The sequence below is a fragment of the Sceloporus occidentalis genome, unplaced genomic scaffold (assembly GCF_023333645.1).
Source record: "Sceloporus occidentalis isolate IW3139 unplaced genomic scaffold, rSceOcc1.0.p SCAF_22, whole genome shotgun sequence".
NCBI lineage: Eukaryota > Metazoa > Chordata > Lepidosauria > Squamata > Phrynosomatidae > Sceloporus > Sceloporus occidentalis.
Genome location: NW_028317002.1, coordinates 1 through 244,998, shown reverse-complemented (window position 1 = coordinate 244,998; position 244,998 = coordinate 1). Strand labels below are relative to the sequence as shown.

At 38.9% G+C, this 244,998-nt stretch overlaps 2 protein-coding genes across 3 annotated transcripts; one reads left to right on the top strand and one right to left on the bottom strand.

Moving 5' to 3' along the window:
• Positions 1-60,595: 60,595 nt before the first annotated feature.
• Positions 60,596-231,596, top strand: LOC149300863 (target of Nesh-SH3-like). The gene is made up of 43 exons (XM_089484449.1): positions 60,596-60,688; positions 61,286-61,376; positions 109,308-109,487; positions 137,849-137,918; positions 140,989-141,114; positions 143,601-143,770; positions 144,120-144,181; positions 150,131-150,182; positions 150,538-150,609; positions 150,952-151,029; positions 154,718-154,786; positions 159,034-159,102; positions 159,661-159,741; positions 161,870-161,974; positions 166,539-166,607; positions 167,712-167,777; positions 168,520-168,573; positions 173,206-173,298; positions 174,129-174,248; positions 174,895-174,966; positions 175,106-175,198; positions 177,081-177,155; positions 178,613-178,681; positions 181,693-181,761; positions 184,846-184,971; positions 185,169-185,390; positions 185,569-185,643; positions 186,928-186,999; positions 190,100-190,177; positions 190,346-190,423; positions 191,261-191,353; positions 193,852-193,926; positions 198,882-198,971; positions 199,884-199,973; positions 201,477-201,587; positions 206,138-206,206; positions 207,080-207,289; positions 208,979-209,087; positions 224,023-224,102; positions 225,503-225,532; positions 227,998-228,159; positions 230,979-231,101; positions 231,481-231,596. The coding sequence occupies exons 1-43, from the start codon at positions 60,596-60,598 to the stop codon at positions 231,594-231,596; spliced, it is 4,107 nt and encodes a 1,368-aa protein (XP_089340575.1).
• A 1,673-nt stretch (positions 231,597-233,269) lies between these two features.
• Positions 233,270-243,572, bottom strand: LOC149300862 (protein TFG-like). Of its 2 annotated transcripts, none has more exons than XM_089484664.1 (7): positions 243,389-243,572; positions 239,316-239,399; positions 236,960-237,106; positions 236,470-236,637; positions 236,082-236,222; positions 233,776-233,880; positions 233,270-233,628 (listed from the first exon to the last, which is right to left on the bottom strand). In XM_089484664.1, the coding sequence occupies exons 1-7, from the start codon at positions 243,570-243,572 to the stop codon at positions 233,270-233,272; spliced, it is 1,188 nt and encodes a 395-aa protein (XP_089340790.1). The 2 variants fall into 2 exon arrangements, with proteins under 2 accessions (XP_089340790.1, XP_089340791.1); XM_089484665.1 differs by having other exon boundaries at positions 236,094-236,222.
• Positions 243,573-244,998: the final 1,426 nt, after the last annotated feature.

The window sequence follows — 244,998 nt, the reverse complement described above, 5'->3', positions numbered from 1 at the left end:
TTTTAAAGTGTGTGTGTGCGACATACAGGATCCGCCCCAGGTGCCAAATACTCCAGGTACACCCCTAGTAATATCCATATGGTTAATTCTGTTTAAGTGGTATAATTGTCTTTACTACATACCTGTATAGGTAGTAAACTTAGAGAGATTATTACAATCTAATTGTTTAATATATATTTTAAGATCTCACTGTCATACTTCCATTAAGATCTCCTAACTAAGTACAGTCGTGTAAAAAAAAGAAAGTACACCCTCTTTGAATTCTATGTTTTCACATATCACGACTTAACAATAATCTGTTCCTTAGCAGGTTTAAAAATTCAGTAAAATTCAGTAAAAATGTATTATTGATTGGCCCCTCCCTCCTTCTGACCCTAATGCGACTCTGTGTGAGCAAATTAATGGTGCGGTTCCTGCAAGTGACCTGAAATGGACGTGCAAGTCATGATCAGGGTTGGCTTTAGTTGTTTAGGCACCCTGTGTGGGCCATCCTCATGGCACCCCCTCCTCTGTTATCACCCCAGGAGTCCCTTTGTCTCCACAACTCTCTCTCAAAGATGTCCCAAGTAGAACATGGCAACAGGATGACCAGATGTCAAAATTCCAAATGAAAAAATGTGCACCTTCCAAATGTGGCCTTTTACTCCCCAAACAACCCAACAAACCTATGCATGGGTGGTTGATGAACATATACTAGGGTGTTGTTTGACATACCAGGAGCTGTAAATTCATACTGATAGTCCCACACTGATGTAGTCACTTTGTTTCGCTTACTTCAATAAGGCATGCGCCTTTTATTTTATCCTTTTAAATTATTTTAGTACTATTGTTTTAATGACTAGAACTACTAAAAGTATGTGCTTTAAAAGAGGATTTTGCCTTTATGCATTTCAGTGTGGAAATCGTGGGTTGTCACTGGTTAAAAGATGCATCTGTCTGGAACATATTATCATATTCTCATTTAGACATAAGGCAGATCTGCTAATTAATTAGATGTTCTTAAATGATAATGATAATAGGGACTGCAGTCCATTATAATCAAACTGCCTCCATTTCTTCCATAAAATAATTTTCAGAATGTAAACGACACTTTTGCAAAATCAATTGGAAGCTTAAAGCAAATTATTGCTATCAATATAATGTTTAAACAGTAAGTTCAACAAAATGACATACCCATTTAAAAGATAAACCGTATGCACGATGACAGTATTCAAACAGTAATTCATATGAGGACTTTGTAAGATAAAAAAAAACTTAAAAGAAGAAATTAGCTTTCCATGTCTCATCGCGGTTATATAAATAATTGCAGGATTCAATTACAAAAGCATGTAGGAAGGAACTCATTATTTTATTAGGAGTATCTCCACGTCACTTTGGTTGTATTGATTTGGCCTTAGTTAGTTGGATGGTAACTTAAATCATTGATTTTATGGGAAACTAACAACCATTGTACCTTGTTAGTATGTTCTTAATTTACAGAAAATGTATTCTTTCTTTCCCTTTCAGTTTAGACAGAGAATTATTTTTTTCATATACAATCTGCGATATCGAAATTTCCAAAGAGGCAAATTTTGTTTTAAAGGGGGTGTGGTTAGAGGTAGATATGGGTTTGACATGTGCATTCAGATTTGTACAAACTGCAAATTTACTGAATTTTGGGAAATTCTGCCATTCGTATGAATTCCCCCGAAAACAAGACAAGATCCCCCACAAATCAGCCAAAAACAGAGCAAAAAGCTCAGAATTTTCATCCAAAATGTGTAGGTGCACATTCACTCACACTCTCTCTCACGTTCTCTAAATGTTTACCTTACCTTTTCTGCCGACCACCTCCGCTTCTACCGACCACTTCCGCATCAGATTCTATCTTCTCCCTCCTCTTCTCATTCTCTATTCTATCTTTAATCTTCAGTCCTTAATTTGGTATCTTCTTTCTTTGTCCATATCTATGCGGACATAACCTGCAGACCATTTTGCAACTTTCTGCAAAATGGCACTGCGGTGATGTCCTCCATGATCCTCTGATGAGGACAATATGGTGGCGCTTGTGGTGAAGTCCTCTCCCAATCCTCAAATCAAGGGAAGGCAAGCGCTACCGTATTGACTTCAGGTCACCTGAGGGCAATATGGTGGAGCTTGCAGTGACGTCCTCTCCCTGGATTGGAGGGAGGAGGTTGTTGAATCCAAATCATAAGTTGCTCATACCAAGAGTTTCTGTACAGAAATCCTACAGAAAATAGGATGTGCTGCCCAAATGCTTCTGCTCTTACTCTAATAGGATCTCAATGTTCTTTCCTACTAGGTACCGGGATTTAACATAAATACTTTAATTAGAACAAAGAAAGAGAGAACAGGTGATGCATATATATATATATATATATATATATATCCTTACAGGGAATGTGGCCATGCAAAGTGATGGCAAAAGTTAAGCAAAGAAGTGGGAAATAAGTAGACTTGTTATGGAAGGGCAATGGGTAAATACTTTCACAATTTGACGAAAACACAGTCAGATGCCTCCTGGGCAAATGTAAATATTTCCCTGACATTATGCATTCTCGATGAAAGTCAACTGTGCAAAGCCAATTTTCTGTGAAACACTTAATACGTATCCGTGCTGTTTTTACCTGGGTTGATGGGGCAACAGACTGGTGAGACAAAATGAGGATGGCTAGGAACTATGGGGTAGGTGTAAAACATTTTGGAGCATTTGACTTGCTCACAATAGGTATCGTAAAAAGTTTGTATATGATTACAGTAGGTTTTAAATATGTGTAAGTGAGCAAGAAGAATAATACTAAGAAAAGAGAGCTGTACAAAAGAATATAGAGAAAAATGGGAGAGGATTATAATATATGTAGTAAAAGCGAGAAAATGTATAGAGAAAATGTATATCAGGTAAGCAAGCACAACATTTCTGATATATTATCTTGTAACTAAGCCAATCAAAACCACATATAGCTAAAATTATATATATAGTATTATTCACTGTATTCACTAATGGGCAGCATTTGTGGTTAGTATTTTTTTGCTAGCATTCTTGGTCAAAATAATGTACCTTCTTATGTTTCCCTAACCTACCTCCAATATTGTGTCTTATTGCTTTTGCATATTTTTCTTTTGAATTTTGAAATCTACTCTCTTAAAACACATTATAGAAGTCAATACCTAAAAAAACCACTCCCTGTTCTTGCCAATAAAGTGGTCAGAACTTCACCAGTAGAATTCTAAGGCACATTGTTAAAATATTTTGACACATAGCCTAGTGAGAATTTCATGAAACTCTATAGAAAGTACACATTTGGCTTGGATACTCAAGTGACGCTTATTTTTATTCTTTGAAGTTCAACTTAAGATGGAACTACTCAAAATACCATTCATTGGTTTTCAACATTTTGTAGCTAGACCAGATATTAATACTCCCTGACAAAATGCAACAGATATGACTTAAGTATTTCATAATACGGTACATCACAACCTATTCAAAACGTATAACCATATATTACTCAATAACACAGAAAATGAGACAAGGGTATTGCATTCACAATGTTTAGTTTATAGTCAATAGGAGGCCATAACCAAAGAAACACACAATGTGTTTTTTGCTGTCTGAGAATAATAGGACTTGTTCAACAACAATCAATTGATCACTTTTCCTCTTCTCTGATATGCCTTGTCATCCTTGGAGACTTCAACATCACAGTAGGCCTATAGCCCAAACAGACCCCCCCACACTCAATACCCAGAATAAGAGACAAGACACAATTGGTGTGAGTAGGTCGTAAGCCAGAGATCCAGTGTTGTCGCTACAGGGGGGCAATTGCCCCTCCTAGGATATTCCTTGCCCCCCCTGTTACCCCCCCGCCGAATTTGGAGCCACCCAGGACAGTCCCCTTGATTGCTAACGACGGCTGGTGCCGTCGCTAGCAGTCCCAGTCAGGTGCTAATGACGGCACCATGCCGTCGCTAGCACTATCTTACCTTGATGGAGGTCTGTGGACCCCCATCACCACCTACCCCGGCGATCTGCCCCTCACACTGAAGGGCATCACCGTGGCCACCCGATCTGGCCGGTGACGGCACGTGCAATGACGCGATGACGTCACCGCGCAACTTTATTAATAACTGACAATTGTCAGTTAAAGCGGTATGGGGGCATGCTGCTTAGATGCCTGTATATCAGGCATCTAAGCAGCTACAGACCCCCAACATATACCGTTGGAAAGGTAATTATCTCACCTTTCCAACGGTATATAGCTTGTAAAAAAAGAATTAAAAAAAATTACGTTAAAAAAAAAATGTAAAAAAAATGATTTAAACATAAAGTAGTTAAACTAAACTAAAAAAAAAAAAAAAGTTTAAGTATTCTAGCTAAATGATCACTGTGGTAGCCAATGTTACCACAGCGATCATATAGCTATAAAAAGTCACATTCTCTTTTTAAAAATGGCCGATACTAATTTTTAACTCCATGATCCCTTTGATCATGGGGTTAAATTTAGCCAACGGTAGAGGGAGGCAATTTTTGAAATCCTGATGAACTGTAAATATTATTTAAATCAGCCATTTAGCCTGTGCGGTACGTGAGTAACCATCTCATCCCTGGAGCTCCTTGCATTTTTACTGCAAAACTTATTTTTGCTGTAAAAGTGATTTTTTTTTCTCCCTTTACCATCATTTCTTTGGGATTGTAAGGGGAAATAATGGTGTGTGTGCTTCTGTGAGTGAATGTATGGAAAGTATGGTGTGTGCTTCTGCGAGTGAATGGAGATATGAAAGGCGTGTGAATGATCAGTAATTAGGGTTGAAGCCTTGACGTGGCATTACTGCTCATGTAGGAAGTTAAATTATGGCATTACTGCTCATGTAGGAAGTTAAATTATGGCACAAAAAGTACACATTTGCAAGAACTACACCCCTTGGCGCATCAAATGAGGGGCTGTATGTGTTTCTAGTACAAACCTGGAGTACGCAAGACACAAATGAACATGTCGCTATGGTTAGAAAAAAACATATTTTCTAGCCAAAGCGACATATTCCATCATTATTTGTGCACTCAACTTTTGTCCTCGAAATACATGTAGCCCCTCATTTGAAGCTCCAAGGGGCGTAGTTTCTTAAAATGGATGAATTGTCTGAATGAGGGAGAGCATGAGTTAATGTGTGGATGAATTGTCTGAATGAGGGAGAGCATGAGTTAATGTGTTTGTGTGTATCATAGATGTATAATTGTGGAAGGGCAAAGATGGCACTAGCAGGATGTTTGAGCCTTGGGGACCGAGATGGCACAGGCCGGGTGTATATGGGACAAAGATGGCAAATCGTATGCGTGTTATCTGGGTGCTGGCCAGGTTCCATGTGGGCAGTGTGGACGCCAGGGCTGGCTTTGGGGTGTGCAACCTGTGATCTATGACTGTAATTTAGGGGTTTTTAAATATACCTTTAATGTCGTGTTTTTATGTGAATTCCAATTGATCTGTACCTGCAAAGCTGGGTTTCTGTGTTATTCTGTAGATCCATATCTGCTATGCTATGTTTCCATACATTATTTATGTATACCTGCAAATACAGGGTTTGTATGTCTTGTTCAGTTGATTAATACCTGCAATGCTGTTTCCATGTATTTATTTGACCTATACCTGCAATGCTACGTTTCATATATTATTATTGTATACCTGCAAATACAGCATTTGTATGTCTGATTCTATTTATTTGATATATACCTTCAGTGCTGAGATCACAAGTGAATTTCAATTGATCTATACATGCAAAGCTGGGTTTGTGTGTTAATGTGTTGATCTATACCTGCTACTGGCAGCAGGGTCTAATATTTATATATATATATATATATATATATATATATATATATATATATATATCAGCAGCAGGGACTAATATTAATATATATGGGCAACTGTGGTATGATTTAATGGTGGGAATTATTAATGCCCCCCCCAGTTTGACTGTGGTATCTTGTGTGCCCCCCCCCATATACTGTTTCTAGAGTCGCCACTGCAGAGATCTATTTATATCCCCCTCTTGATTACCAACAAACATGAACCTTATCTCTAGGAACCCTGTTGCAAATCTTTGTGTCGTCAAAATGGTCAGAGCTGTGGCAATTGGCATTTAATGTAGATAAATGCAAAGTAATGCACCTGGGGCATAAAAACCCAAGGGCAGAGTATAGAATATTTGGTACTGTCCTAACCTCAACGTGTGAGGAAAGGGATTTAGGGGTAATTATTTCTGAGGATTTAAAGGTAGGCAGACAATGCAGTAGAGCAGTAGGTAATGCTAGCAGAATGCTTGGTTGTATAGCGAGAGGTATTAGCAGTAGAAAGGGCCCCCCTGGACGGTCAGGAAGGGGGAACATGACTGCTGTCCCCCTGCCTGGGGTCAGTAGTTCATGGTCCGGTTCAGGATATGGGTTGCAACATTGTTGCTTTAATGTACTGGGGAGGAATAAAGGGGAAACTTTCCTTATTCTGACCTTCAGTCATTTGACACTCTGGACGAGCTTCCCTCCCACCCTCCCCTGTTTTTCCGTATTTGTTGTGATCTTTGTTCCTGTGCTGGTGTCGGTTTTTCTTTTCTTTTAGTCACAGCGGGAAGTCATGGCCAGCACCTTTGCTTGGATATCCGGTGTATAAAGAAGACTTGGGGAGACGAGTTCTGCGGAGGCTGATGGTACCCAGAACGAGAGCTCTCGGTAATGTTTGGGGTATCTGCCTGTCGGTAACACGACAGCTGGCAGGATGATTATGTTTATGGTTACAATGTGCTGGTTCATGATGTTTAATAAAGCTGTGGCCAAGGCCCTTACCCACAAACTGTGTCGTCTTCTCTTTGGGTGTGGATGTGGGCTTTGGTCATGCTTGGTGTGGTGTCTTGGGTCTAAGCAGTCAAGAGGGAAGTGCTCATGCCGTTGTACAGATCACTGGTGAGACCTCACTTGGAGTATTGTGTACAGTACTGGAGACCATATCTCCAGAATGATATAGAAATGTTGGAGAAAGTGCAGAGAAAGGCTACTAAAATGGTTTATGGATTACAAGATAAACCTTACCAGGACAGGTTAAAGGATCTTAACCTATATAGCCTGGAAAAAAGACGGGACAGGGGGGATATGATAGAAACATTTAAATAATTAAAGGGAATCAACAAGGTAAAGGAAGAGAGTTTATTTAAAAGGAGAAATACTACCACAACAAGAGGACACAGGCATAAACTAGAGGGGCAAAGGTTTAATGGTAACATCAGAAAATATTACTTTACGGAAAGGGTAGTGGACGCATGGAATAGCCTCCCAGCAGAAGTGGTAGATGTTAATACAGTAAAGTCATTTAAGCAAGCATGGGATAGGCATAAGGCCAAGCTAGATATAGGATAAGGGCAAGTACTAAAGGAAAGTACTCAGAGGTTGGGCAGACTGGATGGGCCTACTGGTTCTTATCTGCCGTCACTTTCTATGTTCTATAGGTGCAGCCCTTGAGAAATCTTGTAAGCGGGCATGAGAGCTAGAAATCAGAGGAGAGGATAGAGAGAGATCATTGGATGAGCAGAGAGACCGGTTAGGAGTGTATTTAGAGATGAGAGAGGAGATGTAGGGAGGGGAACCGCTGTGAAGGGCTTTGAAAGTAAGAGTGAGGATTTTCAAATGAATCCTGAAGCACACAGGCAGCCAGTGAAGAGACTGAAAAGCTTGGCTTTTGCAGTTGCATTTAGCTTGGACACACAAGCGAATCCTGAGCTGGGGCGAATCTCCTAAGTGACATCTCTAAGTGAGGAGCTACAAGCAAAGAAGGAGTTAAAAAGCAAGAAGGAGGGTAAAGTATAAATCCTTGTGATTCCATATATTTATATATATATATATTTCACCTTACTGTCTGTTTTTGCCAGTTATTTGAGCTATCCCCATTGCCAAGATGTCCTCCATGTTTGACAATGTGGTCAGGTGTACATCTTGCTCAATGTATGCAATCCTTGAGCAGCGCTTCGAGGGTGCATATTGCTGTGCGAGATGTGTGCGGGTTGCTCATTTGGAAGCACAAATCCTGAGTCTAGAGGAGCAACTGGCAACACTGAGATCTATTGACAACTTGGAGAGGAGTCTGCTGCTCACTGAGCAAGCTCTCTCGCAGGTAGAGGTGGGGGAGGATAGTGGGATGGAGGTACAGGACAGTCAGGCAGCTAGCTGGGTTGCAGTTAGAAGGCGGGGTAGGAGGAAAAGCGCCAGGGAGGCTAGTCCTGATCTAGCACACCCCAACAAGTTTGCCTGGCAGATGAGGGGGATGTTAGTTCAGAGTTAGCAGTACTGCAGCAAGTCACTGCCTCTGACCACCAGAGGGGTGTCTGCTCCAGTAAGGAGGGAAGGAGGAGCGCAGGGCAGGCCAGACAGGTGCTGGTAGTGGGGGACTCAATTATTAGGGGGACAGACAGGGCGATCTGTCACAAAGACCGGGATCGCCAAACAGTATGTTGTCTGCCTGGCGCTCGAGTTCGGCACATCGCGGATCGGGTTGACAGATTACTGGGAGGGGCTGGAGAAGACCCAGCAGTCATGGTGCACATTGGCACCAATGACAAAGTGTGAGGTAGGCGGGATGTCCTTAAAAATGATTTCAGGGACTTAGGTAGCAAGCTTAAGACAAGGACCTCCAAGGTAGTATTTTCTGAAATATTACCTGTACCACGTGCCACACCAGAGAGGCAGCGGGAGATTAGGGAGCTAAACAAGGGGCTCAGAAGCTGGTTTAGGATGGAGGGGTTTGGGTTCATGGAGAACTGGGCCGACTTCTCTGTCGGATACAGGCTCTACGGTAGGGACGGGCTGCACCGCAATGGGGAGGGTGCAGCTGTGCTCGGGGAGAAGATGACCAGAAGGGTGGAGGAGTGTTTAAACTAGGTAAAGGGGGGGAGGGAAACTACAATATAGAAGGGGAAGATAGTGTAGATAGAGAGCTGGGGCTTATAAATGTACCTGGGGGTGGAGTGGAGGGAGGGGTTAGAATAGTCAATAGGGATAGGCTTCATAGGGAAAAAAACCATACACCTCTAAATTGTATGCTTACTAATGCCAGAAGTCTGACCAATAAAACTGACGAACTGGAGTTAATAATGTCTGAAGAAAATTATGACATAGTGGGTATAACAGAGACATGGTTGGATGATAGCTATGACTGGGCGGTTAACATACAGGGGTATAGTCTATTCAGGAAGGATCGAAAAAAACAAAAAGGGGGAGGAGTTTGCCTTTATGTAAAGTCCAGCCTAAAGGCCACACTGCGGGAGAATATATGTGAGGGAAATGATAATGTGGAGCCATTATGGGTAGAAATATATGAAAAGAAAAATAATAAAATACTGATCGGGGTTTGCTATAAGCCACCAAATATAATGGAAGCAGCAGAAGATCAATTAAAGCAAATAAACAAGGCAGCAAATCACAATGAGGTGGTTATTATGGGGGACTTTAACTATCCCGACATAAACTGGGAAACAGAGACCTGTGAATCTCATAAAGGAAACCGGTTTCTGACTATAAGTAAGGATAATTATCTGTCCCAAATGGTACAGGAGCCCTAATGGACTTAATATTAACCAACAGACCTGACAGAGTAACTAATGTGCAGGTCAGGGGGCATCTAGGAAATAGTGATCACAATATAATACATTATAACTTGTCCTTCAATAAGGGAGCTCTTAGAGGAGCCACAAGAACTATGAACTTTAGGAAGGCAAAGTTTGATCAACTAAGAGAAGCCCTTAACACTGTAAATTGGGAAAATGTCCTCAAAAACAAGAGTACAGGCACTCAATGGGAGATTTTTAAGAATATCTTAAATTCTCACTGTGAAAGGTACATACCGTATGGGAATAAAAGAGTCAGGAACAAGAGAAAACCAATGTGGATAAATAAAAATGTAAAGGGGGCAATACATGGCAAAAAATGGCATTTAAGCTACTAAAACAAGAAGGCAGTGAGGAAGCACTAAAAAGCTATCGGGAAAAAAATTAAATATGTAAAAATCAGATAAAAGCAGAAAAAGCGGAGACAGAGACTCATTGCCAAAGAGTAAAACAAACCCCAAAATGTTCTTTAACTATATAAATAGTAAAAAGGTTAAAAATGAAAGCGTTGGCCCCTTAAAAAGTAATGAGGGAGAAGTTATAGACGGGGATCAGGAAAAAGCTAATCTATTAAATATATTCTTCTCTGCTGTATTCACAGAGGAAAATGAAATGCCAGGTAATATACAGCAGGATGAGATAACTGCCCCAGTACATGTCGCCTGTCTAACCCAGGAAGAAGTGCAGTGCCACCTAAAAAAAATCAAAATAGACAGACCCCTATTTCTAATATTCAAGGACTCTATAGTGACAGGGTCTGTTCCCCAGGACTGGCGCATAGCAAATGTTGTGCCAATATTCAAAAAGGGGACAAAAAGTGACCCGGGGAATTATAGGCCTGTTAGTTTAACTTCTGTTGTGTGTAAACTGTTTGAGGGTTTCCTAAGACATGCTATTTTGGAGTATCTCAATGAAAATAAGTGTATGACTCCATATCAGCATGGGTTTACAAGGGATGGGTCCTGTCAAACTAACCTGATCAGCTTTTATGAGCAGGTGAGCTCAAGACTGGATCGGGGTGAATCGCTGGATGTCGTATATCTTGATTTTTCCAAAGCATTTGATATGGTGCCACACAAAAGGCTGGTACATAAAATGAGAATGCTTGGGCTGGGGGACAATGTGTATGTGGGTAAGTAACTGGCTCAGTGATAGGAAACAGAGGGTGGTTATTAATGGTACATACTCTGAGTGGGTGACTGTTACTAGTGGGGTACCACAGGGGTCAGTTTTGGGTCCTATTCTTTTTAATATATTTATTAATGACCTTGTAGAGGGATTGTATAGTAAAGTATCAATCTTTGCAGACGATACTAAGCTCTGTAACGTGGTTAACACAATAGAGGACAGTGCACGATTACAAATGGATCTGCATAGGTTGGAGGCTTGGGCTGGGATGTGGCAGATGAGGTTCAATACAGATAAATGTAAGGTTATGCACATGGGGAAGAAAAATCCAGGCTGGGAATATGTATTCAATGGGAAAACACTGGGGACGACTGACATGGAAAAGGACTTAGGAGTTTTAGTTAACAGTAAATTTACCTGTAGCGACCAGTGTCAGGCAGCTGCTGCTAAGGCAAATAAAATCATGGGGTGCATCAAAAGGGGCATAGATGCCCACGACAAGGAAATAATTCTACCACTGTACAAGTCACTAGTGAGACCACACATGGAATACTGTGTACAGTACTGGGCACCAGTGTACAAGAAAGATATAGTGGAGCTGGAGAGGGTTCAAAGACGGGCAACCAGAGTAATAAGGGGAATGGGAGAACTACAGTACCCAGAAAGATTATCAGAATTAGGGTTATTTAGTTTGGAAAAAAGACGGCTTAGGGGGGACTTAATAACTATGTATAACTATATAAGGGGGCAGTACAGAGATCACTCCCAGGACCTATTTATACCCAGGACTGTATCTATAACAAGGGGACATCCTCTACGGCTGGAGGAAAGAAGGTTTCTACACCAGCACAGATGGGGGTTCTTTACAGTAAGAGCGGTGAGATTATGGAACTCTCTGCCAGAGGAAGTGGTAATGGTAAACTCAATAAAAGAGTTCAAAAGGAGCCTGGACGTGTTTCTTGAAAGCAATAATATTACAAGTTATGGATATTAGATTAATAGGGACAGAATGTTGATCCAGGGATTTATTCTGATTGCCATATTTGGAGTCAGGAAGGAAGGTATGGGGCAACTGGCATCTGCTTCATAAGGGTTTTTTTGCCTTACTCTGGATCAACACAGTAGGGACACAATATGTATATAGGTTGAACTTGATGGACTTTGGTCTTTTTTCAACCTTATGAACTATGTTACTATGATGTGAGAGGAAGATAAGTCTGGCAGCAGCATTCATGGTGGATTGTAGAGGGGTAAGACGGTTAAGAGGGAGACTTGCTAAGATAGAGTTACAGTAGTCAAGACAGGAGATAATCAGGGCATGGACAAGAGCCTTAGTAGCGTCCTGTGTTAGGAAGGGACGGATGCGGGCAATGTTTTTAAGATAGAGGCGACAGTTTTTAGAGACAGACTGAGACTGAGTCAAGGGTGACACCAAGACAGCGTGCATGAGTAGACGGGGAGATGATGGCACCATTAACATTAAGGGAGATAGATGGGGGAATCTTAGCATTGGAGGGAGGGAAGATGAGGAGAAGTTGAGTTTCAAGAAACGTTCAGACATCCAGGTAGAGACAGACGCAGGGGCGCACCTAGAGTATTTGGCAACTGGGGCGGATCCTGTATGTGGCCCCCCCCCCCCACAAACACTTTAAAACTGCATAGCTTCTATCGTCATATACTGGCGTAGACATTGAAGGTGGTACAGCATTACTGTTATCATCATATATTGAGGCAGACATTGACGGTGGTACAGCATAACACCTACCACTATATACTGAGGTGGACATTGACGGTGGTACAGCGTAATCCCTACACACAATCATTTATTCTCTCACCCATTCACACAAATTTACACATTCATTAATGCATTCTCACAAACTCATTAATTATCTCCCTCATTCAGACAATTCATCCACACATTCACTCATTCTCACTGAATGCCCCTTTTCTACCCCCTTCTCACTATCTACCCCCCCTCCCTTCACACTATCTACGCTCCTCTCCCTCCTTCCCCACTATCTACCCTCTCCCCGTTTGTAGTTTTGGACTTACCATTCAGAAGTCCTGCAGTGGGAGCACGATGCCTGTCTTCCTGCTCTGCTGCTACTTCCTGCTCTGCCGCTGCACTGCTTCACTGCTGAGCGCCGAAATATGACGTCATATTTCGGCGCTCAACATGAGATGCCGGCACCGCGACGGAGTTAGAAGCCTCGCGAAGGAGACTGAGGGGGGCCGAGCGGTTGCTAGGCACCCCTCTGTCTCCTCCGCGTAAAAAAAAATTAAAAATATGACGACGCTGCCGGGGATCCCCCCGCCCCACGCTATGTACGCTACTGGACAGACGCAAGGTTTATTGATAAGTCTTCTATGTGGGACAGTGTGAAAAGCCTTACTGAAATCTAGATAAGCCTATTCTTAAGCAGGCCAATGAAAAAAATCAATGATTAGTTTGGTATGGTCTCCCTGAAGCAAACCCATGTTACTTCTAATCCATGTGACTAATCCTTACCGGTTTAGACTACTCCCATTAACTGTGATTAAGTGATTGGTTAAATAAATCCGTTAACGGGCTTGCTTATACACCACTAAGGTCTTTTAATAAATATGGGTGTATCCCAACAACCCCATCAACTTATTTGTCTTTTTTTAGACAGCTGAAGTAGAATGTCTTCCTCTATATTAAACTCACATGCAACAAATTACTTATTAGTCCCTTTCATCATTTTCATCTGTAAAACTGAACACAGGTATTCATTGAGGCGGTCAGCTACACATTTATCCTATTCTACATACCTTTCTTTTATTTGTAATCTAACTAATCAACATTATATTTGTGATGAATATTTATGTATATTGTTTTTTTTTATTGAAATATTGAAGATATTTTTTTATTTATTTATTTATTTATTTTTTGAAGATATTTTTATAGTATATATATATATGTATATGAGTGGAAACAAATTTAACACACCGAGACATTTTGGACAATGCTATGCTTCCAACTTTGTGGAAACAGCACCCGGTTTTCTATTCCAGCATGACTGTTGCAGTGCATAAAGCAAGGTCCATAAAGAAAATAATGGTTGGATGAGCTTGGTGTGGAATAACTTGACTGGCCCTCACAGAGACGTGACCTCAACCCCCATCAGATACCTTTGAGATGAACTGAAATGGAGATTCCAAGCCAGGCCTTCTCATCCAACATAAAAAAAAATTCCCCCAGAAACACTCCAAAATCATGTGGGAAGCCTTCCCAGAAGGGTGGAAGCTGTTATAGCTGCAAAAGGAGGGACCAACTACATATTACTGTCTATGTATTTAGAATGCAATGTCATAAAAGTCCCTGTTGGTGTAGTGGCCAGGTGTCCCAACACTTTTGTCCATATTGTGTATCTAGTGTGTTCTGAAGATTTATATGTAAACTATGCTAAATGTGTCTTTTTTGGCCTTTGTACTTGACCATCAGGATTTGTTTCTGGTACGTCAGTCGCTTTGATGAGGAAACATAAGCCTTCTGTTATCCTGTATTAATTTTGCCTTTACAAGATACCTTATATTAATCTGACCAATGTGATAAAAATGTTTAGATGCTGTCAGTGACTCCATTGTCAGAAGCTTGATGGTCCATTTGTGACATTTATTGAGAAAGTTCACATCATTATGTAATTCCTAAACCTTAATGTATATATTTCAGTTTGTATTGCATTCATCATTTGGCTTCAATCAAAGTTGGAAAAACTCTCTATAATGTTCATCAGTTTATAAAAACATCATTAAGGGGAAGAACATATGTGAATATGTACATTTTAATCTCTAAATCTCAAACATATTTAGCCATTGCATCTTTTCTCATCATAAACAACCATCCATAATTGTTAAAGTAGTTCCAATCAGTAAACCACCAGGGTAGCTTTTAAAATCAAACAATAGTAAACAAACATTTTCTAAAGTGAAAACAGTGACTTCTTACAGTAAAAAATGTAACCAAGTCCACCCCATGACTTTGAAAACTATTTTAACAATGCAACAGTGGGAAAGCTTTTTGGATCCTAAAATATGATGACCATTAAATCAAAGGTTATAATATACACACACACAAGAGGCTCAATAAGAGAAATTGTCATTACATTCCACGTAACATTTCAATGTAATTATTAAAATTAAGTATTATAGTACAGTTGCTTTAACAAACATTCTATAGATGGACAGTCCAATCAGTGCAAATCCCTAGCTGACCCAGGCTCGGCGTGAGCTGAGCCCAATCCCACTCTTGGCTAGATCATCTATGTGTCAAACACTTTAGCAGAATATGCCCAAAACAGTCCACATGGACAATTGCAAAGACCAGAATCTTGAATAAGTGGAGGTTCTTTTTGCAAGCTGGGTCAAGTCAGGTATTGGGCTTTAGCCAGCATCATCTTGCCCATCTCTACAACCTGCACAGAGAATATAAATTAATGTTGATGAGTCTGTTCAGAGGTTCCCATACAAGATGAAGGTTCAATTAATACTTTACCAGTTTTGAAAATAAATGAAACAAGTCTTCATAAAAAAAAACAAAATTGTCCATCCTTTTTCCATTTTCCTGATAAAAGTGCTTCTTGTACCTTATTTATGCATTTCCTTATTTATCCAATAAACCTGCCTACAAAAAATCATAGGAAACCATAGAAGCTGGAGTACAACCCTGAAATATTAAGAATGTATATTTAATTTTAGGATAGTTTTGCAGAAAGCCAGTGTTTGCTTTGATAATCATATCTGATGCAATTTGTCACATTTAGCAAACACATTCCAAGTTTCAGTCTCAATCATAATAATTGTGCATGCTGGGCAAAGTTGTAAATTTTCACCAAGGTGTTTAAATATATAGTTACATTTCAGGAAATTGCCTGAGATTTGATTGTTCAGTAAAGGCATTACAATATTTCCTTTAACTGCCAGATGCTCACGTCTGGCAGATTAATACTGAGCCGGCAGCAACGAGGGGCTAAGCATATGTCTTTAACGTATATTTTACAAACAAACTATGATTCCATTATTACATACTTTGCCCTGAAACACTGCCCATTTCCCCCCTACAGAGAGTAGCACAATCCTGATCATTTATACACAAAAACCCTTACAGTGTCCAACTTAAACTACAAACATACTTTTAAGTACTTTCCATTAAGGATGAGAGCATATCCATTAATTCCAAAGCACACTGAGGCTGAAATTTGAATCTAACCATAACACTGACCATCTGTCAGATTTTCCAGAGAGGCAGACAATGCGAGATGGCTAAACTGTCAGGCAAAGGAATGTACCAATCGAGACCAATATGGAGTTTTCCACACTCCAACCAGTTCCCCCTCAGGTAAAGTTCTTTGGTTTGAGCTGCCATGGGAATGTCAGGATTCAGGCCAAATGTCGGTAGAGGCAGCAATCAGGCAAAAAAAGGAACTGGCCATGGTCAGGATTGGAGAAGTCAAGAATGTCCATAAGGAAAACAGGAGATCAAATTCAAAACCATGAGACACTGCTACTAGCAGCAAGACCACACAAGGCCAATGGGGATAAGATGGTGCAGCCTTGTATAGGCCTGGGAAATGAGTGCCAGCTGAGGTACTTGCAGATAGCAACAGGTAAGTACTATCTGATATGAGTATGCAAGGTGCAGGATCTGCACACAAAAGGTTGCTGGTTCAATGTGGCAGATAACTGTATCTAGGGGCGTACCTAGAGTATTTGGCACCTGGGGCGGATCCTGTATGTGGCACCTCCCCCCACACACACACAAACACTTTAAAACTGCATAGCTTCTATCGTTATATACTGGCGCAGACATTGAAGGTGGTACAGCATTACTGTTATCATCATATATTGAGGCAGACATTGACGGTGGTACAGAATAACACCTACCACTATATACTGAGGCAGACATTGACGGTGGTACAACATAATCCCTATCACTATACATTGAGCCAGACATTTATAATAGTGCAGCATAACTCCTATCACTATATACTAAGCCAAACATTCATGTGGTGTAGGCCTACCACTTCATTGTCTGGCTTAGGGATGCACCGAAACTTCTGGACTGAAACCGAAAATGCAGCATTTACCTGTGCGAAACCGAATATGACCCCTCACACTTTTATTTAAAGTAAGTAACACAGCAAAATAGGACAAAAAAAATAATTAACAATATTAATATATATATATATTATTGTTAACAGCAATCACACTCCTATCATGCCCAGGCATACCCAGATTCCAGCATGTACTAGCTGACTTGGCATGGTAGGAGTATGATTGCTGTTAGCATCTATATACATCTATCATATACACAAACACTTTAACAGTCACTCACTAATTCACACTTTCATTCACTTAATTAATTCACACAATCATTTATTCTCTCACCCATTCACACAAATTTACACATTCATTAATGCATTCTCACAAACTCATTAATTATCTCCCTCATTCAGACAATTCATCCACACATTCACTCATTCTCACTATCTACCTTTGCCCCTTTTCTACCCCCTTCTCACTATCTACCCCCCCTTCACACTATCTAACCTCCTCCCTCCCTCCCCACTATCTACCCTCCTCTCCCCACTATCTACGCTCCTCTGCCTCCTTCCCCACTATCTACCCTCTCCCCGTTTGTAGTTTTGGACTTACCATTCAGAAGTCCTGCGGTGGGAGCACGATGCCTCAGTCTTCCTGCTCTGCCGCTGCTTCCTGCTCTGCCACTGCACTGCTTCACTGCGAAATATGACGTCATATTTCGGCGCTCAGCATGAGATGCCGGCACCGCGACGGAGTTAGAAGCCTCGCGAAGGAGACTGAGGGGTGCCGAGCGGTTGCTAGGCACCCCTCTGTCTCCTCCGCGTAAAAAAAAATAAAAAAAATGACGACGCTGCCGGGAATCTGGGCAATCAGGGACATGTGGTCACCCTAGCCCGTGACACCCGGGGCAGACCGCCCCAGTACCCCCCCCCCCGCCCCACGCTAGGTACGCTACTGATGTATGTCAGAGTTTTCAACTGAATTATCTGTCGTGTTTTGTTTGTTTATTGGCAACTGAAGGAAAGAAGCTCAGATATATATGATTTTTTTTTCAGCTGTAAATGACCATACATTTAATAGTACACACATTTAACACACCAAAAAATGCTCCATTCAAACCATAGAAAACCCTGCCCTGAGGTGTGCTGTTTGTATGAGAAGTGAAATGGATAAATTTGTACACGTATATTTCAGACCATCACATTTTTGATCTACCCTCCACTAGACCTGCTGCTAGGACATTTAACCACAACATGTGTGGTGAGAATGACAAAACCACGTAACTACCAATGAGATAAAAGGAAAGACATAAAAGGACAGTTAGATAAGTTTCCAGACTTATTCTGGGAACCCGGCCAAGTAGGTGATCGTGAACTGTAGCACATTTAATAGTGTACAGAAAATTTTAAGGCAAGACAAGAGGCTCCTGTTTATCTTCTTTCAAGCCCAGATAGTCAGGCATACCCTTTGATCCTAGAAGAGCAATTGTCTTTTGCTGTGTGGAAGATCTCGGTGGTTCCCCAATGGAGTGTAGCCTATCGGAGATCACTCAGACTCTGCTCAGAGAATTTTGGGTGCCTGGCACGTGTAGATCCTACTCGCCTCCTGTCTTTATTAAACTTTTAACTATTACATTACCAAGGCTAGAATAATTTTGAATTATTAAAACTATAGACATTCTGCCCATGACCTGCTCTGAAAGAAAGAAATAACATGGCTTAATTCAATGTACAACATTTCATAAACCAGATTAAAAAATATCAGAAGCTACACACAAACCTATCACAAGGTTAATAACTTATTTCCTTAAAATGGCTGTGTGTGTGTGTAACATCCTCAATGTTTTGATCAGTTTTAATAATGCAAGACTGAATCGGTTTCTAGCAGACACAGTTTCCATAGTATCAAATATGAAGTCATTTCCTGAGGCTCATCAAAGAGGATAGAAGCCATGGAGGTCAGTGGTAAGGGGCAGCTGGGATGCTGAGCTGGGTCAAGTTTGGAACAGTATCTAGCCAGAATACATCGTTGGCTAGCTGGCACCTCATCACTGTCATTATTAAAGTCAATTGATATGTTCCGCTATCCTGTAAGCTATGCTGATAAAGCAAAGTTATTCCTCAACTGCTGCTTTTACCAAGCTATACAGCCTAATGTTAGGTTAAAAATGGCCCAAAGATTTGCTGGCCAACGTATTCTTTAGGTTATATATGTCAGAAGTATATGTAAAAATGCTCGAAAAAGTTCCACGTCATAAAGGTTTTTTATCACTCAGCAGTTAGCGATTATAAACAGATGGCTTTCTAAGCAAGTTATCGTGACTTCAAGCGAGGCATTATAGCATTGCTATAAACGTGCAACACTTAACTGCCCTAAGTATGTTTACCTTAAGCACACTCTTTTCTTATTGTGAGGAAAAGAAAACACTATGGTCACCAGGCTACAAATTATTATCTACCTTATTGCTGAATTTTCCCAATGAGATGGGATGAGTGCATACTGAACTGGAAAACCGAAAGAGTGGAATCTGCTGTGGAACTGTCCAGTGGAAATTAAGTTATAAAAGCTGGCAAGAGCATGACATGCTTTTTGGAAATGTGAGAAAAAGTGCCAGCCTTATGATTAAATACTGTTGGCTTTTTGCATCGCAAACTCACAGGTGAGGTGAGCTGGACTACAGCTAACTGTCCAGTCACTTTATACAGCACATTTTTTTTTTAAACTTGTTTCTTCATTTTTTAGATAATAGGGTAAATACAGAAAGTGAGTATGTGAAAAGAAAACACAGAGGGGTCCATCAAGAGGTCTTAAAATGGAAGGAACAAAATAAATAAAAACATTTACATAAATAATAATTCAAAAGAGCATGCTCATTGAAAGCTGGTGTGACTGCAATCATATGGGGGTGACTAATAGGAAAGTAAGGTATGGGAGGGGAGTTGTGTTGTCAGATATATTATCATAGAAAACATGTATTCCATATATTCTGTACTTTACATGAACACAAAATGGAGTCAGAGCCATTTTATTTTACTTAATCATGTAGTGATGATTTATTTTTGTGTTTGTTCCCTCTATAATAGAGAACAAAGAAGTATTCATGTATATAGATGTTTCAGTATGTATGATACAATTAATGTTATCTTCCATGAGAAAGTTAAGGAGTAGACGCTGCATATCTTTAGAAATGTAACTTGGAATGGGAGATACATGGTAAGACTACCAAGGCCTGAGTTACTATCTAGGAGGTAACACCTGGCGATTAGGGTGACCAAGGATAAATTCCAAACACATATGTAATGGTTTTAAGTTAATTCTTAGACCAGAGCGTCTCTCACAGGTAAATTAAGAAATTACAACGGTGTAAATATGAGTAGAAATCCTAATTTTAATGGGTAAAACCCACCGTTATGATTGGAGAATTCCAATCAAGAGGTGGAGGCTATGATAATAAGCTCTGTTTTTAAGCTTATGTCTTGGATAATTAAGAAAAAAAAGAAAAAGGAAAAGGACGGACTGATTCACCAAATTTACCCCAGAGAATTGGAATCTAAAGATCCTGGCACCATATTTCACTCTTAGAGTTACTTGGAGTCCTAACCTATATAACTTTTAGAAAGTTATATTCTTGCCCACTTAATTTCTTGCCACTGAACCTGGATTAACTTCTACAAGGACCAGTTGGACAACAGCAACAAGTGGTGGTAAATATAATTGTTTTATTATTCTGAATAGAGATGAATTTTGTCTTCTTCATATAGAATTCCCTGTTTCTGGGAAATAATATATTGCATTATTGTATATGGCGGCTTGTGAGACTGCAGCTTATAACCCGTGATAATAACAATAATGAAAAGGTATTTTTACCTGTAGATGAAGTTTGACATCATTTGCATCTATTAGGAATTTCACTAATACTCGTAGACATTATTAAATTACTTTTTAATTTGTCATATTAGTTAAACTAATATATGAGAAATAGTGATATCTTTATTACTGCCCGGATTATTATCAATTTTTGGTTGCTGAGTGGACTGGAAATTAATTGTGTGTTAGACTCATATAGTACTAATTCATATTGATAACTATCGATAATATATTGTATTTGAATTGATTAAATTTTGACATGTTTTAGAATGTTGTGTTTTATATTATGCACTGTGTGACTCATACATAGATTTTATAAATTGTATTCACAATAAATAAATATTTTTGATTGACTATCTTGGTGATATATATCTGATTTGAATTATAATTTTCGGCGATCTGAAAGAATTTAGGATCGGAGATAAAATATAGGGTATCTCCTTAAATTAATATTGTGGATGAGGTACTGCACTGTTTGGTAGTGTCGTTATTTTGTGTGTGTGCCGAAATATTGGTTTTGCCTATTTTGTCTCATTAATATCCCTAACAGTGTGTCTTCATGTTTGTTTCTCGGTATTCGGGCTGAACAACGAAAACGCACCCTTCATGTTCGTTTTCATGTTCGCCCGAATACGAATGCACAAGTAATTAGGCATCTAGGCTGCATTAAGTAAATGGTTAGGGAATATGTTTATGTTGATCATGGCTAGCTGGTATTCTCACATCCAGAGCAAAAAGGGAAGGGTCTCCACCTTCCATAGAGATTGGTGGATCTTCCTCCAGAAGGGTGAACTCACACTACATATCTAACAGTTAGAGTCTATATCAAAGAAAAGGTTTTGGTTTAGGGATAGGGGCAAGGCTAGGGCTTTGTCAGAAATGTTGTGTGGTTTGAGCATACATATACATATATATATATATATATATATATATATATATACATATGGAAACTCAAATGTTTCAGTCCACGGTGAGTATGACTAGGCCAATTTTTTGTCGCAAGTCAGCCATGATGGTGGCTCACATACTAATTTAGCACAATCAATGGATTTTTCATAATGTTCTCCATTAAAATGTGTACATTTTATGTGGAATCTGTTTTAAAAAAAAACATTAGATTGAAAGCTTCCTGCTATTGGCTTGGCAGAAAGTGTGGATTAATGTACACATTCCACACTTTGCCAAGATGAAAAGCATTAATAATACTAAGCAGAAACCATTACTGCCATATACAGAACATAGAGACCAGGAATTGAAACTAAATGACAATAACAACTAAATATGCTGTTCACATTGGAAATGTCCAGAACTCTCAGTGGCTGTGGGTTCCTGGAATTTCTATGTGGAATTTTTGGCTGGCATGAATTTGAGGCAAGATATATTAAATAACACTAGAAAGAGAATTAAGTCTAACTCCTGAAAAAGCATATGTTTGGCCAAAGTCAATAATAGTCTACTGTTTTGATGGCTTTAACAGAAAAGTTCAGTTGCCAGCTGCCAATTTATGAACGGGCCCAAAAAATGGGAATTGTAAAATAAATCACAACACATGGAAAGGCAGTAAAATCAACATTAAGCCAATGTGTGATCTTGGTGATATTATCAAGGATTTACAAAAAGCACGGTTAGCTTTAAACAATAGTTTTTTTCCCTTCACTTATTGTAACTTTAAACTAGATCTAATGTTTTCCCACATGCCTGTAAAGTAATCAAATGAGCACAAAAATACAATTAAATAAAATATGTGACATTAATCTTGATGAAAACAGACAGTGGTATTTTAATTAGTTTACATCGAATTAAAACAACAACCTTATAACTAATTACAAAGCAATCATTACAAAAATCTTGGCCCAAGCCACCAAATTTAAATCAACCCAGGCCAACCACTCTATAAGCCAGAAGGCCAACCGTGTATTTCACATTCACACAGATCACCCTCTCGTTATTTAGAGAGCAACTTGCACCCCAATAAAAGCCACAACATCTACAACAGGTAGGGCAATCAGTGAACACTCCGCCTTGGACACTGAATAGCCTTCCTACCACACACTATTTATAACCCCCATTCCTGCGGAAAACTAAGCACAACATAGTCACGAGCGCACCAAAAGCGCGTGCAAACTATGCAGCACAAGCACAAACTAGCACTTTCCATCATGCCCTTTCGCTGACCTTAAATCATTTAACCCTATCCTATGACTACAACCACATCTCACACATGTTCTGTGGTTTCAAAAGAAAGTTCGACATGTTCTTTAAAAAAATACCTAATTTGTGTGGGTAAACAAACACCGGAAGGGCTTGAACCAACATATGTTAAAAATGGCAAAAAAGGTCTGGGTTTTAGGGCACAAAAACCTTTAGGACTGAGGGGGTTAATATTCACTCTTATATATTGTAATAACCAGGGGAGTAACTAGACGCCTCAGGACCCGGGTGCGAGAATCTGTTAAGGGCCCCCCCACCCCCTCACCCCCCAAAAAACCATGATTTTTACCCAACAATTTTTTTTCAACAAATTCAATTTACATATTGAATCATATCTGTAAAAAAATCAAAGAAAAAGGGGCGCATGTACAAAGGGCGTAATCCAGGGGTGTCCAAGTTTTTTCTGCAGTGGGCCACTTCATCAGAATTGTATAGGTGCGCGGGCCGCACTAATTTTTCACTGTGACAAAAATATGGCCTTTAATAAAATATGCAGATTAAAATAAAGTAAAATGACACAAAACCTTTACTCTTCCTCTCACTGATTTCTGGGCCTTGAAAGTTTTGCGACTACATATTCAGGATTCCCTAGATTTATTCTAGGGATGAACTAAAATGAAAATTCTGGACCAAAACATTCAGGGTTCACTTAGCCAAAACCGAAAATGACCCCCACCTTTAAAAATAATAATAAAAACTCACATGTTTAATAAAAGTAGGTAACACACAATTGGACAAAATTAGCAATATGACTTGGCATGATAGGAGTGTGATTGCTAACAGCAATCACACTCCTATCATACCCAGGCAACCAGTAAATGCTGGTACCTAAGCATGATGGGACTGTGCTCGCTGTGATTGCTGTTAGCAATCACACTCCTATCATGCCAAGTCAGCCAGTACATGCTGGTACAGGGTGGCTGTAAGTGATGTGCAGACCCCATACTGCTGGCAGCATCACTACACAAGGGGGGCAGCTAGCTAGGTTTCAGCATGTACTGGCTGACTTGGCATGATAGGAGTGTGATTGCTAACAGTAGTCACAGTCCCATCATGCCTAGGTTCCAGCACTTACACATCCATCCAGTAAATGCTGGAACCTAGGCATGATGGGACTGTGATTGCTGTTAGCAATCACACTCCTATCATGCCAAGTCAGCCAATACACGCTGGTACAGGGTGGCTGTAAGTGATGTGCAGACCCCATACTGCTGGCAGCATCAATACACAAGGGGGCAGCTAGCCAGGTTTCAGCATGTACTTGCTGACTTGGCATTATAGGAGTGTGATTGCTAACAGCAATCACAGTCCCATCATGCCTAGGTTCCAGCACTTACACATCCATCCAGTAAATGCTGGAACCTAGGCATTATGGGACTGTGATTGCTGTTAGCAATCACACTCCTATCATGCCAAGTCAGCCAGTACATGCTGGTACAGGGTGGCTGTAAGTGCAGACCCCATACTGCTGGCAGCATCACTACACAAGGGGGGCAGCTGGCCAGGTTTCAGCATGTACTGGCTGACTTGGCATGATAGGAGTGTGATTGCTAACAGCAATCACAGTCCCATCATGCCTAGGTTCCAGCACTTACACATCCATGCTATCACACACACACACACACTCATTTACTCATATAATCATTCATTCACAGATTCATTCCCTCAATCACACACACTCATTCAAACACCCTCCCCACCCCCTTACCTGCACTGCAGCTCCTCGATGCCGCTCACAGACTTCAACAGGGGGCGCGGCCTCCCTCTGCCTTCTCTGCTAAAGCACAGAGGAAGTAGGATGTCACGTGAACTCCGCTTCCTCTGTGCAGTCCAGAAGACCCTCCCACAAGTAAGTAGCAGGGCTTGAGGTGCGGCTCGCGTAAGATCGGTTGCCTTGGCTGCCCCTGCCTGTTGGACGCCCCTACCTTATTTTAAAAAAAAAAATAAAAACGGAAAAAAGATTTCGGGCGGCCCCTTGGCTTGGGCCCCCCTGCCGCCGGGGCCCGGTCGCAGTCGCGACCCCTGCGACCCCGGTAGTTCCTCCACTGGTAATAACAATTGGGAATCTGCTGGTGCTCTGTAAGGTAGGAGCAGAAGCATAAACTATATAGAAATACAAACCTGGGAGGCATAACTTCCCTGAAATTTAAATTTTACTTACCCCTACCTCACCTGGTACTTAGAAGTAGGTGATATGAGCTGTGCTTCCACATATGGTTACCTCTCTCATCTTCACCCCCTGGCTCTGATCCAGGTCTTCTCTGTTATTACTTACTCTTTTTCTGCTTTGGTGCATCAGCCAACTGACTTACTATTGACCTAATTATGGCACCCCTGTTCCCTGACATCAAAAATTGTAGGTTTTGTTTTGTAGGTTTGTGACCCTAAATCCCCTCTGTTGTTACCCTCCTTATCACAGTATGTTCTCCAAAAAGAAAAACGTATTGCACTTCGATGTTAGGAAAGAGAGCAGTATGTAATAATAACCCCCTCTTAAATGAATGTCACCAAACTGGCAGTATCTATAATAGATCAAATTAATAGTACTACATATACTGACCTAATTTCAGACTGTATTCCTTTTCAGAATCTCCCCTGAATACCAGAAAGAATTTTTATGTTTATGCTGTCATAAACAAAAAATGTATGATAATATAATGTGCATAAAGCCTATAGTACATTGGCAAGCATTTGTAACAAAATGTTCCTTGCCTTTGAATGAAATTGTAGTGTTTTAAATATGCCCAAAGTACTAAATATATTTTTAAACATTTTCAGGAAATTACAAAAAGGTGCAGTTTTCACCAGTTTTATAGTTATGCCAACCATATATTAACATCCTTTAGGCTGCTGGCAGCTTTTCTGTTGCACATGAAATTCCTTGACTATTGGGTGGAGATGCTTAAGAGGTTCTCAAGAACATTAGGAAAGCCATCCATGTTCATGTGGTGGAACGCCTGTATTTTTAGGGTATTTGAAGAAGATACGCTTAGAGACTTAAGCGCTAGTTTTCTATTATAGTTTTTGCTGAATTAAAAAGGTCTTGGGTTGTGAAACCATCTGTGGAAAACCATTCAGTGTGCATACATATATTTAGATGATCCCAGACATGCCTATTAACAATGTTTATTATCTTTAAGCTTTCAGATTTCAAAGGCAAGCCCATTCAAATGTAATGATAATACATTGGCTTACAATGTACCTGGCTGACAACATGCTCAATGTGTACTATCCAGTTCTGTCTAGCATCAAAACTGATCCAGTAATCGTGTGAATGCTGCCTAAAGCCCTTGTCTGTCTGGATACCACAACATTTTTACGGGAAATCACAAATAAAACGTAAAACAATTCAGAATGAAAATAAGCTTTGTGACCTTTGTGTCTGCCTAGGTACCATCTTGCCCAGGGCCGGCCCAAGGCAAAATGCTGCCTGGGGTGAATTTTAAAATGCCCCCCCCCTTATCTACCCTTCCTCTCCCTCCGTCCCTGCCGCCCCCCCATTATCTACCCTTCATCTCCCTCCGTCCCTGCCGCCCCCCCCCATTATCTACCCTTCCTCTCCCCCCCTCCTTGTACTTACCTTTCAGCAGTCCTGCGGCGAGTCTCCCTGTTCGGTCTCGGTGCCGGCTTGTAATGCTGAGTGCCGGAAATGAGGTAATCTTCCGGCACTCAGCATTACAAGCCGGCACCGAGACCGAACAGGGAGACTCGCCGCAGAGGAGAGAGAGAGGGGTGCCGAGCGGGTACTGATAGCTTGGTAAGCGAAAACCACTCGGCGCCCCTTTCTCTCTCTTTCGTTTAAAAAAAAAAAAAGGTTTGGGGCGGCAAAGTGCCGCCCCTTCAAAAGTGCCGCCTGGAGCGGTTTCCCCACTCGGCTCCATTGTCGGGAATGATGATATTCCTAATATGTTGAACAGTACTGTACAATTGAGGTTCATCACATGAAGGTTTGAACAGCAAGGTTCAGGTAAGACCATGTTACCAGTGCTCTCACTTATTGAATTTTGTCTATGTTTTAGTCACTGAATCATTCTCAGTTTTAAATACCACCCAAGCCAGTCCTTTTTATTCAGTACCCGCTTGTCTGGGTCCCCTGCCACTTGAGCCCCATTACACCCAGGTGCACATGCTGTATTACACATAGGCTGTCCATCTGCTTGAGTCTTCCTACAGCTGTTGGAATATTAGGTCTTAAGGTCATTGCGACATCTGACATTAATGCCCCCAGCCAAGTTATCTCCCTTTATACGCCTTCCCTTTTTCATGCTTCTTTGCCAGATAATAAGGTTCCTGTTGGTGCTAATCTAGTAATGCTTTTTCTTGAGTCTCCTTGGCTTTTTCCCTGTATCCTAGTGCTCCAGTGTTTCTTGGTCCCATCTCCCTGCATTGACTGAACCTCTAGTCTCCTCACCCAAATTTTTGTGCCTTACCTACATTGTCCCTGAACTGCTGGTATCCTGACCTTAGCTTGTATAAGGATGCAGTTTCTTATCAACCGCTCTGAGCTTTTGGTAGGATGTATGTGCCCTCTTATTGGCCAGTGCAATTTCTGGCCCCACTCATAGTGTCGAACAGGGTAGGACTGACCATCCAGCACACCGGACAAATGCTCAGTGGCCACTGGCTGACAGCACACTTACCGATCTGCAGCTCTAGATTGTGTGTGGCCACTGGCTGAATATGCCTAGCTGCACACTACCTAAGAATAAAATAATAGTGTGTGGCTGCACATATCCAGATATTGGCTGCACTTGCGTCATCAGGGAGTCTCTGGCCTTAAATACCCAAGCCTCTCAAATATTGATTTTTTTTTCATTGGTATTTCATAGGTCAAATTCCTACTTTGATATAATTAACTCATCACAAGCAATAATTTTCCATAATTAGATACACTTGGGTGTCACTAATAGCAAGTGACTACAGTAGGATCTTTGTGAAGGGCTGAGCTATTCTTCAATAATGCACCAGCCTATACAGGAACATCTCTAAGTTGTAAATGTTTATAGCGGCACTCTAGGTCTTGTTAATGAGAACTTTTTGGTATGCATTGTTCACCAAGCCTTCTAGTAAGTAGGGACTAAGGAGTATGTTTTTTTTTCTTCTTAAATTACTCTCAATACTTCTCTAATACTTGAACAAGCAGTAGAGCTGCAACATTTGGAAAAAAAATGATAGTCAAACGCTGAGTTACTTGCAATAAACACCACTGTGCTTGGCAATAATTTTTGAATAAAGTGTTTTTTAAGTAGGTGTCATTTTGTACAGTACATGAAAAAATTACTGGAAAACATTTTATGTACCATTTAGAGTTTGGCCAGTTTATTCACTCAAAAAAACAAATATATATATATATTTTTTAAATAACAGGCCAATACATAATTCAGTATTAGTATTTATATTTAATACGTTCTATTTTAATTGAAAATAAAATGCATTTAAAATCTAAGGACTATTTACTAATATAACCTAGGTGTTATTATGATCATAATCATTATTATGATCATAACTTGGTAAATGAGCATTGTTTGGAAAAGCAACTACCCTTGATAGAGTGGCCTAGTGGTGTGTGTCCTCATGGCCTTTTCCATCTCTGCTAGCAATCTAGACAATTCCTCTAAAATTGACAGTATTATATTCCTAAGCAGAAACAAACAGTTGCAATTACACCTCACTTGTATCACCAAACAGCCTGTAACTAAACCACATTTGCCATGGTCCTAACAAGCCCCAGGAAATAAACACCCCTCTGACCCTGCCATGAGACAAGGGGCGTACCTAGAGTATTTGTCATCCGGGGCCGCCCGACGCCTGCCTTCCACGGGCCCGCAGCTTAGTGCTGTGGCGCCCGAGCAGGAAAGAGGAAACTCTTATCCCGCGCAGAGGGAGCAGGAACCTGGGCAGGCAGTAAGCTCCGGTCCAGCGTTAGGCAGCCGACGGGGTACCGGGCACCCCCCTCATGAGTGGCACCCAGGTTGGACCGCTCCCCCCCCCTTTAGGTATGCTACTGCATGAGACACAGGTCTCTTCAATGGAAAAGCCCATGGACATGGACGATAGGGAGATATTCGTAGAGAGCATGAAAGAGAGTGAATGAAAGCATGAGTGAGAGTGAATAATACCGTGAGACCATGTGAATGAGAGTATGAGAGAGAGTGGGTAAAGTGTGAATGATAATGAGGAAGTGAATGCGGGTGATTGACAACGAATTTCGAATCTGAAAATAAAAAGCCCGCCGATTTTCATCTAAACCGAAAGTACAGAAGACAAAATTTGTTGCACAAAAACAAATAAACCAAAACCAAAATTAAAAATATGCCTGAATCATTTTTGGTCCATTTGCACAAGTCTACTAAGAAAAATTTCAGCCATACAGAGCAGTAAAAAAAGGGGTTTGGGGAAGTGACAGAAACACATAAAAACACGTTTGCCTCACCATTTCTAGCATATAGAAGTCCACAGTCTCCTAATTGATTAAACAGTTTCTCATTTCCATGGTGATGGATAACATTTTTCATGTCAACATGCTTTATTATTAATTCTCCATGATTATTCATGTCACTTTGTATTTTACAAGCTACAAAGACAAATTACTTTTAATTGCACAACTTTTGTAATCATAATTTCTGTAAACAGTCAGATTTTATTAATATAGAGGGTTAACTTTTAAGCCCACGTTCTAGTTTTGCATTTTCTTGACAGGGCAATTTAAAAGTTGAAATACTTTAGGAAGTCTGGAATATGTAATTAGGTGACAAATTGAAGCAGTGCTGTATATGTACATATTCCAGAATGTTGAAAGTATGAAATTGGCAAGTACCCACAGGAATTTAAGAATATATTCAAGCCATTTTCGTTTAACAAACATAAATATTGGAGTCTAATATTTTGCTAGCTTATTGCACACATTAGCAGCCATCAGTTACACAGTTAATGGCAGTCACAACTAACACTAATATATTATCTTGGATCTCTTCACTAAGAAGTCGAGTGGCCAGTCAAATTGTTATTTATTGATTTATATAGCACCATCATATTCTGCTGTGCCTGGCCCATGCACCTTTCACCTTTTTATGGTTCCAGGCTCTCCAGCTTTAAATGACCCTACAACACTCAAATAAAACAATGAAATGGATAGGATGTTAAATTGCCCTCAGCATTTATTTATCAACTGCTGCAACATTTGCTTATTTACTAAATGTATACAGACTGACAAATAGAAACACGCTCACCCCTCTCTGTCAGGCATCTCTTAGGCCACTATGCTGATTGAGTCTGAGCTCTGGGACATGACATCAGTTCCCAGTGGTCAGATGTAGGCCAGTCAGTGAGTGAGGACCATGAGCAGCAGACCACAAGGGAGCTGGATGGGACTTTCCTGAAAAATAAGGTAGGTAGGTGTGTGTGTGTGACTGTGTGTGTATGTGACTTTGTGCATGGAATTAAATCAACATATAGAACAATTTCTTTTTGAAAAGAATAATAGCCACACAATTTATTGTAATCAATCATAATGTGTAATTAAGCAAAATCAAAACACCCATTCATAAGACCTAGCAACTGGAAAGTGGCCAGACACCTGCTATCAGACCTATCACAACCCATAAGATAACCTTTCATGGCCTATCCCACCCAAAAGCCCATTGTAAGGTCCTGATTTAAAATAAAATGCCAATGCAGACAAAAGCCTGTCAATGCCTGACACTGACCTACCTTTTGCAAACTCATCTCCCAACAACCACAGCAACACTGTTAACTACCCATCCACAGACCCTGGATTACTGGCTTCCTTTAATAATTCTACTCAGTTCCTCCATAGTTGTACTTATGACACCTGTGTGGTATGTGCAAATGAAAATTTGATTCGAGACGTGCAATTAACCTTACTCCAAATCAACCCTAGCATGTCAACACCCAATAGATCTGCTTCGTATACCACCTCTAAAAAAAAGTTGCTCTTGCTGCTGAGACAAAGCATTGGTATAGAGTTGTACCGTGTTAGCCATTGAAAGACAAAGAGCAAATTTGGTCAAAATTATACCTTTATAGATTGCAAGATTTTGTGCTGAGTGTCACCAGCAAATTATAAGGAAAAACTAGTTTGCCAAGAGATATGATGTCAACTGAGAACAGTTAAGGACAGTGGTCGGCAAGGTGTACGTACATGGGCACCTGTGTCCGCCAAAAAGAATTCCAGAGTCCACCACTCGGACCACCGGAAAATTAAAGATTGCCGCAACGCGGCAACCTGATCTGGTCCCGCAACGTGGTCTCTTTAAAGACAATCTTCTCTCTACACTGCGTGCTGGAAATGAAATAATTTTCCGGCGCCCAGTGTAGAGAGGAGACTGCCTGTAGAGACCACATTGCGGGACCAGATAAGCTGATTCCATATAAAAGTATGTTGCATATGAGCAGGGGAGGGCTGGGGAAGAAAGTAAAGAAAAGTGGCCCCATCAGGTGTGTGTAAGGGCAGTGTACGTGTATATGTGTGTGTGTACAGGCTTGTGTAAGGGCAGTGTATGGATGTGTGTGTTAATAGGCAGGTGTGTGTAAGGGCAGTGTACGTGTATATGTGTGTGTGTGTGTACAGGCTTGTGTAAGGACAGTGTATGGATGTGTGTGTTAATGGGCAGGTGTGTGTAAGGGCAGTGTATGCGTATATGTGTATTAATGGGCAGGTGTGTGTAAGGGCAGTGTGTATGGGCAGGTGTGTGTAAGGGCAGTGTTTGTGTATATACACGTTAACGGGCACAAGTGTGTAAAGGCAGTGTGTATGGGCAGTTGTGTGCAAGGGCAGTGTATGTGTATATACTTGTTAATGGGCTGGTGTGTATAAAGGCAGTCATGTGTAAGGGCAGTGTATGTGTATATGTGTGTTTATGGGCAGGTGTGTGTAAGGGCAATGTATGCGTATATGTGTGTTAACAGGCAGGTGTGTCTAAAAGCAGTGTGTATGTGTGTTTATGGACAGGTGTGTGTAAGGGAAGTGTAAATAAAATAACCTCTGTAAATAAATAGCTAGAGGGCACAAATTTCCATTCTTGCCTTGGGTGCAAAAGGAGCTAGCTACGGCTACGGCTTTAACACGAGAGATAACTGGCTAAAACCTTGCACCCTGTTGAATGCATAATATCTGTGATTTTGATTGCAGCACCATGCCACCAAGTCAACTGGTGAGCTTTCCAGCGAAAAGGGTTTATTAAATAAGCCCTGTGTGTACTTGACTTGTTCCAAGCTATGTGTTTATGCTTAGCCTGAATTGTATTGTACATAAATATGTGAAGATGCATTGAGGTTACTTCACATTGTAGATCATTATTGTACTTTTATATTGTTAATACAGGTGCTTTGGTGTGGTATGTATTAGTTGTTAAATATTTGTAGTTTTTCCTCCGCAGCTTGCAGAATCCATCTCGGGCACACTTAAGTATGCATAGTGTTCCATGTGCTTCTATACTTCCACTGTATTGGCACTGTCTTCTTCTAAAAAGTGGAAGCAAACAAGGATTATTTATTTTATCCACCAAAACTGTTTTTTTATATGATGTCTCGCCAATCTGCTAAATCTTGTGTTCAGTTTATTACATGTACAGTAATTATGTGATGGAATTCAAGCAAAGAAATCCAGACACCAGATGCTTGAAATGGGAGGAGGAGACATTTTGGGATGCCATACACAATTACCTTTCTTTTTCCATAGTAGAGAAAATGTCAAGATTGGCAGTAAAGGAAGTGATTCACTATAAATGCATCTTCCAAAACAGAAGAATGACCAGTTTTTGTAAGCTGTGTTACCAGATGCATTTCCACTAAGCAGTGCTTGTGGCAAGGTAATAAAATTCAGTATAGTGAACTTTTGTATGTGCTTTATATACATTGAAAAAATTATTTAAATGGACATTCATAACAAGAATATACTGTTAATTAATTACAAAAGGCAGTTTTTAGTGACTTTCCATTTTGGGAGAATTATATTATATCGAATTAGAAAGCGATTAAGTTATCGCTATCTATTTGTTGGTGCTACCAGGACAAAATAAAATCTTAACCTGTTAAAACCTACCTGCCTCAGTCTTTTGAAAGTAATAACTCATCACCAAAACTGCATTTATGAATCCAGGACAGAGGGATGAAATTCAGAGCTGAATATTAATAATTAATTTTGTCTTGTTTTGACAACCAGCCAACCGTAAGCTATGTCAAAATTGGAGATGAATATGTAATAAATATAATGTAATACTAATATGTAAGGAATATCGAGTCAAGGGGAATTAGTGTTTAAAATTGGGGAGAAATGGAAAAAAAGGGCTTATACAAATCTCGTGACAGATAAGAAAATCTGGGCTCAACATTGAGGACCCAGGGCATCATGGGTTTTCTATGTATGTTCCCCCTCCAAAGGAGTTTTTATTGAATTCTTAACTCCTCTCAATCCAATTGGCAGGAAGTGGAGGGGGAGATGTCCCACAGGGGGCATTTAGTGTATTTTAAATCCCATCCCACTAAAAACTGGATAGCAAGTGAGGGGGGGAGCACAGCATGGGATGTTTTTTTAAAATATATTATTTAACCCCAATGGGATTAACTGCCAACGCGGATGGGGTATAATTAGTTAATTTAACGACTCTCACTGCATATGGAATGGGGAAAGAGTAGAGCAATTGCCAATCCTCCTTGGTTATAAGACAGACCTGGGGACTCCTTGTTTATTTTATTTTTTTTAATTCAGTATTTCATTTTTGTTCTTTACTGTACAACTGGAAGAGTCTGATAGACTTGCAAATTGCAAGAGGGTTGCAAGGGGAAATTTAGACGTTGGATTAAAATTTCCAATTTACATTTAATGTCACAGGCAACACACAAATTAGTGAACTTGTGAGTTGTCTGCTTTTTAGAACTCAAAGACTCACATTTCCTGCCTGGAAGTTGTCAAACTCATGCAAGATAGCTTCTGCAAACTTGCATTTTTACCCAACTTGCAAGCACATGTGCTTCTGTGAATAGACCTGCCTGAGTTATACCATGCCCCCAACTGTCCCGATTGACGCGGGACAGTCCCGATTTTGGGTCTCTGTCTCGCTGTCCCGCCTATCCCTGGTGAGGCGGGAGAGCGATACTCACCTCAGGTGCAGCTGTGGGGGGCGCACAGCCGCCCGATCAGCAGCTGCAGCCTGCAGACTAGCTGGGAGACCACGATCTCCCTCTAGTCAGCTCAACATCAGGGAGCACGAGGTCTGTCACTTGAGACCTCACTTTACTGCTCCCTAATCACTACGCGCCGACAAATAATGCCGAGCACGGGGATATGTCGTCATCCCTGCGCTCGGCAGCAATAGCCAGCGCGTAGTGATGAGGGAGTAGTAAAGCGAGGTCTGAAGTGATACAGCGCAAGATACAGGATGGAGGCAGAAGGATGGTGGAAGAGGTAAGAGATGGGGAGAAAGGGATGGAAGGGCAGTGTATGTGTATGTGTCACGACCACCCCCACACTGGCACTTACCGCAGAAGTTTTTCTACCCAAAGTACTACTGCTGAAGGAGAAGCCCCCGGCGGCAGCACCCCAGGATTTAGAGGATCCCAACAGTAAGGAGGCCAGGTAGAGGTAGGTAATATAGGAACGGAGTTGGATCCACAAGGTATTGGTAACACGTAGAAGGATCTGGTAAAGGATCCCACAGGGTGGAGATGATGCCAAAACGGTAGTCAGGAAAGCTGGGTCAGAGCACCAAAATCGGGTAGTCATACAAGCCGTGGTCAAAATCCAGAGAGGGTAGTCGAACAAGCCGGGGTCAAAATCCAGAGAGGGTAGTCAGACGAGCCAAATCGGTAGCCAAATCAGGGAAGGTAGCGGAACAAAATCAGCAGGCAAGAGAGACGTCAGGCAAGCAAAGGGTCAAAATACTCAGGAGACTAAACAGCACAGTGCACACAGCAAGGACCACAACAGGGTAACTGGGAGGAGGATATCCGGATTTTTAAATCCTGTGCCAGACCTAAGCTCCGCCCACTGGATGACATCACTGATGCAGCTACAGCCTGCCATCAAGACCACGCCCCCAGCTTCTACTCAAGAACCATGGATGTGCTGAGATCGGGTAAGTACTTGTCTCTGGGGGTCTCCACCTCGTGGTGCCCGTCGCGCACGGGCATTAGCTTGCCCATGCTTGCCGGCACCCGGGACTGTGACAGTATGTATGTGTTTGTAAGCTTGTGTGTGTGTATGGGCCGGTGTGTGTAAGAGCAGTATAGGTATTTGTTAGCTGGTGTGTAAAGGAAGTGTATGTGTATATATGTGTGTGTAAGGGCAGTGTAAATGTATGTGTGTGTGTGTAAGGGCAGTGTACATGTATGTGCGTGTGTAAGGGCAGTGTACATGTATGTGTGTGTAAGGGCAGTGTATGTGTATATGTTTGTGTCTAAGGGCAGTGTACATGTATATATGTGTATGTGTATATGTGTGTAAGGGCAGTGTATGTGTATATGTATGTGTGTAAGGGCAGTGTATGTGTATACGTGTGTTTATGGGCAGGTGTGTGGAAGGGCAGTGTACATGTATGTGTAAGGGCAGTGTACGTGTATATGTGTGTGTGAGGGCAGTGTACGTGTATATGTAAGGGCAGTGTATGTGTATACGTGTGTTTATGGGCAGGTGTGTGTAAAGGCAGTGTGTAAGGGTCCTTGGAGGGAGGCTAACATTAGCCTTTTTTTCATTAAAAAAAATCTCTGCTGCTGTGGACTACCAATGATGCTTATGGTAGACACCTGGCTGGCTGAGAATCATGGGAATTTTTGTTCACAGCTAGCATAATGCTCTGCCAGCATCATGGAAGTAGTATGTCTGGCTGAGCCTCATGGGAATTCAATGTGTTGGTTATTTTTAATATGCATGAGTGCTGACATATACAAAGTGTCGATGCGAGTGCGACATTGTAAGGTGCAATTGATTGTGGTGGCGAGTTCCGCGAGATTAAAAAGAAAAAAAGTGTCCCTCTTTCACATTTTGAAATGTTGGGAGGTATGTTATATTATACTGAGTTGGTGGCTGGTTTTGGGGCAGGCCTATGAATTCCTTTAATATAGTCCCAGGTATCACAGGACCTCTAGTTTATATATTTAGTAAATACATACCTTATACAATTCTGAGCAGGGTTCCTTTCCTGGAACCAGCAGTGAACATGTATTCCCCCCTACCACTCACCTCTGCAGTTATCATCATCTGTGCTGAGAAGGTTCACTATAGGAACCTTCAGGCACATAGTTGGGTGAAGGTTAGATGTGGTTGCAGTGAGGGAGGGAAGAGGGCAGCCAGTTTTTTCATCCCAACAAATTTGCTCATTTAAGAGAAGATGTTGGGGAGACGGACTCAGAAGTTGGATTGCCAGAGAAAAATGTTCTCTCTAACAGCTCATGAGATAACAGCTCATCTAGCGTAGAGGAGATCCAGAAGTAAGAGAAGCCCAGTCGGGTTGTGGTGGCAGTGAACTCTATTATTAAGAGAACAGACAGTGTAATCTGTGCAACCAAATTGTTTGCTGTCTCTCGGGTGCCCGGGTTCGGCATGTTGCAGACAGAATGGATAGATTATTGGGAGGAGCTGGAGAGGATCCAACCTTCTTGGTGCATATTGGTACCAATGACAAAGTAAGAGGAAGTTGAAGTGCAAAAAGGTCATTTTAGGAATTAGGGAGTAAGATTAGTAAATGGACCTCCAAGGTAGTATACTAGTAATGAGGAGAAAGGGGGCAAAAAGTACTGGGCTAGACAGTATAGAAAGGGTTTTGGTTAGAACCTAATCGTGTGGATCTGTGTGCTTGTTTAATACAGATAATAGGCAGAAGCCTATAAACCACTTCACAATTGCTAGGAGGTAATGACTCCCGAAACAAGGACGGAAGGTGTCTGTAGCACGTGTGTTTAGTTAGTGAGGAGAACATAGAGGCAGATTGGGTCACATCACAATTTGGTAACTCATGTAGGTGTGATATACTGTATATATGTAATTTACATAGAAGAGTTAGATAATCTACTAATTGAGATGTATATATATATATACAACCACTGCCCAGTCTCATTGAAAGGATCTGTAGGTAGAGTAATAATGTATTATGCTTGTGCACCATTTACTTCCAGCTGCTATTTGACCTATGCTTGATTTGGAATGAGGTTTCAATCCACAACCAATTTATAGTGTAAGGGAATAATTTAGACTGTATGGTTGCTTGCAAAAGGAAATATATTTACAAAATGAGCTGTACTCAATGTATTGCATTATAATTCACGTAATTTCAGTAGTTTAAATTCCAAAGGGAGTCTGTTGTGAGTGGAAGGCTGAGATGTTTGGTGGACATATGAATAAGAATTAACCAGATACCTTGTCTGCAAGCAGTTAAGTGGCATTCTTGGGGGCTAAATCAAGTCTTACAAACGCTTGTTGAGCAGTTTCGTTTTACAGAGCTGTGCTCTCTCTGGGATGATTAGTCATAATTAGAGGAAAAAAAAATCTTATGAATGCATATAGAATATATATGGAACTTTTTCCACTGATTAACTCCTTGGTCCAAATCTACATTCTACTGATGTATAATTTGCAACAGTTGGGCTACCTGATCATGTGCTCGGTTAATGTTGCTAAAACATATTCAGATTGAGCCTGCTGTGACAAGCGTACGGTACGGGCAATCTTTTCATTCCTTATTAAACCCCAATCCAATAAAATAAACAGATGAATTAGGGAGATAAAAGACATTAAGAAAATGTGTCTGTAGCTGAAGCATGGAATACAATAGTAGTTAGAGTCTTTTGAAATATTTGTTGGACAATGTAAAAGCCAGATAGCGTGAGACAGAAGCTGCACATTTAATGCCCCTTAGCTGATATCTGGATTTTCAAATCATTTGCTTCAACTAGAATTAATAAATTTTTGAAAAATAGTTTGCCAGTGATATTTGACTTGGAATTGTAATGATAAAGAAACATGCCCCCATCAAGGGATTAACAGTTCAACCCACTAAAAATTCCTTTTATATATTACAGGACCAATGTTACATAACTTTCAAACTAAAAACAAGGAAAGTTGGTTAGGAACATCAAAATTAGTAAGCCACCCTCTAAGTACTAGAGATCCATTATTTATTTCTAAATACACATATGTTTCAAAGAGTACCCTCCCATTAATAATTATTGTTAAAATTACATGGTTGTACTTTTTTTTTTTTAAATGCTTTAAAACAACCAATATTGTGCTAGCCATGGAAAATTGAAAGCGTCAACGTTTTTTTATTCAGTCATACATACAGATGAACTGTATGCTCTATGAGTCTATGAGTCAAGCAGATTACTCATAGGCATTATAGATTAATTTGCAGACAATCCAAGCTGAGAAAAGTCATTTCATGAAGGTGGCCACCCCCCCACCAAACATGTATGATGGTCCTCCTGTTCCCCGGTACCTATGCCCTGGTCCTCCTCTGAGGTTCCGTGAGAGCGAGTGACTCAGAGCGCATCCTGATTGGTCTGTCTTATGCTAACTAAACTAAGTAAAACTAACAGGTTAGTTAGCACAAAGAGTGACCAATCAGGACGCGCCATAGAGGAGGACCAGAGCACAGGTACACCAGAGCACAGATTTTTTTTGAGAGCGCTCTATTTCTGGGATGTCTGTTACAGTTTGCCGGCATCAGGGAGCCGCTATTTAAATGCGGGAGACACACACGGGAGAGTTGGGATGTCTGAATTTGGGATTTGTACATTTCTGATGTCATCTGTGCTAATGTATAGCATAAATACTATTCTATGCATGAAAAAAGCTAAGGGACACATAAGCTATTACTTCAGCTTTACAAATTACCGGAGAGGACCTCAGATGTATTCATATATTTATTAATATACAACCAGTGGGAATGTCAGGGTAATAATTTCTCCAGATTTAATTATTAAAAGAAACAAAACATATACTTTCTCTTTAGAAAATCTTTTTTGAATTTGTAAAAATAAACATGAACCATTGGCTTTTCTAATATATTCACTGGCATTAAGTACAATGGGATTTTAGTTGAATTGTGGCAAGGCGATTTGAGAAATATACAACCTATTCGATTGATTATAAAATGGGTAAGACATAAACTGGGACTTTCTGCTTTGTACACCAGATTGTACGTCCATTGTTTTGGTGCTTGAAGAAAGTACAAGGTCTTTCTGTTCGAGAACAGTATGTTATACCAGGGACGTATGTGACATTGATAAGTGGACAGCCTGTTTATTAAACATTACAGTGCCATTGTGCAGTTATACTTGCCTCAGTCTTTATAAGTTGAGGAAATATTATGGTCATTTTAATTTACTCAATCTATTATTTGTAGATTTGGTGAATTTATAATTCTGTTGCATTCCCACATATAGCCACCAGCAGTGATGTATTCTCTGAGGTTAGATGGTGGTGCTTGTAGAGGTGAGTAACTGGGGCACTTAAGGGTCCTGCTCAGGGTCAGGCCTGTCAATATATGTCACTGGCCATCACGACAGGGCTGCTTTATTAGTGGGCTTTCAGAAGCACTTGCCCCTGGGCCAGCCATCCTCTGGTAGCACTCTACATTATACTTCACAAAACTACTATAAGTTAATGGTAGGATCCCCTTAAATAATATTTTTGCAATGCTTTTTATGCGCCATTCATCCTGTTTTAAAGATGCTTATTCTTCCTGTTCAAGCTTTCATATATGCATGTATGATGAAGAATGAAATGGCAAGTAAAATTATTCTTTATATTGTACAATAGAATTTAAACTTTTTTTGGAAAGGGCACATAAACTAATACCAGATAAGGGAAATGACCTAGTGCTGCTTGAATGCTTTCACCTAAAACTGAGATTTTACCCTTAGTTCTTCCTAAACAGTAAAGGCTAGGCAAACATCCTTTACTTAAAGTATCTGTGTGCAATAAATAATTGTTTTTAACTCATTGAATCTGCACACTTCCACAGCAAATATCCTTTTTAAATATCTAAAGGATGAAAACATTGTTGATTTAGAGAAAAAGGCCAGCTTGCAAGTATATTCTATGGAATGCTGCATCCCATGCCAAGAATAATAACCTTTTCTAGAATTATCAGTTCTGTTCAATCACAGAGTGAACCTGGCAGATTTTTATAAGCAAGTTTAACTTTTAAGTCAGTATTGAAAAGTTAAGTTACTGTTAACACAACTATGATGGCTTTTGTTTCATAAAAAATCTTGTAATATCATATATTCTTTTTCAAACAACTTAAGTCTTCTTGCAAGATAAGTTTATTAGGGTAAAATGCATACTTAAATGTATAACATTAAAAATTAAGTTTTTAAGATTAAAAAAAAAAAACTTTATCACCTCAATTTATGAAATTTGTAGCATTCTTTGGGCTCTGTTTGGTCATTCTAGCTACATTAATACAGGGGCGCCATGCCCTGTTTATAGAAATATGTTGGTATATATAAAATGCAAAAAAAACCCCCTTTGCATAAGAATGTTTATATGTATTTCCATATTATATTATTATATTAGTCCTTTTGCTAATTTTTCCTCTTGGCTTCCTTAATATTCTAACAAGATCCCCTGTGTGGCAGCAGAGACCATGAAGTAAACACCCTTTCATGGTGGTGTTGTGTATGACCCTAATTACTAAATGTATCATCCTAATATTGGGCAGACATATTAGATAAATCTTTACATTCATAGAATTACATCAGTGCTCTTTGTAAGATAAACATGTTACATGTCCTTCGTCCTCAAATGATGTGACAGATATGTAAGCAATGCTTTGAGAAAACTGATATAAAATACATAACTCATAATTTATATTGTGCTAACAGGCAGCTGCGTAATGCTCCTGCCAACAAAAAGGTCATGAAATACAAGCTAGGCTACTAATAACCACTACGTGATACTAAAACCACAGACTCCATATACAAAATACATCTTGACATATATTATACCAAGAGAAAATGTATAGATTCAGTAATATGATCCTTTACACTATGATTGAATAACCATGTATTTTCAGCTATTGGGGTACTGCTGTCCCTGCTACTCTCAGCACTCAGGCGACTAGACCAACATACACCATCTAATAAAACCTATATGTTCCTCTCTTAAGGTCTAATACCCAACTTTTTGATAGGCTGTGCATATATCAATGATATTACGTGTGCAATACACAATTATTTAACGTGTTATTGCTGTATATAAGACAGAATAACATGGCAGAAATAGATATATTATACCCATAATAACAAATACCTCAGTGAACCTGCTGAAATTGAAGGGATCATGGGGCAGCATATTATTATATCATTGCTCAAAACCCATAATAATGAGAAGGTGGTATAATATCAAGACAAGCCTGCCATGATGTATCCCGAGAGCAAGTCTGCAATGGAGGTGTAAGTGTACACCTGCATGGAAATCTAGATAGTTCTCAGGTGTGTTAAGTATTTACAACATAACATATTTACCATGATATGCCATATCTCATTCTCCAAATTTGTAAGTTGTTCAATGGTGTACAGGAATCAAGAGAAGGTGATATTTTACATAGAGTAGCGGAAATCTATTACTTAAATATCATCATATTGTATGATCTTCTCGTGATTGTTTTGGTTTGTTTCAACGAGGAATGGATATTTCAACATATAGCTGTCTTAATAGCCAGTAGTAGGAACCACGTGTGTTGTTTTACAATATTGAAAGCCATTCAAAGTGGTATGAATATTGTAGAAATGTACAGACTTACTGCCTAAAAGATTTTATTACTAGCGCTACAATCAACAAATCAACAAGAAAGAATAAGGGATCTTTATATGTATAGCGAGAGAGAGATTTATATATTTCTACTATAAGGCCAGTGAAAACAAAGTGTATGTTACAAGATCCTTTAAGGATTATGATAGATTAAAATAATTAATACTAACAAAAATACAATAAAACACAGTGAAGCACATTTGGCTGCATTAAAATAACATTATTTCTGTATAACGATCAGTCTGAAGCCAGGTAAGTATAATGTTTCTCACTGTCACAATATTAAATTTCACTTGACACGATGTACTATACATAGTGGGAAATCTTGAAAAGGGTTGTAGTATGTGGAACAACTTCCAAGACATTCTCATATGATCTCCGATTAAAGGAAGTGTCTGTAGTTCAACAACTGTTTTGTAAGAATTCTGGGAGAAATAAATACGACTTTTTAACCATGATGAAAATGCCAAATGGTACAAAAAAAAAATTAAGACACTAGTTAAGAGGTTATAATGAAAGATCATGCATGTTAAAGCTTTTATGTTGTTGCCCATACACAGGGCCTTGTTTTGTCAAGCAGGTCCTAATTACCTATCTCCTTGCACAATGATATACTTATCACCAGTCAGCTTCAGCGCCGGTTTGGCAGGCGCTGTGGTTAGGAATCCAAAGACCCCCATGCATCAGTGGCGAGAGTCTTCAGGCAACAGATTTTTCCACAGTATTTACATGATATGGGTTTTAATACATGGATTTTGCATATTGCATCTGTGAATGGTACTTGCTAGGTTTCTTTAGTGTATAAAACTGTAAAATGAAGGATTTAATAAAAAGACAACGGGACAGGCCCCATCATTTAGACAAATTTCATTCTCGTGGAATATCTGCCCCTCAGAAATCTTTTTTTAATGTTCTGTTGTCTCACAAAAGTTTTTTATATCTAACAGAATGCAGCAATTTGTCACATAATTTATTCGTTCTTTCATGAGGGTTTTTAAAATCAAAACACCACTTGTAAAGTTCTCAAAAAATGCAAGTGTCTTAATAAAATCAAAACAGTTTTTCTCTTATTTTGTGCCATTCATGTATCCTCCTTGCCGAACATCTGTTTCTTGCACTGTCTGGCAACCAATGCATGTTGTTTCAACATTCATACAAAACTAGGGCTGGATTGGATTTGTCCGATGACACTTTTTATACTTGCAAAACATTTAAAGTGAAAGTGTCATGCCAAAGGTAAACAACTCAGACATTTAAATTATAACAATTTATTCAACCTGGTAAAGAAAAGGGTGTATCTTGTTCCTGGGAGCTCTGAATATTACAAGTGAAATGAATGGCTAAGGAGGACAGGAGATACAGAGACAACACTGACACATTTACTGTATTTAATTAATGTACATTGTCAAGCTTCAGAACATGTAATAAAACTAGCCCCCCCATCCCCCCCCATCTTCGCTAGGCTATTTGGTAGCATCCAAAGGCCACTTGCTGCAATCCAACAAGGTAAATTGGGGCATGCCCCCACTTAAACAGTTATGAATCCTTGATCATGGAATTTAACCAAAGATCCAACATAGAAAAAACACTTCTGAACTGGGCTCCCCCTTCCCTTGGTGGGCTAACCTGTTCCACCTTATCCTTTTCGAAGACAAAAACCATATGATTGCTAGAGGACAACTTAACCAAAACACCTTACCATGAAAAAAACTTCAGGGAAGGAGTTCATTTCCTTGCACCAACTTCTGGTAAAGTCATGTTCTCTTTCAGCTCGTGTTTCTTCAGGGCACACTTGACCTCTGCACTGTCTACTGATTAAATGAATAACTGAGCAGATGAGTAGATACTAAGGCAAAGCTGGATTTTATAGACCACAGTGTTTCTTATCAAGCGTGTACTTCAAAGTCCAGACCTCAACCAGATTGAAATGCTGTGGTGGGACCTTAAGAGATCTGTGCATAAACAAATGCCTGCAAACTTCACCGAACTGAAGCAACGTTGTAAAGAAGAGTGGGCCTAAATTCCTCCACAAAAATGTAAGAGACTGATAAAATCATACAGAAAACGATGACTTCTAGCTACAAGCTAGTGAATCATATGGTGTATATCGCTTTTCACACATAGATACTCCATTTTAGATTAATTTATGTTGAATACATCATGACATAGTGTAATATGTGTTCATCTGAGGTTGTATTTACCTAATTTTCGTGTTCATTTTCATGTTCACCCGAATACAAATGCACAAGTCTAATAACTACAATTAGCATTGTGCTATTTCAAAGCCATTTTTTTCAAATCTGGTAGTGCTTTCCCCATGTCTTAATTGGGACATCTTTGAAGCCGGTCAGTTCAATTTACCCTCATCAAACCATTTATTTTTGAAAACTAGACACCCCAAGGTATTTGAAACGCTGCGATTTTAACACTTTTCATGTACTAATTAATGATTTTAGTAGGTTTTTTTTTCCCACAAATTGTACTTGAGCTATAATTTTACAGCTCCTGGTGTATACTTCAAAACACCCCAATATTTGTTCAGCAACATCTCCTGAATAAAGTGATACCTCTCATGCATGGGTTTGTCAGATTATGTGGGTGGGCTAAAAGGCCACATTTGGGGCATGCGCAATTCAGTTTTTGACATTGGAATTTTGACATCTGGTCTTTCTGCCGCAATGTCCTATTTGTGATATCTTTGATGCCGGCCAATTCATTTTACCCCATCAAATCATATATGTTTGAAAACCAGACACCCCAGGGTATTTCAAATAGTGGTATTTTAACACTTTCCATGCACTAATTCTACATTCAGCCTTTGACAAAGTTTGTGGTAGTCATTTTATGTGTGTTTTCTTAATACACATTGTACTTCATATATGAATTTTCAGCTCCAGGTATATGTCAAACAACACCCCAATGTTTAGCAACATCTCCTGATTACAGTAATACCACACATGCATTGGTTTGTTGGGTTGTTTGGGGGCTATATGGCCACATTTGGGAGGTGCGCATTTTTTTCCTCATTTTGACATCTGGTCAGTCTGCGCCCCTGTACTAGTTGGGACATCTTTGAAACTGGCCAATTCAATTTACCCCATCAAACCATACATTTTTTTTATTCTAGAAAGCCTATGGGTATTTACAATGCTAGTATGTTAACTTATTGAAGCTGGTATACAGTTGGTATTAAGTTGTGTATTTTTGACAAATATCTGCACTTTGGTCTTTTCTGTCCAAAGGACATTGTTCCAGAAGTTTTTAGAGAGAAGAGGCTTTCCCCTGGCAACTCTTCCAAACAAGCCATACTTGTTCAGTCTTTTTCCAATTGTACTATCATGAACTTTAACATTTAACATGCCAATGAAATGTAAATTTTGGGTTTCTTTGCAATTTCCCTGAGCATTGCACGGTCTGACCCTGGGGTGAATTTGCTGGGATGTCCACTTTTGGGAAGATTGGCAACTGTCTTGAATGTTTTCTACTTTTGAGTACTCTTTCTCACTGTAGAATGATGACATTAAATTGTTTGGAAATGACCTCATTGTCAGGGTCCATCCAGGCTGCAGAGCTGTATATCTCTGTTTTTCCCTTCCTTGCCTCAGTTCCCATGTTTTGCTGTGATCCATTCCTGGATTTCCATACGCTCTGTTCTGAACCTCTGGTTCTTGGATTCCAGTCTTGCTCTTTTCTTCAGCTCTGTTTCCTTTATAAGGTGTGCCCCACCCGTGTGTTCTGTTTGTCTCAGTCTGCAGTCTACAGGTATGTCCTTCTCGGTTCTGTGTTTGGATTCAATGTTTAGTTTATTAGTAATTCTGTAGGCAGGCTTTAGCGTTAGGACCCACCGTCATTGGAGTACTTTGGCGTAGTGGTTGGCTAAGCATTCTATGGCCATATTATGTGACTGAATCTCCAATTGTTATCACATAGTCCTAGGCTAGTTCCTGTCTTCATGTTTGTCTGTCTCTTATGTACCTTTGCCCTTCTTCCCTGAATCATCTGAGGATTTTGATTCCTCTCTCCTCTCCCCATCTCCCAGTTAAGATGTCCTATCCTTGCTTAAAGGAGAAGGGTCCGAGGATTCCGGCTCCTCACTCCTTCTCCTGTGTTCCTTGCCTTGTTTCCTGTCCTTTGTTGTGCCCTGTATCATGTATGTCTTGTCTGGTTATGTTCTTTGCTTGGTCTCCCTGTCCCTTGCCTATGTTTTTGATATATACTCTGCTTAGCTTCGCGACTTACAGCCTGCGGCCATATGTCACGAACCAGGTCCATACAGACGACTGTAAAGACCCAGAGCGCCCAAAGATTGTGTTCAGGAGTTACAGTGCGGTAGCGGAGTTGGACAGGGCCTGGTGCAGGGCGACAGCACTCTCCCAGTGGGCATCTAGGGTTGTGCAGCCACATACCAGCGCCCTGACATAGCAGCGGAAGATGGCAGGACAGAGCAGAACTTGGAGATATCCTGCAGGCACCCTGGAGCAGGCATGAGACATAGCACTGGAATCATGTGCAGGATGCTGCAGGCTGGAAGTAGGGAAGCTGTAGACTGCAGTCTGAGACAAACAGAACACACCTTATAAAGGAAACAGGAAACTATATATATTACACTGGGACACCTTCAGTCTTATGTTAAATACATTTGTATTTTTTTTATATAACATCTAGTGCAAAGTTTGAAAATTGATATTAAGAAAATGGCAACCAATGGAACATTCTTACTGATTGGTTTGTTGCATTCTGTGCCATGACAAGAAAAGCAGTTTTCAAATCTCACACTAGATGCTCTTCCAATTTATAGTGTCACTTGGACTATACTGAGGAGGCACCTGGGTAGGGGAGAGCACTGATGATTACTGTAAGCATTATCGTTAAGTTTGAAATCCTTTTGCATTCGATGCAACTTTTATTACGTCTTTGTTCTGTATTATTTGGATGTACTTAATTCCATGTTGTCTATTATGAAGTACTTAGATATATAAGTACATATTTATCTTTAATGTGTAAAGGTATGTGTAAAAATATTTTAATGCATAATGCATGTTATTTTAATATCTGCAAAGTACATTATCTTTTCTGTTACCACAGTTTCAAAGCAAAATAGAAAGGTTTGCCAGAAGAATTACAAGGTAAAATGATTTTCTGGAAGAATTTATTTTTTTTGCCAAGACATGAAGTGCTTCATAATATGTATTTCTGTTATGTGCTTTAGAATCATAGCTACACATATCGGGGGATATTTTGTGAGCTGACTGAGCCAAGAGTACTTTCAGCCTGGTACTGTGAAGTAAAACTAGCTTCAACCACCTTATGTTGTCAGTTGATCAGTTATGTTATCCTACAGTATGTGATCTGGTAGGTGGAAAATAAAGCATATATTGAACAGAAGGTTGGAAAAGGGGGATTCCATGACAGCTGCTTATATACTAAGTACTACTAGGTATTTATAGAAAAGTAGGAACATGCTGAAGGTGGAACAACAAGGGTGTAACTCCAACCAAAACTCTTTCTTCTGTGTCCAGCAAAGCTAGATTTGTAGGTTTTCATGAGAAATTGATGTACATCCTAGCCAGGGTGGATACTAGTACCCTATTTCCCTGAAAATAAGACATACCCATAAAATAAGCCATAGCAGGATTTCTAAGCATTTGCGCAATATAAGCCATACCCCGAAAATAAGACATAGTGATAGGTGTGGCTATGCAGCGGAGCGGTAAAGAAGACGGGCAGCCCTTCTCATCTGCCCCATGACAGCTGCTATCTCGGAGGTGACCGGAGAGATGCGGGCAGCCCCATCAACAAGGTCGGCTCCCCCTGTCACTTCTATATTTGAATAAATGTAGATTGTTGTACCATACTTAATAAAAATTAAATAAGCCATAGTCTGTCTTCTTGAGGAAAAATAAATATAAGGCAGTGTCTTATTTTCGGGGAAACACGGGTCGGGACATCAACAGTGCTGTCATTTTGTCACTTTAGGAATTTATGACACAAACTTTTCTTGCCGCAAGGAAGCATTTGTTGACTAAGTAACTGTAAAAGCTCTCAGGACACTTGAAATGGTGACAAATCTCAGTGTATAAGTTCTGGTAAAGTAATTTCTAAATAAATAAGACAATACACTTAGTTCTACTGTTTTGCAATCATGTAAATGCTTTCTGTGTGAAGAAAGATATCTTAATTTCCATTCTTGTTAGATCTGGCATAAAATTAAACAATGATCTCTTGAACACTTGAGCTGGAAAATTCTTTTTCCAAGTCATGTATAATTACTCTATAGGAATGCAGTGGGGGTCACCAGCAATTATAGTGGGAGTCACCAGTGTTATATTGACCTCTGTTGTGTAAATGGAATGTTTAGAGGATTATATCTGTATCTAACTTGCCATGATCCTGTTAACAGATATTTCTGATATCAGCTCAAGTTTAGAAGTGTTTGTAAGCATGTGCTAAAGAGGTAATGGCAATGCAGATTAAAGAATTCAATAAAAAATTATGATATATATATGCACACACATATCTATACATATGCTTGTAATGCTTGAAACTGTCACCTTTAGCATGACTTTCAGCTAAAACCAATAGGGACTTTTGTAGTATGCCTTTTTTCCTGATCTGCCTGTAGCTACATTCTCTATCCAAGACATTTGCCAATGCTTCATACAAGTAATTCATATATGAACACCAGTGTTCATGACAAGGCTTGTGTAAGCCATTGCTTCCTAGAGGACAAAAAGCTTGTTACCGCCACCAGTTGCTCCACATCCTACAAAAGAGGAAAAACTAAAAAAAATAAAAAAATATTAAGGTTGTTAATATATTATCACAAAAAAATAAAATATAAAAAGAAAAACTGCGTGAAAAGGGAAGATGGTCCAGTGCCCTGAGTACTATCTCAAAAACTTGATGATAAACAGTTGGTCAGATTTTAATGTGCTTTATCCAGAAGGCCTTTCTATAGCTCCAGGGTCTATATCTTCTTCATGCAGTAGTTGTGCAAGCTTATTCCTTGTAAAATAGCTAGACTATTTAATTTAAATTAATTTTATAGTATTCCTCTGTTCTGTGGATTGTCAGCACCATAAATACATCAACAATAATTGTAATTTATTGAGGGTGTTGTCACTACTGCTGTCTGTAGGTAACTACTTCTTTAGCAAGTGTTAAAATTCCATTTTAGTGTTTGTGTTTGAGTTCATACAGGGACATGTAACGTAACTTGCTGATTATTGACATGTTATAAGTAAAGACATTGCACTGCGCCTTTTTATTTTTTACTACAGGCCCAAACTTCTTGTTTTTTGCTTGCTAATGACTAGTACATAACAGTTAGCTTTAGGAGCATGCTGTTCCATTTACTAGAAACATAGTTTAGGCTTTGGTGCCATGCACCTTCCTCTCTATCCAAGTCTGAATCATTATAGCCTTACATGGTGAACCACAAGTACTTGTATTCCAGCTCTTTGATACCATCAAGTGTGTTCCCGTAACAATGTCGATCCCACGTGGCTATACTTAGATAAATAGATAAAGAAAATCCCAGTGGATAAAGAAAACCTCAATGTTTATATTAAAACTATATATAGCAACATCTCTTGGTGAGGGATTTTTTTTGTGTTTAAGTACTAAAAAAAAAGTCTGCCTTGGCATAATTTAGCTTTCTATTTTAACAAATACACATAATGAATTAAGATACTTTAAAAGCCATAAACCCGACTTCAGTACTATTTCTAGTAATTCTGCAGAATATTGTAGTGTTTTCACATAATTTATTTTTGCGCAGAGAAACAATGTACAAAGCATCATTTTGGGGAAGTAATGTCTTTGTGAGTAGTCAATCAATTAATCAACCAATCTTGAGTAGGCAGATGTGGTTTGCTTCTTTCTACCTGCTCCTTGCTTCTAGAACATACCAATTCTTTCATCCCTTTCCATCAGCTCCTTTGTCTGTTCAGCTACCCTGTTTCACTATCTGGTGCAATTATATACAGACTTCCCTCAACCACACCTTCTACCTTTCTTTCAGATTTTGAGTGCTGGCTCACTTTTGTTCTATCATCTGAATCTACCTCTTTCATATTTGAGGATTTCAGTTACCACATTGAAGACCCTTCTATCACCTGGACTTTTCATCTTTGTCATTAAATACCTTCATTCAGTCTTCATCAGTGGAGCAAATTTTGTACACATAAAGATTTGTCTTGGTCTTTTCTTCATTAGGAACTGCTATCTGTTAAAATTCTATGTATCCTCTTTCACACTCTCTGACCACCACCCAATAACCTTCTCCACAAATCTTCCCTCTCTTACAAAGAAGTTCCGCTATGCCTGTGACCTTCTCTCATTAAACACCTCTGTCTTGTACTCTACAATCCTCACCAATATCACCCTTTCACCTTCTGTCAGCCTTGTTAAATGATGCAACAGCTTCTTCCCCTCTACACTTGATCTGTATGACCACCCACCAGCCGCAACATAACTGTCTCTTGAATCCACAACCATGGCTCAATTCTCAAACACGCTTTCTTCACACTTATTCTTCATTTATGTAATGCTTATTTATATATATATATATATATATATATATATCTAACCATTTGCCTCTAAGATCCTCAAACACCTTCTCAACTGAGACTGCCCTTCCTAAAGTATAAAAACATCCCCATACATTGAAATTGAAATGATAGTTCTCTCTTCTCATTCCCCTCAATCTATTTGCTATATTCGTTACTGTAGAAAATCCCTCCTTTCTAAGGCTACAACTAGGCACATCAACACCCATCTGCATTAAGCAGAGTTCTTAGGCCAGTCCTGTTCCTGCACAGGGACTTTTACCTGACACTTGACCTTGGCACACGTCTATGTAGATGATACCCCAATCTATTTATCCAACCCCTCACTTTTTCCAGAAATCCACTTCAAGGTTGAGACTATTTGGCACTCCTCCCCATATCTATAATATCATGTCATCTACCTACATGCCCTATATGCTACATCCATAGAAGACTCCCCTCTGCTCCTTTAACAGCTATTGTTCCATCCAATCAAAAGCCTTCTCTCTCAGCTTCCTACCACTGGAACTTCCTACCACCGAACCACACCTTTTAATTATAGCACTACAGGAACTTACATATTATTTAATATGCAATCAGAACTCCTGTAAATTGCTCGTACTTCCACCCCCAATTGTATCTCTAGGTCTGCCCACTCTATAATATAGTTAACCCATTGCACCCCAATCAAAAGGTCTGTAGACTACATTGCTTATTTTTTACAAACTGTAAGGCACTAAGTAAATCTGTAAGTGCTCAATAAATACAAATACATGAATTTGTAGGATTTGTCCAGCCGTCCATGCTCACTCCTTCCACATTGTTTGTCCCAATGGGCTGGAGGGTAACATCAAATCAAAATGAAGAAAAATAGTGATAACAACTATGTTCTCAGAGCTATGGATTGTTGAACTTATTATTATGTATTGTTTAAGATAGCATCATCATATTCTTAAGCGCTATACAATGGGATTGTTTGAGGATGATTCTTTTTAAAAAACGCTGCATTGTCTTTCCCTACCAGTAATCCAATATACAGTGCATTGATGGTCAACAATTAAAAAGACAATCATGTAATTTGTGAAAGATCTATGCCTTTTATTTAATTCTAACCTTTAATTCCAACTCCCTATGGATCACATACTTTGTAGAATTCTTCAATGTAAAGCAGTGCAGACACTTGGTTAAACTCATTTCCCTTTGATGGCCCATGGCCCACAACAGGTTAACTAGTCATAAAGCCAGACATGCACAGTACACCCGGTGGCACTACTTATCAGGAACCACTAGTAAAATAAATTCACGTAGCTCCATTCCTGAAAGATTAGTCTATCAAACCCACAACAAACAGATATTAATCTTGATGAATCAATGTGTACAGATCTGAAAGGTGAGAATGCTAGAGAAGATTTTACGATAATTCTCAATGCACAAAATAATGAACTACAATACATCTTATGGAAAGACAAGGTACAAGGAGATTCCCCAATAATATGCAAAGAAAAAAGAAATCTCATGGTTACGTATCAAATATATTAAACATGTCAGGGATACTGACTTGGAAATATAGTGGAATGTAAAGACCAGGTCTAGATGAACAGTTGTGACAAAGTACATTGTTTTTTGACTTTACATTGGTCCACACTGAAAAGGTATATTGAACTTTTATTATGAAGGAGCCATAAAGATAGAAAAAAAATCAATAATATTAGGACACCATAGACAAGAGAGAAGGAATTTTATACTGTATATATCTAAAATATATAAACTATTTTAGGAATGTTAAATTGCAAATTTATTTAGTAGGTTCTTTTTAAAGAAACACATTAAGAAGTACCACAATGGGAGTCAAATATCAGTAAAACTAGTGTAATCACCATAGCAGCCAATGGAATGCTTGTGTTGTTGCGCTACTTTGACCTCTTTGGACCAGAATTGCTCTATATACATAATCTTCAGTGTTTGGAAGGAAAACTATGTTCCCTGATGTTGCTATCATCCAAGGGTCAAATAAGGTTTTACTCTTTTGTTGTCATGTGTATTACAAGCAGCGGATTTCTGCCAGTTCTATAAATCATACTTAGCTTCAGGCATTACTAAAAGTCTCATGAATAAGGAGATAGCTGTTGTAGAATTATTATAATTCCCTAACTCAGAAAATAAATGGATGTGGTTAACAGTGTGTATTTCATTTTCCCTTGAAAATAAAAATGTATTAATCCTTATTGGAATATATTTAGCTTTATGAATTTTACAATTCAAAATAAGATAATATTCTTACAGAATGTGTACATACCCATCAGACACAAATTAACAAGATTTAAAAAAGCAACCTATAACCATACTGTTGAAAACCCAGGCTATTAATGTGTCTCAGACATTGACCAAATAGTTGAAACTTGAAATCATCTATAGCTGGTGAGCCCCTGAATAACTGGGGACAAGCTTGGGGCACTGGCAAGCTGTTTGGGGAAAAGGTTGGAACAGACACTATGTTAGAGGAGCACAGGCAAGCTGTTTGGACGCAAAGATGGCACAGTCAAGCTGTTAGGGGGCACTGACAACCTTTTTGTGGACAATGATGGCACAGTCAAGCTGCTTCCGGATAAAAAAAATGTTGCAGGTGAGTTTTTGGTTGCTTTAGCGTTCACTATTGGTGGTTATAGTTCACTAGTTCTCATTAATGAGAAAAAAATGGATATAGAATATTAGGTCAAGAGAAAATGAAGTCTCCAGTTGAACTTGGTGCCTTTTATTGTCCAACACAGAAAAGATTGTAAAGTTACATAAGCTTTAGGGGCCCTGAGATAATGCTTCTTCAGGATGCTGAAGAAGATGCCTCCCAAAAGCATGTGTAACTTACGTCCTTTTCTACGGTGGCCCAATAAAAAGTATCAACTATAACTAAAGGCTCACACAATGAGAAATCAAACCCTCAATTTCCCTATTTGCAGAATCTGTTTTTTATATTTAAGATTTGCTCTGATGTTTAAGCATTCTAGAAATACATGATACATTCCCATTTAAAACCAGCAGGAAGCCTCTCATCTTACATTAACTTTATGGACAAGGAGACTGCTGTTAAACAACAAAGGAAACTTAATTAGTGCTGTCTAGTATCAAACATACTTGAAACAAGTTACAGGAAAACATGTGTTTGAAAAGTAAAGGTCAGTGAACCCAGAGAAGGTTACTTAGACCAAGTAAAAGTAAAAGAGAATGAACTACAGCACACACATAGTTTGCCTAGATAAGATGCTACCTAGCAGCAGAGTGGGTAGCTCTCTGAGCTCCAACAGTTCACTGGTGCTCTAATTAAAAATAAGGCCACTACACCGTCGCATAGCAGTAGTCGCACTGTGCATGATATAGTAGCTCCAAGGCAAAAATTTACCAAGGTTATGTAACATGACCCCCAGCAACTCCCACTGTGTAGAAGGAGAAGAGGAGCCATGTCTGAGAGATAAGGAAATTGTGTGTATGTATAATTGCTGTGTACTGTACATCTAGGAGACCTAGGGGTTCTTAATCCAGCACTTGTCGTGTGCTGCAATGAATGCAAACATAATAATAACAACCTTCAGAACTTTTCTTGTGCACCCTGAGCAGTACTTACGTTTTATCTTGTGAATTAAATATCCTAACTATCCTCATATGTACTATATTTTCCATGATTTGTACTTAGTTTTTGGCTGAATAAAAATAAAAACTAAGTTGGTGTGAGATGAAAACATACTGAGTGTTTAATATAGTTTAATATAGCTTCATAGGATTCAAATTGCGTCCCGAATTAACCATCTAAAAATTATTGAGTATTATTCCTATATTTAATTATAGCTTGTTCCTTACCAAGACAGTTACAGGGACAACCTAACTAAATAAATATTATCCTTGCCAACCAGTTAAGTTCCAGTTGATCTATGGTGTCATTCTGAGTCTCTAACACAGCACTTGCATCAATGGAGAATTCACTGACGATTATCTACACAGAGCTCTGGTCAGCAGTTTGTTGAGTTCCCCTATTGTATAAAAATTAAAGTTAGAATAAAAAATAATTACTTTTAATAATAAGTTAATAATTGACTATATATATTTTGGGCTAAAATATATATTTTTCAGTTTATTTTCTTTAGTATGGCTATGGCTTTATCCTGTAGTTGGCTCACCATATTAAACTATATTATTATAAAACCAACGTTTCTATTCATGTAGACATGCCTTAAACATTTACTGCTGTAGAGAATATGTGTCTGATACCTAGAGTAACCTTCTTCACATATAGCTTTAACAAAACAAATCATACTTGCCTTTTTTTTTTTTTTTTTTTAAATCGTTTTTATTGACATCTGTTGACCAAAACAATACAAGTCGTACAACACATGAAGGGACGCAGGAGACAATGTCCAGCAGGGTTACATCAGTAAAGCATGACGAAGCAAACATATGTCTCAGTAAAACAGAGGAGCCGGGTACAACCGGCAGGCATAAGTTACTTCATTCCCGACATGAGAGGCGTATCAGACAAAGCAAATCACAGATGTGGTTTTCACGTTTTTATACATAGAAATCAAAACAAAAGAAATAACAGAAATGCGAACCGGGAGCAGTAAATAAAAAAGGATGAGAAGAGAGAGGTAAGGGGGGAGAATTATAAGAGAACAGAAAAGAAAGGAAGCAGAGAGGAAAAAAAAAAAAAAAGGGGGGACACGAGAGAAAGGGGGAGTAAGGAGGAGACGCGTCAAACTCCCAGTGTGACCTAATGGGAGCTAAAGATATAGCAGAGGCAACACCTGGTCCTTGTCAGCAAACGCCGTAAGCCATGGGTCCCAAATCGCCTCAAACCTGCGCATAGTGTCGTGAAGTTTCGCCGTGATCTTTTCCATAGTGATCATGTGCCATATATTGGAGTCGATTTCTCCCGCCGTAGGGGGGCGCCCCTTCCACCTGCGTGCTATTGCTTGTTTGACAGCCGCACAAATTCTATGTATCAGACTGTGGTTATGTGGAGAAAGATCTGGAACGTCCACATCCATCACTAGCAGCGCGACTTCAGGAGATTCCGGGATAGGGGAGTGTAAGGCCTGAGACAGCCGCTGAAAACAGTGGTGCCAGAGCGGCGCTATAAATTGACACGACCACCACGCATGAATATAAGAGCCCGTCCCCCCACATCCCCGAAAGCACCGACGATCACCCCCAGGGCCCATGTGAGATAGCTTCGCGGGCGTGAGGTACCACCGTGCTACCACTTTGTAAAGACGTTCTTTAACCATAGTGTTGATGGTAATTTTATGCATAGACTCAGCAGCCTCATCCCATGCCTCGTCCGAGAACTCTCTGTGCAGATCCTGATGCCAACTCTGCCTATACGTAGGGGGAGAGCCAAATTTAACGGCTAAGAAATGGTCGTAATGGGAGGAAATGGAGTGGTGTAGACGTTTACGCACTAGAAATCTCCGTTCAAACATTGTCTGGTCACCCACGTACCCTCGCTCAAGTAAGGACAGCATAAAGTGTCGGAGTTGCAAGTAGCGGAACAATTCCCGGGGCGGGATGTGTTTGGTGTCACGTAGGGTCTGATATGAAATTACCTGGCCTTGGTGTATCAACTGGCCCGCTCTACCAAGTCCCGCTTCTATCCACCAGGCGAATTTAGCAGGTGTAAGTCCCTCTGGAAAGGCTGGATTATGTATTATGGGGGTCAAGGAAGACGGGCGTTCCGTAAGACGTAGTTTGTGCTTACATGTGGACCATATGCGGTAAGATGCTTTCATGGTCACGAGGGCGTTTGAGTTCTGGAAGTCCAAAGTGTCAGTCCAGAGAATCAGCTGCAGTTGACGGTGTGAAAGGCAACCGCGTTCAATATCCACCCACGGCATGACTCCCTCAGGAAAGGACCAGGCTTCCAATTGGGAAACCCTTGCAGCTAAGTAGTAGAGGTAAAGATGCGGTACAGCCAGGCCCCCCTTACACTTGGGCATGTACAACGTCCTCCTCTGGACACGCGCTCGCTTGGAATTCCAGATAAAGGTGAGTATATGTGATTGGAAAGCGTCAATATCCGATTTCTTAATTGGCACAGGAAGAGCACGGAACAGATAGAGCAGTCGAGACAAAGTGTTCATCTTTATAGCGTAAATGCGGCCCAGCCAGGAGATGGGATATTGGGACCACTGCGCTAGTTCTTTACGGAGCGTAGACAGAAGAGGAGGATAATTAGATTGATACAAAGTAGACGGGTCATTCGTAATGTTGATACCCAAATACCGGATATGAGACTGACGCCACACGAACTTAAAAGCAGCCCCAATCCGCCGAACTAGGTCGTCTGACAAAGTAACATTCAACGCTTCACATTTTGCATCATTGATTTTGTAGCCGGAGATCTGGGAGAATTCACTGAGTTGAGAATAAAGGTTAGGAAGAGAGAGCAAAGGATTCGTTAAGGTGAGAAGAATGTCATCCGCGAATAAACTTAATTTATATTGGCGACCATGGGCAGTTATGCCGGTGATATCGGGGTTGTGTCGTATAGCGACAGCCAATGGCTCCAGGCAGAGTGCGAACAACAATGGCGAGAGCGGGCACCCCTGCCGGGTACCGTTGCGGATCGCAAAGGGCAACGACTCATGACCCATTAAAGCTACAGATGCTCGCGGATCCCCATAAAGAGCTCGAACTCCATTCAAGAACCGGCCGTCAAATCCAAATTTGGCTAAAACTTCCCACATGTACCTCCAATCAATGCGGTCAAACGCCTTTTCGGCATCCAGAGCTAATAACATGGCAGGTTGACCGGTCGATTTAGCTAAGTCAATCAGATTGACCGTGCGCCGAATGTTATCAGGGGCTTCCCTCTGGGGGATGAAACCAACTTGATCAGGGTGGATGATGGTCGAGATGACAGCACTGAGGCGTGAAGCGAGAAGCTTAGCATACAATTTGATGTCAGCGTTGATGAGGGATATCGGTCTGTAACTGCCACAGTTAGAGGGATCTTTCCCATCTTTATGAATGACTACAATCCTGGCAGCCAGCAATTCGGGCGTAAGGGAGCCTCCATCTAGTAGAGCATTAAAGAGCGGCAACAAACGCGGAATCAAGATCTGTTGGAATTTTTTGTAATACGTGCCTGGAAGACCATCCGGACCCGGCGCTTTGGAAGCTTTAAGGGAAGATAAGGCAGCCTTAAGGTCGTCCTCCGTAAAGGGCAAACTCAGGGAAGCGACGTGGGACGCTGACAGTTGCGGGAGCGACAACGAGTCTAGGAAGCGCAAGATATGTTCGGAGCCTGCGAGGTTTCTAGGAGCCTTGTTGCCGTCATAAAGGGATTTATAATAAGAGGCGAATTGTTCCGCTATATCCGCTGGGTTCACCCATGTCGTATGATTAGCATCAATGATCTTGGCTATGTTTTGCGATTTACGTTGAGCTCTCAATCGTCTCGCCAACATTGTATCTGGCTTGTTGGCTTTAGCAAAAAATTTCTGTTTCGTTAGATTCAATGAATGCAAAACCTCCTGGCTGAGCAACAAATTCAATTCACCTCTGGTGCGTATAATAGACTGTAGGGTCGAGGCATCCAACGTGCGCTTATGATGCGCTTCCAGGTCGGTAAGTGTAGTTGTGAGAGCGTTGATTGCAGCCTGATGGAGCCGTTTACGTCTGGCTGCGATTCGAAGGAAGGAGCCGCGAATGTAAGCCTTATGGGCCAGCCAAATCGTCTGCGGGCTCACGTCAGGGGTTTCGTTCAGAGAAAAGTACTCTGTGAGGTCTCTGTTAACCTCAGCAACAAGCGATGGGTCCGTCATCAAAAATTCATCCAGCCTCCAGTGTCTTGCAGTAGGAGTCCGGGGAGACAAAACGATGGAGCATTCCACCGCACCATGGTCTGACCAGGAGATAGGGTGGATTCGTGCCGAGAAAGCAGAGGGAATCATATGTTGACTCAAAAATATATAGTCTATACGCGAATAGGAGCAGTGAGGATGGGAATAAAACGAGTAGTCCAACTCTTTGGGATAACGCAATCTCCAAGCATCAGTCAGAGCTGTCGTCTTCACAAAGTCCCGGAGATATTTCGTATTCTGCGGAGTGTGCCGTAACGGGGTGCCCCCTTTCCTATCCAGGTACGGGTCCCAGATCGCATTAAAATCGCCTCCCACTATAATCTGCTGTGAGCGGTAAGGTAAGAGGAGGTCAGTGAGAAGGGAGTAAAATGATACAGCTTGAGTGGAGGGCGCGTAGACATTGAGAAGTACTATCGGCACGTTGCGGAGAGTCCCAGTAAGAAGGAGATATCTGCCCCATTTATCTGATTTCGAGGTGTGAAGCTGAAATCCCAGGGAAGACCTTAGGAAGATGCTAACCCCGTTTTTCTTTTGTCGCGGGTGAGCTGCGTGGAAGTGGACATTATAATTGCGATGCCAGTAGGTAGGTACATGAGATTTGCGCAGATGTGTCTCTTGCAGCATAACCACGTCACAATGAAGCTTTTGGTAGTACCGCATGGCCATCCGTCGCTTTTGAGGCGTATTAAGGCCCCTAACATTGTGTGTAATTATTTTGAGATCACCAGCCATGAGATCCGGTGGAGAAAGAAGCCATTTAATGCGAAGGGAGGCGTAAGCGACAAGGGTGGGTCGAATGGACCAGGATAGCATGACCCCCGTATAGAGACGGGAAAAAAAAGAGAAGAAAAGAGGAAAGGACAGACGAGAGGAACGACGAGTGAATAAAAGAAAAAAACAAATGCAAAAAAAAACATTCTCAAACTTCGTAACCAGTGAGGTGGGCTACTGCACTGACACTGTGGAGGCCCCATCTCGACAGGAGGTCGAAAGGCCTGTTGGACAGGCAGTAGATAGACCCTAACGGTCAGGTGAAATGGGGATGTAACCTTCAGCAACCAAGACGGCCTCCACAGCCTCAATGGAGAATAATATTAAACTACCCACATAGGGAGCAGAGCAGGGGGATCGAGATAACTATAACATGTAAACATGTAAACAGGTAGGGGAACCAACCATAGGCACCTTGGTGACACAGCGCGAAGCCTAGCAATGGTAACACAACGCTGAATGTGGCGTGGTAGGTAAACCGTGCCAGAATGTCATAATCAAACAATAAAAAAAGAAAGAACCTAAAAAAAAAACAAGACTTAGCTGGTCCATACGCAATTAGTGTGAACGGGTGACCGGGTGCTCGGTGCAGAAGAGGTCCCCAAAAAAGGTCTAATGCGGCGGGTGGGATGGACATCTAGGCCCCAGAAGGAACCACCACTCCACACGAACGGGGTCAGCGGCCATGGCAAACGTAGCGGCCCATCTGATGCGGCGCGGAAAGCGGAGGTAGAGCAGCAAACGCAGGCACACGGAGTGTCGAAGGTGCGCACCGGCGACAGTCGGTCGGAGCACCGTCAGCAATGGGAGGTAGGTGCGGTGGATCCAGGCGACGCATCTGCGGAGCGTGGTGCGGTGTCATCAGTCCTCCGGCGCCGGGGTATGTCGGTCCATGCGTCCGCGGGGTGCAAACCGGGCTCCATCCTATTTCGCTTGCGGCCCAGGGACAACGGTGGAATATCCAATTCCCGCAGTAAGTCTTCAGCCTCGTTGAGGGATTTGATGGTATAGCTTCTATCCCCGACAGAGGCTTGAAGTGCGAATGGAAATCTCCAGCGGTACCTGACATTATGGGCCCGAAGGTGATCAGTCAAGGGTTTAAGGGCTTTACGTCTCTGGAGAGTCCTAGGAGCCAGGTCCGAATAGACCTGGACCTCCTTGTTGTCCAGCGATAGAGCGAGTGTCCGGGCAGCCTTCATAATGCTCTCTTTAAGAGAATAGTCGGATAGCTTGACTATAATGTCTCTCGGTCTCTCATCCGTCTTTGGCCTCAATTGCAGGGCCCTATGCACGCGATCAATCAGGACTCGATCCGGCGGAGTATCAGGCAACAATTGAGGGAGGAGACCGTGCAACACCTGCGGCAAATCAAGGTACGTCTCCGGTACCCCGCGAAGGCGGAAATTCGCCCTCCTCGACCTGTTTTCCAGGTCCTCTTGGGCATCCTGCAAGGATTGTACCTCTGTGTGGAGGGAGACGATGTCCTCAGCCATCTTGCCATGAGCACGTTGCAGGGAGGCCTGAGCTCGTTCTAAAGTGTCCGTCCGCGCCCCAATCTCGGTGATGTCCCTCTTCAATTCTCGCAGTTCCGTGCGGATATGATCCATCAAATCGTGTTTGACCGAGAGGACAAGGGATTTGATGTCATCAATATCTTGCCTGGTGCAAGCTGTCGCTGTCGCCATGTCGCGCGGTAGGCCCAACGGCTCGGGCTGAGGCAGCGCGGGAAGCTCAGGAGAAGCCGATTTTCTATGGAAGATATCTGGGACCGTCGACTTCTTAGTGGACTTACGCGGTCCCCCGGGCATGCTGCAGAAGATCCCCGCGATTTGGAACGGCAGGGGGTAGAATAAAGGCTAATAATAGCTGCTTATGTAGAGGCTTTGTGGAGGAGAAAAGGCACTACGCGGCCATCTTGGTTCACGTCCAGCCACGCCCCCCCATACTTGCCTTTTAATTTAGTTGAAAGTGATGTATTATTTATTTAAGATTTGCACAACTTATGACATTATGAAAAGTACTTGGCATGCTCTGACGAAATTCCGGCATTTCAAGGTTAGAGAAGCTCAGAGGTGGAATAACGTAACTGATATTAGTCACATCTTCCTTTTCCATCTATAAATTGGATAGTGAAGAGCTACAACTGCAAAAGAGCTCAGTCCTTCAAAAGCTCATTTTTGCTTGGCCTTCACTATACATTTAGAGTAAATACATCTGTAGTATTCATTTTAGTTTTGCTTCCAAAAAAGCGATGATCTTATTGTAAAACAATTTAAAGGGAGACTAACCCCATAAGAAACCCTTTATTTATGTATTTATTTATTTTCAAAGATGTTACTCCTTACTCCTACAAAAACACTTCATCATATATACCTATTTATGATGATATCTATTAATACTAAAAAGTATTAACTTATGTTACCCCTCTTTCCTTTTTTTAGCACAAATGCAGTAACATCATATCAAAATTAATATTTGATCCATATTTCCAGTGGCAAAAGCAGAGCACCTGTTTAAGTACTTATAACACAGGTATAACAATAGTATTTTGATACTTTTCAACCCCTCAGTTGCCTCTTCTTACATTAAATCACGAGGGGATAATTAATGATCAGTGATAAATCATGATGTGATTAAACCATTATCTCTGGCAAAGGCTTGGATATACTTTAAAAAAACAACAGTAGTAGATTCTACAATGCTCTTGCAATTAACTAAAAATAGCAATCCATCAGCAGAACAAATACATGAATATTAATCCGGTAAATACGGTGTAATAGGCCCTGCATCTAATCTATTAGAACGGAAAGGGAAATACAAAGTGAATGTCCTGGGATTAATGTAGGCTATTGAAAGGGCACGAGATGCCTGTGTTTTTTTGGGTAGATGAAAGCAAGTTGCCTTTTCATTGAAATGTCAGAGAGCAAATCATTGATGTATTTAGGTTTTATGCTGCACTAGGCCTGACTAAAATCACGTTTCCCCTAATCTTAATTTGTCCCAGCCACACCTATTCCACCCCTTCCTTTTTTGGTCCAACCTCCTCCTCTTTAGGCTCCACCTCTTCCTTTTATATATTAGTATATTAAGAATGGATACCAAGTACCTACTTGTATATTTTTATTATCTACACCATTACAAATGTTGTATTTCTTATTTTAAGATATAATAATATGTAATTAAAATAATGTAAAAGTCATTCATGTCAACTATAATAGAAATTTGTTAAATTAGCATGTGGTCCATGATGTAACCATGATATGTGTAACAGCAACCACTGTTACTGTAAATTCACACGCCATTTGCTCCAAACATACAGTGCTATCTTTGCCCCAAACATCTTAACAGTGCCATCTTTGTCCTCAAACAGCCTAACTGTGCCAGATTTGTCCCCAAACAGCCTGACAGTGTCAACCTTGTGCCCAAACAGCTTGTCTCTGACATGTCTGCCCCAACCAGCTTAACAGTGCCAACTTTGTCCCCAAACAGCTTGTGTCTGACTGTCAGGCCCCACTGGCCCTTACCTGGTGTAGTAGGTCACAATCGCAGAGTAAGCCGAAGCCGCAAAATAAAGTTGCAGCAGCCCCACAAACACCCACAAATCCATGTCCAGTGCTGTTTATACCTGTGGAGGAGAAGGAGAGCCAGGTGTTATGATTACTAGGCCTCCAATGGCCTGTAATCAAGCTAGCAGAGGGGTATGTGTTATGGAAATGCACCCCTCTGACATTCAATCAAGGTAGGGGAGGAATTGACATCTGTATCACTATAAAAAAAACAGACTTCTATCTCATTGCTCCAGTCTTCAGGAGCTTTGGTTCCCGTGTGTCCTTGGACTTCAGTCTTCAGATCTACCCTTGGATTGCCCAGTATTTGACCTCTTGTTTGCCTTTTGGGTTGTCCTGTTTGCCTTTGACCTCTGCTTAACTCTCTCTTTGAATTATTGCTGCTTGCCTTGACCTTTTGGACTGTTCTTGATTTTTTTCTGCTGCTCATACCTTTAATTTTGCTCCCACCTCAACCTAGGGGAGTCCTGCTTATGTACTACTGCAGAGCACCTGATAGAGGTGCCTGGCAAAAGGCACCTCTATCAGGTCATCTTTTGCCTCCAGACAGCTTGTGAGTGCCACATTTGCCCCTAAACAGCTTCTCTGTACCACCTTTGCCCCCAAACAGCCTGTTTTTGCCATCATCCCCAGACAGCTTGTCTCTGCCATCTTTGTCCCCAAACAGCTTAATAGTACCAACGTTGTCCATCTTCATACTTATACATACATATTCATTATTACACACACCCACATACATAGGTGCTCACATGCATACTCTCTCCCTTACCCTCCTCCTCTTTCACCCTCTCTCTCCTTCCTTCGCTCACCCAGTTACCTCAACCACATCTTTCCCTGTAGATGCCATCGGCCGTGTGTTTAATCTTGGGGTCATGTAACCTTGCGTTATGTGACCCTAATATGTTCAGGTGCCACATTATGCACAAGGGGCGGCCTGGAATGACCTTTTGTGAGCAATTTTTGATTGGCCTGGGAACTGCCTGACCCTGTGTACCAGTACGGCCCCATCCTAATGACACCTGGGACACTTCCGGTGCACTTCCATAAAAGGGCAAAGCTTCCAGGGACACCTCCCCCGATTGGAAGAACAGGGGAAAGCCTGTCCCCATGACTCTGCCTTTTCTCAGAAGTGCACCGACTGGCCAGTAATACATAGAGGTTCATGGAGAGGGCCCACTATGGGTAGGGGCGTCCGAGCAGGTGTGAGGGACGGCTTTCTATGGCACCTTAGATAGGAGCAAATAGTACTCTAAACAGGTGGGTTTGCATGATGTGTTTTAATCTGGATAACTGACAGAATTAGGTAAGGGATTAATAGAAGCAATGTAAGGTAAATCTGGGGAACAAAGTGAAAGGAAATGTCAGTAGCAGAGGAGAAAAGTAAGGCATGGGCAGAGCATCGAGGGCAGTTAAGAGGGTATTTTGTGTTAAGAAGACAATACGGGAGATTTAATTAAAGACTCAGCAAGAACAAGCGTTAATCCAAGGGGAACATGGGAATGAAGAGTTTTGTTAGCATCTCATGCCTTGTGTATGTGGTAGACGAATTCCTGAATGTTTGTCAGTAACAAGATTTATTGAGAAAATGGAAGTGGCAGGTGAAGAATAGAGCAGGGACAACTACAACACTGCAAATTCCAGATGCTTGAAACGATTTCGTATAGTTTAAGAAACTCTGAGGTGCTAGGATCAAGGAAGGAAGCAGATTATAAAATGATTCCCTTTTGTAGTTGCCACTAAAGACGCCATGTAAAATGCAAATACAAAAGGGCTGGAAAGTAAAAATTCTTCAACACCTGATTCTGTGTAACACTGTCCAAAATCCTACCTATGTTCGGGATATACAGTACATATATTTATAGTAGCCACGGATTTGTATTTTCTGTATAAAAGTGATTATGATGCATTTTTACGTATGTTCATAATGTCAATGTCATGTATGCATGAAAGATTTATAAAGGGGATACCACTGCTCAGTTATACGGCTGTGTGCCAGAATTCTATTACTGGCACGGACGAAAGGAACAAAGGCTTCCATCTGGATAATGAATCATTCAGTACAGTGTTTGTCCTTTGGATGACATGTACATGGAGCCCTAAGGTCAGCAGAAATTAATAGCCATTGCTTTTCAGGGTAAGGAGTGAAAGTATTCAATTGTTATCATTAAAGTGTTGTTTATAGGACTACCTTAAGCAATCCCTTCTAGGTATATTTAAAAAAGTTAACCTCTCCTTTCGTTTTCATGATGGATAGCAGTACCATAAAATTCAAGACAGAACACTTATTTGTTGATTGCATTCCCTGTTGCTTTGTAGTGTGATGTATTGACATGCAAACGAAGAGGTGAATGTGAGTGAAAAGATATCTGCAGATATACCTATAGCTTGTAACCTTGAGAGCAGAGCCTTTTTACCTACCTAATTTGTTAGTTTACCTTAATATGTTAATTATTGCTTTGTTATACCCTTTAAATGTGTGAACTGTAAGAAGCGCTGAGTAAATAGTTGGCTGTGTAAAAAGGGCTAAAAATTATAAAATACATAAAATTATATAGATATTGTTTTCAAAAAATAACACACATTTTGGATATTCTGATATTTGATTTATTGTCATGCATAACACCTTTTGAATTTACTCTTGGTTCAAGATTCTGTTTGATTGATTTTGTTATTTTAAAATAATAAATTATTAATTCCTTTGTGTGGATTAAGGTTAACTTTTCCACGCATTCTATTTGAGCAAGTGCTCTGTGCATACAACTAAATAATGTTACAGAAAGTCCCTATCAAACAATGACATGCACCTAATTAATCATCTATGTGCAAGAATATAATGTTCTGTAATCCGGGTGAACTTTGTGGAAACCCCCCTCCGATGTTCTAAAATACTTTACAACAATCATGGCTGGTTGTACCCTGGCTGTTGTTATACTGATTTTAGTATCGGTTACAACCAATATTTGATAACTTAACCCCACAGTTCAGGCTTTTTGTCCTTTGTAATATGTTAACTATGTTAATATGTTAAAAAAAACTGGTATATCTCCAGCTCAGCACCATAGAAGAGCACCTGAATATAAATATTGTAGAGCCTGGTCTTATGATTTTATATTCCAAAACTATTCATGGAAAGTGGCCGATTTAAAACTTACTGTAAGAAGTATTTTGACTGTGATCTACAACAATAAATGTTTTGACTTTGAATATGAACATGCTCTTTCTTCAAACACATTTGCTACGCTTGGGGTTTCTAGGAACAGGACCGTAGATAAGTAAAACAGGAGTAAAACAGCTAATACAACAGGGATAACTAGTTAATAGAGTTACAGCTTGTAAATGGGATATAGAACATAGATCGGAGAAGGATGGATAGAGAACTTTAAAGCACCCCATCATACCTACCTGGGGGATTTAGGTAGGGTTTTTTTTTAATGACACTACCCCCTCCATTGCACACGATAGGTAAAGAGGGATTTGCAGAGGCATGGCATGCGCCTGTGCCTCTCCAAACAATGTTTAGGCATTGGAACCACTGATATTATGATGTCATATCCCTGCACTCAGCGTAGATGACCATGGTCAGGGAGGTAAGTGGTAGTGAGGTGGCTGAGGCACTACCCTTGGTCTGGCTTAGAGTAGTACCCAGCCAAGATAGAAATTTGGGTCTGATGCCTTCAGACAATGTCACCACCCAGTTTGAACCGTTGCCTGGCTGGGCAATACTGATGTGCTGTAAAGATGCTTTGGAGGTAAGTTTTCCAACACGTTGCTTCACCTAGCACTAACACGTTTAGCACACAACATTAGGTGAAGAAAATAAAAATGACAGATCCATGAACATTTTGCTTGCTGTTAAACAGACCACTCAAGAGCAATGAAAGAGCATAAAATACCAGAGGAGAATATGAGAAATACCAAATAGGAGAATTTTATCTTTCCTCTGGTTCGTCACACACCTGCAGCACCTCACATATGTAGAATACATCTTGGCTGAAAAATCCATATTTTACTATAATATAAATCACTGCGCATAGCTGTTTGACTGATGGTTTCCTTTAACAGTGAACGTGTTAAAGGAGAGCAGCAATGCTTAATGCTCATCTTTACCTTGTGAATGTTTTTCCATGACCTTTTACTGACAGCCCCATAAAACGGTGGCTCTTTCTGCTCACCAGATGTTTTCCTGTAAATTCTAAGCTGGGCCTCCTGCTTTCCATCTTAGAACTTTGTATTCATGATTACATAGTAACCACATATTTGGATAGGTATTGATTATATCTACATTATTTACAGGTGAATTACTATGATAATGGATGCAGAGTCATATTGTTTTGATTGTACTGCAAACCATGCACACGAAAATTAATTCCATCTTATGGTTGTAACTTTTCCTTCAAGGCAAATAAATATACCTTTGACTTACAAAAACAACTTGTTTTCAGCTATTTAAAACCTGGGGTTTGTAGGAGAGATATCAGATCTAGCATACATAATCATATACTTTCCAAATCCAAATATCCTAAGAAAAAATAAAACAAATATACACTCTGGGCACTTTATTAGGTACTACTGTTCAATTGCTTGTTAACACAAATAACTAATCAGCCAATCACATGACAGCAACTCAATACATTTAGGCATGTGGATGAGGTCAAGACAACTTGCTGAGGTTCAAACCGAGCATCAGAATGGGGAAGAAAGGGCATTTAAGTGACTTTGAACGTGGCACGGTTTTTGGTGCCAGATGGGCTGGTCTGAGTATTTCAGAAATTGCTGATCTACTGGGATTTTCACGCACAACCATCTCTAGGGTTTACAGAGCATGGTTTGAAAAAGAGAAAATATCCAGCTAGCGGCAGTGGTGTGGACGAAAATGCCTTGTTGATGTCAGAAGTCAGAGGAGAATGGGCAGACTGGTTCGAGATGACAGAAGGGCAACAGTAACTCAAATAACCACTCGTTAAAACCAAGGTAAGCAGAATACCATCTCTGAATGCACAACACATCGAACCTTAAAGAAGATCGGCTACAGCAGCAGAAGACCACACCGGGTGCCACTCCTGCCAGCTAAGAACAGGAAACTAAGGCTACAATTCACACAGGCTCACAATGGACAATGGAAGACTGGAAGAACGTCGCCTGGTCTGGTGAGTCTCGATTCCAGCTGTGACATTCAGATGTCAGAGTCAGACTTTGGCATAAACAACATGAAAGCATGGATCCATCCTGCCTTGTATCAACAGTTTAGGCTGGTGCTGGTGGTGTAATGGTGTGGGGGACATTTTCTTGGCACACTTTGGGCCCCTTAGTACCATTTCAATGTTTCCAGCACCTTGTAGAAAGTATGCCATGAAGAATAAGGGCAGTTTTGAAGGCAAAGGGGGGTCCAATCCAGTACTAGCAAGGTGTACTTAATAAAGTGGCCAGTGAGTGTAGAAATATGTGCTTGCCTTGACTAAAAATCAAGTACATTTGGTTACACATTCATTCTATATTGGCATCTAGGCATGGCAGATAACCAAAACCAATATGCTTATAATAAGCTACACAAACTGCATGTATGTATTTATGTATATACATATGTGGTAGATAAAAAGAAAGCTACAGAAGGGAAGTTTATTTCAATAGAGGATATGTTTTAAAACAAGCGGTCTATTCATAATCTAAGTCTAGAGTGGTAGATAAGTGGAGCATCCTCCCAAGAGAAGTGGTAGAGTTTTTTTAGAGGGTTAGAGGGGAATTAAAACACACATGGGATCAGCCTAAAGCTTAGAGGTATGACACGAAAAACAGTCAGACTAGATGGGCTGAACAGTTCTAATCTGGCATAACATTCCAAGTTTTTAAATCTATATAGAATTTAATATCACCAAATAATTATATATTTTTACGTTGTTTTTTTAAATGATATATTTCTAATAATTAGACCTGGGCGCCGGCCAACTGTTCGTGTTTGTGTTCGTGGGGGAAAAAATCTTCGTATTCCACAAATATTCGCCAATTGGTTGATGCCAGAGGAGGCCCCTGCAGGTGACCAATAGAGTCGCTTACAAGGCTCTTTAACTCCTGACGGGGAACTTAGCCTGTCTCCCCGCTCCAAGAATTAAAGGTCTTTAACTCCTGATGGCAAACCTACGGATTTCTGCTCCCGTTATCTACGCAGCATCGCAGGGGTTAACAGAAGTGGAAATCGGTGCAAGGGCCAGAGGAGGCCCTTGCAGACGACCAATAGAGTTGCTTGCACGGCCTTTTAACTCCTGACGGTGAACCAACCAATTTCCGCTTCCCTTAACCCCTGCGATGCTGCGTAGATAAGGTAGGCTAGATGGGGAAGGGACCAGGGAGATTAGTAAACGAAGACGAACACAAAGATTCTTCGGTTGGGGGGCTTCGTATACGTTTTTCCGCCACCATGTTCAGTATTCGGGCTGAACAACGAAAACGCACCCTTCGTGTTTGTTTACATGTTCGCCCGAATACGAATTCACAAGTGTAGTAATAATATTTCAAAGTTATGTTACTTGCTTTCATGCAACCCTGGGTGAACTTGTGATGTAAGGAGGGAGAAAGTACAGCATATGCTTTTTTGCACTTGAAATAAAAGTGACCATTATTTGCTATACTAATCTCAAAAAAAAAATCAATTGGAAAATAACAGTTGTTTGGACTCATAAAGACTTAATCTGAATATACAAATGTTTGCTGACGAATTCTGTTGTATATTTTTGAGGGAGTTGATATACATGATCCAATGTCTGTTTAACAAATAATTTTTAATATCCATTTAAGCGATAAACAAACAAGTCCAAAAATGTCGCCATGGAAACTAATTACAAAGGCATGTGTCTGTTATCTATCTAATCTTTTTTTTAAAAGAAAATAATAGAGAACTGTAATTATGGCATGACCCAGGGAAAGAGATTCCATTAACACTGCCCAGTTCCTAGACACTTGTCCGGACAGGTTAAGGCATTGTGGATTTACAAATATTTAATGGAAAACAATGCAACTACTCCTAAATGTTTCTTAAACCATTGTAGCCCAGCGTTAGAACTTGGTTTTTGAAACAATTGATGTTGTTCGGACATGTCACAGCCTAAGGGAAATAGACAAAGGTGTGAATGAGCTTATGCATAGCTTAATGAACATACAAATATTTCTCCTATATATTTACTAATTTTCAGTGCACGTGGAGGATTAGGCCAACATGATGAAGCCAGTGTTCAGTTTGGTTTCTGAATTGTGTGTTAGAGAAAGGCTTAAAGGTGCTCTTTCACTTTGAGAAAACAGTAACCGAGCTTTCTGGCCTGTCAAGAAAACAAAATATAGCAGGTTCGTCATTTTATGCTTTCCTCTGATGATTTCATATCATCAATGCCTGCATTTGTGTCATATATTAGACATTAAAGATATAAGGATTAATAATTATTTCTGGGGGGCAGTTGGACAATGGGCAACTCTTACCTGCGAGAAGGAACCTTCAGGGTTTATATCTAATGTTGGGCCTCACAAAAAGTGGTCCAGTAGGCAGATTAATAGCTAGATCTTGGTAGTATTAAGACAATATTCTGATTCCTTTTCACATGAATTGGGCTGGAAACTGGTAGTAAATATATTTTGGGCTCCATGTGTTTGGGATAGGGCTTATGACTACAGTTGAAAAAAGGTCCATTCTTAGCCACCAATGACATATAGTGGAACATGCACATAGTCAGCATTAGTATGCAGAGTCCAAATCCCAACATAGGGAATAGGTCTATCTATAAGCCTATTATGTATGTATCGACCCTTCATAATTTCACATTTTGTCACAATTAGTTGAAAAGAATGAAGTAAGAAATGACATATAGAAATGTAATTGATGGAGTTACTTGTAACAAAAAATGATGGACCAACTAAATGAAAATTTTAAAAGAAACGGCAATAAAATTAGTACTTATAGAAAATTTAGAGTAATATCCCTATTATTTATCCCTTGAGAAAGAATTAGTTATATGTAAAAGACTGATGAAAAACATTGGTTAATGCTTAATAACATGCTGTTTCACTTTATCAACATTTTTAAATTCAGTTATTTTTGAAAGCAAAATTGGCTGAAAGTTAGACAGAAATGAATCTGTAGCTAATTCAGATTTGATAGATCACTAGTAGTATTAAACATTTCGGCCAGATTCCTTTTCACCTGAATTGGGCTGAAAGGAAAGCTATTTTTATTGGAAGGGTTCCATACAGTTCATGTAAATGTATATGAAAATACTATCATAAAATGCATTGAATTGAACAAAGGTCATAACGCGAATCATGTTTAGTGTGTGTACTCCTGCAAGAACGGCCATGTTTGGCCCGCATAATGAATAGCCAAGTGGATGTGATGAAATGTTCCATCTACATACTTACGTCTTACTGTATAACTGTATAACAGTTTCTTGGTCTCAGGGTAGTAGGTAGAGTGTTATGGCAAAAACTTCTGGAGGAGATTCCTTCACATGTTGGACTTATAATAATCAAACAATCCACATTATCGGTGGATTATCCACTAAGTAAACTAGACTACTGCTGTCAGACCCTATATATATATGTATATGTTTGTGGTCAGACAGTTGTAATGGTAAAGTATACTGTAGTGACATTCCACTTTATAGAAAACCTAGAATGCCTTTTGGACCCTGGCTAGCTCCATATAAGCAACAGTATTTAGTGCAAGGACCCATAGTGGGTAGTATATAGTGCATAGTGGTGTGCTTAGCATAACATGGCCATATATATATATATATATGTGACTAAATATCAAATTTTGTTATCTTAGAAAGGTGTTTTTAAGTAGCCTTAATAAAAACTATAGTTTTAAGAGCTTATGAGCTTATAACCTATTTGATGTGAGTGCGATAATCTATTGGATTGTATAGATAGATGGATAGACAGATAGATAGATAGATTTTGCCCAAATAGGAATAACTTTTTGAAACATCTGTCTGCCATTTCTGTTTATATAAATCACTGCATTAACTAAGTGTTAATTATGGGTGGGCAAAATTATGGGTGGGCACATTTAATGGCAGGGATGCTGTCAGTTCCTGCAGTGGAATTGGGTTTTATGGTGTTTGGCACTGAAGGTGGAGGTGGCATTTCCTCCTCACTTAAATGTGTAACCCTTTCAGTGGCAAGCTTATGCCTATAAAAGTTTTTAACAGAGCGTGCTTTGCTTACCAAGCCCATGGTAGCAGTGTTGTGCATTTGCAGTCAGATTAGTTGTAAGACTTGAGTTATTTAACGGTGGTGATACAGGGATTCCTTTCAAAAATGTAACCCCCCCCCCCCATTCTCCTTATCACTTTTACTTCTTGGTCATAGTACTGGCAACCCTGTTGCAGGAGGCCATGTTGGGTCTACATATTGTTGTGTTGCATAAATGGCAAGGACTATTGGGAAGAAAACCGACAACATCGGATGTTGTATAGATATTCCATGCATCGGAACCCAGCCCTGTATCTCCAAAGCAATAGGTAATGTGTTTCTACATAATGTGTTGTAATGCGCTACTCATGTGATTTATTTTTGTGTATGCCTATTCTTGAGACACCTTGTATTAGTAAAACTTCTCAGTACTAAAACAGTAAAAATGCTCACTGTAACTTTACAACGCAGTTGTCTTCTATTCCCACTCTGCGCCTTTTTTCCCTGTAAAATCAGAAGAGTTCTCATAAAATTACAGTACTGCCAGTAAATATTTTCTGTGTTTAGATTAGTAGTCTGTTGTAATTACCATCAGGGTAACACAAGGTCAATGAACAAATTACTTGTACAGTCAGACTGGTAGGGTTGGCGTCTACAGAACATCAATGTTTCTCCCAGTGAATTGTGCCAGGATGACATGACACACTAGAGATCTACATGGGCTTTTGCATTATAAGTACTCATGGAATGCCAGTGACATCACACCTATGTGGAAGAAGCCTGCATACACATGTGATCTAGGTGACTCAGTAACTTACAATTTCCACTAATGACAATAGTAAGGATGTTGTTATCTACACTTACTAAATTAATAAAGAACCAATGGGAAGCCCCAAATGTACATGTATTTTTGAAAATCATAAAAAATCTATATTATGTCCTAAGCCTTTACATTTACTAAATATAATATGAAAATGACAAATTGCATACTTCATAGACAATCTCCTTTATGATACCATACCTGAGACCTTTTCAAAATGAGCAAACTATTAATTCCCATTTTTAACCCATCATGTGAATTCTATTGTAGTGACCTGCTAACGGTAGTAATCAAATGCGTCGGACAACTGCATTAAATCCTAGGAGGTTCCCAATTAAGTCACCTGCTTAAGCATGAATTTTAACTATGATATACATGTACCAGTATATATTAGAAATGCACTAATTAAGATCAGACATCGTTAACTGCGAATGTTATAGGAGGTAGTCAGCTCCAGGTTTTGTGGCCACGAGAACCTCCCTGAGATGCTTACATTGGTTATAAATGCCTGAGACCTTTTTTTTCCTCTTTTTTTTTTGTCCCCATGTACTTAAAGGAAGCATATAGGAAAAGCAAAAAGAAGACAGAATATTTTTAGAAATGAATTACGTGGACGCTCAATTCATATTTAATCGGCAGCAGAATGACACTTAGATTGGCAGATACAGGTCCTTCTTTAGTTTTTGGGTTGAGCTCCCTATTAAAGTGTTAAGTAATAACTAAGTAACAGTGTTTTTCAGTCAGGACTCTAAATTCTTCTAAATTGATATGTGATCTTATGTGCCAAAAACATCAGTGTACATATTTGCAGGTTTGGATACAAACACTGGTTGTGTCTTCATCCTTTGTTAAAGAAGAACCTTCACTATTTTTATATTACAAGTATCACAATAAAAATGTGTCTTATTCTATATATTACATTGTTTGCTGGTTTTCATACAAGTATCACAATAAAAATGTGTCTTATATTGTATATATTATATTGTTTTCTGGTTTTCATACAATATAATATTTTAGGACAACTGCTTTTTTGTGGATGTGTATGTGTTCCAGCTCTATTTTCGTAGCCCCATCTACTAGCCCTAACGTATTATATTGCCTTGTAGTCAGCAAGCAAATGACTTAGTGTAAATCATCTATTCCTGACTAATGAATGTCTATGGAGGAACATATTAAAAGCGACTTCATTAGCTTTGCCATAAAGAATCAGCTGATGCTTCAGGCGAAGTCTCTCAAAATGTCACATAAATAAAGAACGTGGCAGCCTTCAGTTTGGCAGATCAAGGAAGTTTAATGGAGCAAAGTTAAATACAAATCAAATAAAAAGAAAGAAAGAAAATTATTTTTTTAAGGAACTTCCCGTTAATGGTGACGGATACACTACAGTATGTCTGTTTTTTCATTTGAATATATCCCCACTTCTTTTGATATATCTACAGTAGGGGACACCTCTGGAATTGGACACGTATATTAGGTAGTATTCATATACATTTAAAAAAAAATACTTTTTAGGGTACATTTAACACAGCTTGTCAGTTGTGGACAGATTGCTAAAACTAATAGCTCTCAAATGCTTAAATGAATCCACTGTATGTATAGGGTTTATCATCAGGTAACACAAACACTATTAAATGCAATCATGATGAAGCTGGACTGCTCAACTCTTAAGACATTGCATGTTATATCCTAGCTCTGTGAAATCAATGTCGGACATGGTAGTTTTTTTACAAATAGTAAATCAGAGCCACATGAAATTTTGGATGTGTGCTGAATTTGTGATTTGTCTAAAGTGGTGAAAGCTTTGAGCAATTATGATGTTAAGGAAGAGGCTTAAGCAAGTGTTCCATGAACATTCATTCCTACATGTGACAGGCATCACTGATGTGATTAATCTCTATATGTGGGTATATTGCATTATAATTGAATGCTTAAATACTCAAAACATAAGTGCCAGATGGATATATAGTACAGTAACCCATATGGAAAATGAATATAGCAAAGAACTAAACTTTAGTAATAAATACAGGCAAAAAAAATACCCATACATAAATATATCTAGGTGAAACCTATTGCTCAATATAGACTAAGGGCCCAGATATAATCCAATGACAATAATTTCCATTATTGTTTTGTCTAAGTCTCCCAATTCTAGCCTTGTCAAACCCTTTGAATAACTGTATTGTAAGAAGCGCTGCGTAAAATTGTTGGCGCTATAAAAATAAAATATAATGCAAATAATAATCAAAATAATAATAATAATGTGTTGAAGGGGCCAAATCAACTTTTTTCATGGGGCATTTAGTGACAAATCTCATTGAAAAAATAGTTTTCTATTTGGGTATAAAATACAGTAATCTAAATAAATATATAATTAATATAATTAAGTATATAATGCAATATATACTTTATTTTTCACTCAGTCTGTAAATTATTTTTTTTATAAGCTAATAATAAGTTAAGTGTTGTCATACCCTATTATTATTATTATTTGCTTTTGTTCATGAATGCAAACAAATATGAGCCTACCTAGAAAAAAACAAAACAAAAAAAACAACAGGTTGATTTATGAAGCAAAAAATGTAATTTCTGCAATTTCTTAATGACAGTTTTCACAAACATCAATCTTTTGCTTTCATTAAACAAAGAGAAAAGGTAGAGTGAAAGCTAACTATTCTTCTAGTTGCTAATGTTCCTATTAGTGAAGGCCAGGGATTGTTAACTCAGGAGCAGCTTTACATGAATAATGAACTGAATGCAGTTGTGCACATTCCATGATACATTCCAGGTTGAGGTAGGTCCTCCATGTAATTAAATGATCAAACCTCCTGCACGCCAGTGCTGATCTAAAATAAAAATCTTGACTTATCCTTGTCAAGTTGTGTTTATCAAACATGCATTTGTATTCTTGTTGATACTGTATATAAAGAAAGGACCTCTCAAGTCTTTTTTTTTGTAGGTATTAGATGTCTCAGACATACAGCCATTTGATTTATTTTTTAACTCAGGAATGTTTTTTTTTGTAGATTTGCATAGAATTCCATTCTAGATTGCTCATTATGTTAACAAAATAAACATTCTGAATTAAGGTGCTATGCTAGTCAATTTGTAGAAGAAATCCTGAGCAATTATCAAAATTTGATAAACTTTTTTTTTTTTTATTATTTTATTTTTTAATTTAGTCTTGGGAGTTGTCTGACACAATAGAACGCTAATCAGAGTATGAAAATTTTAAATATAAAAAAAATACTGTTTTTAGTGAACAGTAGATCAAAGGCATATACCACCTCTCATCATACCACCCTCATCTTTTTTTGTGCTCTCTGTAAAATATCCAGTAGTTATGATTTGTAGAACCAGTAGAACATGGTTTGGATAACAAGGTCAAGTGCATCACAAAACAATTATGTAGGCATAAACTGTTCAAGTGTATGCCCCATGCATATACTCTCATTACAAGATGCTTTGTAAAATACATCACTAAATGGAATTGTACTTATTCATTTCTTCCAGTCTTATTTTATGTGACAACAGTTCCCCTTTAATTTGCCCAACAGTTGTATGTGACTAACAACTGAGAAATCTAAGGATTTTCAATGGATAGCATTCATACATACATGGATATGTTTGATTGATATAAAGATTACAAATATCTTGACCTTTGAGATGTGAATAGATTGATATTAAGATGTTTTTTTTCCATTTGGAAAATGCTAGTATTATAATTAGGGCCGGTTCAGTCCCTTCTCTCTGGACAATGCTAAACTTAGCACTTCTTTGAAATAGCCATCCAACCTCCAAGTGAAAACCACTCTGAAGAAGAACTGTTATACAATACAAGAAAAGTGGGGTATAATTAGAGGCATCAGGTCTTAGCGAAACATCTGATCCTCTAAATGCTAAGTCAGAAGGCATCCAGAAACATCTTATCAGGTTAGGAATGATGACAGACAAAGTGTCCCAATGTCTGCACACATGTTCTGGAGTAAAGTTATATTACAATCAAAGCTGGTTAAAGGAAACAGGTCCTGGGTTTGCATTAAAAAAACTTCCAAAATATGGACAGCCAGTAGAAGGCAGAATGAGTTACACATAGAGCAAAACATGTAAAAATACAAAAAACACAATAGTAACCAACTGAAGATTCTTGCTCGTTGCTGCACTTCTACAGATTTGCACCAGGATTATAGCTGGATGAGCAAACATATGATCAATCCAATTGGCTGTCTTGGCCAAACAGGAGGAGTGCAAGTCAGAGAGAGGTTAGCTCAAACATCTCCTTCCATAGTTACTTTTTTATGCTCACGCATGGCCACACACTGTAACGTCAGATTGGGCATGGGTGGAGCATAGTGTGACCACATATTCGGGTGCTAACTAGAAACCACCGGGCCATGGTGCGAAAAATTGCCCCGGGCCCCCCAACTTAAACAGCTAGTCTGTGCCATCATTGCCCCACACAACTGGCCTGTGCCTTCTTTGTCCCCTTCCAACATACAACATATTCAAACACCCTAACACAAATGACGCACACTTACTCATATTTACTAACACACACTCCATCTCACTCCACTTACACAATTACACACCCATACTCTCTAACACACACAAGTACACATGCATGCTCTCACACAAACACATACACAAAGTACACATGCAAGCTCACACGCAAGTACACATGCAAGCTCACACACACACAAGTACGCATGCACGGCACACTCACACACAAGTACACATGCATGCTCTCACACACACACGTACACATGCATGCTGTCTCACACACACACACACACACACACACACACACAAGTATGCATGCTCTCTCACACACATACAAGTACACATGCATTCGGACACACACAAAGTACACATGCATGCTCACACACACAATTACACATGCATTCTCACACAAAGTACACATGCATGCTCACATACACACACAAGTACACATGCATGCTCACACACACACAAATTACACACAAATGCTCTCACGCACACACAAGTACAAATGCATGCTCTCGCTCACACACAAACACACACAAGTCCACATGCATGCTTACACACAAGTACACATGCATTCTCACACACACACACCTACACATCCATGCTAACAGAGGGGTTAATTCCCTGAAACTGTTCATGTCTGGTAAAAGATTAATTATCTAAAACTGCCCATGTCTGGTGACAACTGTATATATATTATAACACTAATATTATTAAATCTAAAATCAACAAGGTTCCCAAGGCTATATATATATGAAATATTAAATGTATTTGTATATATATATATATATAATGATATAATATCATTTGTGGTGCAGGCCTGCATGCACATGTCAGTATGGATGTATGATGTATATATTATGTGAGGATTTCTAGTATGTTATAGGCCACCTATCAGGTTGGGACCCACCTCTAACCAGAATTGCTCTTTATACATAACTCTGTTCTCATGTAGATAATCAGTTTCACATACACATCGGTTACTCCAAAACCTGCTTTCTTATGCTTTCTAAACAATACTGAAAGAATGTCAGGGTGTCCATTATGAGTGATGTCTCTCAGAAAATAAATGTCAGCCATTTTAATTTAACAGTGATGAAAGAAAATGACCTGACCTTTTAGCCCCATCTTAGCATGGATTTTAAAACTATATTTAAATGCCTATCCCTGAGAAGTCTAGGCATTTTGTTCATAGAGCCAGCTCCCCAAATAAATATTGAATTAAATTTAGCAGTGCTTGCACACAAGTGAATTAATTACAGCATGCTCTGTTCCTTTCTCTAGTATTAGTATTGAGTAACATCTCATTTGCACAGTAGTGTTGCATTCATTTAATGATGAGATCTCCAGATAGCGTTTTCAATTTATATATTAGAGGGAAAAAACTGACTTTAGTTGGAATACTGGCCTGTTGTGTGTGGTATATAAACAAACTTCAGGCTCCCTGTAATGTCAATACTCAATGGGACGGTTCACTGATTTCCCTAACCAGCCCATTTACACCATGGATGGCTTTGATGACACCCAGAAGCAGGGAAGGACTGGAAATAAAATGCAGCCCCATATATTTTATTGCGTGGTTGAGCTCATGTGCCCATATGCCACACCATATCCCACACTAGAAACCATACGGCCATGTAGGGAAAAGTTCCCCCCAACTTTGCAAGCAACATGTCTCACAGTGCCACCTTTGCTCCCAAACAGCTTGCCTGTGCTACTTTTGCCCCAGTTTGTCTGTGCCATCTGTTCCCCCAGACATGTCTGTACCATTTTGTCTGTTCCCCCAGACATGTCTGTGCCATTTTGTTGTTACACCTCTGTCCCTTAAACAGCCTGCCTGTGCCATCTCTGTCCCTAAACAGCCTGCCTGTGCCATCTCTTTCCCCTAAACAGTCTGCCTGTGCCATCTCTGTCCCCGCCATCTCTGCCCCCTAAGCAGCCTACCTGTGCCACCTCTGCCCCTAAATAGCCTGCGTGTGCCAGATCTGCCCCTAAATAGCCTTCCTGTGCTAGCTCTGCCCCCAAATTGCCTACTTGTGCCACCTCTTCCCCTTAAAGAGCCTGTCTGCACCTCTACACTTTAAACATCCTGCCTGTGCCACTGCTACCCCTTAAACAGCCTGCCTCTGCTATCTCTGCCTCCTAAACAACATACCTGTGCTATCTGTGCCACCTAAACAGCCTGCCTTTGCGAACCTCTTCCCGCTCAACAACCAGCCTGTCCCATCTCTGCTTTCTTAACAGCATGCACCACATAAACAGCCTGCCTGTGCCACCTCTGCCCCAAACACTTCACTCACTAATTTACTTACTCATTCATTCACCCTCCCACACTCCCTTACCTCTTCTGCAGATTTCTCTGGTCCAGTGGCTGGCCGAGCAGCACTGGGGCCATATTGATGTCTATGTGGCCTGACAACCGCCTAAGGTGGACCCACAGCTTACCACTGTGGTGCTCAGAAACCGTGTGAGGAAACTCTCTTTTTCCGCCTAGAGAAAGCAGAATCCTGGGAAGCAGAAATCACCCAGTTCTCTAGTAGGCCAGTTTAGCCCTGCCCAGAAGTAATAGCAGCAGCACTCCCATGGGTTAGGTTTAGGGCAGCACCAAATGTAAATACATCACTGAGTGAGAGATAAAGTAGATCATCTTAATTGCCTTAAGGAATCAGAAACCTTGGTGGGAAAATAATGGAATGGAAATACATCACTGTAAAAGACACTAAGGGGCTAAGGTATTACCAAGAAATTAATGCAGAAGAGGCAGTGCATTAATATATGTATCCTGATAATACTAAACAATATCATCATGGTTAGTACTATTTTGTTTAAAGTTTTCTTTTCAGAGCATTGGTTGAGCTCAACTGACTGGTCTACATTGTTATATTGCACCATTTTGCTGAAGTTGTGTTTTCCCTTCTATTAATATTGTGGGTAGCATGTCAGCTTCAGAAAAGCTAATTCATGTTTGCACTTGCACAGTAATCTGTATAAAGTGAGTAAAGTGAGGCATCTTCATAAGACAAACTTTGTTACTATACCAATATATAAGGAACATATTTGTCAAGAACATTATAACTGTATTCTGTATGGTGATCAGCTTTACCACAAGGCTTTATACAACAGCATTCTCACTATTCAGGATTATCAGCTTGGCCAGGGGCTGCAAAAAAATAGCCCAAAAATCTGGGAACCCCAAAACATGATATCTCTTGGATTCAATATGCATACTACTATATCAAATCTAAAATATCACTAATAATAAGGAGCTTATAAAGCACACAGGGGTAAGCCTAGGGTTAGTGCTGTCTAGGTGCAGTATTTCTAATGCATCCCCCGTAACCCAAAAAATATTTGCTCTCCCCTCCTCTTCTATGCACTAATAACTCAAGGCTCACATTTGACACTCTGATACATACACACTCACATACATTAACACCATACAATAAAACACACACATACACATACTAGCACCTACACTAACACACACTCACTTTAAAATCGTACGCTTACTCATACGTACACACATTATATTCCTTTCTTATTATGTAACATGATGTTACATGACCCTGCTGTAAAAAACACCCCAAAAAAACAGAAAACTGCGCGTGAGGTTTTGTTGGCAGACCAACATTATGTGCAGGCACCGGCTCGGGTGCAGGTGCAGGCATCGGCTCGGGTGGCAAAACCAACATTATCTCACCAATTTTCTGAACATCTCTCCCTTCTCCTTCCTACCATTACAAAAGGTAGTGGATAGCATAATTAAGAGAAGTGATCATGTACATCCTGAGAACATGAAGTTAAGATCCATTTCCCATTGTACACATATTGCAAAATTGCACCAGATCTGAGCAAAATTGCCCTACTAAGAAAACTAGGGTTGTGCACATCCACTATTTTTTCACATTTTGCTACTCAGTGGTGGTGTGCCCAAGCAAGTGTGAAGAGGTTTAAATTCCTCAGAATAAAATCCAGACTGTTATCTGTCTGCCTCCAGGGTGGGTAGAAAGAAAGAGATCCTCTCCTACATGAGCCAAGTTAAAATGCTTTATTTTGTCCATTTTACTCAATAAGTATAATAAATGCGAATAGGATACAATAGCTGGTGCAAGAATATCTGGTCCTGCTCTCTATGAGAGAGAGACATTTGTAATACACTATGTGTTTTAGCACTATGTTTAGTTTTACATTTCCATAAAGGGGATATAAATGGGGTCTAGTTCCTATAAATCCCAACTCTCATCACACTCATATATTGCTTCATCTACCCAGATGAATAATTCTCCACATTCTCTTACAGAACAAACTTGCCAAATCTGCTCTGCTTTACAGTGCACAGTGCAGCCATTTAACATGAAAAGAGTAAAAGTATGCTTTCTCATGCAGACTAATAGTATCCAGAGTATCATTACATAAGCAATCTGATATTATTACACTTATGCAAATCAGGGCCAACATTTGCAGAGACTTGGATATCGTCATGTCTCCACCCTCCTAGCCTTAAGCTCATGTCAAACTTCCAGCCTCTGTCACTGGAAGTCCAGAACTTTAAACTCCAGCTACCTTGCCGTGTCTCACACACACACACAAGCATCTGTCTCTCACTGTGCTGGGGGAATACTGCAACCATGACTTCAACTTTCATATTTCTCCTCTTCTGTGGGATTACTTTAGCACACCTTGGAAATGGCCAGAAATTACCAAAAGGCAAGTAAAAATGTTGCATCCTAACTATTTTGGGAAACTTGTGATGTGAAATTAACTAATTGTAACTTATTAACTAAGTGTAACTAATTGTAACAGACGCTAGAGTAATATACAGAGAATCTATTTAAAGTGAAGAATTATATATATATATATATATATATATATATATATATATAAAATATATATTTATATATATTATATATATATTATTTTAATATTTGTATGCATTGATGAATGCAGTGTTTTGATGCTGGAGAAAACTTGGACACATTAAGGAATTTGTCATATTTTTCATCACCTTCCTGATATGAATTGATATGCTATAAAATTGTATTTTTGATGAATGCATTTTAGATTTCAGAGCTAACTAATTTTTAGTAAGTGTACTTTGCAATGACTTATGTGCTTGGAAAAAAGACATGCAGTCTCACTTGTATTTTGCAGAAAGTTTGCAATAACAGAGACACTCCCCCCTCTCCATTCTGGCCATTTCCCTTCATTTACTTTTTTTGGCAGGTTTAGCTTTGTGCAGCTACAAGTGTCAGATTAACTATATATGTGCCAGAGTTTGTGCCATGTATCCCACACCAATCTGGTATCAGAGTATAAGGTTGCAAGCAGCTCTCTTTAACTAATGTATTGGTTTTTCCTGGTCTCTCAATTCTAGTTTTGTCATACCCTTTGACTGTATGTTCTTTAGGAAGGGCTGCGTAAACTGTGCTATATAATTTAATTAATTTTTTTATAATAAGTTTTTTTTGCTCAATGGAATAAGTTTTATAGTGTCAGAACTGGAGTGGGCTGCAATTATTTACTGGACTTCTGGGGTCTGCATGTATTGGTACCCCCAAAAAAGTCATGCATTTTGCTATTCAGGCTTTTTTTTAAAGGACAGTGGCATAATGGATAGTAAGTGATGGGGAGAAGAGGGTTTGCAATACTTGATAGTTTTCCATGACAGTGCAAATAGGGACAAATTATGAATGCTGTACAGAATCGTTTATAGAATTTATTCTTCTGCTTGCAAACTTTGAATGAAAGCCGTGCAGAGGGAACAGAGTTAATTGATTTGAGTAAAGTAAACTTTGCACACATATAAAACTCAGACAAAATCATTGCACCACATTGGAATGGTTAGACTGTTACGAATGGAATGAATAACTGTCAATGATGTAAAGTATAAAATAATTACAAATATCAGAGAACTGCATGGACTGCTAATACACAGTTTAGTACTTTATAACCAAGAGGAGTAATGTATGGTGTGTATGGTGATCTAAACAAAATTAATTTAATATGATTTTTACAATAATGTTAAAGAACAGTAAGGAGTCTGCTGAGATAGTGTAGATAGTGGGTAGTCACTCCTAGACTTGGGTGCTGGCGGAATGTTCGTGTTCGTTTTCGGGGAAATAATTTTCTTGGTATTGCACGAAATTCATCCGTCTTTCGTTTTTGGAAATCCAATTTTCTGACCGGGTTGCCACGGAAACACACAAAAGTTGTTTAATGAAAATGACGAGATTCTCCTCCTCGTGGTGCAGTTAAAATTGCGGTTGTGGCGACAAGTGAATGAACGAAGATTTTAATGTTGCTCACGTTTGGTTTTCGTTTCTTTCGTCCAGTGTTGCAATCATTTGTTCGTTATTCAGACAAACGAAACGGTAAAATTCGTCACTCTTTCCCAAACATACACAATTCTGCATTAAAACCATTTGCATTATACATGAAGTATGTTAACATGCATCATATATTACAAGGCAATTAATGATCAGTTTTCTTCATTTGGGTTTATATTATTTGTATAGCTGAGGTTGTATTGAAGCGGTTGAAGATGTCTTGAAGCGGTTACAATAAGAAATGACTGTTAAAGGGATAACGTACAGTAAGATTGCTGATTCTGGAAGATAAAACATGGAGTGTGCCTAACCTATGCAGCTGTTTTTTATTTGACTCTCTTGTTACTTGGAATTTATCTGTAACCATGTTAACTGTACACTTCAGGCAAAGTAGAAAGAGTCTTAGGTCTGATTAGTTGGATGCAATTCCTTAATGTGGATCAGCATCTCTTTCAAGGGTTTTAATGTATACATATTTTTACTACAGGTGGCGGTAATACCTTGCCAGATGTTACGTATAACAGTTTTCTACTATGGTCATATAAAACTTCGCTGAATTGATGAAGAGATTGTAAAAAAAAATTTCCTGGTACTTAATATTTAAAGAAGCTAGATTAACAGTCACATAGTTAAAGGAACCACACATTCTACTCCACTGGGTACAAAGCCAGACCGCAGTAGAGTGTACCAAATTCACATTTTGCCAGATGGCCAGTCCTGGCTTGGATAAAATCGTGTGGCTGGTTCACATCAAAAGTATGTTCTTTCATCTCTTGTGTAATAGATCACCCACGCACACCACAGTGCAGGTTTAATTGAGATATGTGCATTAGCACAGGTGTATCAATGACAATTATTATTTATTACTATTATTTATAAAAAAAAAATACAAATGGTAATGATGTACTTCTCATAAAATACAATAGAATTATGGTGTTCCCACCATGTGAAATATATAGGAAAGGAAGGTGTCTAAAAAATGCATAAAAGGGTACAACCTTTTAGAAGACTTGGAAATGTCCTCTGATTTGCATAGTGTTGACCCTTGAGTGCAATATAGGTGATCTTTCAGTAGGTCTCTATAGGGGTCCCAAGTAGATATATTGAAAGCTTCCCAGTGTGGTAATAAGAGAGCCTCCAAATAAGGAAATAATAAAAAGGCCAAAATCAGCATACAAGAAAGCAGTGGCGACTCCAGAAACAATACCGTATTTGATCGATTATAAGACGACCCCCCCAAAATCTGAATATTAATTTAGGAAAAAAAGAAAAAGCCTGAATATAAGACGACCCTATAGGAAAAAAGTTTTACCAGTAAATGTTAATTCATGTAAACTATTACATTTTTTAATAAAAGCTATGATTGAGAAAAATATTTTTTTGTTTTTATTTCCTTGTATTTTCCAACCTGCCCCCCAGTTACGCACATCGGCCCCCAGGCTTGCCACTCCAATATGGCACTGTGGCCCATGATATGCCTTTTAACCCTCTATATGCCACTGTGCCCCATGATATGCCTTTAAACCCCCTATGTGCCACTCTGCCTCCAGAAATGCCTTATACCCCTATATGCCACTCTGGCATTTAGGGGGTTAAAAGGCATATTATGGGGCAGAGTGGCATATAGGGAGGTATAAGGCATTTCAGGAGGCAGAGTGGCGTTCAGGGGGTTAAAAGGCATTTCATAGAGCACTCTGCCTCCAGAAATGCCCTATGCCCCCATTTAACACCCCCCCACACACACACACTTACCGGGGCTTCCAATTTCCTGCTCTATACAGGGGCAGTAGTCTTCCTTCTGTCTCCCCCCATTTAACACTCCCCCCCCACCCCACACACACTTACCGGTGCTTCCAATTTCCTGCTGTATACCGGGGCAGCAGTCTTCCTTCTGTCTCCCGCTGCAGCCGGAAGGAGGTGTGGCTAGCAGCGGGGGTTGTCTGCGTCCATCGCGCAGACCTTCCCCGGCTGTCAGAGATCAGAGTTCCCCGCACCGGTGCCTCGTCTTATAATCGACCAAATACGGTATATAGGGGGGGCACACAAGATACCACAGTAAACGGGGGGGGGCATAATAATTTCCACCATTAAATCATACCACTGAAAAAACATATATATATATTGCCAAAGTAATGTGCTACTTTTGTTATTGGACTAACATAATACTTGATCATTCAACATGGGAAGCCTGAAGCCACAATTTAGTATGACTAATCCTTGAAATAAATATTATAGAGTAAATAACACAATACCTTAACTTTTCCACTAAATGATTTCAGGGCCTTGAATGTTTTGTCCCCTGAAGTCACTACAACTTCAGGAGGGCATTTTATCTCTGGATAAGTATAAATGAAATAATTCCTATTGTAAGTTAAGTGCCAGGAAACAGATGGTCAAACACACACACACACCAACACAGGCTCTGTCACACTGACACCCAGACACACACACCAGGACAGGCTCTGCCACACTGACACCCAAACACACACACCAGGACAGGCTCACACCAGGACAGGCTCTGCCACACCGGCACCCAAACACACACACAGGACAGGCTCTGCCACACGGACACCCAAACACACACCCCAGGACAGGCTCTGCCACTCCCACATCCAAACACACACACACCAGGACAGGCTCTGCCACACCAACACCCAAACACACACCAGGAAGGTATATATATCAAATAAACAGAATCAGACATACAAATCCTGTATTTGCAGGTATACAATAATAATATATGAAACGTAGCATTGCAGGTATAGATCAAATAAATACATGGAAACAGCATTGCGGGTATTAGTCAACTGAACAAGACATACAAACCCTGTATTTGCAGGTATACATAATAATGTATGGAAACATAGCATAGCAGATATGGATCTACAGAATAACACAAAAACACAGCTTTGCAGGTATAGAGCTATTGGAATTCATATAAAAACACGGCATTAAAGGTATATTTAAAACCCCTAAATTACAGGCATAGCTCACAGGTTGCACACCCCAAAGTCAACTTTGTCCCCAAACAGCCTGGCCTGTGCCATCTTTGTCCCATATATACCCTGCCTGTGCCATCTTGGTCCCCAATGCTCAAACATCCTGCTAGTGCCATCTTTGCCCTTCCACAATTATACACTAACTCATGCTCTCCCTCATTCAGACAATTCGTCTACACATTAACTCATGCTCTCCCTCATTCAGACAATTCATCCACATATTAACTCATGCTCTCCCTCATTCAGACAACTCATCCACATATTAACTCATGCTCTCCCTCATTCAAACAATTCCTCCACATAATAACTCGTGCTCTCCCTCATTCAGACAATTCATCCAAATATTAACTCATGCTCTACCTCAGACAATTCATCCACATATTAACTCATGCTCTCCCTCATTCAGACAATTCATTCACACATTAATTCATACTCTCACTTATTAACACAATGCATCCACACGTTAATTCATACTCACTCATTCACACTTTACTTATTTCAATATTCTTACTACCCTCTTTCTCACTATGTAACCCCTCTCCCGCCCATATCACTTTCTACCCCTCTCCCTCCCTTATCTCTTTCTACCCCTTCTCCCTCCCTTATCACTTTCTACCCCTTCTCCCTTATCACTTTATACCCCTTCTCCCTCCCTTATCACATTCTACCCCTTCTGCCTCCCTTATCACTTTCTAACCCCTCTCCTTACTCTTTCCCTACTCACTATCTACCCTCTCCCCCTTTGTATTTCACTCACCTTTAAGTCAGTATGAAACGCCGGCACCGCGACGGAGGTAGAGGCCTCGGGGAGGAGACTGAGAGGGGGGCGAGCGGTTGCTAGGCGCCCCTCTCTCTCCTCTGCGTAAAAAAAAAAGAAAAAAAAGCATCTGAGGCTGCCCGGGACTTAAAGCCCCATTGAGGGACTGTCCTGGGCGATCCGCTGGGTGGTTTTCAGGATCAAAGGTGGCACAGGCACCTCCAGTTGACATAGAGTTTATAAATTTGTGAAATAAATATTCTTGTCTACATTTTTGTGAGGGAGAGTGCCAACATACAGAATCTGCCCCATGTGCCAAATACTCTAGGTATGCCCCTGGGTGCCAAAAATAGGTGTGCTATGCAGATTTGCTCACCTGAGAACTGAACTCTTTAAGGTGCTGCAAGTTACGTTGATGGCTTCAATACTTACATAGAAACATAGAACTTGCCTGTTTTTCCCGACTTAATCAGTTCTTGTCTTATATTCAGAATAGCCAATCCCATACCTGTTGAGAGACTGTTTCATTTATTTACCCTCTCACAAAAATAAAACTTCCTTACATTACATGTAAACCTCTGACACGCCAGTTTTAGACTATGGCCTTCTAACATTTCTCCACTGAATATGTTCTAACATTTCTCCACTGAAATTAACTTCACTCCGGTGCATTGTTAAATCCCTTTAGGTATTTATACATTTCTATTACATTTCCCATCTCTCTTCTTTCCACAAAGATATACATATTGAGATCCTAAAATCTCCCTTGATAGTTTCTATCCTGCAATTCATTCACCATTTCAGTAGCCCTCCTCCGAACTCTTTCCAATGGGTCAATGTCCTTCTGGAGATGGGGTCTCGAGAACTGTACACAATACTCTAGGTGAGGTCTGATCAGAGATCTGTAAAGTGGCAGAACCACCTCTCTCTTTCTGCTACTAATGCCTCTCGCTATACAACCCAGCACCCTGCTTACTTTTTACAAAACTTTATTGCATTGTCTGCTTACCTTGAAGTCCTCAAAATTGATTACTTTAACTTGCAACATTAAAGCTGATTAAAGCAAGTTTCTACATCTTTTTTTGTTTTGCACACATGTCAATAGGGTCTAAGATAGCCCTTACTGAATAGACATGTTGTTACCCAATTGAATGTGAATTATTTACTAATCTGTCTCATCCTCATTATCACTAGCAGAATTAATTTTAATAAGCATATTTATGTTTACTATGGGTGTTCTAACCCCCAATTTGGTTCTTTTTGATATTGATGATCATTAGTGGCTAAATTTGCCCTTTCATCTTCCAACTGGCAGTGGCACTGAGCAAGGAAATTTGTGCTGTTTTTTAACCATTCATTCTTTGTGGTTAACATATAGGCATAGGAGATAATTTACACATTTCTTTTATTGCAATAATACAATGCGGACTATATTAAAACTGATGATTAGGCTTTCAATCATGATTGCAAATGCTAGAGATCAGATTTCCAATCCATTCCCTTAAGATTTCTTTTTTACATTTGCTTGGAACTATGTGAAGCTGGCAAGTTTAAGCTTGCACTTATAAACAAAGAGCAAAAGAGGGTAACATCCATGCCTCAGTGACATTTTGGAGAGCTTACAGCCCTCTGCACTTTCTATAATTGGAACAGATACATCATACTTGCCATTTCAGCACAGCATAAAAGAACAGAAGCGCCTGCTCAGAGATGCATTTAATTACATTAAAACATGTAATCATATATATTGCTTAAAGGTATAGCTATTACTGACTTTATGTCATCTTCAATGCACAATTATTCATTTAAATGCAATGTTGACAATGGTGTGTACTCTTATTAGATAATGCTCTTTATTTTGTAAGATTATCTAGGGGTACTGTAGGAGAAAGGGCAGGTCTCATAGCGTCAGGAAAACTCCTCTGCAGTTTCAATCACTGTATTATTCTGCTTTGTGGGAATGAAAAGGATCCTACTATTTGTGCTTTTCTCGCCTCCTTCTTGAGTAGTGACTCAGAAACGAAAATTGGTCTTGTGGTCTAATCTATCCACCACTAGGTTGTAGTTTGTAATACATACATGTGTCATATATTTTTTTAACAATTTACAGTATAACTAACAATGAATGCTTGGATGCAAAGTTCCACTAAGAAGGTTATGTACTTGTAAGCTTACTTTTGTTGCCAAGGTTTAGACATTAATGGCTGTGTGTTGAGTTATTTTGAGGGGACAGCAAATTTACACTGTTATACAGGCTGTACATTCACTACTTTACATTGTAGCAGAGTGTCATTTCGTCAGTGTTGTCACATGAAAAGATATAATAAAATATTTACACAATTGTGAGCAGTGTACTCACTTTTGTGAGATACTGTATATTTAATGTAAATTAGGCTTGAGTGTCTTTTGTTTATTTAAACTACTGCTGTCTGTAAGAAACAAAAAATGTTTATACAGTGAGAGTGTAATTTTCCAAATTCACAAATTTGTATGTATTTTACCTGCACCAGCTACGCATATAATATTGATAAAATAAAAAGGGAGGAAATGCATGTATACAACTTTTTGCCCAAAATATATTATTTAAGTCTCAATACAGGCAAACAACATGGCTTGTTTGAACAGGCGTGTAGTTGTTATACAGTGTATATAATGCTGTTTTATACAAATGCAATCACACAAAATTTGCTCTGTGGTTCCAACACCTTCCTGTGAATAACATGTCAATGCTGTTGAAATATTTTTTGCTGCACAAAAAAACATGATCTCACGTTTACTTGTAAATCTAATGAAAAAAGTCCATCAGTTGAGCAATACATGTGGCAAATTGCCACTTTACGAGCATTCAAGTGATGCCAGAATTGTGTGCTCTAAGGGGACATAACTATGCTGTGTGAGCATGCCAAACAAGCAGTTTAAAATGTTTCGCAGTATAGGAAAGGGGAGCGCAATGATTCAATTGGATATCAAGGTCTATTGAGGACAGAGGAAGCTAGCAAGCTGTGTCATGTATTCCTTGAGCGGACTACCTGGAAGTAAACCCACAAACACACACTTACATTGACCAACAGCTTCTCAACTGGATAAGGGTTATAACCTGCCTATAGCACACATACCCCTACCATTTTCCTTAGATCCTTTGGCATTAATACAAAAAAAAATTGTTTATTTCATTATTAATCATGTAAAAAATGTCTCACTGTGAAAAATATGATTATCTCATTTGTGACCTATTTTTTAATATCTTTTGTCTTGTTTTTGTTATTTATATATTATTATTATTATTATTATTGTCATCTTCATTATTATTGGATTGTAGTTATGGTTTAATTTCAGCAGATATGTGAATTTATATGACTTTTTTTACATTTTCATTCTAATGTGGACTGTGAGTGTCCAATATTGTATGTATAGTGATATAATAATGTTACACAAAAGGGCAAAACCCTGTCCCTGAAGCTGGTAATCTGCTACCATACTTGAAGCCCCAAGGAAATTGTACTAGCGTGATTAAGTTTCATGCATACGGGCACCCTTTTTTGCCCCATTTGTGAAAGATCTTGGGCATACAGTTAATTCGTTTTTCCTGTTATATCTATCTAAATGATTTATTAACATTGATGAATTATTCACTATATAGACTCAGGTGTCCTTTTTTACATTGCAAGTTGAATGAGTATGAAGATTTCTAATGTTGGCAGTTACATCCTAATAATCATGGCATTATACTTTGGGGATCATATCACACACGTCAGCATTCTGGATGTTTGTGAAATAGCTACTAGTTTACAGTATGTAACATGACCATTCTGCCAGCTGTATCTCTGCACTACTTGGACAACAATGTGGGAATACAGGTCTGGGAATATCTGAATCAAAAGTATGCAGCCACAGCTAATTAGTTATCATTATTTAATCCCTCAGATAAAAGAAAAAATATACACACATAAAACATTCAAACATCAATTATAATATTCTCCTTATTTATTTCAGTTAAATTTTTACCTATTTTAGTTGACCTTCCCATGGAGGGCATGCAATTGTGTATACATTAAATATAACGGCTTCATAGACTCATGCTTGACTGTTTTAATAATAATTTATCGTTATTGTTAACCATAGCAACATTTCTGGGAAGGCTCTATATGCCATTGGACAAGCAGGTAAATAGTAAAAAAATAGTAAACATTTTAATCAATTGATTTTTACTCTGCATGGAAAACTCACTTGTATCCTACCTCTTACCATATAAGTGTCATCATATTTATTTTATTTTGAACAAGAGAACTCTATCTCTCTAAAATATTAAATATCCGCTAGTGAAGAAGAAGGGATTTTAATGTCCCTATAGCTCTATCCTCAATAATCTTTCTATGTGGACACCTTTAAAGCAGTATATTGACTATATATTGTTTACTATAATAAATTCGTTTTTAGAAAATGCATTGTTTGTGGTAGCTTAATAAAATTTTCACTGGGAATAGAAAGTAATTGAGAACAGTGTTTATTGTTCTAATAACCCAGCTGGGAAAATGTCACATCCATTTGGAAATATTCTTTCTTTGCAAATTTTGATGATTTAGATGATTTAGAAAAATTATCTCACTGTAGTGATGAAGTTAGCCAAATGGGTTTGTCATGTGACTATCCATGTGTAACCATATTTGAAAACCATTAACTGCATATGGCATTGTAAGCCTTAAAATATGCCAAGGGAGTTCCATGAAATCACGAGAATCATTTTCTGTTTAAATCTATTTTATAGCTTACATAATAACATGAAGCCTTGATTTGTTTTCATGTAAACACAAAATAGCGTTATTCAGCTATTTAGTGCAGGGAAAAAAACAATATCACAATATTTGTAGAATTGAACTAATATCTGTAAACTAACATGCAATATAGTATTTTTATCTATATTTAGCCTGTAGTAACAGTCCAAAATCTTTTAAGCCAGAGAAGACAACAAGAATCTGATCTGAGGAACAGCTTGTGGTGCCTGGGTCCTTAAGGCTAACTTTGACTCTGTTTACCTATTATATAATAGAACTGCAGTTAATATGGTGGGGCTACATATATGCACTATGGATACAGAAATCAATTTACCATGTTAAATTTTCATTTACAGTTAGTTATGGAGGTGGTAACTATCTTCTCACCTTTCCTGCTTCATTCTTGCCAACTAAGTATGGTCATTGATTTCATCAACATAAATTGACTGGTACATCAATGCCAGGTTTGACTACTGCAGCTCTATCGTCTTCTGATTGTCTTGCTACCCCATCTCCCCACTCCATATTTTTTTTGCTGTGTGTATTTGCTCTACTGGCCCTTGAACTACCAACACTTAGTTTTCAAATGCTTTCCTCCACAATGTTGCACTACCCTGCTACACCCCTTCCTACCCCTGCTCTCTCAAAGCATCACTATTGCTTCATTCTTCATTTTTTATTCTTTTTCTGCGTGTTTGATGTTTTGGGTAATTTACCTTCCTAGGATCCTACAACTGGAAAAAAAATCACCACACAGTGAATATTTCCTCAGTATTTTTCTAAACTCCTGAATACCCACATTTTTCCAAACACCTTCCTTGACCCAACATAGTTCAACTCCAGTCCTAACCCAACCTTGCTCATGAATCCTTCTTGTTTTAGTAGATCTCTTTCTCATTCACCTGATTCTCCATATTAGTCTACACAACATCCAAGTCTTTTCCAACTTTGTCCCCGCTGCCCTCACATATATTCAGCTTATCATCATTGCCGGTATTGGGCTACCTGATTATCTCCATTATTATTTCTGACTTTGATGTCCAATGAATAGTATTTGTATTCCTATAAAACAAATATAAATACATATTCATTAAAACAGTCATAAGACCCTTGTTGTCCCAATGAAGTTGGTGATATAGCACACTTTACTCATCGAGGTTTGACATATTATAGAAATCTGTTCCTGGTGAACAGTTTTCAGTGAGTGCAAAGCCTTATTTAGATAGCTCGTTCTTATGAGCTGCCAGACACTCGGAGGGCTTTGTTTAATGTTTTGGTTTCCACTACAAACATATACATGTATAGCTGCCTGCATGGCAGCATTTCTAAACTATAAAGTGCAAGAACACTGCGTCTACCGTCCTTTCAGTTTAGATACACAATCATCTGATTTTTGTAACACTGCTACCCAGTGATCTTTGGCATTTTAAAGTAGTATGAAAAAATGTGTGAGCAAATCATCAATTAATACTTTCCCGTTCCCACAGCTATTGAATATTGATGGGGTGAAATGAGGAAATATAAGGCCCTGGGTCAACAGCAACATGAGCCGCCAAGCTATCAAACTCAATTGCATGTCAAAATGATTTATTTTATATAATACCCTTCTTAAGGTGCCATCGGGTCAAACTAAGGAGCATTGGGCAGCTTAGAGTAACCATGATTTCACCTTTTTACATGTTGTATACAGATGGCTTATATAAAAATCACTTTTTGCCCAGTAGGATTCATTCCTTCCCTATGTCTTGTGACAATTCATTCTCAAACATTGGGAACGCGAAAATGGTGAAAGAAATAATTGTAATAACAATATTAATTATCAAGTTAGGGGTGTTGAAATAATCTTCTAATTTCCTTTATAAAAAGCTGCACACAGTCATTCCATGTCTGATGAAAGTCAGGTGCTGCTCTGTGGGAACTTGTGATACAAACACGTTGACCTTGTAGAAGGGTTGGGACCAGGTGCTGAGGTTTTTGTAGACATAGACATTTAAAGAATTATGTACATGAATATCTTAAGAAAAGCGTAGCTCATATTTTACCTAAAATAATTGTTTGCTCAATAAATATAGTGATTTTTGGAAACAATATACAAGATATTTACATTTATGGAAAGCAGTATTTAAATCTATGCGCCTAGTTGCTCATTTTTAGGTGGAAGAGCAAATATTTTTTGCTCTACACATGTAAATAACATGTTATACAACAAGGTAGCTAAAAAACACATGGCATGGATAATAAGACATTAGGGGTGGATGGTAAATGGAACAACTTTCCAGAAGTGATGTAACTTAATACAGCGAGGGACTTTAAACACAGGATAGGCATATGTCTTGAACAGTGTTCCCTCTAAGCTGTGCACTTGTGCGCGCGCACATAGCTTTTTAAGAGATCGCACATGTCCAAAAATTGTGCGCACAACAGTTTTCCCCCAAAAAAGAAAAAAAATATAATTTTTAAAAAACTTTATGCAGCGTGGATATTGTGCGCACAAAATTTTTGCTCTGTGAAAATTTTTGCTCAAGAGAAATTTTCTGCGCACGCCAACTAAGAAAAATTAGATGGAACATTGGTCTTGAATATAGGAAAAAATTGATGAAATGAGGTTTGATGTTGTTACAGAAGTAAAACTTGTCAGAATTGATGGGCCAAATGTTTCTCGTGTAAACCTTTCTATAGTAGACTGCTAATTGACTAATGGCTGTAAATTGCATGTATTTTGCATTACATTAAGTGTAAAACTAGGATACTCTCTGCAAATTTCATTGAGGGAGGTCTCTCCCAAAAGCAAATTTAGATACATAACAAACAAAAAAGGCATAGAAGTAATTTAATCCAGCACAGAAGATCATCTGTCACTCAGTTACTTACCACACAGGGTCCTGGTCTATTTGCAGGGAATGCACACCCCAACAAAGCTACAACCACACACAGACGTCAGATCCAGAAGCCCAGTACAGAAGGATAAACCTAAAGCATTGTCGGGTCGGAGACATGTTTGTATAGCCTACAGTTGACAGGTGCAGGTCATGAGCATTCAATTGCTGCAGGTGGAAAAAACCCTGACAGCAACCAGGTAACCCCAATAAAATGGACCCACAGCACAGCTTGACAAGCGGTCGTCTGCAAGCCTTAGATTCATGCATGGTTAACCGTGACACGTTGTTATTATCTTCAAAGTTATATTTGTATCCATGTCCATGCCTCTCTATAGGTTTTTAAAAATACTGGTACATTTAAACCCCTCTCACCTATATGGGTAGGGATGGGTGACATCTGTGTCCCCCAAGAGTATAAGGATGTGGAGGTATACTTGGATCTGTACTCTTTAGGGCTTATTTTATTATTCTCCAAAAATATAAGATTGTAGCATGTATGAAAATATAAAAGTAAGAATAAAATAAATTTTGTATTAATAATTGTATTAAACAAATATATGGTCACAATAATATAAAGCATATAAGAATAAGGATAATCTAAAATGTCACAGTTCCTATTTAATCCTTTAGTGCCCTATCCTCACCTTCAGTCTTTTTATATACATTACACACTTACACTTAACACATGCACATAAACACACTCATATTCATAAGGATAGTTTACAATTTAGCATATGGGAACACAATTAAACATACACGTTAACGAGTTTTTAAAGATTTGCCCACTGGTTTTTTTTTTAATGAAGTAACATAACCAGTGGCATTCTGTGTAAGAAAAAATATCGGTCTCAGAAATACTTTCATAAGACTACTAAATTTAAATACCTGGAGTGTTTATTAATCTGTTCCAAAACAAGGCCTGTCACATTGCATTCTCTAATTATAAAGCTGATGGAATGTGAGTGGCTAAGTCAAATCATTGCATTACTTAAGGGCCAATAGTCAACTCAAAACGGATTCCCATTGCAATTTATTGTAACACCTTCACTAATGAAGAATGCCATGATTTCTAGTTTTTCCAGTCCGAATCCTCTTCTTCTTACTGGCACTTTTTAATTTTGCCATCCTTTTTCAGTGACAGTACTCATTTATTTCTCAACAAAGTTTATATAGGTTAAGAGGTGAGAGTAGGTTCTTGAACCCTTCTCATTTATATTATGTTAATTTATTTGTTGCCAACTTTATTAGGGTGAGAAGTGCAGAGTTTTTGTTTTTTTGTAAACACCGAGTCTTTATTATTCTATCTGTGGTAAAGAATGCCCTAGTCTAAATCACCAAGCCTGTGGAGGAACGGACTTTGTTAGCATTACCGTACAGGAGCAGCTCAGTGTGGTGGAGTTACCCAAAATGTTATGACTGACAACAATGGTAGCCTCCACATTAACAGACAAATGTAGACAATTATTGAGCACAATGAGATAAAACCAGGTTTTTGCTAATCTACATTGCTAAATACAGTATTATTTTTTTGCTGAAGTTAAAGAATATTTTCCATATGACATTTCCAATAACTACAAAAAATGTGGTGTATGAAAAAAAATAAACTATAGAAACAAAGCGTTTTGTGTTTCTATATGAACTTAAACATAATGTACACTTGGACCATGATTTATGAAGGGCAGTGCATAGTGTGTCTCTAACATGTAAATGTGATTACTAGAATGAAACAAAATGGCGTACATATTATTTTAACCCCTTCAATCCCAGGGGTTTTTGGTACCTCAAAGCCCAGAGCAATTTTGCCATTTTTGGGGTATGTCAGTTTAGCGATGATTCTCTTTTCCTGTGAATAATGTACCCATGTAAACTATATATTGTTTTTTCAAGGAGAGATAGAGCTTTCGTTTGATACCATAGTTGGATGATTAGCTGAAAATTTAGAATGAGAAATTTAGTAAAAACTAGCGAAGATTAGAAAAATAAACTAATTTTTTTTTACATTTTCCCTCTGAATCCTCACAAAATTAGGTAAAGTGATGGAAAATCCCCTCCAAGTTTATCAATTCAGGTGTCCTGATTTCAGAAATACCTAATTTATATAGATTTTCCAGACTTTCCCAGCACCAGGGAGCATACTATTAGGTGTACAATTTTGTATAATTTTTATGCCTATGGCTTAACGGGTTTGGGGGTTGTGAACGGGGGCAGGAGGGTTATACTGGCTAGATGTTATGCTAGGGCAACGGGATGTAAGGTTTTTTTAAGAATTTTTTTTATTATCTTTTTTTATATATTTTTTTTTAAAAAAAATTTATTTAAATTTTTTTTACATTTTTTGTATTTTTTAAAAAATTTTTTTACACAGTAATGGTTAGAGGTCCTCCTAGGGACCTCCTGAACATACCAGTGATGTCACAGTGACATCACAGCTCATATTATAATTTTTTTTAGTATTATTTATATTATTATTTTAATGATTTTTTTAATATTATTTTTAAATGACTAACCGGTTTTTTTTTTCCAGCTTTTCTGTTACAGGACGGGAGGGGGAGTGAGAGAGATGGTTTCTCACTCCCCTCCCCGCGATCCCCCTGCACCGATCACACTGTGATCTCTATGCAGGTCCTCACAGACCTGCATAGAGATCGCAGCGTCTCTGTGCCTCATCGGAGGGCAGGATATCCCCGCAGGGGATATCCTGTCCTCCGATGACCTTCCGGGTTACGTCAGCAGTGACGTAACCCGGAAGGGAATGCCCGATCGCGCGTTTGCAACTGCGCGATCGCGCGATCTGGCAGTTTACCGGTAACAGCTTACCGGCTTTCATGCCAGAAGCTGTTACAGGCGATCGGACAGCAGAAAGCCGGCAAAGCCGGCTTCTGCTGTCAGTGGGGAGTCCAGGCTGTCAAACGACAGCCTGGTCTCCCGTGCAGCGGCAGGGATGTGTCCCTGACGCTGCACGAAGGGCTGGACGTACCGGGACGTCCATAGGGGTTTCTTTGTGGGCGTTTTTTGGACGTCCCGGTACGTCTATAGGGGATTGAAGGGGTTAACAAGGCAGACTCCATCAATAAACATTTTGTTTTTGTGATTGTTTTGCTCAGACATTTGCCGTTAGTAAATGATTTTGAAATAAAGAAGCAGAGGCTCAGCACTCAAATGATAAGGTGAGTTTATTTCACGCAGGCAACGTTTCGACGCACAGGTCTTTCTCAAGCCTTAGAAACATTAGTGCACACATTCAAGTATTTATGCAACAACAAGTGATTAAGGGGTCGGACACACCCGATCCTACATAACAATTTAAAGTGACAGTGCAAACTGACCAGTCTATATATAAAGTGACAGTGCAAAGATAGCCAGTCAATGTGTATATATAAATAAATAACATTATATTAAAAATCTGAATAAATATGAAAGTGAAGTGATAAATATACTACAAATATATATATATATATCTATTATATAAAAAAAGTGTACACAAGTTTAAAATCAACACTGTACTACAAATACAGACACTATATGATCTAAAGATATTACTGTAACAAAACCGTGGTATGATAATATACAATATTAAAGATCGGTCTGTCAGCGCAGCGGCACAAATATTACATAATCTCAAAAGTTACAAAGAGGCATTAAATAAACCTACAGGGCCAGCTACGTCCCGCAATAACCATCAGCCGAGCTAAAATAAGGAGAATCTAAAAGAGATAAAGGATAATGTTTAAGTTAATAAATAGGAATATCATTATATAAAAGTATATATTTCCAAAATAATTTGATTCCCAGTCATCCTAAATGTCTCATATTAGGGCAAGGCTTTCACACAAGTTAACAGCCTATGACACTTGGTATTTCCAAGTAGTCTCCCATCCACATACTAACCAGGCCCAGCCTTAGCTTAGCTCCCAAAATCAGTAAAGATCAGGTGTATTCAGGATAGTATGGCCATAGGCTCACAAGAACGGCATTAAATCCAGTTCCCTATTAAGTCCATTTGGAAATAATGTATCCAATTCATAAATCCACCATGCTTCACGTTGTTTTAGAATATTAACTCGATCACCCCCTCGGTTAGGTCTAAATATCTGTTCAATAACACGAAATTTAAGGTCCGTCAATTTAGGTTTCAACTCATCAAAGTGGGATGGGACCGGTAAATCCAATTTTCTTAATTTGATGGTGGATTTATGTTTGGAAAATCTATTTTTGATCTTCTGTGTAGTTTCTCCCACATATAAAAGGTTACAAGGACATGTAAGTATATAAACTACATAGGATGATTCACATGTATAATGTAGGTTTATTTAATGCCTCTTTGTAAATTTTGAGATTATGTAATATTTGTGCCGCTGCGCTGACAGACCGATCTTTAATATTGTATATTATCATAGCACGGTTTTGTTACAGTAATATCTTTAGATCATATAGTGTCTGTATTTGTAGTACAGTGTTGATTTTAAACTTGTGTACACTTTTTTATATAATAGATATATATATGTTTGTAGTATATTTATCACTTCACTTTCATATTTATTCAGATTTTTAATATAATGTTATTTATTTATATATACACATTGACTGTGTATATTCACTTTATATATAGACTGGTCAGTTTGCACTGTCACTTTAAATTGTTATGTAGGATCGGGTGTGTCCGACCCCTTAATCACTTGTTGTTGCATAAATATTTGAATGTGTGCACTAATGTTTCTAAGGCTTGAGAAAGACCTGTGCGTCGAAACGTTGCCTGCGTGAAATAAACTCACCTTATCATTTGAGTGCTGAGCCACTGCGTCTTTATTTTGGATTTATTGACTTGGTGGTACCCTGGCTCGTGCACCATTTCACTGCTGAGTGCTGTATTCCAACCTTTCTTTTTGAGTAAATGATTTTGGGCACGACTAACAAGGCAAGCTCAGTAATAAACGTTATTATGCTAAATGGAGATTTGGATAACAAAGAACATCCCCAGTTCCCTCTTATGTTTAAACTGGCCACATGTGTTGCTTGGCAACCTAAAGGCTCAATTGATTTATGGACTGCTTTCTTACCTCTACATCTGGAGAGACATACCTTGAAGATGTCCATGATTCATTACACATTTCTGTCCATATAACTTCTGACGTGATACCAATGTAGCCGATTGATGATGATTACTGGGTGCGCGGTTTGTTAATGTACCGTCCTTGGATTTATCACTTAAACAGTAGCAAATACCATTCTTTGAGTCTATTTATGTAGGCGCCCAAAAAATTGGTGTGCGATAAAAGAAAATTACAACTTTCATGAATATCTTGTGGCTAGGCTTGCAATTAGATGGCTGCAGGGAAGCAAAACATTGCAGATGTTCATTAATTCTGTACCAATAGGATGGCCTATGCTAAAGAGATTCAATATTTTTATTTTTACCCGCATGTTATGTTTTTTTACTTTGTGAATATGCTGTTCTGTGACAAAATATTATACTGTTAGATACAAAAATTTCATTGGTGCCTTTTCAATAAATATTTGTATTACATTAGACAGATTTTGTGGGGAAAAATCAAGTCGCAAACTTTGGTGATGTTTAGTTTCTATGCAATGCATTTAACAAGTTTAGAGCAGTTTGACATACTATTTCTGGATTCTAGGACTGTTTCAGGGGGTCCTCCAGGCCATGCAGGAAAGAGAATAGCAGAGATGATAGGCAACATTCTTAATTTTGGAACTGTTAATATGCTTATTAATTATTATTACAAATGCGTATGATATAACATAGGATGTTGGTGCTTGACATCCACAGACCCATCCAATGTGGTCCATAGGCACACAAGTTTCATGAACCACTGATTTAGAAGATAAAATATCTTGCCCAGTTGTCTTCTCTCTCTTCATCTAAAGTAACCAGGCCATAAGTAAAACATTATTTATGAAGTGCAGTTTGATTGAAGGGTCATTAGATAAAAGTATTGAAAATGTTCAGATTAACAGAATATTTCTTGATGTCCATTCCAAACTATGGTTCTACTTTCTGGCACTCTGTAGAGTGGCATAGAGTATCCACGTTCCCAGGATCAAATAACAGTTTTAAGACGTTAACCAATTTTCAACATTTCTTAAGAACACTCTATCATTTTAGGTATTCTTTGGCATCACTGCAGCCCTTCTAATAAAAAACAGATTTGTCGAGAATTTGTAAAACATAACTAGAGTATTTGTTTGTGTTATGCTCACTACCAAGACAACTCATACTCCATGAAGCAATAAACTTCGGAGGTCAGAATTGATATTCTCTCCATGTCCTTATTCCAGTTTCTCCGAATACAAAATTCATACCATCTTATGGTATGCAGACCACAGGCAGTAAAAGCCTTTTATAACATTTACACCCATGTTGCATTTACCAGGGAGTCCTGAATAAGCTTCTCCTTATAGAAACATTAGAAAGCCAGCAGTTGTTACGGTTTTCCTTAGTATCCCATTGGAGACGATACGATAGCGGAAACAATTTACGGTTATGACAAAACTAGAATTGACAGACTAAGACAAAAAGATACATTAGATAAAGAGGGTCCTGCTCACAAAATGGATGAATTTATAACCCTCAGGGTTCAGTAATTCAGAAGTGATTAAACCTATGTTTTTGTCATATATAATATTAAGTGAATCAACAATCATCTGTTATGATTGTGATTGTGTGACAGGATGACTCCCGTGCTAGTAGTTATTTCTACTTCTTTAATATGTGCTAAAACATATTCATGAAGGGTAGATGTTATGGTTAAGCTTGTATGATGTCTAAGTGGCCTTAATAAATATTTTTTAATTTAGCAATGATCATCATTTAAGCCTGTTGATTAGTAACAGTTTAATGATCAATATTAGAGGCCATATTGTTTGGGCTGTATAGTGAGGTAAGTTCCCAAGTAGGGTTGAGTGGACAGATATTTGGGTGACAGGCTGAAAGAGGTTCAGTGCCGTAGTGTCCCATATCAACATCTTTTTTAATTTAACATTTTTTCCTAGAAGGGAAGGGCCACTGTTTTGTAGGCCCCACTCATACCTTAAAAACCTACTACAAATCCTTACTAACAAAGCATAATTTAGCTAGGTGACATTTTTCCAGCTAAAGGGGGATAGACAGCTAGTTAATGAATGCTCCTATAAACTAATAGATTTTAGTTTAGCTGCCTTTTGACTATGAAACATACTTTTATGATATGATATCATACCAAAAAATAGCAAGCGTGCTTGTCATGGCCATAGTTGTATAGTTCCTTAGTTAACGAGGTTGAGAAAGATGTACCGTATTTGCTCGATTATAAGACGAGGTTTTTTTCAGAGCAAATGCTCTGAAAAATACCCCTCGTCTTCTAATCGGGGTCGTCTTCTAATCAGACCTCAAATAGAGTCTGATTAGGAGACTAAGATCCAGATCCCCCGCACCGCTGCAGGGGACCTGGATCCTCCTGTCTCACCCCCCCCCCCATCATACACACACTTACCGGTGCTTCCTGCTGTATTGCCGGGGCAGCGGGTTGACGTCTACGCGATCCGCGTAGACAACGTCCGCTGCAGCCGGAAGGAGGTGTGGCTAGCAGCGGGGGTTGTCTGCGTCCGTCGCGCAAACCTTCCCCGACTGTCAGAGATCAGAGTTCCCCGCACCGGTGCGGGGAACTCTGATCTCTGACAGCCGGGGAAAGTATACGCGACGGACGGATACAAACCCCCGCTGCCAACTCCACCTCCTTCCGGCTGCAGCAGAAGGCGACGTCAACCCGCTGCCCCGGCTGGAAGCACCGGTAAGAGAGGGCTGAGAGGGGAGGGGAGGGGAGAGTGTGTGTGTGTGTGTGTGTTAGTTAAATGGGGGTATAGGGTGTGTGTGTGTGTGTGTGTGTGTTAAATGGGGGCATAGGGCATTTCTGGAGTGGCGTTAAGGGGGCATTTAATAGAGCACTCTGCCTCCTGAAATGCCTTATACACCTATATGCCACTCTGCCCCATAATATGCATTTTAACCCCCTAAATGCCAGAGTGGCATATAGGGGTATAAGGCATTTCTGGAGGCAGAGTGCTCTATACAATGCCTTTTAACTCCCTTAATGCCACTCTGCCTCCTGAAATGCCTTATACCTCCCTATATGCCACTCTGCCCCATAATATGCATTTTAACCCCCTAAATGCCAGAATGGGATATAGGGGTATAAGGCATTTCTGGAGGCAGAGTGGCATATAGGGGTATAAGGCATTTCTGGAGGCAGAGTGGCACATAGGGGGTCAAAAGGCATACCATGGGGCACAGTGGCATATAGAGGGTTAAAAGGCATATCATGGGCCACAGTGCCATATTGGAGTGGCAAGCCTGGGGGCAGATGTGCGTAACTGGGGGACAGGTTGGAAAATACAAGAAATAAAAACAAAAAAAATATTTTTCTCAATCATAGCTTTTATTAAAAAAAATAGTTTACATGAATTAACATTTACTGGTAAAACTTTTTTCCTTTAGGGTCGTCTTATATTCAGGCTTTTTCTTTTTTTCCTAAGTTAATATTCAGATTTTGGGGGGTCGTCTTATAATCAGGGTCGTCTTATAATCGAGCAAATACGGTAAATCCATCAAACTCAGCCTTTTTTAAAGATATCCTTATTTATGTTGATCCATGAGCATCTGCTTTGTCTGAACTCATTGCTACCCTAGGTAATGCTGGATAAAATGGAACTGTTGTTCTCCCAATCATAGATGGTGACCTCTTGTAGTTTGCTGTTCCCATGAAAAGGCCTTATAGTGTCTTTTGATTTGTTTGTATATATAAATCTGGTGTATAAATATAAATCTTGGAGTAAATAAACCCAGTTTGGCCAAGTACTCATCACCATTTAATACCTTAATCATATAGCCCTTTTTGCCCACACTGTCCAATTCCAAAATATTCCTTTGGGCCCATGACTAAAATGGTAGTCCAATACTTTAGGTGAGGTCTTACCAACAACAATATAACATTTTCTTTTTGTGCATGAATACCCTTTTTAAGTAATGGCAATATTTTGCTTGTTTTGCAGCTGCTACTGCATAGTACAGTTGAATCCACTAGTGTCCACACAGGTTTCACTTACCTTATAAACAGCACTCACACTTTTGTTTTACATTTATCGGTGTTGGATCCTTTCTGCCAATTTTCTGCCCAGTTAACCCAAATTATTCAAATAATTCTGCAAACAGTGAACATCCTGACCCAAGGTTATACTCCTACAGGATTTGTTGTAGTTGTTGAAAGAAGTTGTGAAATAAGCCTCCTTGTGATATTTACATAATTATGTATAATGTATTTTTTTCTATGTCTCGCACATAAACAAAAAACTTGGCTAAAAGTATTGAATAAGGTCCCACAGTGTACATATATGATGTTATCAAGGCATTGACAGCCACATAGAGGTATGCAATGGACCATCATGTGACAGATGAAGCCATTACTAGCTGCAATATTCCCTGTTCTATTAGCTCAGTAAGGTGATTTCCATACTATATACAGGGCCGATAGTACCATATCCTCACACTTATGGCCACTCCAGTGGCAGATCAGGTCCTGCAGTGCGCAGCTGCCAGCTGGACATGCATGGTGGCATGCTGCAAGAATATAAAAACATAATGTGCAACCACACGTGTCCCACCAGCATCCACACATATGTCATTTAGCGGTGCAAGTGCTGTTCTTCATCTCCAGTCCTGTTGCAAGGTATTCTTTACGATCATGGTGTTGGCTTTGAAGTAAACTTCAACCCTCCTGCCAACTCACTATTTAGTGAATCAACCTCTTTGTTCAACTTAAGTTCATCCTATCATCCATCAGTTTCACCTTTGTATCAAAAGCACTTTCCTCTTTTGTTGTCCCTGCCTCACAGGATCATGTTTAAATTCTGTATTGGTTTGTCATAATTTATGTGGTAATCTTTGGAAAGCCCTTTGAATAAAAGTGCTATAAAGAAATGTATTTCAGTGATGAAATGTAAATCATAATTCACAAACTTAATATTGGAACACCTCTTTGTGGCCGAACAGTTCATGAAAACATATAATTAAATCAAAATTAAAAAAAATTGCTAATTTTCATCCCATCTTAAAAATTATACTATTCTGACTATAATACTATTTCTGGAAACAATCCATACTTTGGTGGGAAAAAAAACAACATATTGTCTCTGCTAATCCAATCCATATTGTTCACCCTCGGCAAATGACATAGTTTATGGTAACCAGATTTCTTTTCTAAAATCAAAAATATCATAAAAATGGAAATGTAATTGAAAACGTGTCATCTAAATTAGGTAAATTAGCCTGCAACTCTGTTCTCCAGTTTGTCAGAAAACCTGCGTATGCTAGAAATTCTGCAGCGGTCATCAAATGTATTCCTGATAACGCTCATAGGCAGAAAAGACAAGTGCATGGTCTGCTGGGGTCCCACAAAAATATCCTGTTCTGATTTCCGTGGAAGGACAATGGCTTTCCTAGGATGAGTTTAACAAGAACATCCCACCATCACTTTCCAACAGCCTTTCCTTTTGCAAGTGTTTCCAGATCAATGCTGATTGATCTTTGGCTAAGAAATGTAGAAGGTAATTCTATCCAAACATTGCATCAGAAGGTAATTCTGGTGCAATGTTTGGGAACTGGTCCCGTCAGCATAACAACTAATAGAGTGGACTAATTCAGATGGAACTGGGGCATGGTAATAAGACATGTTTAAAAGTGTGCACCAGAATTACTTTTTAAGTAACATTTTCTACCTGCTTTAAGACATCAAACCTTACATGTTCCATGATCCTATATGATTTCCCCCAAACATTTGTATATAGCCTGAAGTAACCCATAAAAGTTATGGTATTGTGGTTCAAATAAATAATCGCAACATTTTGAGGTTTAAAACTAATCGTAATGGAGATATTTTGAGGTTTAAAACTAATGGAGATATTTTAATCAATAGCTTTCAGTTCATAATATATAGCTATAATCACTATAATATGTCATAATTTTCATTAATCATAAAGATGACATAATGATAACAACAAGGGGAAAAACACGACAATTTCAAATGGGTCGTTCCGCTATCATAAGCAAAAAAGTGCATATGATGGTTGAGGTGTCGTTTTAATGATCAACTACACGGTGTTGAAAAGCAGCTGCAGCTTTCTGTTACTAAAACAATACTGATTGCTCCACTCACTATTATTTAAAACAATAATGACACATCCTTCAATAATAAAGGGTATATTAATTTTCAGGAATTTTCTTCTCGTAGCTTTCCTTACCATGTTGTTCCGTGAATCACATATTTTATTTAAATCATAGGCGTGTCATGTCTGGCAACAAAATATATGATTTAGAGCCACGATTGTGCTTTCCCTCAGCTGAGAAAACAGCTTTTGGGATTTGTAGGAAAGTGCTGGCACATAATTTTTTTAGCCAGTTTATGAATTATTTCAGAATGAAACCTGGAATTCTGTCTTTAGACCTTATAGTTTTGTGAATGTAAAGATAAATTGTCCCTCTGAACTTGACTGGTTGCCTAGTGCTTGTTGACTTCTTATCACATAGCCTGCAAGGACAAGCCAAAATACACCGATCTGCCATAAGAATATGGCCACTGACAGGAGAAGTGAATAACACTGATAATCTTGTAATCATGGCACCTCTCAGTGGGTGGGATTTATAAGGCAAGAAGTGAACATTTCATCCTCAAACGTGATGTGATAGAAGCAGAAAAAATGGAAGCCCAAGAGTATGGGCAGAGCATCTCCAACACATTAGCTCTTGTGGTGTGTTCCTGGTCTGCAGTGGTAAGTACCTATTAGAAGTGGTCCAAAGAAGGAAAAGCGGTGAAACCGATGACAGGGTTATGGGCGGCCAAGGCTTATCGATGTACATGGGGCATAGACAGGCCTGTGTGGTCAAATCCAACAGATAATCTACTTTAGCTCAAATTGCGGGGAAAAATGTAATGCTGTTGCTGATAGAGAGGTGTCAGAACACACAGTGTATCGCAGTTTGTTGCGTGTAGGGGCTGCATAGCCGCAGACTAGTCAGGGTCCCCATGCTGACCCCTGTGCATTGCTAAAATGACCTACAATAGGCAGATGAGCATAAGAACTGGACCATGAAAGAAGATGGCTTGGTCTGATGAATCACATTTTCTTTTACATCATGTGGATGGCCAGGTTTGAGTGTGTCGCTTACCAGTAGAGCACATGGCACCAGGATGTATCCATGGAGGCCCCGCCTCGCAACTTACAAGACTTAAAGGATCAGCTGCTAAAGTCCTGGTGCCAGATACCACAGCACACCTTCAGAGGTCTAGTGGAGTCCATGCCTCAACAGGCCAGGGTTGTTTTGGTGGCAAAAGGGGTAGGCAGGTGGTCGGTGTTTATACAATCGATAAATCTATTTTCTACAAATCCATAGTTGCTTTTTCCTCCGTTTGAGGCGCCACATACAAGACTGATCCTACCCAATCCGGGACCTCAAATACAATGAGAATTTCCTTTGCACAAAAGAGTCAGCAACCCTAGGCTTATGTTTCAGCCTACATGGGCCTCATCAGTCATTTGTTGTTGATATCCCTCTAGTTAGCAGGGATCAACATAATTCCATTATTTTCTTACCGCCAGAAACTGAAAAGATTCAATTTAGAACATTGGGCATTACTCCCTCCCCTTAAATTATACCTTCTAAAAAACAACATAGATAGATATTTCCACAAGAGTTCCACAAGGGGTCTGGAAGGGGTCTGGAATTCCTCTGTAAATCATTCTGTCCAGATTACCAGTAGCAAAATCCATGACAGAATTCTCAGCCATTTTGAACAATGTCTCTTGGGATTTTGAAATAGTTTTAAACCCAGGGTTTATGTACCCCTGCTCCCTCCTTGCTTAACCTTCCACCATGGTCCTTGATTTTGTCACCAGAATGAGGAATCTGCACACACACCAAAGGAACTCAGGTGCTTAACTGTGCCAGGAAGGGCCAGCTCCCCAGTAGATCAAACTAAATAAAGGCTCCAGGCACTCAAGGGTTCCAGCTCAGGCAGATTTATTAAAGGAAGACAGCAACAACGTTTCGACCTCACAATGAGGTCTTTATCAAGTTGATTTTGTCTTGGCATATGTTTCTTTATCTTTTTTTTGCTTTTTTAAACCAACATCTGTACTTTAAGCTCTTAGTACACTGCCTCTATTAAAAAATATGGGGTAGAGAAGTTTACAGGGGGTTTAGAAAAATAATTTTCCAGTCCTGTCCAAAATTGTGCTAAATGTCAATTCTTGTATGTATGAAAAAAAGATGGTCTCCGGGCTGAGTTTGGAGAAAGTTGATATGAAACAATATAAACTGAGACAGAATATTAACAATTCTTAATGATTGTTCAATCCAAGCATGATCGTCTTTTTTTTTATTTGAAATTAAATAAAGCAGATGTTGAGTTGTTTTGTTTTTCTTGCTGTGTTTTGTGTATTTATTGGTCATTATTATTTTAGCTGTAACCCAGGAATCTGAATGTGCATGCCTTTTATGCTTTTTTAAGGTTGTCCTCCCCTTTCTGTATATATATATTTCTTTTTATAAAAGATAGAATGTCTCCACAGACATGTCTTGACAGTTAGCATGTAAGTTACTGATAGCTCCTGCTGAGTAGCTCTTCAGTGACCGAAACAGTCCATGGCTGCAGGAAGGGATTGATTTATGTATCTATTTTGTACCTTCTACATCTACATGGGTGTTACCTTTAAATTTCCAATAGTTAAAGTAGTCAACACTCAAACACTAATTTCAATTAATATAGCTTCTCAAATTAACACTTGCTTCACAATTATTTTATCCTTCTCTTAAATATAATTAACTAAAATTCTGTTGTGCGTATAATTTATCTTTAAATTATGGTAACAATTTAATTGAAATCATAATCACTGGATGGTCAAAGGTAGCCTAGATTACCCCATCGTCTTTTACATGCCTTGTTTTCTCATTTGCATGCCTCTGCCTAGAATATTTTGTACATATTTCGCATTCACAGCAGATTGTTTTTAGACATGCTTTTATTGAAGTGTATTTTGTTTTAGTGACTGTACAGCGTATAGAGAACATATTCAACAGAAGTTTAATGAAAAACAAATTGGTTTCTTCTGTATAACATTAGATGGTAGCCTTCCTAGTCCCAAGTAACATGGACTTTGTGTGGTATCTTACTAGGAGTATAGCATCTCTTGGAGTGTGTTTCATGGGTTGATGAATATTTTAATTTATGTTTTAGAAAGAACAGTTGCCGCTATGATCAGACGATACTGTAAATGTGGACAAGATATTTCAAAATTTTGCATGTGGTGTATCTAAAATATTACATTTTCAAAGTTTTCTTTAACATTAGTCCACAGTCTAAACTGTTATTCCTTACTAAAAACACTTAATTTTACATTATTGAAATATCCTGACTTATTTTGTATTTAATTTGTTTCAAAACCCTTTACTTGACTACTATATTTGGAAAATTGAAGTAATTCACAATTGAAAACACTATTTCCTCTTAGTTTACAAGAGAAACTATATGGATTCAAAAGATATGAATGATTAAATAAATTAATTGTGACTTTTCTTATTCTACACTTGAGTAAAGAATATAACTTGTATTTATTTTCTCACAGTTAAGAAACTAAACATGAAAGTCCACATAAATGCCACCGGTGACACCCTTGTCATGAAATTTCTTCGTCCAAATCCCAACACTAAGCTCGAAGGATTTGTTCTGGGATATGGGAGCAATTTCTTCTCAAATCAGTATATCCAGTGGCCAGAAAATGGAAAGTCGTATGTTACAGAAGTTGGTAAGTGTTTATGGTGATCTCTTGATCACCTCTAGATATATATAAATACAAAAACACCTCTGGATGTATATCACTAGTGAGTTTGCAAAAAATTCTTAAATAATACAATATATATGTTAAGGTGCTGTATGTACTTGTAGTATGGCATTGTATGCTTGCTTTTGTAAATCATATTGTAAATCATAATGTATTGTCTGCAATCCACATGGAAAAGGAAAATCTGGCCTTCAAGGTAAATTTGTTATTCAGTTACCATTTACCATACAAACATAGGATGTTATGCAAAATGAATAATATTTTTGTACTTTGGAACAGCCAGAAAATAAAACCATTTTAAAATGTTAAATGTGTAAAGGTAACCAGTCCTTTACACAGCTTATTACAGCTATGGCTAAAAGAGACCTTCTCTCAGCAGAGTGAGGCCCTTGGATGACTCCAGGTTTTCAGGTCTCCCTGGGGTTTCTTGGCACGCATGTGATCATACTGCCCTCATACTCCTTCAGAAGATTTTAAGCTAAACTTAGTTGTTATTACTAATGTCACACTAATTTTTTTGGATTGAGATGACTTTACAAAAATCTTGGGATGATAAATTCCATCACAGGGCATTTACCAAAGTAGGGGAAAACCCATAATAGTAGACAACATAGACCGTGGCATATATATTTAAACTGACATAGCATTAGCAAGTCTCCATGGAAGCTTATGTTTCTTTGTAATCTCTTATTAAAAACTCTGTGAGCTTTGTAGAACATAAACTTTTTTACCAGTTTACTGCCTTTTGCAATATATTTTACAACTCTCATATAACTGAATTTAATGCAGGGCTACCATCCCCCAAACAAATATAATGTTATTAGTGCACGAGACATATGATAATGGTGCATATATTTTCTGGAACATTTTCTGTATATATTGATAAATGAAAAATGTGTCTATCTGTTCCCAAACTGTATTTAGCTAGAAGGTTATCCACATTATCCTTAGCATTATTCTAAGCATACTGCGTTTTTGATGTCACGTTACATATGGCACAAAAAAGTATCACAACAAATGGCATATAAATTGTTTAGTTGTTTTTAACATACCTATACATTGTCAAAAACAGTATTTATTATTTGTTAACTCCTTAAGGACCTGGGCATGGGTTAAGCTACAGGACCAGAGCATTTCTCGTGTTTTTGCTATGTCTTTCTTCATCCGTTATTTTCCTTGTTGTCATTTAGTGGACCGACATACATTTTTTCTTTTTATATATAAAATGTTAAACAATGAGTTAAAAATCACACTTATTTACAGTTTTACAGATATACGTTATAGGCAACTAGCATAAATGTGAAAGATATATTTGTTAACCTGTCCTGCCTTTGCCATGTAACTGTATCCATGAATGTGATTGGCTGTAAAAGCGATCACATGCAAGGAGCAGTCAGCTACAGTGATGACTCCATAATCAATGTGACATAGTTTTTAACCCATCACTAACCAGGTACGTCACTGGTCCTCTAGGGACATTTCTCATAAAGGAGTTAAACATAACAGCATTTGAGCTTAAATAAGAGTTGATCATCACTAGCTGTTGGTCAGTCTGAAGAAAAATGCACTGTGGCCACACAGTCTTGCAGTAACAGTGTGGTGTGCTAGTGAAAAGAAAATAGGGAAAGGTCCTGCCTTTGTTGACAGGGGTGGCTAGAAATGTGGAGTGCTGCATGGTCCCCAGGATTGAGTGGATTCTACTGGCTCCAATGTGCAGGTACTAGAGGCACATTGCAATCTGCTCTGCTGCACTTAAGATGCTCAAACAACTGCTGTCTGTGGGGAGCAGCCTTTTTGTAACTCTCTCTGTCAGCATGAGTGAGGTCATGAGTCAAGGATATGGGTGGGTTTGTCAGTGACAATTGTCACCACACTGCCATAAACTTGCTTTTCTCTTATTTGCGTGTTTTGTTTGCAGTCCCACATATAGCGATGAGGGTGCTTAAACTTACAAGAATTTAAGGCACCATTTACATTTAAGGTTAGTCACTCTACTGAAGGATGCCAGCCCTCTCCTGGGCATGGGAAGTTTAGGTTCAGTCCATGGACAGGAGTATTGTTTACAAACTGAAGATCTGAGCTGCTCTGTTAGTAGTGCTGCCAGTCTTTGATACTTAAGATTCTTAAGTGTTGCTCTTTGGTCTGTTAGTAGTGCCGGCACTGTTTGACACTTCACATTCATAAGTGTCACTCTTTGTGATCAAGGGTTTGAAGTGAAAAGGTTAAGGACCGGTAGTGGATGAGCTCATGTTCAGTTGTCTGCACAGTCAGAAGGTACCATGGATGACCATTTCACCCCAGTGCGTTTGCCTGGAAGCATACATCAGATCATAGGGTTGTTAACCAAATGTAGTAGAAAAATAATGCATGCGTTTGGTTTACAAATTAGGAATATACCGGTAGTACTTTACCCCATAAATTCTGCTTAAGTAACAGCATGGAAAGGATGTAAAGGCAGTAACCGAGACTGTGGTGTCTGCTTTAAAATCAACAGAACTGAAACACTGCATGTTACATTATGAGTAGTGATGTTGAACACATAAACATACAAGTTATGTTCTCTATTAGATTAATGTGAATGCTCGTTGGATAAAAGTTTGTAATTCTAACCCTTTGCAATACAACATCATGTCAGCGTAACAGCCCCTGGTAGAGCTGACACAAACATAAATAATGTTTATCTTTGGACACATTCACAACTGTAAAATATGTCTTTATACTGATTTATGGTTTTCAGGCGAGTTATTTCAGCTGCCTTGCACATTGTACTCACCTGTGTGCTATTAAATCACAAGGTGATGGGGTGTAAACTTTATCACCTGTCTGGGGAATAAGAAGTTAAATGGCTCAACACAACAAAATGTGCATAAGGTCAGCCTAGACTACATGAAGCTGCAGTCATAATAATTTCTAGTATCTGTTTATTAAATTACTACAAAATGCATATATATATGTTATGTCTGCATTTATTTGTGTGGGATGTGTTACTACATGTGGTGGCATGCAAAATTCACCTACGAGTTGTGAGATGAGCCTTGTGTCCAGTGGCATATTTATCTTTGGTTCTGCCCTGGGCAACCTGCCGCCCTCTTCATGACAATGTCATTTCTACTGGGTGTCAGGATATGATGTCATATCCCGACACTCCACTTTTAAAGGAAGTGCAACTCGAAAGGAACCGGTTGTGGAGGACTTCCCCCCATAGTGTTAACTGGCCAGTTGTAGAGATCGGTGATCTCCGAGTTAACTGGCACATTGAGTAGGGGCATTACAGGGAGCCCTAGGCCAGAATAAGCCACTACTTGTGACTAGGAACAATGTATGGTAATATGAGGCCTGCATTTGGCTGGTGCTCTTTTTAGGTTATCAAGGCACGTTTCATAATTTCATATACCACATGAAACTGGATAACGTTGTTCCATATTTACATACCCCTGTGTAGTTTTATCACTTGCCATGATGTTTCATGTTATACAAACATATTTTCATTCCCTTAAACATGATACTGAAAGGTTTATTGTTGGGATCATCTTTGTAACTCATGTTGTACACTGAACACCTTCAAAGTGCCTCTGAAACAAAGTTTACTCACAAACTTAATAACCAATTAAATGGAATACCAATAACAGCATTTCTCAAACTTATGAAGGGGCGCTTCTAGGTTTTTGAGAACCTTAAGTAAAAAGGGGGCCCAGTAGCGTACCTAGCGGCGGGCGGGGGGGGGGGGCGGTCCGCACCGGGTGCCGCTCATCAGGGGGGTGCCAACTTGCCGGCACCCCTCCAGAGACGGACAGTAATGTCCGCCGCTGGAGGAGAAGGCTAGCAAGGGAGCGGTATCGGAGGTCTTTAACAGACCTCGGGCTCCCTTGAGTGATTTTAAGCCGGTTCCCTTGAACCGGCTTAAAATCACTCAAGGGAGCCGGAGGTCTGTTAAAGACCTCCGATACCGCTCCCTCGCGATCCATGCGGCAACTGCTGTTGTGCGCCGGGGTTTGTTGTCAGATCCCGGCGCACAACACTGAAGCCTCGACCACCGCCGTCCGTGCCCTCTGAACCGGAAGAAGACAGAAGAAGAGGAGCGAAGAAGACAGAAGAAGAGGAAGAAAATGATCTTACTGCTGTAAGAAGAAAAGAGGAAAGGTAGGAAATCATTCAGTGAGAGTGGATTGGTATGTGTGGAATCTGTGGATTGGTATGTGTGGAATCTGTGGATTGGTATGTGTGGATTGGTATGTGTGGAATCTGTGGATTGGTAAATGTGGATTGGTATGTGTGGAATCTGTGGATTGGTATGTGTGGATTGGTATGCGTGGAATCTGTGGATTGGTATGTGTGGATTGGTATGCGTGGAATCTGTGGATTGGTAAATGTGGATTGGTAAGTGTGGAATCTGTGGATTGGTATGTGTGGAATCTGTGGATTGGTATGTGTGGAATCTGTGGATTGGTATGTGTGGAATCTGTGGATTGGTATGTGTGGATTGGTATGTGTGGAATCTGTGGATTGGTAAGTGTGGATTGGTAAATGTGTGAGAGTGATGGGTGTTATGCTGTACCATTTCCAGTGTCTTTTTCATTATATAATTATATCTGTGGATTGGTATGTGTGGAATCTGTGGATTGGTATGTGTGGATTGGTATGTGTGGAATCTGTGGATTGGTAAGTGTGGATTGGTAAATGTGTGAGAGTGATGGGTGTTATGCTGTACTATTTCCAGTGTCTTTTTCATTATATAATTATGCTCTAAAGTACATCATAACTCCCATCACTCTATACTGTTCCATACAGTGGCAGAGCTGGGAGACAGAGGCCTTGCACCCCCACCGCAGGACTCCTGAAAGGTAAGTGAACTTCAAAGGGGGGAGAGGGTAGATAGGGAGAAGGGAGTGAGACGGGGGGATAGGGGGTTGATAGGGAGAAGGGAGTGAGAAGGGGTAGATAGGGCAGAAGGGGGTGAGAATGGGTAGATAGGGAGAAAGGAGGGTAGCAAGAATATTGAAATAAAGAGTCAGAATGAGAGAGTGAAAATGAATGGATTAATGTGTGGATGAATTGTTTGAATGAGTGAGAGAATTAATGAATTTGTGAGAATGCATCAATGAATATGTGTAAATAATTTGTGTGAAAGAATAAATGATTGTGTGAATGAAAGTGAATTAGTGAGTAACTGTAAAAGTGTTTGTGTTAATCATAGGTGTATAGTTGATTTGTCAAAAAGGCAAAGATGGTATAAGCAGGGTGTTTATGGGACAAAAATGGCACAGGCAGGGTGTTTATGGGACAAAGATGGCACAGGTAGCATGTTTATGGGACAAAGATGGCGTACACTCGGCTGTTTGGGAACAATGCTGACTCACGCTGGGCTGTTTGGGGGCAAAGATGGCACGTCCTATGTGTGTGTAATTTGGGTGCTGGTCAGGTTCTATGTGGGCAATGTGGATGCTGTTTTTTTTGGAGGGTTATTAAAGAAAGCACTATTATATGTTCAGTAAATGTTATTTAAATGTATTTATTTTACTTATAAGTTATTAATTTATTTTTTCAGATTTCTTGTTGTTTACAGTTGACATACAGTTTTCAAATTGGTGCAATAAATATTCTTAACATAATTTTGTAGATGTCTTTACATTTGGTGTGGGGGGGGTGCCACTTACAGGATCCGCCCCGGGTGCCAAATACTCTAGGTACGCCCCTGAGGGGGCCCCATTGTTATAAAAAATATAAAAGAGACACTCCAGCAATCATATACACTTTAATGCATAGCTTAGTGTCTCCTTTAACCCCTTAACGACAATTGCCGGTCCTGGCACGACACGGAAAAGCATGTGCTTTACGACAATTGACGTGCCAGGACCGGCACGTCTTTAAACGGGTGCAGAAAGCGATCTACTTTCGCTTTCTGCACCCAAAAAGCGTTGCTGAATGCCTCGACCTCGAGGCATTCAGCAACGCCGCGATCGGCACGAAGGGGCCATCTCTGGCCCCTCCACGGGGCGTCAACATCCGCCATACTTTGTATGGCGGCGGACGCCCGTTTTAAAAGCGTTTAGGAGGCGATCAACGATCGCCTCCTAAACTTAAATGGTGTCGCTGGAATGCCTCGATCAGGAGGCATCCAGCGACACCAAACACTTACCTTTCGGTGGGCTGTGACCGCTCCGGAGAGCGGTCACAGCCGCAGCTGCCGGTGATCTTCGCCATCAAGGAAGATGGCCGCCGCCCTGCAAGAGAAACAAGCAAGTTTTAAAAGCTCGCTAGACGGTCTCCAGACCATCTAGAGAACTCTGGCTCCACTTGCAGGTTGAATACAGGTACTGCATTCACCATGCAAGTCAATGGAGCCCAGCTTTCTAATCACATTGTGATTAGTAAAAAAAAAAATAAAAAAAAAAATTAAAATTAATAATTAGAAAAAAATAGTAAAAAAACAGTAAAATGTACAAAATCATTTCCCACTGATGTCACTATCAGAGGAACCTCCAAGTTGAAAAAAAATGTTTAAAAATTTTTTTTTAAAAAGGCAACAAAATATAAAATATATATATAAAAAATATATTTTTGTGAGCAAGTCCTAAAATTAGCATATTAGCTTAAAACAATTCTCGCATGGAAAGAGTTAAAATACTGGCATATTAAATGCCCGTGGGGTGTCTACTTTTAAAAAAGGTATGATTTGATGGGGTAAATTGAATTGGCCAGGTTCAACAAGGTCCCAATTAACACCGGGGGAAGGATGGCCACACATCTAATTTCCAATTAGAAAAATGCACACGTACCAAATGTGGCCTTTTAGTTCCCCCAAAAAATGACAAATTCATGCATGTGGGGTATCACTGTACTCAGGAGATGTTGCTGAACACATATTGGGGTGTCGTGTGACAGCGGCATATACCAGGAGCTGTAAATTCATACATAAAGTAGGTGTGTGTGGGAAAAATACACACACAAAAATACTACTGCAAACTTTGAAACAATGCTGGTGGTAAAATGTGTGCATGCAAAGAGTTAAAATACCAGCATTTGAAATACCCTGGGGTGTCTAGTTTTAAAAAATATATGGGTTTATTGGGCACACTGAAATGGCCCGGCTCAAAGATGTACCAAATAGGGCATGGGCAGTGGATCCCCAAATGCCAAAGTTCAACATTGAAAAATGCGCATGCCCCAAATGTGGCCCTTTTGCCCCCAAACAGCCAGGCAAAATCATTCATGTGGGGTATCACTGCGCTCAGGAGATGTTGCTGAACACATATTGGGGTGTTTTGTGATAGTGACATAAACGAGAACATTTTAATTCATACCTGAAGTAAAATGTGTGTGGCAAAACAAATGCAAAAAAATGACTACCACAAAGTTTGACAAAGACTGGTGGTAGATATGGTGCATGGAAAGAGTTAAAATACTAGCATTTGAAATACCCTGGGGTGTCTAGTTTTCAAAAATATATGACTTGATGGGGTAAATTGCATTGGCCGGGTTCAAAGATACCCGAAATGGCACATGGGGGGAAGAATTACCAGATTTGGAAAAAATGGCTTTGAAATAGCAAAACGCTACCTGTACTTTGTCAGGACTCGGGTGATCAGGTCGGGTAGGAGCCCATGCGCAGGGGATACTTGGGGTTCAGTATGTAACCCACGGTGCATGATTATGCAAACAAAGACACCACAAACAGAAATCCAGGTAATGCAGTGTATTTCATGTATATAACAGGGCCAGCAAATAAGGGTAATATAGTCTAAGCAAGTAACCGGACGTATGGCAAAATAAAATACAGGTAATAAGTCTTTTGGCAGGGAGCCCGCTTGGAAGGGCGCAACAGACAGAGAGCCCGCTTGGAAGGGCGCAACAGACAGAGAGCCCGCTTGGAAGGGCACGAAAGGCACACAGCCCGCTTGGAAGGGCACGACAGACAGAGAGCCCGCTTGGAAGGGCACGACAGACAGAGAGCCCGCTTGGAAGGGCACGAAAGGCACACAGCCCGCTTGGAAGGGTACGAAAGGCACACAGCCCGCTTGGAAGGGTACGAAAGGCACACAGCCCGCTTGGAAGGGTACGAAAGGCACACAACAGCCCGCTTGGAAGGGTACGAAAGGCACACAACAGCCCGCTTGGAAGGGTACGAAAGGCACACAGCCCGCTTGGAAGGACACAAAGCAGGGAGTCCACTTGGAAGGACACAATAGCAGGGAGTCCACTTGGAAGGACACAATAGCAGGGAGTCCACTTGGAAGGACACAATAGCAGGGAGTCCACTTGGAAGGACACAATAGCAGGGAGTCCACTTGGAAGGACACAATAGCAGGGAGTCCACTTGGAAGGACACAATAGCAGGGAGTCCACTTGGAAGGACACAATAGCAGGGAGTCCACTTGGAAGGACACAATAGCAGGGAGTCCACTTGGAAGGACACAATAGCAGGGAACCAGGAACAGTACAGGTGCAGAGCCACAGCAGGAAGGTCCATAGACTTCAATACAAAGGCCCTGACTCAAGGGCAGGGCAGGTTCATAAAGGCAGGGTAATCCAGGTAATAAGGCCCAGCTGGATGTAGACTAGTGCTCAACCCAGGTAACAAGGCACACCTGAGTTCTGAGTGCTCCAGAGGGTGGAGGGTGGCCACTAGTGGTTGCAGATGTAAACCCCACAGGTATTAAAAAAGCCATGGTTCAGGCAGCGAAATATTGGTTCCTGACAGTACCCCCTCCCCAAGGAGCGGTCACTGAACGCGAACAGACTGAACAAAATCTGTACACCTTTAATAAACTGAGCAGAAGGGTGTACTTAACGTGATTTCTTCTTCTTCTTCTTCTTCTTCTTCTTCTTCTTTTTCGGTAAAGCTTGTTCACAGATCTCCAGGTCTTCCTTTCTGATTATATTGCCATTAGAGGTAATAACACAATCAAAGGAAAGGTTATCTGTGGTGCAATCGTAGGTCAAATTAGGACTGGGTGCTGAAGAAGTTGATGAGAAGGTATGATTCAGTGCTTTCTCTTTCCATGTACCAGGGGTCACATAGCTGCCCTGTACCCAGGGCACTACTGGGAGCAGGGGGGTAGTACCAGAACTGCACTGGGTCAAAACGGGAGAAGCAGGCTTGGTATGGGAAGCACTGATGGAAGGCCCCTTCTTCCTCAGAGATGGAATAGGGTCATGTATCTTTGTTACCAGTCCAGAGGAGATATTAGGGGCTATGGTAGTCTCTGGTGTATCACACTTTGCTGAGGTAGCAGTGATAGGAGTTGCAATCACGGCTGAACAGAAAGCAATAGGAAGTTTATCCATATGGGAGCAACCCACACTGCTACAGACTATAGGATCACAGACGCTGCATTCCATCACAGAACAATCATCATCAGGCTTCAGCTGGACATCCACTGGAGTTTGATAAGCATTAGGAATCACAGGGGTTGGTATATACTCCATAGGTTCACTGTCCTGGGGAATAAAGCTACTTCCCCTTTTAGGAGAGCTCTGTGCTTGTGACGTAGACTGTTCAACCGGTACAGAGGGTTTGGGAGGTTTCAGAGGACATTGGGTGATCCAGTGTCCCTTTTTGCCACAGTAAAAGCAAGATTCCTCATCACGCCTTTGTTGTAATTCGGTTGTGGTAAGGGGTTCACGTTTCCTAGATTTCCTAGGAGATTCCTTTTTAATACTGGTAACACGCTCGTTGGATTTCTCAGGTGCTTTAGCAGGTGTAGGTGAATGGTCTTCATGAGAGTGATTGGAGTTGGAGTCCCAGATTTGCATTAATGATTTGCACAGTTCAAGCAAGCATTCTCCTATCACTTTGATGACTGAAAGTAACCCCGCAGACTCCTTGTAATGGCCTTTGTATTCTGTCAGGACTCGGGTGATCAGGTCGGGTAGGAGCCCATGCGCAGGGGATACTTGGGGTTCAGTATGTAACCCACGGTGCATGATTATGCAAACAAAGACACCACAAACAGAAATCCAGGTAATGCAGTGTATTTCATGTATATAACAGGGCCAGCAAATAAGGGTAATATAGTCTAAGCAAGTAACCGGACGTATGGCAAAATAAAATACAGGTAATAAGTCTTTTGGCAGGGAGCCCGCTTGGAAGGGCGCAACAGACAGAGAGCCCGCTTGGAAGGGCGCAACAGACAGAGAGCCCGCTTGGAAGGGCACGAAAGGCACACAGCCCGCTTGGAAGGGCACGACAGACAGAGAGCCCGCTTGGAAGGGCACGACAGACAGAGAGCCCGCTTGGAAGGGCACGAAAGGCACACAGCCCGCTTGGAAGGGTACGAAAGGCACACAGCCCGCTTGGAAGGGTACGAAAGGCACACAACAGCCCGCTTGGAAGGGTACGAAAGGCACACAACAGCCCGCTTGGAAGGGTACGAAAGGCACACAACAGCCCGCTTGGAAGGGTACGAAAGGCACACAGCCCGCTTGGAAGGACACAAAGCAGGGAGTCCACTTGGAAGGACACAATAGCAGGGAGTCCACTTGGAAGGACACAATAGCAGGGAGTCCACTTGGAAGGACACAATAGCAGGGAGTCCACTTGGAAGGACACAATAGCAGGGAGTCCACTTGGAAGGACACAATAGCAGGGAGTCCACTTGGAAGGACACAATAGCAGGGAGTCCACTTGGAAGGACACAATAGCAGGGAGTCCACTTGGAAGGACACAATAGCAGGGAGTCCACTTGGAAGGACACAATAGCAGGGAGTCCACTTGGAAGGACACAATAGCAGGGAACCAGGAACAGTACAGGTGCAGAGCCACAGCAGGAAGGTCCATAGACTTCAATACAAAGGCCCTGACTCAAGGGCAGGGCAGGTTCATAAAGGCAGGGTAATCCAGGTAATAAGGCCCAGCTGGATGTAGACTAGTGCTCAACCCAGGTAACAAGGCACACCTGAGTTCTGAGTGCTCCAGAGGGTGGAGGGTGGCCACTAGTGGTTGCAGATGTAAACCCCACAGGTATTAAAAAAGCCATGGTTCAGGCAGCGAAATATTGGTTCCTGACATACTTATTGCCCCATAATGGGTAGAAAAAAGCAAAAAAACATAAAAACATTGGGTATTTCTAAACTCAGGACAAATAGTAGAATCTATTTAGCAGGTTTTTTCATTACCTTTTATAGATGAGTAAAAGATTTTTCAACTAAAAGTTAGAAACAGTCATTTTTTTCTAAGTTTTTCACCATATTTTATACTTTTTTTAGTAGTAAATAATAAGATACAATCAAAACAATGTCATCTAAAGAAAGCCCTTCTTGTCCTGAAAAAAACAATATCTAATGTGTGTGGGTTCAGTAAACGGGAAAGAAGAAAATTACAGCTAAACACGAGCAGCGCAGAAATGTTAAAAAGGCCATTGTCACGAAGGGTACAAAAAGTAAAATCAGCCTTTGTCACGAAGGGGTTAAATGCATAGACAGATTCTGCAGAATTCCATCCATGGTGATTCTCCACATCATATGCCCCCTTAATATAATACACATATATTTATCATAATTAAGAAAAATGTCCTATTCTTCAGATAAATATATATATATATATATATATATATATATATATATAAATTCCAGCAGGGGCAAGTGCCCCCTTTGCCCCCCCCAGATGCCTAGGTAAGCAATAGAAATGTATTAGATACCTCCTTTATGTGTATACAAGGGATCATCAATCTTGAATTCCTGTTGTCAGGGTTTGTATGATTTTTCTTCTATTATTATTATTATTATTATTTATTTTTTTCCATGTTCAATTCATTTTTTGTTAAAGGGACACTCTAGCCATCATATGCACTTTAAGGAAAGCCCGCTCCAGACTGAGATGAAGTAAAAAACAAGTTACTGATTTTCTTACTCTATTTAAAAATTACCAATGTAATGAAATATGGATCCAGGGGTTTATTAAATAAGTCTCTACACTGATCTTCATCCAACTTTAAATAGGATATTTTTACGTAAATATTATGCACATCACATTCCACATCTTTTGGCAATCAAAATGTCACAGGGGGCCAACCAACCAATGTCATCTTGCAAGTGTCTGTACCAACATAATCCAAACAAGACACGGATTTTAAGGAAACAAGTAACAAAACCAAAGTTAATAAAACAGAAATGAAATGTAAACATTTAAATTTGCTAAATGTTATAGAATGACGTCAAATGGATGAAATTAAGCAGGCCACTTCTGAGCTGCACAATTAGTTATGCACTGAAAATAAATATAACTGCAGATTTAAAGTACACTCTCAACTCATAGCAACTTAAGCATAGCCGTATGTATGACAGATATCATAATGTATACGTTCATTGCAGAGATATTTCTGTATAGTGACAGTAAGTATACATTATGTATTAATATAAATGTTAGAGATGAATTATAGTTGGAATAAGTTAAACTAAATGTTTATACATGCATAAATAATATATCTATACATAAAAGGCAAACTTTCCATGCTTAGTGCAGCCCCATCATATAAGTAAATATAGGATATGCTTATTCATATCATTGAACTCAGATATTATTGCTCGTAGGACAATTTATGTGTATCCAAAATGACATACCCATACCCCTTTAGTTTGTTATTTATCTAGATAATTCAATATCTTTGTTATTAAAGGCATACATTATGAAGGGTCAACCCAAATGAGGTCTCCTCTGAAAAGGTACTCAGTTGGGCCATATATTTTAGGCTGTAAAACAAATTAAATGGACACTGTTGAGAATAGCCATCTGGGAAACGGGGCAAAGATTCTTACCTTTCCTGTTGCTTGAATGCGTACTCTGGTCCTTTAATTTGAATATACAAACACACGCTGCTAGAGTTTAACACCATAGCGTGTGGTGGTACCTATCCAGCTGGTCGCTGCACATATTATCATTTAGTAGCCTTACGGTGCCAGGGCCGCTTTTCATTCACAATCCGGAGCTTGCTAGTATCCATGTACAATTTAGTTAACCACATTTTCTCACCCTGTGTTATGTCTTTGTGTTTTTCTGTACTTATTTTTGGATTAATGATATTTGGTGGGTCAATGTTGATGTGAGTGCTACTGTTCAAAGGTACTAAGGTAAGTAGCACTTGGGCATACAAAAATATAAATAAAACCCAGAAACTTATATGATTAACAGGGTATCTAACTGCACTGTGCAAAAAAAAATGCCAGAAATTAAAAGGAGGAAATTGGTAGGGGATTCGGTGTTTCAGAACACTGCTCCTGTGACCTGGAGTTTTCCTATGGCAACGTGGAGACCTGAAGAAGGGGCACTTCTCTCAGAGTCTCAGGGTAAAACCTGGAGAGTTCCAAGTGGTATCCTGCTTGGATGCTCTTGAAACTTGTTTTAAATTGGGGTCAGGTTTCCAAGGAACTTTAGGCCAGGATCTATCCTTAGTGAGATATTTCAAATGTTTAGGTAGACAGGCAAGATGCTTTATTAACACTTCCTGGACTATAGAATACGTTAAGTCAAACATCCACATGACAGCATAGAATAGTTGTGTGTAATGTTTATAGTACATAAAAACAGTTCTAAAATAGAATTTGTGAAGTGTTCATTTTAACAGGAAGTAGTATAATATTTTTTTATTTATATATTTATACATGCTCCAAACTACCCGGTATCTGTACTTGGTAGTAGAGGACTGCAAAAAACGTGTGGGCGCGGGCGGCCTTGCTGGTGTTGCGGGCGGGAGCGGGCGGTCAGGCACTGTACCTGCGGGTCCCGGTAATCCTCCAAGGCTGCCTTCGCGCTGCTCCCTTACAGTGTCTCCTCTCTTGCTCCGCCCAGGAACAAAACGGAGTCACGTGATGTGACGTCACTTCCCGTGACTCCGCCTTGTTCCTGGGCGGGGCAAGAGAAGAGACGCTGTGATGGAGCAACTCGAGGGCAGCCTTGCGGGACTGCGCATGAAATCTGCAGTTCAGGTAAGGAGGTGGGTGTGATTGGCCACAAATGTGGCGGGAGTGCAACACCCACATTGCAGGAGCGGGCAGGATTGGGCAAAAAATCAGCGGGATCGGACGGGAGAGGGGTTAAAAAAGCAGTCCCGCGAAGGGCTCTGCTTGGTAGCCTAGAGCTTAATGCTGCGGGGTCATGCCAAGTGTGGCCCTGCCCCTAAAAGATCTAGGAAGGAAATGTTGGTGAGTATGTAGTTTGCAGAGGAGTTGTGCTTTCACTCATTCACTCCACTATTTATTAGGAAGGGCAAACAGTGGCAGGTTTCTCTAGCAATAAGAGCATAATGCATAAATATACATGTGGAAAAATCTCACTGATTTAACTATTATTATTATTTTATCTTTTTTATTGTTTATTTAGCACCCTAATATTCAGTAGCGCTGTACAGTGGGTAGACATGACATAACAAGTAGTATATATATAACAATTTGGCTTACAGAAACAACAGGTGAGGACGACACGACTATGCATTTATACTGAGATACCCAGGCTCATATTATAGCAAGGTTTGACCCTTCATAATACAAATTGAAGGAAATAAAGCACATTATAGAGAAACACAAATTGGGAGTGGAAGTCTGGAACCGATTACACTGATGATGTGATATAATAAGACCTATGGGATTCACAGGCAAGCAAAGAGAAACAGAAAAATCTCAAGCATGCTGGTTGTGCTCCATGGCCTAGCACATAGGACTAAAAGTTTATACTTTACAGTATTTCTATGGTTAAATAGTAGTCTGCTTTTGAATCAACCCCAGACATATGAATTTATTGCCATGGGGCAACTCATCAGGTGTTAACAATTTTTGTAACCAAATGCAGCATTAAAAAGATCATCCCTAGCTCTGTTAAATGGTTAAGCTCTTCTCAGAAATAATTCTTTCATCAAGTAATATTGCCTCAAGCATATTCTTTGCTAGGAAACACTTAATTGTCATGTGGCACAAAAGTGGGCATCAGTAGGTGAAAAAGTTTCTGAAAAGTTTTGGTATTGTTCTTATGTGATTAAAACTTCAAAGGAAAGGATAACTTGACAGATCCGCTCGGGAATATTTTCATAACATAATGGAGACCTCAGTTAATGCAGAACAGCCTGCAAGTTCGGATTGTGGAAGAATCGTGCTAAATGGACAAAGATTAGGTGAAAATGTAAAAAAAAAACAAAAAAAAAACTTCAGGTTTTATATTACACAATACATGGGATTAATTATAATAATAATAATATTAATAATAATGTAGCATTTTCGGATTTTTTTTAGTTCTGTGTTCAGCTTTTGTTATTGTGTTGTAGACCTCCAGATTTCCTTGTGTCATTGAGACGTTATTGGTGGGGTTAAATTAAAATAAATAAATAAATATGCTTTAACTCGAATCTGGATATATAAAGACATACAAAAGCAAGCATTACATGAAGTCAGAATAACTAAAATGAAAACAAGAAGTTCACAGTTCGTACTTTTCATTTAATCTGCATCAAGTGGGAAGGATTGGCACAGAATGTAAAGCTTGAAGGAAATGTGCCAATTTATCTCCAGGGGGACCATTAAAACCACAACAGATCATTTCATGTAAAGATAAACATAGATTGTTTAGAGATCAGTAAAATGCTTGGAGCAAATACCATACCCCCCACCCCCATATTATTATTCCGATTATAAAGTACCCAAAATGTTGCAAGGACGTGTCACTTTAGATAACAAAGTAGAGGTTAAAGATAACACCTTCCTTTGAAAATATATATACCTTAATACAGGGGCGTCCAACATGAGGCCCGCGGGCCAAATGCGGCCTGCGGAACCTCGAGGTGTGGCCCGCGTGAGTTCGGCAGCCAAGATCACAATTTTATTAAAAGTGTGGTTACACACTAAAATTGGACAAAAAATACAATGCCCAGCCAACCAGTACATGCTGGAATCTGGGTATGCCTGAGATTGCTGTTAACAATCATAATATATAATTTTTTTGTAAAAGTAACGTATTGGCTGATTTGGGATGATAGGAGTGTGATTGCTAACAGTAATCTGCTAACAGCATCATGCCTAGGTTCCGTCATTCACTGGTTGCCTGGGTATAAAAAGAGTGTGTTTGCTGTTAGCAATCACACTCCTATCATGCCAAGTCATATTGTTGATTTTTTTTGTCCAATTTTGGTGTGTTACTTTTAATAAAAGTGTGGTTACACACTAAAATTGGACACAAAATACAATGCCCAGCCAACCAGTACATGCTGGAATCTAGGTATGCCTGAGATTGCTGTTAACAATCATAATATATAATTTTTTTGTACAATTTTGGTGTGTAACTTACTTTTATTAAAAGTGTGGGGGGGGGCACTTTCAGTTTTGGCTAAGTGAACCCTGAATTTTTGGTTTTGGTCCAGAATTTTCATTTCGGTGCATCCCTAGGATAAATAGAACTATTTTATTTTTACTTATCCAGAATCCTGAATTTGTAGGCCCAGAAATCCCAGAAATCAGTGAGAGGAAAAGTAAAGGTTTTGTGTCATTTACTTAATTTTAATCTGCATATTTTATTAAAGGCCATATTTTCTCTCAGTGAAAAATAAGTGCGGCCCTCGCACGTATACAATTCTGATGAAGTGGCCCACTGCAGAAAAAACTTGGACACCCCTGCGCTATGGTGTTAAACTAGCAGCGTGTGGCCATGTAAATCCAAATGAAAGGACCAGAATACGCATTCAAGCAACAGGAAAGGTAAGAATCTTTGCCCGGTTTCCCAGATGGCTATTCTCAACAGTGTCCGTTTAATTTGTTTTACAGCCTAAAATATATGGGCCAACTGAGTACCTTTTCAGAGGAGACCTCATTTGGGTTGACCCTTCATAATTTATTGGTGAGATCAGCTCTCTCAATATACCTGACACTCACAGTTTATTGCACCAACTCTGGTGTTTAACTAGTGAAAATGAAAATACGGAACTGTAGTGGAAACATGTAGTGTGTCTGTGTGCATACTTCTTCAGTTCTACAGCCAGGAAAAGCATATTCTTTTTGATATATATCCAACAACAATATTTACTTTATGTCTGGGAGACATCACAGAACCTTTTTTTAATCAATTCTGAGCCTCCTCTTTGATTAAACCTAAAGATCTGGTTTGTAAATATGCATGTATTCAAATTACACTTAGATCACATGAAATGTATAATAATAGTTTGCATTATAAATTAATACCAGTTTAATTCATAACATACTCATATAATATAAGGTCTGCCAGTGGTCCTATTGATTAGTTGTTGCCGCTAACAAAATAGGGTTCATTATATAATACAGAATTTACAAGCAGTGGAGAAACCATACATTCTTTCATACTTACATCACTGATATAATCAGAGGAGCGTGTCTCGCAAGCATTAAAGAAGGAGTATAATGCATGGGTTTTTTTTCTTTTCATTTTTAGACTGAAATACTCAGGGAATCCAACTTCATCACTAGACACAGCATGTTTGCTGGGTATAAACCTAAAAGTACCTTTAATTGGGGATTGTAAACCATCATCGCATAAACAAAGATATGTTCTTAATTCAACAGACAGAAGAGACATAACCCCCTCGGATAAATCAGCACCATGCAATTTTCGCTTTACTGAATTTAACACATTTGGAACTGAGTTGTATCAGAAACGTCATTCCTTGGACAAACAATTGGACGTACAAACCCTTCTCTTAAATATATTTTTTTTAACTTTCCATGTGTGATTTTTATTGGAACACTTAATTGTCATGTCACATAATTCATAAGCTGTCGCTATGGGAACAATCTTAAAAGTTTCTTTGTTTATAAGTAAAAACAAAACAAAAAAACCACATTTAGTTCAGTTAGAAACTGCAGCCTTGCAGCTGCCATCCTCCTCCGTGGTCTGGCGATTCTTGTCACTGATTGGCAGCTTGACGATGCAGCAATTTAAGGTTCCAAATCAGTGATATAGAAACAGAAATATAGGAATGTAGAATTCATTGGCAGGTAAGCACCATTCGGACCATTTAGTTCCTTCAGTAAAAACCGCAAACCTTATTTGGTCCTTAGATCTGTCTTTGCATTCAGAGTAAACACATATGCAAATATATATATATAATATAGGGTATAGTGGCGAGAGTTACTAGAGAAACCTTTGTATGGACACTCAAATCATTTTTAAGCAACATAATATGAATTGCTATTACCACAGAGAGCTTTTTTCCCCCCAGAACATGGTAATTGTTACATGAATGAATGAATTTTACATTATTTCTGTTCCCAGAACACTGTTCCCAGTACAAAAAGAACATTGTGCACTTTGAGCCCCATTAGAGAGATGGTTTTATGCATGTTCTCTATTCATGTTTTTTATTTCTGTTTTAAGTTCTGGCAACAACAAAAAAGTACACTCCAGCCATTATATGCACTTTAATGCCTATGATAGCTGCGTGGTCCCTTTAAATTTTCTGCCGAACAGATCTCTGTGCATGGTGAGCGTCAGCCCAAGTAGGACCGGCCCTTTCTGAATAATTTTAGCCGTCATATGTATTAAAGTACATGTCTGGAGTGTCCATTTAGCAGGAGCGTCTTCATTTTGGATAGTTGAGTCTGAGTTGGCCTAACTTTGCGTCCACTAGGCATTTTACTCATCAAAGAATGAGTTCACAGGTGAGTTGAAGAGAAATTAAATTTTTGTTTTTAGCTCCATGAGTTCATTAAGTGTTTAGGAAGCCAACTCTGCCAAGTTTGTGAATTGAGATTAAATAAATCCTACCAATATAACTATTCCTTATATGTATGCCCAACTCTATCTTTTTTGTAGGAAAAGCTCTCTGGGTTTATCCAAACTCTGATATGATATTGTGATACCTGGAAACTTTTTGGCTCTGGCTACCCAGAGCCTACCCTTGTAGCCAGGGCAAAACCCGGAGAGTTCCCAGGTATGGTGATAATACAAAACTATAGCAAATTGTTACTATATAGTTAATGTGTAGGTAAAATCACTACTGATTCTTGAGGAACACTGGCATGAGACACATGGACAAACTGAAATTCAATAGAATGTTATTCTGCAGATCAAAATTTCCTGTAGCTACTTTATGCAACATAATGTTCTGAAACTGCTAAAATGACAGAAGAATTGTAGGGTTATATCTATGTATTGATTTAAAATTTTAGAAAAAAAAATATTGTTTTTATTACTCATAAAGGGTTTGCAAAATGTTATAAATAATTGTTTGGACAGAAGCTCTTGTGCATGTACTCATGTGAAGAAGAACATGGAGTTGCTTATGTTGTACTAATTAGTATTTATTAATTTTGAAGTGGTTTATTTCAAGGATATTATAAAAAAAACCACTTTTAACATGTACAATTTATCAACTTGATAAGTTTTGTTCTTTTTCACTATTTTTTATGTTTATAAATACACCGATCAGCAGGGCCGGCCGAAGACTTAACGCCGCCTGGGGCGAAGTTTAAAATGCCGCCCCCCGCCGACATTATCTACCCCCGCCCACCGGTACTTACCCTTAAACAGTCCTGCGGCGAGTCTCCCTGTGCTGCCACGGTGCCGGCTTGTAATGCTGAGCGCCGGAAATTCACGTCACTTCCGGCGCTCTGCATTACAAGCCGGCACCGAGACCGAACAGGGAAACTCGCCGCAGAGGAGAGAGAGAGGGGAGCCGAGCGGGTAAGCGAAAACCACTCGGTGCCCCTCTCTCTCTCCTCCGCTTCAAAAAAAACGCTTGGGGCGGCAAAGTGCAATTGCCCCAGTCGGCTCCATTGTAGGGCCGGCCCTGCCGATCAGCCATAAAATATATTCGGCAGCAAGTGAACATTTCAGTTGATATGTTAGAAGCAGGAAAAGTGGGCAAGCATAAGGATCTGAGCGACTTTGACAAGGGCCGAATTGTGATGGCTAGACAACTGGGTCATCTCCAAAACTGCAGTTATTGTGGGCGGTTTCCAGTATACAGTGGTCCGTACCTATCAAAAGTTATCCATGGAAGGAAAAGCGGTAAACCCGGCGACAGGGTCATGGGCGGCCAAGGCTCACTAATGCACATGGGGGGTGGGCGAAGGCTGGCCCGTGTGGTCAAATCCAACAGATGAGCTACTGTAGCTCAAATTGCTGGAAAAGTTAATGCTGGTTCTGAAAGAAAGATGTCAGAACACACAGTGCATTACAGTTAATTGTGTATGGGGCTGCGCAGCTGCAGACCAGTCAGGGTGTCCATGCTGCCCCTGTCCACTGCAGAAAGCCCCTACAATGGGCAAGTGAACATAAGAACTGGACCACAGAGCAATGGAGGAAGGTGGCCTGGTCTGATGAATCATGTTTTCCTTTACATGATATGTATGACTGGGTGCATCTGCATCGCGTACCTGGAGAACACATGGCACCAGGCTGCACTATGGGAAGAAGGCAACCCGGCGGAGGTAATGTGATGGTTTGGGCAGTGTTCTACTGGGAAACCTTGGGTCCTGCCATTCATGTGGATGTTACTTTGACACATACCACCTACCTAAGCATTGATGCAGACCATGTACACCCTTTCATGGACACAGTATTCCCTGATGGCATTAGCCTCTTTCAGCAGGATAATGCACAGTGCCACAAAGCTAAAATGGTTCCGGAATGGTTTGAGGAACACAACAACAAGTTCGAGGTGTTGACATGGCCTCCAAATTCTCCAAATCTTGATCCAATCGATCAGTATGGATGTGTTGAACAAACAAGTCCAATCCATGGAGGCCTCACCTTGCAACCGACATTACTTAAAGGATCTGCTGCTAACGTGGTGCCAGGTACCACAGCACACCTTCAAGGGTCTAGTGGAGTCCATGCCTTGACGGGTCAGGGCTGTTTTGGTGTCAAAAGGGGGACCTACACATAATTAGGCAGGTGGTCAAAATATTATGGCTGATTGGTGTATATTACTTGCGAGTGAGCATGGTCAAAGACCACTACCCTTCCCGGGAAAAGAAAAAACTTACCCAAGTAGAACTGACATCCAGACACTCCAGGTTAAACTCGGAGTGTTCCCAGGTATGTTCATACTGGTGCAACTGATGAGAATACCATGAAATCAGCTTCTCAAAGCCTTTTAGCACTATACACCACGGTTTTACCTAACTAGACCTTGCAGTCCTTTGCTTGTCCAAATTGGGGGAGGGGTTGGCAGTGTTTTACTTTGCAGAATGCTAATTATTGTAATTAAGGGAAAGCGTTTTATTTTTTGTGGGTATGGTGTCAACCTAATAGATTGATGGAATATGTTACTTGGGTCTGGATGGGACAGACCCAGGATGGTATATAAGGGATTAAAATGTTGGTAATCATGGAGTGTACTCTAGGATAAAGATTCTCAATTCAGTCTGGTTCAAGGAACAGTGTAATTGAGATGTACAAGCAAATGTAGAATGTTAACAGGAGAGCCTGGTTCTTTTTCACATCTGTACCTCACATTTTTTCTTTTTCACTAAAAATTCCTTGAGACTTAATAAGTTTCCAACTGATTGATTGTTAATTGGGTGGAATTCCCTGGAAGTAAAAGTCTCTTTTTCCATGCACAGAAACATCCTATGGACAGAATGTACATAAAGATAACAAAACTTGCAGGAAAGATACAGAAAATTATTACAGACTTATGTTTTCTTGTTTTTTTATGGCTTTGGAAGATTTTTGTCATATAGCAGGCATGTTTTCCAGCAATCAAAACTCTATTGTTCTTGTGGGATATCCACAGGTGGCAGAAAGTTGCACTTTTTGACAAGACATTTCACCCCCATTATTCTGGAGAGCCCTTGTGTTGCTTTTTTGGATTCAGGTCATACTGTTACTTGTTGATTCTCTTCTGGCAGTAGAACTTTCTGAGAACTTTGTTCTTCACCAATTTGAAGAACATTTCACGTGCATAAATATGGCAGGAATTTTTTGCACATATCTCAAAAATATACAGGATATGTTGGTACAAATCATATGCAAAAACCTAAATCAAATGATGAAAAATGTAAAAGTCATTACAGCATTATGGGATCACCCAGAAACCTGCTTGTAAACTACACTGTTTATATGGTGTACCAATCGTCTACTCATGTTAGAAGCGCTACTCATTGTGCTTTGTATAATATTTTATCAATTAAATCTCTCTTTCAATGTGACGCAACAGGTAGTTACAGTGGTTTCTGGTACATGTCCAACAGCCCAAGTAGGTCACATCTGATTTCAGCCTTTGCTACCATGCATCATAAAGTTAGACTTTAAAACACCATTGGTAACAAAGAAGACTCCTATAGTCTATGTTTCCTATACTGTGACTCCTCTAAACTTCATATAGCTTAAATGTTTTTACATCTCTAACATCATAGTCCTGTTTTTGCAATGAATCCTTACAATACATACATTGTTATATATATTATATATATATATATTATGGTTATATATCACAGCAGATGAGGAAATGTTAGGCAAACATGTAAAATCACATTATTCTTACCAGACTTTGCATGTGCATTTTTAACATGCCTGGGGGTTATTTACAAGTGATTTAAAAGTAGAACAGAAAACTTTGGTGGTTTTTCTAAAGGGCTGTGCCGTGTTTCTTGGCAAACAAAAGGTTAGTGTCAGACTTTAAATGAGTTTCAATAAACATTCAACTTACACCACAATACTCAAGAAAATTATTTAGCCAATGTTATGAAATATATGCTGTGAATGGAGTGAATGGAGTGAATTGAGCCAAACGTTTAATGCAGAGGAATTATGCAGAACAATTGCAAAACAAATACTAAAGTATCTGTTAATATATATATATCTATATCTATAGTAGGGGTAAAACAAGAGCGAATGCCCAGTGGGTCTGAAATGTGCATAGACCCTAAAAAACTCCCCCTTGGTTGGTAGGATAGGGGCCTACTGCTCATAAAGGAGAAGCAAGAGGGATATGAATAAGAGAATAGAGACTGAAAGAGTGAACTGGGGGATGGGCAGGAAAAACGCCCTGAAGAAGAGGGTTCTAACGGGGGCCCCACAAGAAGACTTCTACTATGCTTCACAGATTTCTGGTTCTTTCAGAAACATTAAGGTATATCGATGAATAGGGGACTTCAATATTTTTATTAAAGGATAATCACATGATTTTTAATGCACATGATAACTGAGAGGTCCCTTTAAATGTACATGTGGTCCCTATCGCACATTCATTGGGGATGCTGCAGAATCCCACATATGCATTTGCCCTCTTTCTTCACTCCCTGCTATTTCTGTGTTTAGCCAAATGCGGCTCCAGCTCTGGCTGGCGAATATCTTGAAGGGTCTAATGAGACCTGACCACGCGCATATAACTAATGTGCTTTTAAGGGAAGCACTTTCCTTTTACTGATTGGCTACTTCAACCATGGAAGAGATGTGGAGCTGCAGCACAGAAGCTCTAAGGTATTGAAGTATCTATAGAAGCTAATTGGATGTTTCATCTGATTGGAGCTTTCTGTCAGTTACACTAGTGATAAGACCATGTTTACATGTTTATATGCAATTCCCAACAACTTTCCTTGATCAGTATTTATAAGGGAAGCAGGGCCTCCAGTTAAATTGTTCTTCTGTTTGCATAGGGCAACCTCAGCTATAAAATCACTTGAACATGCCTAGCATTCCATGGAATCAGGGCTTTATTCCTCAGGGTAACTTTTAGCAAGTTGCAGCATTCAAATTGGATTAAGGTCAACCTCATCCATGTTTAAGTATAGACTTGGTGTGATTTCTATTGACTACAATAATACAAAAATAACTACAGGGTAGACACAGTTTTTTTTTGAGTTTTACTATTTTAACTGCTATTGTAGGCATTTCACTTCAAGTACCTTTGAGTGCGTGTAGACTGGCTGGACTTGTTTCTTAAAATGTGTAAAAATTAAGGCTAGTAAGGAGTTCTCTTTCCAGGTATGCTTTTGGACACCACCTAGCCCTCCAGTTATTTAAGTGATTGCATGCACAGCATATCAGACTGTATTTAAGGTTCTAAGTTTTCCTTTCTGACCTGCCAGTGAGAAGAAATGCACGGTTGGCCACCTAGACAATAGGAAAAGCCACAAAATATAATACATTGTTTCCATTATACTCTAAATGTAAAAATGAATTTCATCATCCTATAATATAACAAGAAGTGGGTTTGTAAAATCTTATTTGACTGAAGTTCATTTGCCTGATTTGATTTAACTTGTAAGGGGGTGTAGAATATCATCAAATGTATTCAAGCTAAATTTGATATGTTGTAATACAGTAAGAACCAAAGAGGACACATACGAAGATGATTGCAAACACATTTCAGCGTGCAATGACTTTGAGAGAAACTAACTCATGGAATTCATGCTGAAAGCACAAATTTGAACATTAGGTATTACTGAAAAGACAAGCATAAACAAAATAAACTAGACACTCTATATTTTGTGTACGTATTAAAGATTTCAGAATTCTGTTTTATCCTGTTACCTAAGAAGAGGTTCTATAGAATTTTTGATAACTATATTCCATCATGGTCCAGCCTTTCCATGCCCTTTGAGTTGTCCTTTTATTGTAGGTACAGCAAGCATAAATTAACATCTTGGGTTATTAAAGTACAAATTTGCTTTCAACCATATTTAACATGAAGTGCATATTTACATAAAACTGATAATTAAAGATTACTTTAACAATGTTAAAGTGAATTATTTTATTATCAGTTTTACACTTGCAGTATCTGCCTGTAGAGAGTGTGATAGCTAGTCAGGGATCATTCCTCCAGGCAATGCCATGTAGATCTATTTTGTTATCTGTAGGCTTATAGAGATCAAAGGATGACCCTGTGGCCTGGTCAACTGACTAGCAGAGTAGATCTGAAAGATATTTAGGGGGAAAAAACACAACATTTTGGTAGTTTTCAAGTTAAAAGCATTATTTTGTAAAGAGGTTTACTGCAACAAAAACAGACAATGACCCAACTGCTTTGTGTTTCAACATGTGACAAGAGCTGAGTTTTCCCATTAATGAAAGTAGTGTTTGTCTGCTAGAAGTGCAAAGTTTCTTACCAGAGAATTATATGGCTATTTTGTCATGTACATCATCATCATTATTATTATTATTATTAAAAACCTAAATGTTAGAATTCTAAGTAAGTTGTTTTCATTATTTCAATGTATATCTTTGAAGAGGTCTGAACTTTAGTACCACTTCAGTTTACTGCTATGGTCAAGTTGCTGGGGACCATACATATATGGCCTATAAGAGCTATAACACAGGCTCTGGTTATATTGCACTTGTAGTATATGGTAACAAAGTGATCCTATTCCTAGAAATAAAGCATTGTTAAGCAAATGGTTGTAAACTTTTAAAGTAAAAAGTCTCCCGCACAGGAATTCATTATATTCCATCTAAATTTCCATTATGGGTTCTTTTCAAACTGCACTCATATTACGTTTGTATTTTCGGCAAGATTTGATTAGGAAAGAAGGAAGGTTTAGGCTGGGATACGGACTGCTTTTGTTTATACAGCGCCTCTCTAACTCCAAGCTGTTACAGCCCTTTGATATGTTTCTTCGGCTAGCTTACTAATGGTTGCCAAATGTTAAACAACAATTAATCTCTCTTGCTAGAGGGCTTACTTTTCTGAACAATGTCTTTCTCTCTGTAGCCATTATTGAAGCCGCTTGAACCCATAATATGTGTTTCAGTAGAAAGAACAATTATATTCTTAGCATAAATGGGAATTATACCTCCCCTCCATTAAGAAGGCATATCCATCCTGGTAAAAAATGCAGTGACCCTCACTAGCAAACCTTGCAGATCTACGGATCAAACTGGTAGAGACCTAATGTAAAATTATACTATGCACTAAAAGTTTCGAGGTACTTGTTTCCCCTACACCGCAGCCCCATTTTTGTAGCATCTTTGGTTGGCAAAGAATGGGGTATATATAGTCTAGTTGAACAGATTTCTGTTCTTCTGCATATGGCATTATTTCAACTGGGTATAAACAAGGAATGAAAAGTTACCACCAAAATTTGTTTTATGGTGAAACCGCTAATGTGTATTAAATTGCACCATTTACAGAATTATGCGATTATAAAAGGACCTAAATTTTGTTTCACTATGTGTTTCTCATCCAAAATAACTTTAGCATCTCTAAATTGTCGGCACATTAGCAGGATTCCCTAAAACTCTGAGTTTCTGTTCATAAACTTGGCTTCAAGGTTATAAACCCAATATAGCACAGTATGGCTTAGATACGTTACACTTGCTGGAATATATGCAGTTCTGTTTCTATTTACCAAAATATTAGTGTGAACTTCTGCCCCTGTGCTGTGTGATTTAATTCAATAGGAAATTCAGGTTCACTGAATCTAATCAGAATCATATCATAAGCAAAACTAACTTTGATTCTAATATGTTTTGAATCATGCAGAAAGAAAAAAAAAATAACTCTTTTGTTAACCATCACGCATATTCTGCTATCTTGAGCCAAAATGCAACTTGCAGCAGGAAAATTACATTGGTTGCTATGGCAGTCGCTTGCTTTTTTAATTATTCTGTGCCAGAATTGCTTGTTATACATTATATGTATGTATACACAGTATCTCACAAAAGTGAATACACCCCTCACATTTTTGTAAATATTTTTATTTCATGTGACAACGCTGAAGAAACTCACTCTGCTACAATGTAAAGTAGTGAGTGTACAGCCTGTATAACAGTGTAAATTCGCTGTCCCCTCAAAATAACTCAACACACAGCCATTAATGTCTAAACCTTGGCAACAAAAGTGAGTACACCCCTAGGTGGAAATGTCCAAATTGGGCCCAAAGTGTCAATATCTGCCAATCTGTCAATAACTGCCTCATTCACACAATTCATCCACACATTAATTCATTCATTCTCTCACTCATGTCCACTTTTTATTTATTTCAATATAGTTTAATTTAATATATATTTGTACCCTCCTTCTTCACTACCCCCTCTCCCCCTTCTCACGATATACCCCCTCTCCCCCCTTCTCACTATCTACCCTCTCCCTCTCCCCCCTTTGAAGTTCACTTATCTTGAACTTCTGCGATGGGGGAGAAAGGCCTCTGTCCTGCTGCTCTGCCGCGGTGCACGCTGCTTCACTGCTGAGCGCCGGTATATGATGTCTCTGTGTATTTCCCTTTTCTCTGGCCTGATTATCTAGCCCTTAAATCTCTCCATTTTCTTACTGTCTCTCCTCTTTCTCACTTTATCTACCTCTTCCCTTTCTCCCCATCTACAACCTTTCTTAATTCCTGTGGTGGGAGTGCGAGATTTCCTACAGACTTCTGTTTCAGTGCTCTATTACGGTGCACTCAGCTTCAGTGCTGAGTGCAGCAATATGACTTCATATCATGGCACTCAGCCTCAATTGAAGGCATGCTTTGCGGTACCTTTTCTAGAGTGTATTGGGCATATTTGATTATTAAAAATTACACACATAATGTTGGTCCACAAACTCATCTGTTTTATCTACTGGAAGCAAAGTTTGGAATATAGACTTTTTTCCCCTGTTTTTTGACAGATCGTGACAGATGAGTAAGCAACACAAAGTATAAAATAGCACTGGAACAAGATTGAAACTCATTGTTCTTGGGAAAACAAGGAATAAACCTTCCAGTATTTGCAAATACTATATATTTTAATAAAAAAGGCTGTTATTTTGCTAAATCTCAACTTCTCTAATGTCATGGCATTGGCAGGATTATGGCCTGGGCTCTTTGCTTTGTGGTGTTCCTTATGGCTGTCCTTTGTCTTCCGGGTAGCAAGTGCAAAGTTGAAATCATAACATACGTTACAAAAATAATTTCCTTTTAAGAAAGAAAAATCTGTATCAATCTAAACAGATAAAACCATGAGATTTAAAATGCTATTACTTATAAAGGAGAAATTAATTATGGCGCCTTGTCTTATCTCTTTGGGTTTGTTATTGTGGGAAGAAACGTAAAGTGTGAAGAGCATCTCAGAGGATTAGAAGATGAAATTGAGACATATTTTTTGAGTCTAGAGTGGAAGTAAAGAACTGTTTCTATAAATCAATATTACAGAACTTAAATAGTTTGCCAGGTCATTAACTTATGAAAAAGCCATGCAATGACATCACCAAAAGCATTTTTCTCTTTGGTTTTATATTCTAAGGGTAATTTGGTTATATATATAAATGGGATTTTAGGACAAAGTTTTAAAAGTGGTCTTACCAAGTGCTAACAATGAAATGGTCCGATCAGCAGCAACACTCTATTGGTTGCTAGGGTATAAAGACTACTTTCAAAACTCTGCACGAAAATCACCTTTTGTAAATTTTTAATGGTTATTGTGATTCATGCATTTTAATTATTGTGGTTTTTCTCAGATGCTGAACCCAGATATTTGGTTGCTGTGAAACCAAATGAAAGTAAGAAAACCTGCAAAGGTAAGACTATGTTTTTTTTGTCTAACAGCTGGCTTGTGTTAATATTACCATACTAAATGTATATTGGAGTTAAACATAGAGCATAGTGATGATTTTAAGTAGTCATATGTTAAGGGACAAAGAGAAATAATGATGGAATAACACTTGAAGACAAAACATGAAGGACATGCACAAAGGGAGATATGCAGAGTGAGACACACACAGCACATGGAGAGACTGCTTAAACTATTACAGCTGAAGACAGTCTCACCAAAAACAATACATATTAGAATACTTTGTGTGTACTTTCAAAAGCATCTTTAAAAAATTAAATAAAATAAATAAAGTGCTTACCTCTTCACCTCCACTTACTTACTTGTCACTGATTGGCTGCCTGAAGCAGTCAGTCAGTGACAGGAAAGTGTTTCCATTGAATTTAATGGGAGCACTTTCTGCACATTGCTGGCTGAACTCCTTCATGGGAAATAACAGGAAGGTTGGGAAAAGTGGCAAATCCATATGGGGCACCACGATCATTTAAAGGGACCTCTCAGATATCATATTCATGAACATATATCTGATTGCCAGATTATCCTTTTAAAAATATACTAAACAATTATAGGGATTAGGACAACTGGTGTTTACATTTGGCGTCTGATTATTATTATTATAAGTTCAAAACTTCCATATATCTATTATAAAGCCAATATGACAGATATTAAGTCTATAAAATTACAAAATGGGGAAATGTTTATCTTGGCGGCGTCTGCAGCAAATGATTGTAACAGATTTATTCTACATTTGGTTCATGTAGAATTTACGAATTATGTCAGCGGAATTTTGTTTGGGCATTTGGAGCAGAATGTCCCAATGTATAATTTCAAACGTAAAAGAACATTGCATGAAGTCAATCCGACACATACTAACTGTATTAATAGTCTGCCAAGAATTATCAAAGGGAAATTTTGACTTTTCACATTGTAGCTAATAATACAAAAACATGGTTGAATTCAGCAGACATCCTTAAAGTTTACTCTTGCAAATATACGTTCATTTTGTCTGCCTTATGTCGGGTTACTTTAGACAGACAAGCCCTATCTGTTAAAAAAAACTGCAATTTGAAACGTACAGAATACAAATATGTGTGAACATTTAGGTATAATTTTAGAACTACAGATTAAGGCACCAGACTTCAGTATACTCATCACTGCCTTTTTGATAAAAATACAAAAAACCTTATTTGATTCAGTTAGGGTTGCTAAAAAAAAACCCCAAAAACTAATGCACACTAAGCAGAAATAACCTATGGACCAATTTAATCCAACTTTATTTTCTCTGTTCAACATCCATCTATTCCATATCTTACATATCTCTATACCCCAATCCCCTCTAGATTGTAAATTTGTGAGCAAGGCCTCTTTAACTAATGTCTTTGTCTCTGTCTAGTTTTGTCGTTCCCTTCAATATATGTATTGTAAGAAGAAATATGTATGTATTGTAGGAAGTGCTGTGTAAATTGGCCGTGCTATATAAATAAAAGATAATAATAATCTTTAAAATATGCTTTTAACCCGTCAACACATCAAATACCCCTAGCCATATGCCATGTGTTAAAGCTAAATCGTTGCCAGTATACATATAATGTGTCCTAAAAGATCAAACAAAACTATTTAAAGCACATTGGTTGAGGCAATCAATCTCTGTTGTGGACACTAACCCCATTCCAGTAAAAGTAAAAATGGCAAGCCGACATGTATACAAGTTCAAACCTGCAAGATTTATTCTATTAAAGTAAACAAACGCATCACCGTGGGACTGGACATCTAATGTGTGTGTCACACCAACAGGGGGTTATCAATAGGATAATATACTATCACATCTCATTATTGCATAATTGTATAGAGAATAGCAAAATGTTGCTGTTATTACGAATCTGTCAAAGTGAACCATGTTAAAAAAAAAAAATGAATATAATAAAATTGGTAAAATTAAATCTAATCGTTTTGATGTTTCAATGTAATTTATCCTGTTTGAGACTGCACTTATTCATGACCACCGAATGTTTTGATGTGTCTCCCTGCTTGTGTTGTCTCACCTCCATTTTTCCTTTTTGTGTGATTTTCTGTGTATATCTATATTTTCTATAGAAATGGTATTCATTCACCGAGTTGTAAGTTATACTGGCACAGTTACTTTTTAGTGAATGCTCCACTTTTCTGTGCACTCTAACCCTTAGAATGCCATCTATGTACAATGTATGTAGCTGGCCTTCTGGGCAAAGAATGCCAAACCTGTATGCAGATAAATATAGTGTAGTGAGGCTGTCCTTTGGCCTCCTCACCATAAGTCTCACAAGTTTGAGTGTAAAAGAGGAAAGACTTACATTTATACCTACACATGGAGGTTCCCTCTGGAAAGCAGGTTTAGGTGCTTACCAGTCTGTGACAGATCAGTCAAAAATTTTAATCCAGTAGCTGCAGTGATTGGTCCATGATCCATGCTTGAAATAATGGAAACTTGAATGCTGGAAAAAGGGACGGCATGCTGTCTAGCTGAACTGTTGACATGCATGCTGGAAACAATAGCTGCTCACCACTGGCATGCCTCCCTACTCTAAAACCCCCTCAATAAAAATGTAAAAACAAATAGATTGAAATTAAAAAAATGACTGATGAGCTTCTGTGGATTAAAACTCTCATAACATGACTAGCCATGCACAGAAAGTGCACAGAAGTGTGTTTGTCACATAAGACCATTAAAGAGTGTCATTCATTTTTTTTAACCATATTAAGATATGTAAACCATATTTGAATGTGCATTATTTGGTGAGAAACCTGTCTGGACATTGGAGTGCTCCTTTCATCTTAAGTAGGGAACTCATTAAAGGAAAGTTGGGGACTATTCTAGATGTCTTTTAAGCAAAAAGTTGGAGCAGCTACCAACACCAAGTGTGGTTTTATTATGAGAGGAGAAAACATGGTAATAATGTTGACAAATATATGCAACTATTACATCCCTGAAAGTAATTGCTTGGTCTGTTTTTGTGATTTTCTCAAGCTAATCAGATATTTATTTTTTTTCCTTTTTCGTTTAGACAAGAGTTCTGCCAAGAAGCCTCTCCAACTTGTTGTTGGTACCTTGACTCCGTCCTCTGTGTTTCTGTCATGGGGCATCCTTATTAATCCACAGGTTGACTGGTCTGTTTTAAATAAATGTCCAAATGACAGGTAAATGAACTAAAAATCAACCATATTTAGCTCCATTATTATTTATTTTTTTATGTAGCACCGTCATATTCCATAGCGCTGTACAATGGGTAGACAAGATATAACAAGTAGTATGTAAAGTAACAATTTGATGTACAGAAAGAACTAGTCAGGAGGGCCCTGCTCAAATGAGCTTACAATCTATATACCTATTTTACAACATCTCAGAATACATTGTATTGGAGAGGATGAGGCATCACCAATAAAAAACTCAAGCCAAGTAGGCCAATAATTGTTTCCATTGGTTTTTTATTATACTTTTCTTGTGGGTCATTGTGTGCATGTCCATGTGCTCCATGTGTCCATGCCCCATTGTGATATAATTCCTACTCTAGTTTTGGAAATAGAGGGTCTTTTAACTGAACCATATATAATGAACATTCAGAATAAACATGTTGATAGTCGAAATTCCGTTACCAAAAGTATTAGGGAGTGAAATACTGAAACTCTTCTGGTACCACTCCCTGTTATTGTAGGTTCCATCATGTTGGTCAGCACCATGGACAGGGGCTGGGGTATGAAGAGTTATTAATGGTGACTGATATGCTAGTATTTAACAGCACATACCAAACGATAGGCAAGATTGATTATCAACTTGATTGCATTAAGCTCAGTACATGATATCCAAAAGAAAGATCTTTAAAAATAACATGTTCATGGATGCTTTATAGAGAAAAGCATGTGTTTTTCTTTTTAATAAATCAACTTTTGCTTACGCAATATCTCTGTTTAACTACACGGAATGAGATTCTCTAGATAAGGCACATGTTGTGAATTTTAGATTCCCTTTTAATGTTATCTTCTTCCAAATCATCACATGCTGACTTTAGGGCATAAGGATACACTGCACAGGTTCCGACACAACCCTTGTACTGTAAATCTATTTGGAAAGGTATTTGTCAGATTGTCAGTTATCCGTCTGCTCTAATAGCTTGGAGACCTGCAATGTCATGTCACCACACAATGAGATATCGCTAACCATGTATTCTAACAATGGTCAGCTGGGTAAACTGTACGTTTTAACCAAGGCAGCTACAAATCAAAGTCAGTTTTCCTAAAATGTGTTCATTTCAGTTGTTGGTGACGGACTCTGTAATTTTGCAGCTAGTTAGAGACACATGATTTGTGTATTTGTTCTGGTCATTCATAACCACTACTTGCCATGCCCCATTTACCCTTTGTACAGTGCTGCACAATATGATGGCGCTATATATATCAATCAATAAAAAAAAACAATAATAATGCAAATGCAACAAACTGAAATAATACTTTTAACTAGGCCCCATCATGTCTGTTGTGTGACTTTAGTAAATAATACTGCTACTTCAAAAGCTTATTTGGTTGTTTCTGTTCAGTCCCTCTGTCATTTACATCAAGGCTCATCATGCTATATGTTTAGGTGACAGGAGGTAAACATTAACATTCCCTGTTTTTTTTCTGAAAACAGATTGGAAACAGCATTTGAGCTTTATGGAATTTCCTAATTTCCTTCAAAGTGTCTCTGTGTTTCTCGTCTAGTCTTGTGCCGATTGTTTAACATGTCAAAATTTTTAGTATAGATTACGAATGTTTGAACTAAGCACATCGACAATTCTTTACACACTAGGACTGACATGGATAACCTCTGGGCTATTTCTGTCGTTTCAGAGTTCTATGTAAATACACTTAATTTGTCTGCTGATAAGTCAATTGGTATTTTGACAAATTATCAAGTGTGTTCCTATTGCTACATTAACGGTGGTTGACAAGACATAAATTAACAATGTATGGTATGTCCATGTATGGACATATATTGAAAGTTGCAATATAACATCCATTATGTGAGGCAGGTTTACTGATGACCTACATTCTGTTATCGTCTTGGAAATTAAAATATCTTTAATTCTCACTAGCAGAAATAAATGTAGTTCTCTGTGGCATTACACTAGAGTTAAGGGTTAATAAAACTGACCAGACTCCACTAAAATGTGACTTTACCCCCAAACTGGTTTAGTATTTCCATAATTCTATTATTAATCCTGCATTGACATAATACTTGTGAACAATATTCCAAGGGGTGAGGCGATTCCCCCATATTACCTATGTATGCCAATGTCAATGGACCTCAACTCCAATTGCAGACAAGGCAGTTTCTAGTTACCAGGATAATATTTTAGAAGCTGTGTACAATATTTGGTAATGTTTCTAATTCTAGTAGAGACACTTGAATTTAGAGCAAGTTGGTAAAAGGTGTAGTGTCAATCTGTTTATAAATGTGCCTTGGTTTGTGCTGCAGGTGAACTAACCCTTTGATGTGAGATGCATGGCTTGCTTCAAACTGCACAGAAGCATTTAAAGCTGGTCCAGCAATATCGCTGTTATGTAATTTAATACCCCTGTTTCTAAGAAAATATAGTTTATAAATGTGGAGAAGCATCTCACTTTATCTTTATGACATACTCAAACAGGTTTTACACAGTTCGTTACCGTGAAAAAAATAAAGACTGGCTTTTCCAACTTTGCCCAACCACGGAAATAGTCCTAGACAATCTGAAACCCAATACTATGTATGAATTTGGTGTCAAGGATAACACAGAAGATGGGATCTGGAGCAACTCTTACAGCCATAAGACAATATGTGAGTACAACTCCTGGACCTTCTCATTCATATTTCTGTGGATCCCACTGTGGTTAAACATGTATCAGTAGGGTACTAAGTATGTTCTTCACACATCATGTGTCTCTTTTGCATATATGTTTTATTAATACTGTAAATTCTGTCCCAAACAACATGTTCTAAAGAGATTGTGAATCAGCAACACAGCAGTGTATAACCAATCCCAACAGTCCCCAATATTTTCATGGCCATGTAATATGTAGTTTCCTGGAATTTTCTCAGAAAAACAATGCAGCCCAAGTTAAAATGATAAATAAGAGTTTGTAGACCATTTGGAATGATAATATTTTAAAAGTTTCTATTTTTCCAGCCAAAGGTAAAGACAATGGGCATGTTCAAAGTACTTATAAGAATCACAAAAGCATTATACAGGTATGTGTGACTTCAGATCTAATTGTTTACCATTTTACCATTTGTATTGTTTTATTTTCTGCCGTTTGTATATATGTTAGGCACCGTGAAGGAAGATGAGGAAGGGCATCAACCAAGGGCTGGTAATAGGGTTTAAGCATTATCTTTCTGGCACCAGCTTTCCCATGGACTTGCTAACATAAGAAATAACCAGATTTGTGCATTCGGATTCGTACAAATTGCAAATGTACCAAATTTTGGTAAATTCGACAATTTGTATGAAGCCCCGAAAATGAGGCCAGACCCCACATGAATCGGACGAAAGTAAAGCAAAAAGCTCCAAATTTTAATCTGACATTTGTGGGTTCACATTCACTCACTCTCTCACACTTTCATTCTCGTTCACTCTCGCACACTAAATGTTTCCCTACCTTCTCTGCTGACCACTTCTGTTGCTGCCGACCACTTCCGCTTCCACATCTTCTATCTTCCCCCTTCTCACCGTCACCGCAGCGGAGATGCGGACGAAGAAAGAAGATACCAGATTAAGTATTGAAGATCGAAGATAGAATAGAGAAGAGAGTAGAGAAGGGAGAAGATAGAAGATGAAGAAGACGCAGAAGAAGATGTGGAAGAGGATACAGAAGTGCTCAGCGGAGGTGTTTGGCAGAGAAGGTAGGGAAAAGTGTGAGATAGTGAGAGTGAATGTGGGCAACGGACAATGAATTCCCCCGAATCTTAACCCGAACAAAATGGGCATTTCGTGGACAAGTTGGAAAAGTTTATTTCAAGAACACAACAGCCATAACCAGTGATGCATTTAACTTCAGCATTGCCGTAGGCATGACCTAGGGCAGTGTCCCCAAACACCCTCTTCGTAGTTGCTGTCTTTACTGCTGAGCACTGTTTTGTGATGTTATATGCTGGCACTCATCTTTTAAGGACACACAGCCCCTAGGAACAGCACACTATAATGGCTATGCCAGCTCATCAGTGCTCCATAGTGTAAATGGATCAGTCAAGGAGATCATAGGTATCCCTTGTAACCAGCCCATTAAACTATAAAGCCTGATCAACCCCATGTTTGGTTGCAGACATGCTGCGAGCCTGACAGACTTGTCAATGGTAATATCTATTGCATTTTTTTGCAACTTGACACCTAAATGAAGCAAAATATTACAAGAAACTACATACAGTGGGGCAAGAAAGTATTTAGTTAGCCACCAATTGTGCAGGTTCTCCCACTTAAAAAGATGAGAGAGGCCTGTAATTTTCACCATAGGTTCACTTCAACTATGAGAGACAGAATGGGGGGAAAGAATACAGGAAATCACATTGAAGGATTTCTAATGAATTAATTGGTAAATTCCTCGGTAAAATAAGTATTTGGCCACCTATAAACAAGCAAGATACAGTGGGGCAAAAAAGTATTTAGTCAGCCACCAATTGTGCAAGTTCTCCCACTTACAAAGATGAGAGAGGCCTGTAATTTTCACCATAGCTACACTTCAACTATGAGAGACAGAATAAGATACAAAGTCCATAAATCACATTGTCTGATTTTTAAAGAATTTATTTGCTAATTATGGTGGAAAATAAGTACCGTATTGGCTCGGATATAGGCCGCCCCCGTATATAGGCCGCACCCTAAAAGTTTGGTGCTTTTTTAAAGAAAAAGTTTTTTTCTTTAAAAAAGCAACAAAAAAACATGCTGCCACTCTGCCCCCCCCCCGAGATATGCTGTCACTGTCCTCCCTCCCCGAGATATGCTGCCACTGTCCGTCCCCCCCCCGAGATATGCTGCCACTGTCCTCCTCCCTCCCCGAGATATGCTGCCACTGTCCTCCTCTGCCCCCCGACTTACCGGAGCTGACTCCCGGGTGTCTTGCGAGGCCGGCGGGGGACATCTACGCAATACGCGTATACAACTTCCGGTGCCGGATGTGCCGGCACCGGAAGTTGTATACGCGTATTGCGTAGATGTCCCCCGCCGGCCCCGCAAGACACCCGGGAGTCAGCTCCGGTAAGTCAGGCGGGGGGCCAGAGGTAAAACGCATCGTGCGGTTAGACAACCGCACGATGCGCTTAGACAACCTCCCGTGCCGGCACCCCCCCGTGGGAAGTGCTGGCAGGGGAGGCTGTCTGAGCGTATCGGGGAGTAGGATGCAGGTCCCCTGCACCGCTGCGGGGGATCTGTACCCTAACCCCGCTGCCTGCCCGGCGCCCGGGACTGCATGTCCCGGGCGTCGGGCGCTAGACCCCGAATATAGGCCGCACCCCCACTTTAAAGACTTAAAGTGGGGGGAAAAAGTGCGGCCTATATCCGAGCCAATACGGTATTTGGTCAATAACAAAAGTTCATATCAATACTTTGTTATATACCCTTTGTTGGCAATGACAGAGGTCAAATGTTTTCTGTAAGTCTTCACAAGGTTTTCACACACTGTTGCTGGTATTTTGGACCATTCCTCCATGCAGATCTCCTCTAGAGCAGTGATGTTTTGGGGCTGTCGCTGGGCAACACGGACTTTCAACTCCCTCCAAAGGTTTTCTATGGGGTTGAGATCTGGAGACTGGCTAGGCCACTCCAGGACCTTGAAATGCTTCTTACGAAGCCACTCCTTCGTTGCCCGGGCGGTGTGTTTGGGATCATTGTCATGCTGAAAGACCCAGCCACGTTTCATCTTCAATGCCCTTGCTGATGGAAGGAGGTTTTCACTCAAAATCTCATGATACAAAAACCCCACTATGGCCAAGACCAAAGTATTGATATGAACTTTTGTTATTGACCAAATACTTATTTTCCACCATAATTTGGAAATAAATTCTTTAAAAATCAGACAATGTGATTTATGGACTTTGTTATCTCATTCTGTCTCTCATAGTTGAAGTGTACCTATGGTGAAAATTACAGGCCTCTCTCATCTTTATAAGTGGGAGAACTTGCACAATTGGTGGCTGACTAAATACTTTTTTGCCCCGCTGTATGGCTGCTTTAAAATATAAATATAGATAATTTACTGAGTTGATAGTCTGCCTTTAATGTAAAATAAGTCTGGGAATTCTGAATTTTGACGGCTTGTTTATTTTTCATGTTTCAAGCATTTGGAAGCATTTAAAGTGATTCTTTTGTTTTTAATTATTCAATTTTTACTGTGCCAGCTGTTTCCACAGTTTATATAGCAGCACACATGTGGAATGCATATCACCCCACCGAGTCTCTGGACAGGGCAAATACATGGAGTTACTGCAAGATTTGTAATAAGAACATTTCCAGATTTATAATACCAGTTTGTGCGCAATAAAACTTATTTTCCCTGAACTCAATTTTCCTTTACCTTCCTTTTCTAAAGTTGGCAGGCATTATAGAGAAAGCCCTTAGCCCTCTATAACTGTTCTATGGCCTTTTCACATGCAGGGAAGCAAACTGTTAGTAAAAATTGTTTAATTAACTAACACTACTGGCTTAATCTACTGTAGACACAAGGCCAACCTTATGATGTAGGGAAAATAGGCAGCTGCCTTGGGTTCTGAGCTACCACTATTGTCATTCCTACTTTAGCAAGTAGAGAAGACAGCACCATTGATCACTCAAACTGCAAGGAACTCAAGGGTGAGATTAGGGTTAGTGGCGTCATACTAACACTCAAACTCGCCACTCAGTCAAACACCATTCTCTTACACATACACACACATTTCCTCGTTGTTTCTCACTTTTCCTTTCCCAGACGCCCTTAACCCTAGGCTCATTCCTAACACTCTAGCGCTATACGACGCACACACTAACATCAAATATTAACACACACTCGTGCTAGAACCTTACAATAACCGATAAAGACTAACTGCATATGCTGACACACACACCCTCATGCTAACACCATACACTTAGACACACTCTGTACACACTCTCTCCAACACCATACATGTTCACTCTACACATACATACATGCACACATACTGTGTCTATCACTCTCTCCCTCTTCTCCTCTCCCATCATCTCTGCAACTAACACAGCTCTCTCTCATCCTTCTCTCATTCTCTCACTTACCTGGTAAGTAGCCCTGTCTTGGGTGTCTGTGTGTGAGCTGCCGAGCTCAGTTTTCTAGGAACTAGGAAAAACTAGGGGGAGGGATAATTGATAGAAAAAAACATCCTCATTATAAGGTAGTTTTTATAAGCAAATGTGCACGAAGTAAAAAAAAAACATGTTTTCATGAGAACATTTATAAAACAATGTACATTCTGTTGCATATTCACCCCCCTTTATGCAAACAAAGTTGCAAAAATACATGGTGCAACGTTGAACAAACTAATCACCATATGGTCTGGGAGCTCCCAAATTTGCCCAGTTTGATTTTGAATTGTAAGTCTGTTAATTAGCACATAGACCTTCCACAGTAGTTTGAAACCCTAGAAAGGTTTCTTCATAGGAAAGGATTAAGCCTGTATTATGCATTAAGATGTGCGGCTTCCGTTTCCTCTAGCCCCTGTACGTAATAGATTTTAATAAACTGGAAAATTATTAGAATAAATAATGCCCCATGCAGAATTATTATTTAACCATGTAAATGATCATTCATATTCATGATCATTCATATTTTTACTGTGATTGCCTTATTGTCATAAAATAAAAAAGCTACCACAGGTTGTTGCCGTAGTAAATAAAATGTTTGGTTAACATTTGTGGCATTTCGTATGTGATTTACTGTCAGATGAAATAATAATCTGCTGTACTGCTGGGACTTTTTGATTCTACCTCAGACATCTGTTAAAAATTAGGGAATGCTCCTTAAAATGTGGAGCTATGAAATCTTGGCCACCTGTTATAAATGTTGATATGATGACCAAAAGAATTGTACATTAAAGTGTAGAAACAGAAATACTGTCAACACTGAAGTGTATAGACACAGATTGGCAATATTAGGATACCAAGAAGCAGGACTGGCTCCACCGTTTTGCTGCATCTCCACCTGCTTCGTTATTTGCTTTCCAAGCTAAAAGAATGCAGAAAAGAAGAAACAAAGTAGAAGAAAGATGTTATCATTAAGTGGTTACAGCTTGTTGTGAGGAATGATCTGTCGAGACTAAAATAGTGCGACACTGAAAGTCAGTGGAAATTTTGAGGCTTTGTGTTGCTAAGTGCAGCACTTGAAAGGCACCCTGTCGCCTGCCCTGACATTAAAAATAATCCTTTTGGTGATTGAGGATACAATTTCAATTATAGAAATAGTTATATCCTAAATCAATTGCCTGTGCATGCTCTCGTCTCAGCTGTCTGTTTTTTAAAAGCTGTGAGTGTGGATATCACACATGTGGGGGGTGAAATTCAATCCTCCATTGTCTAATCCAAAATGTCCAAGATATTGACTTTAAATGTGTCTGCAAAACAAATATGTATTTTCATATCTGTGTTTGTTGTATCAAAGAAAACACTGTTCAGATCTGGAGCTAACTGGAAACAGTCATGTTTGAAAAGTTGTTTTTTTTAAATTTAATTCAGTTTCAGTTCTACCAGGAAATTACTTGACAATTATCTTTTCATCACAATGCTTTTCAATAGACTATATAACCAGCTCTGGGAACAACTTAACAGAACTGTGTATCGTAGCACCATAATTGTGCACGCATCACATGTTTGTCCAAAAATGTCTTTCTTCTCCCCCACCACTACCTCCAAGTTATCACATTTACCCCCTCATCATAACTGTCAATATCATAGTATTCCCCCAAATAAATGTCCCACATAAACTTAACACAAACATCCTAACCACGCAGACACTACCCCACACTTGACTGCACACACACAACACCACTCTCAGCCACCACTCTTATACTGCTCTCAGCCACCCAATCTACACCACTCACACACACTACACCGGTTTCTGGGTAACAAGAGGCTGTTGGGCTTGTTTTGCCTTCAAGTCAAAGAATATGTATGTCATTTCTTTCCTCACTCTTTCTTCTTTTCAGATGCCTGGTGACAATACAAAAGCATTCATTCCAATAACTGTGATTAAACAAGGTATATCATTTTATATTGTTTCAATCAAGGGCGCATATTTGGTTGAATTTTTAAGGTGAAAGAAAACATGAGTAAGGGTTAAATTGAGGAAGGGGTTTAATTGGTTGAAATAAAGGCACTCCGAGAAGTGGAAATGGGGAAAGGGGTCACTCTGATCTTAGCTATGTCTACACTTGGAAATATTTCCAGTATAATTTTTTGGGGTTTGTATGCATGTATCATTTTTTTCAGAGCACTTTCAAGTGTTTAATATATTTTTGATGATTTACATTACGTCTTATTTATTACTATGGTAAAACAATTCATTGTTATCCTATAATGTATCTGCTAATGGTCTGAACATTTGTACCTACAGGCATTCAAAATCTTTCTAATTTGATACAACCTAAATCGACAGCTGCACCTCTGCCGACAGAGCACACCCCAGGTAAGTAGCTTCATGAGGATTATTATGCCAAAATGTTGTTATTTTGAGCAAACTAGCCAGCTTGAAATTTCTGTGAAGGTTTTTCAGTCTTCAACTCCTCTAAGTCTGGAGAAGTTCAGTAAAACATGGCTATGAAAGTCTTATACAGTAGGCCTGTTTCAAAAAAAGTTCACTGCCTGGCTGTAGGATAAATCAAGTTAGTGCCTAACTTAATTAGTCATTTTGAAGAAGTAACATTTGACTGAAAGCTTAAAGGGACAGTTCAATTCCTCAATAGCCTCAGCAATAATGAATCCCTATTAAAGTACTTAGTAAGTACTTTAACCTGTTCACACCCTTTAGGATGTACCGGTACATCCTTAAAAAAGGTACCAAAACGACCATTAGGACGTACCAGTATCCTAACTTTGCAGCAGCAGGGTAATGCATTGTCCCGGAATGAGAAATCTGAATGAAGGAGGTCTCAGCCAATCAAGAGAGACTTCTCCACTCTCCTAATTGCCTTGAGAATTCAGAAGCCTCTCTTGAGAGTCCCTCCTTCATACCAAGATCAGTGTAAGCTGCAGCCAGCACCAGGTATGTCTGTTTGTCCCTGTGTTTGTCTGTTTGCGTGACTGTGTGTGTAATGTCTGGTAATAGAGGAGTTAACACTCTGAATCTACTCATGTCTGTATATGATTGTATATATATTATTAAATATGAAATCAACATGGTTTCCAAGGCTTCCTAGTAATCAATATATATATATATTATATAGTATATGTGAATCAGTGTGTATGTGAGATATATTATAAAATGTATCTTATGTGTACGTGAATGTGTGTATATGAGAATCAGTGTGTGCCTTAATTAGACATTGCTCCGCAAGACCACAACAGGGTATTGTGTTTTGTTAGTTTACCCTCTAGACTTTTGGGATTGTCTTACATACAAATGAGTGTTTAAAATAATTTACCCCTAGATTTACTTATTTGTTTGTTTACAAAGATTTCACCCCGTTATAACCTAAAACACTCTATAGCCTCTAGTTTGTTATGTGAAAAGTGTTCCTGCCCAAAATGAAATCAGTCTTTAGTTTTAATGACGACAGTGGACTATGACTGCTCTCAGCCTGGGGAGAACAGAAAAAAAATAACAAGAAACATAAAAAAAAGGCGATGTACTGCAAGTTATTATCTACTAGTGCCAACAATAGTAGTAAATCAGACACAGGCCTTGTTCTAATTGTTTCCATGAATTACAATTAGCAGCAGGTGTCACTTAAGTTTACGATAATGTTAATGAGACACTAAGGGCATGATTTCTGTTTTATAAGCCACTAAGATTTTAATTTCTAATTTTCCAAAAGAGCTATAATTTTATACATGAAATTGAAAAGCAAGATGTTGTGAAATTAGAACCTTGTGTGTGATTATGATATAATCCAGGGTTTTGATATCTGCAACTGATCTTTATCTATCAAATACACATACTTTGTGTGTGTGTTCCTGTGGCACCTTCATATACAACTCCCTAATGATATATTAATATTAGTTGGTATTTAATAATATATTATTTTATAAAGTCCTGTAAAATTTGTCTGATTTTCCAGTCCTAAATTCTGTCCTAAAAGGAGTCCATTTCAATGGGAGATCTTCTTGCATCAATTGCAACTCATGTATGCTGCCTTCTTCATTACTCATTAGTCAAGTTCCATTTTCTAACTCCTCTTAAACCTGGAGCGAGCAGGAAAATGCATTATTGTCCCTGCATAATGGACCGCAATGGGCTAGAGTGTTCTAACCATGATTTTTCTAAGGCCTCCAGGCATTCAGGATTTATATTCAGTAAGTTAATAAAGAGCAGTCCAGGCATTTGCAATGCTACATTGTGAAATTATATCCAACTGGGGAGCAGCGATGGACCAGTAGAGTCACTAGACATGTCATACACACAGATGTGGTCCTATGTGCCTCAAATTTGTATACATTTAGCTTTTATTTGTAAATATTTTTTTTTCAAGTAAAAACCCCCAAAGACCATGCAATTGTGTTATTTCGGGGATGGCAAAAAAACATTCCCCATTGGTAATTTTAGAGAATAAAATCAACTTCTGGGCTTTGTTTTCAACAATTGAAAAAATACTTTTGTAGCATGACTTCTGAGAACCTTTTTATTTAAACAAGGGATCTAGAGCTTTTTATGTGGATCCAGTAAATTATGACATTTTATAACTTTTGTGCAAAAAAACTCAATATATTTTTATACAAAACCTAACTTTTATTTCACAGTGGGCTTAATGTGCTGGCCTGCTAACCACTGGAATACAAACACACAATATCCTTGCTTTGAACACACTGAGGTTTTAATAACGCATAGGTAATACAGCCAGAAATATTTTAATAACTTCAAGGCAGAATCAGAGTAACACCTAGTCTGATGGAAAAAAAAATCCAAGAATTTAAATGGATCTACAAGCTAGATTTTATCTAACTCTATATTAAATCAGATGAGATGGTAATGAAGATTATAAATGTATATCCATTATGTGAGTTTCTCTGAAATCCTTTGGTTTAATCCAGGGGCGTCCAAGTTTTTTCTGCAGTGGGCCACTTCATCAGAATTGTATACGTGCGAGGGCCGCACTAATTTTTCACTGAGAGAAAATATGGCCTTTAATAAAATATGCAGATTAAAATAAAGTAAATGACACAAAACCTTTACTTTTCCTCTCACTGATTTCTGGGATTTCTGGGCCTACAAATTCAGGATTCTGGATATGTAAAAATAAAATAGTTCTATTTATTTTAGGGATGCACTAAAATGAAAATTCTGGACCAAAACCAAAAATTCAGGGTTCACTTAGCCAAAACTGAAAGTGCCCCCCCCCACACTTTTAATAAAAGTAAGTTACACACCAAAATTGTACAAAAAAATTATATATTATGATTGTTAACAGCAATCTCAGGCATACCTAGATTCCAGCATGTACTGGTTGGCTGGGCATTGTATTTTGTGTCCAATTTTAGTGTGTAACCACACTTTTATTAAAAGTAACACACCAAAATTGGACAAAAAAAATCAACAATATGACTTGGCATGATAGGAGTGTGATTGCTAACAGCAAACACACTCTTTTTATACCCAGGCAACCAGTGAATGATGGAACCTAGGCATGATGCTGTTAGCAGATTACTGTTAGCAATCACACTCCTATCATCCCAAGTCAGCCAATACGTGCTGGTACAGGGTGGCTGTAAGTGCAGACCCCATACTACTGGCAGCATCAATACACAAGTGGCGCAGCTAGCCAGGTTTCAGCATGTACTGGCTGACTTGGCATGATAGGAGTGTGATTGCTAACAGCAATCACAGTCCCATCATGCCTAGGTTCCAGCACTTACACATCCATGCTATCACACACACACAAATTCATTCATTCACAGAATCATTCCCTCAATCACGCATACTCATTCACACAACCTCCCCCACCCCCTTACCTGCTCTACAGCTCTCGATGCTGCTCACAGACTTCAGCAGGGGGCGCGGCCTCCCTCGTTCTCCCCACAGAGGAGGCAGGACTGGAGCAGAGAATAGACCCTCCCACAAGTAAGCGGCAGGGATCTTGTGATCCTGGCTGCCGATCTCACGCGGGCCGCACCTCGAGGTTCCGCAGGCCGCATGTTGGACGCCCCTGGTTTAATCTGTACCTGATCTAGTAGATTCTACACACAGCCCTTTTGTCACCAGACATATAATCAGAGCAAGGTGAAGCAAAGAGTTTGTAGAAGGAATTGGTGCCTATCAGAGATGGATGAACAAGCTCTGGTATGGCAAAAGCTGAGCTTAGCCCAAGCAAGACCCTTACAGACACGCAAGAGGGCTCAATTACTAATAGGAACAGTGTGTTTTAGCTGGCTGGGGTCCAACTCGTCCATCTCCTCTGTGAATAATTTGGTCTCATCAGGCCCTTGTGGTCAAGCTGGTAAGTATTAGTGCCTATGAAGCATTTGGTGAAATATTCACTACTAAACCCTGATGCTATGTGCTCTTCAGCTGTTGATTAACTGTATGTAGCTGTTAATAATATTAATTTTAAAATTTGCAATGCAATCTTTTGTTGTTTTAGTTCACAAGGAAGAAACTAAGAAGCCTTTCACAACCACAACAAAACCTCGTACTCCTAAGCCAAAACCAGGTAAACATAACAGGCAAGCCATTGTCGAGGGACAGCTTTGGTTAACCAAGACTGATTAATGAAGGATTTTGTCAAATTAATAACAATGATAAATCATTTAAACACTAATGCTGGTTGATGTATGTTATAATAGCCATCACTGCCTAATGAGGACAATGCCTTATATTGGCGAGGGAAATGATGTTTCAATCACAGTACATTCATTCTGATAAGGGCACAAATCTAGTTGTTTGAAGCCTGAAGAGGGATTATCTTCCATCATCAGATCCTTATTCATTAGGATTGGGAGATGGGGTGCAAAACTTAACATTGCATTATAAAATAGTTTCTTATGAATGACAATAGTACCACCTGTTAAAGATAACAGGTCTCTTTGACAGGGCATATCATTCACAAGGCAATGTTAAAATCTTAATAGAGTGTGATGTGCACCAATGTCTTGCTTATTGGTACTTTAGCTCATAGTGAATCCTGGCCATAGTCTCTCTCATCAAGAGATCACAATTTTATGTAGGACCACTCACTTGACTTAAGGACTTCCCTTTATTGGGACAGAGAGGTATTGTGTTTAATATTCATAGACTTCAATATCATCTCTATTTATCAGTGCTTTTTTACATTTATCCAGTAATGTTACCTTGGTACTGCATTATTGGCGTTCTTCCTTTTACTCATTAAATAGGATATTAGGATTTCACGAGGAGCCTTTTTTAAGTCAGCTCTTGTTAATTTTAAATGAACATTTTCAGGACCATATTTCATCATATATATTGTTTTCACCCTCATTTGCATGTGTGCTCTACTGGGCCACAACCAGCAGGTACAGCTGATACGCCTGTAAGGGCCACCAACCTGGGCCACATTTGCCTGCCATTCTCGATTGTTCCGGGTACAATGTGTAGAACCAACAGCAAAAAGGATGAGATGCATCTCATGACGGCAGAGTGGCCTTGTGCTTCTTGCTGATTGGCATTATGCTACACTCTGGGCCCATGATAAGCAAGAGGTGAGTGCAGAAGGGTGATGGGGACCAAGATGTATTAGCAAGAGAGGGATGGGCACTGGAGAGAGGGTGGGCAGATGGGTATGGAGACTGGAGGGGGTAGAAGGGTGTGGACACTGTCTGGGATAGAGGCAGAAGGGTAAAGACACTGTGGGGTTAGGGAGGCAATAAGAAGGAAGGTAGAGGGGTTGGAGACCTCATTCCATCATTGTATACCTTAACTTATTGTGAATAGAGACAGCAGCCACGCATTGAGGGGTATGGATAGGTGCAGACAGGAAAATGGAAATAGGAGACTGAGAAAAAAAGAAGTAGTCTCAGAGAACATGGGAGTGTTTGTGACTCTAATGGGAGGTAGAAACACATACATCCATACTGGGCCCCAAGATTCCTGATGACAGCACTAGTACCTATCATCAACTAGTTAGACAGATACACAGTTAAGGCGCCGTTCATCTAAATTACTTATTCTATAACATCCCCTAAAAGAACCAATGAAAATACGCAAAATAGACTGCAACATTTAGTAATCATATGCACAATGGATTGAAGAACTCCTTCTTATTCTTGCGCCGCTGAGCAGGGGCAGTGGGTTGAGACAGGACTGCAGTTACTGTTACAAGTTACAAGTGTTTTCCATCTTGTTTCTGCCTGTGGAGAGGCAGGTCACACCACAGGTCTTTGAACACAATAAATCAGGGATATTAGATCAGTAAGGTTGATAGACACTGCAGCAAGGCTTTAATTGTTTACTTAGCTCTCCCTGTCACGGGATGATGCTCTGTTGGAGGATGTCCATGATGGCAACATTTCAGCGTTGATATATTTTTCCCTCATTTTCTCCACAGCTGGGACAACTTTGGCATGTGATACGGTACTTTCTTCTATTCCCTGGCCCCATGTTCATTTTAATAATAGCTTATCCAAACCCGGTTCTTAAACCAAGGATGTCATGAAGAACAATCAATTATAATTTCAATCATATGTACTTTAATCATTCTTTCTAAACAGGCAAAATGAAATATATAGGAATATGTGTATTTTCTTATTATTTTAAAAGATCAGATTTTGTATCGCAATCAAATTTTGTTTATGTTGGCTTATTTCCTGAAATGATTGGAATTAAAGTAATCCCCTATATACCCTGCGTGAAAGACACTTGCGGCAAAAGATTGTGTCTAAATATAGCTTCGTCACCAGAACTTCCCTGCAGTGCTTCACAAAATATGTGTTAAATAGGGTTTAAATTAAATTATTTGGGGAGAATGGAATGTTTTGTCATTTTTTTTTTGTAAAGGAGATCAGAAAACGTCTTTTAATATTTTTAAGTGTAAAATATGTTAATAAACAGGAGAGCTTGATATTAAATAGGAGATCTTGATAAAGCTGGAGCAGAATGTCTAAGAATTGGTTATCTTTTTCTTTGATGACTTGGTGGTCGTCATGCTTTTAGTGCTATGGTTTGGCGTAGGCTTTCTTATGCATTGCGCTGGTATGTGGCATTGTTAATCATGTAGTAGGATTGATGAAACCAGAAGGTAGCTGATTACCATATTTCCACTGTCTTGAAAGCCCACTCTTTGCAATTATCTTGGTGAAACAAAAGCTTATTATTTGAAAGTTCTTCTTATCTATTGTTTCATTGTTCTGTGGATAGCGCCACTTTGGACTAAAGGGCAAGTCACAGATCTGTGAGTCAACTACTGGGTTTGCGCAAACATGATCATAATGAGTAATCAAAGTAGTTTTATTTAACAGAACGTGAAGCAAATAACTTGACATTTCCACAGATGTTTCTTAGATTGCATTTGCAGTTCACAAATTACAAGTCCATTTATCTGCCATTTCCTATAATAATCAATTTTGTACATATGGTGTTCAGTGTATTAGCCACTATTTGTGAAAATAGAGTAGTATGGGAAATTCCAATAATGTTGACTTTTTTTACCCTTGTGAGAACTGAAAGATCACTCTTTTACATCTTCCTCAGTGAAGCCGTTAAATGTGATCAGTAGTTTACTTTTAAATTGCCACCGGATTCTAACATTGTCCTCTCAAGGAGTTAGATTCAATGCTCCCAGAGGTAGCATTACTATACAAGCAGCTTAAGCATCTGTTTGGGGCCTCCTCACAGGACATGGGATTTTCACAGTCTGTCTTAAATTTATATCGCTGTATGTAAAGTTCTGAGTTTGCAGGGTTTCTCATAAGTCCTCACCTGTTGTCTCTGTAAGTCAGATTGTTATGTTTCAGACTTATTGGACACCCTGTAGTTTAATTATGTTTTTTATGACTTGTACTTAAGATGGGACCCATCAAACTTTTTTTTACCTAGGACCCCTAAAATATAGAACCACTCTTGAACACTCTTGCAACCCTAAGACTATCAACTGAGGCATCCGATATATTGTTAATATGGTCCTAAGCTCAGAATAGTTCCACCATCAACCCTTTTGGCAGCTAGATCTAAACTGAAAAATCCAGGGCTTCACCGTGCAGGGGGCCACACGCCACTGGCCTTAGAGTCCCAGTCATGAGATCTTCCCATGTGCTTGCCACTAGTGTAAGGGGACATCTTGTAACACAATAAGTACATAAAATCTAATAAGTGGCATCATCTGCTTTATGCATATGTTTATGCTATTAAGCAGCTTGATGTGCAGATTTTCTGTAGTCTGACAATTTGGTAATAATTGTGAAATTTTCCAATCCGCAAACTCACTATTTGATGAATTGACCCGAGTGTGTTGCTTTTCTTGTACATGTGCTACCAGAATATGTGTGTAGAACCCACATTTATGTGTGGGTCCTACATCTGTTAAATCTAAATCTATTAGGAAGGTGTAAATACACCTAGAAAATTTTCACTTTTGCATAGATCCTGCTGAAGGAATCACACACATGTTGTTATCATTACTTGCTGAAAACTCTATTTCAGGATTGCTGATGAGTAACACATTCCTGCGTTGACAGATTTACTTTTTTTTATTTAAATATTTTCAAGGAATTACACATGGTTTAGGATGAATGGCCAGCGTGGAAAAAGTGTTCCTATTGGTGTATTTAATGTTTTCTGACAGTTATTTCTTTTTCTGATTATATGAACTGCCTGGCATAACAATTATTTATGTATTCCTCCTGTTCTTCTGTGAAAATAATTTATACAAATCCAAGAATTGCTGATCCCATGAGGAGAATAAGTGGAATTTAATGTAAATCTGTAATTTCTGTCTTTTTCTTTTAGTCTTCAAATTTACGGAGCCTCCTCCAGTTGCCAAAACGGAAAAACCTGATGTTGAATACCCTGAAGCAGGTAATGTTAGATCACACAAAATTATTTCTATTTATTTATTTTTTTTCTTGTGCCCTTCATTCCTGTCTTAGATAGTTCTAAAGTTGATTAACCCTTTTAGATGACATTTGACATGACCCTTGTTTCCCAACTATTAACCTCACTGGCATTAAAAATGCTGTTTCTGTGTGCAATGCCCTTTCTTAATACTGTAATTTTACATTTCTTGATTCGAGTAAGTAATTTTTGGGTGAACGCTAACCAGAACTTGCTTTATTTTTCTGTGTTTATGATTTATGTGTTGTACCTTATATATGGATAAACAAATGTCTTTTTTTGTCCACATAAGTAATCTATGGTTTAATCCCTTCAATAAATAAAGGCCTTTCTAAAAATAAGTATTTGCTCATATTTGTAAGCATTGTTTTTCTTCACAGGTAACTTACATTTTCCTGCACTTTTTTTCGGAATCTAATTGAAAATTTGCAATGTTCCATATTTATTACAGGAAAAATGAAATTATATAAAAACTGTCCTAATGTATTAAATACCATCTTTCCAATTTTACATTTCTGATAGCAGTAACAAGTCAACCTGTTGTGGAGTCTTTCACACCTGATTCATCAGTTGGTACTCTAGAATGGGTCCGAGCAACCATGGGTAACACTTTCTTTGTATTTCTGTCTCATTTTTTCTTAAGCAGCCAAATCATTAGACAGTGCGATTTCTCTTTCTAGGAACCCATAACTGAACTTTGCCATTCTACCAGCTGCATTTGTTGCATTCCACAGAAATGTGCTCTTTTTACCCTCTCATGACTCTTTACCATTGTTCTCCTTTTAGAAAATATTTTACCAGCCAATGATCTCGCCAGCTATTGCCAGCTTGTAGTTGTGCATGCTGCAATTTCTTTCTGTAGCACTTATTTATTTATAGACTTTGCTTAAGTCTTCTCGTTTAAATTATCTGTTCTAGTTGCTGGTAGCCAGTTTGTTTAGTTTTCTTTGAACACGCTAACCATAATACCCTGCTAGTAAATCTGGTTTACCACATACGTTGATACATAGTCTGAAGGTGGTGGTCAGTCCAGGGGTGGGCTGGCGCGGGGGCAGTTGCCCCCCATCTAGCTCCAAGACTGTCAAAAAAGGGACAGTCTGACCTGGGCTGGACTGCAGCAGGCCCATGCGTGGAAGCAGGAATGCAGCAGGGTCATGAGAAAGAAGCCTCTGGGAAGGTAAGGGAGTGAGGGGAGGGAGAGAATGAAAGAAATATTAATGGAGCAAGAGAGTGAGTGAGTACGTATGGATGCATGAGTGTGTATGTCTGTGTTAGCATGTGTTTGTATATATTAGCATGTGTACGTGTACAAAGGTGTGTGTGTGTGTGTGTGTAAGTGTGTGCTAGCATGAGTGCGTTTGCAAGTGTGTATATTAGCGTGAGAGTTTGTGTGTTAGCATGAGTAAGTGAGAGTGGGGGTGAATGTGGACCTACAAATTTCAGGTGAAAATTCTGAGTTTTTGCTTAGTTTTTGTCTGATTCATGAGGGTCTGGCTTCGCATTCAGGGCTTTGTACGAATCGGAGAATTTACTAAAATTCGGTAAATTTGCTATTCATATGAATCTGGATGGACAAGTCTACTAGTTATGACTGCCTCTTATTTCAGTTTCATCTTCTGCTTAAGTGAGCTCAGTAGAAACCCAGCACTGTCATTGAACAAGGTGACCTGATATCATAATTTTTTAAGGATTGTTTTTTCTATGTATTCATTAAGACACATTTCGGGGCATCTTTGGGACAACGTGTTCTTGGGTCTAACCTAGCTACAGAGCTATATGGGTTTGATATGGTTGTATTGGCAGGTGCCCTATGTTGTTCAGGCCAAGGGAAACCTTGCCACCATCTTGTTTTTAACTAAACGTGACCATCTGAATTTAGTTCCTGTGGCTACTTTACTTAATGAGGCTTAAAGATTCTCAATGAATAGCGAATTTGTGGAGTACTTAGGGGCTTGAGTTGTCCAGATGTCTATTGCCTCTATAGTGGGATATCCTACCAAGTTTGGTTAAAGCTCTTCTTGTGTCACAGGCAAGGAGTATATTGCCTGAATGCATAATTACCAGCATCTGACAGTTTGCATTGTATTCAGATCTAGACAAAAAGAGAAAAACAATGAACTTTCATGTTTCTAATCATGTTGTATGACAATAACAAGACTCCCATTCAGCAAAATATTATAGCATTCCAAAGAAACCACAACTAAACCAAAACTAAATGATTTACTTACCACTTTTATCCCTTCATTTAAAATTTGGGGGAAAAAATGGAAACATATTTTTTTCCTTTTAAAACAAATCATGTCACAAACGATTATATTTTTATCACCATTCTTTTCTCTTTTTATTTTGCTTGGCCTTAACTAATCCTGTTACTTGTGTGCTTACGTTTGTGTTGATGTGCAGAACAATAGGTTTCTAGCTGCCAAACTTTTCCCCTGTTATGTCGTATTCATTTTATACCATATTTGTAATTTTATTTTATCCAGAAAAAAAATAAATGCATGAAACAAACATTCATTCATCAGTAGTTTTGCTTAATGTTTGTTACATCGGTGTCCAACACACATGGTTAGTCTGATACTATTTACAGCTTTGTGCTGAGCGAATAGATAGTCCTCAACATGGAGTATTGTGGACAAAAAACGCTTATTTGTATATGTTTCATCAGTTGTGTGTTGTAAGATCTCACAGAATATGGCAATGTATTATTTTTTTTATCTTATGTTTGAAGCATCAACCTCCTTTTTCCCTACAGTAACACATCCATATATACCTCTTCCTATTGTATCAACTGAACCATCTTATACTGATGAACAGTCCCGGGCAACAACCTCGGGTAATAATAGTTCTACACTTACTACTTGCTACATGTGTATAATTATACAGTGTACTAGTTGTATCAACTACTGGAATAGATAGATAGATAGATAGATAGATAGATAGATAGATTACAATAAGGTGGTTATATAAAATGTATAGGGTTCTATATAACAGTTTGCTTGAGTATGTGCTTCTTATACAGAGTTCTTTTTATAGCGTTTAGTCTTTTTGTTGTTGTTTGTTTCTCTCATTCGCTTTATTATATAATACTAAATATTTGTTTCATCTTTAGGAAGATACACTGATAACATGCCAGAAACACTTAGCTTTCTTCCATGGGATTTCTGTCCACAATTGACCCTTCAGAGGAAACATTGAATAATATAAAGCAGGGTTCTCATAGTCTCTTAATAAGTTATAGGTTAAGAACAGAAATTGTATTTTCATCCAACTGCTCTTCATCGTCGTTTTTTTTTATATCTCTCTATTCTTTTTAAAACAATCTTTTTATAGATGTAATCGTGAGAAACAATAATCATGATGCACTTGATTGGCTTTTTAGAACAGAAATGTTGGCTGTTGTGACTTTTCCCGAGAGGAACTTTCTATGGGGGAATAAATTCTGGCAAGGGATATCTGACATGAGAGAAATATTTTATAAAAGATACTCTTTCTGTAGGCACATTGGACATCTTACTTATTCAAAGTACAGCTTCATATTGTACATTACACACCATCACTTTTTTGTCATTTACTAAAGAAAGTTTTCAATAAGTTTGTTAACTCCTTAAGTTGCTGTTTTCGCGTGGTAGCTTTTTAGAATGCAATAGATTTAAATACTTTACTTTTATATCTTAAGTAAACAGTATTCTGGTTTTCCACTTTGCAAAAGTTCCATTCATTCTAAAATGTGTTTTGGGAAACACCTGGCAACTGAATAGAGCATATTCAGTTCTTTTTTAAGAATACATGCTTAATATTTCTTTTTACTGATCTTGTGGTATCCAGCCAGCTATCTGCTGAGCTGGAGAAATGTTAGGATAAAAAGGTCATAGTCTAAAACTAGAAGGTCAGAGGCGTACATGCAATTTTAGGAAGTTTTATATCACTGAGAAGGTGGTAGATAAGTGGAAGAGCCTCCCAGCAGAAGTGGTAGAGGTTAAGACAAGACCGAGGACTGTATAGGGGAGATTAGAGGTGCCAACTGGTTCTTATCTGCTGTCAGATTCTATATTTTTATTGAACCGCATTGTTCCGAAATATAGTCGTTAATTGTGGCATTTGAGATACTGGCTGGCAGCATGTTAGATCTGATGAAATCTTTTTCTCTGAAGAATACATAGTATATGAAAAGTGATTCGGGTGCAATGTCTGAAAAGCAGCCCTATTACCTTAGCAACCAACTGAATAATCATGCTGATTGGACGATTGCACTGGTTACTATGGTAACAAGGTCACTTCTCCAACCAGAATAACCTTTTATTAAAAACTCTCAGTGCTTAGACATTTGTACACATTTAATAATACAACTTCTTTAAAGTTTTGGGTATAAAAAAAAGTTTACAAAGCATCACTTCATGCTCTAATTCACAGACTTTGTAGCTGGATAGAGCATTGTGCATTGTGTTCTTGTATGTTCTTGTTAGTGTAGACATCTTAAAATGTTCTATTGTTTTTTGGCCGGTTGCATTATTACATTGAGCGGGTTAATATAAATCAGATACAAGTATGTTTCCGTAACAAACATGTTTTAGATCCCACTAAAATAAATCTCTCTAAGATGTTTTCCAGCATGGAGCAACCACAAATTAAGCCGGGTAATCATAGCTTAGCTTAAGTGTCACTGTTGGTTTCATTGAATAGGCTCAACACACCAACATTCTCTGCCCACCTCCATTTCTAATAAAAACCCTTTTGTGAATGCCTTGCTTGGCTGTGGAAAAAAACTCTAGTTTAGCACTTTATGGAACTTAGTATATTCTCTTTTTGGCAGTTACATTAAACTGTTCAGTATCCATGCCAAGACCCACTGCTGTTTGTGGAATAAAAGTGCCAATGGAAGTATCCACTCTTTTTTTTTTTCTTATTTTTTATTAATTTTGTTATTTTTCTCTAAGTTTTGGCTTTCCTGAAAGAGGTATAAATGATTCTGCATATCTGTAACCAATAGCACATGTCATGCTCCCTTCAGTGGACATGATGAACAACGCGGGTCTCACTATTGCAAATACCCTATATTATCCATTATAGTGGGACTTTATTAGTGGGAATTATGCATTATGCAGGGCCAGCCCTTCTTGCAGGAGAAACTTGGCAATGTCCGGCCTTTCATAGCATAAGCAGTGATCTGAAATCGCAAATCCCCTGCAAACCCTGCAGTACATTTCTCCATTTCTACCTTCTGCCTAAAGGCGCATTATTTCCTTTATAGAAAACTAGTATTAGTTTTATTACCATCTACAACTTGCTAAAGTGTAATACTTTTTTATTAAATACTGCAAATAAAGAAAATTGTATAATCTCAAAATATCATGGCTAAAAATACATAGGCTGTTCAAAATGAATATAAGACATGAGGAATAAGTGAACATCTTTATTATTATTATTATTATTATTATTATTATTATTATTTGTTTTCTATAGCACCATCATATTCCATAGCGCTGTACAAAGTAACTAAAGTTGTCTTTGCGTTTGTTATTGGTTTTGAGGTGCTTTAAAATTAATGTAGTGTTAAATTGTCTCATCTAGAGTTCTGAGTTCTACTAAGAAATCCTTTGGTGCTGTATTCACAAGCAACTGGTGTTTGAGAAAATCAACAGCACTCTAGTGGTCCTTAGCTATTAAAAACACTTGTGATTGTGGGAATTGTAATATAATAACACAGAGGGATTGTTGTTGCTCAAGCCTGATTTTAATTATAGTAAAGGAAGCCATAGTAAAGGCAGCTATAGAACTGATTTGCATACCTGGGAACTTCTGGGCTCCGACTACCCAGAGCCTTCCCTTGCGGGACGCGGCCAGGACTGCACTCTGACGTCGGGGGAGTTCCCGCTGACATCGGGGGCGGTCCCGCTGACGTTAATGAGAGTTCCCGCTGACATCGGGGGCGTTCCCGCTGACGGCAGCAGGAAACACCCCCATTTAAAGGAAAAATGGGTGGGGAGCTACCGCGACCTGGAGGATCCGGGTCTTGACCCCGAGAACCGGATGAGCACCGCTCACCCGGCAATCTCCAGGTCAAACCCAGGTATGCTGATTTGTGAAAGGCTTACCGTTACTTGCTCTGCTGGATAAACGGGCAAAAATTCCCACAGAAACACCCCAAAATCCTCTTCCCAGAAGAGTTAGTTGTTGTACCTCTTCCTTTTCCTGTCTACAAGACTTCACTCGTGTTGGAATCTACTTCCGCCAAACCTTTAGCTTTCACCCTCCATCTTAACATTCAAGAAACATCTCAAAACCCACTTCTTCAGAGAAGCATACCTTCTTTAGTTGCTAAAATGTCCCTGATACAACCACCACACTACCTCTCACCTTTCTCTATTTCTTATGTTTGCCCTCATCCCATTCGAGATTGTAAGCTTGGGATCAGGACCCTCCCCATCTAATGTATCAGTTTGCCTTAGTCTGCCAATGCTATACATTGTATAGCACACTCAATATTCATTTTTGTAATCTTTATTTTACTGATATGTCTTATCCTGCTAAGAAATGTACCGTTTTTCTTCTAACAGCATTCCCATCAGTCGCACCTGTTCCTCTTACAAGGGGACCTTCCACTGCGCCGCCAAAGACTGTACTGGGTAATTACGTCTTCTCAATAGGTCCAGTCACTCAGCATCCAGCTGCTTCCACTCTGTCTTTCTACTCTATTAGCATCTGTAGCCAGGGCTACATTAAGCAGCCTTATCTATTCAGTAATATCTAACCTTGTAGCTAATGCTCCCAACCTGTATTTGTTGCTTAACTTATGCAGCTTCCAATCATGCTTGTAGACACACCCCATTATGTGTGATTCATCATTGGTTCGCATACTTAAATCATTGTATAAAAATTCATCCACCATATATCGTTCCACTTGCTGTTCTTGCGCTAAATAAGGCTAAAATTCCAATTATTTTGTAGCAAATGAAAGACTGCACACTCCATCCCAACGGGCAATGACTGTCCCACAAATTGCATCTGGTAACACATTTATCTTTGTTTACATTGTCATGAAATACCATTACCTCTGAAAACCTTAATTAGGGCGATATATTAATTTGTACTTCTGTGTGCTATTTTTTACATTTTCGTATAGTTAAGAAACATACAATAATAAATATTACTTTGGTAATACAAAAATATTAAAAATGCTTAATACAGTAAAATAGTGATCAGTAAATGTCACAAAAAGTAAATAATTCTGCAAAGTAAAAGCATTGAATTAAATTAGAAAACATAGATGGTTCATATGTGAAAACAAAAAATATTATTCTTTAAAATATTTTGTAAACAGCAATGAGACCAAGCACAACCCGTTTTGCTCTGTATGCTTATATCATATTTTATTTATTAACTATTAACTTTTTTGACAGGTGTGTATCCAGGTGCCACTGATGTACCACAAATAAGTACTTATGTACCTTTGAAAAAGACAACCATAGGTAAAGAGAGCTTGTCTGTGATGCTCTTGAGCCATTTGGCCAAATATTGGGCCAAGAATGGCAAAATACTGCTTTTTATCTCCAATATCCCTTCCCCCCACATATGTTCTAAAGAGGCTGTTACAAGCTTACAATCTATTTTTTAAAAACCTCATGTCTTTAACAGACATATTTTTATATATTGTATGATTAATGTATTTTTCCAGAAGCCAAATAAGTCATGCTTGTTGAGAACATGTCATCAGACACAATCTAGAATAGACAGGAAAGGAAAAGACAAGAGAAACATATACATTTTCTCTAAGAATAATGTTAAGTATTCACTTGTTCTTCTGGTTGCCTTAAATCAAGTTGATCCTTTAGACCAGAATTAGACATTGTGGACCTTACTTAATGTTTTAGGGCAATCGCTCTTGGTATATTTGGCTAGGCAGATCAACAAAACCCAAAACTTGTTCATTGCTCATTTAATAAACCATATAACTATAGTCCCTGAGATTGTTTGTAACTTTGATATTGCTTTAATGCTGTGTGTTTTTCGTGTATATTTGAAATTTGTTTGGTGAGAAAAGTGGCATTGAATAGATTTGTCATGTTTTATACCAGATAGAGAACAGAGCATTACTTTGGGGGTCTTTGGGAGACTTTTCTGGTCTCATAACATATCTACTCAAACTAAGGATAGCATGATACATTTAGCATGATACATTTAGCACAACTGTAGGTGTTTATTTTGGAGATGTGATTATGTATCAGAATGTTTATGAAAAAAAATGTGTGACACTCTCATATGGCTTTGAAAGGAGATGTACATCTATTGTGAGGTTGTGAGGAAAACCTTCTAATTAGACTTCCAATTCTTGTTACTTTACTATGTATAAAAAGATTTAATTTTCAAAGCATTACACGTTGCATTTATTAGTGATTTCACTAGCATAACGTATGCATAAAATGTTACGCATTGCCTGATGTGCACAGTACCTTTTCACCTGTGTATTTGGGAATAATAGGTCCACTTAAATAGCTATGTTTCTACCATACCAATCCAAAGGATTTTGCTTTTTGTTAAGCATTTTTTGGATTCATTGATTACTTTTTTATCAGGGATTCTTCCAGTGCCTCCAGAAGTGACTACTGATATACCTCTCAAAACACAGATAACAACATTAGGTAAACCACAGCATGCACAATGTTACGTTTATTAATGTAACCCTGTTACCTGTGCACATTAATTAACTGACTGTTGTAGCTTGTCTTCTGTGGTAATTCATAGATCAAAAAGTGTACCTGGTGCGAAAGGAATCTAACTAGAGGTACCTGCTAGTTGGTACAAAAAGCGCTGTATTTCCATTCTGTAAACGTTTTAGCCACAAAACTAGAATCACCAACTTGTTGGTTGGTTGTTTCCTACAGGAGAGAGACCCCACAAGGTTAGCTTTTGACCTTGTTGGTGTGTGTGATAAAGAACCTTATATGTAAACACATACAGTCGTGTGAAAACTATAGTGCACCTTCTTTGAATTATATGGTTTTAAATATCAGGACATAATAACAATCATCTGATGATCAATTAATCAAGGGCATTTGGTTAGCAGCACATGTCTGCTACTTAGCATCTTAATTCCTATGGAAGCAGTAAGGGTGTACTTCGTTTTTCACACATGGCTTCTCCATTTTGGCTTTATTCTTGTTGAATAAATCATGACACAGTGTAATATGTCATGTGTTGTTTTTCATCTGAGGTTGTATTCACCTAATTTTTACATCTGCTAAGCAACAGATGATTGTTGTTATGTCCTGATATGTAAAACCATAAAATTCAATAATTTGTTTTACTGGTTGTAGTTTATGTCAATGGCTGCATCAGCTGAATAAATAAAGATACCGTGGCTTTCTTAACTTTCTGCTTTAGGTGTTACGACAACAATGTCTACTGCCACTCTAGGACAAGCAAGCACTTTAGAAGGTAAATTCTGTGTCAGGCTTACTGTCATCTTTGCTTGAGATCTCTGCTCAGCTCTAAGAGTAATCATGCTAACTACTGTGTCAGAGGATTGTGTTTCATGCCATAGTGCTCCATTGCTTCAGTGCTTCATCTTGATCAGTAAAAAAGATACAGCTGTATAGCAGTAGCCCAAGAGAAATTGATTATTTACTTAAAGTTCATACCTTTTATTTTGCCAACAAAGAAATTGATGTAAAGATGTATAAAGTTTCAGAACCTCAGATGTCTCTTCTGCGGAGTTTTAGGTGTTTCTGACACTTCTTTAAACTTTACTAGTCTACATAAAAGATAGATCCCCCGAGGGGATGTAGTTACAGTAAGGATATGGAGCAGGGTATCACTTGCCTGCACCTGCCATCTGTTGTGAGAGAGGCGCTAGGATCATCTGCATACTTTATTTATTTGCTGATGGTTGTGATGCATTTTGTATCATAGGCACATTATTGTGATTGATATTGTGCATCTGTAAGCAGTGGTGTTTTGCTGTGTATACCTTCTCCTAGAATTAGGTTGACTAAAAAATTATTGTTATTCTTATCGTTTATATATATAGCTCCACCAACAGCGCTTCTTATAATACATATGGTACATATACAGTAATATAGAGGATCATGTTAGTTTTGAGCCATGTACTATTTACGTTGCTGTACTAACGTAATGTTTTGCTTTAGATATAATATTGAAGAGAACTACTGCCACTGCAAGCCCCATACCCGGTAATGTTTGTGTTAGATCATTGGAAACCAGTAAAGTAATTAGCTTTTGTATCACTGGTTCTTGTTGAAATAATCCCACTAGGAAATCTTTTGCAAACTTTAACTTTAAACAAGCCCGTAGTATCTTAATATATATATTTACTTTTTGTCCTTTGTGATATGTCTAATCCAGTCTTCTGGGTTCTCTCCATACAGTAAAAATTGTCTTTGACCTTATTTACTAGATTTATTGATATTCAAACTCAAGCATAGGTTTCTGTTTACATATTTTGATATAGTGATGACTTTTTCAGCAGGTAGGCATCCATTAACAACAGATGTTCCACAAGAGAGCACTCACGTACTAGTCAAATTGCACAGGATGACTACGGGTAAAAGCAGTCTGTCTGTCACGATCACATCATACATCTCATTATGTTAAGGCTGTGTGTTGGCTGTCACGCTTGACTCTTCTTTTATTCGATTAAATGCATAGGTCGATGCTTTTTTTTGTTCCAAACTTGTATACAATACAGATATCTTTGGTAGGTTTAAAAAGGTTGTATACAAACAAGGCCAAGTAGACACATACAAAGCTGTAGTCCAGGTTTGTGAATCCTCAAAGGCATAGACTTGCCGCCATGATTTAATTACAGAAACGCGCTTATTGACTACCCTTATATGTCACGCAAAATGGCCATTCAAGCATTCATTCCAGAATAATTGCACCAAAAATAAGGCAATTGGAATTTAATGGCATGTTTAATTAAGTAGTTCTCTCAGAGTTAATTCTTTCACGCTTAATGTCTATGTATTGATTGTTTGCTTTTTCTTTTGAATATGATGCTATTTGCTTCACTACCATTCATTGTTAATTCATGGCACATTCGTTTGTGCGTAATTGACATATACTGCAAAACAGTAATGTTTGCCTTTAGTTGCCAATAGGAAGCTTCCTATTTACATCTCTACTACAAAATCCAGCTTGGAACATCCCCATACCACTCATGGTAACCCACATTTCTTATTTATTACGTGTCCTGGAGTATTCTAGGTTGTGTGTGTACACAAATTTAAAATGTACCTGTTAACTTTTCTTTGTACAAATTGTCATTTGTGTTTGTAAATGTGTGGTTTTGTTTAAGCGTGTGATTGAATACATACTCTGTGTTGTGTATATACAGTAGTTGTAGTGCAAAGCAATAAGTCACAATAGTAACCAATGGCCACGTTCCTGCCTGTTGACCCACTTTTACCACGTTCTTGCGAAATTGCTAAATGTGAGTTGGACTTGGAACCCCTCTGCTCACTATCCACTGGCATCTTCTGCAAGTGTGTGCAAGTCTTTTTATATTCGTTTTGAGAGTGGTAATATGAGTTGACTTTAGTAAATCTGTGAGTTGTTTTGCAAGTGTTGCAAGTATGCAAAGGCAAATGGCTGGAGTCGAGGTTGGTCATTCGAGTAATGACACTGACCACTTGACATGACAGTGACCACTTGTCACAGTGATTCTCTTCTTTCTTGTGTCAAAATCTTAAAGACAAAGTTACACATAAAAGATTTACTATCAGTCACTTTAATACACTTTGAGATGACAAGGGAATGAATCTGATGACATTGCAGATGTACTTATAGTTATTTCCATCTATATATGTGCCATATCGACTTTGTTCTTGTGTGTCTCTTACTATGTGTCTTTGGGGTGATTTGCCATGGGCTTAATTGGCCTGAAAATCCCCCTGATATACAAACTAAACAGTTCCAGCCATGGTCCTCCTCATAAGGGAGTCTCAGCAGGGTACCTCGCTACCTCAGATATGGTGATTCCCATTGAAGAATACAGAATGTTCTACACCTTGCAGGAAGCTTGGGCTTTGAAAGTTGTGCTTGAGAGTTGAGTTAATGGTGGCGATACTTTTCTCACTTCAAATACTTTAAAGTTAACTAAACAACAATTTGTGTACTCTACCTTTATTCTCATTCTTTGAAGGTCACTCCTACTCTAGACAGAAAAAAACTTTTTTATACTTCTTTTTCGGTCTGTTTTAAGCTATGTATATAAAAAAGCATCATAGATGTCATCAAAATGTTGATACTGAAAATTCCCCTTTACAAATGAGTTTTATTAGACCATGATGGCTTGTCACTGATAAGAGCACAATTTTACCAGATTGGTGACTGAGCATTTCTTTCCTCAGTGGCAAGAGAGCATTATACTGAAGATACTATAATCTTCACGGAGGCCCCAGAAAGTAAAACTGGTGAATATTGTGCCTATAGTTTCCATTATTGTATTCATTTTAATGTTTTTGAGACTTCAATGTTTTTGAGACTTCATTCTAATAGCTGCTTTTAATAAGGTTGCAGTTTCCACTCACACACATGACAACGGCAACAGAACTAATTCAGCAGATGTATTACTGCTTGGACATATTAAGCCTTCAAGTGTGGAAAGTGGTACTTGCATATTGTATATATGTTAGTGTTTTTTACTATTAATTGATGTAAAAAAAATAGTTGTAAGCTAATGTATTATGATTTCAGTTACGTACTGTAAAAAAAAAAAAAAAAATAATGTAGACAGTACTTAGGTATTTTTTTCCATTATTTGATCAAGTGATGGCTTTTTTTGGCAGAGAGTCGTATGTTTCCCACTGATAAAGTCCAAATGAGCACTATTAAACCACACAAGACGTCCTTCGGTAAATACACCTTATCTCTGATATATGTATGTTCATAATAAGCCAGGAACACTGCTAATGCATGCAACATACTGCTTATGTGTGTAACATGCAGCAAACATCTGTACTATCTGTACTTGTAATTGATAGAACAATGCAAAAAGGTGAGCTGGCTGATGGTGTTATGGGGCACTTGGGCAGCACAGGTGATAAAGGCCTCTCCAATACATCACATCTTCCTTTGTTTCAGGATGTGTATGCACATGCTTGTTTAGAGCTGCACTGTTATGCAACCAGCTTGGTGGATCCACGCATGGTAGTGCTATGACGCTGCCCGCTACTGCACCACTCTCTAGCGGCCTATCACGCATTTGAGATCTAGATCCACGTCCTTTCATGTTACCGCAGTGGCTAATCGAGCTTAGTAGAGCTTTTTTACGAAAGGCTGTATGTGTACAAAAACAGTTTACTGCAAACAAGTCTGGATATAATTAATGTTGCCTGAAATGAACTTGGTCCCGCTATTTAATAAGAATTTGATGGCCATGAGGAACATGCATGTTTTTAAATGCAACACTAATGAGCGAACAGGAACTAATAGTTTCCAGATATCTCATCTCTCATAAGACTTTTTTGCCTCATTACCAATTAGAAATACAAGTGTCTCTAGGGGCATCGGGAGGGTACACAAACTAGGTAAGGGAGTTTATGATATGTGCGTGGGTATACTGGGGAACTTTACAGTGTTTGCTACCAAGAGCTTCCCCTTTTCTGAGGGTGTGGTTTCATTAAAGGGCAGGGCTTGCTACATGTAGAGGCGGAGCTAGCTGCAGTTAAACGTAAGTGGGCAGAAAGTAGCCATTAGTGGAAGGGTAGGAAGTAGAAGTGGGGAGGGAGGACTTGTGACCAAATGCCACTCCCCTGCCCAGAATTTTTAAAAAAACTCACCTAAACTCCTGGAGATGCGGTGCTTTAGCCGGAGACTCCAGGTCAAACCCAAGAAGGTCCCATTAACAGTATATGTGTGAGATGCATAATTTGTGTGATTACGGTAAGCAAAGGATGAGCTCAAACTAAAGATCTTGTTTGAGTGTAGCAACCTAATTTATGAAGTAATGTTTATTTGAAAATAATGACTACTATAGTTTGGTTCTAAAGTGTATTTTTGAATACTATTTGCATATAGCTTAGCATCAGTTTTATATACAACTTGTAGGATTACCTTTGATTCCTGAAACACCATCACTTGCCCCAGAAGTAACAATGAAGATGACCTTGGCTACTCCAAAACAAGCAAGCTCCACATTGGGTAATGTGTGTGCTGAATAACATTACTGATCCTCTTACAACATATATTGTATAAGGAATGTATTTTTAATAACGAGGGGCCAACTTTTCTTCCATAGTAAGATAAAGGTTTGCACATACTTTGGTGAAATAATGTAGGAACACAAACTAATAGCTAAATTTGGATGTTTAGTGTGTTGACTGCCTTATGCAGTTTTATGTGGGTATACTGAATGTTTAAGTGGTTTATTGGGCTTCTATTTTGGTGTAATGTACCGACTACATATTCTACGCATTCAGTAGCAATTTATGTCTTCTTTTTTTAAAACCTTTATCTGCTGCGACTTAATCGATTCATTCTGCGCTGTGTAATGTAATATTCAGTAATCTTTTTGGCTGACTGGTAAAATGCAGATCTCATTAGTGACCCTGGCAAAGGAATAATCTCAGCGGTAGATTATCTTTTGTAGATTCAATAGAAAAAGTAATGTATACTCAATATCATAAAGATATCACAGAAAAAATCTACTGCTTTATGTGTTCTTTGCCGTTTTAATATGTTATTACTTTTTTATAGCATGTGTTTTAGATCATTCTTGCAATAAACAATCTAGGACATTTTTTTTAAGATTTTCTTCTTCCGAGAAAATAAAATTGTGCAGGAAAGCCTGGAGGCGCAGTTTTAGGCATACGCTTGTTTCTGTCTTCTTAGAACTAGACTTTAGATAGAGAGAATTTATGTGTATGTTCTTATTTTGGCAGGTACTCATCTACCTGTTGATAGTTATAGGAAAATCAAAACATATTGCCGGTATTGTATGGTTACTTTGTGAATCCACTATTATTTTCCAGCCCCAAGGAAATCAAGACGTCCTCCTACCAAACGTCCTCCTACCAAACGTCCTCCTACCAAAAGTCCTCCTACCAAAACTAAAACCATACCCACACCTGCAGCAAAATCACCTATACCTGGTATAGTAACTACATTGTTATCCACAACACAGGTTTCAAGTTATGATTTTGAAGCTAGATCTGCATAAGTACAATGCAAACATATACAATATGCACATACACATGGAACAAATAATGTCACAATCATTTTTTATTATTTTGGAAGTTTGAAACTAAAAAGAGATTTCATTAATATGTTGAGTAGATTCAGCGATATAATGAAATACTTTTAAATTGTTATTTTTTCATTCTTTGATTAAGTGATGGTTTTTCAACAGGGAGGCATCCAGTTACAACCGATGCTCCACTAGTGAGCACTCGTGTACATATGAAACCACAAAGGACAACTAAGGGTAAAAGCAGCTTTGTCTGTACCATTCAGATTTCTTTTCTCTGAGCTATTGGATCGACTTTATCCAATATCAGTATACAAATATGTGGCAAATAATGGAAAGAGCCCAACAAAATCTGGCAATCCTTATCCAGGTTCCTACTGTCATGAGAGGTACTAGTAGCAGAAAGAACCTTAGAAGTAGCTGTGGTATAATACTGAGAATAATTCAGAGACTTATGCTTATCCTTTCATTGTGCTTTATAAAATGTGATTAAATAACAGTTCAGAACATTCATCTAAGGCAAATGACATTTTACACATATTTATTTTTAGCTGCCCGTGGGAAGGATCGTACTTATGTTCCTACCACAAAATCCATCTTGGAGCCTCCTCAAACACAACATGGTAAACCATGTTTTATTTTGCATGACATAACAATGTAGTTCACAGTTTAGAGAATCAACCTCTCTATTGATTAGTTCTGTTTGCTGTTTTTGGAATTATGTATGACCTTATGTGGTTACTAAAGATGTGTACTTTTTAGATGGGTCTGTAGTTCCACCAACACCTTTACCTGCTCCAGACCTAACAGAGAGGAAAACTCCTGTCACTGTAGGACACATTCACCCAACACAGGGTAAATGTCAGCTTTGTAATTATGGAGTAGTAAGATTGTTGTCATACTCATGTATTGTAGGACTGATATTGTGAAATTAAGTAAAATATTTATTTTTTCCTGATCAATGTGAAAAAATACATTTTGTGTACAGTAATGAGACAGCTGTCAAATGTAGACAGTTAGACACCTTTTTAAAGCCATGCAACTATAAAACTATGTTGGCCTTCTGTCTGTTTGCTAAAGCATGTCAGGCTAACATCAATACACATCTCTTGCTACTGGTGTCTATGAAGGTGCTGTGTAGATCTTTTGTAGAGTTCTTCTATTTACAGAAAGTTGAGGTTGTAATCTGCCATCTATATTTCTGCTCATGCTTTTTGTTTTTAAACCCTGCTTTAAAAGCTGTAGCCTGGTAAAAAAAAAAAAAAAATTCAGAATATTAGGAAACAGTGCTGATTAGTAGATGATATTCTGAGGTTCCAGGACCTTCTTCTTTGTTAAGGTCTTTTTGTGCTAATATGATTATATGGGTACTAGAGAGGACACTAAATTGTAATAAAGCTACTTGCCTGGCTTATTACGGTATATCTGACTTTGTTGTTATACCAGTAGGTTTTATATGGAGTTGAAGTATTTTATATCAGAGAACTGCATTGTTTTCTTCTTAAAATGTAGTATATTTTCTTGCTTCTTTGGTAAAGTATTCTCATATCACATTTATTATGTTTAAGGCTGGTATGATTATCTCTTAGTTTGCATTATGTTTCATGAAGTAGAGTGCAGCGATCATGGTCTATCATACTAATGGCTTTTCCAGCTTAATAGTTTGCCCAATATTTGATTCCACAAGAAAAAAAACCAATGTGGCATTTAGAGCAGTGGTTTGCAGGGCTTAAAACATGTGCTAGAGCTGTATACTGTGTAGACAACATGATACTAGGAAATAATATTATGCTCTAGGATGTTTTTTGATTGGTTAAAACATAACCTTGTGTAACTAGAATGTAATAGTTTACTTTTCCACCATTAATCAACTAACTTTGGCTTTCCTTTCCAGCAGCTACCAGACAAACTATTCCACTCCAATACCATACTCTACCCTCTCAAATCCTTACCAAAACAACTGGTAACGTTTGTTTTTTTTACAGAATAGCGCTTATTTACCATTGCACATCCCATTTAGCCTTTGTGTGGCCATCTTTCTGCTTTGTGTCAAGAAAGTATCAGTGCTTGATGGCCGTCACATTATCCTTCTGCAGCGCCGCCTACTATATTATCATCGAACCGGCTTTGCTCTGCCTTGAAAAGAAGGGTGGTGTTTTTAAAGGTGAAGGTCCCAATTTTCTCAACAATGCTTGAAGAATATTTTCAAGTCATTCTGATCTAGTGAGTAAAAGTGTTGATATTATGACCTCATACCTTTAAGAATGCACTCATCAGTGCTGAATGAGACGCTATCTTTGCTTCCATACACTGTACTAAGTGAAAACATTGAAGGAAAGACCAAAAAAAAGCATCTTGGCAGACCAGCAAAGGTTGTATCAATACCTTGTCATGTGCTTTTTTTTCTGGGCTTCTCAATTTCAGAATACAGGAGTGCCAATGTTAAAACTGCTGTACTACACACCGATAGGGTCCATTGCAAAACGTTCTTTAACCTGGATTAGAAATGCCAACAGTTCTGAGGTGGTAACATCTTTTCTGGCAATGTCCACAAACCCTGCAAATAAAATAACATAACAAAATAAAATAAAACCTAATACCTCTCCACATGTTTTACTTTGATTAATCTCCTTCAATGTGTTCTAATGATCATATTTCCATGGCAAGCTGAAGCATGTGTTTCCTAAAGATACAAAAGGGGATTTTGAATTTTTTAATCTTGGAATTTCTCTTTCAGCCTTCTCTGGAGGTCAAATCATTGCCACCACACCACAAGATATTGCTGAGACAGAAGGGCCACTTTCTACACCTGGTACAATATTACCTCCATATACAATTTGTACACAACACATTTGGGTTAGCAAAATATAAGGCAGTGGCTTTTCTCTCCAGCAGTTGGTGGGTGGTATCTCCCGTCACAAGGAGTCATCAGTCCGTCATTAACTATATACTCCATATATATATAGCCATTTGGCACTGGTTCGGCCAATGGATTTCTGCTATCGGACCTTTTAACTGCTCCAAGAATGGGCAGAAAATGAAAAATCCTTGTTTTTCTATACAACCAGTTTACCAGCTTGAAAATGAGCTGCCGTACAATAGCAGTGCTTATTTTGATTGAAGGCTCATTCCTATAATAAACCCCCACAGCCGTTTGCTTGTTTTAGATCTATCTATCTGTCATTTTGAGATTTACAATCCTTTATTCTTCTTTGTATGCCTTGACATTCCAGTTCTAGGTCATAATAACAAAAATTTCAAAAGGATTGATTTATTGTTTATTTTTAGCAATCTATACCGATATTCCAAGAAGATTCCAACTATAGCCACAGCAGCTGAACTATTTTTTCTATAGCCAATTGAACACATATTCTCATTTCATCTACTACATAGAAATGTTTTTTCTTCTATCTATCTACAGATTAAGTTCCTGATTTATAGCCTTCCTAAAAATAAGCAAGTACATTGGTAGGATTTTTACTGCCAACGTACATACATGTCTGTTGCTCTGTTGTCGTTACAGTGATAATCTATTTCAACAAAAACAGACATAATGCATTTATTTTGTTATTTTGACATATACTGTAAAATCTCACATACAATGTTTGTTTTATTGTAGGACACTTTTTTAAAGGATGCATATTTTAGAAACATACAAAATAACATGACTTCAATTTTCCTAAATTAAGCAACATATTATATATGAGTCCGTATGATACCTGGCATTTTACGTTACTTACTTCACAAGTAGAGTCACAATGCTGTCATTTTACTGGCTGGCAAGTATATACTGTATATAGCATATGGACATTTAATAATGCTTTATTCTTCAGATGTTTATTACTCGGGTTTCAAAATATTCATTTTCATTTTCAGGTCTCATTTTATACAACAATGTTGTAAAAAGATTACCTTTACTTTATGTTTGTATTTTCTTTCAAATGTGTTCATTTAATGCTTTACTCTAGCTCTTGACCAGTTCAGTGGACCAGTATTTATGGCACGATTAAGTGCTCTGCTGCCTAAAGCAGTCGTTCTTTATTGTATCATGTAGGCGTATTTCACATACTATTCTTTTTCAGTATATTGTTTGAGAAAGTCGCCGGAGATGTCTAACATTTGCCTTTTAGTCTGGTTTCTTAAAGATGTTGCTGCTAAACAAATGTAACCAGAATTATTTTCTTGTAACGTCATCCTTTTTTATTCTTTGTTGCTATTTTTTCCACTGGAAGGATGCTGAAAATAACCTATACATATTTTTTATTGTAGCTCCAAAAGAAAGATCACTACTTGAAACTAAACCTCTTCTTAGTACACCAGTGCCACAATATGAACATGGTAAAACTGCTAATTGCTTTATTACAAGAAGAAGGCATGCTTTACTAGCAGAATCCAACGTCTAACAACCTTTATTGTTATCTATTCTACTTTATCTCAGGCAGCACAGAACCTATTCCTGAAATAATAAAAACAGATGCATCTCACACCACTGAGCAAGAAAAAATACATTTAGGTAATACAAATAATCCCTGAGATTAGCTAAATCAATGCATGTAACAGACTGTTAGTGTGTAATCTCTGTTAATTGGTCTGGCTGGTATGTCTGTGCTCGGAAATGCTTATAATGCCCACATTAGTAATACTGTAAATTAGTGTAAATATGTCATATATGCTCCAAAGTTTATTATATTTTTACTTTACCTTCCATATGCAAGTAGCCATGGAGGACCATGTGACCAATTAAATATTTAGACATTCGTCTCATACGTTGTAATTTACAAATACTATTACGTAATAGGTCTGCTTCTCAGAAGTGGCTTTGGGCATAAATTTTTTCAAGGACTAGATTTTAGTTTTAGAGATTTTAAATAGATACTGAATTGCCGGGAAAGTTTTTTTATTTTTTCCACACCCCTTTTCATAGGCTTTTTATTAACATATTGCTGTAGGATAACCATAAATAAGAGTCACAGATTGGTCATCACGAGTCTTTAATTGCAGCTTCCAGCGATAGGACCTCTGCTCAAACGTATACCGCAGCCCACAAGCCAGTTACAGAGACCACAGCTGGTAATACTATTGCGTTTTTAATATCGTATTTAAGTTTTGTTATTTAATATAAATAATTAACAGTATCCACTGCTGATTATCTTATCTGAACAAAATCCATTCAAATATTTGGCATATTACCCATTTGGCGGGATATGACTGCGCTATATAAAACAATAAATAAAAGGATATTAGTAAAATTGTCTTGCACCATGTGGGACAGGCTTGTGTTTCCATGGTTTAACATAAGCTCTTTGTACCACTTCCATCACGTCGATGACAGATTTTTACTCAGAATACTACAATTTTGTTTCTGTATACTAAAAAATCTCTATGCCATCAGACTCCTCATGCACAAGAATATTTTGTAACTGTTATGCGGGACCTAGGACAACACGGATTATGCACCCACAATGCAGAGACGGTAGCGTAGCACAGCACAACGGGTATTGGAAGTTCCACAGTCGAGGCAGGCAGCACAGGAGCAAGGTCAATATACAAGCCGAAGTCGGGGCAGGCAGCACAGGATCAAGGTTAATATACAAGCCAAAGTCGGGGCAGGCAGCACAGAATCGAAGTCAGAAAACAAAGCCAAGGTCAGGAACACGTAGATCAATCAGAATAACTCACGATAACCCAGAGATACACAACAGTGACTCTTTGAACGGGCAATGAACTAATGGGACAGGGGGTTTAAATAGGAAGAATGGCGGGAAACACCATAGCAACCAAAGGGAAACAACAAAGGAAGACGTCATCGCGACCGGCGCACATTAATGGTGTCGGCGCGAACAATAAATAAACAAACCGGCATCTGCGTGTGCTACACCCGCGAGCGCCGCGGGTGTGCCACATCGGCAGATGCCGCCGAAGTCGAGCCCCGCGAACGAGTCGCGGCAACCCGCTCATAACCCTGCGAGTGCCGCCGACTCGTCGCGGCGGCTCGCTCATGACCACTGGCGCGTCGTGGGCGTGCCACGGCGGCTCGCATGTTATCATGCGTCCGCCGTGGGCGCGCCGCATCGACGTGCCCCTCCGTCCGTGCCGCGCGCACAGTACACCGAGAAGATGTGCCCGCGGCACGTCCTCTCAGTGTACGTGCCGCTGGCACGTCACACTGAGGGGACGGGAGCGCGTCAGCGCGCAAGCGCCGCCCACCAGCGGCAGACCGGCGAGGGACCGCGGCGGACACGGCAGGTATGACAGTAACCTAAAGACCATATTTTTTTGCCATTGAACCTATGCCTTTTTAAACATGGTTCCACTTTTTCCCTATATACTGTACCTATATATTTTTTTTGGAGGGAAAGTAGGGTTTTTATTTGAACTCATATCCATACCTATAACATTTTATTTTTTAGTATTAAAATACGAATAACATTCTAAAAACAAAAACATTTAGTTAATTTTCTGTAGGATATCTTACATACTATATAAGACACTGCTGAAAAACTGACAGAAGCTCCTTTACATACCACAGCTTTTGTCATGCGAGATTTTCACTTTTAGCTTCACTCAGAAGAATGTGCTCCTCAGCAAAATTAGTGAACGTTCCCAAAAATATTGTTTAGAAATTCAGAATTCCATCCTCTTCCGTAATAATAATTATGCAGGCTATTACAATTTAGTAAAATGTGTATCTAAACTACACTCCATAATTAATAATGAAAAAAAACAGTTTTACCATGTAAAGTGTAGTTGAGCAGATGCAAAAACACCACCGTGCTAATTCCGACAGTCTGCATGTATGCACTTGTATAACATATATATTATTTTGTGCCTTTTTTTAAAAAAAAAACGTTTAAAATCCACATTAAAGAGAAAACCATCTAATTAGACAGAGGTGCATTTACCTCAGATTCTGCCCTAGGCATGACTCAAGGCAGCATCTCCAGCCACATCCTCCTTGGCTGACGTTCTCATTGTGTCATAAAGGCACACGGCACCTTTTAATATTTCCTATGGAGGCTGTCCAAACTCATATAAACTTTTCTCTCATCCAAATTATCCCCTAAAAACCATCCCCTAAAAAAGCAGGGATTGTATGAGGGCTAAACAGTGCCAATGCTTGCTGCTTTCCCTCATGCCAATAGTCTTTTTCAGTTCTGAGTGAAGTTGAGCTTTTAGATATGATGTCATATACTAGTGTTCTGCTTCTCAGACCTGCAGAGACCATGAACGGGAGGGACAGCAAGAACCTAAACATGCCGCTCCTTCTAACGTCATCCTTTTTTATTCTTTGTTGCTATTTTTCCACTGGAAGGATGCTGAACGTAATCTATACATCTTTTTTATTGTAGCTCCAAAAGAAAGATCACTACTTGAAACTAAACCTCTTCTTAGTACACCAGTGCCACAATATGAACATGGTAAAACTGCTAATTGCTTTATTACAAGAAGAAGACATGCTTTGCTAGCAGAATCCAACTTCTAACAACCTTTATTGTTATCTATTCTACTTTATCTCAGGCAGCACAGAACCTATTCCTGAAATAATAAAAACAGATGCATCTCACACCACTGAGCAAGAAAAAATACATTTAGGTAATACAAATAATCCCTGAGATTAGCTAAATCAATGCATGTAACAGGCTGTTAGTGTGTAATCTCTGTTAATTGGTCTGGCTGGTATGTCGGTGCTCGGAAATGCTTATAATGCCCACATTAGTAATACTGTAAATTAGTGTAAATATGTCATATATGCACCAAAGTTTATTATTTTTTCTTTGTAAGTAGCCATGGAGGACCGTGTGACCAAACAATTAAATATCTAGACACTCATCTCATACGTTGCAATGTACAAATACTAGTACGTAATAGGTCTGCTTCTCAGAAGTGGCTCTAGGCAGGGCGACACGTCATTTTTAAAGGAATAAATTGAAGACTAGTTTTAGATAGATAGATTAATTTTAGGGAAAGGAAAAACAAAGTTAATCATGTCATGAAAATTAAAAACAGTTGGCCCCCAAAAACCAAGTTTATAAAGACACGTGGCACCTTTTTAATGTATCCTATGGAGGTTGTGCCCACTCATATTAACTCTTCTGTCATTCATATTATCCTCCACAAATATTTACATAAGGAATGACATTAAGCAGGGGCAAGCAGGGATTGTGTGAGGGCCAAACAGTGCCAATGCTTTCCTTCTCATCAGTAGTCTTTTTCAGTTCTGAGTGATGTTGAGCACTTAGATATTATGTCATATACTAGTGTTCTCCTTCTTAGACCTCCCGTAATTAAATGCAGTACTAGAAACTACAAATGTTTACAATTTCTACTATTTATTTACTTTATGTACTAGAATATGCAATGAATGTTTTGTACTTTGAGTGTACTGGCACCTTTAAGATGCTTGGTTTATTAGAACCTATAAATGACCCACGTACATTAGAATCCATGTTGTCTGTCCAATCAAGCCATAGAAATCCTCCAGTACATTAACATATGACTCGACAAACACAAAGTATAGTGATATGAACAAATATAAATAAGCATAAGTATCTACATTGTGGTTCTAACATAATATCAAGATACAAAAAAGGCATTTCATTTTTTAACAGCATTCTGGACCACACCACAGTCACTTGAACCTAGCACCCGTACTACCTCTATACGGACAACCTTGGGTAATATTTTGTTTCCTTTGCTTTTAAGGTATAGCGTTGTACTGTGATAGAAGAAGAAGAAAAAAGATAAATAGCTTGCTTTTAAAAGCTAGTGGAAAACAAATTGTTTTTGCCATGCATGACAATGCATTGCTTATGACGATGCTGATGATGCTTTTGTTATCTGTCTGATCCAGTTGCTGAAAAACAAGCACCATTTACCTTTAGTTACTGCCATGCAACGTGTTGCGTTACCCATGGAATATATATACCAGTATTAGTACTTCCCTGCATCCCTGTATCATATTCTATAATTATTATTATTTTGTGACAAACCCAGGAGGACAACTACAATTACTTATCAGATCTTAAAGCCCTGGCTTGTAGTGCAATCAGGCTCAAAATAAGCATATGTCTGGAAAACTGTAATTTCTATTTACAAGTTAACACAATCAAAACAAAATAGATGCCTGTTGGAGCAATCTCTGGCCTATACTTTGCTGGCCTAGACTAACCAATGTAAATAACTCTGACTTAGTCCTTCCAGCTAAACCAACTCCTTCCCCTATTGCTAGCTTGAAGTCTGATCAAAGTTATGGGAAATGGAGCATTGCTCGGCCCATTTCCCCAATTCCTCCACCCCAAGAACACATATACGTGAATAATTCAGCACCTGCAAACAAAATTTAAGCAAATCATTGTGCTGGGGCTGTAATATTTGTTATAAAATACACTGTTGCTTTGAGTCAAGGACAAAGCCTGCTGTGCTGACCCCATCTGATATACCTTAAAGAATGCCAGGCTCGTTGGGACAAAATTAGAGACCCTTATGCACATAGTAAGGGAGAGTCATGTAATAGGGAAGTATAGTTTGCACAGGGCATCTCAGGGCTGGCCTACTAGTTTACAGTTACTCTGCATGCTGCTTTATAAAATTTAGTCTTTCACCTAGTTAAATACTATATTTACATAACTGGCTGCTGGCTTTTGTGTGTAGAGAGAGATAGGTAGACAGACATACCTGGGAATTCTCTGGGTTTGACCCAGAGTCTCCATGTGAGACCCTGCTTCTCCAGATCTCTGGATCATTTTATTCTTCCTCCGGGCATTTGGCCACACCAACTCTTTGTCCAATTTCTGCCTATAATTACATTACAATAATTCAACAGCTTTACTTTTAATTCTCACTGCCACTAGCTACCCATCTAGGACTAGTCCCATCCCCGTGCATGGCTAGTCCCACCCGTATATGCGACCAGCCCTGCTCCTTCATGAAGCCACATCCCCAGAAGAGTGAGAGGTCTGGGTAGCCTACCCTAGGAAGTTCCCAAGTATGTAGTTAGATAGCATGCATGTCATCTAGCATGTTTACCTTGCACGTATGATGCTCAGAAATATTATTGCTTTACTTGCCGACATCATACAGTCACTTAGCGACTTCACTGTTATCTTACAGCCCCAAAGAAATCAAGACGTCCGCCTACCAAAATTAAAACCACACCCACACCCGAAGCAAAACCACCTACACCTGGTATAGTAAATGCATTGTTCATCCAACGCATCATTTTTCACGTCATGATCCCAACGCACATAGTTTGCAGTCAAAGCCGGTCATGAGCACAGCTGTTCTGGATTATGCTGCATTGATATTCAAAACTGATCACATGAATAAAATAGTAATATTAAACATAACATCAATTTCAGCAAAAGTGATGTAGAAGAAAAAATAAAAAACCATACTGACATATTCGGAAATATTGATATACGAGGCATTGGCATGATACCGGTAACTTACGTCTTCATTACTTTTTCTTTTTATTTAATAACCTTTTTATTTTGCTATTCCAGAGCTTTTAGCACAGTGTTTTGCATTTAGTCGGCTTTATCTTTTAGAACTAAAAGACATTCTGTTTTATTCAGTGTTAAAGGTAACCAAACCAGTTGACACAGTAGAAGAATCAAGTTATCCCTTGGGTAAAACATTTCTGCTTTTTTCCCCTTATCTTTTATTTACACAATTCATTTTATCCCTGCTTTGTATTCTGTTGTTTAATAAAATGCCTATTAATTCCTTGTTCTTCTTCATTCAGGCATATTTTCTGTACAAATACTATCCCTGGATTTTTTTGTTTTGCAGAATGTTATCATGTTTTATGTTGTTTCCTTGCCAGGTTCCGATGTCATGGGGGATGATTTTGAATCAGTATTGCATGGCTCAATTATTTTGTTTCTCAACTTGAAAAGTGACATAACATTACAAGAATTCAACAGCTTTACTTTTAATTCAACACTCAGCTCTCACAATATTTTTTCAGTTCCAGATGAAGCACAAAAAAGCTCTACTTTGGCACCCACAACCACACTTGCAACAGAAAGCCCTTTCCCAAAACTTGGTAAAAATTTTGTTTTCTACGTCCCCTAACTTTGGCACTGAAAGAGTTAGACATTTTGGTCAACAACGTTTTCTGGAAGAGTTTGTCGTAGGCCGTAATGCTGTTTCAAATAATTAGGAAATTTTATTCTGCTGATGACAGATTGGTCTTGCTAATGGTGTTGTTTCATTTTATACAGATCCTAAAACACCTCGTCGTATGCCCATTAACCTTGTAAGAGTTCATTTTTTTGAGGAACCAAAAACGCCTTCGGGTAACAATTATTTTTGCGTTATGGGTATATCTCAGGATTTGCGTGTGGAGTGATGTTGACTTTAGCTTGCTTATATTATTTCTGTCATATTAGCTCTACATATTAGCTCTACATATTAGTACCTTTGGTACTGCTAATCTCACAGGCCACCCACCACAGCCATCTAGACCTTGGGCCATACCATGATAGAGTCTATAAAGTAACTTGCATTATGCATGCTACCATGCTATCCTGCTTCTCTGGCAGAGATCTCTGTTACCAGGGATAGACAGTGTCCACATCCTAAAACTGGTGTCTACCTAAACCCTATTGCTGTCCCATCAGGACAATGACTCCATCATGTCTGTAATATGATGTCATGCCCCAGTGCTATGCATAGGGCTGTGACTAAGTTCTGGAGATCTGTGCCAAAAGAGCCATAGGTCTACACTGTGCTGGATTACCACAAAAAAAGTCCATCCCATGAGGCAATGTAAGGGTGCTGAAAATGTGATGTGATGAGGGGTACACCACTCATGAAAACATAATATCTGATTATATTTATGTAATATCTTGGCACCTTAGCTAGGTATGTATTCTATTATTAGCAGCCTAAACCACACTTCTGTGTGTACACTTCTGTGTACTCCAAATCTTTTATGGGCTCAATAACACATTAATCTGCAGCTGTAAAAATTACTAAAAACAAGAAAATTGATCTATAGATATGTCCCAGAGGCCCAAATAAACTCCTTGGAATGTAGTAGGAGTTTTTCATTTTGGTTAATTCACTTAACTGAGAGACTCCAGTTGGTAAAAATTTGTCAGATGAGTCTATGCCAAGATGAGTTCTTACTACTAACTTCAACCCAATAGGCTTTGTGGGTTCTACTTGAACAGAGCTCCTTAGACCCAACAGGCATTTTAAACCAATAAATACTCTGATATATGATGGAAATCTATACCTAAAGTTAATTTGCTTGAACTGCTGGATGCAAGTAGCCATTGTATGGGTTAATGGGTGCAAATTGCATCGGAAACAACACATGGCCTGAATTCTGGTCATCATGGCCTAGGGTTGACCCTTTGCATAGAGTGCATATCTATATAAGTGGTTGGAGGGGGCAAATAATTGTGACTTTTTATGCCTGCACAGTAAGTGCGGCTTCTACGTTTTAACTTCTAGTGCATGTATAATCTCTTAACCAGCAGATAATTTGTTCAACATCTCTCCTAACTGCTTCCTCTTGAATTCTGAGTGCAGCCAGGGAAGACAGATTTGTAAGAGTAATATTTCTCTTGCAGTGCCAGATAACACAGAAACAGCTATTCCTTCTAAACTCAGGATCACGACAGATAATCCTCTTCCATCTGATGGTAAATTTCCCTTTATAATACTGAAAAAGAAAGAAAACCAATGAAGACTAGTATTTACAGAGCCGTTATGATCTGGTGTTGTATCAGCTTTCGATGTACAACATTTTTGCCTTTGTACATTCCACATTTTTTGATTCCCTTGTCATAGATATTATATCCTTTATTTCTGTATTACTTTAAAATCATCACACTTCCACGTAATAGTTAATTATCATGTTACAAGTGTAAATCGGCAACTAGTCTTACCCCTGTGCCCCCCAAAACATCACTCAACAGAAAGTCTATCCCCAAAACTTGAATACATGTTTTTGTTTTTCTTCTGAGACTTGAATGTAACAGTTTGCTTGCCTCACCATTCTGAGAGTAGTAATTGTCATTTCATCCAACAGTTTGTGAAATATGTACTCTGATTACAGGCTAGCTTTGTTAACAAGATTACTTAATTCCATGCAGATCTTAAAACATCACATCGTATGCCCATTAACATTATAAGAGTTCATTTTTCCGAAGACCCAGAACAGCCTTTGGGTAAAGAGAACTTCTTTTCTGAGAACTTTCTTCTTCTTTGCATGTTAAGTAAAACTGATTTGCTTAGCTCGCTTACAGTATATTGTTGCATTTTACCCTATATTTGCAAATTGACAATACAGCTTATCACCAAGATATCCACTTAATTACTGCCAAATGTATAACTTCCAGACATAAATTGAAATTGGTCACTCTATCTCCATGTATGAACGCTAGTTTCTACCAGTTTCATCTGGTAAGATGAATATGAGTTAAAAAGTTGATATGCTGTAACATAATTCAAATATACATTTTAATCTGTAGCAATGAAAAAGTTTAGTGGACTCAAACCCCACAAGGTTTTTTTTAATCATTTCTGCTTTTGCCCCATACATTCAGGGAAAAAAGCAGGGCAAAAAGTTTTGTTCAGACAATTATAAGGGAGGAAGAAAATGATGAATCTTCTCAGGTGTATGTGCTCATAACATTAATTGCCATGAGAGTCCCACTTATAACACATATGGGTTGTAGAGTGCTTTAAAATGTTTAATTTGCATTGTAATGTGCAGTCTCTTGCCAATGCCTGATTCTCAGTATGGGGATTACCATTGTCAGGATGCATCTAGGAAAATCAGACACGTAAGAGTAATGTTTCTCTTGCAGCACCAATTAACACAGAAAGAGTTATTCCTCCTAAACCCAGAACCACAAGTGACAGTCCTCTCCCCACGGATGGTAAATTTCATACTTCCTATCATGATAATTGAATGTAACATGTTTCAAATTGGCTCATAGCCATAGGCACATTATAGCCTCCTGTTTTGTATGTATGTGATTGAAGTACAGGTCATTAACTATAGATAGATATTTTCCATAGTAGTGGATCTGCTGGATTATTATTTTGAGAAATTGATTTCTTGTGTCACTGATATTTATTGGGGCGCAGCCTAAGCTTGAGAACTCTGTCCACGTATGGATATGAGAGGAAAAATATAAAACAGAAGGCTATGCGATCATGCAGACTCTATGGCAGGATAACTGTGCTCAGATGCTGAATAACTGTTGTCTTGGCGTGCATGTATTTGCTAGTCTGCAAATAGAATACCGTATTTGCTCGATTATAAGACGACCCCCCAAATCTGAATATTAATTTAGGAAAAAAAGAAAAAGCCTGAATATAAGACGACCCTATAGGAAAAAAGTTTTACCAGTAAATGTTAATTCATCTAAACTATTTTTTTTTTAATAAAAGCTATGATTGAGAAGAATATTTTTGTTTTATTTCCTTCTATTTTCCAACCTGCCCCCCAGTTATGCACATCTGCTCCAGAAATGCCTTATACCCCCTATATGCCACTGTGCCCCATGATATGCCTTTTAACCCTCTAAATGCCACTGTGCCCCATGATATGCCTTTTAACCCTATATGCCACTGTGCCCCATGATATGCCTTTTGACCCCCTATGTGCCACTCTGCCTCCAGAAATGCCTTATACCCCTATATGCCACTCTGGCATTTAGAGGGTTAAAAGGCATATTATGGGGAAGAGTGGCATATAGGGAGGTTTAAGGCATTCAGGAGGCAGAGTGGCGTATAGAGGGTTAAAAAGGCATTTCTGGAGGCAGAGTGGCATTAAGGGGGTTAAAAGGCATTTCACAGAGCACTCTGCCTTTAACACTCCCCGGCCCCCCCAAAACTTACTGGTGCTTCTGACTTCCCTGTCATATGTAGCCGGGGCAGCGTGCAGATCCCACGCACTTACGCTGCAGCAGGAAGGAGGCGTGGCTAGCAGCGGGGGTTGTCTGTGTCCATCGCGCAGACCTTCCCCGGCTGTCAGAGATCAGAGTTCCCCGCACCGGTGGACGCAGACAACCCCCGCTGCTAGCCACACCTCCTTCCGGCTGCAGCGTGAGTTGTCTACGCGAATCGTGCAGACATCTACACGCTGCCCCGGCTGCACATCGGGGACTCAGACGCACCGGTAAGTGGGGCGGGCGGGGGAGAGACAGGAGGATCCAGGTCCCCTGCAGCTGCGGGGGATGTGGATCTTAGTCGTCTCATAGTCAGACCTATTTGAGGTCTGATTATAAGACGACCCTGATTATAAGACGAGGGGTATTTTTCAGAGCATTTGCTCTGAAAAAAACCTCGTCTTATAATCGAGCAAATACGGTAAATCTGCTCTTATTTCCAGTGTGTTACTTGTTCTTCAAGCAGTCACAAATATGAAACCATTAACCATGCTTTGGAGATCCAGATGTCTCCTCTGACATCATGTATGGATCCCTTCTTCTTCTTATTCACCCTGTACCAAGATACTGCAAAACATATGAAACAATTTAACAATGCAAATGATTAACTACCAAAGAGGCACTTTTTTATTTAACTGATCACTTAATGCTTCTTTATTGCTGCAAACACTTCCAATAAAGCTAATAATGCCCTTATAGCACCTTCAGTCTATACGATTCACAACTTTATTCTTCTTTTCAGGCTATTTCTTGAAAACATTATTGATCATCTTGATTAATACCTTTGCCACAATAATCTTCCAAAATAATTATAACATCTTCTGTTTTATTTATCTTCCAGCTCCAAGTGAGAAACATACCACCTCACTTCCAACACCCAAAACAACTCAATCCAGTAAAATAACCCGCACAAAACCTGGTAATTGGGTTGTTGTTTAATTGCTCATGTATTAGCTATAGAGCACTCTTGTGATTTAGTTACTGGCCTGGTGACTACTTTGTTTTGATATGAATTATTTTATTGTATTCATTAATTTTTCTATTGTGTTTTTATGTTAGTTTAACTTGGGCAACTTCTTGGTTGTAGATCGTTTTAGAGTTTTAGTGGAAGTTCAGAGTAAACGAGTGAGTTCTGTGAAGTCCAAAGCTGGCACACATTCTTATTGTGAGCTCTGTTTAAAAGAAATATGTTTTCTGACGTGGTACATTCAAAGGCTTGCGTAGTGGAGGTTTTACTATGCTCTTAGTAGATTTCTGCGTTTAATGATTTTTTAATGAATAACTGACTTGGAAATATCAATAAAACCGCCCAGGTCTCTTATTTTAGTGACTAGATTCTTGTCTTGACTGTTATATGATGGGATAGTTATTCTATCCATTAGTGATGAAAAACATTGAAATAGTACTGTTATTTTTTATAGCCACTTATAAATCAGAATGATGTAAAACGTATTATCACAGTCTTCTTTACTGGCTATGTCATTAACATATGCCATGAATACTATACATCCTGCCCCTGTTTTTTCAACATAGTTGTTTGAAGCATTGAATTATTCAAAAATCTGTGCTGTTAAATTTGTGGGTTTTTTCCAGTTCCACATACAACACAAATACCACCTCAGCCGAAAACAACACAAAGATCTGAAAGTCCACATACCAAAGCTGGTAAATGCTCCGTTGGTTAGGGCAGCTGAAATCATCACTTTGCTTTCGTAGCTAGCGTATTCACTTTTAGTAACACGCTATCGTTCTACAACTTTTAATTCTTCTTTCTTTCTGTAATAATTTTACTCTGATATGATGGGCCAATTTAACAAAAAGAAGCAGACTTGCAGAAGTTAGGATTGGCATAAGCTCCCTTGTGCTTATTTCACATAAAAAATAGCATGTCTGTAACTAGTACTACCAATATTTGGGAGGGTGGTGAATGCACATTAGGGATGTAGGACATATCTTGCATTCAATTTTAAAGAAGAAATGTTCATTGATATTTTTCTTTCAGTCTCTAATGAAACACAAACCAAAAAACCCCATCAGCCGCCTCCAAAAAAACAAAAAAGGCCCAATCAGACTCCACGTCCACGTACAAAACCTGGTAATGCAAAATTGTATTTTTTTCCCTATAGGGTGTGTAACCTTGGAACTATATTCCAGGACATAGAAGCTCGTATTCATTTTTACGTTTTATCTAAATGTCTTTAAATACCTATATATTGAGTATTGATACAGTATCACCGATGGATGTTAATTAAGTATATTTCAGGGTTATCTTGAGTAATCAGAATCCATAGAGGTTGCATTCTGCAAAATAGCATGCAGATTTACTTAAGATGCGAGTTTCAGATGAGAGCATTCAAGTTGAATGAAAACTCACATGCCATCGCCTGAAACTTGCATAGATTACTGTTTAATTACCCCAGTGGGGGGGGGGATGAGGACCTAATACAATAAAAATAAAACTACGTAGATAGTAATTTAAAATTTGTCTCACAGTGAAGAGCAGCCTCCATTTTCTGTACAGAACTGTGGGTGTTTGTCTCCAATTCCAAAACATCAATAATAAAGGAGAAACTTAAAAATGGTATATCTTTATTGTTTATGCAGGTTATAAATTAAGGCTGACATGGAGAAGAAAATGAAAGGGAATTAACCTCACTGCAACACCAGTTGCATTTCATGCTCAAACAATAACTTGACTTGGATAAGCAATAAAGATATGCAGTGATTAATGCCAATAGTTATGCCGTTATTGTTGAGCATTCTATGTCATATCCACAACAGGTATACAACTATAACCAGCATTTTAATTACTGTTATGGACATGGGAATCTTAACTCATTGGTGAATAAAACCATTTTACAAATTAGACTCATTTTAACTTTTATTCTTAAATATTTACTTGACTTTAAATATTTTACTTTGTAACCATAATCATACTTGAACTTCCAGGATTATTCATTTTTATTGTATATTTTATGCCTCCCCAAAGTGCAATTGTTGTTTTCTTTTAACAGCACCCACTGGGACACCACATGTTTCTATTAGGCCTAAAATTCCACATCACGCATTAAATGCGACATTGGGTAACAGCAGACATTTTCTTTTGTTGTCAATGCTTGGTTGAAAAATGGCTTTTTGCTACTCTTTACTATTGTATCGATAAATTCTTCTATCCTTGCATTTTTGTTTATGGCTGTTTAGTTCCACTGAAGAGCATCAAACTTCGTATCTTTCCTATCCTTTATAATGTATTACTCTGTTCAACCAGTCTTGATTAAACCATCATCTTGCTTAGTGAATGTAAAATGCAGAATGTGCAGCATGACTTCATCATCATCATCAACGTCATCTTCATTATGGGTCATCCTGGGAAAAAAGCATCATCATCATCATCACCACCATCATCTCTCTTTCTCTCTCCAAGCATTAACATGGATGTTTACATTTCAGATGCAACAACGCATACCAAAATATTCTAGCTGCAATGAAATGCATGGCCACTCTGAAGGACACGTTCCATACAATGCATCGCTAAACCCAGTTTGGATTAATTATACATTGTGTTTTTAATTTCAGCTCCCTATAAAGTGCACCCTAGACCCAAAACATCAATCAGACCAAGGACCAGACCTGGTAATTACTTGATTTGTAATACTGTTGTAAAAAATAGAATGCATGTGTTCCTCTGGATTTCTTGTAGACTATGTCTCACCATATTGTTCTGTGTTTGCCTTACAATTTCATAGTATTTTTGTTATAATCCATTAAATCAAGAATAGTGTTTTTTCAAGGCATTAGAATCCCCAGGGGGAATTAAATAGTTGGCTAAATAGACTTGTCTAAGTTTGTAGCATGGTTCATGTGACGAGTGCTGTACAAATATTTAGTGTTCCTGGGCTTGTCATGGCTGCACTGAATTAACACATTTTCCTTCATGGCCGCCTATTAATAATGTGTTAACATTTCATAACTTCTGTGTAATGATTTGCTGTAGTTTCTGTTTACCAAGGGTTAGCAAGCATTTATTGAATGTCACTTCAATAATTAAATGTAATATCTTCTAGAACATTTCTTTCTTCTGTAAATGTGGAATTTCTTTTCTTTAAATGGATAATAAAGGCACATACAAATCTGTTAAAATTAAAAGATAGATTGCATTTTATACAGTAGTTATAACTCAGAACTTAACTTTAGTCCTTAATTGGACTAATTCCTCTGGCAAAATAGCTATTAATAAAATACAAAATGAGGGGTTTTATTTGCATTTTAAAAATGCACATTTGCTACATGTTACACTTTTGTACATGTTTAAGGTTATTCACACTGATGCATTACTAAGTAAATCAAGTAAATTCTAACCAATAATCATTTTATCATTTGGTGTGCCCCCTGCTTTTTACTAGATTCTATTGTGATAATATTGCTAACAAAGTATTCTGGAACCAGATATCCAACTGTTATTTATGTCTCCCTAGTTTGAAGATTATTTAACATGTAATTGTATAGGTAAAAGATCCTGTTCTTAATTCGGCAACATGAAGCATTTTCTTTCAAAACTTAAGAAGCATAATTATTTCGTATTTAATTTCACAGCACAAAATGGAACACAAGAATCTTTTAGAGCAAAACCTACTGGTGACGTTAACTGGATGACCGACACAATAGCAGGTAACGTCTGTTTATCATTTTCATGATAGGGGCATCAACTAGTTGGCATATAGAAAAACAGAAATCTATAGTACATATGTAAATACAGTTACAGTGTCTGCTTGGGTGAGTTAACGTAAGTGGCCCAATAAAACAGCAGAGTTTGTTTATGTGACAATATATCAGGCCACATAAAATATATGTTCACCTAGTACCTCATAGGAGTTAAAGATGGCCCTACAGATGGCTGGGTGCTAAATGCATGGCATTAAGATAAAATAAATGGAGTTATGCAATGTAAAAGACAGTTATTTTCTTTCTTTATAAATATTCTAATGGAGATTTACAGCTGGGAAAGAGGTAAACTACCCCCAACATAGACAACAGCCATGTAATTATTTATTTTCTAGTCTGAACTTAGAGGAAATATGAGAATATGTAAAGGAAATATTATATGGAGCAAATGCTATTTGTCCTTGAACTTCCAAAGCATTCCCTGAATGATTTGCTACTCCGTGCAGCCACCCAAAAGCAAGACCTTCCTAAGCAACAATAAAAACACTAGTAATAATAATGTCTTTCTTCTGGAAGAATTATTGTACTCATTGGCTTAAATCAGTTACAGACAGAGAATTAAAATGAAGGCAATGTTAATCTGCATCAAGTCATTTTGGTGGCAAGTAAATTTAACATGTTTCAAAAAGGTCCAACCATCCTTCATAAGACTTCATGATCCGACAAACTTTGGCATGTCTATTCAATGAACAGCCAGTGCAAATGTGAGTTAGAACTTTAAAATTTAACCTTGTGTCCCCTAGGGTATGTTGCCACCACACACTTAACTCAATAACCTAGGAAAAAAGCCCATGTCTACTCTCTAAACTCCTGATCCTTTGCTAAGGGGGGTGGATAAAAGTTAATAGAAGACCTTATGCGATGTATGTAGCTCATCATGTGCCTTATCTGTATGCCTCATCTTGTGCCAGATGGAATGGAGAAGTAACATTTTAAAAATACCCTTTGCCTCTGCTCTTTTGAATAAGGGGTTAATTCAACATTAATTCTTTGAAGAGTCGTCTTTCCCCCCTGGGTGTTTCCCCCTCCATCTATTCCCTGTCCCTGTGAAGGAGGAGGTTACCTGTCCAAAATAAAGTCAATAACAGTTAAATAAAAAAAATCCTACACACCTTACTTATAAGTAAGGTATGTAGGAGGTCCATCCAGGTATCATTTGGGTTTCAGAAGGGGGACAGTGATTTTTTCTGTGTGAAACCGTACTGTGAAACTGTAAATGGTCATTACTGGATGTTGTGGACATATTCTTTTATCATATCTCTTGAATTTTAGCTATATTTAACCTGTATATAAATAAATAACAAAATGCTTAAAGAAGTAAACTAAATATGTCAATGAAGAAACCATGGATCAAACAACCCAAGGTATTCCAAGCTATTTATGTATAACATTCAACATCAAAATGTAAACTTGTAGGCAATATCTGTTATTGCAAGTTTTACTTATCTCCTTTTTGCTCCCCTAATACTATCATAGTATGTCTTTGAATCAGTTTCCTAACGGAAATTCCATAATCCTCAGGTAGCACTTGTCTAGAAGCAATGTAAATGAGAAGCACAGTTATAGGTTGGCTATATCTAAGGATCATCCAAAATGTTGTTGTGATACTATAGTAATCCATGAAGTAAATAATTATTCCTCCAATGCGAATCACGAATAAGAATAAGAATCACTAGTTTTGTATTCTGCAACAAAAATCTGTTCCACCTGTTCCATCTCCATCTGTTCCACCTGTTCCATCTCCATCTGTTCCATTGTAATCTATATCCAGTGGGCCACACACAAAATAATGAATTTACCGTTCCATTGACATGTCAGGAGTACTATAGTATGAAATCAGGCATCTAGCAGTTTTCATTCAGTGTCTCATGACAGGTCAACGCTAGTTGAAAGAAAAGCAATTCAAGTAGATGTTGGTCGGCCAAAAAAAACATGTGACATTTTTATTCCCGTATTATTGTGAAAAAAAGTTACATACGTTTCAGGTAGGATGTTTAATGACTTAAATGCTTTTTCTATTACCGTATATAACAGGTTTTTTTTATTAGAAGATCTGTTCTACTAAAAGCAAAACAACTGCTAAACAGTTCATAATATATTATTGGGGAACATATTGTAGTCTCTTTAATCTTTATAATCCATAAGAGGAAATATTTCTTCCAGAACATCATAAAGCAGCAAAAATAAAAGGAAGAGAACAGCATATGTTGTGTAGTAGTAGCATATGAAGAAGTAATAACTTACATATATATTGTGGCTCTGTGTCTAACATTTGTACATTTAAATGCATCAGTTTCTGGGTAATTGGACTGCGTTCTTGAAGGTCAGCTTTACAGAGCTGTGTACAGAGCAAATTACTACATGTAACCTAAAAACACAAATGCTATTCTCTTTAAGTCAACACCTAATTGTCTAAAGTGGAAAAAATGGCTGCTTGATCCCAAAGGAGTGCAATTTTCAGATGGCACATTATTTAAGGTAGAGGCAATATGCCCTCAAATGATTAAAACAGAGACTGTGAGAACAGTTAAGACACACACAGAAGGTTCCTTCTTATTAAGGAAGGAAAAATCATCATATTTTCCAAGGTCTGTTTGGTCCTCTTTTCTCTTCTGTCATTTATTGCCATGCTAATTTGACCAAAAACCACCAATTTTGATTGTTTTAAAAGATCTCTGATAATGTAAGCAGCTGGTATTTACACCCATCTCTATGGTGTTGTTTGGAAGGATTTATACAGGGACATATTATACTATATTATGAAAATATATCTGCAGATATTAACCCTTTAATAGAGCATCACATGTATCCTACTGACTGGTTAGTGGTTAACGCGTCTTTAGGAATTAAGTCACTTGTCTTTACACAAGTGACAAAAATGATGGGTCATCATTAAAAATGTAGATTATGACATAGTCTGCTTTAGTTAGCATGAGATTCTACCTTGAGGGCTACGAGTGATGATCATTTTAGTACATTTTCTGTTTCTATTCTATTAATGTCACAATTATACATACAGAACAGCCACAAATACTTATAGTTTCTTTTCTTTATTCTGTTTTTTGCACATCATTGGTGCTATTTTTTAAAATCAATCTTTCATAATGTATAGATACATACATATTTAAAATAGTAAGCTAGCAGCCTTTATAAAAATGATTAATCTCTATTTGCCTTCCCCTGCAACTTCCTCTTAAAACGTTTCACAGAGATCTGATGCCTCCCAATGATGAAAGGATCATCTTAGGAAAACATTCTTCTACCTGTTTTCATTTTTTTTGAAGCAGTATGACAAGAACATCTACACAATGTGAATAAACAATATACGTATTAAACGTCACACTTTGTAATTTTAGTGATATACTGTGTGGTGACATTGGGAAAACTAATTACTTACAGGCTTCCGCAAATTGGTCCTGTTTATTACGTGTATGAACTCCAAATCCACATCTGTCTCAGTAAACAATTACCGTGGCTTTGTTGTGTATCAGCAGAGTCCTGTTATTTTTACTACTGGATATTCTGTTTCTCTGTATGAGTACCAGAATCTAAGAAAGTTTTAGCAAATGTTACTTGCAAGTAAATTCACTATCACTCAACATTTAAAAACTGTCAGAAATGAATATGTTGTAAAATAATCATCACTTGCAAATAAAAGTACAATAAACTTGATTATTTGAGTATTTTAAGATGTGTGCTGCTATTGTGTGTGAGCATAACTAAAACAATTTAACAAAAATTGCTGTTGTTTCATAGTATATTTCTTGGCAATTAAAATATGATGCATTAAGATGTAAAAGGTGCAAAACTGTCAAGGGCTTGTTGAATATCCGGTTTATTCCTTACCTGCTGAACGCTCTCTAGAACTTTCAACTTTTGAATGCTGCCAAGTTCATAGTCACATCCTAATCCTAAAGTCTTGCAAGAGATATAAGCTATGTTTGAACTAAATGTCTCTTGTTCAACTTTCCAATGTAACCTAGAACTAGTGAAGGTGTAATAGCAGTCCATAGTACCATCCAACAAACAACAAAAGTGCATCAAAAACTTCTTAAAATACTCTAAAATGGTTTATTTAGGCTCAAAATCGAACGACTCACCTATTTACTAAATTGAACGTGACCACGGTTCAAGTTGACTTGATTCCACTCATGCCAAGTTGCTTTCAAAAGCATGGCAACTTCACAGAAATGTGGCCTCTGTTGGAAAAATATGGTTCCAACTAGATCAAACTAGGACTTTCTAGATGAAGATTTGACTCAGAACTGGTTAAACTCTCAATAAATTAAACAGAATAATCTGCAGATAAAGACCAATGATTTGACCTATAAAAATATGGATAATCCAAGCCAAACTCTTGTCTGTTTCTATGACTCACCCTCCTCGCTCACAGGTCGCTTTGGTTGTCCAAAAGTGAGATTACACTTTGAGCCAAACCTCTCCTCCCCTATCACTTAGCTGGGCAACCCGAGGCCCACAGAGGCCTGCTGAGTCATGAGTATAATAGTAATTCATCTAGACGTGATGAATAACCAACATGTGTTTGTTCTCTGTTGCACTTAGATTAGGTTTTCTATAAAAAGCTAACACGTAACAGAAATATAATGCTAGGGAAACCAAGGAACTAATGCAGATGTACAACTACAGAGGGTATTAAGCAACAATAACCCGCCCATCATTGTCCCTCATAGACAACTTGTATATAAGTCACCATATTTCTTTCTTTTCATGCGCGGGTTAAAATGTTTACAATATAGCATATTTATTGCTTTCCAAACTTGAATTATTATGTATGAAACTACATAAATAGAATAGAACTTATAGGTCTGGAATCATCCAATGCATTACTGTTACAGTTCCCCTTTAAGATAGTAATTTTGCTCTCATTTTTTCTTTCTCAGGTGGTAGACAGCCTGACAGTACTAAGCTTCTTGGAGTAAGTCGAAACATTTTAATGGAGCCAAATAATACCAGCAAAAGAACATCTTTAGGTACACTTTTCAATGTCTAAATACCAATGAGGAAGTTGTATATAATATATTCTAGGGAATGGGTACATGGGTAATTATTAGTACAGTTTTGTATGCAAATATTATTGTTGTAGGGATATGTGTAGAACTGTCTTCTATAACTTCTAATTATGATATGTTTTTTTACAGCATGCGGTTTACGTTTGTTACAAAACTGAAAAAGTAAATTTAAACGTTTACTGCAAACTATGCACCACCATTCTGATTTCAATGCAGTTTTTATTGTGGATGTGAAAAATAATTATAACTAGTGTGTGTGCTTTCTGTCTTTTTTACTAGATTTCCCTCCATTTTTTCTCTGCATTACCCTACCTCTAAAGTATTTCCCTTATGCATCCACCAGCCTGTAACTTTTACAAGTCCACCCTGCACTATTTAATGGGACATGCCACCATACTATAAGGTTGTAGTCAGCACACACGTGCCCTAATGGTTTTTCACATCATAAATACACAACACGCCGAGTGGTATCAAACACTGCGCAGGATACGGTGCAGTCATGCACACAGCATTTTATTGTGGCAATTCGCGGTCGTTCTGGCAGGGCTTAACACAAAATCCTAATCATAGTCCAGCAATTGCAAATAGCTAGACATTAAGCCCTGTCAAGCATGGCCACAACTCCCACAGCGCAATGCCTTGTACATGTGTATAGCAGATTGGTTTCTCAGGTTGCATCCATAATTGTCAAATTAATTTCTCTTCGACAAAGCAAAGACTCAGCACACACCCAGCAAATACTATTTAAAAGCACCTTTCTGAGGCGTAAATATTGGGGATTCTGTCACAGTATATATTGCTTAGCCCGCCACTAAGTACCCCAGTTTTGGTGAGTTCTCTCTAAGCCTAATATCCTCAAATTAATTTCTCTAGTATCTTCCCCACCTCTGCTTCCTGCGCGACCGACTTCCTCGCGAAGAAGATCACAGCCAAATAATGTGACAGGTAGACCAGCAAGCTCAGGTAATATTATTTGGGCAGTTTGTTGTACTATAGCGTTATTGTGTCTGTACTTTTAATCTGTGTGTAGCATAGAGTAGGGTAGATTGTTAGCGGGAAGTAACCATTTTTTAGCTTATTTGCTTAATGTAATAGAACATCTTCTAGCGAGCTATGTCTGCTTCTCTCTGCAATAGACCACTGCTTGGTCTCATTCTTGGCATTGCCGGAGGACAAAATATTGCTATGGCTGTGTTTCTAATACGTATTTATACACATCAGGAGAATCATGCTTAAACAAAGTTTCTCGAGATGAGCATACCAAAGTAGTGCTACATCTGTGCCTCCATATACTCTTCCTCAGTCTCGAATAGATACATAGTAAAGAGGAGAGGCTGTCTCACAAAAAACAGTTCTACAAGTTAAGTTCAAGTCTGTAAGTGAGATGACTTAAATGAGCCCCATGTGACTCGAAGAAGGAAGCACCTGGTCAAATTAAACTTTCCTTTCACATGTTGAAACAGAATCTTGTTTTAAAAGCTTAACACAATCAAAAATTAGACAATTCTTACCCATGATGGTTATCATCTGTATGCCTATAACTGTGTATGTTCCAACATTTTTATATATATATATATATATATATAAAATTCTAGAATACTACATTTTAATATTTCCCTAGCAGTATGAAAAAGATAAATCAATCTCAGATCAAGCAACTTTTGAAGACAATTTGAAATGTAGCACAAACTGGCATATACACATGATCTCAGGATGTGTTTAAGAATACAAAATGTTCTTTAATGTACAGTATAGATCTGTGATTATTGCTGGATAAACTGTGATGCAGAATGATATCAGCAGAGTAAAGAATGGTTTTAGTTGATGTTCCTGTCAACGTAATTTTGTGTTTTTCTTTCCCTGTAAGTGCATGAGGGAGAATGTATCATTTAACTAACTTTACTGACTGTCACTAATGTTATAAGTTTGAAAAAGATCTCAGGGACATGTTTCTGCTTTTAAAAGGGGTATCAGTAGTACCCAACCCTTCCTGTGGATAAATTATTATTATTACTACATAACTAATTTGGTAATGCTCCATGAAATCATTAAATACAGCATATTATATACAATAAATTGTAACTTTTAAAAACAGTTTGCTTTTTAATTTATATACGGTATGTAGAAGAAGAATTTTATAAGATCCTTGCAGAAGTACTAAAATATTGTACGTTTAGTCGGGTATTAAATAAAATATATATATTATATTTAAATTTAGATATCTTTTAAATCATTTCTATTCCTGGTCTTAGTCTATACTAAGTGAAAAAAATATTAGTGACCTGTAAAGATAATCTTTATTATATTGTTTGTGTTTCTAGTGTAGTAACTTAAATGAAAATTGATAGCCATAACAATATTTTCTTTTCTCCAGCAGATGATATCTAGTTAATATTGTCATCTAGGAATGATACATAGAAAAAGAAAAAAATAGACCTTAAAAGTTGTGGTTTCTTTCTCAAAAAGGAAGTGTTCTATTGGCACGTACTCCTTCAACAGCGCGGCCTAATGGTCCATCTGTATCTGTAAGGACACCACAGAACCTGCCAACATCTCCTTCTCTTGGAGAAGACCTTGGTATGATAGAGATATTTAGCTTTAACCCTTAAGTCACAAGTTCCACCTGCTATAAAACCAGTATTTAGTAACTGTGATATTAATTCCGTACGTACCAACTTTAAAATCTCCTACGCTTTTGATGTCACACACTGTTCCGCTTGCAGCATGATCTAATGCCACGCTCCACCCACAGTACACCCCTGTCCTCCCGTTTTCCCTTATGTGCACATTTTACACTTTGTCTGTTAAGCTGCCAGCTGTCCCAGTAAATAGAAGATTTGCTGGGACAGTAGACAGCCAGCTTGGAAATCCGGAGTGTCCTGGCAAATTCAGGAGTGCTGCTAACTATATTACCAGTATTATCTTTTTTTAAATTGGTTTAATTTAGCCCATAAGCTAAACAATTGCTTATCTAAGATACGCCTTAGAAGCCAGGCAGTGGTGGAATACAAAATGTTGGGTCCTCCTGCACACTTTATTGAAGCCCTCTCTCCATGTGCATATGGAGTGTTCTGGAACCAAATCTGTGTGTTTCGGAACATGCAATTGAGCATGCGTAAAATCACTTCCTGACCTCACTCATTGGCAGTTATATCATGCAACAGATAATTAAAGGTGCCAGTTTTGTACAAAAATAAGCCAGTGATATCCTTGGGGCCCCTTTGCACTACAAGGCAGGCTATAAAAAGGTGGTGTGCTGCACCCAGAAACAAAGTCGCACAGCTAGGTTGTCTAACACACATTACTTGACCCCACTTGTAGTAAGGTGGCTGTAGTAAAGACAGGGTTCTATGTCAAGTAAGAAGGAGGGGAAGGGAGGAGTAGCTGCGCGAGCTGTGAGGTAAACTGATCATGAGGGAGAGTGAGAGTATGTGTATGTATGTAAGTGTAAGTGTAAGGTGTCAGAGGGAGTGAGAGCGTTAGCGTGTGGTGTTGGAGAGTGGGTGTGCAAGTGTATGGTGCTAGAGTGAGTGAGAGTGTTAGCGTGTGGTGTTGGAGAGTGGGTGTGTAAGTGTATGGTGCTAGAGGGAGTGTGTCTTAATGTATGGTGTTAGCATGGATGTGCAAGTGAATGTTGTTACAGTGAGTGTATGTTACTATATGGCAGTTGAGTGTGGATGTGTTAGTGTATTGTGTTGGCATGTGTGTTAGTATATGGTGTTAGCATGCGGGTGGGAGCATATAGTGTTACCATGTGTGAGTGTATGCTATGAGCATGCATATGTTTGTGTTATTGTATGGTGTTAGAGCATGTGTGTTAAGTATGTGTCAGAAAATGGTATTAGAGTATACCTCTATGTTAGTGTATAGTGTTAGCATGAGTGAATTTCTCAGTATATGGTATTAGAGTGTGTATATTAGTGTATGTTCTTAGCATGATTGTGTATGTGTCAGTATGTAATGTTAGTGCATGAGTGCTTGCAAATATTTGGTGCCAGCTTGTGTCTATATAGTGTTAAACCCTCAGGGGTGAGTTTAGGGTTAGAACTGCAAAGGAGAAGAATGTATGTGTTAAACTGAATGGGTGTTAGAATGAATTTGTGTGTTAGTATGTGCATGTGTTTTAGTTACAAGTGTGGGGCCCAAAGAAATACCCCTGCCTCATGGACTGCAAGAACATGTGAAGGAAGCATCCATAGCCATTACATAAGACAGACGTGTAGCAACTAACATTTTAAATATAAAATTCAATTGTTAGTAGATTCAGATATAATGTTATTACATATATTTAAATTGTTCAGCAACATATGCAAACTGTTCAGTAAACACTGCACCCTCAAACTGGAAATTAGGCTTACTGTTATTATTATCCTTTATTTATATAGCGCCAACAGTTTACGCAGCGCTTAATACAATACATAAATTCAATGATAAGACAAGACAAGAATTGACAGACTAAGACAAACCGATACATTTGGTGGAGAGAGCGCTGCTCGCAAGCTTACAATCTAGAGGGAAATGGGGTGACAAACATAAGGCATAGAGAATGGGTGAGAGGTATTGTGGTGGTTGTATCGATGACAAGAAAGTTCTAGCAGCTAAGATGGTATGCTTCTCTGAAGAAGTGGGTTTTTAGATGTTTCTTGAATGTTGGGAGGGAGGGAGAATGCTGAAGGTTCCTTGGGAGTAGATTCCAGAGATATGGGGCAGCTCGAGTGAAATCTTGTAGACGGGAAAAGGAAGAGGTGATGAGGAGGAGAGCCTTAGCCCATGGGAGGAACGTAGGGATTGAGTAAGAGAGTATTTGCTAATGAGGTCAGAAATGTACGGAGGAGCAGTATTATGGATGGCCTTATATGTCAGTGCCAGAATCTTAAATTTAATTCTAAAGGTAATTGGGAGCCAGTGGAGGGTTTCACAGAGGGGGAAGCAGAAGAGGAGCGACGTGCAAGGAAGATGAGCCTAGCAGCGGCATTTAGGATAGACTGTAGAGGAGAGAGTCGAGACAGTGGAGTGCCAACCAGAAGAGTGTTGCAGTAGTCAAGACGGGAAATGATAAGGGAATGAACCAGGGTTTTTGTGGATTCTTGGGTGAGGAATGGGCGGATACGAGAGATGTTTTTTAGGTGCAAGCGGCAGGATGTGGCGAGGGACTGAATGTGAGGTATGAAGGAGAGGTTTGAGTCAAGGATGACCCCAAGGCATCGGGCCTGATTAGTAGGAGAGATAGTCGTGTTGTTAATGGTGATAGAGAATTCAGGTAGTGGAGTGGAGATGGAGGGAGGGAAGATAATGAGTTCAGTTTTAGAAAGATTAAGTTTCAGGTAGTGTTGTGACATCCATGAAGAAATAGCAGACAAGCAATTGGTAATACGGGACAGGAGAGATGGAGAGAGATCAGGAGAAGACAGGTATATTTGGGTATCATCTGCATATAGGTGATACTGGAGGCCAAATGAGTTGATTAGTTTGCCAAGAGAGGAAGTATAAAGAGAAAACAGCAGAGGGCCAAGGACTGAACCTTGGGGGACACCAACCGAAAGTGGAAGGGGTGATGATGTCTTGCCAGAGAAGTTGACAGAGAAAGAACGGTTAGACAGATATGAGGAGATCCAGGAGAGTGCTGTATCTCGAATGTCTATAGAGGCAAGTGAGTCTAGAAGAAGGTGGTGATCAACAGTATCGAAAGCAGCAGAGAGATCCAGTAGAATTAGAATAGAGTAGTGACCTTTTGCTTTGGCAGAGAGCAAGTCATTGGAGACTTTTGTTAGAGCTGTTTCAGTAGAGTGAAGGGGTTTGAAACCAGACTGTAGAGGGTCAAGGAGGGAATTAGAGGAGAGGAAGTTAATGAGGCGATTGTACACAATCCGTTCAAGCAGCTTAGAGGTAAAAGGAAGCAGAGAGATAGGGCGGTAGTTAGTCAAACAGACGAGATCTGAGGAAGGATTCTTTAGAATTGGTGTGATTAGCGCATGCTTGAAGGCAGATGGTACAGTTCCAGATGATAGAGAAAGATTAAATAGGTGGGTAAGTGATGGACCAAGGGGTGGATATAGAGACTTTGTCAGGTGTGAAGGGATGGGGTCAAGGGGACAGGTGTCTGTTACCTTCATTCAACTTCTGCTGTGTTTTACACTTTTACTGAGTATCAGCCAAAATATATGCTTTAGAGCTTTCTATCTTACTATAAATATAGTTGCGTGCAAAGCACTCTGCATACATACAAAAGTAGAATTCAGGAAGAAAACTCTGTTTAAATTATTTTGACTGGGTATTATATTTAAAACAGACAAAAGAATAAAATGTATACGTAATATGTATTGTAAATTAAAAATCAAAACTCTTAGAGCTTTTTTTTCCCTTCTTAGAGCTTTTTTCCACCTTCATCATTAAATCTTAATGTTCCACAGTCCAATGTCCAGGAATAAAAACAATGATTAAAAAAACACATTAAAGAGAAGGAAACTTCTGAAAAGGACATTCACCATTAGACATCTCTTCATCCAGAAATAATAATGATCTCAGAAATTTGGGTGTTCCTTTCGTATTCCTCTTTGGCAGACCGAATACCTTCATAATACCCAATGGTGCCAAAATATGATTGGGGAAAAACACAACTGAAAACTATGAATACACATTTCTAAAATAAAAGGTTGTTTACTTAGAGAGGGAATATGGTTATAGGGCTTTTTTTGTTCCTATCACCAGAATCTACTGCCAAAGCACAGCTTACTTGGTTGGTGGGTATTAGAAGTTTAAGGTCAATTTACAGTTCTTGGGGAATGAGGTAGGAGACACTAATTCACTAACACTAATCCTAATCCTAGTCGAAGTTCATCTTAATCTACTAACTGAATGGGGTGCCCTATTTGTGATAGCCATGGTACTCCCTTCTTTAAGGACAGAGATTAGACCCTGATTGTCACAGTATATGGTCATGCATATCATACTATGGAAATCTTAACAGCCACTTAATATTTTCATTAGGATCAAGCTTGACCCTCATTGTGCAGTAAACCTCCAAATACATTGTTTTCTAATCCCTCTAGTGAACAATAATGCTTTATGTTTTATATTACTAAAATTACTGGCAAAGTTTCCTGAAATAACATTTGTCTTAATTTTAGTTGAAACAACAGTATTTAGTCCAAGTCCGAAATCAGAGGTAGACGTGTTGGGCAAAACCAGATACACAGGTATGAATTGCCAATTTCAATGGAATTGTCAAAATTACGCTCACTTTTACACCTTTATGCAACTTTTTTTTTTACTTACAGCTAGGTAACAACAGGAAATCACTTCTGGTTTTTTTGAGATGTCTACAGGAGAGGCCATCTTCTTGACACCTCAAGTTGTTGGCCTAAAATTTGTGGTGATAGTCTTACAGACGAAATGCACATTTGTAAACAATATCTGGCACTGAATATAAATGGCCACTTTGCTTAAACAATGCACATAAGGTACAGGACAGCATCCTAAGTAAGCTTCCAAGGATTCCAAAGCAATCTCAAAATAAGTAAAATTTACATAAAAAAATTTGGAAATTTTGTCACTTTCACCCAAATAAACCAATCAGATTGCATTTCATTTACACCCCCGGATTTCTTACAGCTTCTGCATTATCCCACGGGGTGGATGAAAGATTAGTGCTTCATGTATTGTTTGCAGGGACGAAGACCCAAAAATTTATTTTCCAGTTGGAAACAATTTGCCAGAACCACACGCTTGCAGAAGTAGAGAGAGCCACATGGCAAATCTCACTGGACATATGCCTTACTAACAAATGGATTTATTGATTATTTTCTTGAAGTATATCATACCTTCACTGTTGCCCTGTGTTAGTTTGTGATCATTGCGCAAATGTGCAGTTATATATTGCTTCAAAACATTAATTTGTTGTGTGTTATACTTATCATACGTGTAAAATATTTATATGATTAAAATTATATTTTATTGAATGTTTTCATAATCCTCAATAAAACTCCTTACAGACAAACCAGATGTAAGATGAATTGCCTATGACTTTGAGATATCTCCATGTTAATGTTTTGTTGTTGTGGTTTCTGTAGCTAAGCATGTAACATACATGAGGAAAGAAGATTTAGTTCCATGTTCGATCACAGACTCTCTCAGGCATTTCCCGGTAGAAGAGGCCACCAATCAGGAAATCTTGAATGCTCCTCAGAACCCACCATCCAATCTCACTGTGGTGACTGTTGAGGGGTGTTCATCCTTTGTTATCCTTGATTGGGAACAACCTGACAATGACACTGTTACTGGTATGTACTGTGCATGTGAACCAGATTTTCTGTAACATGGAAGCAAATGTTTTCTTTCAGTCTTAAAGAGAGTTGCATCAGAGGATTCTTCCCTCCTTTGATGTCTCCTTTTCTAGGAGATCAGAATGTTTGTTGGGTGTGAGTGTATCACATTGTTCTACAGCTGTGGAAAGTACAATCATGTGAATAGAACAAAAGGAAAGTATGTAAATAACATACATTCTTCTTCTACTGAATGCCTTACTTCATTATCTGTATAGGTATCCATTGGTCACAAAGTCACATTAGGTCTTTAGTAAAACACCACAGCCCAGCCAGGCTTCTATCCAGGCCTCCAAAACTAAACTGTCCCTGCCTTTTAAAGTATTGCGAGGCATGCACTTCTGCCCAAATGTATACATAGTTCTAGTTAGTTTGCTAATAGGTGTGTGAATGAAAAATATTCTATACTGGAGGTTTTAAGCTTCAAGCCAGTCATAAGCTGTAAATATGGCTTCTGGGTAGAATGGACTTTCATCTCTGCAGTGTGCATGATCATTTTGAAAGCATAAGGATGTGGAGAACACTGCTGCAGGTGTACAAGTAGTTCATCTGCTGAAGTCCATTAAAAAACTAAAATAAACATAACTTTTTGGTTATGCACATACAAGGGATTTTTCAGCCATGGTCTAGTGAGTCTTGTTTTATTTGTGCTGAAATGTCTACTTTAATTTACATATAGCAGTAGGAATACTGAGATAATATACAGTACACTCCTAGATTGCAGATAAAAGCATAGTAAATAATGCTCACACAAAGTAAAAAACCAAACAACACAATTTGAATGTATGTAAGATTCCCTGTAAACAAGCCAAGTCCATTATCCAGTTATCCAGCTTGTATTGAGTTATCTAATGGTTGCTCAGTGCATTACTCAATAGCAGAGCAAAACAATTGTTCTAAATAGTTGATGTCATTGATTGTTACAAAAAGAAATGGAACAAGTTATTGGCCCTTCATTATTGTACAGGCCAAAGTATGGTATTATACCACCACGCATCACGACCAATTTCTCAAATGCATTTAAAGCTCAGCTCTCTTACATAAGCTAAACATTCATCTGAAGAACTTTAAATTATACACATTGGTATGCACATTTCCCAGGTTGCCTAACTTCTGATGTTTTTTAGGGGTGGTATTCTTTAAGCCTATGTATATTTAAGATGGATGTATGCCTTTAAATCCATAACACACAATACACATTTTTTTGTGTTATAGTGAGGCCACTAAAGTCATTCTGTTAGTATAAGTCCATCCCACCAACTCATCCAAACAATGTCAGATACTCAAATGATATGTTACATTATTACATTGTTACATTTATTTATGCAGATTATTTATCAAAGAACCTTACCCCTCCCACATTGTAAACAATGCACAATGTAATAGATTGTATATTTGCAAGGGTTTGTCCTTCTCCATCTACTCTATATGTCTTAATGTATTTTAATTGTTATTGACCATTTTCTATATTGTCAATTTTAATGAGTTGAAAATTACATTTTAAAATGTAATACAGAAAGATGTACCATTAAAAGGAGCTTTCGGCTGTTGGTTCTTTAAAAGTAGATATAAAGCAGTCATAGTTTTTTTAATAATGATGCCAAAATTATGTATATCAATTAACTATATACTATCTTTTACTTTCAGAATATGAGGTTATTTCAAAGGAAAATGGAGCACCTGCTGGCAAAGATAAGTCAATCATAACCACAAACCAAACCTACTCTACTGTGGAAAACTTGAAACCTGATACAAGGTAAATAAAAATACTGCTTCACTAATTTCTTTAAAAAAAAAAAAAGATTGTATTTCCGTCTTCTATTTCGTACTACATCATCCTTTTAGACTTTTCCAAATGAATTTACTGAATTGTCTGGGTGAAATAGTATAGTTTTGTCAACGAAAGCAAGAGTATTTGCATTACTGTATATGTTATGCTCCTCTGTCGTTAAATGCGCACCATGAAACACAGAGTCTTGTTGAGTGTTTGAATGATGGCATCACATCTGGTTCCTGTCAATGTATAGCATCATTCTAGACGAAAGTAAGTCTTTCAATATACTAAAATAGCAGTTTGCATCCCAAGTGCCCAGATGTTTGCATAATTTCATCCAGACACCTACTTTAATGTTATCCTACCCATTTAGGACCATATCCTTCTTCAACTTTAAACAACTTGCAGGTTGCAATGTTTCTGTTTTTGATTATAAAAAAAAATCATGGATTTTGAAAGCAATCAATCTAAAAAGCTTTGTTGGTTGGAGTGCATCTCAAATGTAAAATGGTTTACAACATATACTGCTAAAAAGTATTCAAAAAGCTGAACATTGTTTCTGATATTGAACCAATTGAGGCCCCAGGAGAGGGAGAAAGATTGACGTGTGAATTTTAGAAACCATGTAAAGTACCAGTATTCTAGTATTACTTATTTTCAATTGGTATGAGTTCCATGTGAATGTCTTTGATATACTAACGTACGCTACGGACCAAAATTACGTGGACACTTGGTCATCACACCTATATGAGCTTGTTGGACATCCCATTACAGGCTATGCCAGTCTCTCTACATGTCAAACCATGTATTTATGGACCATGCTGTGTGCACTGGAGTATAGTCATGCTGGACTAGAAAAAGGCCTTCCCCAAACTGGTGCCACAAAATTGGAAGCATGCAACTGTCTAAAATGTCTGTAGCATACTGGAACTAAGGGACCTAGTCCAAACCCTAGAAAACGCTCCCAGACTTTCAGATAGTGAAGCATGACCCATCACCTCAGAGTCCAGAGTGGTGTGCTTTACATCACTCCAGCCAATGCTATATAGTGTAAGCGTGTGGAAATGTAAGTGTATAATGTGTTAGTCAGTGAGTGTGTTAGCATATGGTGTTGGAGAATGTGTATGTGTAAGTGTATGACATAAGCGTGCGCATGAGTCAGCATATGGCATTAGAGTGTGTGTTACTGTATCGCCCCACACTATGGTGTTAGCATGAGTGTATGTGTGTGAATGTTAGCATTTGGTGTTAGAGTGAGTGTGTGTCAGCAGATGGTGTTAAAGTGTCAGGGGTGAGCATAGAGTTACTGGTGCCTGGGAGAGGGGTGCAGAGGGGCAGAAGATGAGAGGGAGAGTGAATGGATATATAGGTTGTTAGAGCTAGTTTGCATGCTAGTATGCGTGTGTTAGTTAATGGGGAGACACACCTAATTCATCCTCTCTGTGAACATTTCCTCCTGTATCTCTCCAAAACATTTTGATCGCAGCTTTGAAATTATTTCTGAGTCAGAATAACTTGTAGTTGGTCAATGGCTCACAGATCTTCTTCTGGGAGTAATCTTTCATTCATACACCCTATTAGAAAGTATTAGTATTAGAAAGTGTTTCTGAACAATAATTCTGCTGTATGACATGTTTTGCAAGTTAGATACTAAAATAAATACCGTTAGCTCAGCAAATCTGGTAGCAATTTTCATCCTTGTCACTTTGCTCTGTCTGTCAGACATTTTAACTAGCTGTGATGTAAATGTGATCTGTTTCTCCATGGTAAAAATGGATTAAATTGAATGTCATTCCACTTATCAATTAATATATAGATGTTTGAGGTGTGTATGTGTAACTGGTCTTTGCTCATGGCATTATCCTGTGCCAGACTGGGGATTAAGATTGGCCCTGGCTTTTTAAAACCAGCAGCCAGAAAATGATGTACGTGGAGCTGCATACTGGATACTTACGGCAACGTGTATCCAGCCGGCAGCTACGCACTAATGGAGCAGATAAGCAATGCCTGCGGTGAAGGTAAGTGACCTGTGCGATCTGGCACTGGCCCACCAGGCTTATACTACATGGCCAGGCTGACTAAATATAAATATTCTATAAATCATAGCGTAGAATGGGATTTTGAATTCCAACTCCACATCCTCAATGATTTAACTTAGCACCACATTAAGCTAATTTAGAAACCATAGTGAGTATTGGGAATTCCTATCTTAATCCAATCTGGTAAGAAATAACTCATATGTGTGGTATAGACATATTCCCACCATACATGGAAAGCTTTATCATAGCTGGAAAGCTAAAAATTCCAATATTGCGGTTATTTAAAAAATCACAGAAAAGTAGTAATCCTAAATGTACAGTTCCATTTACAGAAATAACATACATTTTAGAAGGAAAAACATGCATGTCACACTTTCACATGGTCTGCTTCTTCAGAGGTGTGTTGCTTTGCCTTGACATCAATGTTCCCTCTAATTCTCCTTGGTTGTGCAAAATTTTTCCCAGAGCTAAAATTTTGTGCTAACAATATGCTTCTACAGTCCATGTAAAGTTGGTGGAGCTGCAAAAAAAATCACATTGCAAGGGGGTGGAGCTATATATTTCTAACCCTTTTGACTCCATGGTCTATTCTAAAGTTGAAATTCTCACCGCAAAAATTAATTATGAGCGAATCATGAGCGGGGGCTCCGGGCTGCATAAAGGATCAATATACATATATTATTCTTTTTTTTATTGGGAAAACTGCATACCATTGACAGGGGTACAGCATAACACCTATCACTATATACTGAGGCACACATTGACTGGGGTACAGCATAACACCTATCACTATGTACTGAGGCAGACATTGACGGTGGTACAGCATAACACCTATCACTATATACTGAGGCACACATTGACTGGGGTACAGCATAACACCTATCACTATATACTGAGGCACAGCACAACACCTATCACTATACATTGAGCCAGACATTGACAATAATGTAGCATAACCCCTATCACTATATACTAAGCCAAACATTGATGTGGTGTAGGCCTACTGCTTCAGTGTCTGGCTTAGTATATAGGGATGCACCGAAATGAAAATTCTGGACCGAAAATTCAGCAATCACTTGACCGAAACTGAAAATGACCCCCCCTTTAAAAAAAAAAAACACTTTATTAAAAATAAAATATATATACACACACACACATATATATACACGCACACATATATATACACACACATATATATATATACACACACACATATATATATACATACATACACATATATATATATATACACACACATATATATATATATATACACACACATATATATATATATATATACATACATATATATATATACACACACACATATATATATATATATATATACACACACACATATATATATATACACACATATATATATATACACACACATATATATATATATATATACACACACACACATATATATATATATACACACATATATATATATATATATATACACATATATATATATATACACACACATATATATATACACACATATATATATATATACACACACATATATATACATATATATATATATACACATATATACATATATATATATACATATATATACACATATATATATACATATACACATATACATGCACATATATATACACATATATATATATACACATATATATATATACATATATATATACACATATATATATATAATTGCTAACAGCAATTACACTCCTATCATGCCCAGGCAGCCAGTACATGCTGGAACCTGGGCATCATATTAATGTGATTACAGCCTCCCTATGCCATGCTATCCCCCCCCTTACACATCCATGCTATCACACACACACACTCATTCACAAACATTCAGCATAAACTACAGCATAACACCCATCACTCTCACACACTTACTAATCCACTCTCACTTAATGTTTTCCTAGCTTTCCTCTGTTAGTTACTTTTCCTCCTCCTCTTCGTTCTTCCTCTTCACTCTTCTTCTTCTTCTGTGTCCTGTCCTTCCGGTGCAGTAAAGAAGGTGGGCGTGGCTTCAGTGCTGTGTGCCGGGATCTGACATCAAATCCCGACGCAGAGCGTCAGTTGCCGCGCGCATAGCAAGGGAGCAGGATCGGAGGTCTGTATTAACAGACCTCCCGCTCCCTTGATTGATTTTAAGCCGGTTGGGGTGAGATTTTTGATCTCCCCAACCGAGCTTGCTCCTCCAGCGGCGGACATTAATGTCCGTCTCTGGAGGAGTGCCAGCGTCACCCTGGACGGACTGCCCGCCCCCCCCAGCTCCCCGTTACTTACTGTGCGCACAATGTTAGTCCCTCGAAAAGTTATGTGCGCGAGCACAAGCGCACAGCTTAGAGGGAACACTGCTTGACATCCTTTCAGATGTCATCACGGGAACTGAATACTCATATATTTTAAACATGCATGGGTCCAATAATGATGCATGAGGTGAGTCCAATAATTGATTTAAGGGTTGAGACTTTTTTACAGCAGAAAATGGACAGACTAGATGGTTCTCATGTGCTGTGAAGTCCTATGTCTCTATAGTGTGTTGGCTTCCAATGTTACCGATTTGTCATATTCCGTGCATAGGTTGTTACGTCACTTTTATGATTGGTGGATAGTCTGCTTAAAAGAAAGTGACCAAATGAAGGTCACTATTTCACTACAAATAATCCCGTAACGTTTTATCTAGCAGTAGGGTTTTCATTTATTATGTTGGCCTTGTACCATAACTAGTTTTTAAGAAGGGAGTGGATGATCGCACACACGTTTTAATGGGAAACATATTACCTATCAGTATTTTCAAGCATTTCATAATAAATGTCTCTACAATGTAGAACTTGCCCCTTGAAACCTTTAGTAATTTATTATTTACCTGACGTTAAAGCTGTAAGACCACAGACCTGTTTCTGAGGGCAATGTGGTTTTTCTGAGGGGTAAGCAAACATTTAGGTGATATATGGACTTCTTAATGGGATTTCCATGTTTTTCTCATGTAGCTACAGTTAAAAGTCTTGCGATTCCAGCACCGCCAAGCATCACTTTAAAGTCTCCTCTGTTTATTCAACTGTTTGTTTTGGAGTGTTTATATAGTCCCTTTTTAGCACTTTTCCACTGGCTTATAACTCAACAAAATGCAGGATTATATGAATGGCTTCTTGCCTGGCAATGTGTGATCCAGAGACCCAGTGTTTATAGAATAGTTGGTCACAATTTGCAAACAAGACATGAATGCTAGAAATTAAACCCCTGGACTTTTTCTTATAATTTCCATGTAATTTCTAAAGTACTTTGACTTATGTTTGAATTAGTGCTTATTCTAAAATTACCAAATCTTACAGAATGAAAACACATTAGAACAGGGCATGAATTATTACACTTCTCGAGCTGTAGTTCAAGATGTTTTTTACTGCATATATCATGCTTTTAGTATTAGAATACACTTAAAACAAGTCATCATTAACTGGTTTCAAAAAGTTGCCTAAAGTAGCATGTTTTTCAGATTAGTTTATACTTGTACATGTACATCTTCCAAATGGAACATCAATATTTTTGACAGCAAATAACCAGTATGCCTATGATGTAAATACCTTGATCAGTCCTTGGTATTGTTTTATATTCAGGATAGCCATATGCCTGTTCATACACATTTAAATCCTCTCACTGCATTAGCCTCTACCACTTATGCTGGGAGGCTGTCCCACCTGTCTGCCACTATCTCAGTAAAGTAACCTAAAGATGTTCCTGCCATCAGTATGATGAAATTCTAGGCCATTAATGCCTCAGCTACAGGTTTATGTTTACGCCTATGGTTAGAAAATATGAAAGCTACAGATCTAATTTTCATTTTTAGCAAAATATTAAGGCCATTTTAGCATTTAAGACAATGTTTTTGGAAGCAATCTCTCTGGGAATGATGATTACATTTACAGGTCTTTTTTTCACATTGTCCAGAAGTACAACGTTTTCAGGTTCAATTAGTGGATTTAGCTGCTCACCAAATCTCATTTGTACCAATTAGGAACTCTTATAAGGAAATTTCATTTGACATGAGTAGGAGGTACAAATTAATGTTATACCATTACTAGTGAACATTCATGACCCTCCAATGATCATAAAATAAGTAAAACATACGGAAATTATTTCTTCATATGGAAAAAAGTGGTTTTCCATATTGCGTACGCAGCTTCCTTTACAACTTCCATTAGCTTTCTGAAGACATTGGGTAGTCTTCTTCTAATAATGTGTCAGCAATGTCAGACAGCCAGACTATTAATATATGATAATTGGAATCCAATTGTAGTTGCCATCCATTAAACTCCCAAAGATTTCAAGCCTAAAATCCAAGGTTTCGCTTTCGAACTCTCAGCTGTGAGTGTTAGCGACATTGATTAAGTCTGTTCAAACATTTGGTTTCCACTTCACGGGATGTGACTGCAAAGGAAACCAGTGAAAATGATATAGAGGGCTGCATTGCCTCTAAGCATGGGTGTCTGTCGATGGAGGGTAAAGATATAGCTGAAACATTTGTTAAAAATGTTAACTTAATATTAATGTTGCAGTGTTCAAAGTATAAATATCTATTGAGAAAACATGAAAATATGCAGTCTGAATGCCAGAAACCCATGTGGTTTATCAATTACTGGATTTTGCTTCATAGGAAATTGCTTTCAGTTTGGCGTTTGCATTGAATGATTTTGAAACCTCATGGCAATATAAAACTCAGCTTACTTTCTTGTATTGCTACAGAATCGTGATTGTGTGTTCTAGTCAGCTTGTGGCTTGGTAAAAGTTCCAATATTATCTATCTATCTATCTAGTACCTGGATATGTCATCTGCATTAGGCAGCACTGAGAAGCTTCAACGGAGGTCTGCGCAAATCTCGACAGAATAACAGGGCTGGCTTTCAGGGGAGTGCGCAAGGAAGACTAATCACTCAATAGGGAAACTGGCCCCAACTAAAGCTGCTGCTCCTTCTACTAGAGGACTATCTGCATATGTACACCATGTGTTCAGTGTAGTCAGGGTTATGAACCTTGTATTGACATCATTTGAGAATAAGAAGGACTCTTTTAATACATACTCAAGCTAAGATGAAACCAGAGTTGCCCATATGTCCACATAAGTACTTAATATAAAGAGAGTCTAGTCATTAATATGATACAATACAAATTGCTTTTGTCAGGGCCCCAAATCTGTTTATTTTAACCACATTAGTTGGATGCCAGCAGTGGCATATTTATCAGGGATGCTATCTCTTCAAAGAAATTGTTTGGCAAAAGGAACCACCTACTTAGGTTCATTAGATACAGAAACAAGCCCATGTTGTATCCCTTCTTGAGTTAACAGGAAGACAAAACTGTCACATGACATCACGTGACAGAGCCTCTGACACAGTGATGGTGCCACCACCTAACGCATCCATCAGCATAGCATAAACCTCCTCAACATTATATACAAATATACCATATAGAAAAATACAACATTTTGTATGTTTTTTAATACTTAAATATATGTTTTCCCTACACAAATCTCTCTAAACCACCCTAGTCCCATGGATCAAACTAGCTTTGAGGCCATGCATTCTACAAACTATCCACCAGCATTCTACAAAGTATCACAGCCCATGTCTCTTTCTGCTTGATACGGAGCCAGGGCACAATTACAATTATATATGGATGTTCGGAGGGTTCTGTTCTAAAATTCTGACGAGTAATCAGGTTTGACTAATTACTCTATAAATCAATAACTCAAGGTTATTGCAAATCACAAATTTCTAAAAGTCACAATGGCAGCATCTGTAAAAAAAACAGTGTTGGGTCCCCACATGTTATGAACCGGTTTAAACAAATCAGTAATATTTGAAAGCAGCATAAATTGTGAGAAGTGAGCGAGTCCCTGTGTGGTACTCATACCTATTGGAGTTTTCATTTGTTAGCTTTGGTTGAATAACTACGCACATATTTCTATCATTGCAACGTTCTTCTCAGGTTTTAGTCATTTCCTTCTAACTAAATAAAGTACGCTAATGTCTGTAGTATATTAACAGCAGGAAGATTTTGGTTTCAGGAGTCGGAAAGTTTTGACACTGTATCCAGAAACATTTACAGCAATCAAGAGAAGAATGTGGCATTGAAAGGGAAACTGAAAGGGGAGGGTTTGGTCTGGGGGCAAGTACAACCAATCCCCCCTGTCTCTTTCTTAATTTTACTTACACATGTTCACATACACTCATACTAACACTCTAATTGAATATACAGGATAAGTTTGTGTGGCACTTGGCTTCCTTCTTGCTAGCACACTGGTCAACCTACTGGGCAACTAATGTGCGACCATATAACATAGTGTTATGTGCACAGCCCACTATTATGCTGCCTCAACCCGCTTAAGAATTTTAAACCAGTAATTGCCCCTCTGTCACACCCGGGCTAGACCACCGCTGGAATCCAAAAATAATTCTCTACATGTCTTGATTAAGTCAGTAGGAGTTGTATCATAGCATTGGTTTTTCTGCCCAGATAGAAAGTGTGTTTTGTCGTTGGCAATTTTATTTGTCCCCAAACCTCTTCTTCTAATGCCAACTTTAGTATTAAGACAAGAAGATAAGGGACAGGGTTTTTATTTAAAACATGGTTAATTACATTTTTTAAATGTACATTGCATTCATAATCCACAAACAGGTCATAGAGAGGTTCTAGTATCATAATGAGGTTAAAATAATAGTTTAACTTTCCATATCCATTTGCAAATAGGCTCTATCTTTGATTGCAGTACATTTTTGTTACATATTGATATCATTTTATTCTGCATTTTTCAGCTTTGAACTGATCTACAATTATATTTCTTTTTTTAATAGAAAGCGTTCAAGGTTTACAAAATCAGAATGAAATGTTTTATTAAATATACGTGTTCTGTCTTAATGTCCTCCGGTCATAAATATGAGTTTGATAATATGGTTGATTCCTGGAAATGGATGTTTTGCATTAGCTAGACTCCGAATGCTATCTGCTAAGAACTGTGGGCATTTTATTTTCCCCAAAAAAACATGTAATGCATGTTTTGTGTCACACCCACTGACAGCAGTTTAGGGGAACAGCCAAGATGCGGATTTCACTCTAAAAGAAGAAAACAGGAGAAGTGTAATTATAAACCATACTAAAAGTCTTTGGCAGTGCATGCAAAGGCAGCGATGCCATATTGGTGAACCAGGTGGCTGCTTATGGAGCTCAGAATGGGCACCACTCCCATGTTACCTCCTGTGTTAGCATAAAAGTGCATGGAGGAGCAGGATGGTGCAGACGTGCTTCACGTAGGCAACTAAAAATCCAGCCCTTATTCAGTGATACCTACTGTTGGTCGGAATTGACACTTGCTTTGGAATATACAAAAGAAATTATGTAGGTTGGATTCAGATTCCACCTCTGAAGGATCAAATTTAGGTTGAGAATGAATGGAAAGCAAGGTATAGAGCAGGGGCGTCCAAGTTTTTTCTGCAGTGGGTCACTTCATCAGAATTGTATACGTGCGCGGGCCGCTGTGCACGGGCCACTGTGAGAAAATATGGCCTTTAATAAGATATGCAGATTAAAATAAAGTAAATGACACAAAACCTTTACTTTTCCTCTCACTGATTTCTGGGATTTCTGGGCCTACAAATTCAGGATTCTGGATAAGTAAAAATAAAATAGTTCTATTTATTTTAGCAATGCACTAAAATGAAAATTCTGGACCAAAACCAAAAATTCAGGGTTCACTTAGCCAAAACTGAAAGTGACCCCCCACACACTTTTAATAAAAGTAAGTTACACACCAAAATTGTACAAAAAATTATATATTATGATTTTTAACAGCAATCTCAGGCATACCCAGATTCCAGCATGTACTGGTTGGCTGGGCATTGTACCGGTATTTTTTGTCCAATTTTAGTGTGTAACCACACTTTTATTAAAAGTAACACACCACAATTGGACAAAAAAATCAACAATATGACTTGGCATGATAGGAGTGTGATTGCTAACAGCAAACACACTCTTTTTATACCCAGGCAACCAGTAAATGCTGGAACCTAGGCATGATGGGACTGTGATTGCTGTTAGCAGATTGCTGTTAGCAATCACACTCCTATCATCCCAAGTCAGCCAGTACATGCTGGTACAGGGTGGCTGTAAGTGCAGACCCCATACTGCTGGCAGCATCAATACACAAGGGGGGGCAGCTAGCCAGGTTTCAGCATGTACTGGCTGACTTGGCATGATAGGAGTGGGATTGTTAACAGCAATCACAGTCCCATCATGCCTAGGTTCCAGCACTTACACATCCATGCTATCACACACACACAAATTCATTCATTCACAGATTCATTCCCTCAATCAGACATACTCATTCACACAACCTTCCCCACCCCCTTACCTGCTCTACAGCTCTCAATGCCGATCACAGACTTCAGCAGGGGGCGCGGCCTCCCTCGTTCTCCCCACAGAGGAGACAGGACTGGAGCAGAGAATAGACCCTCCCTCGAGTAAGAAGCAGGGCTCTTGTGATCCTGGCTGCCGATCTCACGCGGGCCACACCTCGAGGTCCCGCGGGCCGCATGTTGGACGCCCCTGGTATAGAGCAATGTTAAAAATATTTCTAAAAAGAAAAGTTTGAAATTTGAATGGCTACATTACTAACATTAAAGCATACAACAGAATTCAAATATTTTTTGTAAAATTCAGGCTGCTATAAAAAAATGAATTGATGTAAAAAAAAAACCAGAGCCGGTTTTCCACCTGACATGTTGGGTAAGAGTTGGGTAGAGCAGGATTATTTCTTCGCTGTTTTTGATACTGGAGGAGTTATTGCCAGGGAAAGTAACAGGTAACCAAGGTATTGAGTATTTAGGGAGCAAAATGAGAAGACCTACCCCATTTTGAAGTAGGTGAGGTCACCTAGGGTTGTAGAAGCCAAATAACATGGGTCTCCAAAAGCTATTGGTAGTTCCATATGTATCTGTTTTGCACAATTAACGCTCTGGAACAAATAAAATTAAAACAAAAATGGAAAACATAAAACAATAAATTATGTTTTTCCAGTTCCTTAATAATAAGTTACTTATTTTAAATTAATGGCTAGAGACCTCATTTGGGTCTTAGTTTTCCCATATCAGCAGTTAGTTCATGCTAAAACCGTGAAATAAATTAACTATTGTCCAGTGGCTATACGTCCTTACAACCCACTTTACACCTTCTGTCTGTTCCAGTATTGGTAGATAATCATTTTATGGCTTCTCCCATTAAGGCCCAAGGGGTTTTGCGGATACTAAACTTTCTTCTTGGTAACTTGAAGAATTTTCCGCATGAAACCTTTACACCTGAAAAAACTGTCTGAGCAAAAAAAAATATTACACATTTGTAGTGTATTGTTCAACCATTGGCTTTAGTGGTTCCAATTACTTGTGTCTGTATCTTCTGCCAGCGCATATTTGCTGGAACAACTGGAAATTAATCCAGGCTAAAAAGTTACTGTGAATCACAAAGGGAGTATTGTAGAAACAATCATTAAAGTTCATGAAGGGCCTCAAACATTTAAATAATATTCTACTGGGGAAGATTTATAAAGCCTACAAGAGTACCATTTTGGTGAAACCTCATGGTGTTCTGTGGAGCTTCATTTTCAATCTGGTTAATAAGCACCAGCAAATTACATACATTAGAGCCTTACGTAAAGTAAAACCCTACAAACTTTCCACGCTTTAGAGGGGAATTGTCATCAACACAATATTTAGCATCCTTAAACCATCACAGTTTTTAGCACTATCTGTAACTTATGACTTCTGCTTTTCAATCAGTGTAGTTGTTTGAGACATATTTGATTTAAGAAACAAAGGATCTGTGAAAGCTGGGGCCGGTGGCAAAAGGTGGCAGACATAGCGTAGCAATCAATTTCCTGTTGGGATGTTATTTATTTCTTCTCCTCTCCCAGTTTTGCAAAGGCAACCAGGTGTCCTCAAAGAAGCAAAATGGGAGACATAACTTAATGGGCCATAATAACTACTCAAATCCTGGGTACTGGGTGTTAAGATGCTTCTCCCACATATTACACAAAGTTTGTGACATATATTATTTGAAATTAAAAAAATAATAGTCCTGAATGATGATACCGATGCCCTGAGTAGGGTATGTCAGAATGAATTGTGTAGCCAAACACATGCCCACTCGCCCAGGTTAGCACACATCCACACTTGACTACTACTCCATATGGTCCCTATACCCGCTCCTCACATATTGACAACCTGTGCGAAGTAAAACATCCAGGCGAAGTAAAAATACATTCATGCAGAACAAAATCTCTTTTTTTCATATAGTCCATATAGTATGTTTCAATCATCACAGATTTGAAGCAAACTAATCCACGTGCTATTTTGTCAGAAGATGTTTTGTTTAATAGCCATCATTTTTTATGTTATATGTCCAAACTTCCATCTACTTTGTCCTCACCCGGCCTTTACTGGCAGGATCACATCGTAAAAGGGTTGAAAAAAGATCCCATTTCTCCATTTATTAGCTTAACCGAGTGTTGTTAATGGGCATAAATATATCACAACAAAATGAATCACCAGGATGACTTTGGTGTCAACTATGCACCAGATGCAAGTGGAATTTTGAACTGTAAGCCCCATAACAATACATAATCATATACTTGTAACAATGACGGATTGTTCCTGTATAACAAGTGTTCCTGTTTCTACAGCTGGTATCGCAAAGTGCTTTTGCCTTCTTTGTTTCACTAATGTATTTTTCTTCCCTTGCATAAAATAGAAAAGAATAAAGCAGTTTCATCAGGTCTCCATTTATTCTTAAAATTGTAATTCATGGGTGTAATCTAAATCAGGTGTTGAGCTTCTGTCAAATGGTACACATGTTTGACCTTCAGCTTCCATTTTTAAAGAGCCAACACAGAGGGGAACCATCGCCAGGGTGCCTTATTAGGTTAGACCCCGATGAGTTTCATTGAAATCATTGAGATGAATAATGAACTAACTAAGCATTCTGTTACTTGCTAGAGTTTTCCCTTACAGTAGCTCCTTTACTAAGGGACTTTTGAGTTCTTCTATGTTTGTTTCCTTCTATGTTTGTTTCAGGCCTTTATAGTAAAAAATATTATGGGCAAAACATACGGAGCATTAGCTGGACTAGATGTTCCTTGTCATAATCATAATTCGTATTGGCCGTGAAATCCTCTCAAGCGGGGAAGTGCCCGCGCCCAAATGGGCTGTCTCTGCGGTACTACTCTCGCATCCGGGACCTGTTGGGTCTGCATTTTGTGGATGCCTTTAACTCAATATTGGAGGGTGGGCAGATACACGCCCAAACCATGTCCGTGTCAATCTGTCGTAGCTACCGCCCTATTTTACTTCTCAATTTCGATCTCAAGTTCGAAATACTGGCCAATGCTGGCCATCCGTATAAAGCCGCTTCTGCCCACGCTGATCCATCCTGATCAGTCGGGTTTCGTCCTGGGTTGTGAGGCCCGAGATGGTACCATCCGTGCCCTCAGTCTGTTGCACTACATGAAACTCACCTCTACGCCTACCATCTTTCTCTCCACAGAGAGAAAGCCTTTGATAGGGTGGACTGGTTGTTTATGCTAGCCACCCTCCCGCATATGGGTTTTGGCTTGGGTTTTCTTTCCTGGGTCCAATCCCTATATACGACCCCCTCCGCGCGACTCTGCATCAATGGTTCCCTTTCTGACTCTTTCCTCATAGGGAATGAGACTCATCAGGGCTGCCCTTAGGTTGAATCGGACATCACGGGTTTGCAGGTGGAGCGGATCCATCATACTTCTAGGTTATGCGGATGATCTTTTATTTGCTGTCTCGCAGCCTCGGACCTCTCTACCGTCTATATTGAAAGAGCTCAAGGATTACAGGAAACTCTCACATTTTAAGATTAATATGGCCAAACCTGAGATTCTAGATGTTACTCTGCCTCTGGCAGAGAGCCACATGTTCGCAGCCTCTTTCCCTTTTGCATGGTGCCACTCTAAGCTGAGGTATCTTGGGATTTGGGTATTGGACTATTTTTCCCAACTTTACGCTTACAATTTCAAACCATTGTTAACTACTTTGCAAGCTGATCGCCGCAAGTGGTCAGGGCTTGCGGTTTCCTGGCTGGGCAGAGTCAACACTATCAAAATGAATATTTTCCCCCGGCTACTATATCTCTTCCAGACTCTCCCTATACATATTCCACCACCCTTTTTTTGCCTCTGTCGGCTCTGCCTTTCTCTGGTTTGTTTGGGGAACCCGCTCCCCTTGCATAAGATTCTCCCTAAATCGAAGAGGGGTTCTTGCGCTGCCCATTCCCCATATGTATTATAGGGCTTGTCATCTTCTACGTGTGCTGGAGCGGGTACATGGTTCACGACAGAAGCAGTAGATCGATGTGGTGAGCGGTCTGTTGGGTCTCCCTGTTGGATCAATACCCTGGTTAGCTGTGGACACTGCCATGCAGTGGGCCTCAGGCCATCTTTTTATCCGTTCGACGTTCTGCATATGCCACTTGATCCGGGGTACTCCTCTCCCCACCATCCCATCCCCGCTCACCCGGTGAGGGATAATTCCCCTCGGGAATGGGTGTTGACCTGTTTCCCATGGTGTCCGATGGCCTTCCCTCTCTTTTTTCCTTTCTGTATCCCTTATACTTGAATATTCAATAAACATTAATTTACTCTAAAAAATATACTATTATATATATATATATATATATTACTGTGGGCATCTGCAAGAAAAATAATCCTACCCAGCACTGTGTTCTGGATTGGTGCAAAGAACAGAGCTTTGGTTTGCAGATTCTGCTGCATACAATGCTCACCACTTTTTTTGTGTTTGTTTTCTTAGTTATGAATTCCAAGTGATACCGAAAAATCCACTGGGAGAGGGTCCAAGCAGTAACACTGTGGAATTCAACACAGAATCAGGTAATTTCATGTATCTGCTATTTCTTAAGATCTTAAGTTCCATTTTGAACATTTGGTTTTGCTCTGATTGCTTACAAAAAATGGTGTTTTTTACATTACAATAATGAAACTTTTGGGAGCACCGTTTTATATTTCTGTTAGGGAAAGCAACACATGATTGATTCTATTTTTACTTCTTTGGGATGTGAGGAGTTGTGAAATCAGTTCACTGGTGTAAAAGGTGCATGTGCTGCAAACGTGAGCAGCAATAATAATGAGAAGGCCAAAAGCAAGAAAAGCTAGGTGGATCCACTGCTGTGAAGGTTCATGTTTTATTGTGTAAAGATTAAATTGAAGTCATATCCAATTTCTCCAACCTTAGTGTATCTCTATCCAGTACTAAAAGCAAGTTTGTCATACAAGTTCCATGGAAGTCCTCTGACACCTGCTCTTCAATTCATTTACACATTCAAGTTCAGGTCCTCCAGACCTTTCCCTGAAGGCTAAAAATACAATGGATTGTATGAAAAAAATAAAAGTAAAAACAAAACTGTGGTCAACTAAAGTTAGCATTATCAGTTTCATGCTCTTCTAGTCTTTTGTCTAAGGTAATACCTTTCATTGAGTCAACATAGAAAAGAATGTAGTATTACATTGGGTTCAGGACCTAAGAGATCTTCAAAAATAAAGAAACACCCATGTGACATCTTTTTCTGATGTTTGACTGAAGATTCTATATTCTCTGGGACCAATATGGCTATATCTATTTTGCTTTTTTTTTGTATGCTTTTTCATTGTCCCCAGAAAAGTCCAAACTTTATATTTCAAAAGCAACTTTGTTTTTGCTTTAAATACCTATTGTATTTTAAAACCATCCAGTGATACCAATGAATGTGGTAGAAAAAATAGCTTTATTTTGGGGATAATACAAAGTTTATTGTTGGTTACACCTTTTTTTTAATATGGATACTTTTCCGTGCTGCTTAATACAGTATAGCTACATCCACGTGTTCTGATGCAGGGAAAATAGATTGCTCAATGAAAATGTGTAGCGACAGTGTTTCAGTAAACAGGTGACTATATTGTAGTTTTAGCTAAAGCTGGAATCATTTTAACAGACTGCTGCAGGGGCTGACTAGTTTAGAGCATAATGTAGAAGTATGAGGCATCGTGGGAATTCACAAGAGATCTGCAATCCATTGCATCCCCTCCAGCTGACTCTACATCTGTATTCTATCATTTTGAGCTGAGCAACATGGGTATGCAGAGAGTCTGTCTCCATCTCGGAATGATTTCAAGGCGTATGGGAATGGCTAAAATTACATTTTCAATGGATGTTAACATATAACACTGCCACTATTCCATGTGGCAATTCTGACTATATGCCATGTTATAAATGTGTGTCTTTTTTTTTTCCGTAGCGGACCCAAGGGTGAGCGAACCTGTTAAAGGTAAGATATGGCAAATTACATTAAAGTGTGTGTTTTTCTTAGACAATATAAATGGTGCCACTTGTCAATAGCAAAACCCCTACACAACAGCACTCCATTGTTAATTCCACTCCTGACTGTAGTTCCTGTTCACCTGCTGCTCACGCAGTGAAGGCTGTAGTTTTTCCGTACTAATTGCTAAATAATGTGGTCTTCCAAAATATCCTGTGATTCTGTGAGATGTGATTGGGAAGGCATTGTGTCCTAGGGGTATCATTGTAGTTTAATTATAGTTGGTCCTAAAACATGTTATGCATTGGCATATGATCCATCTATTCACTGATCAGATAACAAGATGTAGAATATAAATGGTAGTCAACCGGTTGCTGTCAGACTACAATTCCTATCATCCTTAGTCAAATTACAAAGTGAATTGGTCATTCAGCGGGCCTGTTACAACGCCATCATATGATAATGCATATACACTATTTCTCTACCTGAGCCAGTATTATGTGGTAACTCTGACTAGGAAGGGAATGTTGCTTTCATTAGCATTATGGTTTCCACTTCTAAATGGGATACATAAAAAGGATTGTGGTGAGCCAGCAATTCAGTACACGTGAACTGTTTTTGAACTTAATAGATAATACACGTTAAAATCTCTCAGATCACGCTTATTCATAATAAAAAACATCACACCTGGTGCAGTGGTGGAGCAGTTCAGCGGGGAAAATGTGATTCTTATAGCAAGGAATATAATAGAAAAAACAGATATTAGCAAATAATATATAAAATATATAAAGTATATAGGCCTGGAGCATAACAACGCAGTGGGCGGCTGCATGTATCCACACCATTTCTTCAATATTTCTTAATGTACAAAAAATTGTAGAATCAACTGCTGTTATCTTTCGTAAGCACAAAAAAAAATACTTACACATAAAAGATGTCAGGATCATCAGTATTACCTGTTTTAGCTAAATGATCCCAATAATTTTCAAACAAGTTCCGAGAATAGAAATAAAATTTAAAGCCCTGACAGAACAAAGGGGAACTTACAATATGCCGGTAATGTTACCGAAAGCATACATCATGGGTAAAATGCGTTTTATGTGTAATTCTGCAGTGCATGTGTGCACATAATATGTTATTAACTTAAAAATAAATGTACAGCACATGCCCTCCTACTGAGCAATTCTAACCACGGTCTTTGTAGTAGAGTCAGACACAGTCCAAAATGTGTGCCTGGTGGGATATCTGTCACAGTTTATTGAAAACACCGCTAATTTACAACCCTAAATACTACCCAACTTTCTTAATTTTTTTCCTTTTTTTAAAGATAAATAGTTTTAACATTTTAATACCCTTACTTAAATCTTTCACCACCATCATTTCATGGGCCAGGTTATCAGATAAGATATTGAATTTACTACATATGTATTCTGTAAATGAATTCTATTATATTTTGACTTGGACTCATATTTAAAGGTATATATTTTTTATATATAAAAACACCAAAGAAACGGTAAAGCTTTTTCAGTTTCCATGGCAACGACCTATCAGTGGCAGCCTTTGTGTCACTTGAGACATTTGGGTCAATTCAGTAAATGGAAAGTTGACAGGATAGTTGAGTTTCAGCTCCTTGACTTGAAGATCCACCCTCAGTGAGTTTCTTGGCTGCTCCTGTATAACTAATAGTTAAGTCAAGGAGATTGATGCTGAATTATCCATGATATAGGTCCAGCCCAGCCCTTTACTTTGGAGAAACTTACTGGTGGTGGCCCTCGATAATGAATACTCCCCATTCAAACTCCTCAGTCAACTCTCCAGAAACCGTTATTAGATTAAATAGCTATTCCTGAAAAGGGATTAGGCAATCAATCATACTAGGAATGATCTACCTAATGCAGCATTCAGTTATTAAAGTGTAATAGGCAGTGGCGGCACTACCGGGGTCGCGACTGCGACCGGGCCCTGGAGTTCTGTCAGTCAGGGGCCCCAAAGGGTGCCGAGCGGTTGTTTTCAGCAACCGCTCCGCACCCTTTTGTCTCCTCTGCTCCCTGCCGCCGCCTGCCTCAGCGCTGCCCCAACTGCAGTGGTGGGAGCGTGAGGTGTCTGTCTCGGGTGCCGGCTCTTCACGCTGAACGCCGGCATATGACGTCATATGCCAGTGTTCTGCAGTTTAGCCTCGCGCACCGGGGCAGAGCAGCGAGACAGAGGCCTCGTGTCCCCACCACAGGACTGCACTGTAGATAGTGAGAAGGGGGGCAAGGGAGAAGGTAGATAGTGAGAAGGGTAGTAGGGAGAGGGTAGGTAGGGAGAATGGGGGGTAGGGAGAGGGTAACAGCAGCTTTAATACACATGTATGGCTATGTTCTTGGATCATTTTGGCGAATGAATGATTAGATTAATATGTACTGAAATAATTCTACATCTTGTTTTTTCAAGTATTAACTCGTTTACTTCTCCACATCTTCTTCACACAGCTGGTAAAGACGCAATCTGGACAGAAATTAAATTTAAACCAGATTCCTATTCAGAATGCAAAGGGAAGCAGTACGTAAAGAGGACCTGGTACAAGAAATTTGTGGGCATTCAGCTGTGTAACTCCCTGAGATACAAGATTTACCTCAGCGATTCACTTTCAGGTGTTGTTTGTGTTTCTTTTGTCTTGGATAGTGACTAAAAATATGGCGAGTTAATGTTTTAAATGGAAATGTGTGTTAACAGAGTTAATATTGCTGTGTTGGTGGGGGGGGAATGGGGCACCAAGTTAAGCTAAAAAATGTAGGACTTCAGCAGCTATATTCAGATGTATATTCAGTAGATGTGCAAATGGGCACACATTTTTGGCCCATTCGTTTTCCGACAATGAATTCGGTTTTGCTGAAAACTCGGGGGGAATTTTTGATTTGGGAACGAAATTTGTTGGCCAGTGCCCACTTTCACTCACACTCACAATGGTGAGAACAGGTAGGCCGTACATACGTACGTTTAACTGCAGATATAATTATGGGGGCACATATCAAGACAGCCTGAACTACGTTGTAGAGTAGACTTCACTAGTTGGTCAGTGAAACTTTATGAATATCCGGGTTTCAGTAAAAGAAAAAAACACTACTGGCTTATTTCCATGTGACTGCTGTGTGGCCGCAATGTCATTGATTGCTTACCAGCAATCATTATTGCCTTTTAAGATGAATTGGAGATGTTTCAATTTTTCTTGACATCTTATCATTACATTATAGCAAGTAGGAAATTAAGTAACTAAAACCAAAATGATTCATCTCTATTTTTCTGCTATCCCCTGTGTTATTGATGGAAATTCTACCTATACAGAACATAGAAGCCTGTACATGAGTTTTAACTGGGGTTCTGGGGGCTTTGCAAGCGTAATTACATTACATAAGCTGCATGAAATATAATGTAGCACATTGATGACCGTATAAGTTACAATGTATCGAAATGAGGTCCTAAATGGGCATCTGGAATGGATTTTGCCTTTGAGAACAAACGGTGTTCTTGTTTGCATTAGTTCTAAGAAAGAGACTAGATTTATTTCCAGTGCCAGGGTTATCTGGAAAGTGACTAGTTATAAGGGCTTACCGTTCCATTAAATTTACAAGTGGACAGACGCTGATATTCTCCGTGGACCAATGTGTTTTGTTATGATTAGGTTGATGTAAAATATGTCCCAGGACTAGACTGTTCTTCTATTTCATTACAATCACATTCAGAAATTGCAATTTAGCAATCAGAAGCATTGCAATAGTCTTTTGTCTACTGGAGGAAAGCAAATATAATGACATAATTCAAAAAAGGAACACATTCCAAGTCTGGAAACGAAAGACCAGTAAGGTTAACATCTATAGTATGAAAATCTACTATTATTAGAATATTTTCTAGTTGGACAAAAGCTTAGAATGGATTGCCCCTGTTCTTTTTAATTGTATGATTCATGACACTGAATGCAATATATTTTTAGTTTACACTAAATTATGTATATTCAATTAAATCAGAAATGTATGTCGCCCCCCCCCCCACCCCGGCACATTTAGGCAAAATAAGAGACTGGCCCTTAAAATAGCAGATGCCTTTCAATGTGGAAAAATGTAAAATTACGCATTTGGGGAAGAAAAAGAAACTTGTTTTTATCCTTCTGTCTCATTTAAGTCTTCCTCCAGCTCAATGGAAATCCCATTCAAATCCCATTCAAATAAATAGGAGTTGCTGCAGCCAATCATGTGTATTTTATCAAAACACATGTATTGTTAACATAAAGTTGTGCTCAAAAGTTTGCATGCCCTGGCAGAAATTGTGAAATGTTGGCATTGATTTTGAAAGTATGACTGATTATTAAAAAAACCCTTTTATTTAGGGTTAGTGATCATATGAAGCCATTTATTATCACATAGTTATTTGGCTCCTTTTTAAACCATAATAATAACAGATATCACCCAAATGGCCCTGATCAAAAGTTTACATACCCTTAAATGTTTGGCCTTATTACAGACACACAAGGTGACACACACACACAGGTTAAAATGGCAATTAAAGGCTAATTTCCCACACCTGTGACTTTTTAAATTGCAATTAGTGTCTGTGTATAAATAGTCAATGAGTTTGTTTGCTCTCACATGGATGGAACTTTATAAAGATGAAAATATATATATATATATATATCCAAAGCCTTGAAAATGCCAGTCAATACTGTTCTATCACTTAATACCAATTTGCATTCTACCGCACAAAAGCTGCGCATGGGACGATCTTGGACTTTCCAGCATGACAATGACCCTAAGCACAAGGCCAAGTTGACCCTCCATTGGTTACAGCTGAAAAAGATGAAGCATCTGGAGTGGCCATCACGGTCTCCTGACCTTAATATCATTGAGCCACTCTGGGGAGATCTCAAACGTGCGGTTCATGCAAGACGACCAAATACTTTGCATGACCTGGAGGCATTTTTCCATGACCAATGGGCAGCTAAACCACCTGCAAGAGTGTTGATTGTGCCATTCTGTTATTACCTACAGTTGAATATGAATCCTATAAGAAATAAAAGAAATGTGTTTTGCTCACTCATGCTTTCTTTAAAAATGATACACATATTACAATTCTCCAAGGGTATGCAAAATTTTGATCACAACTGCACATAAGCTTGGTGGCTGCAACGTGAGCGACACAGAGCATTTGCAAGATGTTTACATACTAATGCTCTCTGGTTGAAGTTGAGGCATCCAGTGGAGGAATTAAATAACACAGAAGTTTATTTTTGTAGCTTCAATAACCAAAGAATGCAAGTGTTAGGCATTTGCTGTACAAGGAATGTTATTTGTAATGATGCATTCAGTTGATGTTAAGTCTTGCTGTTCCACCTATCCATTTCAACTTAATTCAACAAAAACATTTTTTTACACGAATATTTTGGTCTTCATGTTAACTTGGCATCCTTCTTTGCGTTTAGGAACATTTTATAATATAGGAGACCAGTCAGGCTATGGAGAGGACCACTGCCAGTTTGTAGACTCATTTCTTGATGGAAGGACAGGGCAACACATTTCGCCCAATCAGCTGACAACCAGAAAGGGTAAGAGCTTGTTATTCTACGGAACAATTACTTGTCACATCGCAGGACTGGATATACTTCTCGGGTACCCAGGCATAAACTTTACAGGGCAAGCAGAGCTCTTGTATGGCACCAGATCACAAAATGTATGGCTGCCATCATCTTGGAGGCTGTAAGCATATCAACTTTATTAGGGGAGGGGGGCTTGCTGTTGTACAAGGCCACAGCCAGCTCTCACGAGACATGCAAAGCTTCCATTCTCTTAACCTATGACAGCTCTAAATATTATTATATATAAGGAAAGTTTGGAGCTGCCTGCTATAGGCATTAACAGAACCCATAAAAGATTCATCTCCTACCACGTTGTCCTGCACTGCTGACATTTATTTTATTGCCACAGGATTTTACAGATCGGTACGCCAGCAGCCAGTTGAGTTTGGGGACATAGGCGGTAACACGCATATTAACTACGTCCATTGGTACGAATGTGGTATATCGATACCCGGCAAATGGTAAGAAGATTGGATACCACCCAGCACAAGTCTAACGTTCGTCCTCCAGCAGTTGCGCTAGCTTTATAGTATCTGTTATAGGGTTTTTTTTTTTTGTGTCTACTAATGTAAAATATGTATTAAAGTGAAATTATTATGGAGTAAACATTGTTCAAAGCAGACTGCTTCCATATTTATCAGAAATATCAACATGAAAAGGATATTGGCTTTATAGGATAAAGTCTCGGGAAGCTGGCTCCCTGTTCTTGAAATTATAAGAAAAGCAGTGTCTATATTATTTATCACAATGTTGTAATAAGTGTTTTGAGGCAATATAAATATTCAGATCTGTTCATTAAAGAAGCGAGAACATCTTTTCTAACTCTTCTAGCATATTAGCACAACTGTCATGGCCGCTAACATTCATTCCCTCGTGATTTTAATTTAATCATAAAATAAAATTGATGCGGCCCTACATTCTTCTGGAAATGATCAATTCACAGTAACCGCATGACCTAGAATAAGGGAGATTCAATTATTACAAAACCTGAAAGTTATAAAACCCCAAAACGTTTTAGGGTGATCAGGAAGAGGATCATAAATCATAACCTACACTAAATACCATCATCCGTTATGAAACAAGGCAGGTACTTTTTTTGCTCTCTCAAGATGATACTTTACATTTTAGGCTGCAAATATTTTAAATTTTAAACGTTAAGCATGTGATTTTTAAATAAAATTGTAAGTAACTTTCTACAGAATGTACAGTATATTCTATATAGCTTTATTTCAAATGCAACTTTGTTTTATATCTGAAAAGCAGTATAAGAACTCTATAATAAAAGAGATTGATCTTTTTTTATCCCGTGTCTGATTTTTTCTCTCTCTCTCTCACTGGGGAAAAAGTAACCAGAACTACAAGTATTTTACACAGAAAGAATGGCGCTTGGTCAGCAGATGCAAGCCTGTGGATTACTATTTATTATATTTTATATCACAAGCCGTCTGCTTAAAACACAGTTTGAAAAAGACTTCCATTCCATTACAATTTAGTACTGGGTGTTAAGTGCAGAAACCATGATGGTTCGTAATGCACCACATCAGCCGATCTTATAGGAAGATCTCACCGACACTATGATTGCAAACAGAACACTAGAAAGGAGATATTTAATTACGTCTTGGTGCTTTCCTTTGTTGGCTGTAGACCGCATCATCCTTGTTTTGCTCAATCGATATTTGTGCATTAATTGTGACATGAAAAAAAAACAAAACCAAAAAGATTTTGAATGTTTATTAGGTTTCCATGTGAATATTAGAATTTTTACATAATACCTAGTTCATACTTTAGAAGAGATCTAACACATCAGACCAATAAAAACAAGCCGAATAAGTGGATTTGTAATTAGCATTCTTTCATACATTGGACGAGGCTCGCTAGAACATCAAACACTTCCTTGCTTTTTTTCCCCTTCCTTTTGGACTTGAGCTTCAACTAGAGAGAAGATGCAATCATAAGCAGGAAATAATCATTTGGTCTCTTCGCCCTGTAAGTTACACCCCATTTACCAGAATACAGTGCGCCGGAAAGCAAAGGAGGCTTTTCCTCTGCTGTCTGAAGCATCAATACAAATTTAAATTACAGTCTGTTAGGATGGAAAGAGATCTAGCAGCCCGGGCTTTACTGACGGTTATTGGGATTTATCGATATCCAGGTCCGGGTTGAGCATAACCCTGACCGAACGGGGCTCGATTGCGTGCATATGGGTTCGGCCCGCTTGGAGGTGGAGTGACAGTGCTGCCAGGTGGTGGGGTAAATCCTGGTCTATAAGCCCCTTGCTGGCTTGGAGCCATGCCAGGTTGGGAAGCCGGGGGGACATTGTAGTTAGCAGGCTGGGAGGACTGTGTAGTGTATGTCTGGGGTGGGAAGGTGCCAGCTTGGTATTGCTGAGGAGGCTGTGAGGGTAGTTGTTGCTGCTGGGCTGGAAACTGAGGGGCAGGAGGCTGTGCAGCTTGCTGATTGTAAGCTGGAAACTGTGGTGCGGTCTGCTGACTGTAACCTAGGAGGATAAAAAAAAAAAAAGTTTACATTTCCAATCTTTTTTACTATCTAGGAACTGCTTTAGAGGTCACATAGAATTTGATGGCAGATCAGAACCATTCAGCCCATCTAGTTTGCCCCCCCCCGCCCCCCCGATTTCACTTACCAGAATACTGCATGCCATACTGTTGCTGGGGCTGAGGCTGGCCTTGCCCTTGAGGTGCTGGTGCATAGCCAGCTGACTGCTGGGGGTACTGTGGATACATCTGGCCTACAAAGCATAAGAGACATTTTATATTTAACACGTGAAGCTGCATCTCACAGACAGCAACGTGAACTGGCAATCTTGAGAATAAGTCCGCTGCTAAGCTGCATTTCTCACTTCTCCATACCCACCATTGTCAGCCAACTCTGTCAAATGAAGATTAGTATAAAAGAAAACACTGTGTAGTGCCCCATTGCTAACATACATTAGAAAAGTTACCCAATTCCTACAGAATTGAAAGATCAAACCAGAATAAACCATTATTTCAACATTATAGAAATTTGATAGATTTCACCTACTCCAAGTACATTTAATATTAATACCCCTCCTTTCCCCTATTAAATGCGCTCTAAATGTAACCCTGACACATGCATCTGATAAAGCTATTCTAGAACGGGCTCCGGGAAGCAATTGTTAAACATTCGCTCTGAGAACCTGAGAGCTGACACTCCATACACTGCAAGCACAGAAGCTTTTAGCTACCCCAGCAATATAATCTACATAGCAAGTTGGACAGAAAGCAAAATCTGGCAAAGCACAAACCTATAACATTACTTAATATTGGCAGGAAATGAAGATTAAATATATTCAGGAAGAGAGCAGACTACAAGGGAAGTATTTTTCAGTAACAATGATATGTAGCCATTATGAACTGTGTCTGTGGCACTAGAATTACAGCCACGAACTTACCAACGCCCTGTCCATTTCCCTGATCCTAATATTCAGATAACAAAAACAAAACGAATCCCACTTTGCTCCAGATGCCAAGACGTAAGCACCCACTGGCCAATAGATAAAAAAACCCCCAAAAAAACAATAAATGAAACGCTGGGCATCTAGAGGCTTACACTAAATAAATGCTTTTTTTTTTTTTGCATAAGCCTCTAGTTGCCCAGCATTTCATTTATTGTTGGCATGGAGTCATATCCTTGTTCTTTTTAATCATGATATTCAGATGGCCGCACCCTGGCCGTCCTGTGAACCCCCTAGCCTGCCATTAAATCCGATGTTTTAGAGGTACACATGACGGCAGAAGTGTAAAGGGCCAGGCTTTTAGTAGAGCAAAAACTCCACTTTGCTACATAACTGGAATTTATAGAGATAACCTTTTAAGACTATCTAGATGAGATATGTGGTTGGCATACAGGGCATTGTGGTGCTATTGAGATCAGAAATAGTAATGAAAAGAATATTTGTTTTTAATTTGTGGGGCTGCTGACCTAGTCCCATCACAAGTCTCACACTGATGGACAACACTTCTACAATAGAGATCAGCGCTATGCTGTAACCAACAAAAAAATAAAAAAAAAAGTACTGGCAGTATAAAAAACATTATAATAGGGGGAAATATTTAATTCCTAGTGTGCGTTAGCTTTATTATTTCATCTTGTATAACCAAAGAGGTACGTAGTGTTTATGATGTTTGGAGGCAGAGCGGCTGTACCTGCTGCACGTGAGGCACAACTAGGTATATGTATTAAATTAAGATACTTTACCTAACTAGAGCAAAACTTAAAATAAATAAATAAATAAATAATAAAAAAATGCACTGGCCTCCTGAGGAGCGGGAGCACTTAAAGAGTTAAATAACTAATCCAAACTCCGGGCGATCAGGCAAGTTACCCAAATAAACACACAGAGCCTGGCAAGGAGGGCCGATCAGCACTGTGCCGTTACATTCTCGCTCTCCTTGGCATTATGGTAAAAGGATTAAGTTTGGAATTTTTTAAACATAAATTTCCACTCATCTGTTTTATTTAAACAATGATGCAATTTGTACATTTAAAGCTAGTCTGAAGCAGCGTGCATCGTGCCTGTGGTTCAGACGGCACTTTAGATACGAAAACTAAATCTCCCCTAATCAGTAGTGTTCTACATGGAACATAATATATCAAGAAAATGAGCATGTTTCCTAGAAGCAGCTCACTTTCTATGGGATATATCTGTGGCTCCAGTGACAGAGCGTTAACATGTTACAGAAACGGATAGGGGCGGATAGTCGCTCCTCGGCTCCCCACAGTGGGATGCTGAGCAAAAACGCAGCTATCCCACAAGCTGAAGAAAATAAACGGGGGATGACTGCACCCGAACAGAAAAGGGCAGGTTCTGGGGGGTTTCTATAGTACAGGTAATGAGTTGAAATAAAGACTCCACGGACAATCAATATGCAAGTGGGCACATAGGCTGAAGCAAGTTAAGCGTCTGACCTTCAATTTGACCCGCTTGCTGCTGAGCCCCAGGGTAAGGCTGCTGCTGCGGAGGCTGGACACCTGGAGGATGGGCAGAAGACGAAGAGGCAATGCTGTCAGGAGTGCTGGAACGTTCCTCTACAGGAGCACTTGGAGGCCCTACAATAAATAAATGGATACAAAGTAAATACTTAGTCCATGTCAATTTTGGCCTCCAGTCTTAAAAAAGCCGACCACCCATTTTTTTTTTTAAATTATTTTAAACAATATAAAATTCTTCCCCCAGCCCATGTGCGCACTGCAGTGGGCAGCAAAAACAAATATGTAGGTGAAGGAGCAAGCACATCAGCACCAATAACGACACTGCTGAGCAATCCCCTTTTCCTCAGAATCCACGACAACGTACCAGTTACTTGGTCCTCACTTAATCCAAAAGCTGACATGACATTTTTGTTGATCTCATCGGGGTTCTTCAATGGATCAAAAGCAGACATGCTGGCAGCAATGACTTGGGTAGACGGTTTAGCTGAGGAATCATGGGCAGCAGGTTTTTCTTCTCTACCGTCAAGAGCTTCTGTTTTAGGATGGGGAAAAAAATCCTACGAGTTAGATTAAGCATCAAGTTTCTGTGGGCTAGTTTTGAGGTATGTTTCCAATGATCTGTGTGGTAGTTGTGATTTAGTAATACGTGCAAACATTAAGTAATGTCGTTAATAGACGGACAACGGAGATGTCGCATCACGGGGTTCTAAGATTTCAGAATATACCCGAACAGCGAGTTAACGTCACTAGAGCTACGATACTAGAGCTACGATACTAGAGCTACGATACTAGAGCTACGATACTAGAGCTACGATACTAGAGCTACGATACTAGAGCCGGGGTACGGAATTTACCGTTGTCAGGTAGACTTGTGGGAATTCCAGGTTCCGCAGGAGGTTCCAAGCAATCCAGTAGCCGATTGACCTTGTTGCGAAGTTCGATCAGCTCCCGGCGTAGATACTTCACCTGGCTGGATTCTAATGGTCTAGGCTGTCCATTAACTACACGTATAAACATAAAATAAACACGGTTACCTCACTGGTACTGGACAATGTGAGCACGACTATTCAGGTTCAACAGGTTACTAGCGTTTGGAGACTCCTCTGCAAGTAAATAGGACATTTCTAAAAAAAACATTTTAGCCAACATAATAGCAAAGCGGACAAGTCCAATGTTAAAGAACCGCATCTGGACGATTTAATTAAAGCATCTCAGTGCCAAAAACAAAATAACTGATATGGAGCAGAGAGTACTGAGGCAATCAGAAAAAAAATGTACAAATACGAACATAAATCCATGTTTCTCAAAGTTCTGTAATGGACGCATTACTGTTCTAGTAGAAGTCTTTTCCAGACACAAGTAAACACTTTCCGTTCCATTGCAGTATGGATTATGGAATTCTCCACGTCGCATAGTAGAGAGATTAATTATTTCTACTAATTATCTGTTCGGTGCTAATGGAGCGATCGCGAATGCGAGAGTTTCAGAAAGGGAGGTCCAGAAACACTTTGCACCGCATTGCCTTCCCCCTGACGGCATCAAAGTGAATATGAAATGGTAATAAAAGGAGCACAGCACGCCAATATTCAGATAATAAGTATATAAAAAGATAGCGTGCAGAAAGTTCTTACAGGATCCGGGTCAAATCTGTGTATTACAATCATCATAATATGTACACATTTAAGTGACCTTGGACATTTTAATACGTCATATATTAAACAGATTATGGACTAAGCAGATATATAAGAACAAAGAATGCTTTCAAGCACATGCAGCTTTCTACATTACTTTAAAATGGAATTAAAATAAACAGAACTGCCATAGCAACAACCCCCGGGATATATCCCAAAGAGCCCACAACCCGGGTATTCCTTTCATCACTCTGCTATTTATGAGGCATCTTTGTATGCAAAAAAAACAATTTTTGAGCGAGAAATGGGACACCAGCGCCAGCCAGTGGCGGGATCAGGAAGCACAAAACTATTCTACAGAAATTTCTAACGGGAACGTTAGCAGAATATCCAGATATACTGGAACGGCAGCAATTAGCTTTCACTTAACAGAGGTGCTTCTTCATATCACAAACACTGTGTATGTTCACATTTTAAAAACCATTAAACATACACAAGCACTTTACTGCACTGTCCCTACACATTGTTCTGCAGAATCCTCCCTATGCGATGGTCTTTCTCAGCACCGCAGATATGTTCAATGCATGCATGTGATACACTTTGCTCCAGACAGCTCTGTGAATGCTGCGGGTTGGGGGTCTGTGCGCAGGAGAGCAAGAATCAACAGCCCGCTAAAGACAAGGACAGTCGCAGCGCTGCAGCTTCTACTACAGGTACGTGCTTTAGTATTTTTTTTTTTACTATATAATAAGTTACTCAGCATGCACTTCTTTACTATGCATTCTTCTTTAGTAAGGCTGTCGGGGGCATTAAACACACATGCCAATAGAACAGAGCATTCGTTCTGTACCATATCTACGTAGCTATATTTAAGTGGCCCGTACTGAAAGCTTTCGTTGCACACAAGCCCTTTTCATGGCCGTCACAGACATAAAGCAGTACACATTAAAACAAACAATGACCACAAAAAAAAAACCAAACAAACAAACAAAAAAAACTTACCATGAAATTCATAGTAAACTGTCATTTACGCTGTGGATCATTTACTACAAAACTGTCACATTGAAGCAGAGTTCCACATTTTAACTCCATGATGTCATGATGCAGGAAAAACTGCCCCTTAGTCTCCCCCCCGAAGCCAACCAAGACAAGCCCCAAAAAAGTCATGTCTCCAGATCAATGAAATAACTTGATCAGAAAACGCAAATAACAGACTGGGACAAGAAAGGGAGAAAACTTCAATGCAGCATTATAAGGAACTAAAGTTGAGCGGCACATGAAGTATAACACATAAAATCCCCATAGTTTTTGATGCTTGCAGGGCTGATACATATGTTTAAAAAAAAAAAAAAAAAAAAAAAAGGAACATCACATCCTACAATTTTAAATGTAAGTTACAGGACACAATCAATCATGCAGGGTTCTGCTTTGGAGGCCATATCTACAGAAGTACAATGTAATGTGTACGGAAAGATAAATATAGTGAATTAAGCGGTAGTTATTCTCGCTTCTTTTCCAGTCCCTGCAGTTCCTCGTTTCTGTGACAGTTTAGAAGCAACGAGAGACCTTCGTCACTTACCAAAAAGAGTAAGCTTCAGTATTCTGCTGCACTGTATGGCAAATGACAGATCGGAGCTATCAAAGATAGTAATGAGATCCCCATCTAAAAAACAAAAAAACACAATGTACTGCTGGTTACATTCATTCTGATCAAACGTATATGGTCATTACAATCGAGTCATTGCATTTATTTTGCAGAATTGTCCGATTTCATATTTTTTTCTGATAAAAGCACAAAAAGATGTAACTTTAACATCTTCTTATTGGGGTCTCCTCATTCTCGCAAAATTAAAAGTTCATTTATTGGATTACATTAAAAAGGTCATAGATTGACAATAACAAGCCTGGTAGAAAAAGCTTAACACTGAATGGTCCGTATATCCAATTTTTTTTTTAATTACAGAAATATGGCCAATTTCTTTAGATCACAGAATTTAAACTGTACAGCATGTTATGATCTCACATGAACAAGTACGCCTATCAGTATCCGTCTACACGTTTCCTGTATAAATGCAGCTATAAAGGGTATATCTACAAATGGAACGATCAGATGATTACATTAGTTATACCCAACAACCTTGCAAAAGCACTGGCTACAATTGTAATAAATACATATTACAAATAACTAAGATTCACTTGGCACCAAGGCTTCTGAATTCAATGCCGCTGCTCTAGTACTAATGTAGGCAACCATTTCTGGGGAGAAAAAAAATAAAACCTGGTATAAACAGTTAAAGTTACATTTCATCCAGGGTATAAAGTAAATGAAAGCAGAGTGAACCCTACATAAAACAGCCGTTCAGGAATAAGGTATCCTAGTTTTGAGTATAGAGACAGCCATGTAAACTTTGAATAAAATATATTCTTGTTTTAAACATTGGTCCCAACTGCTAAAACAGAAGTGCAGTGCTGCAGAATTCCAATCGCCTAGCACCACCTTGTGGCAGACCAGGTGTACTGATTTTACGTCACATAATCCAGAACGCATGATGACGTGGCAAACTGATGAAAAAAAATTAAATGGGACTCTAGCGCTTACAATATAACACCTGCAAGTAAGGGATATATATATTATATACACATACATACCGCGCAAAATCGGAATATTAATTTAGGGGGAAAAAAAGCCTGAATATAAGACGACCCTATAGGAAAAAAGTTTTACTGGTAAATTTTAATTCATGTACAACTATTTTTTCATATTTAATAAAAGCTACGATTGAGAAAAATGTTTTGTTTTTCATTTCCTTTTATTTGCCAACCTGCCCCCCCAGTTATGCTCATCGGCCCCAGGCTTGCCTTATACCCCTATGCCTCCCTGATATGCCTCATACCCTCCTACAGGCCACACTGCCCCATGATATTTTTTTTTAACTCCCTTTATGCCACTGCCACCAGAAATGCCTTATACCCCTATATGCTAGGGGCATATCATGGGACAGAGTGGCATATAGTGAGGTATAAGGCATTTCTGGAGGCAGAGTGGCATATAGGGGGTTAAAAGGCATTTCTGGAGGCAGAGTGCCATAAAGGGGGTTAAGTCATATCCGTCTCCAGAAAACCCTTATGCCCCCCTTATAACACACACACACACACACACACACAATCAAGTTATTTATGATGAGGGCAGTCTGAGTACCTATTTTTAGGGTACTGTGTTGTATGTCTCTTCTGAGAATTGCCACTAGTTCTCCTTGTAGGAGTACACTAAGTGAACATAGATGCGCTCCAAGCGTTTTTGTCCTTTGACCTATCCATGGAATAGGCATGTAGTCTGCGGTGTGGGGGTATTAGCAAAGAGGGTTAGCGCTCCTTCATATTGTTTATCACATGGGGGGGGGGAGGAGAAAAAACAAAGATGGGAGGAGCACTTAATAGAGAGGGGCCACAAATGATATTGGAGAAGATAGAGCAAAGGGAACTAGAGAAAGGAAGAACAGTTAATAGGGCATTAACCGATGCTGGGAGAAGGTGCAGAAACTGATAGACACAGTAAGAAAATAAAAGGTGTTTATGGTGGGATATTGGCAATGAACTACAAGGTGTATATGGTACTGGCACATACGTGTACCAAGGAGCTACTGAGCCACAGTGCCCACAAAAGGTGACCATATACGAGGTCCATTGTCATTATGTTTATACTTGGTCAGGTCACTATATAATTCTGTATTTATATCACACTGTCTCCAAATGATTCCACTGACAGCGAGTTGCAACTCTGCCACGGGACTGTGCCTTAGTGTAAAAGAAATAAATAAGAAATACCAGCAGCTTGGTGGGCGGTACTCACACAATCCATTACCCCGTGCCAATAATCCCTTTGAACAACATGCATCTTTATATTATTTATGGACCAAACACTTTTTAGGAACGGACACCTATTTCCTATATATATAGGGCTGCAATTTAATAATCGATTAGTTGGCCGATTATTTTTTCGATTAATCGGATAAAAAAATGCAATTTTTTTCCAATTTAAAATAATGTAATAAAAAACGTACAATTTACACTTTCATCTCTATTGCAATGGCCTCTCTCTCTCTCTCTATTCACCTTCTTATTTTACTGACATAATAATAAAAGCTACAAGAACCCAAACACTGTTTCTCAAACTAGGTTTTAATACAGAGTTATTAGTAAATATTAATTCACATGTTAACTATTTTTCATATTTAATAAAAACTGAGAAAAAAGCCTTGTTTAAATTTTTTTTTTATTTACCAAACTGCCCCCGGTTATGCACATCTGACCCCCAGCTTGCCACTCTGCCCCCATATATGCCTTATACCTCTTATATGCCAGATTCCACTGTGCCCCCGATATGCCTTATACTCCTTATTTGCCAGTGATATGCAACTGAGCCCCCTAATATACCTTTTACCCCCAGATATGTTTTATGCCCCCCTGATATGCCTAATATCGATATGCCTTATACCCCCTATATTCCCTGAAATACATAATACCCCCCATACACCACTATAACTCACCCATACACCACTCTGCCTCCTCCCCCTCCCATACTCCACTCTGCCTCCTCCCCCCTCCCATACTCCACTCTGCCTCCTCCCATACTCCACTCTGCCTCCTCCCCCCTCCCATACACTACTCTGCCTCCTCCCCCTCCCATACTCCACTCTGCCTCCTCCCCCTCCCATACTCCACTCTGCCTCCTCCCCCCTCCCATACTCCACTCTGCCTCCGCCCCCCCTCCCATACTGCACTCTGCCTCCGCCCCCCCTCCCATACTGCACTCTGCCTCCGCCCCCCCTCCCATACTCCACTCTGCCTCCACCCCCCCTCCCATACTCCACTCTGCCTCCACCCCCCTCCCCATACTCCGGAGCAACGGAGGTTCACAAGACACCAGGGAGCCGGGTAGAGAGGCAGAGTGGCGTATGGGAGGGGGAGGAGCCAGAGTGTGTATAGGAGGGTGGCTCCTCTGACTCCTCCCCCCTCCCATACACCGCTCTGCCTCTCTACCCGGCTCCGTTACTGACAGGCACTTTCACTGCAGCTTCATAGAAGCCTCAGCGTAAGTGAAGTGCAGTAAACGGAGGCTGTATGTGCGATGCAGACCCCCACCGGCTGACAGAGGATGATTCTCTGTCAGCCGGTGGGGGTTTGCACGATGCGCACAGCCAGCCTCCGTTACTGCCCTTCACTTACGCCGAGGCTGCAGTGAAAGTGCCTGTCAGTAACGGAGTCGGGAGAGAGGCAGAGTGATGTATGGGAGGGGGAGGAGTCTGAGGGGTGTATGGGAGGGGGAGAGAGACGGAAGTGAGAGACCGGCCGACAGTGAGGGGAATCCAGGTCTCCTGCAGCGTTGCGGGGGATCTGGATTCTAGTGTTATAATCCGATCTCTGTTTGAGGTCGGATTATATAAGGAGAGGAGTTTTTCAGACCATTTGCTCTGAAAAAAACCTCTTTTTATAATCGATAAAAATCGATTCGACTAATCGATAACAAAAATCGTTGACAACGATTTTTATTATCGATTAGTTTCAGCCCTATATAATATATATATTTACACTGCATTGAAAAGAACCTGACAATGTGAAATCAAAGACTGAACACGATCAGGTTTAACATACCTTCATCCTTATACTTTATGGTCACCTCATCATTAGTCAGGAGCTTTCCCCGAAAAACCCTCTGCATCATCAACACCAGCTCATCATAAGTGATATCCTCATTGTGAATTGGTATTCTTCGGATATCTTCACCAAGCTGGGCCTTGATGATTAACTTGCCGCTTAAGTCCAGTTGACCATTCATTTTGGGTTCTGTGTTGATATAGGCAGCTGCAAAGAGAACAGATAAATAAACACCTGCTACTGTCGTGCCCCCTTCTCTACTTTCCTGTGCGTCTCATATGATTTTCAGTATCTGGTTGCCCTTGATTTTGCAAGCAATTGGGACTTACATACGCAATGACAGGCAGCCACAGCTCCTAAATATTTGCTTCTGGGTACTTAATACATGGATGACTAAGCAGCTCTTGCACTTTAAGGCCAGCTGCCCCAAATGGGGTTTAAGTGTTGCTGCCGGCTGGATACGCATGCCAGGGACAGATATATATATATATATATATATATATATATATACACACACACACACACACACACACACACAGTATATAAACTCTTCCGTACAAGAGGATTTTATTGAAAAAAAAATAGCGTGTGCTTAAATCTCAGTAAAGGCAAAACGCAAACTGGAAAATGCCCTAATGCATCCCAAAGACTAAACCTAAACACTTTAAACAAACATATCATGGAAAAGTAAACGAGGAACTATTCTTAATGACTAACTTGGTTCCAGGCAGCCCTGCACTACAATTTGAGTGCAACACACTCCGGGGTAGAAAATACCCCACATGACAAAAGTCAATATAAAGCTTCCCTAATAACGCTGCTGCCGCTGTACATCGCTCCTTCCAACGTCAGATCCAAAAACAAAAATGATGCAAACCACAAAGGAGTAAAGAGAAGCTGTGATCCGCTTGGGCTAGCAGTAGTCACCGGTACACAAGGAGGGAAAAACCAGAAGCATCTACATTCAGTTTGCTTGTCCGACAAAGTCCTGCAGCGGCGGGCCGGCACGTGGTTTTGGTGCCTTATCGTTTTCACCCCCTTGTTACAGTAAAGACAAAAGGCTCCTTATCTTTTAGACGTGCCCCCCTCTATGCTGAACACCGGTAACCTGATGTCATAGCCCAGGGCTCTACCTCAGAATTTCCCGCAAGGGGATCTACATATGGAGGTCTGTAGCGGACGTCTGCAGTGTAACTGAGCCGGTTACAGGAGAGATAGAAGGGTTAAACTTGACGGACTTAGGTTCTTTTTTTCTCCAACCTTATGAACTACGTAAGTACGTAACTATATATCTCCCCAAGCAACCTTTTAAGGGCTGGCACACTGGCGGATTGTTAGCGCCTCTTACCTAAACGAAGGCTCTCTGGGTCAAACTAAGAAGCTATGTAGTAGCCACCCATATTCCATAAACTGCGCACGAAAAACTGCTGAAACCACCGACTGCATCACCGAAATCTGGTTTATTCAAAGAACAATTTCCTCCGATCAAAGTATAAAAATACTGAAAAAACGCAATCGGTAGCAATGTGGCTTCATACAAGCCTCAGAGAAAAGTATGTGTGGATAGCACGGGACAGACGTGAATAAAGCTGCTCTGTAACAAGAAC

Bases quoted from the DNA above. Each gene is read 5' to 3' on its own strand.
- LOC149300863 (XM_089484449.1), top strand. From the start codon at position 60,596: ATGGAAGATATCTGGGACCGTCGACTTCTTAGTGGACTTACGCGGTCC. The intron at 144,182-150,130 runs GTATGTGTGACT...TCTTCTTTTCAG, and splicing joins ATCACAAAAGCATTATACAG to ATGCCTGGTGACAATACAAA. The intron at 228,160-230,978 runs GTGTTGTTTGTG...CTTTGCGTTTAG, and splicing joins CCTCAGCGATTCACTTTCAG to GAACATTTTATAATATAGGA.
- LOC149300862 (XM_089484664.1), bottom strand. From the start codon at position 243,572: ATGAATGGTCAACTGGACTTAAGCGGCAAGTTAATCATCAAGGCCCAG. The intron at 239,400-243,388 runs GTATGTTAAACC...TTTGTTTTTTAG, and splicing joins CATAAAGTATAAGGATGAAG to ATGGGGATCTCATTACTATC. The intron at 236,638-236,959 runs GTAAATTCCGTA...ATCCTAAAACAG, and splicing joins CACAAGTCTACCTGACAACG to AAGCTCTTGACGGTAGAGAA.